This window comes from Gorilla gorilla, chromosome 15, assembly GCF_029281585.2.
Source record: "Gorilla gorilla gorilla isolate KB3781 chromosome 15, NHGRI_mGorGor1-v2.1_pri, whole genome shotgun sequence".
Taxonomy (NCBI): Eukaryota; Metazoa; Chordata; class Mammalia; order Primates; family Hominidae; genus Gorilla; species Gorilla gorilla.
The window spans coordinates 70,632,794-70,921,151 of NC_073239.2; the positions used below are offsets into that span (position 1 = coordinate 70,632,794).

At 39.2% G+C, this 288,358-nt stretch overlaps 2 protein-coding genes and 1 long non-coding RNA gene across 10 annotated transcripts; 1 reads left to right on the forward strand and 2 right to left on the reverse strand.

The window, feature by feature from the left end:
• Nucleotides 1-13,265: 13,265 nt before the first annotated feature.
• Nucleotides 13,266-159,261, reverse strand: LOC129526640 (uncharacterized). 3 transcript variants are annotated; one of them, XR_008671346.2, is made up of 7 exons: nucleotides 159,130-159,261; nucleotides 158,250-158,405; nucleotides 108,250-108,323; nucleotides 101,791-101,933; nucleotides 77,319-77,481; nucleotides 60,294-60,392; nucleotides 13,266-13,677 (listed from the first exon to the last, which is right to left on the reverse strand). It is a non-coding gene; the product is annotated as an uncharacterized lncRNA (long non-coding RNA). The 3 variants fall into 3 exon arrangements; XR_008671347.2 differs by lacking the exon at nucleotides 13,266-13,677 and adding an exon at nucleotides 17,350-17,683 and having other exon boundaries at nucleotides 158,157-158,405; XR_008671348.2 differs by lacking the exons at nucleotides 13,266-13,677; nucleotides 108,250-108,323 and adding an exon at nucleotides 17,350-17,683 and having other exon boundaries at nucleotides 158,157-158,405.
• Nucleotides 159,262-256,019: 96,758 nt separating this feature from the next.
• Nucleotides 256,020-263,211, reverse strand: BMP4 (bone morphogenetic protein 4). Of its 6 annotated transcripts, none has more exons than XM_004055189.5 (4): nucleotides 262,836-263,211; nucleotides 259,564-259,688; nucleotides 258,137-258,513; nucleotides 256,020-257,172 (listed from the first exon to the last, which is right to left on the reverse strand). In XM_004055189.5, exons 3-4 carry the CDS (start codon nucleotides 258,504-258,506, stop codon nucleotides 256,316-256,318), a joined length of 1,227 nt encoding a protein of 408 aa, XP_004055237.1. In that variant the 5' UTR covers nucleotides 258,507-258,513; nucleotides 259,564-259,688; nucleotides 262,836-263,211; the 3' UTR covers nucleotides 256,020-256,315. The 6 variants fall into 6 exon arrangements, with proteins under 6 accessions (XP_004055237.1, XP_004055236.1, XP_030857866.1 ...); XM_004055188.4 differs by having other exon boundaries at nucleotides 263,045-263,177; XM_031002006.3 differs by having other exon boundaries at nucleotides 258,137-258,460; nucleotides 263,045-263,121.
• Nucleotides 261,856-268,652, forward strand: LOC134757124 (uncharacterized). Its single transcript, XM_063697848.1, has 2 exons — nucleotides 261,856-262,614; nucleotides 268,158-268,652. The coding sequence occupies exons 1-2, from the start codon at nucleotides 262,188-262,190 to the stop codon at nucleotides 268,178-268,180; spliced, it is 450 nt and encodes a 149-aa protein (XP_063553918.1). The 5' UTR covers nucleotides 261,856-262,187; the 3' UTR covers nucleotides 268,181-268,652.
• The last annotated feature ends 19,706 nt before the right edge of the window (nucleotides 268,653-288,358 follow it).

The following is a 288,358-nucleotide window of genomic DNA, read 5'->3' on the forward strand; positions in this document are numbered from 1 at the left end:
ATCAGAACTGGTTGAAATCTATTGAATCTGACAAAAGCTTCAGATTCAACGCCTAAAAAAATGCTTACTTGTACACCTACTTCTAATATTTACATGCATTTCTGAAAGTTTCATGGACAATTTGAAGCTCTTCAAGAGAATTCTGAACAAATTTAGCCAAAGAGAAAAAAATTTATATACTTCTGTACATAAAAATGAAAACCTCTGTATGTCAAAAAGTACGTGAACCAAATTGGACAGAAATGAGAAACCTGGAAAAAAATATTTGAATGCTATGTGTCAAACACAGATATATTGTCTACACATGTGAAAAGCTCTTATAAATCAATCAGGGAAAGATGAATACTCCAAATGAAAAACTAAAGAAATGAAAAGACAATTCACAAATGCCAATAGACATAGAAAATATGTATGTTTTATCAACGTCAAAAAAAGCTCTGGAAGCCTGGAATCTCATAGGAAGATGGGTTCTTTTGTTTTCTTGAATCACGCTGACGGGCTAAGAAAAGAAGACTTGTAGTATAAAAGGAGTAAAAATCTACAGAGATAAGTGACTTTTTTTTTTTCGGGTTCCTGTTAAGTTTTTTATTTACCTTGGCCCCATGTTTTGTTTCATTTCTTGAAACACGGATATTTAGTTGTTTCAGCATCATTAATTGAAAATACCACACTTTCTTCATTAAATTATCTTTGAATCCTTGTCAAAATTTAGTGGTATGACTCTATCTACACATTCTATTCTCTTCCACTGACCTCTGTGTATGTCCATTTGCCAATACCATACTTTTATGATTAATGCAACTTTTAGTAATCCTTGAAAATAGAGAGTGTAAGTCCTTCAACATTGTTCTCCCTTTCAAAATTATTTTGAGTATTCTAGATCCTTGGATTTTTCATATAATTTTTAGCTTCAGCTTGTCAATTTCAAGAAAATAATCCTACTGAGACTTTGATTGGGATTGTTTTCAATTCATAGAGCAGTATGGGAAGAAGAATTAATGTCTTCACAATATTGAGCCTTCTAGCTCATCAGCACAGTATATCTCTTGTTTAGGTCTTTTAAAAATTTCTTTCTCAGTGTTTTGTAATTTTCAGCATACAGATTGTAAATATGTTTTGTTAGATTTATACCTATGTATTTCAAGGTTTTGGTACTGTTTTAAACTGTCCTGCTCTTAAAATATTGATGTGTAACATTAATTTAAATGGAGAAAATACAGCCTTTTCAACAAACGGTACTATAACGTTTGGATCTCCATGAACAAAAAAAATAATGCCCCTCCACCCATACCTTTCAACGTATATAACAATAATCTTTAAATGGATCATAGACCCAATATAAAACCAAAATCTTTCAAACTTCCATAAGAAAACATTGGAGAAAAGTTTTGTGCCCTTGGATTATGCAAAGATTTCTTGTAGATGAAAACATGATCATTAAATGAAAAAGTAATTAATAAACTGGACTTTAGCAAAATTATACACTTCAGCTCTTTGAAAGACACTCTTAAGAGAGTAAAAAGAGAAGCCATAAAAATAATAGAAGATATTCTAAAAACACATATCTGTTAAAGTACTTGTATCCAGTATATATAAGTAACTCCTAAAACTCAAGAATCCAAACAATCCAATGAAAAAAAAAATGGGCAAAAGGTTTGAACTGATAAATCACCAAAAATATATGTTGATAAACAAGAACATGAATAGATGATCAACATGATTAGTCATTAGTGAAATGAAAATTAAAATCACATGATATTATATTTACATCCTCATCAAAATGGCTAAAATAAAAATCTCTGAGAATACTGACATTTAATTTGGCTGTGGAGCAACTGCCATTCTCTTGTACATTGCTGGTGAGAATGCAAAGTGTAGCTACTTTGCAAAACAATTTGACAGTTTATTTTAAAATTAAACCTATATTTACAATAAAATTCAGTAATTCCATTTGTATTTACCCTAGTGAAATAAAAAGCTATATTCACACAAAAAATCTGTACACAAATGTCTACAGCAACTTTATTCTAAATCACCCCAAGGTGCAAACAACACAAACATCCTTCATCTGAGTAATGGATAAACATACTGCAGTGCACCTGTGCAATGGAAGACCATTCAGCAAAAAAACCAGATGAAGTAATGACACGTGCAACAACACAGATGAATCTCGAATGCATTATGGAAATGAATGAGGCCAGGCTCAAAGGCTACACACTCTATAATCCCATTTATATGGCATTCTGGAATAAGCTAAGCTACAAGATCAGAAAACAGACCAGTAGCTGGTAAGGTCTGGAGCAGGATGTGTAGTTGACTAACCAGCGTATGAGGGAATTTAGGGGATGAATTTTTATTGCGGTGGTGGTAATGGTTACACAACCATATGAACTGTACACTAGTGTACATTAGAAAGGGTGAATTTTACTGTATGTAAATTATATCTAATTTTGAAAGTATTAGAGAAATCTCTCCAACCAGTTCAGAACCTTACATTTGATCCTTTGCTGATTCTAATTCTGTACATTGGAAACCAGCAAGTCAGTTGTAAACTGCTAAACCGGGGGGATTTTTGTGGGAAAGAGAAGACGAAGTCCTCTCTGTACTAACCATATGGAATAATGTGTTTATTATTAAAAATCAAACAAGCAAACAAAGAATCTACAACCCTATAGCATATTTAAATCTCCCATGCTGCGTGTCTATCATTCTGACTTTATTTCGTTTTCTTCATAGTGGGGTGTTGGTTCTTCAAAAAGTAAATCCAGCTATACTCCTCCCTTAGAATGAACAATTTCAAACTATTTTAACCTTCTCATTAAGGCTATTTTTACAGTGGAGAATTGCTACATTAAAGGCTATATAAAATGTATGATGTCAATGAGTTATATTAACCCTCTGTGAAATGTGCTGCAACAAATTTCATTTTACAGAATTCTGGCCTCTTGAGATTTAAATCCAGCCCAAATGGAATTTTTTAATTTAAATCAGGGAACTCTTTTCAACTGAGACTTTCCATAGTTAGCTTATGGCACAGTTTATCGTATAGTTTATTAACCACGGAAACAATAAAGTAAAACAGAAGTACTAACAGACTCTTGTCTAGTGTTGACATCTGTAGATCCTTTGTGCAGGAGAAAAGATGCTGAAGATATCGCTTTACTTTTCACACAGCTGGTGTGGGGATGGGAATTTAACAAGTAGTGAGGGCTGAGAACTCGCCAGCACTACCCAAGTCAACTCAATGCCTGAAAGTGTTGTGGAGTAACTCTCACCTCTCCTCGCTGAATCCTGGGAAATCCTAAAACCCAAGTGTTCTGTCACTCTGCCTTTCCATTACCCTTAGATAAAGTTCAGAATCTTTTCATGATTTCTAAGGGTTAAGTTATGCTACTGCCCTCTCACACTCCAGTCACCTGGGCTTATTTTTCCAATCCTCCAAGCTCAACACCACCACTTCCTGGCCTGCATATACAGACAGTAAACCATCCTTGTAAACTGGCATTACTGATACATAAAATTGCAAATAATGTATTGCCTCAGATCTAAGTCACATTTTAAAAATGAGTGCATGACATCATATGTATGAGGGTGTCTCTAAATCACCCAGTGGCAGCTCAGGAATATTGGAACTGTGACTGTGGCTTCCTCTCCATATGCAGAATGCTGTGCCTCTTGGGGCAGCTGGTACTCTAAGGTAAACACTGAGGAGGGGGCTTTGGCACACAGCTGGTGAGCTCTGACTTTTTGAGAGCTTTAGTAATGGTTTTGCCCTGAGCAATTTTCCATGGGATTAGTGGGGTTTGGAACCAGTTGATGTTTTCTGAGGACACACTGGAGTAAAAACACACAAAAATATAATTCTTGGAGATAGATTCATTGAGAGCTTGGCATTTGCCCCATAAGAACTAGAAAGTATATTTGAAATCTGAGACTATATTGTGCTAATAGAGGCATATTGAACACATTTGTGTATTTCTTTAAAAGGAGCATAATGGCACTGTTTATTATTCTTTGTCTGAATCACATTTTAAGGTGACTTTTCATTTGCTCTCTATTTTTCTTTATTTGAGTCGGTAATTGGACACAGCAATTCTTTTGTAGCTAAGGCTTCCTCTATCAATAGGCAACTGTGTCTGAATGTCATTTACTTTCAAACCAAAAAAAGGCATCAAGCACTTTGTCTAGCAATGAGAGCAAATTTGGTTAAAAAGTTGGCAATCGTTCCTACCACTAAACACATTCTCTGTATGAATTACAGGGGAGAGAGCCAGAAAATAGCAGAGAGAGCATATAGTTCAGGAGGAGGAGATCTTTTTGAGCTGAGACCACAGTAGTCATTGAGTGTCCTGTTATATCTTGATGGACTGAGTATTTTAAAATGTAAAAGCCTCCATAGGTCACCTAATTCATTAGCTGGATCCTAAAAATTTTTAGGAAGGAAAAGTACCATTGAAAGAGAAACTATGACTTAATAAAGCTTTCATAGCCTTTAAAATGTCTCTATTCTGTATGGATATTCTATATCTGAGCTGTGGTATATGATCAAATAAATAAAAAGGGATGTTTAAAATGGTACTACTTCCTTGGCGTGTTCATCAGTTTGGCCTATCAGACTAGGGAAGAGATCAGAAATTGATCAAATGGCCATATTATTCTATCACTTTCATTACACAAGGGTAGATGCATTTTATTATCAATGGCCAAAGCAGGATATTTGCATGCATTACGATTAATGATTACTCTGCATTGGCCACAGATTGATAAATATGTCAAATACAAAGTGAATTTTTCCCAAAATTACCACTCAGGAAAAAGGGAATTGTATTACATTCAAATCACTTCAAAACTTGTGCAGTGATGACATTATTTTGAACAACAAATTGTTTAGCTACTCAGGAGGCTGAGGCAGGAGAATTGCTTGAACCTGGGAGGTGGAGGTTGCAGTAAGCCGGATTGTGCCATTGCACTTCAGCCTGGGCAACAGAGCAAACTCTGACTCAAAAAAAAAAAAAAAAAAAAAAGAGAAAGAAACATTAACTTAAAATGATCTCAGTGAAGTGTAGTATTGAGTGCATATGTAGGTTATCTGTTGGAATTCCCTGAAAGACAACACAAATTTAGCAAAAGATCACAGTGCTTATGGAAGCACATTTTAAAAAATTCATTGTTTAAAAAATGTAATAGAATCACATGGTACAACAGTCAAACTATTTTAAACAGTATACAGTAAAACAAAGAAAATCTCTCTCCCACTCTTGTCCTCCAAACATCCAGTTCCCTTCCCTGGAGACAACCGATGTGGCCATATACACAACATGGTAGAGATCTTAAAAAGCATACAGTGCATGGGTAGGTTGTATACACGGGATGAATGGAACCATCAAATGTCCTAATGTCCTGAAAATGAGTTGCTTGGGGCTTGGAACTGAATTTCTAGGATATCCTACAAAGATCCCAAAAGTGCAGTATCACACATATCAGTTGGAAGTGAGGAATGTGCCTGAAACAGCTGTGCTAGAAGATATGAACTCCTACTGCTTATAAATTGTGCATAGTGAAATTACTCATTCACTACTTTTTTGAGACGGAGTCTCACTCTGTCGCCCAGACTGGAGAACAGTGGTGTGATCTTGGCTCGTTGCAAATTCTGCCTCTCATGTTCAAACAATTCTCCTGCCTTAGCCTCCTGAGTAGCTGGGATTACAGGTGCACGCCACCACACCTGGCTAATTTTTGTATTTTTAGTAGAGACAGGGTTTCACCGTGTTGGTCAGGCTGGTCTCGAACTCCTGATCTCGTGATCTGCCTGCCTTGGCCTCCAAAAGTGCTGAGATTACAGGAGTGAGCCACCACGCCCGGCCTCATTCACTTCTTAACTAAATACATTGAAAAACTACTATATGTCAGGAATTCCAATAAGTATCAGAAATAAAATTGTAAACAAAAAGGACACATGTCCTCACCTCATGAAGCTTACTTTTTAAAGGAGTTGTCTAAAATAAATTAGAAATTTAAAAGATTGAAGGAAAAGCTCTGAAAATGGGCAAAAATATTAAAAATCTATATAAAGAACTATCTAAACAAACCCTTGGTGCAACAACATTGCCATTATTTAAAACATTAATAATTATTATTTCTTTAAGTTGTCATTTTGATTAAAGTACTGGGCCATCTAGCATAGTTTTCACCAAGCTGCTATTTTGGCCCAATCATTTAGAGCTATTCAAATACAAGGCATTATTACAAATAACTTTAGTTTATATTCTTTTTCTCCTCTGTATAGCTTCTTATACATTTTCAGCCTTCATGATATTGTGTTAAATTTAGGCTAATCTGCTTCTCTTTCCCTATATGATGGGGCAATGTTTTGTCATCTTAGTATTTCCAGCTTTTATCATATCAACGTACTTGTCACATAACACTTAATAACCACTGGCTGAAAGAGTGAATAAGTGGATAATAATACTAAAAATTGCAATCTGTGTTTTGTGATCTCACCTATTCACAAAGGATGCCTTTTTGCTATTCAGTCAAGTTGCTTCTGGCCTCATTCTCCTTGGAATAGGTGATGTAAATGGAATGCCTTTATTTCTCACAACTAATGAGCCATCCAGTCTCTGTTCATTGCTATGACTTTTTAAGTATACATTTGCAGGGGATTCAATAACCATTTGGAAATGTAATTATCATGTTTTCCAGCTACACAAATACATAAGGGATAGATTTATTTATGTGCTTAGGTATATAATACGTGTCCTGTTATTTTTCTTTTTTTCACCTACAATTTTCCCTTTTTTGGCAAACATTTCTGGGGCAAAGAAGGTTAGATTCTATTTTCAGTCACTGTCCATCAAAGGGAACCTGGAGCAAATGTGCATATACCCCAAGAGCACCTTTCTCGCAGGCCCTGGGTAATGACTCACTATTGTTTACAAGAGGATTTTCCCTCATGTGAAGCAGGTGTTGAAACATTTGGACAGCTCTCTAAAAATCTTAGTGAAATGCAGTGAGTGTGAATCAGCAGTCTGCATGTTTTTTGAAAGTGCTTTTGGTCCTCTAAGCCATCTTCAACTTGCAGAGTAACCTTTTCTTCATGGTTCCATTGACCTATTGTCCCCTCCTGACTTGTCACCTTCACTCAAACCTCATATGCTACACCCAACCAATGATCCTCACCTCGGTTCACCAGCATCTCTCCTTTTTAGTATTCATCCAGCTCCCCATACTTCCCAACAAATTCCACCATTGAGTGAAAGTGAAGTGGCCATTTCTCTTAGTCACTGTGTAGTCTGAGCATGCTGCCCTGGGGTGTTTTCTGTATATGGTGCCATTTCTTAGTGAATCACAGGAGTAGGCAGGTGGGGAGCAAGTAGGTCCTCAAGAAAATGCAGGTTTGTTATAGCTAGATACCTCTTGGCCAACTCCAGCCTAAATCACTGAAGTATCGTATACATCTATTCTCAACTACTAATAAAGACATACCCAAGACTGAGTAATTTATAAAGAAAAATAGGTGTAAGGGACTCACAGTTTCACATGGCTGGGGAAGCCTCACAATCATGGCAGAAGGGGAATCAAACGTGTCCTTCTTCACATGGTGGCAGGCAAGGGGGGAAAAGCCCTTTATAAAACCATCAGATCTCAGGAGAACTCACTCACTATCATGAGAACAGCAGCATGGGGGTAAACAACCCCAAGATTCAGTTACCTCCCACCGGGTCCCTCCTATGACACGTGGGGATTATGGGAACTACAATTCAAGATGAGATTTAGGTGAGGACACAGCCAAATCGTATTGAGTAAGTAATGACCGGACTTTTAAAAAAGAACAAAATACTAGTATTGTTTCACAGTGTTTCCTGGAAGGACAATGTATTCTCCGCTTCTCTCCTTGATTGTCTTACTCTTTTTATAAGTTTATATAATACCACTGAAGCTCATCATCAAAATTTGCTTTGATGGTTAGAATATGATGTTAAATAAGAAAACAGGGGAAATATACCAAATCATTCTACTTCAGAAGGTCACCCCAAATCTCTAAATCCTTGTCTGTGTATTCTGGCAAGTCCTCCAAAAGCAGTAGAAAAATCAGTAACTGGTGGCCCAAGAAGAGATATACTTGCAACAATTAAAAAATCTGAAAATATCAATCATTGATGAGGATATGAAGCAACTAGAATTCTCATTCTTTGCTTGTAGGTGTATCAGTGGGTGCCGTCACTTTGAAACATAGTTTGGTGTTGTCTAATAGAGTTGAATGTAACATACATTCTCTGTGACTCAGCAATCTCACATTCAGGTATATCCTCCAGAGCCATGTAAGCACATTTGTGCCAAGGTTTCCAGACAAGAGTCTTCATAGCACCAATTCTTAGTAGTACCCCCAAACTAGAAATAACCCAAATATCCAATACTAATGGAATAGATAATTAGGATAGATCATTTATTTTGGTATATGAACACAATGGAAATGAATGCACTGCATCTACCTGCAACAAAATGAAAGCATTTAAGAACATAATGTTGAGTGAAAAGACCCAGAAACATAAAGAGACTTAGTGTGCTACCATTTCTGTAAACTTTAATTCATCCAAAACTCAGCAGTATTGTTTAGGGAGGCATATGTGAATGGTCAAGTTTACAAAAATTAGCATTTGGGAGGAAATATTTTGGGAGAATTTGGAAGGAAATACCCTCACAGAAGATAAGGTAGTGGTTACTTAACAAAAGAGAGTTATGATAAGGGAGGGTTTCAAGGGGAGTTTCCAGGGTGCTGAACTGATAATGTCCTATTTCATGATCAGATACTAGAAACACAGGCTTTATCTTTATATTTGTTAAACTTGTATATTACTTTACATTATTCTCAGCGTTCTATTTTCAACTTAAAAATTAAAAAGAAATGTGGAAGCCAATGCTGGTTTAAGCAGGGCGAGGTGGTGGACTGTGAAGAATGGATTGAAGCATAATTCACTCCCCTGGGGAGTACTCCCTTTGGCTGTTTCAACGGATGAATCTCAGCTAATGAATCCCCAGAAATGCCTTGACTAAAAAAAGCTTCCATGTGTTTCAAAATATATCAACCCTAACATCTACTAAGTTTGGGGGTAATATGGTTTGGCTGTGCCCCCTTCCAAATCTCATCTCAAGTTGTAATACACATTGTAATCTCTACGTGTTGAGGGAGGAACCTGGTGGGAGGTGAATGGATCACGGGACAATTTCCCTCATGCTGTTCTTGTGATAGTGAGTGAATTCTCACGAGATCTGGTTGTTTGATAAGTGTTTGGGGCTTCCCCTTTCTCTCTCTCTCTCTCTCTCCTGCCATCATGTAACATGTGCCTGGCTTCTCTTTCACCTTCCGCCATGATTGTACGTTTACTGAGGCCCCTCCAGACACGCAGACCTGTGAGCTGTTAGTCAATTAAACCTCTTTTGTTTGTAAATTACCCTGTCTCAGGTAGTATCTTTATCGTACTGTGAGAACGAACTAATACAAGGGGGTAACAGTCAAATTCATGTGTTTTCCAGATTGCTTACTATCATCATCTCCCACCAGAAAAGATATTCTGGTTGACAACAGTAATAACAGATCAGGAGTGAACCTGACTGCCATAAAACACCTCTGGGCTATCTCTTCCCTGTGGCAAAAAATTATGGGGACTTAGTAGGGAAATATCAGTAAAAAATATCTACTTGTTAATCCTTGATCTTAAGTCATTGCTTGTATTTTTGAGTAAATTGCTATGCATGTTTGTATGGATAAGTGTAGATATTTCTATTTTGTATTTTTCAACTCCTGTATTTGGGGACATGCATGAAATTTCTTGTTGCATTCCTTAGCAGAGTATATAGCTAGGTATATTTTTAAAGTCTTCATCTAAGTCAATCTTTACTCCCAGATAACACATTTGCTCAGAGAATATGCAAGAAAACTTTAAGTAGGAGGTATCTAGTGGTTGTTGGCCATAGCTGATTTGACTGCTCTGCCTGTGGTTTTGCAGAAAGCTTTCATGTATTCAGCATACAAATTGTGTGATGAGCTCAAGTAGGCAAAAGTGGCCAGGGTCAAATAACTGAATCTGTTTACTTTGTGTGAGTACTGGTGACCATTTATAAATTTAATTAATAATTTGATGTCTAATTTTATAGTTTGTTAATAAGAAGAACACATGTACACACTTATACTCACCACTGATGAACAATTTAGGGAAAGGTCTCCTTTTCTTCCCTGTGGGAAATATGTAAAACTAATATATGGCTCCTAATTTTGGGGAAAAAAAAAGTGATTTCCAAGAAGATACCCAAGATACCATTCTTGCCCTTGTTTTGCTGACAGAATGATCCGGAATTCTCACACAGTTAAAGAACTGGTCCACAGTCAACCTGTCGTTCCAGCACATGCCCCAGGTCTCTGTCTCCAAGGATTTCTTCATGCTTTTGCTTCCATCTTAATTCTTTCTCACCCTTCCCTGGCAAGTTCAAATTCTACTAATCCTTCAATGTCCTTCAATGCTTAGGTCAAATGTGTTTGAATTCATGAAGACATGTCTCTTCCTACTAGTTGGAAATACATGTATTTTCTTTTTCATTTCTATAGCACTTTGGCTAACTCTCATATAATCACTTTCACATTTTATCTGCCCTATTAGATTGCATCATTGAAGGCAATGACTATGCCTTTTTCTTTCTTGATCTTCAAAGCACCTTACACATAGTAAATGCTGAAGAATGTTTGTTGAGTGAATGATTAAGCCAAAGATGTATCTGAAATGAGTAGGAGTATGTACCCTATGAAGATGAAATCATGACCCCTCATAGAGCTAAATCCACAATCATGAAACTGAACTATGGTTCTGGAGCCAATGTGACCTGTGGACACTATTGTTGAGTTCATCCTTGTGAACTGTAAAATCTGCATTTGTCCCTGTTTCCTGGCACACAGCTCCTAAAATCCTTGGAATCTCTAAGGTGATGAGTGTTTTTTGTATACTAATGAGATGACTTGTGGCTTGGACCCCCTAGGTAGCTTCAGGATGAGGGCTGGTCACTGGAAAGACTAAGGCATTATTAGAGGGTTGGGACTTTCAGCTCCACTCTCCAAGGGGTTGAAGGTCGAATTGACACCAATGACCAATGATATAATCAAGCATAGCTAAGTAATGAGACCTTCATAAAAACCCAAAAGAACAGGATTCAGTTGAGCTTCCAGAGAGATGAACATGTCGAGGCTCCTGGAGAGGGCATGGAAGTTCCTTGCCTCTTCTCCCATACCTCACACTGAGCACCTCTTTCATCTGGCTGTTCGTTTATATCCTTTGTAATATTCTCTCTAATGAATGGGTTAATATTGGCAAAGTGTTCTCCTGAGTTCTGTGAGACTCTAGCAAATTAATTGAACCCAAGAAGGGGGTCTGTGGAACCTGACTTATAGCTGGTTGGTCAGAAGTACAGGTGGAAACCTGTGCCTGCAAGTGGGACCTGAAGTAGGAGGCAGTCACAGGGGACTAAGCCCTTAACCCGTGGGATCAGCTGCTATCTCCAGGTAAATAGTGCCAGAGTTGAATTGAATTAGAGGACACTTAGCTGATGTCTGCTGGAGGGTCTGCCACAGAATTGGTTGTTGGTGAGAAGAAATCCTTACTCATTTTGATGACAAGAAGTGATCTATATTGAGATATAGAGTAGGAAAAACACTGGTTCTTTCTTTGTCACAGTTGATGTCAGAAGTGTGATGAGTATGACTGTGTAAGACAAAAGGAAAAACCACTTTTGGGTTTTTCTTATTTCTTACAATCATTTTCACATGATCATTCTTTTGTTGACAAGGTTCAGCCACATTTAGTAGATTCCCTTGTTTCTGTCCTGCCTTCATTGGGCTTTCTCTATTTCTCTAGTTAATTGAGTTCTTCTCACTTATGACTTTGCTTCACATGTGGTTTCGGTTTGTCACAGCCCTGCGAGCCTTGACTCTGTCTCATGACATCTTCCCTTGAACTTTCTCTTCCAATGGGTAAACACATTTTGTATTTCTTGTTTCTTAATTCAAATTTAATTGACAGGGAGAATTTGGTTAAAATAGCTCTATTGGAACTAAGCCATGAAAAATAGGTAACAGGTGTGTTTGTAAGTTTGTCACCCTGGGACATCTCCTCCCTCAGAATCTCATCAACAGGGTCAGGAGCTGTGGGAGGTGTTGGTGGTGTGAGCAAGCTATACGTAGTAATCATCTCTAGCCCAGTCCTCAAATATATACATCCAGTCCAGACTCATTTCTGCGCTTGAGTTCTGACTTCCTATGGCCCATTGGACCTTTACTCCTGTGTTGTAGAGCTGTCTCAGTAGCAGTATGTCTAAGACTGACTTCATTATGGTTACCACTCACAAAATGGACTCTACTTTTTTATTCTCTATTTTGGCACCAGAACCTAGTCTTTATGACAAGCTTTCCTCCTTTTTCAGACACCATTACTTTTTTTTTTTTTTTTTTGAGACGGAGTCTCGCTCTGTCACCCAGGCTGGAGTGCTGTGGTGCGATCTCGACTCACTGCAAGCTCCGCCTCCCGGGTTCAAGCTATTCCCCTGCCTCAGCCTCCCGAGTAGCTGGGACTACAGGCGCCCGCCACCACGCCTGGCTAATTTTTTGTATTTTTAGTAGAGACGGGGTTTCACTGTGTTAGCCAGGAATGTCTCCATCTCCTGACCTCGTGATCCGTCTGCCTCGGCCTCCCAAAGTGCTGGGATTACAAGAGTGAGCCACTGTGAGCGGCCATACTTTTTTTTTTTTAAATACTTTTAAGTTCTGGGATACATGTGCAGAATGTGGAGGTTTGTTACATAGGTATACACGTGCCATGGTGGTTTGCTGCACCCATCAACCTGTAACATACATTAGGACACCATTACTTTTTAAGGGAAATGTCCTTGTTGGTGTTCATAATGTTCCAGCACAAACAGTGAGTAATTGTTATTAGATGTTTTAAAGTGAGAAAATCAATATAGCCAATAAAATAAATTAAGGAGTATTTCAACAACCACATGTTTTTGACTAAATAAAAATACAAATTCTGTAGTTCACATACCTTAAAGTGGAAAACTATTTCAAAACAATCTTGAAATAAATTCTATTCAAGGGACTGGGGTTTGTTTTTTGTTGTTGTTCAGTTTGACAATAGCATGTCGGCACATTAACTCTCTTGAAAATTTAATTTAAATGAAGCACAATGGTAATGAAAAGGATTGATACTCTAAACCCCTCAAAATTTTTGTATAAAATCATAGCTGTGAAAACCATTTATTTTGAGAATGGGTTGACACTTCCAGGAGTTTTCCAGCTAAACTCAGCATTGACAATTTTCGAGTTACCACATATGAGCAAGAACTGTAAGCAAATTGTTAACACTTAATTTTTTAAAACAACCAGTCTGCAACTGAGTATAAAGAATGTGTCCATGTCCCTCTAAGACATGCAAATTTCTTATTTTTATCAAGTACATTCTGGAATGAATGTGTACCTTGAATTGTGCCCAATACATTCAATAGCAAAAATCCAGCATGTTTATCCAAGGTCAAAATCTGCTTTCAGCTCCAGAACAGCATCAGAGTTAACCTTTTTCATCACTATTTTTTGAAGCTTTTGAGAGCAATTGTGGGTTACATGGGATTTCAGGAAAGCTGAAAGTGTAAGAGATTTATTTAGGCATTAATCCTTCTCAAGCTAGGTCATATAAAATCACAATCTAAAAATGTTGAACTATTATAATAGAAATCAAACTATCACGAAAACTGAGATTGATTTTGAATTTAGACAAAACGATAGCATCATTCAGAACAAGTACTCAAAAGAAGAGCTACGCTGAGGCTAAGCATCAAATCTTGGGTATGTTTATTATTGAATGAAAGTGATATCATTTTGAAGGTGGTTAGATTCTCCACTGGCAGCAGTTCAAATCGGTATATTCAAGTCAGAGGTGCACAAGAAAAACACCATTGTTTCTCAAAAGTGTAGTCCATCACCTGAAGAAAATATCAGACAAGAGTGCTGGACCAAAATTAATTAATTAATTAATTTAAATGACCACTCAAATTCTCCACTAGGAATTTACACTTTAATCTTCCCAGAATTGTCTTATGCATGTAAAACAAACATGAGGTTAGGTACTAGGTTAGGTGAACCTTGGCACAGGTCTGTTGAGCTTTCCTGATTATTATAGCTCAGGAATGTCAGGGGCAGGCAGATAAGCAAATATTAAAGCTACAAAATTTATAAGATGATGGAAATTGCAAAACTCAAGATTTGGAGAGACAATTTCCTTTTAATGAAAATTGTAAAACTCCAATAATTGGAGAGACAATTTCCTTTTAAAGACATTTGCTTTGATAGGTATAAATAACACTTGTCATTACATGTGATACCTGCATGCCACTGCCACATGTTCCCTAGAAAACACTGATGATCAATTTCTAACCAAAGCATGAAGGAGAACAGTGTTATTTTGGGAAGATGGTTTCATAGATCTGGTTTTGAACCAGTATTCTGAGTGTCCCAAATCTCCTCCAAGAGACACATTAGACAGAAGATAATTTCATCAGTTTCTCACAAAACCACCTCCATTAGAGTGTATGGACACTTGGATATGTGTCTTTATTAAAGGTTACTGGAAGAAACAATGTTAGGGGCTCCAAGATATTCCAAAATTTTGCCCAAAATACATGTGAAGCTGTGTGATCTAGAGTTTAAGTAGTGGTTCTCAAAATGTGATCTGGGTTCCTGAGACTTTTTGAGGGGTAAACCATGTCAAAACTATTTTCATAGGAACACTGAGATGTTATTTGCATTGCACTCTCATTCTCTCGTGAGTGCAGGGCAGAATTTTTCAAAGAATACATGGCATGGTATGTCATCACTTTGACAGCAGTGGAATAAAGCTTTGATATTCTTGTGTTTTCCAGGATTTTCTAAAGTAGTGGGTTCAAGGTGTATGTGCATTTTCAAATATTAACTATTTTTTCTCAGTATTTCTTCTATGCTGTTATGATACTTCTTTGGCTATGATCTCTGTATCCTCATTATGATCCAAAATAACAAAATAAATTGTTATTTTGAAATCCTGAAGTTTTCTTTGTATGCAGAAACACATCAAGAATAAACTTTGTTGTCGTAGATGGTAATAGTACTTTTGAGTTGTTTTTGTAACATTTTCTAAATTTAAAAATCTTATATAAAACTGATATTTTAGAATTTTATAAGATCTTATTTTAAACTGAATGAATGACATACTATAAGTAAATCTATATTTAGTGGTAGATGAGTGAGTTAAACTAAAAGACTCACTTTCTCAACCCATGGTTATACCACCTGTGTCTCAACATGTTGAAAAAGATGAAACTGTCATATCCTAGGGTTCTCTTGACTCATGGAAGGAAGGAATAGACACCAAGAAAACCAGTAAAACTGTAAATAAGAAATAAAATATGATAAGCTGTCTTTCCTGTCTTTATAGATGCTAATAATTTACTTCAGACCACTGCAAGTATAAAAAGAAAAAAAAGAATTTACTTGTTTTTGTGTGTTTTGTGCAACAGAACCTTTCAGAATAGTATTATGGTGCCAATTAAGTTACAGCATCATTTTGAATTAAATAAGAAGGAGGGGGAGGGGGAATTGGAATTTTTTTTTTCTTTTTTTTTTTTTGACAGAGTCTGGCTCTGTCTACCAGGCTGGAGTGCAGTGGCGCGATCTTGACTCACTGCAACCTCCACCTCCTGGGTTCAAGCGATTCTCCTGCCTCAGCCTCCTGAGTAGCTGGGATTACAGGCATGTGCCACCATGCCCAGCTAATTTTTGTATTTTTGGTAGAGACGGGGTTTCACCGTGTCAGCCAGGATGGTCTCAATCTCCTGAAATAGTGATCCGCCCACTCGGCTTCCCAAAGTGCTGGGATTACAGGCACGAGCCACCACGCCCGTCCAGGAATTAGATATTTTAAAAATAGACAACATAACCTCTTTAGAGACCAAAAGAAGTTATAACTTTTCAAACTAGAAGTGAAAAAGCCACTGAGGTATTTAAAGGCTAAGTTACATGTTGCATTGACTGAAGGAACACACATGGTAGCTGAGACACCAATAAAGCTTTGCATTGTTTACCTTGCTGAGTGCCTGCTGCATGAAAAGTTAGTAAAAGGAATCTCTTCAGTGACATTTTTCGGGAATACAGAAACACGTGCCATTACAGTTTTAGTTGTAAACATGAAGAATATGTTAATATATCATCTGCAGCATCAGGAAGATTAGCTAATGAATGCTAGGTCTAATACCTAGGTGAGGAGATGATCTGCGCTATGAACCACCGTGGCACATGTTTACCTACATAACAAACCGGCACATCCTGCATATGTACCGCTGAACTTAAAAGCAAAGTTGGGGAAAAATATATTATCTACAGAATTGTATTTTGTCTTATAGATGAGTCAATCTACTGACAGTATTAAACTTGCGTTTTGCTTGTATTTGACCAGGGTGAACATCAACTCATTGTTGAAGATTTTCTTTTATATGAATTGGTGGCAACAAACACAAGTGGTTCTGAAATTTTCAAATTGTTGAATAATTCTTTTGAATCTCATGGTTTATCCTGAAACAACCTAAGAATGTCCTGTAACATTAGCATTAATTACTTTTCATTATTAGTGAAATTATCAGTTGTATTCATCCAGACCTTGAGTCCACATCTTCTTACTTATCTAGGATATTCTCGTGCTGGCTCTTCCATCTGCTGCTTCTCAGAAACTCTATCCCTGACAAGCTCTTGATCTGTTTACTCACTTCGTCTCCCTGATTGGTAAGTTTCTTACTTTTAAAATACACGAGCTAACTTCTGTCTCACAGAATTATGGTGGGGATAAAAGAAGACAAACGTGACTTTTTTGTAAGTCAAAAGGCAATCTAAAAGTATTATTATAACATATTCTTTTAAAATCTGAACTAATCTTAGGGTCCCATCAGGCAGTAGAATTGAACCCTTGAAGTCCTTTATCCTTCCATCTAACTGGATTTACATAGTTTCATACTTAAAGATTCTGATCATAGTCAGAAATTAGATAGTAATTCCATGCGTTCTATACTCTGCCTTCTATAAATAAATTGTTTACAAGATGGCTCAAGAACATATTTGCTATGCCTCTGGCCTGCCAATATCCTTCATCTCTACTTTATTCTAACTCTGTAACAGTTTTGAAGTGAAAAAGATAATCAATACTATCTATCTGCTTGGGGAGTTTTAGTGTATTAATACTTTCCCAATAATGTAATTTATGTGGCTTTTCCTTTTTATTCAAATCCAAATTAAAACTCAGCAGAAAGATTTTATTACCAAAACTCTTGATTTTTATGCAAGCTATACCTTATTTCTATGCGCCTTGCCTACAAATACATTCATCCTTTTGGAAGTAACCCCTTGGTTATCTGAATTGTGTATACTATACTTCTTGACTCATGCTTTCCCAAGGATTCCACCACACATTAACTCTTTCTCCTGTTACTCTTCTGATGACCCTTTGTTTTTTTTTTTTGTTTTTTTGTTGTTGTTTTTTTGCAGACTCTTCTTTGCTCTTTGTCCAATGTATTGTCAATGTCAGCAGACCTTGCAAAGTGCCTGTGAAGTAGTCATCATCTCCATCTTCAAGAATAAACAGAAGTTTGTTCCTTTTAATCAATAGGCACATGCTAAATGCTGAAGACATGATGATAAACAACAAACATGATCTCTGCTCTCTGATAGAACTTAGAATTTCTGGTGAGATATGAACCTTAATCAATAATCACCAAAAAAGCCAGAATATAACTGCACACAGAAATAAATGCAGTGAAGGCAACATGCGTCGTTCAATAAGAATATATCAGCCAGGAGCCTGACCTAGATTTGGGGACGAGGAACAAGGAGTGGGGAAAGATTATGCTGAGGACACTGACATTTGAAAAAAGAGTGAAGGCCGGGCACAGTGGCTTACGCCTGTAATCCCAGCACTTTGGGAGGCCGAGGCAGGCAGATCGCAAGGTAAGGAGACCATCCTGGGCAACATGATGAAACCTCGTCTCCTACTAAAATACAAAAAATTAGCTGGGCATGGTGGCACATGCCTGTAGTCCCAGCTACTAGGGAGACTGAGGCAGGGGAATCGCTTGAACCCAGGAGGCAGAGGTGGCAGTGAGCCGAGATCATGCCACTGCACTCCAGCCTGGTGACTGGTGACAGAGCCACAGTCCATCTCAAAAAAAAAAAAAAAAAAAAAAAAAAGCCAGCGTGGTGGCTCATACCTGTAATCCCAGCACTTTGGGAGGCCAAGGCGGGTGGATCACCTGAGGTCGGGAGTTCGAGACCAGCCTGACCAACATGGAGAAACCCTGTCTCTACTAAAAATACAAAATTAGCCAGGCGTGGTGGCACATGCCTGCAATCCCAGCTACTCAGGAGGCTGAGGCAGGAGAATCGCTTCAACCTGGGAGACGGAGGTTGCAGTGAGCCGAGATTGAGCCATTGTACTCCAGCCTAGGCAAGAAGAGCAAAACTCTGTCTCAAAAAAAAAAAAAGGGAAACGAAAAAAGAGTGAAACGTACCCTCATAGGTGATATGAGGCATTCAAGGAGAGCCGCAGGTGGAGGGACAAGCACATGTAAAGGATACTGTGACTAGAGGTAAAAGACTAAGGACAGGAGTGGTATAAGTTGAGGCTGCAGATAAAGGCAGAGGCTGTGCTGTGCAAGACTTCACAGGGCTGCCAAGGCTTGAAGTCTATTCTAAGCACAACAGGAAACCATGAAAGGGTTTCTTGCTGAGTCTTCAGGTTGACGGGAGCCATGCTGTATGGATTAACATGGTAAGATTCATTTTGAAATGCATACTTGCAGTTATTTTAGTGCGTGAGCTTTCTCCTGGGTTCATCTGATATCTGACTCTAGATATAGATTTGATGACAGTGAAAGTAGAAGTGGGCCATGAGGGAAATTGGCCTGCCTCCCTTTGCAAACAGCTACCCTAGGAGAGTTTGTTATAGACTTTTAAGCAAATCGGCCTCATCAGACATAATATTTGGAGCTAGTGCTGCCCTAAGAGAGCGTCAGTGGGTTTTAAGTATTTGGGGATTTGAGGATTCAGTAAACCATTTAAATCTTCCCAAACATCCCAATTTCAATTCTCAGGGTCTGTTTCCCAATCAATGCCATGATTTTCTCTGGTTGTGAATTCATAAATTTATATAAATTCTTTAAATTCTGTCTGCAGTACAATTCATCGATCAATATGATCAAATGTTGTTTGGTTTATGGCCAGAACAGCCGTGTGGATACAAGAGAAAATGTATTATCTTGCGAAAGTATAAAATGCTCCTGACTTTTTGACAGATTTTACCCGAAGATTTAAAATCTTGAGCTCATCATTGCTTTATTGTAAGCCCTCTGACATGATTAGAAGCAGCCAGTCCACCCCAAAGCCCTTGTGTTCCTCAATATCTTCAGAATTGTTGTCAGAAGGCACTCACTTTGTTCAGACTTTGCACTTCTTTCCATGCAGCTGCAGCTGAAATTTAAAGGCCACTTCGCCCCTGCTTGCCATGGACTATCAGCGTCCCATCCTGTCATGTGAACCAGGTCCTCACTTCCTTAAAACTCAACTACAAATTGGATTATGTTAAAATTAAGAAACCCTATTCATCAAAAAAAAAAAAAACAAAAACAAAAACAAAAAGCAAAAACACCACTAGGAGAGTGTAAAGGAAATCCTCAGAGTGAAAGAAGATATTTACACCAAATAGAACCAACAAAGAGTTTGTGTCTTACTAGTCAGTAAGAAAAAGACCGATAACCAGGGTGTGAAATGATCAAGAAACTGGGTCACTTCAGAAAAGAGAATTTACAAATATCAGACCATTGTATGCAAAGATGCTCTACCTCATTAGACATCAGAGAAATGCAAATTGAAACTATGATGAGCTGTCACTACATACCCATCAGAATGACTAAAATTTTGAAAGAAAGACACAAGCTCAAAAGACTGTGGCTTGGTAGGAGTCAGCAAGAATATAGCATAACTAGGATTTTCATACACTGATGGTAAAAGTGTAACTTGGTATGATCACCTCAGAAAACTCTGGTATTGGCTGGGTGCAGTGGCTCACACCTGTAATCCTAGCACCTTGGGAGGCCAAGGTGGGCGGATCACGAGGTCAGGAGATCGAGACCATCCTGGCTAACACGGCGAAACCTTGTCTCTACTAAAAATACAAAAAATTAGCCGGGCATGGTGGTGGGCGCCTGTAGTCCCAGTCACTTGGGAGGCTGAGGCAGGAGAATGGCATGAACCCGGGAGGTGGAGCTTGCAGTGAGCCAAGATCTCACCACCGCACTCCAGCCTGGGAGACAGCGAGACTCCATCTCAACAACAACAACAACAACGACAACAACAACATCTCTGGTATTATCTCCTAATGCTGAATATAAACATATTCTATGCCCTAGAAATTTCACTTCTACATATACATATATCCAGAAGAAATAAATACAAATATGCACCAAAAGGCATCTACAAAAAAGTACATTTCAGCATTATTCATAATAGTCAAGCAGTAAAAACAGCCTAAATGTCCATCGATGGTATAATAACTAGGAAAATACTGTGATGTGGTCACACAAAGGACTACTATACAGCAATGAAAATTAATATGGCCGTATACAATGTTGGTCAACATGATATTGAGAAACAGAAGCTAATCACAACAGAGTATACATAATGCATGAGTTCCTTTACATAAAGTTTAAAAGGCAAACCTATCTTTGGTATTAGAAGTCAGGAGAGTACCTCTTGGGAAGAAACAGACAACCTAGAGATAAGTGCTTCTGGGTACTGGTAATGTTCTATTCCGTGACCTGGGTGATGGTTACTTGGGAATCTGGGGACTCCTAAATTTATTTGTTTATTTATTTATTTTACTTTTTAACTGGCTCAGGTAACCAATCCTAGATTCTCATTTCCTTGAGAATCTGTTGCTTGCAGTTACTTCCCCTAACAGTTACCAATTCGATGTAAACAGAATTTACCCTGGCTAATTGAAGCATCAAGAGATTTGTAGAAAACACTGGGCAACTCATAGAAACTCCAGGAGGGCTGGAGAACCAAGCTAGGATGTTACACAGACGGGAACAATGCAACTGGGACTGCCTCTGCTGTCTGTGGTTTGCCACAGTTTCCTGTGAAGACTCCAGGTGCTTCTGCCAACAAGCCTGCCTGGCATTCAAACTCCTGGTCGTGGACTCCTGCCTCATAGTGCTCACTTCTGCCTCCAACTCTTGCGTTAGTTTTGATGGATGAAATCTAGGTTATATGTCTGCTTCCCATTTGAAAGGGAACCTGGAAAATACAGGAGCTCTACCTTGAGCATGAATAACTCACAATGTGAGAAATAGCAAACCAGTAAGATGTTGCTCAAAAGTTTCTAGGCACTAAAAAAACATATTCCTGCTACAATTGTACCAGTAATTTTTTTCCCAGACTTTCTAGAAACTGATAAGTCTGGTGCTACTAAACATTTATAAAATGTAGTTGATATAGTTTAGATATTTGTTCCTGCCCAGATCTTATGCTGAAATGTAATCCCCAATGTTGAAGGTGGGATCTGGTAGGAGGTGTTTGGATCATGGGTGTGGATCCCTCATGAATGGTTTTGGCTATCCTCTTGGTGATGAGTGAGCTTTCACTGAGTTCACACAAAATCTGGTCATTTACAAGTGTTTGGCAACTCCCCTCCCACTCTCTCTCACTCTCATTCACTCCTGCTTTTGCCATGTGACATGCCTGCTCCCCCGTCACCTTCCGCCGTGATTGTAAGCTTCCTGAGGCTTCTCGAGAAGCAGAGCTGGTGCCAGCACCAAGCTTCCTGTACAGCCTGCAGAGCCATGAGCCAATTAAACCTTTTCTTTAGAAATTACTCAGTTAACAGCTTACTATAGTAGTCAAGGAAAAAAACATAAATTCTTTTTATAAAGCCTATATAATTTTAAAATCAACACCTGGTCTACTTCCCCCACAAAAATCTCATTAATATCAAAGCAAAAATCCTGAACAAAATACTACCAAGTGAAATTTAGTGATGCATTTTAAATATAATTATACCATGAGTAAGCAAGTATATTCCAAGAATGGAAGAAAAGTTTAATAATGGAATATCTTTCAATATAATTCACCATATTAATTAGTTAAAAGAGAAAGATGATGTAATTTCTCAATAAAAGCCTACTACATGGCATTTAATGAAATTTAATTCTCACTCCTGAATTAAAAAAAAACTGGAAGAAACATTTCATATAATAGATATTTGTGGGGTTCAGGATGCAGCTTTCTTTCTCCTTTCTTTTGTCAGTAGCAATCCAAATTTCCTTGAATCGTACCTATCCTCTTTCAGGCCACACACTTTGGTTAGGGCTGATACACTCAGTCCCACATGTAGGTGAGTAAGCCAAAAGCATAATGATATTTCCAACTTCTGACTACATGAGCTAATTCAGGCCCAGGATGATGTTCCAACTCTTCAGGGTATAGGATCTTTGGTTTTCCACAGGACTTGGACCTAGGAGGCTGTAGGCTGAGCAATATAGTTAGCCATGTTGCTCTTGCCTCAAACCTAAACTAGAACCATTAGAATGTAATTCTTATGAAGCCAGGTACTTTAGTTGTCTTGTTGGCAACCATATTTCTACACTAAAAGAGTAGTTCCTGGCACATAATAGGTACCTGATAAATATTTTCTGAATGAATGAATGATTGAAGCCACAATTGAGGTACCTTAAGCTAAATTATGAAAAACATCTGGATCTCATTGTCACTTGAGACCCTAAATCAAACTGCACCAATCTTATGATTTTTCAGTTACAGGAGGCACATCCTATTTTTGCTCAGATCAATTTGGATGAGAGTTTTGGATATTTGCACCCAAAAAGGCCCTAACTGAAACATTGTCTTAACATGATGTTTTAAAGCATATGAAGTCTATTCTCCTTAATTTATTGAATACATTCAATGTAGTCCCAAACAAAATTCAAGCAGGTTTTAATTGGTTCAAGACTCAACAAAATGCCACTAAAATTTATTTGAAATTATAAATATGTGATTAATTTATTTTTATTTCCATAGGTTTTTTGGGGAACAAGTGGTATTTGGTTACATGAGTAAGTTCTTTAGTGGTGATTTTTGAGATTTTGGTGCACACATCAAGCGAGCAGCATACACTGAACCCAATTTGTAGTCTTTTGTCCCCCCAACCCTTTCCCCTGAATCTCCGAAGTTCATTGTATCATTCTTATGCTTTTGCATCCTCATAGCTTAGCTCTCACTTATGATTGAGAACACACGATGTTTGGTTTTCCATTCCTGAGTTACTTCACTTAGAATAATATTCTCCAGTTCCATCAAGGTTGCTGCAAATGCCATTAATTCATTCCTTTTCATGGCTGAGTAGTATTCCATCGTATATACATAATACCACAGTTTCTTTATCTACTCATTGATTGATGGGCATTTGGGCTGGTTCCATATTTTTATAATGTGAATTATGCTGCTATTAACATGCATATATAAGTATCTTTTTCATATAATGACTTCTTTTCCTCTGGGTAGATACCCAGTAGTGGGATTGCTGGATCAAATGGTAGTTCTACATTTAGTTCTATAAGGAATCTCTACACTGTTTTCCATAGTGGTTATACTAGTTTACTTTCCCACCAGCAGTGTAGAAGTGTTCCCTTTTCACCGCATCCACACCAACATCTAATATTTTTAGATTTTTTTATTATGGCCATTCTTGTAGGAGTAAGGTGGCATTGCATTGTGGTTTTGATTTGCATTTCCCTGATCATTAGTGATGTTGAGCATGTTTTTCATATGTTTGTTGGCCATTTGTATATCTTCTTTTGGGAATTGTCTATTAATGTCCTTAGCTCACTTTTTGATAAAATTATTTGTTTTATCAAATTTTTTTTGAGTTCCTTGTAGACTGTAGATATTAGTCATTTGTCAGATGTATAATTGTGTAAGAATAGTCAGGATCTTCCTGAAGAAAAAAAAAGACTGCAGGAAGAATCTTATCTTTAGCTCCATCATATATAAAACATAATAAAAAGTGAAAGTAGCTAAAATATTATATTATTGACACCAGTTAGACAGATTGTCTGATAGAGTCCCAAAATAGACCCGACTATACCAATGAAAAGAAGAAGAGAATGGAGATACTGCTATATTTGTAATTTCTTTATACTTTGCTGAGTGCTGACTGACTCGTTACCATGAAGGTGGGAGCCATGGTTACATCTCTCTTCACTGTATACCCAGAAACCAACACAGTCCTTGGCAGGTAGGAAGATGTAAACATTTGTTGTCTGATTGAACAAATGTTAGGGAGTAGTTCATGTATTGCTTGAAGGCCACCCAGCTTAACAGTAAACAGTGGTTGGTGATTCAAACAATAGTTTCTTAGGAGAAATACATATCATTTATTAAATCATAGAAAGTCCCATTCAAATCATGATAGAAAAAATTGATTATTCAATAAGCATACTATTTTGAAATATTAAAGGTAGATTTACACTCTACTTCTCATGCTTAAATAAACTAATATTGTTTTATAATAGCAAAAACACTGGGAAGAACTTAATCTCTATCAACATGGCACTAATTAAGTTCTTAAAACATACTTAGGGAGATGTCCAAGACAAATTAATATACGTAAAAGCTAATAGCAGAATACTAAATATAGTATTCTTTCTTTAGTATAAAATCAATCTATCTTATATATAGTAATATGCGAGCAAAAAAACTTCAAAAATGATATGCAATGCACAGCATGATCTAAAACTAGGTGAAGTCAACATGTGGTTGAGGAGATCTTATTTGAAATTTTAAATTTTTTCCCACTAAGCATTATAGCACTTTAATGTTTGAAATAAAGAATACAGTTGGAAAAAAAAATAAAAGGAAATGTTTAGGACCTAGCTGTTAGATAGCAATTGAATTCAAGCCAAGTGTACAGATAGGAGTGTCTGAAATGGCTTTCCCTCTTACGATGATGATATATTTGGAAAGGTCTGGTGGGGTGTTTCTAAGGAAACTTAGCAGTGAAGTCCAAAACCATCATCTCCATCAAAAAAAGGGAGTAGGTCTCTGCGTTATGGGAAGATAAAAAGGGGAAGTGAATTGAATATTACATTAATAACAAAAGTAAACATCTTTGTTTAAAACAACAACAGTCCTGCAGCTATTGAATCTCAGCAGACAGAACCAGACAAGAACAGGACTAACTGCTCAGATAAGACCCTGCCAAGAGTGAAAGTATCAGCAAAAGGAAATGTATGCTAGTCTAAAACTCAATTAATTTCATCAAGGGTATCACTGAAAACAAATTATCATGTCCGATAACACAAAACCCTCACAAGCCAAAGGACACAGATAACACTCAAGTTCAAAGGCTTATAGTTTACTTTGTTTTTAGTAAGCTACATTTTCTCTAAACATAACAGGAATAATTAAAGGATGTTTCCTGTGCTGTTTCTGATATTAATTAAAGCTGTCCAGTGGTACCGATATGAGAACAATAGTGATAGAGCCAGCCAGTTTCATGTGAACTGCTTGTTGCAAATCAACTGAGGAATTTGCTTTTTGGTATTAGCTCAATCTCACTTGTTCATGTTTGGAGTTACAGCAATGCAAAGTGCGTCCTTTTTCTTGACTATTGCCTTTCTATCTTCTTGTAGTGAGATTAGGAAATGAGCCAAGTGAAAGCTTGGTATCTGCACAAGCACAGATGGACGTTGCTCTGTAGGTGGTTGAACTCTTTCCACAGTAGCCATTGGCTGGTGCACATCTGATTACCATTGTTTGGTCGCTCAAATGGGATTGTTTTTGCTTTTGCTTTTTGATTTGTTAAAGAAAAATACAGAGTTGAGGAAACAGCTCAGGAATGAAGGCTGTGGCTCTGTGTTCTCACTCCCAAATATGACTCACATCTCTAATGAGGCTTGGGGCCAGTCACTTAACTCCTATGGCTCAATGTCTTTCTCTATAAAAAAAGAAATGGTAGCACCAAATGATCTGCAGTGGTGTTTTTGAAATTATCTAATGAGTGTGAAGGAATCTGAGAAAAAAATAAGGCAAAAGGAAAGATATATATCTTTATCTATAAAAGGGAAATAAAGATTGCTACATGATAAATTGTTGTCAAGGAAGAAAAACATCTCTAAGGGAGAGCTTTAAAAATAGAACAAATTTTTATTTCTCTGGGGTGGTCCTAAAGGATCTGAAGACACATATTGGAACTAGATAATCTTACCAGGTCTCTTTCAGTCCTATGACTTCATAATGCCAAATCCTGAAAGATTGTCTGTGTTATATCTACGAAAATAGACATCATTCTAGTCATTAAAGAACAAAAATGTGCCACAGTTCTTGTGTGTTTTACAAATTGAGCAAAACTGCTGAACTATGAAAAAAGTTTTAAATCTCAACTCCTATAGCTCTTACAAACCTCAGGGAAAGTTCTAAAATCTTAACTTATAAAAATGAATTTTAGCAAAGAAAATGGATTACCATATTTCAATTAAAATTCTAAAGGACCCCAAAGGCCTTGAGAAGAAAAGATACAAAAACTGCCTTCAAAAACTGAAAGCAGTAACAACAACAAAAAAAGCCAATAAAAAAATCCCACAATAAAATAATTTAATGAACATATGGATTTTTGCAACTGTTGAAGTTTGCTGCCAATTTTGTAGTTAATATTTCTGAAAGTCAGAATATGCTGATCACTACGTGTTTATAAAAACATTCTCAATAGTAAAGACAAAAGATTGCACTTTGGCACATTTACTGAGCACGTGGGCAATTATATCAGACTCTTACTTCACTCAAAAAGGAGAGTCAAGTAAAGGAGGAAGCCTCTCTTGTAGTTTTATGTGATCTGTTTCAATACCTTAGGACTCTTGACGTAAGGGCTTTCTGTATGAACAGCTCACCAACATAGAAACAAATGACAATAGTCCTTTAAGTATTTAGTAATTGTAAAAATATTTGGGAAGATAAAAACGTGGGATTTTTTTGTGATATTTTCCAATGACAGCTGGAAATATGATTTTTCTTTACTTCAGGAAACTAAAACCTCTGGGATTTTTCAAATGTTTATTTTGGACAAAGACTATGAAAACATTCAGTATTTACCCTAGTGCCATTTGAAGCTCGTGTTTTGGGTCTGAGACGTCGTTTGGGCCTGAGATGTGCTCAGATTTTCATTTCAGTTGATGTAGCTTTGACTTGGAGCAAAACGTTACCTGTCATAGACTCGCACTGTGGAGAAAAGCTCAAGGCATGAATTAATATCTTTAAAAATGTGCTCTTTCAAGCTCATGATCCTTTGGGGAGATCTGAAAGTCAAGAATTTAAGACTTTTCCTAAATAAAGGGGTTCTGGTACATCTGGAAGATGCATTTTTTTTCTCTCTCTCTTCTTTAAGAGAGAAACTGGGAGTGGGTGTAGTGGCTCACGCCTGTAATCCCAGCAATTCAGGAGGCCAAGGTGGGTGGATCGCTTGAGCCCACGAGTTCAAGACCAGCCTGGACAACATGGCAAGACCCTGTCTCTACAAAACATACAAAAAATTAGCCAGGTGTGGTGGCACATGCCTGCGGTCCCAGCTACTCAGGAGGCTGAGGTGGGAGGATAGATTGAGCCCAGGAGGTTGAGGCTGCAGTGAACGTGATTGAACCACTGTACTCTGGCCTGGGTGACAAGAGTGAGACCCTGTCTCAAAAAAAAAAAAAAATTTAATTTAATTTAAAAATGGAGAGAGATAGGGAGAGAGAGAGAGAGACACTGAATGTGAAGGGGATACCAGGAGAGCTCTTCGGTTTCCATTCTCTATCTTCTCTAACCAGGATGAATATTAGGAGACATGCAGCCTCTAATGATTATATAGAGTAAGATGGCGTTGATATAATAGATCTTCCTTCAGCTCTGCTCTCAAGAGCTACACCTATTCCTTTTTTTTCCTGGGGTGAGAGTGAGTGCTTTTCTTCACTCACTTTATGGCAAGTCTTGCAGAAGTAGCTCCTGTCTCCGGTTCCCCTACTTCACTCCCATGTTTCTTCACCTGGTTAAAGTTATGGGTGCACAACCATTTCTGCGTTTTAAACCAACTTCCCACTCTCGATGCAGGTAATAATAAAGTGGGTTTGGGAAAGGCCAAGATTTAGGCACGAAAGCCAGCTAATGTGGACAAAGCAGAGTGAGGAGAGGGAAATATCTGTGGGGGAGGGAGCATTTCCTGAGCCTGAGGAGTGAGAACTTTCTACAAGAGGGTCTGGCCTGGTCTGTGTCTGCCCAGAAATCTTCTAATGGAGCTCAGAAAAAGGCTGCTTTGCTCTGTGACAAGCAGAGTGTGCCCATTGTGGTTCTCTTTGCAGGAGACCTGGCCCAGCAGGCTGTCTGGCATAGCATGAGTTTCCCCGTCTCTACAGTGTATAGGCAGCAGCCAGATACCTACCAGCTCAGATGTGGGAGAGATGGGCATTGTAGCTCTTCACTGTCATTTTAACCTAAGTCTTAATCTCCTCCTGAAATGATAAAGTAGCTGCAAACAACATCAAAACCTGGTAATATTAACATGATTTTTAGCCAAGGAGCCATGTCTTCAAAAGAAAATGTGTGTGGAAACTCAATAAACAAAACAGCTAAAAGTCAAGCTGTTCTAGGTTTGTGGTGGGATGGGGACCTGAGACCCCACTCAATTGCATCCCCTGCTGCCCTCCCTAAGAACCTGTCCTCAGAGAATCCTATGAAAATTATTGCTATAACCAAACACCTCTGCTTTTGAGTCCACACACACCTAGCATATCACATACTCACAGATAGATGCTTTTTCCCCATTGCGAGAAATGCAATGCCAGATTTCAATGTTCCTGTGACCTGCACAGAAAACAGTCCAGGGATTGTGCCCACTTTCTCACAAATTCTTGCTAAGTGCTTAGTATGTGCCAGGCACTGTTGTAGTTGCAGGGCTACAGTGATACGTCAGTAGCCATGATCCCTGTCCATATGGAAATGTACTGCACCGTGAAGCTTTAGTGAAATGATAAAGTAGCTGCAAAACACATCAGCATCCCCATTCCTGTTCTCCTTCTTCTTTGGCCTTTGTCTCCTCTATGCCATTCCTTTCCAACTTTCCAACCTCTAGGTCATTATGGTATCATTGGTTTCACTTGACCATTTGAATTCTCCAGGTAAATTCTTGAACAATAAAGCTCACATTGGAGGGGGAGATTAAACATGTCTCAAGTCATCTGAAAAATCCTGGAAGTTTTAGTCCACTACAGTGGTGTGACATGGTTCACAAAAAGCTCTAGGCTGCATGAACAGGAGCATCATTCCTGATCCAGTGAACTTCTAGTCTTGCTGTCTTCTCTCTTTTCAGATCACATCCAGGGGCCAAAACCAGTTCTGTGAGCCACTGGATGAAGACATTGACCAACTAGAAAGCATCTACAGAGGTCAAGTAGGACCATAGGAGATCCAGATTCCATTTAAACAAGAATGCCTTAAAGAAGTGGTAATATTTAGCCTGAGTGAGAGAAAATGCTCTTACTCTGTGTGTGATCAGAAGAGGAGAAAGGAGGACAAAGTTACATCAATATGATCAGCAACCATTTGATAGAGCTACTGTGCTCGAGAGGGGACAGTTTGATTTATACGTTTGACAAGGTGGAGCCAGGATCCATGAGTGAACATTAAAGGAAAGAATATTTGAGCTCAATATTTGGGCTCAATATTTTGGGCTCAATAATTTGGGTTCAATAAGGAGGGCTTTCCCAATAATTACAACGTTCCAAACTTGAAATGGGGTGTCTCAAAAAGGAGTGAGTGCCGTTACTGAAAACATTTAGGTTAGGGCTAAATAGCCATCAATTAGGGTGATATAATGAGATTCCTGTGACTGTTCCAACAAGCATCTGGTGTGCACCAGTCATGTAGATTCTAAGAGACACTGAGAGCAAAGAGAAACACTTCCTCCCTCAAAGAGCTCAGGGTTTCAAGAGACTGACATGTAAACAAACTGATAATAATGGCAATTTGGCATAACATATGCAATTTGGAGTAACGTGTGCAAAGGAACATGGGCCAAATTTTAACTAGTAGAGAGAGAAAAGCTGATGCTCTGCTAGGGGTAGGAGGAGGCTGAGAATGGAACTAGAGAGGATTTTAGGGAGAAGGTAATGTTGAGCAGATTTGAAGGATATGTAGGAGTTTTTTGTGGACACTATTGTTCAATTAATGCTGGTCAATAAGGAGAACACTCAGGATAAGTGGGGCAGGGGTTGGGGGTTGCAAAAGACATGGAGGTAGAAACAGCATGGCTTATCAGGGACCCAACTGGTTTGAAAGATCTTCAGCATAAGGTGGTGGGAAAGGGAAGAGAGGGGAAGTGGCAGGAGATCAAGAAGATGGGAGGCCAAGAAAGAGAATGCCTTTGATCTTGAACAGAAGGGCTTCTCTCATGGAGATGAGAGGAAATGCATAGCAATGTGGAGAGAGTAAGGGCTGGTCAGTAAGATTAATATGGCTGGTGACAACATATTTCTCAGTGAATAACTGATCAACATAAGACGAATGAAGTTGTGTAGGGGTCTCGTGGAGACTGTCCTAAAGACTTAGCATAATTGTGGGCAATGTGAAGGAAAGGCAAAATAATTGATAGATAGCATCAAGTACCGAAAGGGAGAATATTAAAATTTGTAGCGTCAGTCCACACAGGCCTCTGATTTTCTTTAAGAGCACTCAGATGTGTAGGGGGTCAGAGGAGATGGGCTCTAAGGTCTTTTCTAAGTTCAAGATTCCCAAACTCCATGCCTTGCCATTATTCCCTCTTGGGCATGTGGGATATTTTGTAATGGCTTTTAAAAAATATATACCATATAATTGCCAAGGAAAATTGTCTAATTAAATGATTTTTAGTATATTCACAGAATTGTGTTAATATCATCCTAATCAATTTTGGAAAATTACTCCCTAAAAAAATCCCGTACAGGCATACCTCATTTTATTGTGCTTCGCTTTACCGTGTTTCACAGATACTGCGTTTTTTTCCAGATTGAAGTTTTGTGGCAACCCTGTGTTGAGCAAGTCTATGGTGCCATTTTGCTAATAGTATGTGCTCACCTCGTGTCTCTCTCACGTTTTGGTAATTCTTGCAATATTTCTAACATTTTCATTATTGTTATGCTATGGTGTTGTGATCAGTGATCTTTGATATTGTTATTGTGATTGTTTTGGGACACCACGAACTGTGCCCATATAAGATGGAAAACTTAATTGATAAATGTCTGCGTTCTGATTCTTTCATCAGCTGGCTCTTCCCCCGTCTGTCTCTCCCTCTTCTTGGGCCTCCTATTCTTTGAGACACAACAATATCGCAATTACACCAATTTAAAAACTCTACAAAGGCCTTTATGTGTTCAAGCAAAAGGAAGAGTCATAAGTCTGACATTTGAAATCAAAAGCTAGAAATGATTAAGCTTAGTGAGGAAGGCATGTATAATGCTGAAAGCTGAGATAGCCAAAAGCTAGAACTCTTGAGCCAAACAGTTAGCCAAGTTATGAATGCAAAGGAAAAATTCTTGAAGGAAATTAAAGGTGCTATTCTAGTGAACACATGAGCAATAAGAAAGTCAAACAGCATTATTGCTGAAATACAGTTTGAGTAGTCTGGATAACAGATCAAACCAACCCCAACATTCCCTTAAGCCAAAGCTTAATTGAGAGCAAGGCCATAACTCTTAAATTCCCTGAAGGCTGAGAGAGGTGAGGAAGCTACAGAAGAATAGCTGGAAGCTAGCAGAGGTTGGTTCACAAAGTTTAAGAAGCCATCTCCATAACATAAAAGTGCAAGGTGAAGCAGCAAGTGCTGAGGTAGAAGCTGTAGCAAATTATCCAGAAGATCAAGTTAAGATCATTGATGAAGGTGGCTACACTAAACGACATATTTTCAATGTAGATAAAACAGCCTGCTTTGGAGAAAGATGACATCTAAGACTTTTCTAATTAGAGAGGTCAGTGTTTGCCTTCAAAGCTTCAAAAGAACTGGCTAACTCTCTTGTTAGAGGCTAATGCAGTGGGTGACTTTAAGTTGAAACTAATGCTCATTTACCATTCTGAAAATCTTGGGGCCCTTGAGAATTATGCTAACTATTCTACCTGTACTGTATAAATGGAACAGCAAAGCCTGGATGACAGCACATCTGTTTACAGCATGATTTACTGGATATTTTAAGCCCACTCTTGAGACCTACTGCTCAGAAAAAAAAAATCCTTTTAAAATATTACCACTCATTGACAGTGTACCTGATCATCCAAGAGCTCTGATGGAGATGTACAAAAATATTAATGTTGTTTTCATGCCTGCTAACCCAACACCCATTCTGCAGTTCATAAATCAAGGGGTAATTTTGACTTTCAAGTCTTATTATTAAGGAATACATTTTGTAAGGCTATAGCTTCCATAGATAACAATTCCTCTGACGGATCTGTGCAAAGTCAATTGAAAACCATCTGGAAAGAATTCTCATTCCGGATGCTGTTGAGAACATTTGTGATTCATAGGAGGAGGTCAAAATATCAACATCAACAGGAGTTTGGAACAAGTTGATTCCAACCCTCATGGAGACTTTGAGGGGCTTCAAGACTTCAGTGGAAGAAGTAACTGTAGATGTGGGAATAACAAGTCGACTAGAATGAGAAGTGGAGCCTGGAGGTGGGACTGAATTGCTGCAATCTCATGATAAAACTTTAATGGATGAAGAGTTGCTTCTTATAGATGAGCAAAGAAAGTAGTTTCTTGAGATGGAATCAACTCCTAGTGGAGATGCTGTGAACATTGTTGAAATGACAACAAAGGATTTAGAACATTACATCAACTTAGTTGATAAAGCAGCAGCAGGGTTTGAGAGAATTGACTTTAATTTTGGAAAAAGTTCTAGTGTGGGTAAAATGCTTTCAAACTGCATTGCATGCTATAGAGGGATCTTTTGTGAAAGGAAGAATCAATTGACACAGCAAACTTCACTGTTTTCTTATTTTAAGAAGTTACCACAGCCACCCCAACCTTCAGCAGCCACCACACTGATCAGTCAGCAGCCATAAACATCAAGGCAAGACCCTCCACCAGCAAAAAGATTATCAGTCACTGAAGGCTCAAAAATGGTTAGAATTTTTAGCAATAAAGCATATTTTAATTAAGGTATGTACATTGCTTTTTTAGACATATTACATTTAATATATTATTCTACAGTATAAACGTAACTTTTTTTTCTTTTTGGGATGGAGGCTCGCCCTGTCACCCAGGCTGGAGTGCAGTGGCGTGATCTCGGCTCACTGCAACCTCCACCTACTGGGTTGAAGTGATTCTCCTGTCTCAGCCTCCAGAGTAGCTGGGATTACAGGCACCCGCCACCACTCCTGGCTAATTTTTTGTATTTTGTAGTAGAGATGGGGTTTCACCATGTTGGCCAGGCTGGTCAACTCCTGACCTCAGGTGATCCACACAGCTCAGTCTCCCAGAGTGCTGGGATTACAGGCGTGAGCCACCGCACCCGGCCTAAACATAACTTTTTTATGCACGGGGAATCAAAAAACTTGTGAGACTTGCTTTATTGTGCTGTTTGCTTTATTGCTGTGGTCTGGAACCAAACCCACAACGTCTTCAAAGTATGCTTGTATCTATTAGCAGTCACTCCCCATTTCCTCTCCACCTTACCCCAGCCCCTGGCTGCCACTGATCTATTTCCTGTACCTATAGATATGCCTATTCTGGATGTTTTATGTAAATGGAATCATACCGTATGGCCTTTTGTGACTGGCTTCTTTCACTTAATATTTTCAAAGTTCATCTATTTGACAGCACAAATAACTACTCCATTCCTTTTATTGCTGAATAATATTCCATTATATGTATATATACCACATCTTCTTTATGCACTCATCAGTCAATGGGCATTTGGGCTGTTTCCACTTTTTGGCTGTTATGAACAATGCTGTTTTGAACACTCATGTACAAGTTTTTGTATTGACACCTGCTTTCATTTCTTTTGGCAAACTGAATATTTTTTATCCCTACTGCCTGAGATATCATATTATAAGCTCACTGTTTTCAGAAGTGCCACAACATTTCTAAGTGATACTGTGGAATTTTCATCTCACCAACTCCCAAAAAGTACAAAATAACAGCACCCTTTAAGGCCTATCTATGAAACTTTATTTTATTCCTGAGGGCGGCCTGCTTGATGGTTCTAGGGCTCAAGGCATGTCTAAAGAGGCACTGTATGCTGCTTCCTCACAAATCATACACACACACACACACACACACACACTCATTTACAGTGTTTGTAAACAGATTACGTGTATTATGATAGATGTTATTGTTTTTTCATTTGATTGAGGGAAAATTTGTCCTCTAGTTGTGGGATCATAGCCATTTCATCATCTCGAAATGATTCTCCTCTCCTGCCTGTTCTGCCTTAAAAGGACACTTACAATTTAGGTCGGAGTTCTAGTGGGACAGCAGATACCTTTTTCACAGTGGAAAGAGACATCTGGTCAAATCACCCTGGGAAACTTTTTTTTTCTTTTTTGAGACAATGTCACTCTGCACCCAGGCTGGAGTGCAGTGCTGCTATCTCAGCTCACTGCAACCTCCACCTCCCAGGTTCAAGTGATTCTTGTGCCTCAGCATCCTGAGTAGCTGGGATTACAAACGTGCACCACTATGTCCAGGTATTTTTTTTGTATTTTCAGTAGAGACGAGGTTTCACCATGTTGGCAAGACTGGTCTCAAACTCCTGGCCTCAGGTGATCTGCCAGCCTTGGCCTCCCAAAGTGCTGCGATTACAGGCATGAGCCTACCCCTGGTAACTTAATATAGGGGGGGGAGTTTGGTTAACTGTTTACTTGCATAAGTCCCTACTTAGCAATCCTGAACTGAGAAAAGAAAAAACAAGGCCCATTGGGTGATCCAAACCTTTACAAATTAACACAGCACTGAACAAAGGAGATTTGTTAATAGGAAACTGGTTCAAAAAGCATTACTACTAGAGCTTGCATGCGATGACTGAGTTCCGTAGGCCTCCATCTCTGGGAGAGGCATCTCCCAAGGCCACTCATAATGTCACTAGGGAAGGGAAAAAATAAAACCAAACAAAACCTCTCTCTGTCCTTGGGCCTTCAAGATCTCCGGCAGTGATCCCTGTAATGAACCCTCCTTCTCTGAGATCCCTTCTGCTTGGGGTTGCTCTTTCGGCTCTTTTCTCAAGAGCTACTTCTGGTGCCTTCTCCTAGCCAAGCGTTTTTCTTACTTTCCCTGCAACTCTTGCAGTTGGGGTCTGTGTTTTCCCTTAACTTCACCTCCATTTCCATGTTTCTCTAAAAATCTACAGAGACCCACCAGGCGCGGTGGCTCATGGCTGTAATCCCAGCACTTTGGGAGGCCGAGGCGGGCGGATCACTTGAGGTCGGGAGTTCGAGACCAGCCTGACCAACATGGAGAAACCCCGTCTCTATGAAAAATACAACATTAGCCGGGCATGGTGGCACATGCCTGTAATCCCAGCTACTCGGGAGGCTGAGTCAGGACAATCACTTGAACCTGGGAGGCGGAGGTTGTGGTGAGCTGAGATCGCGCCATTGCACTCCAGACTGGGCAACAAGAGTGAAACTCTGTCTCAAAAATAAATAAATAAAATCTACAGAGATCTGGGGAAATAGGAAGAAGGTAGAATTAAGATGGAGACTAATTCAGAGCATGGTGGAAGGGTTTTCTCCAGCTCCTTTGCTATTTTCTGTCCCCCACCCCGTCCTCCTTCCACACTCCTCCATCCTCCCAGGTCGTTCCTTCCTCACTGCATCTCCTACCTGCCCAGGACTTTGCTTTTCTGTCTCTTCTGTGAAGCAGATGTGGGGACATATACCCTGCTTCCATCAGAGGGAGGTGCTCATTCAACCAGTATTGATTTATAATCTGTTTAGAAATCAGTATTTTATAGGAAACTCTCGTGCTGTCACCATGAGATTTCCTTTCAAGTTACAGGAAAACTCAAGCTGACATCGTCCATCTTAATAGCTGTTTCAACTCACCAGCAGATATGGGCATTTTACCAGCCTTGCTTAAAGTAGACCGGCAAAAAGACAAAATGTAACTGGGTCAGAATAAAACTGGAAAGGAAGGTGATACTAATAATTAGAAAAAAATAATTCAAAAGTTTCAGAAATTGTTATCTGCATATGGCCAAACCTGAGTCTTGCAGCAAGTTCCTAAGGGCTCTAGTAATAGATGTTTTTAGTAGAAAATAATGCTATCAGGAAATGTAGTAACTATTTTTAAATGTTGATTAAGGACCCCTAATAGGAAGGAATAGGAAGCACAGAACACTACTCCCACTGTAACAGCTAAAAGAGATGGATAATTTGGAAAATATATATATACATATATAAACAGATATAAATATATAATTAATTTAATTTCTATTTTAAAACATATGTATACTTTAAAATATTTAACAGTATACTACTTATGCTAATATATTATAAAAATTATAAATACATTTATATACATATAAGCTGACCCTTATAATTCTCAGATTCCTTATTTGAGAATTCTACTCACTAAAATTTATTAATAATGCCAAAACCAAAGTTCCCAGGCTTTTGAAGTGTTTTGGGATATGTGGATGCATAGAGGGCAAAAAATTTGAGTCACCCAACATGAATGTTCCCAGCTGAGGTCAAACAAGGCAATGTCTGCTTTCTTGTTTCAGTTGTCATGATGTGAACACTATGTATATGTATAACACTACTAAATAGACTGTCCTTTTCACTACTGAGTGCCAAGTTTTTTATATTTTTGTGCTTTTTGTTGCTGATTTTGCTATTTAAAATGGTCCTAGTGTTCCTAAGAGCAAGAAGGCTGTCATGTGCCTTACAGAGAAAATAGATGTTTTAGAGCTTTGTTCAGGTGTGAGTTATAATGCTGTTGGCCATGAGTTCAATGTTAATGAATCAATAATGTAAGTTAAATAACCTAATCTTGTATTTTCCCTAAGGATGACAATTTAGTACACATTAATTTCGGGTTCATGGTGACTTTATGGAACCAAATAATAAATTCTATAAATTCTTATAGAATCAAATAATGAGACTCAACTCTGTATATAATTTTTGCATATACATATATCATTTTCATATATTTATATAATTTTTATTTCTTATTATATATACATAATTTTAACATATATATGTATGTTTGATTGTTTTACTATATTCTACATGTCTCTTAGCCTCTTTTCCATTATTTTGTATTCTTTTTCTCTCTGACTTTCAGTCAAATGTTTTCTTATTGGCCCTCTTGCTGTGTCTTGACAGCTCATCCACTAAGATTTGGATATATATATATGTAATCTGAATTTCAGAAGGAAAGGAGAAAGAGAACAGGACAGGTGCATTATTTGAAGAGATAATGACCAACAATCAACCTATAGCTTCAGAAAGCTCAGAGAACCCCAAATAGGTAAATAAAAAAATTAAAAAAAAATCACACTAGACACATGATAGTCGAACTGTTGAGAACAAAAGATATAGAGAAAATCTTAAGGACAGGCACATCTGTAATCCCAGCACTTTGGGAGGCCAAGGCAGGTGGATCACCTGAGATCAGGAGTTCGAGACCAGCCTGGCCAACCAACATGGTGAAACTGCATCTTTACTAAAAATACAAAAATTAGCCAGGCATGGTGTTGCATGCCTGTAATCTCAGCTACTCGGGAGGCTGAGGCAGGAGAACTGCTTGAACCCGGGAGTTGGAGGTGTCAGTGAGCTAGGATTCTGCCACCGTACACCAGCCTTGGGCGACAGAGCAAGACTCCGTCTCAAAAAAAAAAAATCTTAAAAGCAGCTGGAGGAAGGAGACACATTACCTTCAGAGGGACAACAATAAGAATTAAAAATGACTTCTCAACAAAAACTAGAGATGCAGAGAACAATGAAATGACATATTTAAAGAGCTAAGGGGAAAAAGCTTCCAACTTACAGTTCAATATCCAGAGAAAATATCTTTCAAAAATGAAGGCAAATTAAAAACAAAAGCTGGAATTCATTCCCAACAGATCTGCATTACAATAAATAAAGCTCTTCAGCTTGAAGGATAAATGGATAAATCAGGCTATCACTTGAGACTTGTTACCTTCACTGTATTTAGATTTAAATATACATAATACATAAGTTGACCTCCAAAATTAAAAAATTCCCAGCCTCTCTTCCCATTGCAAGATCTCAAAACATCCACTATGTTGCTTATTTCTTCACATGACTGGGAAAGCAAGTTTCTTCAATAAAGGCCTTTAATAGGAAATCTGAAATCAATTAAATAATAAGCAAGGAATATGATGTCAAATATATGAAATGACCTATGATTTCACTGATTTCCTGACTTTTACCCTTCCTTTGCTCAGAATCCTGAAATTTATTCATTTTTTATTATTTTCCAAAAAGTTACTGTTCTTTCTGCCTTCTGATATAATCTCTGACAAAGTATCTGCTTTTTGGGTCCTTCATTTTCTATACCATTATCTCCAATGAATTATAAAATGTGTTGGATTGGCCAGGTGCAGTGGCTCACACCTGTAATCCCAGCACTTTGTGAGGCTGAGGTGGGCGGATCACCTGAGGTCAGGAGTTCGAGACCAGCCTGGCCAACATGGTGAAACCCAATCTCTACTAAAAATACAAAAATTAGTTGGGCATGGTGGCGGACACCTGTAATCCCAGCTACTCAGGAGGCTGAGGCAGGAGAATCACTTGAACCTGGGAGGCAGATGTTGCAGTGAGCCGAGATCATGCCACTGCACTCCAGCCTGGGCAACAGAGTGAGACTCTGTCTCAAAAAAAAAAAAAAAAAAAGTGTTGGATTTTGTGTGATCCTATACAATGAACTTGTAAATTATATCCTATTTGGATTGTTTCTTCTTTGTTTCATGTCTTCCTTCTCAAGTTTCTTGTGGGCACAAATTAATAAAGATATTTTTTAAATATAGGACTTTCCTTCTTCTTAGATATATATTTATCTGAGACATTTTTTGGATTTCCTTAAATTTCTGTGGTGGGTCTGCCTGGCCAGTCTGATGTACTGCCACTAAAGCTATCGAGCATACATCCAGCTAAGACCTTGAATAAAGGTTTATAATTTCTTGTTCTTCTACACTATGGCTGTATTAAAATTCTCTTCCCATTTATCATTACTTCACATAGACACTTTACAAAATAAACCTTTTTTAGCCCCTGGTTCATTGTAAAAGTTTTTTATTTTATTTTTTACACTTGGTGTCTCAATCTGTCACCCAGGCTGGAGTACAGTGGTGTGATTATAGCTCACTGAAGTCTTAACATCCCAGGCTGAAGCAGTCCTCCTGTCTCAGGCTCCTGAGTAGCTGAAACCACAGACATGTGCCACCACATCCAGCTAATTTTTAAATTTTGTGTAGAGACGGGGTCGTGCCATGTTGCCTGGATTGGTCTTGAACTCCTGGGCTCACACAATCCTTCCTCCTCCCAATCCCAAAGTCCTAGGATTACAGGCATGAGCCACCGCGCCCAGCTAAAACTTTAGATGTATATTATTCTGGACTCACTTATTCTCTTAATAATTACAAAAATATTTCTAAAGATAGCATTTTCTTTTAGTCAAGTCTCCAAAAATCGTGCAAGTTTTAAATCTCTGCACAAGATTGTGCACTTTATGGACCCAGGTATGGAAGTACAAAGAGAGGATCATGAAAAAGTAAAGTATTAGAAATTTATAGATACCTTCTGGGTTATAAGGCATTGGTATCCTAGACTTTCACAGGCCTTGAAGTTAGCAGTTTAGTTCAAGTTTACCTAAATCTCCAAGGAGCATTGGGCTTCAGGTGACATCTTAGCAATAGATGCAAACCTAATTAGCAACATGCAGTAAATTAGTAATTAACAAATACATACTAATAACGTATAGTCCAAAATTAGCCAGGCGTGGTGGCGCATGCCTGTAATCTCAGCTACTTGGGAGGCTAAGGCAGAGAATCACTTGAACCTGGGAGGCAGAGGTTGCAGTAAGCCGAGATCACGCCATTGCACTCCAGCCTGGGTGACAAAAACAAAACTGTCTCAAAAAAAAAAAAAAGTATAGTCAATTAGTAATTAGTAAATACTTATTAGTGATGTGTAGGAAATTCACAATTAGTACTAAATACTTTTTAGTGAAATGTGATCAGTGCGGCTCATGGAAGGCTGCTGGGGGCTTGTCTCTCTGCCCTTTCGCCAGGATTCCTGAGAGTATCAGGAAACGGGGCAAGTATTCTTTCCATAAAGTTGTATTAAAAGTTTAATTAACCTAAAGTGCTACATTAAAAGAACTTTTCTTTATCCTAACATTTAAATATGATCAAATTCAATGTGTTGAGGGGAAAAGTGTTAGTTTAAGTCAGCAAAAATATCTATCTATTGTTGGAACTTCAGTTACATTTCAACTCTTCCTCAGTTTAACCATCATCTTTCCACCAGTTCTGGTCCCGCCTTTGGTGGCTGAGGCTACCACCTTTTCAAGTCCTCACCTTGGGAAGCTAGAAGATCAAGAAGCAGTTACTCTCCCAGGCTAGTGTCCCCGGCCTAGCACAGTCATATTGCCAAGGGGAAGGAATTCACTGTCTACCAGATAAACAATCTCATTTCCCTTTCAATCACTGTTGGTTTTCCTTTGTTGGTAGAGTCACTTCCCATATCCACAGTGTCTCTTGAGAGAATCTCAGTCCTCCAAGCGCTACTGATTCTACATTACTTCTCTGCACTATTCCCTTGCTAGTAAAAGACGCATTTCTCAAAGGAAGAGCTGAATCTAAATGAAACAAAGTATCCATTTTTTTAAAAAAAGGAAACAAAGATTTTTACTGTGTTTTTTTGTTTTTTGTTTTTTTGTTTTTTTGTTTTTTTTGAGACGGAGTCTCACTCTGTTGCCCAGGCTGGAGTGCAGTGACCGATCTCGGCTCACTGCAACCTCCGCCTCCCAGGTTCAAGCAATTGTCCTGCCTCAGCCTCCTGAGTAGCTGGGATTACAGGCACATGCCACCATGCCCGGCTAATTTTTGTATTTTTAGTAGAGACGGGGTTTCACCATGTTGGTCAGGCTGGTCTCGGACTCCTGATCTCATGATCCGCCTGCCTCAGCATCCCAAAATGCTGGGATTACAGGTGTGAGCCACTGTGCCCGGCTTGTGTTGTTTTTCTTAGAGTAGCTTCCCTAACATAAGGAACAGAGTATCCCGGTACAAACAAATATAAAACAAATAAATATGCTCACTTGTGTGGAATCAACAGGGTCACTTAAAGTGGACAGGTATCTTTGTACAGTAAGGATTCAATAAATTCTATTGATTGAATGATAACAAACACTGTTTATAAAAGCAGAAGGGTATCCTTCTTTTCTTCAGTAGCTCATGAAAGTCCCTGTCTTCAGGTATGTCATCGTGCTCTGAGATTCTCAGTTACAAAATTAGTGTGCAAGAAGCAATATATTCTTAATTTCAGCCTACTCAATATAATCTATTAACTAAAATGTCAAGGCTTTGATTACACCATAACTAGTACTCATAATTTGACCTTGAATACTACAAGATCTGGAAATATCTTCTGAATCATCAAAGACTGACTTGATTCAATATGTTCTTTCTACTGAGGATATTTGTGATATTAAAAAACTTTGAAATTGGTAACCTAGGGGAGCTTCTTGAGGGAAGGGCCAAAATATTGTTTGTTATAGTCTCATTAGCTATTTATGCAATGCCTAAGGAAGTAAGAGCTCAATATTTGTTGAACTCAAAACATGGAAGGTAGAAATTGGTAAGGTGTGTAGCATGTATAGTAATTAAATCTGCTAACTAAAGACTTCATTAATAAGAACATCACATTGCTAATCCACAATAGGAAATAGAAGCATCACTAAAGGTTAGGAACCTTAATTTTACTGTTTATATAGAAGAATTTTGTTGTGAAATGGAATTTCTCTAGTTATGCTGCCTAGAGGTAACCTTATTATATTTTTTTCTGAATGAACTTTGACTTTTAAAGGTAAATAAAAGTGCAAGAGATGGGTTTCCCAAACACACAGACATTCCTCGAGTTTGGCAATGTTATACTTTAGCAAAATCAGCACTTTAAAAATTGTATGTTGACTCCATAACTGATTTTTACACACCAGATTTAGACTTTAGAGCACTGCTAATGCTAACATTTCAACCCATCATTTTATAGCTACCTGCCAGGCAACAGTTTAATTTGGTATCATCACTTTATTTGTCCCCACAGTAGCTTATGTGACTAAAAATACATATTTTGCTGATGATGTGACCTTATATAGAGAAAATTCTAACGACGCCACCAAAATGCTGTTAGCACTAATAAACAAATTGAGCAAAGTTACAGGATACAGAATTAACACACAGAAATCAGGAGCATTTCTATACACTGACAACTATCTGAAAAAAAAATGTTTTAATCCTATTTACAAAAGCTACAAAAAATGCTTAAGAATAAATTTAACCAAGGAGGTGAAAAATCTATACATTGAAAACTACAAAACATTGATGAAAGAAATTGAAGAAGACATAAATAATGGGAATAAATGGAAAGATAGTCTATGAATTAAAAAGATTAATATTCTTAAAATGTCCATGCTATTCAAAGCCATCTACAGACTCAATTCAATCCCTACCAAAATTTCAATGACATTATTCACAGAAATAAAAAAATCTTAATATTCATAGGGAACCACAAAACACCCCGAATAGCCAAAGCAATCTTGAGCAAAAAGAACAAAGCCAGAGGCATCACACTGACTTCTCAAACTATACTATAAACCTAATGTAATCAAACCTATATGGTACTGGCATAAAAACAGACACATAGACCAATAGAATACAATAGAGAGCCCAGAAATAAATCAACTTATTTATGATCAACTGAGTTTTGACAGAGATGCCAAGAACACACAATGGGGAAAGGGCAATCTCTTCAACAAATGGTGTTAGGAAAATTGGATATGCACATGCAGAAGAATGAAACTGGACTCTTATTTCACCCTATATACAAAACCCAACTCAAAATGGATTAATGACCTAAACTTAAAAGGATATGACTGCTAGAAGGAAACATAGGAGAAAGGTCTACAACATTGGCCTGGGCAATTATTTTTTTAAATATGACCTCAAAAGCGCAGGCAGTAAAACTAAATATAGACAAATGGGATTATATATCAAATGAAAACCTGCTCAGCAAAGGAAGCAATCAACAGAGTGAAGAGATAACTTACAGAAAAGGAGAAAATATTTGCAAACCATACATCTGATAAGGGGTTAAAAGCCAAAATATACAAGGAAGTCAAACAATCGCAAAAACAAAAACAAACAAACAAACAAAAAAACCAAGTAACCCAGTTTTTAAAGATGGGCAAAGGATCTGAGTAGATATTTCTCAAAAGAAGACATACAAATAGCCACTAGGTATAAGAAAAAATGCTAATCACTAATCACCAAGGAAATGCAAATTAAAACCACAATGAGATGTCATCCCACACCATTTAGAATGGATATTATCAAAAAGATGAAAGTTAAAAAGTGTTGGTGAGGATGTAGAGAAAAGAAAACCCTTGTACACTGTTGGTGGGAAAGTAAATTAGTACAGACATTATAGAAAATAGTATGGAAGTTCATCAAAAAGTTAAAAATAGAATACCCATTTGTGGATTGATCCAGCAATCTCACAAATTGATATATTTCCAAAGGAAATGAAATCAGTATATCAAAGAGATATCTGCATTCCCTATGGTTATTGCAGCACTATTCACAATAGCCAAGATATGGAATCAACCTAAGTGCCTGTCAGTGGATGAATGTATAAAGAAAATGTGGTATATATGCACAATGGAATATTAGTCAGCCTCAAAAAAAGAAGGGTATCTCATTATTTGTGACAATTAGAATGAGCCTGAAAGGCATTATGTCAAGTGAAATAAGCCAGGCACCGAAAGGCAAGTCCTGCATTTATATGTCAAATCTGAAAAAGTGAAACTCAAAGAAGCAGAGTTAGAATGGTGGTTACCAGGGACTGGTGAGGAGAGGGCAGGGGTGTTGGTGGGATGTTGGTGAAAGAATAGAAAATTTCAGCCAAAGAGGAGAAATAAGTTCAGGAGATCTCTTATACAGCATGAGGACCATAATTAATAACAATGTATTGTATACTTGAAAATTGCTGAGAGAATAGATTTTAAGTATTCTCAGCCTCCAAAATGATAAGTATGTGAGGTAATGCATATGTTAATTAGCTTTCTTTAGCCACTTCACAATGTGTACATATTTCAAAACAAGATGTTGTACACTATAACATGTAAAATTTTGTCAGTTTAAAAATAAATACATTTTAAACAAATAAAAATATATTTTATAATGTTTTCTTTATAATTTTATTAAAATATTGCTACTGGTAAAAGGAAACATAATTCTGATAAACTTCATAAAATTGAAACAGAAAAAATAATTATTAGTTAATCAAACCAGAAAACATTAATCCCTGCTATGGTTTGGATATGGTTTGTTTGTCCTCACCAAAACTCATGTTGGAATTTGATCTCTGATGGGAAGGAGTTGGGAGATCTGGACCTAGTGGGACGTGTTTGGGTCATGCAAGCAGGATTCCTAATGGATGGCTTACTTCTGTTCTCACAGTAGAGTGAGTTTTTGCTCCTGAGCAAATGGATTATCTCTCACAGGAATGGATTAGTTCCCAAGAGACTGGGTTGTTATAAAGCCAGGCTACCCCTCAGATTTTCCTATTTTTGCAGGCATTTATTTCCCCTTTGACCTTCTTCACCATGTTATGATGCAGTACAAAAGCCATCACCAGAAGCCAGGACTGTGATTTTGAATTTCTTAGCTTGCAGAACTGTGAAGCAAACAAACCTCTTTTCTTTTATCCATTCTCAGGTATTGTGTTATAGCAACAAAAAACAGACTAAGACAAGCTCCAATTAGAAATTTATTTAGCTTAAGTTGATGAAAGATCAGAGGTATGAAATATTACAGATACATAGCCAAAGATTAGCTCTAATTGGTCAGGTATAATTGTGAGCTTGTAATATTTTATAAATTCCTTCTTATTGCATATAAGTCTATGTCACCTTTCAGGAACATATTTTGTAAAGCAGGATTGGACTGCCTAGAATTGACCAAGGAGATCACAGTTGTAATAGCAAGAAAGAAGATTAGAAGATTTTGGCTATTTTTCCACTTTTCTGTAAACTTATTATTTTAAACTATTAATATATTCCATTTGGAATACACATACAATTTCTTTGTTACATTCAAGTGGAAACAAAGTGGGGTTTCTTAAGTCTCAATGAGATTATGATGATTTTTGAAATGGGAAATCGGTAGTCCTCCAAGCCTCAGCCGCTGAAGATCAGCCTTGCCAAAGCTCATGGCTAAGTGAAGACAATTTAAGAGAAGAGAATGTAGTGAAGTGACATACGTTGAAAAGAAATCACCGGCCTTCACACCTAATGCATTCCTTTACTTCTTAATGTCAAAGCAGGCATGGTTTTTCACCAACCCTACATTTGTACCAGATCTTTGAGAATCTGTCCCAGTGACATAGAATTAAGCCAGGCACATTTCACATGCAATTGGCTGGCTGTCAGCCTGTGCTCCCCGCAAACCCTGACAGATTGCTGATTCCTGTGCTGCCCAGGAACGCTCAACCCAGGCTTTCTTTGTCTCTCTGAAACATCTGCTTAGAAAAGAGAAAGGCGTTTTCCCCCAAACTGATGTTTTGTTTTCTCATTTTCTCTTTTGGGTCCAAGTCTTTCATATTTGCTCATCTAAACTTATTCTGACACACTTTGTGTGAATTTTTGTTTTGAACTACACACATAAAATTCAAGCTAGTGTTCTTGGGAAAATTATCAAATAACTGCTTTTGCTGATTTTTTTAATTGAATTAGGACATATATTACAACATCTGTTTTGTAATTACTATAATAAATAATGTTTCACTTCTCAAGACTGAGTTACAGAAATAATTGGTTTTAACATGAGCCCATTTATTTAATATGGTCTATAAAATGTTCAAAAAATTCCAAATAATATGACTGCCTAACAAAAGAACCAATCTGCTAATTGGATGAGGACTCAAGAGCTCTGTCTGAGGACTCTACAGAAACCCATTTACAAATACTGGAGGAAGGTCTCAGCTGTCTAGTCCTGATGTTTGTTTATCCATCCAGCATAGCTTAAGGTGAAAGTCTTTTATTTGTTTTTATGGTTATAAACGGTCCCACCCTTCTGGACATTTACATTGAATCAGTCAGCCAGCCAGCCAGTTGTGCGAAAAAAGTCTGGGAGTAATTAAAATGAGAGTTATAAATTTTATTTTATTTTTTGCCATTGTACCATTTCTCTGTCAGAGTCTTACACAGCCAAAATATCCAAGACAAGACTAATAATCTGAGAATGGTGAGAATATACTAGCAAATAAAGAACATATTAATAATTAAGTCTAGCTATGAAAGCCGTATGAATCAGGTGTTCCTCCCTACCCCCCACCTGCTGTGTTTACCATAAGGACGTAAACAAGTCCATGCAGAGCTGGCCACTCTTGGGGGCAGGACCAGCAAGGCCTGAATTGTTTGAGGAGCCCTGGAGGCTCTTGGGAAAGAATTTATTGTAAGGGAAAGAAGGGTCAAGTGCACAAGTTTGTTGTATTAGCAATGTTTCAGCAGTCAGAGGAGATGGGGATGAAAACAGTGTAGCATTTGCCATTCCAATTTGTTCTCCACTGTCCTCTCTCAGAACTGGCAGTTAGGCGACTTCCAACAAAGGCAGAAGCAAGCCTCTATGACATCTTAAGAAATGAGAGACTCTTACCTGGCACACAGCTGGCTTTAAAGCTTCAGCAGAAATAGCAGCAAAGACATCATGGCCCCAGTACCCCAAAGCCTCAGGAGCCCCTTTGAGTGGAAGAAGGAGATGGAGACTTCTTATGAGGCACTAGGAGAGTAGCATAGCACCTCCATATGGCCTCACCACTGCTGTTGTGGCAGACTAATTTACCGAAGTATTAATTTCTCTTTTATGTTGGAAAGGGATGAAGGGATGGTTGTAGTTCTGAGCATATTAGGAGTTTGAGCCCCACTAAGTCCACATAAGAAGGCTGAACCTAGAACTCAGGGCTCCAAGACTTGCCTGGTGCCCCCGAGGGGCCATCCTGTTTTAAGGAACGTAGGTTTGCACAAGCAGCATGCCCAAAGGCCCTTCCCAAATATTTAAGACCACACAAGACTCAAGACTTCCACAGGACTCTTGGGGTCCTCACCAATGACAGATTGCTTAACCCAGTCTGACAAGACAGGAGCTATAAACACAAATTTGATTTTGAAAAAAAATTTAATGTAACATTTCTCATGTTAGAGTATTATGGTAAGATCATATTCATGTCTATCGGGGGATTTAAAAAAAAAACAAACAAACAGAAATTCTGGGCAGGAATGGTGGCTCATGACTGTAATCCCAACACTTTGAGAGGCTGAGGTGGGAGGATCCCTTGAACCTAGGAGTTCGAGATTGCAGTGAGCTATGATGCCACTGTACTCCAGCCTGGGTGACCGAGTGAGACAGATGAAAGAAAGAGAGAAAGAGAGACAGAGAGAGAGAGAGAGGAGAAAGGGAGGAAGGAAGGAAGGAAGAGAGGGAGGGAGGGAGGGAGAGAGGGAATTCTGTCTATGACTGCTAAGGACCTTGTTTTTGTTCCAGGCTAAAGCAAAAGGAGGTACAAAACCAAATGCTAAGAAGCTGCTGCATTTACTGAAATAACCGTCTTCAGCTAATGTGAAGCACCTACAACTTATAGAGTAAGTGGTAGAAAAACGTGTGTTGCAAGGAAAAGAAAAAAATATATGGCATTACTCTGGCCCCGATACAGACACCCATTTTTAAATAAAAATCTCTTATTTATCTGGTAAACTGTTGATGAAATGGCAACACGAATCATAGACCTCGATTTTCTATCTCATCCACTGAGGATGTGTACTCTTTTGTTTTATTCATGCAGACAATCTGCCAGTCATCATTCACATTGCATCTGCTCTATAATATCCAATATGCATTAAAAGGCATCCTGCACAGTGAAGCCTTGAACAAAATGGTGTTACTATAACCACTATCTGGTCTGATATGAAGAGAGTGATTATTTACTAATGCCCTACCAGTCTAGAAATGCCTGGATCTGGCATGGCGGGGGAGGAATCAGTGTAATATTTTATACAGATCACACTTAGTTACCGTGAGCATGAAAACGTTTCAGTCAACAGTCTTGAAGGCCAAGACCAGCATAGTAGTGGCATAATCCATTGAGCACAAAAGGAACATATAAGAATTTATATTTGTCCTTTGTATCTTATAATCATCAATCACTTTATATGAATAGACACTGGTGCCTACATACTCTATATGTTAGACGATCATATGCCATAAATGGAACATGGGGTAGCAATTTCAAAACTCAGAAAGGCTACAGGCATAACTCTTATTTGTGACTTTGTCTTTGGTATATGAAGACATATCACTGTGCCCAGTTAGCTGAATGCGTAGATTATATTGTGTATTTCACAAAATGAACAAGAGAATTAAAAATATTCTTGAAATGAAATCTCAAATTGAAGTAGTCTTGATGATACAAACATGTACAAACAATTGGAGAACAGAAGAACTGATGCTTTCCCATTCTTCAGTTATGAGATGGAAACAAGGAAATTTTTAAAAAATTTTCTAGAAGTTGTGTAGAATTATTAAGGACAGTACGTATTGGAAATTGCAAATTCATAGGCCCTCAAGACTGTTGACCAAAACATTGTAATGCTCATTTTAATTAGCTCATTTTAATGCTAAGTGTGATCTGTATAAAATATTACACCGATTCCTTCTTCCTCACACCAGATCCTTACATCTTTCTGGGGACAGACATTTCTAGACCGGCTTAGCACTAGTGAAGTTAAAGTTGAACTCTGTGCTAAGAATATAAAATTACACAGTCTATTAGCTAATAAATATAATGTTTGGATGCATCACCACCAGCAAGTCATTTTAAAACTGAAAAAAAAATTAGAATACTGTTAATAACCTAACTTTTAGTGAAGGAAAATATCTTTGTGCTATTAATTTTAGAAAATTATGTAAAAATGTGGGCTACTTCACCTTTATCTTACTTTTTCACAGTTCCATTTTTGTGTCTGTTGTATCATGTACATGTGAGGGCGTGTGCAAAAATGTTTTACTGAGATAGGTAGATCAGTGAAGTTCAGAGACCACTAGTGTAATTCCAGATCAGGAATGTATGCAAAAATATTTCACAGAGGGCTCTATAATCATCCCCTGCAACACTATTAAACCCTTTTACCAAAACTAGGCCTCAAATATTTGATTAAAGAAAGTGTTCTGAGACTAAGAATAACATTTTACAACCATCATTTTAGGCAGGCTTATACCTTCATTTTAAATTATCACCTTTTGGTCCAAATGCATTTAATTGTTCGTTGAGGAAGGAGAAGGAGCAAGAGATAAAGGCTACTGTATCTTGATCTATCAGATTTAAAAAAATTTTTTGAACCACTCTCATATGCTAGGTCTGGATTGTCAATTATTGCTTCAGTGCTCTTTAGAGTAATAAAATATAAGCTTCCCAGAGGTGTCACTGTTCTTGTCTTTGCTGCACCCAATCTTTTCAGTACCACAAGGTAGAAGATGTCTCACAAGGATCAAACTAATAAAGTGTAAGAGGTGATTAAGAGAATACAATTTCATAAATATCTATAGGGCAAAGGGACCATGAGCCATAGGCTTTTTGAGCATATAATATGACTTTGTATCCTTCATGAGACTCTCTAAGTGCTTTATTTATTAGTCAGTATTATTATCCTTAGGTGACAGATGGAGACATTCACACCTAGAAGGATGTAATACATCCTCAAAGTCATACATTGCGTTGAGGGCGGAGCAGCAAGTGAAGGAGTTAGCAGACATCCTATAAAGCTATATTTATACCAGGTGTGCTTTGAGAAGAACTGGGCAAAGCTTGTGAATAAAAACAAGCTATTACAATCAGCCGCACTACCTATTTCTCTCTTTCCAAACAAAGCCCTGAGAGATGAGAGAGAAAAGAAAGGCAAAGCAATGTTTACAATATGCGTGGGAAAAAAATGATATTTGACATTTGGTTTTAAAAACATTTTTTAGGTTATGTGAATAATTCCATGAACCAAAGTAGAAATTATGTAGTTTAACATCAGTTTACCCCACCCCCATTTCAATCTTACACAACCCCGCTGCCTCCACCAGACCTACCAGGTTTAGCACCAGTGCTTTGTGTATATCCGTAGTTCACTTTCTCTTTATAGTGCCTGGCATATCATAGTCACTCAAAGAACTGTTGAATGAATAAATGTAGATAGATATTAATAATATCTCCATCTTAGTGACACCAGCTCAGAACAATCAGCTTGGACAGTCATGCCATTCATTCATAGCAGAGCTGGGATTTTTAACTCTTTCTCCACCCTCTTGCTTTGCCTACCACTAAGAAGCTTATCAAGGAATCTCAACCCATGCAGTACTCTTTTAGAAGAGATCTAGAAAATAGAATGTTCTCTATTTTGTACATTTCCAGCAATGTTCAAGTATCTCATGATTTTTCTGCTATTCCATTTAACTCCACCTTAAATCCTACAGCTCATAAAACATGGCTTATGTCACTAGTTTAGCAATAAAACACCTTTACTATGACATCCCTAGTGCTATTATTTTATTTTACATATTTTGTAACCTCAACTCAAGTTTACATTCTTTGAAGGCAGAAGCCCTGTGTTACTTACATTTTTTAAATTACCTTCAGCACCTTGTGCTGTGTTGTTGACATAGTGGTAGATACTTAGCATTTGTAGTAAACTGATCATAATCAAAGAACAACATTACTCCTGTTATTCTGTGATTGGACATCAAGAGAAAGCTTCCTTAACCTTCACACCCAGCATCTTATCACTATAAAGACCACTGAAACAACAGTTGATGGTCCAGACCCAGCCATGAGATTGGTACACATTTTTTTTAATCTGATGTATCAAAATACCATAACCTCTATCCCTTGCTCCTTCTTCTTCTTCAATAAGCAATTACACACATTTTAGGGAAAAGAAGATAATTCAAAAATTCAATACTTTTTGGTCCAGCTAACAGTGAGAAATGTTAAGGCCTTAGGGCCACGTTATACTGAATGGATTTTTTTTAAAGCTCACATACCTTTTTATTTTTATATATAACCAAAGATAATGCATGTGACTGTTTTCCATATCTGTGGTATGATTGGCAGTTTCCACTCTCCTCAAAGTGAAAGGAAAACACTGGTTATACCAAGGGTAGGTCATATAGCCAATGGGTTCCAATGGCCTAAGTACAAAATATAATGTACAAAAGTGTCCAGTGACTGCACTAATCTAATGAGGCTGGTGTGCCATGTTTGTCAAGTGTGGAGCTCTCTTGCACAGGTACTGACAGCTGGTAATGAGATACAGAAACTTTTTCCACATCAGTAGCCCAATTCCTCCTGGCTTGGAGCCGTCCCAAGATCTGTGCCCTCTGCTACCGTGTTTATGACACACAGCACAGCATGGGCTGCTGAACGTGCCCATTTTTCAGTTCAAGGGGTGCTCAACCATTTCTTCCACATCTTTACTCATGAGAAGTGATTTTCCAAATTCTTGGATCCTGGAAATGACCCAAACATAGCTCACTAAACTAATTTCTCTCAGAGTTTTTAAACGCATGTGCATTTGAGCATAAACACTAACCATATGTTTCTGATTCATTTACACTGAACTCATCAAAGGACTGTGTTGTAAGAGTTGTTTGATGTCCAAGAATACTCGAGGGGTTTTTTTAAGATGGAATTTTATACTTTCTTTCACCATTTTCCTTAGGAAGCCGAATGTTGTTGAGAGTAAACAAACATGGACCCCCAAGGATCTGGGGTTTATTCTTATATTCAAAATTCAGAAGGAGGTAGCTTGGCAGGAAAGGCATCCCTGGCCTCTGGTGTAACCTGGTACTATTCCCCAAAGGGTAGGAAGTGCTTAGGGTGAATAGGGATACTCCTTTCAGGAGACCTTCTTTTACTTGGAGACTTATTCATTGGATCCCAAAAGGCCATTACAAAACCTAAAACAAATACAACTCTTGGAAGCTAGCTGGGGTCTCTTGCTTCCCAGTTTGAGGAGAAGGCTTTAAAATGTTTCTACTGCAATTGTTCTTCATTATTGGAAGAGAACCAGAGAAGGCTTTTTAGGAAACCCAGTATTTATTCACCTGAAAGCATCCGTGTCCTACATTTATATGCTAAAGAGACAAGACAAGCATCTGTGGCTACAGCTGAGAACTAATTAAGGTTGCTTTTTAACAAACATTATGTGGTTCATTCCATTCTTCCTTGATTAAGAACAAAAGAGAAGGAGAGTCATTTATTGTCATGAGTCACTTGAGGTACAATGGAAGGAATTCCAAAACGCTGCTGAGACAAAACAAAACTGACATTATGAAAGCCATGTCTAAACACTAATTTAAACTGTCAACTCACTACCAAGGAAGACTCTTGACAGACAGAGAATTAAAGCTTTAAAGACCTCATAAATCACTGAGGAGATTAGCACCAGCGTGAATGAGTTAAAATACACTTCTGCCTTCAGAGCGTTACAGGGGTTCAAAGCAGTCCTCTAGGATTTGATGGGAAAATTAGTTGTAATAACTAGGAAGAGAAAAATTCCCAAATATAGCTTCTTGGGGATTTCACAGTGCAGGCTTCACCCACCACAGTTATTTCAGGTACCTGACTTAGTGAAATATAATATAGATGCTTTTGGGATCCAACATATAGCACAATAAAAATGACTTTTGAGAAATGTTGGAATCCAAAAACATTATTTACAAATACCAAACATTTTTCAAACCCCAAACCACTAAAAATAACTGAAATTTAACCTAAATGTATGACTCAGCAGTGGATTTAACACCATTTTGTCCTTGTTTCCCATTTATGCCTCTCTCCAAAAATCCTGTGGCATATATATGATTTTGGGGCAAGATTCATCATTTCTCCCACTGGATGGAGTTTCCAAGCTCTGTCGCCAGCACCAAGAAGTCTTCAGAGCAAACTTTGTTGGCATTTCCATCAATTTTAATATTTAAATATTACCCTCTTTAGGGTCTCTGAGTTAAAAAGAACCACTTACTCCAGTGAGAGAATCCTCAATCTTACCTAGTGCTGAAAAGAAAAGGCACAAGGAGATTCTGCTCCTAAGTGGTCTGCACCCAGAGAGGCTGAGACAGATGCCTCTGAGAGAGAGACCATTAACAGCTGGACAACCCTTTAGAAAATGAAGGAGCCAAAAATGTAACTCTACAGAGTTAAATCATACTCTGGTAACTCTTCCCCCCACTCCCGAGGTCTGACTAATCATTTCTTTACAGGTTCTTTCCCGAAGACCCCACAAAATAAATTTTTTCCCCCTAAGTCCTTGGTGCACTCTAGATGATCTCTTTGACTTGGATCTTATCACATCTGTGCCTGTCCAGAAATGATTTTCTGAAGCATATGTTCATGTGGTCTCTTCCTTCCCCAAATTGGAAAGTTTTGCATGAAGTAATTTTATTCCATTCTTTGATTTTTTTTTCCTTTTGGCTTAAGTCAAAGTGATACAGAAATCCACATGGAGAAGAGTGGAATATAATTGCTACAGCCTTCAGACTGAATCCTCTCTTTGCCAGGATGCGGCGGCTGTGTCCTCTTTTCCTATCCGGCTCTTCGCTTCTCTCCCTATGCTCCCTCTATTAGTGACAGTTGTCAGAAACAGTCAGAAATAAGTGTAAGTGGCTAAGAGAGAGCACCAAGAGAACATTTAAGGAAGTATCTTGAGGTGAACCAGTTGATTCAACCATATATATCCAGCTGTGGGACACTCAGTCCCAAGTTCCAAGACATAAAACTTAGACCCATCTTGGACACAGGTCTCAGGACTCCTTTAAGGATGTGAATTGCTCCAGAAGCTTTTTGTCCAGGGTCATATCTCTGTCAGTCTTCTGCCCAGTGGGAATCTTAGTTTAACATTTTAGTGGTGCTACAGAGGTTGAGTTACAGTCATGTGACTCTAAATTCAGTTCTGTAATGCCAAAACTATCGCACTTTATTCTTTTTTGGAAGAGAGGCAGGAAGTGTGCAATGTAATCGTGATCCCTCCTCGGGCTCCCCTTCCATGATCCCAAATAGAACTCAGGCTGGAAACTGCAAAAGTGGTCTCAAGAAAACTGTTGTAAAGGGCATCCTGGTTCTTTGAATGTAAACTTGATCACATGCCCATAAATTTCTACAGAGTCCCAGATTCATCCCCAAGCTACTCTGGTGGATTATAAGATGAAAAGAGAGACACTCAGCTCCATCCCTCACCAGGAAGAAGACTACCACTCTTTCTCATGCCTTCTGAACCTACTCTGATCAGCAAGAGGTGATTGCCCCAAAACTCCCACATGAGAATCATGAGAGGGGCCTTGTCTGAAAAGTGGAAGAAAAACTCAATAGTGAACTTTACCTGAGCATGGTACCGTCAAAAAGGAAACCAAATTATTAAGCTCTGCCTCTGGATACTGTACCATTGTCTGCTTTTCATTGACCACTGGCTCTTGAGACTGAAGCTGCATGAAAACTCCACTAGTCCAATTCAAATGACTTGTCATTATTTCCAGGTTCTTAATTCATCATAAACCCATAGATCTTTTCAAGCTCTTATGGTTCCTTTTAAACTTTAGTTTATAGAAGAGTATACCAGGTATTAGGCAGAAACTCTGGCATCAGAAAAGGGCTGGCTTGCCAGCACTTGAAGTGCAGATGAGTGATTTGATTTGGTTACACTATTTAAAGTTGTGAGTGCAGGGAACACCTTGCATAGCCAGAAACCATGTTTTCTGTTTATAGGTCAAATGACTAGCCTTGTAGAGAATCATAAAGATCATATTTGGATTTGGCCATCTCTTGCTAACATTCCTCTTGTGTTTGTAAACACTGCTGACTTTGACCCCAATCTCTCACAAATCCATGACTGACACCAAACAGCCACAGAGGAGCTGCAGAACATAACGTGATTCTGTAATGCAAAACAGGATGACTTGCTAAGTGTGCAGATCTGGAGAGAATTCCTGACATAATCCTTCTTATGTCTTTCATGATAATTATTTCCATCTTCAGAATACATGCAAGCAGTGGTCCCTTGGACATTGTTTCTAGAGGCTGGACTGAAATTCCTTCTGCTGGGCTAACTGTATGTGATAAGGCACTGGGGCCATGAGTATGCCAGCAGAATGCACTAGGACCTGCAAAGGTGAGAATGAGCTAAGAAAACCTAGTGACTAGCTGTGGAGATGCTGCAGCAGAAGGAAATGTATAAAATAGCAACTACTCTTCCAAATACTGGAAATCAGCTCTAGTCATAGCTTACTCATCCACGTACACATTTAAAACACTGATTGAGAGCCTACTATGTGCCATAAGCATTTACAAGGGACTATGATTTGAAATGCATTAGTAATCTCACATTTTTAATAGTCATGCTAAAACAAATTCAGCTCACCTCTCAGAGCATAGACATAGAGTCTTCATAGTGGACTGGGAGTGTTTATTTAAAACATAGTTACTATTTTTAAACAGGTAAAAACATAGAACATTGGGAAAGGCTGAAAATGGGAGGGGCCTAACCCAATTAGTAAACAAAGGAAAAAGAGTTGAATCCTGGTTCCTACCTAATCAGCACTTCGTAGAAATGCACTCTAGAACCAGCTCTCCCTAATTTCAGTTGTCAGGGCAGCCTTCACATAACGCTTCTTCCTAGGGAGTCAGCTCTGTAAAGCAGATGTGTAAAGATCCTTGTTTCTTTTAATTAAAAACCCCAGCCTACTGAAGTTTTGGGGAAACCAAGAAAGTGGGCATAAGGCTAAGGTCCTAAGTTATATTCCTTGCTTTCCATATCTAATGGACTTCCAGGAGAACGTCACCATGGTCATTTATACAGTCCTGCAGAATACCATGAGAAAGCAAAAGAGCATGATCGGATCCGGGGCAAGGATGGAATCACGGACACATTTTACTCATATCATTGTCACCATTTGTACTTCAGAGATGAGAATTTCATATCTCAAAGACCTTATAATCAGTCCAATAAATAACTATTTCTTGAGTTTGTTGCTGAGTCATATAATATAATCCAAAACAATAGACAGGAGTAAAAAGTGGAGGCTTGAACCCAGGGAAGAATAAAATAATAGCATGACAATAAACACCCATATCTGTAGAACACTACTGTGTGCCATTTTTTAAAAATTAAACATCATTTCATTTTTTTCTTACAACAATCCTGTGAGCTAGACATTATTAATCCTTCTGGCATCTAGGACAAAGGAGTGATGGAGAACAAGATTTGCCTAAAATTCCACTGATCCCACACTTCTAAGACCGGTAGTCCTTCCCTCACAAGGCACTGTTGAAGTTGTGTTTGGAGACTTTGCACAGTAAAATACATATACAGTTCAGGGAAATATGCAATGTGGAAATGATATTTTTACCTTTGCATAGCCATAATAGTACCAAATCCTCATTTATACAGGGATCTTATAACATGCAATGCAACATCTGAAAACTAATATTTTGCCACTTCCCTGTGAGATATTTTCTCAATGAGGGAATTTTGGATACATAAATCTTTTTTTTTTTTTTTTTTTTTTTTTTTTTTTTTTTTGACGGAATCTTGCTCTGTCATCAGGCTGGAGTGCAGTGGTGCAATCTCAGCTCACTGCAACCTTCACCTCCCGGGTTCAAACAACTCCCCTGCCTCAGCCTCTCGAGTAGCTGGGACTACAGGCACATGCCACCACGCCCAGCTAATTTTTTGTATTTTAGTAGAGATGGGGTTTCACTATGTTGGCCAGGATGGTCTCAATCTCCTGACCTCATGATCTGCCTGCCTCGGCCTCCCAATTTGCTGGGATTACAAGGTGTGAGCCACCGCACCTGGCCAATACATAAATTTTAATAACTGTGTAGTCTGTACCAGATACAGAGAAAAACTTACTCTCCAACAGTCCAGGAAAACTAATCTAATCCAAGACTTAAGACTACAGCTGCTTTGCTCAAATTTCTTATCTTTATCTTTTCTTCGCTCTCAGGTAATGTTAAATATGACCTTAGAAACTCCATACACTTTCTTTTTACATGGCAACTACTCTGCCCCATATGCTAGAAAGAACAAAATTGATGTTGCTGTTATCTTTGCATGGAAATGCAATTCTAAGTCCTTCACAATATGGAATGCACTGAACAATGGATTATCAGGCTTTGCAGATGATATTTTACCAGTCCTTCAATGGTAATTTACTAAGCCCACTTCACATAGAGAGAAAACAAAGGTCCACCCAGAAATAGTTTAAGGTGAGAAATTTGTGGTAGAAGTGTTGGTCGAAAAAAATCTTTCAGGTAATATTTTATTACCAACATATCTTTATATCTTTTCAGAAAGCCAGATCTAGATAACATACAGTACAGCTAAAAAATCCAGATACTACATATTATCTAGCTAAAAAGAAAGACATACAACTGAGAGAGACAAGGTAATTTGATTTTTTAATTTTTAATTAAAGGACATCCTAAAATTAAATGTGATAATTTTTTAAAAAAGAAAAAGCTAAGCATGAGCTGAACCTGAAATAAGAAAGCTCTTTAGATGAGAAGCTTCTTCAGAGCTCTTATGAACAGTATGTTTCAAGTCTGCTAAAAAGAATAATTAAAATTCAGGCTGGGTGCAGTGGCTCACGGCTGTAAGCCTAGCACTTTGGGAGGCCAAGGTGGGCAGATCACCTGAGGTCAGGAGTTTGAAACCAGCCTGGCCAATATGGCGAAATCCCGTCTCTACTAAAAATACAAAAGAATTTAGCTGGACGTGGTGGGGGGCGCCTGTAATCCCAGCTATTCGGGAGGCTGAGGCAGGAGAATTGCATGAACCCTGGAGGCAGAGGTTGCAGTGAGCCAAGATCGTGCCACTGCACTCCAGCCTGGGTGACAGAGCAAGGCTCTGTCTCAAAAAAAAAAAAAAAAGAATAATTAAAATTCAGTTCAAGTTAACAAATTCATAGTAAGCATGGACCATTACGCAGGAATCATGCTAGGTACTAAGTAAGTGGTTAAAAGGATACCAAGAAATTTAAGAGTTATGAATTGCCATTGAGGAATTTATAATCACTAAGAAAAGTGATTATCTTCTTTTTGCTATTTTCCTCCTTTCTAGTAAAGAAATATAATAACACAAAACTAGACCAATTTTGGTTAGCTTATCTAGCACAGAATGGAGGTGTAACTTAATCATTTAAGTCTGAAAAAATGGTATGCTGAACTAGGAATCTTAGATTTTTCTATAGGTTCTTGGTTAAAATATATATATAATGTATGTGTGTATATATACTTTATACATATGTGTGTATATATATATTTTATACATATGTGTATATATATAATGTGTGTGTATATATATTTTATACATATATGTGTATATGTATACATATATCATATATTTTTTACCTAGATATACACACACATATATATATATTAGAAAGGTCAAGGCTTATAGTTAACTAGGATAAGTCTTTTAAAATTCTACTTCCCACTTTCCATTTTAAGTTTATGAAAATAATATATGCCACATCTTTCCTCACCTAAGGAAATAGCTAAATATTTAAACTTTCTTTTGAGGCAGAAAACTTAGAAATCTAATGTACTTTAATTATCATCACATAGTAATTGTACAGTTAAAAATAGAAGGAAAGGAAGGGAGAGCTTGGTATTCAACAAATTACTATAATGCTAAGGGTTAATACATTGCTGGGTTAATACATTGCTAAGTTAATATATTGCTAAGTCATTCATTAATGACTGAATGGCTCCTCTCGGCTCACAATTCAGCAATTCACAATTGATTTCTATTTTTATAAAATTATGTCATCATAAATATTCTATTTAGATTTAGAGTTTGTCTTAAAACACTTTGAACTTCACTCCAGTTAACGAAGGGAAAAATATACAAAGAAAGCCAATTGTTTAATATACTTCTTGAGATAAAATATGAAATTAAAATTTGAATACAGTCCAACTATTACAGCAATATTGGATCAGAAGCTAAACTTTAATGACAACCGAGATGAAGAAGGTAGGTTCAAAATGTTTGTTCTAAGAAAACATACCCACTTACAGAATTAGACACCATTCCAGGAAAACTTAGCATGGGGCAGGAAGTACTGGGGAGGGGTGGGTAGTACAAATTAGAAGCTATGAGGAATACCAAAGAGTTAAGAGACAAGATTTTTCCTTTTGGAGTTTACTACCCTTTTAAGAACAAAAGAAACATGTGAAGTGACCAAAGAACATCTTCACAGAGTAGAAGTGAGATGGGAGGGAGGACAAAATTCAGGGAGAGGCAATCAGTGACACCTGTCTTCACTGTCTTTCAATAATGTCAATAAATCTCAAATACTGGGGATGAGTGGTAAAAGATTCTTGGGAGATTAAGAAGAATAGAGTTAAAAATCTACATGCAGATATGAATTTTCCTTCCGTAACCCTGGAATAGATTATCATAATGGTAATTTTTCAATACATGGTTATCTGTTAGTACCACTATTATTATTTTTATAAAAATTATAATCAGATTGTATATTAATGATAAAGAGTAACTTCACACAGCCTTACTAATCTTCCCTAATTTGAAGGGGTCATCGCTTAAATAATGGTAGGTCATAGGTAGGGTGACCACATGATCTGGTTGACTAAGACAGTCTTAGTTTGCACCAATTGTCAATAATTGAGCACTCTTCTGTTCTCATAATTATCCTGATTTGGATGATGAGTACTATGGTGATCTAGTCATAGGACATATTAAGAAATTTCTAACTGGAATCTCCTTTATCCCCACCAATTAGTAGCCTTTCAAAAGCAGCACAGTGGGCAAGGACAGGAGTGGACTTACCAGAACACAGACTTAGAGGCAATGTTTCCTCCAGGGCTCAACTTCTTCCTGATGCTAGAAGCATTGGTATCCAGCAGGTAAACACATCTCCACCTGCAACTGAAGTGGAGGACAGGTAAATGTAGATGTCAAGAGTTGGCCCCACCATAGAAGGTGTCACCAAAGATGGAGAAGGAAGCACAGATCCTGGTCAATCCATGATTCTTTCACTTCCTTAAAGGTGCTGAATCACTGAACTGATGACATAAACTTAAATCAATCAGAACCTCACCTTAAGAGATGAGAGAAGAATTCAAACACAACCCAGAAAACGGCAAGGGAATCCAAGGAAACCTCACTAATACTCTTTTGGGGGCAAATCCAAACTTCAGATAGCTTCTTATCCTAGAATTATTAACCTTAAAATAATAACAATAATATAAAATAGGACATGGTAGAGAGCTATGTTTTAGAAATAATTAATTATAAGTAACTCAGGTCAAGTTTAAATAACCTCTGCTTAATATACTCAAGGAAATTCAGGAATACAAGAAATCTGTGAAACAAGAGATAAGGTGAGAAGACAACCAACTGAAATGAAAATGAAGGGGGCTAAGAGGCACAAAAATGTTTCTAAAGCTACAGAAAAATAGAACACTTTGAATAAACATAAGTAAATTTAGTATTAGTTTTGAAATTAACATATAAATAGTAAAAATTAGAATTAACCTAGTAAAAGCAAAATCAATGATATAGAAGGCAGAACTAAGAAGCATTCTGTTAATGGTAAAAAAGGCAAGGAAATTAAATCAACAAGAGTGAAGATTACAGACGAGAAAATTGACAAAGGAAAACTAATCAGTACATATAAAGACAAATGGAACAGATTGAACAAAGATAAAAAAGAAGAAAATTTTCTTAATATGAGAAAGCTATCATTATATAGATTAAAATACCCTACCATTAATCAGATAAATTTAATAAAAAGAAAATAAACCTAGACTTTAATGAAAATTAAGTTTTAAGTAAAAATAATCCTAAAATCATTAAGACAAAAGATTTACCTATTAGACATTTTTCTAAACTAAATGCTGGAATATCATGAAGTGGCAACAATTTTATAAAAGGGTCTTACCCACAATTTTACATTAAGCAGCACAAAGAGATTCTCAGATATATACAAATTTACAATTATAATGATTAACCTATTTTTCTTCAAAGTTATACCCTCAAAATGAAATAAAATAAAAGATCAGAAAATATAGAAATAGTGATAGCAAATGACATGTGGTAACTGGAAGACATTTACACATAAAACTAATTTAAGGGGTGGAATAATTTAAGACAGCGAATAGAAGCCTACACTGTCTGTAACGCCCACAGGAACACCAAATTTTAACAACTATCTGTGCACAGAAAAGCCCCATCACAAGAACCAAAAATCAAGTGAGCAATCACAGTACCTAGTTTTAACTTCATATCATTGAAAGAGGCATTGAGGAAGGTCAGAGACACAGTCGTGAATCACCAAAGCCACTCTTACCCTATACTCTGGCAGCAGCTGTGCAGCACAGACAGTCTGTGCACTTGACGGACGGATGGTGCAGTGACTGGGGAACATTACATTGAACTCAGTGCTGACCTGATGTAGCAAAGAGTAAAGATGTGCTGGGCTTAGCCAGTGCCTGTGCAAGAAGGGAGCATTTGGACAAGAGCTAGCTAGAGGGGAATTGCCCATTTCAGCAATCACAACTCGAGTTTCTTAGCAAGCCTTGCCACCGCAGGCCAAAATGCCCTGGGGTCCTAGGTAAACTTGAAAGACAATCTAGGACACAAGGACTACAATTCCTAGGCAACTCTCTAGTGCTGGGCCGGGCTCAGAGCCAGAAGACTAGGGTGGCATGTGACCTAGGGAGACACCAGCCAGGGCAGCTAAAGGAATGCTTGTGCCATCCATCCCCCAAACCCAGGCAGTGTGGCTCACAGCCACAACATTGTCTCTTTTCTTCTATTTAAGGGATGAAGGCAAAGAGTAAAGAAAATTTTGACTTGCATTTTGGATTCTAGCTCAGCTGCAATATGATAGGGCACCAGGCAGAGTCATGAGGCCCCCATTTCAAGCCCTAGCTCTCAAAAGACATTTCTAGACCGAAGAGAACTTGCTGCCTTGAAGGTAGGACCCAGTCCTGGCAACATTCATCACTGGTTGACTAAACAGCTCTTGGGTCATAAATAACCAGCAGTGATAGCCAGGTAGCATATCATGGGCCTTGGGGTCTGAGACATGCTAACTACAGAAGTGACCCAGCACATTCCCACTTGTGGTGGCTGCAGAGACTCCTTCAGTTTGGGAAAAGCAGAGGAAAAAGTAAAGGGGACTTTGTCTTGCACCTTAGGTGCCAGCTTGGCTCCAGTCAGGTAGAGCAACAAGCAGGACTTTGGAATCCCCAAGTCTAGGCTTAGGCTCTTGGACAGCATTTCTGGGCCTTCCCTGGGCTACCGGGGAGTCCAGTTCCCTGAAGGGTGAATCCCAGGCCTGACAATGTTCACCACAAGCTGACTGAAGAGCTCTTGGATTTTAAGTGAACATTGGTGGTGGCCTGGAAGAACCACCCTGCCGCAAGGGGCCCATGCTGGTGGTGCCCACTGGGAGAGGCTCCTCTGCCTGCAGAAAGAGAAAGGAAGAGTGGGGAGGACTTTATATTGTGGTTTGAGTGCTACTGTAACCATAGTATGATAGACTATAGGGCAAATTTCTAATGTTTTTGACTCTAATTCCTGGCTCCCAGACAACATCTCTGAGCCCACCCAATGTCTGGGGAACTTGCTGCCCTGAAAGGAAGAACATAAACCTGGCTGGCTTCACCACCTGCTGATTATAGAGACTTAGGGTCTTGAGTGCACATAATGGGTAGACACGTAGTGATTACAGTGTGCCTTGGACAAGACCTAGTGCTGCGCTGGCTTCAGGTCTGACCCAGCACAGCCCCAGTGGTGATCGCCATAGGGATGTTTGCACCATCACACACCCAGTTCCAGATGGCTCAGCACAGAGAAAGAGACTGCATTTGCTTGAGAGAAAGTAAGGGAAAAGAACAATAGTCTCTGCCTGGTAATCCAGAGAATTCTTCCAGGTCTTATCCAAGACCACCAAGGCAGTACCTCTTTGAGTCTACAAAAACTCACAGCTATATTGGCTTGGGTCCCAAGTCTCTGTGAATATCTGAAAAGCCTTCTGAAGAAGGATGGGCACAAACAAGCCCAGAATGTAAAAACTACAATAAAGATCTAACTCTTCAATGCCCAGACACCAACAAATATCTACAAGCATCAAGATCATCTAGGAAAACGTGACCTCACCAAACAAACTAAATAAGGCACTAGGGACCAATGCTGGAGAAAGAAAGACATGTGACTTTTCAGTCAGGGAATTAAAAATACCTGTGTTGGGCAAACTCAAAGAAATTCCAGATGACACAGAGAAGGAATTCAGAATTCTCTGAGATAAATTTAACCAAAAGATTAAAATAATTTAAAAGAATCAAGCACACATGCTAGAGTCAAAAATGCAATTGATGTACTGAAGAATGCTTCAGAGACACTTACTAGCAGAATTGATCAAACAGAAGAAAGAATTAGTGAGCTTGAAGGCAGGTTATTCAAACTCTCTGGCGGAAAATACCCAGTCAGAAGATATAAAAAGAAAAAGAATAAAAAACAAAAAACATGCCCACAGGACCTAGAAAATAGCCTCAAAAGGGCAAATCTAAGAGTTATTGACCTTAAAGAGGAGATAGAGAAAAAGATAGGGGTAGAAAGTTTATTCAAAGGTATAATATCAGAGAACTTTCCAAACTTAAAGACACTGACATTCAAGTACAAGAAGGTTATAGAACACCAAGCAGATTTAACCTAAAGAAGACTACCTCAAGGTATCTAATAAATCAAACTCCCTGATATGGTTTGGCTGTGTCCCCACCCAAATCTCATCTTGAATTATAGCTCCCATTATCCCCACATGTCATGGGAGGGACATGGTAGGAGGTAATTGAATCATGGGGTTGGGTTTTCCTGTGCTGTTCTCGTGATAGTAAACAAGTCTCATGAGATCTGATGGTTTCATAAATGGCAATTCTCCTTCACATGCTGTCTTGTCTGCTGCCATGTATGATATGCCTTTGCTCCTCCTTTGTCTTCTGCCATGATTGTGAGACCTCCCTAGCTATATGGAATTAAACCTCTTTCCTTTATAAATTACCCATTCTCAGGTATATCTTTATTAGCAGCATGAGAATGAATAATACAATAAATTGGTACTGGGTAGTGGGGCACTGCTATAAAGATACCCCAAAATGTGGAAGCAACTTTGGAACTGGGTAACAGGGAGAGTTTGGAAAAGTTTGGAGGGCTCAGAAGAAGATAGGAAAATGTGGGAAACCTTGGAACTTCCTAGAGAATAGCTTTGACCAAAATGCTGATAGTGATATGGATAATAAGGTCCAGGCTGAGGTGGTCTTAGATAGAGATGAGGAACTTTCTGGGAGCTGGAGCAAAGGTCACTCTTGCTATGCAAAGAGACTGGTGGCATTTTGCCCCTGCCCTAGAAATCTGTGGAACTTTGAACTTGATTTAGGGTATGATTAGGGTATCTGGGGAAGAAACTTCTAAGCAGCAAAGCATTCAAGAGGAAGGAGAGCATTAAAGTTTGGAAAATTTGCAGCCTGACAATGTGATAGAAAAGAAAAACCCATTTTCTGGGGAGAAATTCAAGTCAGCTGCAGAAATTTGCATAAGTAACAAGGAGCCAAATGCTAATCACCCAGACAATGGGGAAAATATCTCCAGGGCATGTCAGAGGCCTTCACAGCAGCCCCTCCCATCACAGGCCTGGAGGCCTAGGAGGAAAACATGTTTTTGTGGACCAGACCCAGGGCACCTCTGCTCTATGCAGACAGAGAGTAGAATGTTGGTTACCAGAGGCTGGGAAGGGCAATGGGAGCTGTCGGGGAGGTAGGGATGGTTAATGGGTACAGAAAAATAGTTTGAAAGATACCTAGTATTTCATAGCACAATAGGGTGACTATAGTCAAAATAATTTAATTGTACATTTTTAAAATAACTAAAAGAGTATGATTGGATTGTTTGTAACACAAAGAATAAATGCCTGAGGGGTTGGATACCCTAAGTGCCCTGAAGTAATTATTATGCATTGCATGCCTGTATCAAAATACCTCATATATCACATAAATATATACATCCACTATATACCCACAAAGGTTAAAGATAAAAACATTGTCAAGCCAAAATATTAAACAATAGATATCATACTAAAAGCAATATTTTAGTAATAATTAACATAATCTAATTGTTTCTATTATAAATTCAATAAAAATTGGATGGGAAATTCAATGAGAAAGAGGAGGTTTAAAGCAAATGAAGGTAGATGCTTTGCATATTATAAATATAAAAAATCATGTGTGTTGTTTGATTATCTGTTGTTAAATTCTAGATAAATTGAATTAGGACATAAAACTTTAAATAAAAAATAAATGAAGTTAGCATGACAAAGTATTGATTAACAAAGGAACAATCAAGAGGACAGTAAAGGAAATATGAAATAAGGTAACAGAAGTGAGAACAAATACAGTTCTGATAATAATGCTTAACTACAATTTAAAGAAAAACAGCACCCAGAATGAGTCAAAAATAAATATACATATCAGTTGGATAAATGTTTAAAGTAACTGAATGGAGATACACACAACCACTGCAAACTAAAATATAAAATATCTCAATATATTTACATCAGATGAAATAAAATTCAAGTCAAAACATTTTTAAATGTAAACTACTGAGAACAGAGATACAACATATCAGAATTTCTGGGACACAGCTAAGACAGTGTTTAGAAGGGAAATTTATAGCACTAAATGCTTACATTAAAAGGTTAAAAAGACCTCAAAGTAATAACCTAACATCACAACTGGAATAACCAGAGAAACAAGAGCAAACTAACCCCAAAGCAAGCAGAAGACAAGAAATAACCAAAATCAGAGCTGAACTGAAGGAAATTTAAAGGCAAAAAAACATACAAAAGATCAGTGAATATAGTAGTTGGTTCTTTGAAAACATTAATAAAAGAGACCACTAGCTAGTCTAATAAAGCAGAAGAGAAGATCTAAATAAACACAGTCAGAAATGACAAAGGCAACATTACCACCGACCCCCACAGAAATACAAAAGCCCCTCAGAAACTACTACAAACACCTCTATGCACACAAACTAGAAAATGTGGAAGAAATGAATAAATTTCCAGACACATGCAATCTCCCAAGACTGAACCAGAAAGAAATTGAATCCCTAAACAGACTAATAATGAGTTCTGAAATTGAATAAGTAAGCATGGTGGTTCACACCTGTAATCCCAATACTTTGGAAGGCAGAGGTGGGTGGATCACCTGAGGTCAGGAGTTTGAGACCAACCTGGCCAACATGGTGAAACCCTGTCTCTACTAAAAATACAAAAATTAGCTGGGCGTGGTCGTGGGTGCCTGTAATCCCAGCTACTCAGGAGGCTGAGGCAGGAGAATCGCTTGAACCCAGGAGGTGTAGGTTGCAGTGAGCTGAGGTTGAGCCATTGCACTCCAGCATGGGTGACAAGAGTGAAACTCAGTCTCAAAAAAAAAAGAAAAAGAAAAAGAAAAAAGGAAGCCTACTGTATTAGTCTGTTTTTACACTGCTAGAAAGAATACCTGAGACTGGGTAGTTTATAAACAAAAGAGGTTTAATTGACTCACAGTTCTTCATGGCTGGGGAGGCCTCAAGAAACTTACAATCATGGTGGAAGACAAAGAGGAGGCTGGGAACTTCTCACAAGGTGGCAGGAGAGAGGCGACAGCAGGGGAAACTACCACTTATAAAACCATTAATTCTGTAAGAACTCACTATCACAAGAACAGCATGGGGGAAACCACCCCCATGATCCAATCACCTCCCACTAGGTCCCTCCCTTGACTCATGGGGATTACAATTCAAGATGAGATTTGGGTGGGGACACAAAGCCAAACCATATTACCTGCCAATCAAAAAAAGCTCAGGACCAGACAGATTTATAGCCAAATTCTACCAGATGTATAAAGAAGAGCTGGTACCTTTCTTACTGAAAGTATTCCCGAAAATTGTGGAAGAGGGACTCCTCCCCAACTCATTCTATGAGGCCAGCATCATCCTGGTACTAAAACCTGGCAGAGACACACACACAAAAAGGAAAACTTCAAGCTACTGGTATAAAAACAGATGCAAAGGCCAATGGAACAGAATAGAGAGCCAAGAAATAATGCTACGCACCTAAAACCATCTGATCTTTGACAAGGCCAGCAAACACAAGCAATGGGGAAAGGACTCCTTATTTAATAAATGGTGCTGGAATAACTGGCTAGTCATTTGCAGAAGATCAAAACTGGACCTCTTCCTTACACCATATCCAAAAATCAACTCAAGATGACTTAAAGAGTTAACTGTAAAACCTAAAGTTCTGACAACCCTGGAAGGCAACCTAGGCAGTACCATTCTGGACATATGACCTGACAAAGAATTCATGATGAAGACATCAAATGGAATTGCAACAAAACCAAAAATTGACAAATGGGATCTAATTAAACTTAAGAGCTTCTGCATGGCCAAAGAAACTATCAAAATAGGAAATAAACTACCTGCAGGATGCGAGAAAATATTTGCAAACTATGCAGTGACAAAGGTCTAATATCCAGCATCTATATGAAACTTAAACAAATTAAGAAGCAAAAAACAAACAACTCTATTCAACCCCCTTAGAAAGTGGGCAATGGGCATGAACAGATACTTCTCAAAAGGAGACATATATACAGGTAACAAGCCTATGAAAAAATGCTCAACATCACTAATCAAGAGAAATGCAAATCAAAACCACAATGAGATACCATTTCACACCAGTCAGAATGGCTATTATTAAAAAGTTAAAAACTAACTGATTCTGGGGGGGTTGTGAGAAAAGGGAACTCATATATACTGCTGAAGGGAGTGTCAATTAGTTCATCCATTGTGAAAAGCAGTGTGGTGATTCCTCAAAAAGCTAAAAACAGAACTACCATTTGACCCAGCAATCCCATTACTGAGTATACACCCAAAGGAATATAAATATTTCTACCATAAAGCCACATGCACATGAATGTTCATTGCAGCACTATTCACAATAACAAAGACATGGATTCATCCTAAATGCCCATCAGTGGTAGACTGGCTAAAGAAAATGTGGTGCATATACACCATGGAATACTATGCAGCCACAGAAAAGAATGACATCATACCCTTAGCAGCAACATGGTGGAGCTGGAGGCCATAATCCTAAGCAAACTAAGACAGGAACAGAAGTCCAAATACCACGTGTTCTCACTTATAAATAGGAGCTAAACAATGAGAACACGTGGACACTAAGAGGTGAACAATCAACACTGGGGCCTACTTGAGGGTGAAGGGTGGGAGAAGGGAGAGGATCAAAAAATACCTATTGGGTACTACACTTATTACCTGGGTGACGAAATAATATGTGTATCAAACCCCTGTGACATGCAGTTTACCTATATAACAAACTCTGTACATGTACTCCTGAACCTAAAATAACATTTAAAATAAAAAAGAATTTAAATTTGATCATTCTGTACTAATAAAAAGCACATTTCTCCATGGGAATATGTTATCTACATTAATGTGATAAGTAATTCATAAGGAAAACAATGTCAGGACTAACGGAAACACATTAATAATTAATAGTTGGCAGTTGCTGCTTGATAGATCAAATAGGCAAAAATAAGAATATAAACAGTTTCAATTATGTAATTTAAAATGTTTGTAATAAATATTTACCAAGCTCATTACTCTCATGGTAGAAAATACACTTCCTTTTCAACTATCTAGATAGCTTTTCCTCAAAAATTAATTTCACAGCATGTGAAAAAGAAAAACTTATTCCCTAAAGGCATAAATTATGTACTATGTCTTATAATCACAGTGAAATAGAATAAGCAATTGCTAACAATGCATAAACAAACAAACATGTCAAACACCTTTCTTTGTAATCTAAAATTCTTCACCAGGACAAACTATAAATCACAAATGAGGAAAAAATACAGATATTTTGATACACAGGAACACAAGGATGATCAGTTAGAGTTACATGAGGAATTCTCCAGCAAACTCGGAGTTAACAATAAGGAAGAAGACAGCTCAAAATCACAGACTAATGAAAAGAAACCAGAGTGGCTGTTGGACAACAGGCCTTGAAAGCAATCACCCTCAATTAGAACAGTTGGCTCCAAAAAAACAGGAAATTATAAGCCCCAAATATCTTGATTCAGCCTTATTTAAAATTACCAGTGAAATTATGCATCACAAGGCAAAATGGTATTTAAACTAGAACCATAAAGATGAAAAATATTATTGACACAAACTTTTGTTTTAAAGGTGAAGGAGGTTGAAAAATTTACTTACAGGAATAAAAAGCCTTAGCCAAGAGGGCAAAGTTTCTGTATCATTTATATTTATATTTTATCTTGCCATCAAGAGATTTCGTTTTTATCCAGTCTGTTTACCAAGAGAAAAAAAGTGTTTCCAGTGATTTTCAAATAATCATCTCCCATGGATTGTAACCTGTGACCTTAGGACTGTGTATGTGTGTTATTGGAAACTGCACTTGTTGGAATGTTTTGTCCTTAAAACATGAATTGGCTCACCAACCTTGTGATAATTAATCCATCAACTATGTCCTCATGGATCTTATTAAAACTAATCTAACTAGTATAGAAACCATAGATTCTCCCGCAAATTAGAAAGTATATTTTTAGATTTTCTTATAAGACATTTTGCAAATAAAATAGATTTTATAACTCATTCATTTTTAAAATGCAAAGCAAAATATCTCATAGCTCCAAAAAATTATTGTCAAGAAGAAAGAAAGTGAATTCCAAGCAAAAAACAGAATAACTAAGACTCTGGATAATATTAGTGCATAGTGAAGAAAGCATATGTTTCTTCTGAAAGAAAGAAAAAAGAATAGCAAGTAGAAATTAAAGGAAAAATACAACTGTATAAGAAAGTCAGGTCTAATTATGAAGTAAACTAAGATGTGAATTAATTGTGAACATTCAATGGAATGCAAGAAAAGACATGGCTATTTGTTATTTGATGAAATGGACACAACTTTGGACTGATAGAGAAGGAAATGAAGTACCAGCATACTACTGGGCTCCATGAAGAACAATACTTATGTGGTTATAATACTGTATGTAAGCAACATAAATCTTAAGTTCAAATTATAGAATACATCTATAAGGAAATCACTCAGAAATTAAATGTAGTTACATAGCAAATTTTGACAACGTGAAATTAAAGATACAAGAGAGTATGGAAAGTGAAAAAAAAGTGTAGGGGCTATTTGCCCACACTAAAGCAGCCAAGAATTATAAGTTTAAGTATAATGCTTAAAGGTATAATGCAAACCAATGGAATGAGAAAAATAACTTCTAAAATTGGGATAAAGCCTTCATTCCAATATTTGGTTCCTCTGGCATAATAACCAATGATAATCTTCTAGGGATAAAATCTACAGTAATCAAGACATTGTGATATTAGCATAAGGTTAAACATATATGTAATGAAACAGGAGAGAGCCCAAATATACAGATGCTCCTGTATAAATTTAACTGTTTTTCAACAAAGGTTCCAGGCCATTCAATGGGCAAATGATAGTCTTTTCATAAATCATGCTAAAATAATTGGACAACTACATATAAAAACAACGTAGGCCCTTATCATTGTACACAAGAATTAACTTTAAGTGGCTCATAAACCTGAAGATAAGAGCTAAAACTGTACAACTTCTATAAGAAAACAGAAGAAAATCTTTTTGATCTTGGGTCAGAAAAAAGATTTCTTTGACACAACACAAGAAAAGCACAATCTGTAAAAGAAAAAATTGATAAATAATCTGCATCAAAATTAAGAACGTCTGTTCTTTGAAAGACAATGTTAAGAATATGAAAATAGAAACTATAAGAAACTATATTCGTAAATTGTCTGCTGGTAGCAAACTCATACCTAGCATATACAAATAACTCCTATGATTCAATAATAAGACGCAACCTAATAAAATTACACCAAACATTTAAATAGACACTTCATCAAAGAGGATATATGCACAGCACATAGACACATGAAAAGGTGTTTGCCATCATTTGTCATAAAAGAAATACAAATTAAAGCCATTGGATACTCCAACACACACTAGAATGTATAAGATTTAAGAGTCTGCTATACCAAGTGTTAGCAAAGATGTGGACTAACTGAAGCTCTTGTACATTTGTTGTGGGAGTATCAAATAGTATAGATGCTTACCGAAAACTTCTGGTAGTTTCTTTAAAACTTCACTTACCATATGACCCAGAAATCCAACACCTAAGTATTTACTCAAAAGAATTTAAAATATATGTCCACAAAAGATTTATACAAGAATGTTTATAGCAGGTTTATTCATAATAGTCAAAAACCAGAAACAATGCAGATGCCCATCAGCTGATGAATGGATAAACAAATTGTGGTATATCCATGCAACAGAATACTACCAGCAATAAAAATAAGTGAACTACTGATACACACAACAGAGCAACAGATGATTCTTAAAGTCATACAGAGCTAAAGAAACCAGACACAAAAAACTACATATTGTGTAATTCGTTTTATAGGAAATATTAGAATATTAAAAAACAAAAGTAACAAAAAGTATAAAGGTGGGTGTCAGGGATGGGGTGGAGGAGGGGATCAATTGCAAAGGGGCACAAAGAAATTTTCCTGAGGTGATGGAAATGTTCTATATTCTGATTGCACCAGCAGTTGTAGGACCATAGACATTCAACAAAACTAATCAAACTGTACACTAAATTGGTTAATTTTATCATATGTAAATTATACCCCAACAAAGTTGATTCTAAAAAAAATGGAAGTGAATGCAGAAGCAGGCCTTATGGGTAGTAGATCATTGTTTCTTATCATTTGTATGTCTATATTTTTATTTCCATGGGCATGCATGACATCGGCTTAAAAAAAATTAGGCCAGGTGTGGGGGCCCATGCCTGTAATCCTAGCACTTTGGGAGGCCAAGGCAGGCAGATTGCTTGAGTCTAGGAGTTCAAGACCAGCTTGGGAAACATAGCAAAACCTTGCCTCTACAAAAAATATGAAAAATTACCTGGGCATGGTGGCACACACTTGTGGTCCCAGCTACTCTGGAAGCTGAGGTGGAAGGATCACCTGAGCCCAGGAGGTCAAGGCTGCAGTGAGTTGTGGATGCTGCCACTGCACTCCAGCCTGGGCAACAGAGTCAGACTCTGTCACAAAGAAAAAAAATTAAAAGAAAGGGGAAAAAATTGAACTTTAACCAGAATAACTTGGACCTTAATATGGTCAACACAATTTGTGTTTTATTTCAGTAAGAAAATAAAATATTCCCCCCAAAACACCCCATAATGTAAAAGTCTCATTCACAAGGGCAAAAACAACCCATATGAAAAAATCTTCCCGAGCGCCATGAAGAAAACTGGACTAATGTAAAGATACAGTTACAAGACAATCACAAGTTGCTTTTTAAAAAACTGTACAATATAGTCCTAATGTTCGTCTGGAAAAATGAATATGCATAAATAGTCAAGAAATGCCTGGATAAATGATTTCTGTCTCACAGAACAAGGATGTTATGTTTTTTAAAAATTATTCTACTGTCTGTGATTTAATATCACGCCCTTATTTGGTGGATTTATATGTGTTTATAGCAATCCTCAGCTAAGTGATCTTGGTTTACAATGGTTCTTAGGGAGGAATACTGACTTTATACTGGGCAGGATTCTTCCAAATTCATTCTCTCATTACAACATGAGATTTGGATAAACTGCATTTACTTAATGGGCTCAAATTTTAAATATTTAGTTTGTGAACTAGATGACTGTGGAAGGTCAACTTATATATTCTGGAAGATAGAGAAGGCCTTGTTTGAACAAACCTAGAATGTGCAAATTTGTTTGTCAATATAGCCAAAATCTCCTTCAAATAATGGGAGTTTAAGAGTTTATGAATCAATCTGAACAGCTTGCTGATGATCATTTAATAGACCGTGTGGGAAATTGAGTTTACTTCAAATTTATGAACTGATGGAGCTATTCCCTATAATGATTAACAATGAGTCATAGAAGAAACCAAGGGTCATTCTCAGGCACATGCGCCTAATGTCAGGTGTGGAGAGAGTGAGAACAGTTGTAGAAGAGGGAAAGGCCTCATGACATCTGTTAGCTAATTTTCATTTTTAAAGTGAAGACACAGACTGGAAAAATTTTAAGGTGAACTTAGTACCTAAAACATCTCCAAAATGGGTGCTTTGTGAAAAGCCTGGGTCACAGTCCCCAAAAGATTATTATTAATGTAAGAAAGCAATAACTCAGAGGAAGCTGTAATAATATCACAATATGTTTACTTAATTTGGGGGCTCAGAATATAAGTGCGGGGAACATAGGGTGGTTGAACACATTTCTCTGATAATTAATGTTTTTACCTGAAAAACACATCATACACACATTCCAAGGCCCAGATGTGAAACACTTAGATAGGTACTATATAAAAGTAACTGAAGCAAATATAATAGCAGATGCTTAAACAGAAAGAAGACATAGAACTGATCTTCCAAAAGTGACTTTTGGAACACAGTCAACATTAAGCATGTTCAAAAGGAATAATTAATGAAATGAATGTTATTTACTTAGAGTTTGTTCAATAAATATTTGTCCCAAAAATGTTGACTGAGCATCTGTTATATGCAGGGACTGCAGTAAATACCTTAAAAACACAACCTCATTCCAACCACAAGAATCCAATCAGAGAGGTAAGTAGTATTATTTTCCATATTTTATACAAAAAGAAACCAAACATAACAACAAGTGTAACAATCCATCCAAGTTCACACCACCAATTAGCAGTGGAGTTGGAATTCAAACCCAGGTATTCTGGTACAAAGAATACAAGCATTGACTGCTAAGCTGAAAAATATTATTAGGTCAAATCCAACCTATTCTATGAATAATTGTTTTAAAATCTGAACAAATATAGCATAAAAATGTAAGGTTTTCAAATTTTGTTTTTTGAACAAAAAATAAATTTTTGTTAAACATTTCTAATAATAAACCTTTTGGGTTAATGTCTCATGTAGAATAACCAGAAAATGACCCAAAGCTCCTTCTGCTCCTTTTTACAAAGAAATGTTATTTAAGAAATATCAATCAGCCCATAATTATTAAGTTATCATTTCTGCACTTTGGTACCACAGTTCATCCCTAAATTAGACACTGCAAAGAACATATATACACTAAGAGGAATTTATAATCTAAAATAAGAGGAAACAAATATACAGTCATGCATCACTTAACTGGGACACATTCTAAGAAATGAGTTGTTAGGGGATTTCATCATTGTGTAAACATCAGAGTGTACTTACACAAATTTAGTGTTGCCTATTACACACCTAGGCCATACGGTATAGCCTATTGCTCCTAGATACAAACATGTATAGCATGTTATTGTACTGAATACTGTAGCAATTGTAACACAATGGTATTTATGTATCTAAACACATCTAAACATAGAAAAGGTACAGTAGAAATACAATATGAAAGACAAAAAAATGGCAGTCTACATAAGGCACTTACCAGGAATGGAGCTTGCAGAACTGGAAGTTGCAGTCATTTAGTGAGTGAGTGGTGAGTGAATGCTAAGGCCTAGGACATTATTGTATATTGCTGTAGACTTTATAAACACTGTACACTTAGACTACACTAAATTTATAAAAAAGTTTTATTTATTCAATAATAATTAACCTTCCTTAATATAACTCTTTTACTTTATAAACTTTCTAATTTTTGTAAACTTTTTGACCCTTTTGTAATAACACATGGCTTAAAACACAAACACATTATACAGCTGTCCAAAATGTTTTATTTGTTTATAATATTATTCTATAAGCTGTATTCTATTTTTAGTTTTTTTTGTTTTACATTTGAAACCTTTTGTTAAAAATCAAGATACAAACACACACATTAGCCTAGGCCTACACAGGGTCAGGATCATCAATATCACTGTCTTCCACTTCCACATCTTGTCCCACTGGAAGGCCTTCAAGGGCAATAGCACACATGGAGCTGTCATCTCCTGTGATAATAACGCCTTCTGGAATTCCTCCTGAAGGACCTGCCTGAGGCTGTTTTACAGTTAACTTTCTTTTTATAAGTAGAAGGAGTGCATTCTAAAATAATGATAAAAGATATGGCAGAGTAAATACATAAGCCAGTATCATAGTCATTTATTATCATTATCAAGTATTGTGTACTATGCGTAACTGTATGTGTGACACTTTTATACAACTGGAGGCACAGGTTTGTTGACACTAGCATCACCACAAACACATAGGTAATGCATTAGACTACCATGTGAGGACAACTACAATGTCACTAGGCAACAGGTATTTTTCAGCTCCATTATAATCATATGGGATCACCATCATACCATGTGGTTCATTGTTGACTGAAACGTTGTTATGTAGCACATGACTGTACATGAAATGATTAGAAATGACACTGGAAATAATTGTCTAAATGGTCTGCCTAAACAGCTGGCGAATACAACTGGATACAAACAGCACCTTGTATAGAACAGTGATTCTCAAAGTGTGGTCCAAGGAAGCCTGGGAATCCCCAAAACTCTTTCAGGAGGTCCTCAGGATCAAAGTCATTTTCTTAAAGTTTAATTCTCATTCCGTTATGAGCATAGAGAGGTATTTTCCACTGCTGTGTGGTTGGAATGTGAACTCCTAATTTTCCCAATCCCCACCAAGTGGTAAATCTTAGGGTAAAACCACAGTACTGGTTGGGCTCTCAAAGTTCATTAAAATGGTCTCTGCACAGCTGTGCACACACTTCAAAATCTGTGATAGCAAATGCTCTTATCTTCTCTAGTGGTTCTCCAATTTGAATGTGCTGGAGAGGTTGTCAAAACATATTGCTGAGCCCCATTCCCAGATATCCTGATTCAGTATGTCTATGGTGAGTGCTGAGAATCACTGTTCTCAGCTGTAGGCCAACCAGACTCTCACCCCTGTCCATCTGGAGGGGCCTCAGATGGTAAAACAGAGTGTGTGACCTATTCTAACCTATTCAACTTCTCATGGTTTGTCCTGAGACATTGTTCTTTCAAAGCTCTCTGCCTGGATACAACTGCTCTCACGTAAGTAGTCATGGAAAAGCTTTTGAAACATTTGGCTTTAAAGTTCTTTCTAGAAGTTCACACATTGGAAACATTAGTTGAAGTTGGACAGTTTAGTCTTGAAATGATTCATCGGAACTGTAAAGTTATGCAGGTGAAGCCCTTGGAGCATAGGCAAATATCTGGGAGACACCCTCAATCCTGTTTCAGTCTGTAAAAGAGGTAAGTGTTTCAACAAAAATATGATCTGTAGTTGCTAAGGATATGCTTTCTGCAATACTCTAAAGCATGTGCTGCACCCATCGAAATTCTATGAGGCAGAGAAGTCTTTGAGGTCCTGTTGTCCTAACAGAACACTTGCCAGTATCCTGACAGAATTAGGAAGTCACTTTGAGCTGCCCTCCAGACAGGAGCGCACACAAAGGAAGGCTTCATCTGAAATCCTAAGCAAAGAAAAGTGAAGTGAGGAAAGTGGAACATTAAATTTCAGAACTGGCAAGTAGCAACAGTTTGCAACCTTCAAGATATTTAACTAAGAGTTGAAATTTCACAAAAGTATGGTTTTGACAACTAAATGCCCCCCAAGGGTGAAGATTGTTCCTGGAAAAAAAATCTAAAATGCAGTTATTTAACCCAGGTTATTGGCCACTAAAATCACATACGCCAAAATTCGGGAGAGAAAAAATAGTCTGAAGAAAAGAGAGAAAGAAGAGAACTTACCTTGGTAGAAGGAACGCCCTCATTCTTTAAATGGACTGTAGTCATAGAGCCATTTTTCTTGGGTCTCTCCTTAGTGATGTGTCTTGACTTGTGTCTCTTCTTAGCATTTCCATTGAGAGATCTTCCTTCTCTAACTCCTTTAGCTTTCTATAAAGCTTTTAGCCTTCAAGCAATGACATTTTGCTTTCAATTTTTTATATTTATCTTTTCTTAGATCTGAAAATCTCAGTTGTTTCTAAACCAAGAACTTTGCAAGGATTCCAAAGCCACTCAGGGCTTGTTCATTAAATTCACCCAAGCTTGTTCACCAGGAGACCATAAGGTGCCTGTGAGGTAAAACATAATCTATGAGATGTTTTGGGAGGAAAGGATGATGCAACTGATGTGGATTTTGCCCCAGAAGGGTCTTATAAGTGGTTTGGTTGAAGAAATAAGTTACCTATGTGTATGATGATGAAATACAAGTGATTCTTGCTGCAAGAGAGGTAAACATAGGTGCAATGAGAGTTGAGGGATGGGAGTGGAGGTCACCAAAGACTTTGAGAAAGAGGGTACATCTAAACTGAGCTTTGGAGAATAGTGAAGTGCAGAGATAATGGTGGTAGGGGATGCAGTGAGGGGTGGTCCTGCATAGCTGAAATTTCAGTTTTGCCAGATTTGTCTGTGACAGTGTGCATGTGCAATGCAAATACAGCCAATGCCCCCAGAGTCTCCCTGTGAGTCAGATCATCTTATTTATATAGCAGTCCCCAAAAATATTCTTTTAAAATTTCAGTAACTTTGTCTGGAAGTATCTGGGAAGGTTTTTTCTCTCTTTACTGGATATTCAATTTCCTACTGTGAAATCCAATGCACCAGAAGTCAATCCATGTTTTTGCCTTGTTTGGAATAAATTATTGAAAAGATCCATGCTGAGATTTATATTACTTGTATACAAACATTGCATTTGAGATGGGAAAGCCTACTACAAATCTGGCTGGATCTATACTCTTTTCGGAGAATAACGGAGAAATCATCCCAATGTAAATGTAATATCTTCAGGTCTGCCTCAGCTATGCATTTACAGTTGAATGGTTTGAAATTCTCTATCATAGAGGAAAAACACTTGAATGAAAAAGAAGAGAGGAACAGATTTTTTAAAAAGGGAGGAAAAATACAACAAGATCAAGAAGAAATTTGGAAATGAGGTAAGCATAAAAGGAGTCAGGGAGAGATGGAGAAGGGGAGATAGGGTTGGATGACAAGAAACCGTTTTAAAACAACACAAACCCTCTGCCTGCCCCTATAGTGGAAAGTGCCATGGACTCTTCTAGGTTTCTCCCCATGGGTACACCCATTATCAGGACTCCAAATAATCTGTCTGGCCCAGCCTTTGGCATTCCTGTCCTGTGGGATAGAGGGAAGACAGACACAAAATGCATGGGCTGGAGGAGGCGATGCATGCCAGAGGCGCCTGCGAGGATTGGGGGAAACAGACCACTCTGGTCCAAGGAGCCAGACACCTGTGTAAACTGCAGGAAGCTGAAAGGAGCCCAGCTGAGCTGATGGAGACACCACATGCAGGCGGTTTTCAGAGTCAAAGTCACACAGAGACAAAGGCGCATGCACACACACACACACACACACTCACTCAGGGAAATAAGTAAAGGCAGGCTGACCCAGAAAGGGGCAGAGAAACATTGAGGGGAAAAAGAAACATTCAGATGGGGAAAATGTATCCCCCAAAAAAGTATCTCAAGGGACATGACTATTTCTAAATGCCCTTGTTTCGCATTTTCATATAGATGTACTTGCTATGTCAAAAAAGTCTAAGTGACACCTTTCAGTAGGTTAACAGCACCCAGTTAATTAAACTTACTAATTTGTCAAATGTCTGGACAGATGAGAGGTTACATAAGCAACATCTATGAGTGTTTTATAATATACCTATGGACAGGCCCTGCCCGTGGCCTACTGAATCAGAATTTCAGAGCATAAGGGCTAAATCACAGGTAATATTGACACCCACTCCCTCTTAAGGGCTACTGAGAGATTGGGAGTGGATTGCATTTCGTTTAAAGAAACACACAGCCTGTCTCTGGGAGATGAAACTGTTAACCTGCTTTGTGTTTTAATCCATTTATGCTGGAGGTTGGAAATCTTTTGTGTGAAAAATCAGACCTTGGCGATGACCCTGAGCCGTAGGAGATACATAACTCCCACAAGCTTAGTGTTCCAAAAATGGAACACTAGGCATAAATGGGCTAAAAGGAACACTTAAAATGCACACACAAACATACAGAGGGGAAAAAGATAATAAAAGGATCTCGAAATTTGAATTCTTAGAAAAAGAATATACAATATCAACAAGTTAACTCCAAGGACTTTCACAAATGCCCTAATTTAATATCATTAAAGTGTAGTAATTCTCATCTCAGAATATTTATTCTCATATTTTGGGTTACCCTGAGCATATTACAAGAAAGTGCTTTCCAAAGTGTGATTTGTGGTGTACTAATACCCTAGAAGCTCTTTGGGGGAAAAAGTTAAAGGAAATGGAGAACTCTACGTATTTTTTCCCAGCATCCCCACACATATACCAATTACCACAATCCAATCTGTATTAGCAGCTAAGACATTTTTTAAAACTTATTTAACTTTATTTTAAAAAGTATTTTCCAAACTTATGTGTCCATAGAATCAGTTTTCAATATAATGCCTATGAGTATCATGAGAAACTAGTGTTACAAGGAATTCACTTTTTTAAAAGCACTAGATTCTTGTATCAAAACAGGTAACTGGTCACCAACCAAAGCTTCCTTATTTTTTAAAGAGACAAAGCCAATGATTTATAAAATTATCATTAGAGAGTATAGCAAACACATAAGCCTATGTTAAAAGCAAATGTGCTATTAGATTGGTACAAAATTGATGGTAAGAACGACAACTACTTTTGCACCAACCCCAGCATTCAGTATTTTCCATATGCTAAGTTCCTGGCCCACCTTAGGTGAAGATCAAACTAAATTATTTTCTAGTACATTAAAAAAAACAAAAACAAAAAAACAAAGCAAAACAAAAATGCTCCCTGAGGAATCTGAGCTAAACACAGCTCATGGGCATATAAGACCAGAAGATACTTCCGACTGATGTCCAGAGGTAAATTTTAAGCTAAGGACTGACTATAGTGAAAGCCACTAGTAGGAAAGTTAACTCGGATGAGCCTCTTCTCGGATGGTCAAGGATGCCCTGCTGCCTGTGCAGGTGTTGTCCAGGGAGGAATCTGGCCCTGGGCCCTTCACATCACAGCCTGTCCTGATCCCTTCCATAGAGCCAGCACACAGGAGGATGACTGGAGATAAGTCACGTTAGCTATTGGTGAAAACACTGAGTTGATTCGTAACTGCATAATTCACCAGCTCATACACATCGGTGACATAAGCAATGCTAGCTTGATAGAAAGGCCTTCAGAGAGTCTCTGAATGTGGGGTAAATCTGGTTTCAGCAAGGAACTCAGGATGTTAGACGGAAGTCTCATGAGGGGAATTGGGAAGATGGAAAGTTAACAAGAAAGGTCAGAATATACAAGCTTTTATTTCTAGATCTAATGAGCCTAAGTGGTGGTGGGGGTGGGGAACTCTATAAGTCATTTCTGAGTGGCGTACATAAATGGTACTGTAAAATGAGCAAATAAAATAATTTTTAATTGGGCTTTTCATTATAGCGGGCAGCTTTTCCACACGGTTTTGGAGCCAGTGGTTGCTAGGAAATATGACAGAATGAGGAAGTGAACTGTAAGTGATATTTGGGGTGTGTGCAAGATAGGGAGGGGTGGGCAAGATGATCTCATGTAACTAAATGTAACTAAATACATTTCTTGTCCATGGTTGATTTGGCACCATTTTAAATCTTTATTTTGAAATTTCCAAAGCACATCTCTCTAACTTGGTTTTAGAATATGAAACCTAATATGCATTCTTTTAAAACTCAGTGTCCACACCGTGGATGGTGGTGATGAGGGAGAACAATTCAGCAAGAAAATAATAAAAATTTCCATTGGGTGGTTTATCCGGTCAAGGTTCTGTTCACTAAGTCTCAGTTTTCCTAATAGAAACAGGTGTGGTTTTATTCTGAAATAAAAATATCGAATAATCTTCTAAGAGCGACAAAGCTACGTACTGTGGCTTGGTAATTCTTACTGCCCGCATTCTTTCCCAAAACCTCTCCTCTGTTCCACTCCTGAATATTTCAGCAGAGCACTAAGCCCACAGCTGGGGGAATCAGAGCATAACAGCTGACTCCTCTGGGTGCTAAGAAAAATAACAACCACCGCCACCACCACCACCATCTCAGGAATGGAAATGTGATGCTGGTTTTCGAGGCATTCTCTGTGTGAAATATGCCACAGACACTGACCTACATGTAGTTCTCCCACATGGTCTCATGAGCTGTCAGAAGCGTTCTTGCTAAGGAGAGGGATAAAGTTTGTATTTCTTTTGAATTCATTGCGTTACCCAAACTTACATTTGAGAAGAGTGAAACTGTAAAGAAGTATATATATTGATTTGTATAATATTTGTTTGGGAAATATTATTAACTATACTAGGAAAATCACAAAGAAGTATGTATAAGATCTGATTTTGTTAAGAGTATCCTTTTCTCCATGAAAAATATATTATATGTAATAAGCCACTAAAATGACAGCCACTATGCATCAGTTTTTATTGAGGTATCAATAGGACAGATTCAGAGTGAATGTAAGAGAGGCCTCCATAATTTCTGACTTTAGAAATGAAATGGTCAAATATTAGCTTCATAATTCTAAGTCACTAGCCAAAGGGCCCCTTACTCACATCTAAAATATAAAGGGGTCAGATAGTGAAGAGAGTTTTCAAGTAGATAATTCTTTCTATGGTTGTTGCTGAGCTTCAAGTGTCCCTTACCCAAAAGGAGGGGAGTTAGGATATGCTACCTCCTTCACCTCCATCCATGTGAGGATTGACTTCCATGAGATCACTTAGAGAGATGTAAATATATTCCTTATTTTGGGGGGAGCACAGAATAACTAACATGCCCTGAGAATGTTAAGATGCCCTGATGCATTGGGATGGAAATAGCTGCATTAGAGTTAGTCTGTACTCCCAGAATTTGTTGGGGAAAAGCGTGGACCAGAGGTGGACCACATCTGGGAGCAAGCCAGGAAAGGGTTGTCTAGGGTCCTGTAAAATAAAAGCTGCTGAGCAACCTTGTCCAACCCATGGGCCACATGTGGCCCAGAAAGGCTTTGAATGAGGCCCAGCACAAATTCGTAAACTTCCTTAAAGCATTATGAGATATTTTTGCAAATTTTTTAGCTCATCAGCTATCATTAGTGTAGTGTATTTTACGTGTGGTCCAAGACAATTCTTCTTCCATGTGCCCCAGGGAAGCCAAAAGATTGGACACCCCTATTCTAGAGGTACAGAGGGACTGAGCACCAAGAAGCTGAAGGTAGACATTGGATTTCTAGAAGTGGTATAAGCAAACCTCCCCAATAGAACTACATACAGTCCTCAATGATGGAAATCTCCAAATGACTGCAAAAGGGGGGAAGAAGGAGTCAGCCTTAACTAACATGACACACTAGAACATTTTCAAAATTGAAAATGGGTGCTATAATAATTATTGTGGGATGGTAAATATAAAAAAGCACTGCCCCCATGCAAACTGGAAAGAATCGTCATCCTAATTTTAACTATCTGCTGCTTAGACAGCCTCATGCCAAATGACAACACAATCTTGCTATTTAAGATTTTGCCCTTTCCCCCTTGACTAGATTAGGTAGGGATGAGGACTGTTATGAGAAAAAAATAAACTGCAAGTGAAAAATAGGACTGCAACCCTTATTCCCAAGAGTTATTCAATTTTCTGTTATTTAGTTTTAAAACTTAAGGGGATTTTTAATTTAATGTTTTGTTATTAATTTCTAATTGTACTGTAGTATATTTAGAGAATGTGGTCTGCATGATGTGGATTAATTGAGGCTTTTTGGTGGTTTAGTACAAAGTATACTTTTGTAAATGCTGCATGTATGCTTGAAAACAAGTAGTAGTCTCTATTTGCTGGAGTTGAATTCCACATGCATCCAGTAGCTTACATTTACCCATTGTATTCTGGGGGGTCTTAAAAATTTCTGTTTGTTTTTCATATGCTTTAATTTATTATTTCCTGAGCGGTATGTATTAAGACCAGCTAAAATTTCTGATTGATTTCACTCTGTAGTTCTGTCAATTGTTGCTTATATATTTTAAGACTACATTGTTAGGAGCATGTACATTAATGGTAGATATGTCATAAAGAACGTCTTAAAAGTAGCCAGGGAAAAGCAGAGTTTCTTCAAAGAAATAGTCAATAGACTGAGAGCTGACAATAATGGAAGCCGCAAAAGTAGAATATATTTAAAGTACTGAAAAAATAACTTAACATAGAATTTTATATGCAGTGAAATTATGTTTCAAGATGAGGATAAAAGAATTTTTAGACAATAAAATTAAGAGAACTTTGTTACCAACATCCCTGAACTAGAGGAAATTCTAAAGATATATCCCCAGCAGAATGAGAATACTCCTAGATGGAAGGCCTTAGATGTAAGAAGGAATAAATAGCAGAGTACTAAAAACGTGTCAATTGAAACAAACATTGAGACGATAAAGAATAATAATAATATCATGTAGGGTTATAAAGAAGATAGCATTAAAATATATTAATTCAATAGCACTTATGTTGGGAGAGCCTTCATCAGAGAAAAAGTATTACAAGATTCTTGTATTATTAAGAAGGATAATAAATATATTAACAAAATTGTATTTATAAGTTAAAAATAAAAGTTAAAAACTTCAGGGTAACTCATAAAGGAATTAAAATATAACGTTTCCAAATTCATAACAAAAAAGATATTCAATCGCCCCAAAAGCAAATGAGGCGAGAAAGAAATTAGAAGAGGAGGGGAAAATAGAGAGCAAAAAATGAGAAGCCAGAAGTTAAAGAGACATCAGAATTTAGGAAGGAGGAAGTAATCTGAGAGGTAACAAAACTCAATGAAGTTGAAAAAAAACAGCAAAAATCAATGAATCAAAGAAGTGGTTCGTTTAAAAGGTAATAAAAGTCCCACCAGTAAGACTGACAAAGAAGAAAGAGAAGACACATATTGCAAATGTCAGAAGTAAAACAATGGTTATCACTTTAGACCCAAATTAGACAACTTAGAAGAAATAGACTAATTCCTAGACAAGTATGAAACATCACAATTTGCCAAGAGGAAATAGATAATTTTAATAGACCAATAGCTATTAAGAAAATTGAATTCATAATTTTAAAACTCCCAGAAATCTCTAAGTCCAGATGACTTCCATGGATAATTCTACCAAAAGTTTAAATGAAAATTAACACTAATTCTACACAATCTCTTCCAGAAAACAGAGGAGGCTGACTCTTCTGAACTCCTTCAGTGATCCGTGCATTACCTTGATATCAAAACCAAAGATGCTACACACACACATACACACACACACACACACACACACACGTGATCTACAGGTAAACATCCCTCATGAATATGGATGCCAAAATTCTTAATAAAGTATTAGCAAATAGAACTGAGAAATATATGAAAATAATTATATATGACCAGTGGGGTTTATCCAGAAATGTAAGCTGCTTCACTACTTGAAAATTAATCAATGTAATCTACTATATTAATTGGCTAAAGAAGAAAAATCATTTGATAATATCAATCTACACACAAAAAAATTTTAGCAAAATCTAACACCCACTCATGATTTTAAACATTTCAGAAAAATAGCAATAGAGAGAGATTCCTCAACTTGATAAGGAGCACCTACAAAAAAGCCTACAGCCTATGTTGTACTTACTGGTGCAAGACTGAATGCTTTCTCCTCGAGATTGAGAACAAAAGAAGGATCCTCTCTCATCATTTTTATTCAGCACAGCGATGAAAGTTCTATCCAGTGCAGTCAGGCAACAAAAGGAAATAAAAGGTACACGGAAATCAAAGGAAGAAATAAGAGTGTCTCTACTTAAAGAAGACATGATTGTCTACATAGAAAATTGAAAGGAATCTTTAAAAAATATATATTCCTGGGAGTAATAACTGAGTTCAGTAAGGATGCAAGATATAAAATAAATAAACAAAAATTGGTTGTGTTTCTGTATATTAGCAATAAACACATAGCTAATAAAATTAAAAATATAATACCATTTACAGTAACTCAAAATAAAGAGACCCTTAGGAGTAAATCTGACAAAACAGGTTTTGAACTTACATGTGGAAAACTGTAAAATGTTGATGGAAGAAATAAAAAGACCAACATAATTGAAGAAATAGTCCATGTTCATGAATTGGAAAACTCAGTACAGTAAAGATATCAATTCTCCCCAAATTCAAATATGGATTAAACATAATTTCTATGAAAATTTCAGCAAAAAAGTGTAGGTATAAACAGGACTATTATAAAAATTTATATTAAAAGGCAAAGAAACCAAACAACTAAAACAATTTTGAAAAAGGAGAATAAAGCGGGAAGAATCACTACCTTATTTCAAGACTTATATAGCTACAGTAATCTTACATAGCTGTAGTAGTCAACACTGTGGTATTGGAAGAGAGACAGACATGTAGGTCAATGGAATAAAATAACCCAGAAAGAGACTTATAAAGTATGGCCAACTGATTTTTGATGAAATTGCAAAAGCAATTCACTGGATAATCTTTTCAACAAACGGTGCTGGAGCAGTTGGATATCCATAGGCAAAAATAAATAAATAAAGATTAACCTAAATCTCATCTATTACTTGGAAATTATTAATAACTTGAAATGGATCATAAATTAAATATAAAACATTTTTAAATAAAACTTTTCAAAGATAATATAGGAGAAAATCTTCTGGACCTAGGGCTTGATGAAGAGTTCTTAGACATAACACCAAAAGCGTGATCCATTAAAGAAAAAATTGGTAAACTGGACTTCATCAGAATTAAAATATTTTGGTAAGACTCTGTTAAGAGGAAGGAAGACAAGCTATGGACTGGGAGAAAATATTAGTAAACAACCTATCTGACAAAAGACTAGAATCTAAAGTATATAAAGAACTCCCCAATTCAATATAAAACATCCAATTAGAAAATGGACATAAGACATAAAAAGTCATTTAACTAAAGAGTATAGATGAATGACAAATGCACACATGAAAAGATGTTCATCACTGTTCATGGAAGTGCAAATTAAGACCACAATGGGATAGCCCTATTCGTCTCTTAGAACAGCTAAAATAAAAAATAATGCCAATTCTAAATGCTGATGGGTATGCAGAGAAAATGGATCCCTCATACATTTTTGGTGGAAAATAGTTTGAAAGTTTCTTTTTAAAATAAATATATAGTTATCATACAGCCCAGAAATTGTACTCCTGGGCATTTACTTAGAAAAATAAAAGCTTATATCTGCACAAAAATCTATATATGACTGGTAATAGCATATTTATTTGTAATAGTAAAAATTTTCCTCAATAGGTGAATGGTTAAACAAACTGCAGTATATTCACACCACAGAACACTACTCAGAATGAAAAGGAACAGACTATTGATGCATGCAATGACTTAGCTAGATCTTGAGGTTGTGCTGAGTAAAATAAGCCCTCAACAGGTTACATACAGTATTATTGCATTTACATAACACTCTCAAAATGACAGAATTTTAGTGATGGAAAAAAGTTATTGATGGCCAGGGCTAGGGATGGTAGAGGAAAGAAAGAAAAGTGAGTGTGATGAGAATTTTGTCATGGTGGAATAGTTCCGTATCTTAATTGTGGTGCTTACACAAATCTATACATGTAACAAAATATCATGGAACAACACATAAACTATCAATACTAAATGGTTTTGATATTGTACTATATGTTCGATGAGACCATTGGCAGAAACTGGCTGATGAGTACTTGGGACTTCTCTGTACTCTCTTTGCAATTTCTTGTGACTCTATAATTATTTCAAAATAAAAATGTTCCAAAATTCATGAGGATGATAAACTCCAAAGTACAACATTGATCTCAGATCTAATGAACAGTATAGAAAAGATGAAGAAAAGAAGACAGTGTTAGTCAAAAATGTTAACCAAATCATGCGTTTTTCCTCTGGTCAAACTTAAAAAAAAGAGAATGCTTTAAGAACATAATTCGTTTTTTTTTTTTAACTTCATGGGTGCTGCATTTTAAAGTAAAAGTACTTTTAGTTAAATATTAACCAATTTTAACAGTTGAAAGTAACTGAATATGGAGATTTGCCCAACTTATGTATTCTAAGAAACAAAGTTATTTCTAGAAAACAAGTTATTGGGGGAAAAGTTTTTTCTGTATTGTATTTCTTTTGTGCACAAAAAGGTTAGTAATATTATTGAACATGACACTTCTGTATATTTTCGTACATCAGCTTTAGGACGTGCAGACAGAACCAGAGATCTTTTTTAAGTTTGACAGACCCAGGGACTGATGACAAATTCATCTCTGCTTCTGCTTTATTTGACTGCCAAGAGATTTCTGGGTGTCACACAGCTAACTTAGTGAATCTGATTGAAGAAATATTTATAGAATGAAACAATCAGTCGAGAAAAGGATCATGTAATTATCACTGACAATGAAACAAACATGGTGAAAGCCATGAGTGATTTATGAAGGAATCCCAAGTGTATGATGTTGTGTTCTCACCCTTTATTTGTGTCCTCAAAAAAGTAATTATAGTACAGTATAATGTAACAGAATTACAGGTGGTCAGCAGAAGGAGAATGGGCAGATTTGATCGATTCTCTTCAGCCAAAGACTAACTCTGTGATATCAAGAGAGTTTAAAACTGTCTTGCCATTATTTTCACAAGCTATTCAAGCAAAATGAAATAGCAGCCAATACTTAGTTTTAAAAGCCCCTTGAGCAAAAGAAAGCCTTAATCATTTACTTTGCAGATAACCATGACTTTTAACTGATGTTTGCGTGTGGAGATTTTTGTTTGCTGCAACCTGCTGAAGGAGGAAGCAAATTTAAACTCCTTGAGGCAGCAATTATTTCTTACAGTACATTCCCATAATTTTATTACAGGGAAGATGGTGGAATAAGCATGCATGAGATGTAAATGGAAACTCAGCTGTTATTTCATCACCTCGAAAGCCATTCACTGTCGCCCACTGCCATCTCTAGACTCATGGCTTAAATACAAGTTTCTGAAGTGATTTTTGTGAAACAGCAATAGCATGCTGTTTCGTTTTCTATTGCTGCATAACAAACCATCCCAAAATTTAGCAATGTAAAACAATCAGTATATGATGCTGATAGATGCTGTCAGTCAGAAATTTGGGCAGGGCCCAGAAGTAATGGTTTGTCTATGCTCTACAAAGCCTGGGGACAGAGCTGGAAAGGCTCAAAGAATGAGGGTAACAACAGCTTGGGGCTGGAATCACTTTGAGGCGTCTTCATTCACATGTCTGGCAGCTAATGCCTGCTGTCATATGGTATCTCACCAGGGCTGCTAGCTATAAAAGTAGACACAGTCTGTCTGCGGGGTTTTCTCCCTGTGGGCTGGTTTGTGCATCGTCACAGCGTGGTAGCTAGATTCCAAGCACATGAGTTCTGAAAGAACAAGATGACAGTATTTAACATTTGGAATTTATACAGCTTCACTTCCACCATATTTTATTGGTCGGAGGAGTCAAAAAACCCCACCCAGTTCCAAATTCCAAGGAGACAAATTATAGGTTTTACTCCTTGATGGAAGAAGAGCAAGCTTCAAGAAAAAATGTATGGCATAAAAAATATTATTCTAGTGTATTAGCTTGTTCTCACATTGCTATAAAGTACTCAAGACTAGGTAATTTATAAAGAAAAAAGAAGTTTTAATTGATTCACAGTTCCAGAGGCTGTACAGGAACATGGCTGGGGAGGCCTCAGGAAAGTTACAATCATGGTGGAAGTCAAAGAGGAAGGAATCATGTCTCACATGGCCAGAGAAGGAGGAAGAGAGCAAAGGCGGAGGTACTACACACTTTTAAACAACCAGATCTCATGAGAAGTCACTCACTGTAAGGAGAAGAGCAAGGGGGAAATTCACCCCCTTGATCCAATCACCTCCCTCCGTGCCCCTTCTCTGACACTGGGGATTACAATTCTACATGAGATTTGGGCAGGAACATAAATCCAACACATATTATGTGGCTATCTTTAGAAAATGCACTCTGCCACACATGTTAAAATAATAAAAACAAAGAAAACAAGTGACAACGATAATTTCAGTTCTGCTTCTGAAAATATTTGGTATATTTTTTGAGAAGTATACAAAACTTCATATTATAGGGTTGTTGCAATGAAATTACATCATCATTGACCAGTTTCATGAGGGGGATTATAAAAATAAGTACAAGTAAAATTAAATAGAAATATAGAATTTAAATTATAATTCAAGGCATCCATAGAAGAGGTTATAGACATAATTATCTTAAAGTTGAAAGGGACTCTTAACCTTAAAAATTCCATCATTTCATTTCATAGAATTCCTTTAACAATCTCCAATGACAAAAAATTTACTACCTCCTAGAACAGTCCATCCCATCAAGAGCAATACTGGGTAGCTGTCACATGCTAGTGTAGGGGTAATAATAAGAGGCTTGTAGAAAAGATATAATGTAGATTTATCTTTCAGAATGAATAGAATTTAGATAATTGAAAAGGAGAGAAAGATCATTAGCAGGGGAATTCTAAAGTGGACGTACAAATTTAAGAAGTAAAAGAGCTATTTGGGCACAAGGAGAAGTTAATTGTTTAATTGTAATAGAAACATTTTGAGAAAAATCTGGAAGATAAGGCAACAAGTTGAGATCTAACTGGGGAAGACTTAATGCACTTTGTATTCTGTCCGATAAATAAGTTTCTGTAGTTTTTGAGCATCAGAGTAATAAAATTAAGATAATTTTAGGAAGACTAATCTGAGAGGAGGGATTAAAGTGAAACGAAGTGGAGGCAGGAAGACCTCCTATGTTTATCCAGGTATGCAGTGTAAAAAACCACACAGAGCCAGACATGACACTGATACAGCAAGTCACCATTTTCTACATTTTATCCTACTGCAGACTGCATGCAAATTTATAATCTCCCAGCCACCCTCTTCTTTCAAGCATATTACTGTTCTTAGATATTAAAACTCAGCAGCAAAGTGTTGGTAAAGTTTGGCCTGAACACAATATTTTAACTTAGGAAGTACTGTGACATCCTTTCAAATCAAATTTCCTCTTGGTCTTGAGTCAAGAAATATGGAAATTAACCCAGAAATTCCACTTCTAGGTATATATGCCAGGGAAACACTCACATATGAACACAAGATGTGGATAAGAATGTTGGCGTGGCTGGGCGCTGTGGCTTACGCCTGTAATCCCAGCACTTTGGGAGGCTGAGGCAGGTGGATCACCTGAGGTTGGGAGTTCAAGACCAGCCTGACCAACATAGAGAAATCCCCGTCTCTACTAAAAATACAAAATTAGCCGAGCGTGGTGGCACATGCCTGTAATCCCAGCTACTTGGGAAGCTGAGTAAGAGAATTGCTTGAGCCAGGAGGTAGAGGTTGCAGTGAGCTGAGATCACACCATTGCACTCCAGCCTGAGCAACATGAGCAAAACTCTGTCTCAAAAAAAAAAAAAAAAAAAAGAGAATGCTTGTGACGGCCAGGTGTAGTGGCTCACACCTGTAATCCCAGCACTTTGGGAGGCCAAGGCAGGTGGATCACCTGACGTCAAGAGTTCTCCTGGTCAACATGGTGAAACTCCGTCTCTACTAAAAATACAAAAAAAATTAGCTGGGTGTGGTGGTGTGGGCCTGTAGTCCCAGCTACTTGGAGAGGCTGAGGCAGGAGAATCTCTTGAACCCAGGAGGCAGAGGTTGCAGTTAGCTAAGATTGCACCACTGCACTCCAGCCTGGGCTACAGAGGGACACTCTATCTCAAGAAAAGAAAAAAGAATGTTTGTGGCAACAACTTTGTAATTTTGAAAAAGTGGAAACAGCATAAATGCCCATCAACAGGAGAATGGATAAACTGTGGTATATGTATACAATTGAATACTATACAGTTATAGAAGGAACAAACAGGATCTACATAATTCAACATAGGTAAACCTCATAAACAAAAGATTGATTAAAAATTATATTGCAAGTGGACAAAGCAGTATGATAATATTTGTAGCAAATTTTCAAACATACAATGAAATACTATATAGCACTTAAGGATGAATATATGTACTAAAAATATAAAGAAATGCACAGGAACACCAAATACCAAATGTATGACAGAGATTACTCAGGAAGCAAGGATAGACATGTGCAAGTAATGACTGTGACTGGGGAAAGAAACACAGAGGAATTCAACTGTACTGTGATCCTACTTTATTTCTGAAACTGAGCATTAAATATATTGTTTTGTTTTAGAATTCTTTATACATTTTATAAGTCTGAAATATTGCATGTGGATTTTTTTAAAGAGATGTGTAAATTACACCCTGCCGATTTCCCAAACCATATTCAAGCAGGGCAACTCTTCATCCCTTTGCAAGCCATATGGCAAAACTGGAGGGATTACAAAATCTCTGCAGAGATGGAGCTTGCAATGGCTCCATGGTGATAATGTCATTTAGAACCAAAGGTCTGGAGCTGAGGAATCAATCAGGATGAGGGCAGGCAAAAAAGAACAGGACATTTTTCCCACCCTTGGCAATATGAACTGAGGCCAAATAGGGGAGCAGTAGTGTTGTTGCTCCACCAAACAACTATGACTGTCCTCAGCTGTCCAATGAACAGCAGGCTTGTCCTGTCTCATTTGCAGCATGTCTTGGGTGCTCAAATACAGACTGGGAGGACTGAGTTTAGTTCTTGGTATTTAAGAGGACTCCTAAAAGTAATAATAGACAAAGACTTTCATCCTCACTCCCACCAACTCCTCCCAATCAGAATTAAAAAAAAAAACAACACAGATCTGACTCCCTGCTTAAACCCCCTTTTATATTCCCATTAGTTTACAATCGAGGCCAAATTCCATAGACTAACATTCATGCTATACAAGGAGGCCCTACTACTATGACCTTTACTACTTCTCCCTTCCCACACCCCAGACACACTAGACTATTGACAATGCCATGCACCATTTGAAATCAGGAATCGTAAGTCTTCTGGCTTCTTTTTCCAGATTGCTTTAGCCATTCTGCATTTCCGTATGAATTTTAGAATCAGCTTGTTAATAGGCAAACAAGGTGGTGATATTTTGATAGAAATTACATGTGCTCTGTAGGTCAACTTGGAGAGTATTGACATCTTAAAAATATTGTCTTCCAATCCACTAACATGGGATGTCTCCATTTATTTAGCTCTTCTTTTATTTTTTTCAATGATATTTTATTGTTTTCTGTGTATCAGTTGAGGTTCTTTTGTTAAACATATTTACTTAATATTTTATTTTTGACACTACTGTAAATGAAATATTTATTAATTTTATTATATTATTTCTAGTGTGTAGAAATACAACTGATTGTGTATATTAATCTTGTATCCTAAAATCTTGCTGAATTAATTAATTCTATTATTTGTGTGTGTGTGTGCATGTTCCTTAGGATTTTTTACATACAAGATTATGTCATCTGCCAATAGTTTTACTTCTTTCCAGTCTAGATGCCAATTATTTCTAATGATATTTAAATAATAAAAAATAATATTTATATGTACTCATAATAGTGACCAATTCTTATGCTCTTCCATAGTTTTGTAGATCCATATTTTGATCCATCATTTCCTTCTGCCTGAAGGACTTCCTTTAACATTTTTTTTTGTAGTGCAGGTCTTGCTGATGATCAATTCCTTCAGTTTTTGTACATCTTAGTCTATTTAGTCTATTTCACCTTCATTTTTGAAATATCTTTTCACTCGCTATAGAATTCTAGGTTAATAGCTTTCTTCTTTCAGTATCATAAAGACATTGCTCAATTACTTCTTGATTGCATTGTTTCCAAAGGAAATCTGCTGTCATCCTTATCTATGTTTCTCTGTATGTAAGGTGTTTTTTCCCCTTCTGGCTATGTTTAACATTTTCTTGTTATCACTAGTATTGAGCAATTAATTTATAATATGCCTTGATAAAGTTTTCTTTATGTTGTTGTGTTTGGGATTGTTTGAGCTCCTTAGATCGGAGGGGTTTTAGTGTTTTAGTTTTCATCAAATTTGGGAAAGTTTTGGTCATTTTTTCTTCAAATGTTTTTAGTCTACTTTTCTTAAAATAAGGTACAGTTATTTGATCTGAATCACCTAACAGACAGAAGATTGGCAAAAGACTCTACTTATCTAGAACCTACTCCAGATGCTACACCTAAATGAGCCATGTGATTGTGTAAGTCATATAACTTCTTTAAAACTTCAGGGGTTTTTTCACTTCTAAAATGATGTGTCTAGCTAACATTAATGAGCCTTACACCTCTTACATTAAAACCACCATGGGTTATGTTGTGAAACTCCTGAAACAGCAACATAGCAGTGGGGATAGGAATAAAGTCACTTTTTTGAAAAAGTGATGAAAGTTTGGAATAATCCCTGTGCAGAAAGGGAGAGTGAGCTGATCAGGGATATGTAAAAGATACACTTGAGTTGCTTAGGAACCAGCTGAGAATAAGATTCATGGGTATCCACTTTATGAAGATGTAGCTTTTCTCCAATTGCTCTCAGAAAATACTTAACTTATATGTTATGTCTACTATGTTCCAGTGGCTGGAGAGCCAATATTAGTTGAGGGAATGAACAAATGAAGAAAAGATCATCAGATGAGAGTGAAGGCTTGTACTAATTACCTCTAAAGTTTCTTTCAACCACAGAGTCTGCATTCTTGTGGAGCAAAAGAATGGATGTGCAAGGGTTATGAGAACAGAGAATAACGAGAAATTGATTTTACATCAGAAGAATCAAGGCAGCTTGATGAAGACAGGAGCTGAGGCTTGATGTGTGCATGCCATTTGATGGATTAGTCTTACTGTGTATATCACAATCAACAATCAAAAAATAATCCCAGAAGCTTGGTACTCAACTCCAGAAATCTGAACACTTATGTGAAGGTATTATCTTTACTGTAGGTTTTCTTAAATTGCTGGAGCTGAAGGTTTCACATAATTCTTCAAGCATAACTTTCTGGAACTCCTGTTTAGACACATAAATTTCTCTTCTAAATCTTCCATTCACAGTAACTACAAAAAAAAACTCTCCATCTTGCCTCAGTACACTCCTCTCTACATGCCATCATTCTCTAGCCCTGCCTTCTCACACAGTTCCAGACAGAAATGGCTAGCACAGCTTCCACTCCCACCCTCCAGATGAGCAGACCCTGCCTGGTCCTCCCTTTCCCCATGCAAGGGAATTGCACAGAGCTCTCTAGGAAGTGTGAGTCATTTCTCACTCTGATCATTTTTCTCTGAAATATTCTTGTGAATAATTCTGCTGAAAAAAACTCCTCTCCTTTGCAATGTAGTAAAAATACTTGAAGGGTCAAATAAATGCAGTAGCTTAAAAATTAAGTTAAATATATAGATTGTTAAAAGTATACCTAATCAGCCAGGTGTGGTGGCTCATGCCTATAATCCCAGCACTTTGGGAGGCCAAGGTGGGCAGATCATGAGGTCAGGAGTTTGAGAGCAGCCTGGCCAACATAGTGAAACCCCCATCTCTACTAAAAATACAAAAAATCAGCTGGGCCTGGTGGTGAGCACCTGTAATCCCAGCTAATTGGGAGGCTGAGGCAGGAGAATCGCTTGCACCTGTGAGGCAGAGGCAGGAGAATTGCTTGAACCTGTGAGGCAGACGTTTCAGTGAGCTGAGATCATGCCATTGCACTCCAGCCCGGGCGACAGTGCAAGACTGTCTCAAAAAAAAAAAAAAAAAAAAAAAAGAAGTATACATAATCTATTGATGATTTGATAAAGGGGATGGGTTGGATAGAGACTACTGTAATTTTCCCCCTTGCCACTGGCTATGAGTCCTGTTTTCACTAAATTAGGTCAGCAGATAGATTGCCTACTATTCTAAATATGATGTCTGTGTTTTATACCACATCATCATAGACATTAAGTATCACCCTTTTTCTTTCTCCTTAAACATTTGTGTGTATAGCAGACTTCTCTGAACATTTGAAAATTAAGAAAGGAGATACATCACAGATAATTTAACATTTAATATGCAGCTTCAGTGTTCTTAAAAGTCCCTTGGCTATTTCTAACAACTCAACACAGATCTCTTTAGAAGGCAGGAGGAGTACCCCAAAGTGAAAAGAGATTGGAAGAGGAAAGATTTTAAAGAGTCATGGATATATAGTCATTAGACTGGAAAACCCTAATGGCTATGAGTCTTTTAAGAAAGAAGCAAGATGCAAGAAAACAAGAAGCAAGATGAAAATTGACCTTACACTGAAGATCTTCAACCAAATTAACTGCTTGTCCTTTTTTATCTTATAACATTCAAAATGTTCAGAGAAAAATATAATGGGGACTTGCGGATATTTCTTTCAACTATAATGTGATATTGTGAAATAGACGTTTGGTCTTTGACCCCATTTCCTTCTATATGACTCCTAAATTTCTTAGAATCTCCAAAGTGATGTCTGTTTGCTTGCTAACAATTGACTGATGGGTGGCAACCCCTAGGTAGCTTCAAGATTGTAACTCCTAGGGCTGGTCACCACAAATACCAAGGCAGGATTCAAAGGTTGGGACTTTCAGCCCCACCCTTCCCAACATCCAAGCAGCAGAGAGGGGCTGAAGGTTAAGTTGATCACCAATGTCTAATGATTTAATCAATCATGCCGACATAATGAAGCTTCCATAAAAACCTAAAATGACTGGTTCAAGAAGCTTCCAGATAGCCAAACACATGGAGGTTCCTGGAGGGTGGCATGCCCAGGGAAGGCTGGGAAGCTCCATTCTTCTTCCCCCCCATACCTTGCACTATAGATCTCTTCATCTGTATTCTTTGTGGTATCCTTTATAATAAACCAGTAAATCTAAGTAAGTTTGCCTGGGTTCTGTGAGCAGCTTTAGTAAATTAATCAAACCCAGAGCAGGGGCCATAGGAGCCGCAGCTTGGAGCTGGTCAGTTAGAAGTTCCAGAGTTCTAGACTTGGGACTGGTGACTCAGGAGGCAGTCTTGGAGACTGAGTCCTCAACCTGTGGTATCTGACACCATCTCTAGGTAGACAGTGTTGGAACTGAATTACAGGACACCCCCCTGGTGACTGCTGCAGAACTGATTGTTTGCTTGATGTGTGGGAATAACACCCCACACACATTTGGTCATGAAAGTGTTCTGTGATGACTGGAGTTGTGTTGAGGGAGAGAAGAGGAAAAAGCACTCTGAGTGAGTGTGATTCTCCACTCACAATTTCGTATGTCTAAATCCATTGTTTTCAGTAGAATTTCAGTGTGAAATTTGTCATCAGCTTTCACACTGCTTTAGGAAACATAATGCAAAAGCAGAGAAATAGAAAGTACCTCAAAAATGTGCACTAAATTTCAAAGGCACTTAGATTTTAATACATATCTGTCTAGTTTTTACTAGAAGAGATATATCAGTCTAGTTTTCACTAGTTTTATTTTCCTTCCAATCTCTCTGAATAAGTATTTCCACATACATAGACTTATATCTGATATTGCTATGTTGTATTATAAGTGTATAGATCAATTGCTATTTCAAATAATCCTCATAAGACCCATGGAGCTAAAGAAGAAAGGAGAGTGGTGGTTCCTATTTTACGATTAGGGAAACTAAAGCAGAGAGGGGTTAAATGCCTTCCTTACCACAAGGTCACAGAGAGAATGTGTGCCATGGTGGGAGAAGGAAGGGGCCGTTCCTTCATCGCATACTGTTTTATATGTTAACCATCATGCGCATACTAAGTCAATGGATGCTGGCACTTTACATAAATATATGATGATGCAGTGCTATATGCAATAAAATCTGAGGCAAGAAATGTGGAAGCAATTCAAGAAAACAGATCTCACATTTTTGCCTTTGTCAGAGTCAGAATCTGACATGCTCTGATTAAAATTCAACATCTGCAGGCATTTAAAATTAAAATATACAGGTATTCATGTTTTCCTCCTTCCACAATGTTTTATTGCTGCTTTTTTCATCTTTAATATTAAAAACATTACATTATTTTATTTCATATGTCAAATTCCTTGTCTCTGTATATTACATGTTGCCCTTTTACCCCTGAGCTCTGGTTCAAATCCAGCTCTTAGCTGAGGAAATAAAAAACATCTGAAAATATTTAGTAGACTCATCTCAAGGACTAATGGACTACAGTTTACATTAACTTGACAAACACAACAAACAAACAGATTTTCCACAAATTAAAAATGTTTACATGAAAACATTCAGGAACGAAGAGTATGTAAGGACCTCTCAGACAGACCTGAGGCTGTGCTTTTATTTCACAGAGAATTTGCAATAAAATTGAGAAAATCTGGGCTGCACCTGTCCCACCCAAAGCAGGTGAAAAGTGAGGGACCTGGATTGTAGAAATCCTCCTCTGCCATTTTGTGGTGTGGAAGACTGAAGTTTGGAAGGGCTCAGGGGATGGGAAGATAAGAGAAAGCAGCCGTAAAATAAATCGTCAGCTGTATCACATTACTTTTTTGTTCATGCGAAAATTATTTATTGAGGCATGCACTGCATTAAAACACTTTGCCAGGTACTATTTCATTGGCGCCTTCCAGTAAGTCAGAAAAGTAAAAGTAAACCTGGTTTGAAGACAAATCAAAGAAAAAGCCTGTTCAATGCTCTTGAACTTTTGTAAACATGTTCATATCCATCCATGATTTAAAAACAAGGAGACAATAGGCCATTTAATGTTAAATCTGCCACCTTCCCCAGGAGTTGGTGATCAAGTGCCTTCAATGGCAAGGGGATGAATGAGTAGGCAGTGATGAGTTGTGGAAGACCGAAGAGGATATGCCCAGTATAAAGGCATTTTGATTTTTAAAAGTTGTAAATGCTGTGTAATTCAAAGAAAGTATATGTGCAGGTCACCAGTGTGGAATCCCTGCCCTACAGCTGCTCTCAAAGTCCATTTGACCCCAACATCACCCTTTCAAAGGGTCCAGTCTCTGTCTCTTCCCCTACCCCGTCTCCTCCCTCTCCTGTAGCCTCTTCTTCAGGAAGCATCTGGTCTAAACAATTGCAACTACAAATAAAAGAGGTGACCCAAATCTCAAGTAGAAATGCAGGGGACACCAAAGTCCCTTGGGGAATCTTAAAATGCATATTCCCAGGCCTCACTCCCAGAGATTCTAATACTGAATATTTAGCACAGGGCCTGAGAATATGCATTTTAAAGGCTTGTTTGATGATGCTGATGCAGGTAGCTCAAGGACCACACTCTGGGGGAAACTTTATGCTGTGCTGTGGAACTGACTATCTGTTCTCAATAGATGTATCAAGGTGATGTGGAGAGACCAACACAGTGCAAACACTCGTCCCCCATCATTGCTGCCTTTCCTCTGCCTTTAGGGCCTGCAATCTAACAAGGTTTCATCAAGGACTAGAATTCTTATTGACAGAGGATCTGGTATGGCTGGAGAGAAAACAGCATTTCAGGTGAGGCAGAGCAGTAACAAATGGTAACAAGCTACATTCCAGCTTAAGTTTCTCTGAGCTGACAACTCACACCCTCCCTCAAATCCACTCTTACCAGCACATTCTAGAGTTAAATGACTCCACTGGCAGAAAGTCCTGCCTCCCAGCTCACCTGCATAGTGCATACTTGAAATTTGGAGCCATTTTTTGTTGTTTTTAATTCTGCACTCAACAGCAACAGGAACATCAAACACCATCCTCAGATAGTTGAGAACCATTTATGCAGTGTTAAGTAACACACTCAGAAAGGCCATGGTAAGGGAAATGCTAAGTTCAAGTATGCTCTGAATCAAGATTTTGCATGAATTCTTCCATGGTTTGAATTCCTATTTATAATAACAGTTTGGAAGGTCTTCCATAGGTCCTTTCAGCTTTCAGTAGTACAACTTGGAAATAGTTTATTCTCTCATAACTCATATGGGAAGTGTCTGCCAAGCCTCAAACAGTCTTTTTTTTCCCCGACAAATACTTCAAGACAGGGCTGCACTCAAGCATTCAAATTTGGTAGCATTAACTCTAGTAACATAACTCTGACATTCCACTTAAGGAAGGGGAGAAAAATCATAAAACCCTTCTGCTTCACTTAATTTAATGTTTGACAAGTCCCTTAAAGAATAACTGGGATATTCTCACCAAATGCTTTAAGTCCTGTTTTTACCACATCTGTCCCTGGAGTTTGTTCATGGACATCTTATGATATAATAAATCCTTCTTTCCTGACACCCAGCCCCCAAACAAGGAATGTGTTAGACAGACGGTATTAATCACTGGGTGGCAATCTGATTTCGAGGCAGATATCATGTGACAGGAGAATGGCATGGTTCATTTTGCATTGTCTTCACCATAAGATGCCTTTTAGTCAAAGCTGGTCAGGTGAGAACAAATATTTTTCTCTATTTAAGAATTTAATGGTATCAGCCCAAATTCAGTTCATGAACTCAACTTAGTCACATGTGATTGTGGCTAGACATCAAATCCAGCAACAGAGGCTGGATTTCTGTAGTGGAGAATAAAATGGGGATAATTGTGGTGTTTTTTTCCCTGTGGTCTTCTATGCATCCTGGTAGGCATTCCAAAATCGGAAAATTGGTATTTTTCTGATGTTGGACATTGCTATTTGAGTCAGTCACATTATGCAGATGCATTTCAGACTTTCTGTAGAGAGTTTTGTTGTTAGAAAAACTACCCTACTAAGTAGGGTCAAAGGCACTTTCTCTTGCAGAGTAGTTTTCAAGGAGAAGATAAAAGCAATTTTTATTGGTAAAAGCTAACTCACATTTAGTTAACCAACAAGCCAACCGGAAATCATTTATTGAGCCTCTATTATTGCTATTATACTGTAACTCTATATTTATAACAGTATAACAATACAATAGGACCAATCCTTACTTTCCAGAACTACAAAATCTGGGTAAAACAGACAAGACTTACTTAGGGTGAGGGAACAATGATAACTCCCATATTCAGCCCTGTGTATGCTTGGTCCATGATAGATATTTAATCATTTCTTATATATACAATAATTGACTGCTAAACTTTAAGGTACAAATAATAAATTCTGGTCATCAGACAAGAGATAGTGTGAGGTTTTCTCAAGCTTCTTTGACCATGGAACCCAGCTTTCAGGAAGCTCTTCAGGTAATCATGTTCCATAGAACTTGCTTTGGGAACTTTGGCTCAAATGCACATGGGAGAGGTGGAATTCCTACTATATGAATTCCAGGAAGAGGAGCAAAGAATTAAATGGATGGAAATGAGGGGAGAATCGAGGCAGAGAGAATAACAAAAACATAAGGTGAGGACAAAATTAACCTGAAGCATGGGGAGGTAAAAAATTTTTACCTTTTATAATTGAAATCATTAGAGAATTAAGTGGCTTTTACAATATTCTATATTTCTAAACAGCATCTGTTTTAGCTGAAATAGTGAAAGCCTGAGGGAGGCAAACTTGTGACAGTACAATAAACAATTGGTTTTGTATTCTTATGGAAAACTAGCAATCAGTGAAACCATGTTTAGGGTGCAGAGCACAGACCACCATGCCCAATAGTCTCATAGTTCTCTATGGAAGCTTCTGTAGAAAACAGGGATAGGGGATGGGTGGGGGGACCTGAGGAGGAACATGGGGAAGAAGGGGAAAGTCTTATTTTTTGTACTTTTTTCTAAAGTAGGAGATGCCAATACGACATTTGTGACTCTAGATGTTTTTGTTTCTTCACTGATTTTTCTATATTTTATAATGGCCTTCTAAGGGCATTATCATTTCTTACCATCTCTTTTACTTTCTTTCTTTTTTTTTTTTCCTGGCTGTTTCTTCTTCCAAATGAATCTTCAGGAAAATTCAGGTTTGCTACAGGATTTAGACAACTTTTCCTGTTCTGTCTTGAATGTGCAATTAATCAGTTGTGTGTTGAGCGAATCTCCTAAATTTCTTTATTGCAGCTTCCTCTTTTGCAATAAAGGAGGTGAACTGGAAGATGGTCTCTAAAATCTTATCCTCCCTACTAAAAGAGCTATTTTTGATATTGAGACAAGCCCTGTCAAACAAAGAAAATCCACACTCCACCTAAGCCCTGTCCCAGTGATTACCGCCACCTGGGGGCAGCCCTTTTGCTGTGTTTACGGCCTTTCCACAAAGTTCCATCACTACACTCAATCAGCCTATATTCTTCTGGTGTTTCTGCAGGTCTGTCTTTTCTACTACAATGTGAAGTGCTTGATTCAGGGGCCATATGTTCTTCATATTTTCTTACCTAGTCTTACTCCAGGAGGCAACACTCCAATGCAATATGGCCTAGTGGTTAAGAACCTGGTGATTTCAGTCTTGGCTCAGCCACTTACATGTTGTATGGCCTTTGGAAAATTGCTTATGCTCCCTTTGCCTCTGTTTCTTCACCTGTAAAGGGAGGATAAAAATAATAGCTTTTACTTTGTGATCCCATTTAACAAACACGGAGCACAAGGCACAGTGATTAAAAAAAAATAGCTTATTTTCAGTAACCAACACATACCAAATGACAAAATCTTTGAATAAAGGAATAAGTCTACCAAAAAGAAGTATGGGAATGGATTGATGGATTGGTTTTATATTTATAAAACCAATGTTATTATATATATTTACACACATACACATATATATGTTTTCCCTGCAAATTTTATATATAATATGTTAATATGTGTATATATGATTTGTATATATCAATATATTTGTATGTCTATTGTTTATATATTAATATATGTGTGTGTATATATAAATATATATAATTCATAGGCAAAACAAAGTTGAATAAGACACAAAGTTCATGCCACTATGAAAATTACAGTCTAGAAGGGAAATTAAGACACACACACGAATAAATAAAATGCTAGATAAAATCAGTACTCCATAAGAAAAAGCAAAGTGTAGCAATAGTTCAGAGGAGAGGAGAAGATAAATGATTTCTAACAGAAGGATCAGTAAAGGCTCTGTGGCTGAGCTGATATATCTTTCAACATAATAGAACTGTGTTTACACAGCATCTGTTTCATCAACTCCCTTAGAATTCTCCCTCATGATTAAAAAAATATCCTCCTTTACAATACATAGAAATGGAGACTTAGAGGGTTAAATTTGTTACTTGTTTAGGGCTAATAACTTAAATTCCAATATGTTTTGAACAACAAGGACAGGGGATGGGTATTCCCAAAGGGTGGTTTACTATTTTGTGCAACCAGAAAATTTTTGCTGCCAAGCACCAAAGGCATATTCATGAGCGTAACACCAGGAGAGCAGCCAAGGCCCCACTTGAGCTGCTTTTATTGTTTGTCTAAAGTGGATGTTTATCCAAGCAAACTGCATTGTGTTCCAAAAGGAGATTCATCATACTTGTCTTTGTGGTTACAGAGCAGGAATCAAACTGATGGGGTGATGGGTGCCTGGGCCAAAAGCAGAGATGCTCCAGATCAGAGACCCCTCCCTTTGCCTGGTCCTTTTCAAGAACAAGAAAATCTTTGGAATGAAAATGCAGTGACTGACCTTAAAGGAACCCATCCCCAGGGTTTGACTTTCAGGGAGTTTTGGACACTTGGGAAACCCAGCTCAGCCACTGGGAGCTTTCATGCAGACCACATAGAGTGCAGAACCAGTTTACATTTGTCTAACATGTAAAGTCTTCTCAAATTCTCCAGAATTAAATCACATTTGGGAAGTTTGGTTGATTCTGGAGTACACAGCCCAGATTTCCAAACCCAGCACATACATGCAAATGGAAACATGGCCAAAGCATTCCTAACTGCATCAAGGTTATTGTTAAGTAGTTTCTGAAAGTTAAATCCATACATTTCTCAAATTTGAGCCAAAATACATTCCTGTCCTTAAAAGTTCATGAGGTTATTTGAGGTGTGACTTTTCAACTAGCCATATATTTGAAATTATGATCTTGCCTTTCAGTGCCTCAAATAACACAGTAGGTTGGTTTCAAATGACCAAATCTGAGTCAAGTGCAGATTTTTTTTTTCTTACAGTATTTTATTATGCTGCCCAGGCTGGACTCAACCTCCCAGGTTCAAGATATCCTCTTGCCTCAGGCTTCAGAGTATCTGGGTCTACAGGCATGCATCACTATGCCCAGCTTAAAGTGCAAAGTTTTAAGACATTAGCCTAGTGCCAGCCCCTAAGAATATATCCAGGGTCTTCAGTGTGAATGAGCACCCTTCTTTCCTCACTGGGCCCTCATGCTATCTCACCCCAAGTTCCCTCAGGGAAATTAATTTCAAGTACCATCTCCCCAAGCTGCCCCTACAACCATTTTGACAGATGACTGTCCCATCCCTTTCCTCTTCTTCCCTGCAGTTCTGGAAAAGGATGATGTCTTTATCTCCAGAAATATTGACCTCTTTAAGTACCTGAATTGAGAATGTCTTTCCTTCTCCCTAAAGGGAGATTTGCCATAGTCCTATATTCTCTCCCTGGCAGCAACTTTTCCAGTTCTTTCTCCTTGTACCTAGAGCATATACTCATGTCTGTCTATTTTTTAAGCAGTTATAACTTTGTTATAATCCTCATTTTCATGATCTATCATTTATTGATAATATGTGCTAAGCTCTTTATGTACTATTTTACTTAATTGTCACCATGATACTATGTTAAATATTACTGTCTTTGCAGACTAACCTTCAAAGCTCACCTCCTCGGATGAGTAGTCAAATTCTACTGTCTGGTTACTTTGTGCATTCCTCTTTGTTTACTATGATCTGTTTCTGTTCTGTTCCTATCATTCTTCTAAAACCATTCCCACAAACGCCTTCAGATAAAGTTGATACATACACACAAACACACACTGTTTTATCCCTGAAGATCCTGGGAGTATTTTGCATTCCAATAACCTGTTTCTCCTTGATTGCTGCCTCGGAAATCCTGCAAGCCAAAGCCCTTCCTCCTGTACTGACTCTCTTAGGTTGTTTAGTTGCTCTAAGCATTTAGTTATCATCGAAGATGTTTGAACTGACACTCAGGCCTAAAGCACTATCTCAAGCTTCTCTCCAATTTGCTAAGACACTATTTTCCAACGTTCAGACACAAATATCTTTAATATTTCTATATTGATATCCATTTAGGAAAACATGTAAACTATCTATTGAATTCAAGTTTCCATTGCTGCTTAGGAAATATTTAGGATTTTTAAAAAGTGAGCTAATAAAAATTAAGTAAACAAGAGCAAAGATAGTATGCAGACATGGAGCAAAAATTGTAAGGGTGATATTCAAATTATAAAAACTGTTATACCGTCTTGTTCTATTGTCAAGAAGGAAGTGGCCTCCCAAATTCCTAATTATATTTCCCTTTCTCTCAGTCTTTAAATCTTTCTATTTTACCTATTGCATTCAACCTATTATATTCTCTAACTTCTCAGTATTCCAAACTTGCAACCTTGAAATTCCTCTATTTTCTTCATTTTCTATATGCAGTCTGTCTCCAAGTTTTGCCAAACATTCTGTAATCATATTTTTCTATATGTCTCTCAATTTGTAAACCCATGGGCAATATTCCAGTAAAAAAAAAAAAAAAAAAAAAGGATAGTAGAACAACTTTCTAACTTATCTTCCAGTAAAAGTTCTTCAAGAGCCATCTTAAACTACATGCCCAGTAAAAGACTCAGCAAAAATTTGTAGCCACATAGCCACTATTGCTCCATCCTCCATTTTCTTTGCCATGGAAGCTGGGAGAATGCCATTTACAGAAACGCTTGATAGCGAGGGAGAGACATTTACAGGGGTAGGCTGTCTCAAACTTCCAGTAGTCATATCAGGACAAGTCACACTGCCTTTCTTTCCCAAATGCTTGCCTTCAGCTTGTTGCCTACTCCTGCCCCATCATCACGCCTGTATCCATAATAACTTCCTTGAGTGGCCTTTCACAGCCAGCTCCTCCTCCACTATCCACTATGGTGTTTAGCCTTCTACTTCCCCTTGTCAGTTCTGCCACACCCAACCCTCTACTAACCTGTGTAATCACAACCTGTGGAGCTCCCAAGTTACTGGGTTCCACTCTTCTAAAGTTGTTCCCTCTGTCTCACACTGATTTCTCAAGCTGACATTATTTCTTTTACAGTTCTCAGATGAGGCTGCTGCTACCTGAGTCTCCTCCAATGCTCTCCACCTCCTTGTCTAGAGCTTCAAACCATAATTTGTTTCCCTAACCACTCAGCAAACTCTCCTACTGAAGTCTACCATATTCTGTTATACCATCCTCTTTACTAATTTCAGATTTCTACTATTCTCCTCACATGCTTTCATGCTCCTAAGAGGTTCCAGCACCTGTTGGAATGTTTTTCTTCACGTTATACAAGGCCACGGGCCTTGTTAACTTTAATATCCAGCACCATGTACTTTTCTCACCCTTCTTAATTTCATCTCTCTATCACTTGACATAGCTGACTCTAATCCAGTCCTTGAATCCAAGTCCTCCTTTGCTTTTGTGATACTCATCATTCCTATCCTTCCTTTTTCATGCTGACCACTTCTTTTTGCTCTCCTTTTCTAGTTCTTTCTGCTCTGTTCCCTAAATTCATGTGTACTCCAGGATTCTGTCTTCGTTTCCTTTTTTTTTTGTCTTTACAATTTAGAAATAACTATTCTAATAAATCTAACCATTAATTCTACACTAACTCTGTAGTTCTGACACTTTGTCAAGACTTGGTGGCCAGTTCCACCTACATGTGTTTTTGGCATCTCAATATGTCATCAATTCCTCTTATTTCTGTTACTGGCAAAAACATTTTTCCAGTCATCCAAGTTAAAAACCTGACAATCATTACCGCATGCCCCTTTTCAATCCCGGGCCAAATCTATCCGTGCCTGCTAATTTTTTGTTCCTGTTTTACCTTTTCAACTGGTCTCATTCTTTTTATTTGTGTCCTTAAAATGTGAATACCAAGTAACTGGCAAGATGGCCAAATAGGAACAGCTCCAGTCTGCAGCTCCCAGTGAGATCAGCGCAGAAGGCAGGTGATTTCTGCATTTCCAACTGAGGTACGCAGTTCAGCTCATTGGGACTGGTTAGACAGTGGGCACAGCCCACAGAAGGTGAACTGAAGCAGGGTGGGGCATCACCTCACCTGAGGAAGTATAAGAGGTCAGGGAACTCCCTCCCTTAGCCAAGGAAGCCGTGAGGGACTGTACCATGAGGAACGGTGCACTCTGGCTCAGATACTACACTTTTCCCACAGTCTTTGCAGTCCGTGAACCAGGAGATTCCCTCAGGTGCCTACGCCACCAGGGCCCTGGGTTTCAATCACAAAACTGGGCGGCCATTTGGGCAGACATTGGGGTAGCTACAGGAGTTATTTTTTTGTTTCATATTCCAGTGGCACCTGGAATGCCAGCAAGACAGAACCATTCACTCCCCTGGAAAGGGGACTGAAGTCAAGGAGCCAAGTGGTCTAGCTCAGCAAATCCCACTCCCATGGAGCCCAGCAAGCTAAGATTTACTGGCTTGAAATTCTTGCTGCCAGCATAGCAGTCTGAAGTCAACCTGGGATGCTTGAGCTTGGTGCGGGGAGGGGTATCCGCCATTACTGAGGCTTGAGTAGGCAGTTTTCCCCTCACAGTGTAAACAAAGCCACAGGGATGTTTCAACTGGGCAGAGCCCACCGCAGCTTGGCAAAGCTGCTGTAGCCAGACTGCCTCTCTAGATATCTCTTCTCTGGGCAGGGCATCTCTGAAAGAAAGGCAGAAGCCCCACTCAGGGGCTTATAAATAAAACTCCCATCTCCCTGGGACAGAGCACCTGGGGGAAGAGGTGGCTGTGGGTGCAGCTTCAGCAGACTTAAACATTCCCACCTGCTCTGCTAAGGGACAGACTGCCTCCTCAAGTGGGTCCCTGACCCTTGTGCCTCCTTACTGGGAGACATCTCCCAGCAGAGGTCTATAGACACCTCATAAGGCAGACCTCTGGCTGGCATCTGGTGGGTGCCCCTCTGAGACGAAGCTTCCAGAGACAGGAACAGACAGCAATCTTTCCTGTTCTGCAGCCTCCGCTGGTAATACCCAGGCAAATGGGGTCTTGAGTGGACCTCCAGGAAACTCCAACAGACCTGCAGCAGAAGGGCCTGACTGTTAGAAGGAAAACTAACAAACAGATAGGAAAAGCATAGACATCAACAAAAAGGACAGCCACACAAAAACCCCATCCAAAGGTCACTAACATCAAAGACCAAAGGTAGATAAATCCAAAAAGATGAGGAAAAACCCATGCACAAAGTCTGAAAATTCCAAAAACCAGAATGCCTCTTCTCCTCCAAAGGATCACAACTCCTTGACAGCAAGGGAACGAAACTGGACAGAGAATGAATTTGACAAGTTGACAGAAGTAGGCTTCAGAAGGTGGGTAATAAATTCCTCTGAGCTAAAGGAGCATGTTCTAACCCAATGCAAGGAAGCTAAGAACCTTGAAAAAAAGTTAGAGAAATTGCTAACTAGAATAACCAGTGTAGAGAAGGATGTAAGTGACCTGACGGAGTTCAAAAACACAGCACAAGAACTTTATGAAGCATACACAAGTATCAATAGCTGAATCTATCAAGCAGAAGAAAGGATATCAGAGATTGAAGATCAACTTAACGAAATAAAGAATGAAGACAAGATTAGAGAAAAAAGAATGAGAAGGAATGAACAAAACCTCCAAGAAATATGTGACCATGTGAAAAAATAAAACCTACATTTGATTGGTGTACCTGAAAGTGATGGGGAGAATGGAACCAAGCTGGAAAACACTCTTCAGGATATTATCCAGGAGAACTTCCCCAACCTGGAAAGACAGGCCAACATTCAAATTCAGGAAATACAGAGAACACCACAAAGATACTCCTTGAGAAGAGCAACCCCAAGACACATAATCATCAGATTCACCAAGGCTGAAATGAAGGAAAAAATGTTAAGGGCAGCCAGAGAGAAAGATTGGGCTACCCACAAAGGGAAGCCTATCAGACTAACAGCGGATCTCTCTGCAGGAACCCTACAAGCCAGAAGAGAGTGGGGGCCTATAGTCAACATTTTAAGGAAAAGAATTTTCAACCTAGAATTTCATATCCAGCCAAACTAAGCTTCATAAGTGAAGGAGAAATAAAATCCTTTACAGACAAGCAAATGCTGAGAGATTTCATCACCACCAGACCTGCCTTACAAGAGCTCCTGAAGGAAGCACTAAATATGGAAAGGAAAAAACAGTACCAGCCACTGCAAAAACATACCAAACTGTAAAGACCATCAACACTATGAAGAAACTGCAACAACTAATGGGCAAAATAACCAGCTAGCATCATAATGACAGGATCAAATTCACACATAACAATATAAACCTTAAATGTAAACAGGCTAAATGCCCCAATTAAAAGACACAGGACTGGCAAATTGGATAAAAGATCAAGCCCCAATGGTATGCTGTATTCAGGAGACCCATCTCACGTGCAAAGACACACATAGGCTCTAAATAAAGGGAAGGAGGAATATTTACCAAGCAAATGAAAAGCAAAAAAAAAAAAAAAGGAGGGTTTGCAATCCTAGTCTCTGATAAAACAGACTTTAAACCAACAAATCAAAAAAGACAAAGAAGGGCATTACATAATGATAAAAGGATCAATGCAACAAGAAGAGCTAACTATCCTAAATATATATGCACCCAATACAAGAGCACCCAGATTCATAAAGCAAGTTCTTAGAGACCTACAAAGAGACTTAAACTCCCACACAATAATAGTGGGAGACTTTAACACCCCACTGTCAATATTAGACAGATCAACGAGACAGAAAACTAACAAGTATACCCAGTACATGAACTCGGCTCTGGACCGAGCGGATCTAATAGGCATCTACAGAACTCTCCACCCCAAATCAGCAGAATATACGTTCTTCTCAGCACCACATCACACTTATTCTAAAATTGACCACATAATTGAAAGTAATAAAACACTCCTCATCACAAGCAAAAGAATGGAAATAATAACAAACAGTCTCTCAGAACACAGTGCAATCAAATTAGAACTCAGGATTAAGAAACTCACTCAAAACCACACAACTACATGGAAACTGAACAACCTGCTCCTGAATGACTACTGGGTAAATAACGAAATGAAGGCAGAAGTAAATAAGTTATTTGAAACCAATGAGAACAAAGACACAACATACTAAAATCTCTGGGATACAGCTAAAGTAGTGGTTAGAGGAAAATTTATAGCACTAAACACCCACAAGGGAAAGGGGGAAAGATCTAAAATCACCACCCTAACATCACAATTAAAAGAACTAGAGGAGCAAGAGCAAACAAATTCAAAAGCTAGGAGAAGACAAGAAATAACCAAGATCAGAGCAGAACTGAAGAAGATAGGGATATGAAAAACTCTTCAAAAAATTAGTGAATACAGGAGCTGGTTTTTTGAAAATATTAACTAAATAGATAGACCACTAGCCAGTCTAATAAAGAAGAAAAGAGAGAAGAATCAAATAGACACAATAAAAAATGATAAAGGGAATGTCACCGCTGATCCCACAGAAATACAAACTACCATCAGAGAATACTATAAACACCTCTATGCAAATAAACTAGAAAATCTAGAAGAAATGGATAAATTCCTGGACACATACACCCTCCCAAGACTAAACCAGGGAGAAGTCGAATCCCTCAATAGAGCAATAACAAGTTTTGAAATTGAGGCAGTAATTAATAGCCTACCAACCAAGAATAGCCTAGGACCAGACAGACTCACAGCCAAATTCTACCAGAGGTAAAAAGAGGAGCTGGTACCATTTCTTCTGAAACTATTCCAAAGATTAGAAAAAGAGGTACTCCTCCCTAATTCATTTTATGAGGCCAACATCATCCTGATACCAAAACCTGGCAGAGACACAACAAAACAAGAAAATTTCAGGCCAATATCCCTGATGAATATCAATGCGAAAACCCTCAATAAAATACTGGCAAACTGAATCCAGCAGCACATTAAAAAGCTTATCCACCATGATCAAGTTGGCTTCATCCCTGGGATGCAAGGCTGGTTTAACATATGCAAATCAATAAACGTAATCCATCACATAAACAGAACCAATGACAAAAACCAGATGATTGTCTAAATAGATGCAGAAAAGGCCTTTGATAAAATTCAACACCTCTTCATGCTAAAAACTCTCAATAAACTAGGTATCAATGGAACGTATCTCAAAATAGTAAGAGCTATTTATAACAAACCCACAGCCAATATCGTACTGAATAGGCAAAAGCTGGAGGCATTCCCTTTGAAAACCAGCACAAGACAAGGATGCCCTCTCTCACCACTCCTATTCAACATAGTATTGGATATTCTGACCAGGGCAATCGGGCAAGAGAAATAAAATGTATTCAAATAGGAAGAGAGGAAGTCAAATTGTCCCTGTTTATAGATGACATGATTGTATATTTAGGAAACCCCATTGTCTCAGCCCAAAATATCCTTAAGCTGATAAGCAACTTCAGCAAAGTCTCAGGATACAAAATCAATGTGCGAAAATCACAAGCATTCCTACACAGCAATAATAGACAAACAGAGAGCCACATCATGAGTGAATTCCCATTGATAATTGCTACAAAAAGAATAAAATAACTAGGAATACAACTTATAAGGGATGTGAAGGACCTCTTCAAGGAGAACTACAAACCACTGCTCAAGGAAATAAGAGAGGACACAAACAAACGGAAAAACATTCCATGCTCATGGATAGGAAGAATCAATATCGTGAAAATGGCCATACTGCCCAAAGTAATTTATAGATACAATGCTATCCCCATCAAGCTACCATTGACTTTCTTCACAGAATTAGAAAAAAACACTTTAAATTTCATATGGAACCAAAAAAGAGCTCGTATAGCCAAGACAATCCTAAGCAAAAATAACAAAGCTGGAGGCATCATGCTACCTGACTTCAAACTATGCTACAAGTCTACAGTAACCAAAAGAGCATGGTACTGGCACCAAAACAGAGATACAGACCAATGGAACAGAACACAGGCCTCAGAAGTAATGCCACACATCTACAACCATCTGATCTTTGACAAACCTGACAAAAACAAGCAATGGGGAAAGGCTTTCCTATTTAATAAATGGTGTTAGGAAAACTGGCTAGCCATATACCGAAAACTGAAACTGGAACCCTTCCTTACACTTTATACAAAAATTAACTCAAGATGGATTTAAAGACTTAAATGTAAGACCTAAAACATAAAAACCCTAGAAGAAAACCTAGGAAATACCACTCAGGACATACTCATGGGCAAAGATTTCATGACAAACACCAAAAGCAATGGCAACAAAAGCCAAAATTGACAATTGGGGTCCAATTAAACTAAAGAGCTTCTGCACAGCAAAAGAAACTATCATCAGAGTGAATGGGCAACCTATGGAATGGGAGAACATTTTTGCAATCTATCCATCTGACAAAGGGCTAGTATCTAGAATCTACAAGGAACTTAAACAAATTCACAAGAAAAAAATCCAAGCCCATCAAAAAGTGGGCCAAGGATATGAACAGACACTTCTCAAAATAAAACATTTATGTGGCCAACAAACATATGAAAAAAGCTCATCATCACTGGTCATTAGAGAAATGCAAATCAAAACCACAATGAGATTACCATCGCATGCCAGTTAGAATGGTGATCGTTAAAAAGTCAGGAAACAACAGATACTGGAGAGAATGTGGAGAAACAGGAACGCTTTTACACTGTTGGTGGGAGTGTCAATTAGTTCAACCATGTGGAAGACAGTGTGGTGATTCCTCAAGGATCTAGAACCAGAAATACCATTTGACTCAGCAATCCCATGACTGGGTGTATACCCAAAGGATTATAACTCATTCTACTATGAAGACACATGCACACATATGTTTATTGCAGCACTATTCACAATAGCAAAGACTCGGAGCCAACCCAAATGCCCATCAATGATAGACTGGATAAAGAAAATGCGGCACATATACACCATGGAATATGATGCAGACATAAAAAAGGATGAGTTCGTGTCCTTTGCAGGGACATGGATGAAGCTGGAAATCATCATTCTCAGCAAACTGGCACAGGAACAGAAAACCAAACACCACATGTTCTCACTCATAAGTGGGAGTTGAACAATGAGAACACATGGACACAGGGAGGGGAACATCACACACCAGGGCCTGTCAGGGGGTGGGGGGCTAGGGGAGGGATAGCGTTAGGATAAACACCTAATGTAGATGATGGATTGATGAGTACAGCAAACCACCATGGCACATGTATACCTATGTAACAAACCTGCAGGTTCTGCACATGTATCCCAGAAGTTAAGGTATAATTTTAAAAAATGTAAAATGAATAAAATGTGAATACCATTATTATCATTTTAGAAGTAAAGGCTTGGAGGGTAAGTAACTTTACCAGCATTAGAAATCTGGTACGTGATAAGGGCAGGATTAAAATCCAGGCCAGTTTTAGGCCAGAACCTGATCGTTTCCTCTCATCAAAGGGCTTCTTTGAAAATAGCAACATTGTTACATAAAATAAGAATAATATCAAAATATGTACAATTTGAAATAAATATTTCCACTTTTATAATTCTGTCCTTTTTTAATAAAAGATCATATTAATTAATTGAGTCCTTATTTCCAAATGTCAACTCTTATAAACATATGTAAATTACAAAAGCAACTTAGGGTGAGGTTGAAGACAATCAACTTTAGAATGAAGCTTGCCATGGGTTCTACTCCCAATTCCACACCCTAATGGTGTAACCTTTGGTGTAACCTTTGGCAAGTTGCCCAATCTCTCTGTTCCTTGCTTTATCTGTGATAGCAGGGCTCACCTTCTGCAGTAATTGTGAGGCATCCATGAAATCTAATGTGGGCAAAGCACTTGACATATACTACATGCTCAAAAGAGGTGATGTGAACCAAAGCATATGTTTAGCCAGCTTTGAGTGTGTAGGAGAGGAAGATGTATTGCATCCTCTGGACGTTCATAGGTGGGAAGTACCTATGGACAAGGACGGGCCCTGGATGACACACAGATATGGATATTCCAAATGTAGGATACAGGAAGGTACCTAAACTTGTTGATCAGCAATACCAATATTCGACTCCAATATATGATATATAGGTCTATTTACTCATAGTATAGAGCCAGGCATACAAATAAGATATACTCAATTATTAAATCTAAGTGCCTTCTGACTAATAAAATGATTAAATGCCAATATCTGACTACATTCTATGACTTGAGCATCTAATCTCCAAAGTAGTTACAAATAATTAGATCTAATTCAAATTCACCTAGTCATACGAGTATGTGAGAAGTATAATCTAATTTCACGGCATAAGTGCTATCCTCTCCTCCAAGCCAAACCTTAGTCTGAATCCTTGATGCCCTATTTCATCACTTCCATCCAAATTGGATGGCTGTTCACTACTCTCCAATGGCCTTCGGGTCTTCCCCAGCACTCACCTTCTATCAACATCATCTTCCCTCACCGTAGCTGTCCATCTTACTTATCCTTATAAACACAGATCTTTTTATTTCCCACCCAATAATTTTTCTCATTTTCCTTTCCATTAGGTTTAAATGCCTAAAAACTACCAACTCCTATCCATCAGCTCCTTTTTTACCTTTCTCTACAGCCCCTCCTTTGTTTTAACCAACCTCTTCATTAGTCCTTTTGTACTTTTCCTTAACTGTTTATAAATAATAACTCCTACGTGACCTACTCCACAACAAATCACCCGATCTGACTTCTCTCCATCGAAGACCTAAAAATTCCTCTTCTCCTACAAAGTCCTTCAGGGTTAAACCAAAAAAAAAAAAAAGATAATACTTTTTCTTTAACCCAATAACTTACTCATATATTCATCCACCTGAAATTAAAAACAGTTCACTCAGCAAGTTATCTAAATATTAATTTTTTAAAATTACTAGACTTTCCACTTTACTGTCAAGTCTATTAATCCCTGCTATTTTTTTCTTCTTGTTTTACCCTTTCAATGGGTCTCTTTCTTTTCATTCATGTCATTCATTCATGTCATACCATTGCTTACTTGTTGTACTCTACATCTGTCCTGTTATAAAATTATTTGGGGTGACTATAAGCTATCTTAGGCAGTGAGCATCTAAAGTATTGTCCCTTAACTAGTACCTCCTAACTCTAAGAGGCATGAAATCATCTTCAGAGAGAAATATTCACTTCTGCCAACTTCTGAGTAGGAACTTGATGGAGTGTAGACATGGCAGGAAAAAGAGATGTCACAAAGTAAAATCATATCTAAATACACTGTATATGCCTAAACATTAGGCAAAGCTTCCTCAAAACATTACCTCTTAAAACACAGTCACTTCATATTTGAGCCTTTGCCAAATATCTCATAGCATGTGGATGCCATTTAAAGGACTTTTTATAAACAACAAATGCCATTGGATGGAGATTCATTAAGCAAAACAGATATCAATTCTAGGTTTGGAAGCTTGTGGAAGTATTATAATGTGAGCAGATTTTCAAAAGGAAAAAAGTTACTATAGGCTGAGTTATTAATCCTAGGTCTTTGACAATTCTATACGTTAGATATCATGTTAATGAGACTTTCAGGATTCACTCAAGTAGTTATATTAAAGGGATCACAGGGTGATTTTATTTTTTAAGAAAAAATATAATTTTAATACTATACACATGGGTCGACATGGCTGGGATAAATTTCCAGAAACAGTATTGCACATTCAGATTCAAAAAATGAAATAAAAGTAAAGGCAACAGTCTTTAGAAAACTATATTAAGCAATTCAAAAAATAGCTCTCAGAATGACAAAGGCTCTGATGCTCCTTGCCTGTCTCCACGATGCACGTGAAGAGTTCAAATAAAAATGATCTTGTCAAATGTGAACTCAAAAAATTGGTTCTAAAATATTATATCATTATATAGAAGATGTGATTTTAATCATGTGAGATTAAATTAATGCACTAAATATCATAAGTAAATATTTAACTGAACAATATCCATTACTCTTACCATATTAAGCTAGCCAAAAGGCTTCTTTGGGGATTATATCATGAGAAAAATGGTGTCTCACCATATATTGAGGTTGGCCTTACTTTCGGGCACCCATGGGGAGCATGATTACACATTATGTGGGCGGGGGTGGAAGGTTTGGAATGGACAGACAGCTGGATGAGGGGCTGGCTCAGGAAAAAAGAATGGTGACATATTTTCTTATTTTTTCACAGCAAGGTCACAAGTGTGTCCTGTACTAAGAAATATTGGGACACTCTGGTCTGGAGGACAAGAACTAATTCACTTGAGCTCATTTTGTTCCATTCTCAGAACGGCTAGTGCTCATGGAATATTATTCATTGATGGTTAGGATGTGACATGAGACTGTCGACTGCAGTATCTTTCTAATTTGTTACATAACAAAAGAATGGAATCTGAAAAACACAAAAAGTGGAGAAATGTTCAGCATACTAAAATCATATGTGATACATATTTAACCCTCTTTACAAGTTTCTCTAGCTAGTTCTTTAAACCCACTGTTGGGCTTTTTCCCAGATAAAAGGCCTCCTTTTGTTGAACAATTTCAATGTATAGTCACATTTTGAATTGTTGCCAGGTAAAATTCTTGCATTAGGCTCCATGGCTGTCTGTTCCACCAAGACAAATAAGAACTGACCCAACCCCTCATTTGAGTACATTGTTCACGGTGCTGAGCAGTGATTTTCCATATCTGACTGTCTTTGTGTTCACCCCAGGAGGAAGGGTGAGCCTGGTTTATTGAGTTCTCATTTCTCACAAAGCAGCAACATCTGGAGGGCTGAGCAGTTTGTTGGCAGGTCCAGCCTGAAGGAATTGGGCCATGGTTCCGATTGGCGCTTATCAGTAGGTGTCACTAAAGACAGCTTCAGAGACAGAAAAATAAATAGGCCAATTAAGCAATGCCAAGAACAAACCATTTTATAGTCATCTCTGCTCTTTTTATTGTTATTCCAACTGCAGAAGCTTCAAGATTCTAATTATTCCCTGGCTTTTTCCCCGCCACTGCAAATGAACATTTTTCCATTTTCCAAGTACCTCCCTTTAGATTTTAAAGAGTGAGACATTTAATTAATATACTTATTTTGTGGTGCCTGATGTAGTGAGTTAGCAAAATGAAAACAGATGAAGAAGATTAATTCTAACACTTTATTGCAATGAAGCTCCAGCCACTGCTCATCTGCAAACTGGCTGATTCATGCCTCACCAGCTCCTTTCTCTCTGCAATATGAGACACTCAGCATATTAGGGAGCATGAGTGCATCTCACCCAGCCATGCTTTTGTGTCCCCAGAGGATGCAAGCACAGAAACTTGGTGTGAGACCACATATTTCTGAGAAGCTTGGAGGGGGATCTTCCAGGCTGCTTCCAGGAGAGGGGCCAGACTTGTCCACAGTGGTCATTCACGGTCAATGAAGCTCATTGGCTTTATTTTTGGTGACTAAGGTTTTTCTACCTGCAAAGACAGAAACTCAGTGGGGAACTCTAAATTTGATCTCCAAATCCAAGCGACACCACAAAACTAAGCATAGCTAAATGAGAAAAACAAGTTGGGAAACATTCAAATAGATGGACTTAATTGGTAAAATAAGCTGTGGACAATACATGGGCATGGGTCCCAGTGCCAGCACATTTGTAGCACATGGCAGATGCCCCAGACAATGTTGATGAAATGAATGAGGGATCTGCCAACTTAGAATATCAATAAACTGTTCTGTAAGGATCATAGATAGCTATGTGATAGAGGCTGTATATATGATCCTTATAGAAGAGTTTATTGATATTCTAAGTTGAACAGTATGTGTGCTGTAGAACACTGTGTGAGCTAAATTTGCATGCATTTTGATGGGTGCTTTTGTTCTTTCTAATTTTAAGAATATCCCCACTTCATCTGGTGGGTAGATTCTTGGGTTTAAAGACCAAATCAAATATTTTTAATTCCAAATTACTTACAATTACAAATGTAAAGGTAAATGACAACTAATAATAATAGCAGCTGTCATTTATTGAGTACTTTCTTTGTGCCACACTAAGTTCTGTATATTATTTCACGTAATTTCACAGCTCTAAGAGATGTGATTATTATCCCCATTCTACGTATGAGAAAACTGAGACCTAGCCCTGTTAAGTTATTTGTTCAAGAGGATACAGCTAGAAAATTGTAGAGCCAGGTTTAAGACAAGTCTGTCTGACTCCAAACCTGTTCCCTTAACTGAGTACTTTACAACCTTCTCTTCTAACATGGAATTATTAGTAGTGAATAGCGGGTATATTTGGAGGAGGGAAAAATGGAGAGCGATAGTGAATGAGTGAGGTTTAAGTCTATACTGTGGGATTTATTACTGGGATGTTGGTGTTTAATACATGCTGGGCACAAGAAGGCATTTCTTGTTGCCACGCCTGAGAGTTGTTTATATTCACAGCACTGTTATCTAGCCCCCAGACTTAACAATGAATGGCTAGTGGCCCATATTTTTACCATGAACATTCTTCCCTTTGCATCTTTCTGCAATTTTAGACTCCCAAGTCCAAGCTACAAGATGTCATTTTCCTCTGTTGAATATAGTTACCAAATTATACAGGCCATAAATCTATATTTTTTTGTTCTCCAAAAAAAAAAATGGTTTTGTGAATTGAAAACTACATACCAGAACGCAGAACCCAGTGGCCCCAGGATAGTCCCACATCCACAGTCCCTCTACACAGAACCCACAGAGAATTCTGCAATAAAAATGTTAAAAGCCAATCTTGCACTCCTATTTTAGGTTGAAAATTTCCAAATCTAAAGGAGCACATATGCAGCTAAAAAATAACAAAAGTATTTCTCACACATTTTCATCGATTTCATTATTTGCTGACTACCAGAATACTTAGTTTTTAAAGGATTTTTTCAGAAATATTATATCCTCTAGCAAGGCATAACATGTCCACCATCAACTTACTCCACCATGCTTCAAAGAATATTGCTTGTCTATTATCACAGATAAGGAAGATCCTTATGGAATTTTATTTGTAACAGGATTATGTTCAGAAAACTAGGTTTGCAGGTTAATTCTTCACACCTTTAAGGGTCATCCTGATGTCAAGTAGGGGGTGAGTATTTAGTGGGTGATTATCATCCTTTTGTGAAGGTTCATAATATGTTTTATCCAGATGAATCAAAATATAGGGAAGGATTCAGTAAGGGTATACCTTGTCAGTCATAACAAAAGAATTCAGAACAAGCTTTGCTAGAAGTTCTGATCCTCGAAGACTGATTTATAAAACCCAGATCTGCAGACATTGAAGTGTCCTATTCATAATCCTTGCCTTCAAGATCAGCACACAATTACAATAAAAGCAAGATGAGTGTTACAAAAGATTCGTCTTCGAAGGAATGAAAAAGATCTCCACTAGAGGCATCAGGAAAGGCTTTTTCTACAGAGGTTGCCTTTGAAATCATCCTTGAAAGATATGGAGAATTCATTGTTGAAAAGTAAATAAAATGGAACAGCCTTAAGGAGGGGTCAAGCAAAAACTGCAGAACATATTGGGAGATGCATATAACTTAGTAAGAATGGGGTTGCAGATTGGGCTCAAAATGATGTTGGCTAGTGAGCCTTGAAGGCGGACTGAGAATTCTGCACATAGATCATTAGGCAGAGGGGAGCTACTGAAGTTTGTAAGATGAAAGTGCAGTCAGATCAATCCCAAGCTTCTGGATAAATCTGACAGCAATGTCTTACATGAGAGGCAAAGATGGCAGAAAGGAGTGAAGGCTGTGGATCTGTTAGGTTGCTATTGCAGCAATATAGATATTAGGGCCTGGAAAACGATACATTTTAGTAAACCTTGGAAGAAGGAAACACAGAGGTAGAATCTATGTGAAGACTCCCCAACTAATTGCTTGGGGCAGGGATGGTACTGCTTAAGGAAAATAAGGGAGGGAACAAAGGTTTTGAATTGGTGATAGAAAAGACGGTGGCTCTGTTATTAGAAATGAGAAAGTCAGGAGGAGAGCAAGATTTTCCATGGGTAGAAGTCACAGAGTTTAACTTGGATCATAGGTGGTTCAATTGCCATTAGTACATGCAAAGGCATTTTGAATGGGTCTAGAATTTGACCCTGGGGTTATAAACCTGGAATCTCCTACCTCAGCAGTAGCAATAGAAGCCATGGAAGCTAGTCAATCTTCAGGAAATAGTCGATGCAGAAGTTGATCTTGTATGGGCAGGGAGGCAAAATACCAGAAGATTGTGACAGTAAACAGAAACAAAACAAAACAAAACAGTACAGTAACAGAAACCTGGATTCAAATCCAGACCCTGTCTCTTAGGAGCCATGTGGACTTCAAGAGTCTTTTTTGAGAATTAAATAAGATGTATATGTAAAGCAACCGTAAAAGTTTTAAAAATCCAATTAAAAACTGAGTGAAAGACAGTTGATCCGAGAGAATGTACAGATGGCAAATAAACACATGAAAAGATATTCAAGTTCTTTAGCCATTAGGGAAGTATAAATTCAAACCACAATGAGCTATCGCTATGCACCTATCAGAATGGCTAAAACAAGAAATAGCGACGACATCATAAAAGCAGGCAAACTACATCACTTCTATGTTATTACTGGCAGGAATGGACAATGGTACAGCCACCCTGGAACACTGTTTGTCAGTTTCTTTAAAAAATACATGCAACTACCATATAACCTTGCAATTGTACTCCTGGGCATTTACCCCCCAGAAATAAACACTTATGTTCACAAATATTCATAGCAGCTTTATTCATAATAGCCCAAAACTGGAAACAGCCCAGATGCACTTTAACAGGTAAATGGTAAGACAAACCATGGTACATCCATACCGTGAAATATTACTCAGCAATGTAAAGGAACAAACTACTAATACATGAAACAATTTGAATGAGTACTCAGAGAATTATGTTGAGTGAACAAAGTCAATCTCAACAAGTTACATACTGTATGATTCCATTTATATAACATGCATGAAATGACAAAATTATAGAAATCAATTAGTGATTGACAGTGATTTCCAGTGGTTAAGAAGAGAGTTGGAATGGGAAGGTTGTGGTTGTAGCTACATAAAAGAGCAAAATAAGAGATGGCTGCAGTGATGGAAATCTTCTGTATTTTGCCTGCATTAATGTCACAATCCTGGTTGTGACATTGTATGATAGTTTTGCAAGATATGTCCATTGGAGAAACAGTGAAGTGTACATGAGATCTCCCTGTCTTACAACTGAATGTAAATCGATAATTATTTCAAAATAAAACATTTAATTACAAAAAACTTAATTCAGTTATCCTCCCATATTTAGATGAGATTCTGTGGAGAATCACTATATGTTAAATGCTCTTTGAAAGAGGGGAACGAAGCAGGAAAGAAGGAGGAGAGAAAAGAAGAGAGGGAGGGAAAAAGGGATGGTTGGGAGGGATAGGAAAAATGGAAGAGAAAAAAATAGAAATGGATGTTGCAAAAAATTACCAGACCATTCTTCAAAAAATCTGGGGGAAATGGAGGCAGGAAGAATAGCTAGGAGCTTCCAATAGGGTTCTAGGAGGTGAAATATGATATATTTGATAATGGAGAAGAAACTGAACCCCTACCAACAAAGAGCATAAACCTACTGAATGTGAACTCAAGAATTCCTCTTGGCACAAAGTCCCTGGAGTGTCCAAGAAAAATTGATGGCCCATGGGGTATAATTTTGCAAATTTAAAAGTTAAAATGAAATCTCCCTATCTGTTCCAGCACATGTGTGTCCTTGCAACATGATATTTATGATGTGAATTGGGCTGATTAAATCCATTTTAGGGTTCAGGGATTTGCACAACCTAAATATCCTGGTTCTCAGGGAATGAAGAGCTTCATATTTCCTTTGCATATTTACTCTTAATGACATCAGTAGGAAGCTGTTAGTGATAAGGAGAACTTGGCTTGGGAGACTGGGGGGTGGGAAATTTAGCTACGCACAGTCGAATGTCAACCTGAATACAGGACTCCTCAGCCATGATTTCATGAAACCTCTTTTATGAGCCCCCACCTGGGACTTTCATACACAGATGGTATATATGAGAAAGCCTGACATGAGAGGTTTCTCAGAGTTAGTAAACACAGAAGTGATGGATGCTAGAGATAGAGTAAACCTCATCATGGAATCTGGAGGAAGGCAACATTCCTGCTGGAGACTAAAAAGGAAATGGCAAATTAACCAGTGAATTAGACTCAATGCTGAAACCAAAGATCATTACACACGCCAAGCCCAAACTCATAACCAAAACTTACAAAGTAAAACACAATAGGAAAAATTATTATCCTCCTGCAAAGTCAGCTCTGGTAGACCTTATACAACTTAGTAACCCCCTGAAATAAACAGATCTTGTTTTAAAAGGAGCCAAAGAAAGGTCCAGGCAATATATTATCTTCACTCTGGGCAACTCCTATTGGACAGGATTTTGCATACTGTACAGACCTAGCAAATCTTTGGGTGAGGAATCTCCCATGAAGCTGGAATTGTCAGACTGCTTGTTTCTCTTTATTAATATCAGACCGGAATTACAGTAACAGGCCAAATAATGATGTAAAACCCAAAAGGAAGAATGCTGCTAATTGCCAGATTTGTTATGGAATTATCACATTTCTGTTTCAGTGCTAACTTTTGGGAGATACATTGAATGAAAGCTCGAAAGAAACCATAGATCAACGTCAGTCATTAATATTGAGGTGGAAAAAATTCAGAAGGCAAGCCTGTAAGCTTGGGCATTTGATACGTCAACATAGACACCTTTGTGGAGAACAATCAATAGAAACATATTTGCTGCTGAGCACAGTAATGCACAAAATTTCTGCATATAAACTTGAAAGTATAATGGATGTATAGATGGCAAAAATCTGGTTCTTCTCTAAAGAATTACGCAAGTCTTTTATTAAGATTCATTTCTGTCTTGACCTCCAACCTGTCACTGCTTCCTTTCTGCCTTTCATGTTTTCTCACCTTGATGCAAGTCAAAATACTGTCTTGCTATATTGCTGACATTTTATTTTAGGTAACTCTATAGTTTAACTTTGCTCACCACCACTCTTAACATATGGAAACAATTAATTCATTTTCTTTGCCATCATTAGGATTGCAAACCTAGGATATTCTACATGTAACCTCATCACAGATTTCCCTTAACTAATTACATAATATCTAACCCATTTTCTTAAAAGTAAAACTTGCTAGTTAAGGAATAAAGAAACAGCATTGCTTATAATAAACTGCATGTTACAGTGTAATTTAAACTGTACTGTTATGTATGGTGAAGGGCTGAAAGTTTAGAGTTCCTCCTCTTGGTAAAGGTTTTTTTTTTTTTTAAGGGTTGCTTAAATAAGCAGTACAGAAACCAGATGTCATTTGGTAAGAGTATCTGAATGACCAAAAATTTGCTGTCTGGGTATTTTTTCCTTTATAAAAACAAGAAAAATTCTTTGGATTTATATCATATTTAGCAGCTGTGAAACAGTGCAAACATCTGTTTGTACCTATGGGGAGCTGACCCGCGGGGCCCTCATCTCTTAATCACCAAGCATCAAGCCAGTCTCACATGCACAGTTTATTGTTTTCTTTGCCGTTGCCTCCCACACTTCAAAGTTTTCATACACTCATGTTCTATTGGCAGAATGGAGGAACTAACCCATTCATTATAAGACCAGATGATTAGAATTTTTTGACGCGTGATCACAGCATTCTCTCCACCAAGCCTATGTCCAGAAACACATTCTTATTTGCCTCTAAATTCATTTTGGAGTGTCTACACTTACTCCAAATAATGCAAGATTTATGAGCCTCAAGCAAGCTTGTAGTAGCACATACACTAGACTGCACAAGACTTACAGTCACCATTTGGGGCCACAACCTTTAAAAGGCCATCTCAAAATAATTTGTCCCTTTTTAAGTATGAGTACAGACATTATACTACGTCTTATTTTGGAGTTTTTCTTTTAGGATTTTGCTACAGTTTTTTTTTTTTTTTAAGAGCAACAACAACAACAACAACAAAGCCTTTGCCGCACTTGTACATCCAGGGAATATCAGTTTCTAAAGGCCAACATTTTCACTGCACTTTATAAATAGGAAAAGTATGCTGGATTGGAATTGAAGTTTGCCAGGTCAAATCAGCTGTTTTATTTATACATTCATATTAAAAAAAAGTCTGCCAAATAAAGCATTCCTATTGCAAAAAAGGTAAGAATCAGCTTCAGTTTCCTATATTTATAAAAACTAGTTAAAACAAGGTCTTATTACAATTACTTCCATTACAAAAAATTATATGTTCTATATATCAATTTTATTTATGAAAATGATCCAATCGTTAAAATTCTGTATTAATAGGGGAATAATGTTATCTGTAACAATTGACTTTTGATCAATGAATGCCTTCAGTCGCCCCTATTTCTATAACAGACATTCTCTACACTACGTGCTATTTGCATTGCACTGTGGAAACAAAGAGGAGGTCATATTATAGCTGTACTCTCACCATATAGAAACTACATTTTGTTGGTTTCTCTGTTTTACGCATTCTGACCACCTCCATAGAATGGAGTGAGAGGGGAATGTACCCAACAAATTAAAGCCATAGGAATAGCTAGGAACTTGAAGCAAGATGCTAAGGTAAAAACCACATGCACAACACCTCCTTTATTATCCTGCTGAGTTCAAAGCACTTCTGTAACTTGATAAGACACTAAAGAAAAACTAGACCTTTATAGTAGAATGATTTATAATCCTTTGGGTATATACCCAGTCATGGGATTGCTGGGTCAAATGGTATTTCTGGTTCTAGATCCTTGAGGAATCGCCACACTGTCTTACACAATGGTTGAACTAATTTACACTCACACCAACAGTATGAGACCGTTCCTATTTCCCCACATCCTCTCCAGCATCTGTTGTTTCCTGACTTTTTAATGATTGCCATTCTAACTGGCATGAGATGGTATCTCACTGTGGTTTTGATTTGCATTTCTCTAATGACCAGTGATGATGAACTATTTTTCGTGTTTATTGGCCACATAAATGTCTGCTTTTGAGAAGTGTCTGTTCATATACCTGGCCCACTTTTTGAAGGGCTTGTTTGTTTGTTTTTTTGTAAGTTTGTTTGAGTTCCTTGTAGATTCTGGATATTAGCTCTTTGTCAGATGGATAGATTGCAAAAATGTTCTCCCATTCTGTAGGTTGCCTGGTCGCTCTGATGACAGTTTATTTTGCTGTGCAGAAGCTCTTTAGTTTAATTAGATCCCAATTGTCAATTTTGGCTTTTGTTGCCATTGCTTTTGGTGTTTTAGTCATGAAGTCTTTGCCCATGCCTATGTCTTGAATGGTGTTGCCTAGGTTTTCTTTTAGGGTTTTTATGGTTTTAGGTCTTACATTTAAGTCTTTAATGCATCTTGAGTTAATTTTTGTATAAGGTGTAAGGAAGGGGTCCAGTTTCAGTTTTCCGCATATGGCTAGCCAGTTTTCCCAACACCATTTATTAAATAGGTAATCCTTTGCCCATTGCTTGTGTTTGTCAGGTTTGTCAAAGATCAGATTATTGTAGATGTGTGGCATTATTTCTGAGGCCACTGTTCTGTTCCATTGGTCTATGTATCTGTTTTGGTGCCAGTACCATGCTCTTTTGGTTACTGTAGCCTTGTAGTATAGTTTGAAGTCAGGTAGCGTGATGCCTCCAGCTTTGTTCTTTTTGCTTAGGATTATCTTGGCTGTATGGGCTCTTTTTTGGTTCCATATGAAATTTAAAGCAGTTTTTTTCTAATTCTGTGAAGAAAGTCACTGGTTGCTTGATGGGGATAGCATTGAATCTATGTATGTTTACTGTAGCACTGTTCACAATAGCAAAGACTTGGAACCAACCCAAATGTCCATCAATGATAGAATGGATTAAGAAAATGTGGCACATATACACCATGGAATACTATGCAACCATAAAAAAGGATGAGTTTATGTCCTTTGCAGGGACATGGATGAAGCTGGAAACCATCATTCTCAGCAAACTAACATAGGAACAGAAAAGCAAACACCAAATGTTCTGACTCATAATTGGGAGTTGAACAATGAGAACACATGAACACAGGGAGGGGAACATCACACACTGGGACTTGTCAGTGGTTGGGAGTGCTAGGGGAGGGATAGCATTAGGAGAAATAGCTAATGTAGATGATGCGTTGATGAGTGCAGTGAACCACCATAGCACGTATATACCTATGTAACAAACCTGCACGTTCTGCACATGTATCCCAGAACTTAAAGTATAATTAAAAAGAAAAAAAAGAGTTCTTAAATAAAGACTAGACCTTGGATTTGTCTCATCTTTATAAGCAGTGTGGTCTAATGTACATTTTCTGAATCTGGGAATTATGAAACAAGACTAACACCCAAGATACCGATAATTGTTCCTGGGTGGGGGAAAAAAAGGCTTCATGGTCAATTAAACTTGGGCAACACTCATAGAATGCCCCCTTTTTTGGATAAACACAAAGCCTATTAGCAAATTAAAGTCCCTGAGAACTATTGCAGTAAAGGCATCTTACATAATTATTTGTAAAACAATAGGAAAACTTTTAAGACATAAGAAGATGTAAAGAACGATAAAATAAGCCCACCTAGCAACTTACAAAAGAAATATTACAAATACAGTTGGCACCCTGTGTACCCCTCTCTCATCATACCTGTTCCCTCTCTCTGAGGTAACAAAATTCTGAATGTTGTATAGATTGTTCATGCAGTTACTAATATCTTTATTACCTTTCCATATATACCTAAACAAAAGGTATACTTTGTTTGTTTGTTTGTTTTTTGAGACGGAGTCTCGCACTGTCGCCCAGGCTGGAATGCAATGGCATGATCTTGGCTCACTGCAAGCTCTGCCTCCCAGGTTCAAGCGATTCTCCTCCCTCAGCTTCCCAAGTAGCTGGGACTACAGGCACCAGCCACCATGCTCGGCTAATTTTTTGTATTTTTAGTAGAGACAGGGTTTCACCATGTTGGCCAGGCTGGTCTCGAACTCCTGACCTCAAATGGTCCACCAGCTTGGCCTCCCAAAGTGCTGGGATTAAGGTATACTGTTTTTTACGGTTTAATTTTACAAAAATGGTCTCATGCTCTAGGTATTATTTTGATAATTCTTTTGAGGAGAGGAGCTCAACATTATATTTATGAGATTTTAATGTATGTAGCTCGAGTTTATTTTTACTGTTGTGTAGTACTTAGTTGTACATATATACCACAATTTATTTATCTAGTCTCCTCTTGAGTATTTAGATTTTTTTTTTCAATTACAAATAGTACTGGTATTGGCATATGTGCAGACAGAATAACCGAATGTCACAGTACAGAGAGGCCAGAACAGATCACTAATGTGTAGAAATTCCACAGATGATGGAGGAGACTCCTGAAAGTCTGTGATCAAATGTTGCAGGGGCAATTATTTATCCATATGGGAAAAAAATTAAATTAGATCTTTACCTCACACTATAGCTCCAAATCAGTTCCAGGTATATTATCATCAGTTCTAGGTATATTGTATATTGACTAAATGTAAAAAGCAAAACAGGCCGGGTGTGGTGGCTCATGCCTGTAATCCCAGCACTTTGGGAGTCCGAGGCCGGTGAATCACTTGAGGTCAGGAGTTCGAGACCAGCCTGCCCAACATGGTGAAACCCCGTCTCTACTAAAAATACAAAAAATAAGCTGACCTGGTGGCTGGCGACTGTTATCCCAGCTACTCAGGAGGTTGAGGCAGGAGAATAGCTTGAACCCCAGAGGCGGAAGTTGCAGTGAGCTGAGATCTCGGCACTGCACTCAAGCCTGGGCAACAAGAGCGAAACTCCATCTCAAAAAACACACAAAAAAAGCAAAACATTGAATTTCTAGTAGAAAATATATGACACTATATGACGGTATGGAGGAATTCCTAAAACAAAACACTAAAAGCGTATACTATGAAAACAGCATTAATAAATTAATCAACCGCTCAATTCATAACTTCTATTCATCAAAAGACACTGTATAAAAGTAAAAAGACAAGGCTCAGAATGAGGAAAGATATTTACAAAACACGTAACTAATAACGAGTTAAATCAAGAATGTTTTTAAAAAATACTTTAAATTTTAAACCAGGATTGTCTAAATTACTTGACCCTTCCTCAGAAGAATACTTGTTGACATCTCATTTAAAAAAAAAGATTACGTGAGGCACAATTTAGGAAAAATTTATATTATGGCAAAAGCAACAAACTTGGAAAAGACCTTGGTTTAGGTCTCCACTCAGCTCTTTATTCTTCAGCAATGTGACACTAGACAAACAATTTGCTAATCTGAGCCTTGATGTTTCATTTATGATATGGAAATTAGCTCTATCCTGGGTATACAAAACTAAATATCATGGAAATATGGAAACTCAGCTAACAGTCACAAAGCCACATTAAAATGACCTACAACTCCTTGCAGTGACCTCTTAGAAATCCTTTAACTTTACAAACAGTAGCAAGAGATACCTTAGGGGTTAGGTAGAAAAAGAATCAATTCTGGGCAAATTTTGTCTGAAAGATTTTCTATTCTTAGGAAAATTTCTTCTCATGGTTCTTATTCAAATTCTCACTACCAAATACTACCATTGTAGATAGCAAAATAAAAAGAACAAAACACCCCTGAGGTTGGAACTTTGCTAAACTTTCAAACAAAGTATTGCTGTTTAACTATTTCCTGACGTCTACATTTAGGCCACATAGATATGGCCACAATGCTCATGAGAAATAAGTTGAGAGTATGAAACATAAGTAAAGGAAGCAAAAATAAATTTATTGCGATTTTCAACGTCAAAGTACTCCCAATCAACTGTGCAAAAGCCATTTCAAATGAAAGACCAATACATTTTTATTCTTGACGATTAACCCCATTATCCATGGAGATGCCATTCTTAACGAGGGTCTACACAGACTTTCTCTTCTGTCTTGTTGTGAAAAGAGAGATCATCAATACTTATGAGAAAAGCTATTTTGTATGCAAAACAAGGGCAAAATCTTCATTTGCATAAGGAGTTAGTTCTTTTTAAAAAATGTAAAGTCTATATTTTACAATATTAAAGCAAAATAGAGAGTATAAAGGAATCACCTGTAGTTCAGATATTGGGGACCAATTAAAGAATTACAGAAAGAAACAAGTTTAGGATAAGTATTATAGTTGGCTTATTTCAATTCCACTAAAATTAACTTTGCAACTTCAGTTTCCAGCAATATCACAAACTAGAAATCTAGAAATGTTTTTTGTTTTTAAAAGTGGTGAATAAAATATACCAAACATTTTAGTAGCAAGAAAGTAAGGAAGCTGCAAAGGTTAAAATGAAGTAAGAATCCTCTAAAGTTATCTACTATTTGTCTAGCTTCTAGAAATATAATAGGAAGAAACAACTTTCAAAGAGATAACAGCGGAGACTTTCCCAGAATTGTTGAAAGATATCAATTATCAGATTCAGAGATCCCAACAAATCACAAGAAAAAGAGAATTATACTCCTATACATAATGATAGTGATACTTAAAAATACAAATGACAAAAAGTTTTCTTCAAACAAGCCAGGGAGAAGACATATTGTATTAGAAGAAATAACAATTAAACTGACAGCTCTTACTTTCAACAACCACAATGTCACCCAACAATAGAATGATTCCTCCAATGAGCTTAAAGAAAATGTAATTGGACCTCTGTATCTGCAGCTTCCGCATTGGCGGATTCAACCAACCCTGGATGGAAAATGTAGTTAAGCCTACAATGATTGTAACTGTACTGAACATGTATAGACTTCTCTTTCTTGTAATTATTTCCTAAACAACGCAGTATAACAACCACATAGCATTTACATTATATCAGCTATTATAAGTAATTCTAGAGATGGTCTAAAGTGTATGGAAGGTTGTGTGTAGGTTATGTGCAAATACTACACCTTTTATATGAGGACTCAACCATCTTCAGATTTGAATATTGGCAGGGAATCATGGAATGAATGCCCTGTGAATATTGAGGGACAACTGGAACTCTCAATCCAGAATTCTAAACCCAATAAATTATCACTTTAAAACACAGGAAAAAACAGGGACTTTCCTCAGATTTACCAAAAACCAAACCAAACAAAAACAGACTTGTTAACTTTTGCCCTGTAGACCTCACTAAAGAAAATTCTAAATTATTTATTTTAGGAAGAAGAAAAATGATGGAAGGTGTGAAATATGACAGAATGGTAAAAATATATACTTCTAAATAAGTGGGTAGATCTAAATCTGTGATTCTGAACCAAGAGCAATTTTGCCCCTTGGAACATCTGACAATATCGGGAGACATTTCTCCTTGTGGCAACTGGGTGAAGGGTGTGCTGCTGGCATCCGGTGTGGCAGCCAGGCCTACTGCTGAACATTCACGGCATATCAGACAGCTCCACACAACAAACAATTATTGCTCAAAATGTCAGTAGTGCTGATGCTGAGAAATGCTGATCTAAATTAATACTGTGTACACCAATAACAATAATTTGTCTTGTACAGTTAGAACTAAAATACCATCCACTAAAACATAAAGTATAAGCAGAAAGGATGGTGATTAAAGTGTTCTAAGGTGTTTGTCTAATTTGGGAGGAGGGAAAAGGTACTGATTAACTATAGGCTTTGATAAGTTAAGTGATCATATTAAAATATTCAAGACAACTACCAAAGAAATACACCTTAGAAATTATGTTCTCTATCCAAGTATAGGGTAATATGGAATGAGAACAGATAGAAAAACAATAAAGAAGAAGCAAGAATGGAGAAAGAAAACTAAAAAGGTGGAAAAAATGTAAAGAATATGGCAGAAATAAATACAAATATCAGTAATCAAAATAACTATAGATATACTAAAACTCTCCAGTTCAAAGAAAAATCTTCTCAGTCTAGAGTGAGGGCAGTGCCATACACTTCTAAACAACCAGCTCTCACGAGCAGTCATTCACTATCACAAGAACAGCACCAAGGGGATGGTGCTAAACCATTCGTGAGAAACCATCCCTATGATCCAATCACCTCCCACCAGTCCCCACCCTCCATCATTGGGGATAACAATTTGGATGCGGACACACATCCAACCATATCATTCCCCAACTCATTGAATAAGGCAAATACACCTGTAACATCAAAGTAGATAAGAATAGTACACCAAAGGAATATCACAAGATAACAGTCATAGATAAAAAAATAAAAATTCTAAGCAAAACAGTAGGACCCAAATCATTAGTATCCAAATCTGTCAATGTATAAAAAAAATTTCATGAATAAGTAGAGTTTATCCTAGATAGGCAAAGTTGGTTGAATATTAGAAAATCTGATATAATTTACCACATTAATAATTTAAAAGTGGAAAAAACCATGACCAACTCAATAGATACAGAAAAATTATTTAATAAAATTTAACATACTTTTTTATTTTTGTGATTCAAGAAAACAAGAATAGAATAAGATGCTACTAAATGATAAAGGACTTTTGAAAAAAGTAGGTACACAAAATTACGTACTTAATGGTAAAATATTAAGAGCTTCAAAACCAATACAAATATATCCATTCTCACCCCATCAATTCAAAGATGCACTGAAAAACCCAGACAAGAAAAAATAAAGAATAAAAAAGTAAAGATCAGAAAGAAAAAATTCTGGTATTATTGGTAAATGATGTGATTGTCTAATTGAAAAATTCAAAAGAATTTCCATATAAATTATGAGAATTAATAAGAAAGTTTATTAGTTTAGTGAGTTTTCTGGATATAAAGTCAAAGTCAATTGCATTTCTATACACCAGCAACAAACTATACAAAATATATATGTATATTTGTATATGTATATATGTGTATATGTATGCATATGTATAGATATAATTTGTAAATATAAAATGTATATATAATTTTCTAAAGTGTTGTTCACTGCAGCAACAAAAAATAACATACCTAGGAATACATCTTCAAAATGTATATGACTTTTATGAAGTAAATTATAAAATGTTACTGAAATACATTAAATGAGATCTTTATAAAAGAGATATCACATTTACAGATAGAAAGACTTAGTAATGAAAAACATGTCAATTTCCCCAGTTGACCTAGAGATTTTGTATAATTTCAATCGAAATCCTATAGAACTTTTTTATTGAGTAAATCAAGACAATTTTAAAGTAGAGAAACATGAAGAACCAAGAATTGCCAAAACACTCCCGAAGAAACACAAGCTGAAGAGACTGCATCTACCAGAGAGAAAGACTTTTTATATGGCTATAATAAAAATAATATAATGTTAGTTAAAAGAGAGACAAAAGACCAATGGAACAGATTAGAGAATCCAGAAATAGAACCATAATAATATAGAGAAATCTTCTTTATGAAAGAGCAGGCAGGGCAAATCAGTGAGGATGAACTCTTTAAGATACGACACTGGGACAATTACAGCTCTATATGGAAAAAGATTAGTGAAATTGTATCTTCATCTCACACTATTTACAAAAGTTCATTGAAAGTATTATACAAGGAAAATTATAAAACTTTAAGAAGACATCGTAGAAGAATAAATGTATGCCTTTGGTTAAGGAAGGATTTCTTAAACAGTATACAAAATGTGCAAGCCATAAGAAAAAAAGATTAAGTGAAATTATATGAAAAGAAAGACCTTTGTTCTTTAAAGGATGCTATGATGAAAGTGAAATTACCAGCTACAAATTGGGATAACTTATTTGCCACACATATAATGGACTAAGAATGGTAATCAAAATATTGTAAAAACTCCTAAAAATCTATTTTAAAAAATCAAACAATCCAGTAGAAAAATGAGCAAAGAACTTAGACACTTGGAGGAAGAAAAAACAATGATGACCACTGAATATATAGAAGTATGCCCAACCTCATTTATCACTAACTAGATGTGTTAGATTACATTGTATCAACTTAGTTAAGCTGGGAGCTCTTTTTCCCAGAGTCCCTGTCCTTATATCATATTTGGTTAGAGTTGATAAAACATAGTAATTTGGAAGGTGGATGTGAAACCTCTGAAGGTCTTAGTGACGAAGAAATGCAAAAGTACCCCACAGGTTATAGTTTAACCAAGAGCTGTGACCAACTCTTCTTCACTACTGGCCCAGTAGTCAATGGCCCAGGCCCCTCAACCAAATGTTTGGCTGTGGAGCCACCAGACAGTTTCTGCACAGAAGCAAGAGCTTCCGCTGCACCTCTTCACAAACTTCCTCTTTATGGTCCTACTTTCTCAGCAGGATGTGCTTTATTTATCAATCGCCCTGCAAGCTTTGACTTGCCCCCCATGCCAGTGCTGCAGGAAGCTGCTTAGGGACTAGCCATCTCTGACCCCTCAACCCCTTGTAGTCTTTCATCTCCCTGGTTCCTCCCACATTCATGTGAGCTCTAATTGCAATGATAAATTCTTTATCTTGTAATAGTTATCACGACTGTGCTTCCCCGACTGGACTCTGATTGATACATCAAACAAAACACAACAGTGCTATTGGTATGACTTCCTTCACCTCCTTCTGGTCTTTGTTCAAATGCCCACCTGACCACTCTATTGAAGTTCAGTCCCACCCCAGCACCAGCACTACCTAGTCCCGCTCTGTTTTAATTTTCTCTTTAGTACTTACCAGATACTAAAATACTAAATAACTTTCATATATATTTTATTTGCTGTGTGTATTCTCCACTAGAATGTAAGTTCTATGAGGGCAAGGGCTTTAGATTTTGTTTTGTTTTTGTTTATTTTGCCTGTTTTATTCACTGATATGTCTCTATCAGGCACTTAATGAGTGTTTGTTAGGTAAAAAAATGGGATTTAATTTTGCATACGTTAGATTGGCAAAATAACTAAAAAGTCAAAACATGCCAAAAATCCGCAAGGATGTAAAGCGAAGGGCATTTTTATACATTTATACTACAATCACTCTGAGAAAAACTTGGCATTACCTAGAAATTTAAATATGTATATATCCTACAACAGAGGGGTCCTCAACCCCCAGGGGCCACAGACTGGTACGAGTCTGTGGCCTGTTAGGAACTGGGCCGCAGAGCAAGATGTGAGTGGCAAGCAAGCGAGCAAAGCTTCGTCTGTATTTAGCCGCTCCCCATGGCTTGCATTACTGTGTGAGCTGTACCTCCTGTCAGATTAGTGGTTCTATTAGATCCTCATAGAAGCGTGAACACTATGGTGAACTGCACATGTGAGGGATCTTGGTTGTGCTCTCCTTATGAGAATCTAATGCCTAATGATCTGTCACTATTTCCCATCGCTCCTAGATGGGACAATCTAGTTGCAGCAAAACAAGCTCAGGGCTCCCACTGATTCTACATTATGGAGAGTTGTATAATTACTTCATTACCCATTACAATGTAATAATAATAGAAATAAAGTGCACAATAAGTGTAATGTGCTTGAATCATCCCAAAACCATCCCCCCGACAACCCCTGGTCTATGGAAAAATTGTCTTCCATGAAACCAGTCCCTGGGGCCAAAAAGGTTGGGGACCACTGCTACAACACAGAAGTTCCACTTCTAACTCCTCACTGAAGGGAGAAAGGATAATCTGTGCCATAGCTGTAAAACAGGAATCTATACAGCAGTGAAAATGAATGAATTAGATTTGTACACAAAAATGTAATTAATCTCTTAAGTATAAAGTTGAGCAAAGAGGGATTCATAGCATACAGCATTATTCCATTAACATACAGTTCAAAAGTATGGAAAACTAAACATTGTATTTCTAGAGATACATACAGATGTGGTAAAACTATTTAAAGAAAGGAAACAAATAATAGATACAAAATTCAGTCCAGTGGCTGTCTCTGGGGCAGGGAGAGGGATGAAATTGAGGAGGAGCACCTGGAATTTTTCAGGAGATTATTAATGCTCTATTTATTAAGCAGGATGGCATTTTAATGAGTTTTATTTTTGATATATTTAATATTTTACCTAAATTTTTATTTTTTATTTTGATTTTTAAATTTCTATATATTCATAGTGTGCAAGTGCAATTTTGCTACATCGATGTATCACATTGCAGTGAAGGCAGGACCTTCGGTGCATCTATCACTAGAGCGACGCACATTGTACCCACCAAGTGACCACCCGTCATTCGCCCCCTTAAAATTTTATTTTAAAACTTTTGCCAAAGAGATGATACACTGTCCAGAAATAGGAAAACTTTGTCATGAATTAGTATAATAAAATTGAATCCTAGTTTTTATGCCTTTTATTCATCCTTAAGATAGTACTTGAACTGACAAATAATTCTTAAATTCTTCCAAAATTGTATATTTGAAGTTTTGGCCTAGGCTCTTGGATTACAAGAAACAGAGGTCCTCTCAAGCCAGCTTAAACAAAAGTAGAAATGAATTTTAAGGAATATACTCTACGTCTCACAGACCCCAAGGATAAGAATGTAGCCAAGCCTGGAATTGGGAATGGAAAGAGGTCATGACAGTTTCTCTGTTTCTGCTTCTTTCCTCAATTGGTCTCATTCCTTCCTCTTTTCACAGTGGCTTTCCTGCTATTCCATCCACACTGTAAAACCATACTCCCTGGCAGCTGTGGTTTATTTGTTAGAGTTCCAACATGAGACAGTGATTAATTAGTTTCAAACCTCAAATTAAAAATTTCAGAAGAGAATCTGATCACCCCAGCTTGAGTTGGGTGTTATATCGGGCCAATTGGCTATAACAACAGGGTCTGGTTCACACAGCACAAACATGGCTTCCACAAGCACTGCAGTTTTAGTGAAAGTTCAAGGTAAAGGGAGTTATAGTGAGCTGCAAAGGCTGCTACTACAACTGGACAAAATGTAAGGCATAAATGGGGGGATCATCAATGTACACATTTAATCTTCTAAGTATTGCTGCCTTATTTATCAAGCAATCTTACTGGCATTTATAAAATCTATTCCAAAACAGTCTTCCATGTCTTGAGTAGTCATCACAGACTTTGAAAAATCTCTTTGGGTAAGCACAGTGGCTCATGCCTGTAATCCCAGTGTTTTGGAAGGCTGAGGTGGGAGGACTATTTGAAGCCAGGAGTTCGAGACCAGCCTGGGTAGTATAGCAAGACCCTGTTTCTATGAAAAAATTAAAAATTAGCCTGGGTGTCATGGCATGAGTCTATTAGAGTCCAGGAGCTTGAGGTTAAAGTGAGCTATGTTCATACCATTGCACTCTGGGCTGGGAAAAAGAGCAAGAAATGGTCTCTAAAACAAAAGAAAAAGAAAAATCACTTTAATAAAGATGCAGGATTTCATTACAGGTATTTTGAAAATTTACTTCTGATAAAAACGTAAACCTATAAGTTCAATAATACTACGGAAATCTCCTTTCTTCACCCTCAATCCATATTTTGAATGAAAACTACCATCCTCCTACAAGAATTTACATCCTTGGCCATAGTGTTTGGTCCACAGATAGTCATATGACCCAAGCCAGGCTATTAAGAGCCTTTTCATGAGATTTTTTTCAAATCAGAGCTGGGAATAAAGAGTTCTTTCCTTTCTAGTCACAGAGCTGTTAGTGAGTGAATCCGAGCTGTGCCATAGGTGATGTGATATAATATTTGAAGTTTGACTATGATATGTTAAAAATACACATTATAATGATTAGAGTGATCACTAAAATGACAAAAAAAAGAGGTATGGCTAATAATCTTTTAGTGGACTAATAAGCAAATAGTGAACATAAAAATGGAACATTAGCAAATACTCACTTAATCCAAAAGCAGGGAGAAAAGAGAAAGAGGGAACAAAACCCACAAGACTAAAATAAGACAAATAGCTGGATGACAGATTTGAATCCAATCATATTAATATTTATATTAAATGTAGATGGTCCCTCCAGAATGAAACTATGATGATGGTTGAACAATCCTGTGAATATACTAGAACACATTACGTTGTACACTTTAAATGGGTTAACTATATTGTATGCCAACCATATCTAAATAAAGCTGTTTTTAAAATGTAAATGGTCTAAACAAACACCCTCATACAAAAGGCAGCAATAAAGGAGCAATGGCCAACCTAATTTTTAAAAGCATGTACAATATCCTGTCTATAAGAAATCTACTCTAAAAATAAAGGTACAGGTAGGACAGTTTATAAAGGTAGGACAGTATATAAAGAGTAATAGGTTTTAAAAAGGTATACCAGAAGAACACTACAGCAGCTTTATTAACATCACATAAAATATTACTCAGAACAAGTAATTTTACCAGGAATAAAGGGCATTCAATTATAATGAAAGAATCAATTCATTAAGATGACCTAACAATTCTAAATGTGTATCCAAAATACATTAAGCAAAAACTGACAGAACTGCAAAAAGAAATAGAAAAATTCATAATTATACTTGAAAATTGTAATACCCTTCTCTTAATAATTGATAGAACAAGAAGACATAAAGTCTGTAATAAATGTAGAAAACTTGAGCAGGAAAGGGGAGGAGGAAGATGGCAGATAGGAGGCAGGGCTAACTTGCAGCTCTTGCTTGGACAGACAGAACAGCGTATGGAGACTCACAGGTGAATGTTTTCTCCAAGAACCAGTGTGGAAACATACCAGGACAGCCAAAAGAATTCACACATCCTTTGAAAGAAGCAGCATGCCACTGCAAATTCTGCAAGATGTGAAAAACTGTGAGTTCCCAAAGTGTGAGGGGAAAAATCTGCCTCTGAACACACATCCCCACTGGGGAGTCTGAAAAGCCAGGTCACAGAAGAAGGATTTAACCTTACCTAGAGGTGAAACAGTTTTAGGGAGCCAACAAAATATAAAAGTAGAAGCACCGGTGGGAGGAGCCTTATAGGCACTCCCAGTCCCCAGCTCAAGCCCAGGGAAGCCATCCCTGACTATATCTAACAGGGGCCCTCAGGGAAGGCAGCAAGTGGAATTAGGGAGGGGTCATGGGGTGAAAGAAGCTTCCAACTGAATTTTGTAATAATTTCAACTGGGAACAAATTTTCTTGAGCAGAATCCAGGGAGCGAACAGGAACTGCTGCAGATACAAGCACAGTAGCTGCCACCAACATTGGGCAGACAGGGAGGGGCAAGGCCTGAAAACAGTGCTTGCTTTCTTGGTGGGGAAGCTTTAGGCCTGGGGCAAGGTCTGAGTTCCATGTGCAGACTGACTGGATCTAAACTTGGTGCTATTAGTAGGTCACTGTGGGAATGAGACTGGCCTTGCCAACTGCGTGGGAACTGGGTGAGGCCTTTCACTACCAGCTATCCCCCTCTTCCCTGGCAAACTATATGGCACAGCAGAGGCAGCCATAATCCTTTCTGGAACATAACCCTATTGGCCTGAGAACCAACCTCCCATCTCTCACAGTGACTGTGGCAAATCCTGCCCAAGGAGGGTCTGAGCTCAGGCCCGTCTAAACCTTCCCCTACCTGGTGGCATTTCTCTACCTGCCCTGGTAGCTGAACACAAAAGACATAAGCTCTTTGGAGCATTATGGTCCTGTTCATCACCAGAGAAACCAGAATACCTACTTGGCCAACTTAGGGCAAACTTATATCCCCCTTCAACTACTGCAGCTGGTGTTCTCTTGAAAGCATCACCTCTTGGCAGGAGGCCAACCAATTGAGGCCATTACAGCAATGCATGACAGAATAACCCTGCTCCCAGAAGGGAGAAAACAACAGCTAATACCACTGCCTGGCATATCTTGGCTACCCAGAGGTCCTTAGTCTGCCCACATGACAACTTCACTGCTAGTATAACCAGCATTCGAGAAAGCCAGAACACTGAACAAAACCACAATGAGGAACTCTCAGAGAGTCTACTTCATTCCCCTACCAACTCCACCAAACCAAGTGCTGGTATCCACAGGTGGGAAACCTGAAGACAAATCATATCACAGGACTCTTTTCAGACATTCCCCAGCACCAGTCCAGAGCCTGGGAGCCCCGCTGGATGGCTAGACCCAGAAGAGCAATAACAATCACTGCAGTCTGGCTCTCAGGGAGCCCCATCCCTAGGGGAAAGGGGAGGGAACCCCATCAAGGGATCACGTCATGGGACAAAAGAATCTGAACAGCAGCTGTTGAGTTCCAGATCTTTCCACTGAAATAGTCTACCCAAATGAGAAGGAACCAGAAAAGCAATTCTGGTAACAGGGTTCTATAACATCCCCAAAAGATCACACTAGCTCCCCAGCAATGGATCCAAATGAAGAAGAAAGCTCTGAATTGCCAGATAAAGAATTTAGAAGGTTGATTATTAAGCTACTCAAGGAGATACCAGAGAAAGGTGAAACATAACTTAAAAAAAATTTAAAAAAACAGGATATGGATGAAAAATTCTCCAGAGAAATAGATACAATAAAGAAAAAATAATCATGACTTTGGGAAATCAAAGACACACTTAGAGAAATACAAAATGCTCTGGAAAGTTTTAACAATAGACTAGAATAAGTAGAAGAAAGAACTTCAGAGCTTGAAGACCTGGCTTTCAAATTAACCCAATCAGGCAAAGACACACACAAAAAAATCTAAAAAAATGAACAAAGCCTCCAAGAAATTTAGGATTCTATTAAATGGCCAAACCTAAGAATAACTGGTGTTCCTGAGGAAGAAGGGAAATCTAAAAGTTTGAAAAACTTATTTGAAGGAATAATTGAGGAAATTTTCCTTGGCCTGGCTAGAGATTTGGACATCCAAATACAAGAAGCTCAAATACCACCTGGGAAATTCACAAAAAGATCATCACCTAGGCACTTAGTCACCAGGTTATCTAAAGTCAAGCTGAAGGAAAGAATCTTAAGAGCTGTGAGACAAAAGCAAGTGGTAACCTATAAAGGAAAACTTACCAGATTAACAACAGATTTCTCAGCAGAAACCTTACAAAACAGAAAGGATTTGGGTCCTATCTTTAGCCTCCTTAAACAAAATGATAGTGGGCCAAGAATTTTGCATCCAGGAAAACTAAGATTCATAAATGAAGGAGATAAAGTCTTTTTCAGACAAGCAAATGCTGAGAGAATTCATCGCCACCAAGCCAGCACTACAAGAAATGCTAAAAGGAGTTCTAAATCTTGAAACAAAACCTTGAAATACACCAAAATAGAACCTCCTTAACGCATAAACCTCACAGGGCCTATAAAACAATAACACAATGAAAAAAAAAAGAACAAGGTATTTAGGCAACAACTAGTATGATGAATAGAACTGTACCCCACATCTCAATACCCACTTTGAATGTAAATGGCCTAAATGCTCCACTTAAAAGGTACAGAATGGCAGAATGGATAAAAATCCACCAACCAAGCATCTGCTGGATTCAAGAGACTCTCCTACCACATAAAGACTCACATAAACTCAAGGTAAAGAGGTGGAAAAAGATATTCTACATAAATGGAAACCAAAAGCAAGCAGGAGTAGCTATTCTTATATCAGACAAAACAGACTTTAAAGCAACAGCAGTTAAAAAAGACAAAGACGGGCATTATGTAATGATAAAAGGATCAGTCCAAGAGGAATATCACAATCCTAAATATAAATGCACCTAACACTGGAGCTCCCAGATTTATAAAACAATTATTACTAGATCTAAGAAATGAGATAGATGGCAACACAATAATAGTGGGGAACTTCAATACTCCAGTGACAGCACTAGAGAGGTCATCAAAACAGAAAGTCAACAAAGAAACAATGGACTTAAACTGTACCCTAGAACAAATGGGGCCTTAACAGATATTTACAGAACATTCTACCCAACAAATGCAGAATATATATTCTAATCATCAGTTCATGGAACATTCTCCAAGATAGACCATATGATAGGCCATAAAACAAGTCTCAATAAATTTAAGAAAATCAAAATTATATCAAGTATCCTCTCAGACCACAGTGGAATAAAACTGGAAATTAACTCCAAAAGAAACTCTCAAAACTATACAAATACATGGAAATTAAATAACCTGCTCTTGAATGATCTTTGGGTCAACAATGAAATCAAGATGGAAATTTAAAAATTCTTTGAACTGACCAATAATAGTGACACAACTTATCAAAACCTCTGGGATACAGCAAAAGTAGTGCTAAGAGGAAAGTTCATAGCATTACATGCCTATATCAAAAAGTCTGAAAGAGCACAAATAAACAATCTAAGGTCACACCTCAAGGAGCTAGAGAAACAAGAACAATCCAAACCCAAACTCAACATATACACTATGGAATACTACTCAGCCATAAAAGGAATGAAATAATGGCATTCACAGCAACCTGGATGGAATTGGAGACCATTATTCTAAGTGAAGTAACTCAGGAATGAAAAACCAAATATCATATGTTCTCACTTATAAGTGGGAGTTAAGCTATAAGGGTGCAAAGGCATAAGAATGATACAATAAACTTTGGAGACTTGAGGGGAAGGGTGGGAGGGGGTTGTGGGATAAAAGACTACACATTGGGTACAGTGTACTCTGCTTGGGTGACGGGTGTACCAAATTCTCAGAAATCGCTACTAAATAGTTTATCCACCTGTTCCCCAAAAAGTATTGAATTTTTTTTTTTAAATTGAAAGACATCACTAAGCAATTAGACTTAGTTGACATTTTTAGAACACTTCACCTAAATATAACAAAATACACATTCTTTTCAACTGCACGTGGGACATTTACCAAGATAAATCATAAGCTGTGCCATAAAACAAATCTTGATAAATTTACAAGAAATGAAATTATACAATATGTTCTCTGATTATCATAAAGTAATTATATTAGAAATCAATAATAAAAATCTAGAAAATTCCCCCAAATATTTAGATATTAAACAACACATTTCTAAATAACTCATGGAGCAAAGAAAAATTACAAGAGAATTTGGGAAATATTTTGAACTGAATAGAAAGGAAAACATGATATCTCAAAATTTATGGGATGAACCTAAAGTATGCTTAGAGGGAAATTTATAACTTTAAATGCTTATGTTAGAAAAGAAAAAAAATCTATAATTAATCATCTAAAGTTTCATTTTGAAAAGATGGAAAATGAAAAGCAAATTAAATAGTAAATATAATAAATAATATAATAAAGATAAATGTGGATATCAATGTAATAGAAAACCAAAAATTAGGAAAATCAGCAAAGTCAAATTGTTCTCTGACAAAAATTAATGAAATTGATAAAATGCTGAGAAGACTGATTAAGACAAAAAAGAGATAAAACAAAATTACCAATAGCTGAAAGGTAAATGGAGATATCATTGGAGATTCTACAGATAGTAAGAGAATAAAAAGAGTATATTATAATCAACTTCATGCAAATAAGTTCTAAATTTCTTAGAGAACAAGGAACTTACCCAAATTATTAAATAAAAATAGACTTATTCCTCAAAAGATAAACAAAAAGAAATAGAGTATTTAAGTAGTCCTATATGTGTTACAAAAATTGAGTTTGTAAATACAAATCTTCCCACAGAGAAAACACTGGGCCCAGATAGCTTCACTGATGAATTCTACCAAATATTTAAGGAAGAAATAATATCAATTCTACACACTTTCAAAATATGGAGGACAAATATATGAGGTCCCATGACCCTGATACTAAAACCTCACAAGGATATAGCACAAAAAAGGAAATAAAATTTATTGACCAATATCCAATATTTTTATGAATATAGATACAAAATATTAGTAAGGTGGTGAAAATGTTGAGTAACTGAAACTCTATTACCTTGCTAGTGACAGTATAAAGTGATATAACTACTTTGGAGAACGCTTTGACAGTTTCTTTTAAAGTTAAGCATAGGTTTAACCTATGATACAGTAATTACATTCCTAGTTATATACTGTAGATAAATGAAACTACATGCCCACAAAAATATTTGTGCAAAAATCCTTATAGCACTCATATTTATAATAGCCCCAAAGTAGAAACAGCCCAAATGTTCACGAATAGGATAATGGATGAGCAAATTGTATACTTATATTATAAACTGTAGATGTTAATTTAAAAAACACTACTCATACACATGAAAGCATGGATGGATCCCAGAATCATTATGCTGAACGAAAGAACCCAGACACAAAAGAGAATATACTTCAGGATTTCATTTAAATTAAATTCAAGAACATTATCTATGATAATGGAAGTCAGAACAGTGGTTATATCTGGGGTGGAGGGAGCTGGAGACATGAGGAAACCTGAGCTGTCAGAAATGCTTTATATCTTGATTAAGATATTTATTGCATGGATGTAAATATGTCTCAAAACTCTCACAGAACTATACACTTAAAATCTGTGCATTGATTGTATATAAATTATACTTCATTGAAACATGACATTAAGAAAAGAGCAAAAAACACAAGGGACTTCCACTAATTAACAGTTCCTTCATTCTCCTCTCTTGACACAGTTTTCATTAGAGAGCAAATCTATTCACAGCCTCTACTGCCACATCTATTCCCAAACGGACTTCCCTGAACATCATTCTTTATCTGCCAAGTACGCCAACATTTTCCCTTTCTCTCAGGCTTGAAACATTATACTCAAACATCTGCAGACATAGAGATTGAGTGAAAAAAGACAGTCACAACTCTTTCAAATCCTCCCTTTTCCAATGTTCTTAGCATTTAACTTCTTTCCTTTCTCCTGTCATCTTTCTTACTCAAGTCTACTCGCCTCAAACTTGGTTCATTATAAGAATTCCCTGACTCAATCTCTTTCATTCTAACCTGTCTCACAAATCCACTGCTATCAGATTAATTTTCCTGGTATAATTTTTTAACTGTGTTATCTGCCTACTCAAAATCTTCAGTAGGTGCCCATTCCTTAGAATGGAACTGAAGACTTTCATAATTTGGCCAACTCAGCTCTATCCACTGATGTGCTGATCGATGCTAAACAACTGGGAAAGGGGCCTATTTCTCTGGTGTGCATGCACCCACCATTACTAATTTTGAGCTACCAACAGCTTAACAACTGACTCACAAAACTCTTAGAAATTTAACAATCGGCTCTCCCATGAGCCAGTATGACTTGACTCCAGCATTCCATTGTCTCTACCTGTTGGAATCGCAATAATATCTTCTTTTCTAGCTAAGCTGTTCTGCTGATTACCCTGACAAGTTCACAAATATTGCATAAAACATACTCACACTAAAACAAAATTTATTGTTTATCTAAAGTTAAATTTAATAAAGTGTCCTATATTTTATCTGGCAATTCTAACCTGAATTGTCTTTTCCCCTCCCATAGTTTAAATATTTTCCCACTTGTCCCTAGAGTCACTCACACCCTTTATAGCATTCCTTAGCACATTAAAAAATACCACTATTAAACTATCCAAGCTATATAATAACCACAATGTATAAACACCCCTAAGAAAATGGAAATAATGGTCTTTTTGGAGTTATGTTATAAAGTGAAATGATGATGGATTCCTACAAAGTTATAAAAAATCAAATTAAAGAAAGAGACTTAGGACTATGCATTAACAAACAGACATCAACTCTTTTTATGGTCTATAAAGATATCTATGTCAATAATCCATAATTTCAGTGCAACTCAATAAAATTCCCTTAAAGATTTTCATAAAACTTAACACATTTATTCTAAAATTTACACAAAAGAATCAAATTGCAGAAATTAATCAATTTAATACCATTAACATGAAAAACAATATGGGTTGGGGGGCAGATAATACAAGGAAGAAAAGAGTATTTTTTCCTTCACCTTCCTTAGGCTTATGGCTGAGGCTCCTATAACAAAGGATAAATTAACAAGAAAAACATACAAATTTATTTAATAAGTTTTATGTGACATAAAAGCCTTCACAAGAAAATGAACACCTGAAGAAATGGATAAATCTGCATATCTTTAAGCTAGGTTTGATGAAGAGCGGAAAAAATGTGGAGAAAAATGGTAGGGCAAAAAGGGTATGAGCTAATGGTAATGAACTGGGGGAAAGTTTGCAAGGCGTATTTCTTCAGATTCTTGTCTGTGAACCCTAAACAACCAAATCTCATGTGAACACAGAACAAGAACTCACTCATTATCTTGAATACAGCACCAAGTCACTCAGGAGGGATCTTTAGAGATAAGGATACTTTTTTCCTCCAAGTCTGAAGAGGGTGCCTCTCAATGAGGGTCTTAGGACCTGCTGCAGGGGAAGGTCAGATGATCCTTCCCAGATTTTATGACCTGCTTTGGGGAAGAAGGGCTGGGAAAGGTGAGCATGACCTTCCTGTTTCAGTCATTTTCTCAAGTTATTTCAGCTTAAAATATTCTAGGGTATTGTTTTCCTGAATCCCATCAGAAGATTTTCTTTATAAAATATCAAGATTTATTATAAACTTCTTGGAACTAAAAAAAAGTGTTATGTATTTATTAAAATAGTTATAGACAAATAGGCCAATGGGACAAGATGCATAGCCCAGACAGAGACCCACATTTACATAGAACCTTAATACCCACAGGTCTTACCTAGAGATCTGATTAAAATGCAGACTCTGATTCATTAGGTCTGGGATAAGTCTAGGATTCTGCATTTCTAACAAGCCTTCAGGTGATGCTGATGCCCTGGTCGGTCACCCACACTTAGAGAGCTAGGTTAATCTGGGATATTAACCATGGTGAGGAGACATAAATAAATAAGGAAGTTCTAAGTAGGCCAATGAGAATTTTATCAGCAAAGGGAAATGTTTCTCCTCACTGAGTTTCTTGGCTCATGAAACAGGAACTTCTACCAGTCATTCTACCCTCTCAAAGAAATAAAGGGTGATTCTTCCATGCTCTACACCCCTTATGCAACTCTTTCCATAGGACACAAAAGTGATTTCCATACATCCTCTGAAAGCTAGGCAGAGGCTCCCAAACCTCAACTCTTACCCTCTGTGTACCTGCAGCCCCAACACCATGTGGGGCTTCCACCCTGTGAAGCAACAGACCAAGCTGTACCTTGGCCACTTTTAGCCACAGCTGGAGCTGGAGTGGCTAGGATGCAGAGTGCCATGTCCTGAGGCTGCAAAGATCAGCGGGGGCCCTGCACCTGGTGCACAAAACCATGTTTCCCTCTTAGGCCTCCAGGGCTGTGATGGAAGGGGCTGCTGTGAAGGCCTCTGAAATGCCTTGCAGGCATTTCCCCATTGTCTTGGTTATTAACATTTGGCTCCTCTGTACTTATGCAAATTTCCGCAGCCTTGAATTCCTCTTAAGAAAATGTGTTTTTCGGTAGGCCGGGCACGGTGGCTCATGCCTGTAATAATCCCAGCACTTAGGGAGGCTGAGACGGCCAATCACGAGGTCAGGAGATTGAGACCATCCTGGCTAACACGGTGAAACCCCGTCTCTACTAAAAATACAAAAATTTAGTTGGGCGTGGTGGCGGGCGCCTGTAGTCCAGCTACTCGGGAGGCTGAGGCAGGAGAATGGCATGAACCTGGGAGGCGGAGCTTGCAGCCTGGGTGATAGAGAGAGACTCTGTCTCAAAAAAAGAAAATGTGTTTTTCTTTTCTACCACGTGGTCAGGCTGAAAATTTTGCAAGCTTTTATGCTCTGCTTCCCTTTTAAATATAAGTTCCAGTTTCAGATCCTCTCTTTGTGCATATATATGAGCATATGCTGTTAGAAGCAGCCAGGCCACATCTTGAATGCTTTGCTGCTTAGAAATGTCTTCCACCAGAAAGACAGTGTGGCGATTCCTCAAGGATCTAGAACTACAAATACCATTTGACCCAGCCGTCCCATTTCTGGGTATATACCCAAAGGATTATAAATCATGCTACTATAGACACATGCACATGTATGTTTATTGCAGCACTACTCATAATAGCAAAGACTTGGATCCAACCCAAATGTCCATCAATGATAGACTGAAAATGTGGCACATATACACCATGGAATACTACGCAGCCATAAAAAAGGATGAGTTCATGTCCTTTGCAGGGACATGGATGAAACTGGAAACCATCATTCTCAGCAAACTATCACAAGGACAGAAAACCAAACATCATGTGTTCTCATTCATAGGTGGGAATTGAACAATGAGAACACCTGGACACAGGGCGGGGAACATCACACACTGGGGCCTGTCAGGGGGTGGGAGGCTGGGGGAGGGATAGCATTGGGAGAAATACCTAATGTAAATGACAAGTTGTTTTGGGGGACACCAACATGGCACATGTATACCTATGTATCAAACCTGCACGTTGTGCACATATACCCTAGAACTTAAAGTATACTTTAAAAAAAGAAAAGAAATGTCTTCCACTGGATACCCTAAATCATCTCACTCAAGTTCAAAGTTCCACAGATCCCTAGAGCAGGGGCACAATGCTGCCAGTCTGTTTGCTAAAGCACAGTAAGTGTGACCTTTGCTCCAGTTCCTAATAAGTTCCTCGTCTCCATCTGATACTTCCTCAGCCTGGACTTCACTGTTCATATCACTAACAGCGTTTTGGTCACAACCATTCAACAAGTCTCTAGGAAGTTCCAAACTTTCCTTCATCTTTCTGTCGTCTTCTGAGACCTCCAAACTGTTCCAAATCTGCCTGTTAACCAGTTTTAAAGCTGCTTCCACATTTTCAGGTGTCTTTATAGTCATGCCCCACTTCTCTAGTACCAATTTTCTGTATTAGTCCATTCTCACACTGCTATAAAGATGCACCTGAGACTGGGTCATTTATAAAGAAAGAGGTTTAGTTGGCTCACGGTTCCACAGGCTGTATAGGAAGCATGGCTGGGGAGGTCTCAGGAAACTTACAATCATGGCAAAAGTCAAAGGTGAAGCCAGCACATCTTACATGGTTGGAGCAGGAGGAAAAGAGACAGAGTGAGGGGAGAAATGCTATGCACTTTTAAACAACCAGATCTGTGAGAACTCACTCACTGTCATGAGAACAGCAAGGGGGAAATCTACCCCCATGATTCAATTACCTCCCACCAGGTCTCTTCCCAAATATTGGGAATTACTACTTGACATGAGATTTGGGTAAGGATGCACAGCCAAAATTGATCACCTATAGATATAAATGAGAATAAAATAGGGAAAGAAAGATACAGGTGTCTGAAAGGAATGACTTAGGCAATGACTGAGATGCACTTCCCATGGGAGAAGGGAGCAGAAAGAGGATGCTCAAGTGTGAGGACAGGTGTCGCTGAGCAGGTGAAAGCAGTGGGACCTCAGTCCACTCATGGACAGAGAACATTGCCCAATCTCTCCACTCAGATATGTCACTGCTGTGTCTTATAGAATGGGTATAGTAAAGGGGGTAGAGTGTGGAAGAAGCACCCTTTACTTCTTTGAGAGGGCAGAAGAATTGACAGACGTTCCTATTTCATGGACCAGGGAACTCACTGGGGAGAAACATTTCCCTCTACTGATAAAATTCTGATTGGACTACTTAGAACTTCCTTATTTGTTTATGTCTCCCCACCATGACTGATCTCCTGGATTAACCTGCCTACTCAAAGTACGGGTGGCAGACCAGGGCATCAGCATCACTTGAAGCTTGTTAAAAATGCAGAATCCTAGATCTACCTCAGACTTAGTGTTTTAGTTTGTTTTGTGCTGTTATAATGGAATACCTGAGACTGGGTAATTGTTAAAGAACTAAGATTTATTTCTTACAAGTCTGGAGGCTGAGAAGACCAAGATTGAGGAGACAACATCTCACAAGGGCCTTTATGCTGCAGCATTCCATGACAGAAGGCAGAAGGGCAACAGAGGGTGAGAGAGAAAGCAAGAGATCATACTTGCAGCCTCAAGCCCTTTTATAACCAGCATTAGTCAATCCATGAAGGTAGACTCTTCATGACCTAAGCACCTCCCATTAGTCCTGTCCTCCCAACACTGTTGAGTTGGGGAATAAGTTTCCAACACAGGCTTTTTGGGGGACACATTCAAGCCATAACACCTAGTAAATCAGAATCTGAATTTTAGTCAGATCCCCAGGTAAGTTCTATGCATATTATAGTTTGAGCAGTGTTCTCTAGGATATTCTCAGACCAAGTCAATTTTCTTGGCATATACTGCTTAATTTGTTCCATCAGTGAGATTCCTCTAGACTGCTACTGTCCAAAAGGGAAGCCAGGAGCTACTTATTGCTATTAAACATTTGAGATGTCCCGTCAGTGTAAAACATATACTGAATTTCAAAGACTTAATAAACAAAAGCAAATGTAAAATATATTTTTATATTAATTACATTTTGAAATAATACTTTAGAGATATTGGGTTAAATAAAATATATTATTAAAATTAATGTCATCTATTTGTTTTTACTTTTTTATCATGGCTTCTAGAAATTTAAAAATTATATATGTGTCCTCCATTTGTGGCTCAAATTATATTTTTACTGGCCAGCACTGCTCTAGATCCCGGACTCTGCCTCCTCCTCTGAAATTGTATGACTCATACACCTGTCTCCATAGTAATTAACTTCCTGGCTGGAATCCCATGATATTCATCCCCTTGATATGACTAATAATCCCTTGGTCTGACAAGCCTTCTAGTCCTGGTCATCCCCATCAGGTTGTTAGTGCTCTGGCAAAATACAAATTTTTTTCTTAGTTTAGGTTTTGCTGTGGTCTGAAAAGGCCCTATAAATAAAAGAACAGAGACCACGGGTCTAGTTCAGACTAAGCCTTTAACCTTTTACATTCTCTGTGACCTTGGCCACGGTATTTTACCTCTCAGTATCTCTTCCTCCAACCTAACCCTGTTATCTGAAAAGTGAGAGGTTTGAACTAGATAATCTTTATGATTCTAGAAATTCCTAACACAAACAATCGTTTATTCTCAATTATTATTTATGCTCATTTACTATCACTCCAGTTAGACTGTAAACTTCTTGAAGGCAGGCATTTTATCTTATAATTCTACCTCTAACTACTTATGCTATGATTGACCTTCAGGGTTCTCAACAATTGTCTTTGATGATGACTTTTGTGCTGAAAAACAAAGCACTTATTCAGCTAATCTAAGCTTTAGAAAAAACTTGAGGTCCTATAAAGAAACAGAAGTACAGACATAATCCACAAGCAGTTGCATTTTGAGGTAAATCATGCCTGCCTCCTTGTGTGTGCACATTTGTTTTTGAAAATTTGACCATCTGACTGTAACCTGAGGAATCTTGGTTAAACATTTCTTTATGCAAAACAAAGAATGTTGAGTAGTTAAATATTTTACCTCTGAGGCTAAAATTGGGTTAGTTTTTGTTTCCTCCCCTCTGAATATTTAAGGTGGAAAACCAAGTGTTAATGTTCAAATGATTTCCAGAGACAAAAATCCCATCATCTATGAAAGTATAGTAGTTACCTTTGGATGGTTAATTAATTCAACAAACATGGATTACACACCTTCTATTGTAACTGAATGAGTCAGCAATCTTTGCTGAGAATCTTCTAAATACAGAGAGCCCTTAGGTAATACAGAGGAAATTGAAGACCAGTCCTTCTTCTCAAGCATCTTACAACCTCGTTGAGGAAAACCGAGCACATAAATTGAAGAGAACTAAATGGATATTTGCACAATACAATAGTAAAGAATGAATATTTGTTGAGCTCCTGCTATATGCAAAGTGCACAGCAGATACTAATAGGAACAAGGCTAACATATGCACTCTCAACCTAAGTTCGGGTGCTAAAGATTCAAAGGGAAATCAGATTAGCTGGATACTGAAAGGGTTAAGGAATTGTTTGAAAAAGTAGGAAGCCAGGAGAAGGCAACCGTGCTGCTGGCAGCAGGGCAGATCTAAGGACCTTCAGGTAGCAGTGCAGTTCCATCCTTTGCCCAGAGAAACTGGAAAAGATAGGAAACCCCAGAAAGGGAGTTCAATCATCTGAAGTCCACTTGTGGCCCTGTGGTTTGAGGACCACCTGTGGAGAATCACTTGGTAATCTTGTTGTAAATGCAGACTTCTCTAGCCTACTCCAGGGCCATCACATCAGAACCTTTGAGGGTGAGCTCCAAAAATCTGCACTTTGAATACACTGCAGGTGATTCTTATGCACACAGAAGTTCCCAAACCACACATTTAATGAGAACAAGGGTATCAGATTGATTCTGACCCAAGCTCGAGGCCTGTCTTTTTTCCTTCTTCTTTTTTTCTTTTGAGACAGGGTCTTACTCTATCACTCAGGCTAGAGTGCAGCAGTGCCATCAGCTCACTGCAGTGTCAACCTCCTGGGCTCAAGTGATCATCCTGCCTCAGCCTCCCAAAATGCTGGGATTACAGGCATGCACCACCATGCCTGGCCAAAACCAGGCCTGTCTTCACAAACTTAATGATCAATTGTCCCCCTCCTTCTGTACAACCTCTCTAAGCTTCAGTGTCCCTATCCACCAAATGGAAAAAATAAATACTACTTACCTATAGTCTCGTTGTGAGGATCAAATGATGAACAATCTAAGATGCTTAGATGTAGTGTGCACTCAATAAGTGCAATAAAAACTATAATAAGCTCAAAAAGAATTCACTAAACAGGTGAACAGGTAAAGGAGATGTGATGACAAAATGAGACAGAAGAAAATTCTGAAAGGGCAGAGTTAGAAGTCCAAGCAGGAGGCTGGTGCTCTCAGATTGTGTTTCCAATGATAACCTCCAGTTACCGACACAGTGTCTATATGCCAGGTTACATTCACATTGACTCAAATGACCCTTAAAGCCACCCTGTGAAGTAGGAATTTAATAGGATGTTAGCTAAAGATTGGCAAGGTTAAGCCTCTTGAGCAAGGCAACCCAGCTAGTAAGACATACAACACACATTAGGGAGTAATTTGTGTTACCATCAAATGGCAAGAATCCAACTGTGAAGCACCCAGCATGCCTTTCTCTGGACAGAGATGAGCCAGGCCAACACCAAGCAAGCTCTGCAATAGAGCCGCACTCTGAGACTAAAGAGTACACAAAGGTATCAGGGCTCAGGAATGTGGGGTCAACAGTAGAGCCGTATTACACAGTCTGCCAAGAACTTTCCTTATCGCCCAAACTATTGTTAGTGCCCATAGAGATGGGGAAATAGCAGACATTTATTTCCTGCCACATTTCTAAAAGTGATGAAATTTAAACCACTGTCCTGTTACTCTTCAGTCATGATTTGCTATTAGTATTAAGTGAAAATGCCATATTTCACCGTATTTTTGATACAGGTGGGTAGGGTTCAAAATCCAAATACAGAAACAAGAGCTCTGAAAGGATCACAGTCTGCCTAGGAAGGAGATTATAATGGACACTTGTGTTGCCTAGCCAGCATCCATTCCCCCATCTTCTGTACTAACACCCTTCTTTCCATTTGGGTACCACTTCCCTCACCTAAGTTCTCCTGGTTTTGGTTCGAACTGGTTCAATCAAGAGCTGATCTGAAAGGTTGCATTGCAATATCAGGAAAGAAAAGGTTTTCTTCTGCTGGGATTGGATTTGTCAGGGAATAGCCAGTTTGGCCAGGCCCACCTCATGGAGGAAGTTGGAAGTTTGCACCGCTGGATCCACACATGCCAAAAGTTCCACCCCTAGACATTTCAGGTCTGTGGGCCAGTGATTTCTTTTCTCTAAGTCTGATTAAATAAGAAGTTTTATAATTTGGGAAAAATAATCCTGACATTGAGAGCTACATGTAACTCAAAGGCTATCAATTTTGTCACCAATTTACACTTAAAGTGAACTGATTGTGTGAATATAGTGCACGGGTAGGAAGAGAATGGTGTGAAAAAAGGAAGATTGGTCCTTAGTCCATGTTCTAGGATAATGATATTGAGGAGAGAAAGAACTCAAGTAAACGAACAAACAAAACAAAATGAAGCTACAAGCAACATGGGTGAGAGGCATCAAAAGAAAGGGAGTGGGGAACATGCAACACCACTCTCTGAAAAATAGAAAAAAAATGAAATATGAAAACAGAAGCTTTGCAAATACATGTGTCCCTGCTCTAAGGTAGCGGGGAGAGAGTGTTAGAAGGGGCCAAATTTGTTTTAAAAGGCAAGGAGACTAGAATGGAATAAGACAAGGACAAAGCATTTCTATGTGGGGCATATTCGGGACAACATTCAGCAGGAGGAGGCATTGAAGTCTAGGATCTTCCCTTAAAATTTAAATTAAGCAGTTAATTTAGTCTGTTGCTTAGTGGACACACTTAGAAAAATCTGTCTGAATTTATCATCAGCAAATATCCTATTTTCACATATAGTAGAGGGGAATTGGGAAAATCACCTGCACAAAATTCATAATGCTAGAATGCATTCATAACCAAGACACCATGCTGACAGACAAAAGCAAAAACAATTTCAGCATATAATTTCATTTAAATACAAAAAAAACTCCCTAAATAATCTCAGGCAAATAAATAAATTCTGTCCTCATAGATGGATTTAATTCCATGTGACTCAGTAGTATTTGCTTTTAACTTTTTTCATGAGCAGCAATTAATAGGATATATAATTCCATGTATCTCTTCAGGTGCCACACAATCAAATAAACATAGATTAAATGGAGGGAAAGCAAGAACCGAAAGCCACTTATGTGGTAATTTGGGGCTGGGCGTGGTGGCTCATGCCTGTAATCTCCGCACTTTGGGAGGCCACGAGGGGAGGATCTCTTGAGTCCAGGAGTTCAAGACTAGCCTGGGCAACATAGTGAGACCCCGACTCTACAAAAAACAAAATTAAAAATTGAAAAAAACAATTTAAAACAGTAATTCGTTCCAACCAGAAATCTGATTCAAGGCCTAACTATAGCTGGATGGCATGAAATGCCTCATTTTGATCTCAAGGACAAGGACTTAATTACAATAGAAAATACAAATGAAAAGATGTTAAAATTTAAGAGACTATATAAACTTAAAGGTCAGATAACTAGGATGAAAATGGAAAAACACATTAATACTGTGGTGAAATTGTATTCTATCCCTTTCAAATACTTCAACTCCAGATACATTTGCTGTTTAAACTTAGGAGTGACTCCAAGATGCAGCAGAAGTTAATGTACCGTAATTCTAAGTAATTGTATTAATTACAACCACATGAAAATTAATAATTGGGCTTCAATATGGAGGCGTCTGATGGCTAAAGTTGGGATAGACTACAAATATTTTCTTCTCTGGTGATTTCTTCTGCTCACTGATTCCTTGCATTTTATTTGCGCAGCTTAGATCCCTGTACACATTGTATTACGGTTGACTGTTTACATTGCCAGATGTGTCCCCAGACTGTCAACTTTTTCAGAGCAAGAACCACTTCTTGCTGATTATCCTACATCTAAGTTTTTTCCACAGGGACTTCCATCTTAGTAGAGTTAAGGGGAGAGACAGGGGCTATCAAAAAGGTTAGTACTGTTCTTCAATAGCAATAATATAAATGCCTTAAAAACTCAGGGGTCATAAAAGTCATATAGTGTTGGGTCCAACTTCTGGCTTCTCCACTCGTTGGCTAAGGTATCTTGGATCAGTCACTTAATTCCTCACACTGTATCGTTCTCTCTGAAATTGGGATAAAGGTGATACCTACACTTAAAAGTTGTTAAAGAGACTTCGCGAGATGAATTTGGAAGCACCCTATATATCACAAAGGGTTTACAATTTAGCATTATGATAATTTACTATTATTCTATCCATAGGATAATGACTAGAGTTTAAGTATATCACTCTTCAGTCTTCCTCTCGGTAAATGCATTTCACTCTAGTACTCTAGTTTATTGTTATTTGGCTTAGTTGCAGTCCTGTGTGAACCAACGAAAAACTACTCCAGGTGTGAAGACGGCTCCTAGGTACTGTATTGCACAGCCCATAACCTGGACACTGATGTTCTAGACAGCTTAATAAAGACAGTCATTTGGTAATACAATTGGAATGTGTTAGTATGATTTTGCTTTGTAAAGTTTCCTCATACTTGACAGAAAAAAAAAAAAAAAAACTGCCCCAAGAAAAAAAGTAAAGGGAGGAGGGAAGCAAAAACCTAATATTTGAGACCCTACTGTGTGCCAGGCCCCCAAGAAAAGAAACAGAATCTAGACCAGCACAACTTTCTCAGCCCAAGGTTTCTCAGCCCAAGGGTCAGTGCCAGAGGCATGGCAGAACCTTCCCAAGGTCAAGGCCAGGTTACAGAAACTGGCCTCTTTTTAATGTTTACATTTAACAAAGCAATGCCTTTAACAAGAAAAAAAATCCAATGCACTATAATGTACTAGCCATAAGATAATTATTTTTAATATCAACTCAAGGGCATCCTGGGCATGTCGTGTGATAATAGGACACACACAGAAAGGTGCGTGATGAATCACTTCTACTTTCCTGGTAACTGTAGTTACAAGCTCACTTGGAGATAAAGTCAAAGGCTTACTTTGTGAGCGTGAGGTTTGATCCTGCAATGCCCAAGCCTCACCCCTGGGATGGGTCTGGTTCAAAGCAGCGCGTTTTGATCTAACACTTTAATGCAGCCATTTGATGTTAAACCACCTTGTAAACATGTAAAATCTCCATGTTTTCAAAAACATGAAAATGATATCCCTTACTAGTGTTGGATTCAGGTCTTGTAGGACCTAAGTTTTATATTTGATTTTTTTAAAAAAAAGGATAAATTTGGTATGAAAGCAAGTATTTATTTAAAATGAGAAAAAAACAACAAATAATTTTTTTAAAGTTGCAAAAGCACAAACATCAACAAAAGAACAGTTTTTTAATGAACTGCCTAGCATACCTCGGAAGAATTTTTTCTACATTTCTTGACTATATTTCTTGATTATCTTCCCTGATAATCCCTTCATATGCCATTGTTTTTGTAAGATCAATCCTTAAAAGAGAAACAAAATTCTCTTTCTTCTAGGATCATTGATCAAAATCTATTTTTGATTACTAATAGTTTAGAAAAGTTGCTCTTAGCATTATAATTTTTATGGGCAATGCATATATTAATAAATTCTTAGGATGTTGTCAAATTTGAGGAAACTTCTATCAGGTTTTTCATATATGAACTGTAAGATTTCAGCACATCTCAAGTTTTCTTTATGCAGGGAAAACCCTTAAATACTCTTTGAATGAACAAAACTGAGTAACTAGTCAATGTACTTCTTTTAAGTTTTATGTTATTGTTGCTGTCAGCATTTTAAGTCAGACATGTAAATATTTTTCTAATACATTCATGTAATTGACATGTTGGGATGAATAAAATATGTAACTTCACAAAGATTGTTTGTAGTACTGCTACATATGTGTGTCCTATAAACATAATAATTCTGATAAATTTCCTCTTGAGAGATTTCCAAAATATCTCTAAATATATTGAATACTTTTTTTTTCTTTGAGATGGATTCTCACTTTGTTGCCCAGGCTGGAGTGCAGTGGCACAATCTTGGCTCACTGCAACCTCTGCCTCCCAGGTTCAAGTGATTCTCCGGCCTCAGCCTCCCTAGTAGGTGGGATTACAGGCATGCACCACCACACCTGGCTAATTTTTTGTATTTTTAGTAGAGACAGGGTTTCATCGTGTTGGCCAGACTGGTCTCAAACTCCTGACCTAAGGCAGTCCACCTGCCTCGGCCTCCCAAAGTGCTGGGATTACAGGTATGAGCCACCGTGACCGGCCTATCAAATACATTTTTAAGTATCTTCCTGGAAGCAGAGAACTTGTTTTGATGAGCACTGAATGATTCTGTTAAAATTGTACATGCCTGATGATTGGAAAAATCTTACACACACTAGCTTCTGGCTTTGTATATTTCAAACCGTATTTCTCCTCCATCACCCACAGACTTCCAGTGCTTGGAGCCATTGCTCGAGCACGGCCCACATGCAAGCTCCGGCTCCACACCTTTGTTTCATAATGTTGGCAAGTCGGAGCAACGGATGGTAGGAGTGGACCTGGGAGTAATTTCTACACCGAAACAGGTGGCTAAATAGCTCTACCTGGATCTGACTGCAAACAGTAGATGCTCTGACCTGAACCTAAATGGATCCTCAACTGAGCTGTCCTGTACCCCACTCTCCAAAACGCCTGTGGCAACCCAGCGCCGCTCCAGAGCAGGTGAGAGTGGAAAGAACAGCCTTCATTAGCTGAAGTTAAAATATTTTATTTTTACACATTTTACAGAAGTAAGGGACTATATGGACATATGACTGGAGCCCTCCTAGGGCTCCTAAAAGGGCCTATGCAAGTGAGAGGCCCTGAAGCTTCTGCGTCAGCAATTCACAATCAATTTGCTTTGGTTCCTGACTTTTATTCCATCCCTAACCACACACTTGATCATGGAGAATGTTCCTGTTTTAAAATCTCACTTCTGGATTATTTGAATATAGAAAGTATGTTATTCTGTATGAATATATTCTAATTTTAAAATCAGAAAAACAGCACAAGCTTTTAAAGTATATTAGAGTTGATTGGGTTAGACTGTAAGGCTGATCACCTGTTTCCCCAAAAACTCCATTTTGAAGGAGTTTAACAATAAATTAGATGCTTAAATATAAAGGGCTACTGAGGAAACTGTTAGAAATTGAACTGTTTTCTGTGAAATCTGGAGAATATGAGATCCTGTTGTGCTGCAAATAGCCTCCTCCTACTACCACCTCCACCTTGCCCAGTGGATAACCTGTAACCACTCAAAGAGGCTCATAGAATCAAGCAGTCAACTTAAAACAGGGGTGTTCATCCTACAGATTTTTCAAATGAAAAAAACAGAATGGGTATCTCCATTAAATGAACACATCTATGTATTAACTAAAAGAAAATGACAGTAACAATGATCATTTCAGACAGAAATCTGAGACACTGAGGTACATGTGATACAAGTGAATTCGCTGAAAACAAGCAGCCTCCTGACTTAGAATGATGGGTGGCTCCGTCTGAGATGTGCAAGTGTGGTAAAAATGTGATTCCTCTTTCCACGTAGTTTGCCAGCCTTTTGAGCCCTCATTTCCATACCCTCCCTCCCCGCACCTTGTCATTGGCCCATCCCTTATTTCATCTCAGCCCTAATCCCTACCCTGGGGAGCATAGTTGGAGATGGGGTGAAGTTCAAAGATGGGATAAATCTGAGTCACAATGTATTCATAATTAAAATAGATACATTTTTAGAGTTTGCTTTTTAGACTATGTCAAACTATTTTCCACCAAAACCAAATGGCCACATCCAAACATCAAAAGCCCTAGTGAATTAACTACATTATGAAGCAAAAATCATAGAAGATTACATAAATATTTTTTAAATTCTTAAGGAATAAATTTATCCCTGTATTGCATAATATTTTCTGGGTGGAACACAATAACACATTTCTATAACTCCATCATGTCTCTTATTGTTCCTTAGCAGCTTATTTTATTTGTCTCAACAGCTATTTTCAATAGAACTGCATTTTAAGGAACTTAAAAAGCATACTCTCTCCTTCCATTCTGATGTCAGATTGTACAATAAAGCAGCCCACTGTGACTATCGGGACGTAAATTTTACCTTTTAGGGAAGAGGAGTATTGAAAAATGCCAGGGGAGCATCTCCTGGTGGGAGAAAGCTAAAGAAATCCCTGTTTGTTCCAAGACAGGTGGCTAGGCATTCATATATCATACATACTTTCTTCGGGGACCCTTTTGCTGAGTCAGCAGAGTGAAATCTGGTGAAATAGATCCACAAATCTCCCACTGGCATCCATTTCCTTCATCTAACCTTTATTGCAAGTAGATGTCTCCAAGACTAGGCATTCATCCATTCTTTCATCCGTCAAAAAATGATGACTTTCTATGTGTTAGGAAACGAAGATATTTCAGTGAACGAAGCAGGCATGGCTGTTGCCTTCATGGAACTAACAGTTGAGCAGGAAAGCTGGAAAATAAACAAAATATTCCTCAAATAACTAATTCATCATAGAAGATTTCCCCCAGTTGTCAGGAGTGCTGAGTTTGACCTTGTGAGGTTGGGGGAGAAAGATGGTTGCCAAGCGCTTCAAATTCGTACCCTTTCACTATGAAACCAGAGGCAAAGCTGTTTCTACTCTAGTCCCCAAAATTGTAAGGCAGGAGGGCCCTTGATAACCCGGAAGGCTTGGATCACCATCCGCACCCCTAAGAGACCTGATCATATGCCCACCCGGTAGGTTGGGGGTCAGGAAAATATGTTCCAGAGGAGTAGAGATGAGGAAATTTGCTGATCAGACCAAAACAAACAAACAAAAACTCTACCCCTATATTCACATATGTATAGGCCATAAGTATCTGTGGCTTATTTTAAAATCAAGCAGAAAGCCAGTGCAATGTTTAAGCAAGGAAGTGATTGATCAGATTTATTTAAATCGCCCTGGCTGCATTGGGGACAATGGCATGGATATAAACTAAGAATAGAGGCAATGAGAACAGTTAGAAGATTATTTCAGACCAGCGAAGATGGTACCTTGGTGATGGCTTTGATGATAAAAACAGAGTCAAGAGCTATTTAGTAGATGAAATATCAACAGGTGGTTGACTATGAAAGGCTAATGAAAAGGGAGAGATCAAGACAGACGGATTTCCAAGTTGAGCGACACATTCAGCAATTCTTAACCTAGCTGTACCTTAAACTCACGTGGAGATCTTCACAACAGAAATTCTGATTTAATTGGTTCAGCAGGTGGTCCAGGAGCAGGTATGTTTCAAAGCCCTCAGATGTTTCAAATGCGTACTCAGGTTAGAGAGTGCCTCTAAATGAGGCAATCGTTCCAAGGTAGATAACACTGGACAGGGAGGAAGTTTCAGAGAAAATGCCATGCATTCCATCCTGTATGGATTTTTTTCAGAGAGGCTTGTAACTCTTCCAAGTGAGATATCAAGTTAAGAGTTGAATTACATATCCGGGTGTTAGAGGAAAGATCTAAATTGAAGACAGGTGAAAGTGATTGACATTCCTATTGTAATAGAAGTCATGGTAGAAGAGGCAATGGCCAAGGAAAAGAGTGTAGTGAGAAAATAAAAGGGCCCTGAAAAACCTCTTATTAAAGATAGAGGATAATGAGTCAGCAAAAGAGACTGTGAAGGAATGTTGGTAAGTTAGAAGGAAACCAGGAAAACAGGCGTTGCCAAAGTCAGTGCAAGAGAATGTTTCACGAAGAGAGTGCATAAGTGGGCTGAAAGCTGTGTTTAATTTTGACAAGTCCTGGAACTCCATCCTTCTCCCAACCGTCTAACCTCTGGGTTGATTTTAGGCTCTCCCCATGATAAGGCTGTACTTTGCCAAAATAACCATTAGCAGAGAATTATGATTTAAAAGTCAAATTGTAGGAAACTCCAAAGCCCATTTTTTGAAGATTTGGAAAATAATTACAACCTCATTTCAGATACTAGACACAAAAGATAGCATTCTATGTTCACATGCACTCACGATTTCTAGCACTTTCTTATATTATGTTCACCTGTTTGTGGGCTTGCAATTGGCAAGGATTGCAACTCTTTCAGTGTTTGCTAGCATTCTCTCTGTTGCCAAGCAGACACAGGGCAGAACGAACACAGAGTGATCTTTCAGGACTTGTCTTCTCTTCGGGCTCTTACTGTAACATATACAGATTTTTGTTACTGTCACAGTATCCGTGTCATTTTATTTCTTTCATGTGTGTCTTCTTATGCTTTCCATGAGAGCAGGTAATATTGTTAGATGAGCTTTTATCTCTGGGGCCTGTCACAGTGCCTAGCACTGTGAACTGAATACGTGTTTGCTGAATGAATGGAAAGTTGCATAATTTTTCTGTGAACTCATGAACAGCCAATCTGCAAATTCCATCTCTAAGTACTCTTTCATCGTAGACTGTAAAATATTGTTTAAATAAAGGGTGTGGTTTATCCATGTTTAAATTTTAGGTCCATTTTCTATGGAGTTAGTAAAATCTCATTCCAATACAAATTGTTTAATCCCTTGGTGCCGAGGTTTTCTGCCTGTAAAATAAGAATGGCAATGCTGATTTCCCTTGGCACTGCAGTGAAGACTGTAGAACTCAGAATTCTACTTGTCTATAAGAGGTACTCGGGTTTGACAACCAGTTGATAACATTTTTTCTTATTCTCTCTATCTGAGTATATGTTGGTTCAGGCACTGTGAGGGGCAACAGATAAGTTCTCTGGATCTGTTTACAGCTGCTCCTGGAGCAGCTAAAGGCTGGGTCATGTTGATTGTGTTTGTTTTTGTTTTTGTTGTTTGTTTGTTTGCTACGGGAGTGATTTTTCTAGAGTTCTCCAGCCCCTTTTGGGCTGGACAATAGGAAGTAGGGCAGACCTAGGCCAGCTACAGCAAATGTAGTCAATACTGGTTTTAAGGTCCATCAGACTTGGATAAGTTGTTCAGAGCTAATCTCCCCTCTAGTTCAATTCTGCTATCCAGTTGATGTAAGGGTCTCTTGGTAGAAAACATGTAAAAGAAGTGAGAGGTTACCTTATCCAAGGGCAATCTTTCTGACTACAATTTAAATAATAAAATGTATCAACTCACTAGATGCATTGATTGATTGCCAGGCTCCTGAAGTGCCTCACCACATTGTCTCATTTTATATTCATGCAGGTATTGTAGCTATCCCCATTTTACACATGCAGAGCGTGAGGCTCAGAGATGTTAAACAATCTGCCTAGCATCACACAGCTAGCAATAGGCAGAGACCAGACAGAAACTCAAATCTCCCTGACTCCCAGCTCAGCCTGTTTACTACTATTCAATATTGCCCAGTAGGTGCTGATTTTCTCTGTGTAGGCTTCTAATGTGCTTTTAGCGTAAAGCTAATTTTCATTAATAGGCTGAATATATGCAATCTGACCTCAAAGGACATACATAGGGGTTTTCTTCTCATTTAAGATTAGTTTGAGGCAAAAACAAAACATGAAATAAGATCAAGTACAGTTGACCTTTGAACAGCACGGGTTTGAACTGTATGGGTCCACTTATACACTTATTTTCTTCTGCCTCTGCCACCCCTGAGATACCAAGACCAAACCCCTCCTCTTTCTCCTTCTCCTTAGCCTACTCAACAAGAAGACTACAAGCATAGAGACCTTTATGATGATTCACTTCCACTTAATAAATAGGAAATATATTTTCTTTTCCTTTTGATTTTCTTAGTAACATTTTCTTTTCTCTAACTTACCTTATTGTAAGAATACAGGATATAATACACATAAGACAAAAATATGTGTTAATTGACTGTTTATGTTATTGGTAAGGCTTCCAGTCAACAGTAGGCTATTCATAGTTAAGTTTTGGAGGAGTCAAAAGTCAGACATGGATTTTCCAGTGCAGAGGGGTTGGTGCATTTAACTCCTGTGTTGTTCAAGAGACAACTGTATAATATTTATTCTGATGAATAATCTTGTTAGATTTTAACTGGAATCTAGCTTTTCATTTCTTTCAGCAATTTTTATCATCTACTTTTAAAAGAAAGCCAATTATCTTCTATAGCTTTTCAAATTCCTTTTCCTAATTCTTATACCATTTGTGTGTCTTATTAGATTTATCAGTAGTTTAAGGCAAATAGATGGTGCGTTGAATATTTTAGTAGGTACTCTACTCATGTATAGATGATAGTGGCCCCTGCTCTTGAAACCTACAAGTAAGTCTGGATTTGGGTGCTTTTAACATTATACCTAGGAGGATCACTGCAGATTCTTAAATTTTCATCTACAAGAAACTAACAGCTTCATGGGAGTGAGATGAAAATAAATAAAGGTCATGTTGTGGTCCCTGGGGAAAGACAGTTCCATTTTGTTCAAGAAGTACTAGGTAGACTACAGGGTCAATGTAAGAATGCAGGTCAAATTAATCCTGGGAATTGAAGATAGTAAGTAATTTTCTTCTTAGAGATCAACTCCAAATGTTTGGTACCAGCTCCCTGAAATTCTGAAATGAGTAACATTCTGAGGCTGTGTCTGGCTTAGTGACAAAGAATGCTATGATCAGTTTGTGATGTCTTCCATTGGTGATAAGGAGTTGTGGCAAGACTGCATACATGCTAGAATTTGCCATCATAAGAGAGAGCAATGGCTCAAAAAAGACTAAGCCCCAAATGAGGAGGTACATCACTTTTACAGTGGCAAGAGCCCCATTCCACAAGTTACCCAGAAGAAAACCTATGACTGAGACACTTTCAGGTTTTGTTTTTTTTTTTTTTAACTGAAGTATAAAGAAATGTAGGGACAGGCATATCCTTCAGGGAGGGAATAAACCGATCATGTTCCTGTAATGTCTCTTCATGTGCAAGGACAAAGGAACTATGCCCAGTGAGTAGGGAGGGACACCAGATCTGGCAAAACTTTCCCTGCTGCAAACTTAGAGAACAGCCTAGTTGATGAGGTGAGTGGGAAGCCTAGATTAATACATTCCAGCAGAGAAAGAGAGGGGCTGTGCCAGCAGGGCAAACATTTGGCACATGAGCTGAGCAAAATAGTTGTCCAAGTCTTCACAGATCCCTATATGGAAAGCTTCTCTTCTGAGGACCCTGAGCATGACTCCTCATGGGAATCAGGGAACTACTAGGTGCTTTTTACTGTTGCTTCTTTTTTCTTTTTTTTTTTTAATGGACTGTTCTTTCTAAATATGCTGTGTCTGTCTGATTTGTTTCCCTGCCTTGAAACATCCACAGTGTGGTAGAAACAGGCAGGTACAAAGCAGTGACTCTTATCCCAGAGTCACCAATGAGGGGCAATTGGAGATAGAAGGCCCTGTCTCTGTCTGGAAGGGGCAGGGACAGCTTCTTAGAGAAGAAGATATTAGAGCCAGTTTACTGGGTGGAAAATTATAAGAAGGTCTTTCTGGTCCTAGAGAAAAGGATGGGCAGAGACATAGAAGCAACAGCACCATCAACCAATTGCAAATAGTTCAAGGCTCTTGGAGAACAGAGTGAGATAAAGGAGTGGGTGGAGGGTCCAGATTATATGGGGTCTGAAAGTCACTGAAGGCTTTTAAGCAGAGAAGTGGCATGAATATCTTTGTTGTTAGAACCATCACCCTGGCAGCACTGTAAAGATTCCATTGGAAGAGAGATAGAGACACCATTAGGAAATGATTGCAGTTGTCCAGATAAAAAATGATGACTACAGGCAGATTCAAGAAATACTAGGAATTAAAATCAAGACTTAAAGACTGATGAATGAGGGGAAGTGGGCAGAGAGAAATAAAAGAGGTTAAAGTGACTCCCAGGTTTCTGGCTTAGGAAGACAATAGGGTCATTAACGAACTAGAGAATATTGGAGGAGCTGTGGACTTTGGCTTTCTAGCATGCTTAGTCCAACAACAGGAGCTATAACAATAGTGACTCATCAAAAGCATGTGGAGTCAGAGATTAGGATTCAAATTAGTAGCTCATCATAATCCCAAAGACACAATCCCAAATCTTGAAATCCCAAAAAATCAAGTTATCAAAAATTTGATTCTGGAAAAAATCACTTTAAAATTATTTAAAATTATTTATTTACATTTTTTAAAGGGATTTATTTGGAAAACATATAAAAACATGACAGAATACTTTGTAGGCTACTTTACACAATAAAATAAGCAATAATGACACACATATTTTTGCAGGCATGAACATTCAGGTATACCAACAACAGTTGCATGAGTACAACAGTTATGAGCTGGCAAACTGTATTTACAAAGCAATAGGGCCAGGTGCAGTGACTCATGCCTGTAATCCCAGCACTTTGGGAGGCCAAGGCAGGTGGATCACTTGAGTCCAGGAGTTCGAGACCAGCCTGGGCAACACAGTGAGACCTTGTCTCTACCAAAAATACAAAAATTAGCCAGGCATGGTTGTGTGTGCCTGTAGTCTCAGTTACTCCAGGGGCTGAGGTGGGAGGATCGCCACTTGAATATCAGGAGTTCAAGGCTGCAATGTGCTGTAATCACACCACTGTGCTCCAGCCTAGGGGACAGAGTGGGACCATGTCGAAAGGAAGAAAAGGAAAGAAAGAAGAAGGAAGGAAGGAAGCAAGGAAGGGAGGAAGGAGGGAAGGAAGGGGAAGGGAAGGGAAGGAGAGAGGTCAAAAAGGGAAATGTATAAATGCATATCAATATGTTTGGAACTGTGTGTACCCAGCTTTATAACTGTGGTCATCTAAAATACCAGGGTAACAATCTAAGTCTTTTGATGAGATCAATCAAAAACCACGATGGGTCACCACAACATATGCACTTGCCCAAAGAGTTGAGATCTCAAGAAATTTTATCTTTCACAAGTGTAGATGTACAAAAAGGACCTCTCTTCATTTATTAGGGAAGTTTCAACACTTTTACATACGTACACTATGCTTACACATGAAGTCAACTTTGTAATAATGCACTTCTGAGGAGTCAAATTTACCAAAAAAAATGCGTAAAATGAATTAGAAGTCTCTAAAAGTCTCTACACAATTTATACCTTCAGTATTGGAAATTATGTGAAGATGAAATACATAGCAACTTATAAAAATAATGCTGAAAATTTTAAATAGTGAAGAAAAACTAAAAGAAAAGAAAAAACTAAAAAGAAAATTCAGCCTATGAAAAAATAGATGACGGGTAAATTATGGGCAATTACACAGAGATAGTCCATAAAATCTGGTCAACTTTCATAATTGTTAACTCTGTTTTAAAGTCTTGTATCCCAATGAATAGCTCCATATTTTCTTTTCCGATGCGGCTCTCCTCAGGCAATACATTCACATTCATTTTCTACATGGCATTGTTCTTTTTGAAGTTCTTCTATTATTTGATAGACACACCCAAAATAATGCTTTGCCAGGTTTCTAGGTATCCCTTAATCCAGTCAAGCTGACACCTAAAATTAAATCCACAAGTCCAGCCCTTGTCAACTTGGCATCCATATGTGTCTCCTTAAACCATACTTAATAAAGACAATATAAAGACAATAACAGGGTAATAGGTCTCCCTAACATGATGCAACTATCCTATGATTATGATTTTCTGGATTTTAGATATTAAGGAGTTGAAGGATTTAGACTTTAAGGATTTTGATCTTTCAGGATTTCAACATTTGAGATTATGGTGTTCAAGATTATGATCCAAACCAATTCAAAGCTACCTTCTCCCCACCCATTCAAAAGCTACATGATGTTGAATAAGGTAGTTAGCCTCTCTGTGCCTTAATTTCCTAACGGCAAAACTGAGATAATAATAGTATGCAGCTTATAGGGCTGATTTTGGAGATTAAATGAGAATGTGTATATAAGACGCTTAGTACAGCTCTTAGTACATTGTAAGCTCTCAATAATGCCAGCTACTTTTGAATCAATGAATACATTCTTTTTCTCTTTCTACAAAGTAAGTAACGGGATAAAAATGTTTTTTATTCTCCTAGTCACATAAAACTCACTATTTTTATTTCACTAGTTTAACTGAATTTCTGCTAAGGCATTTATGATACAGCACATAAAAACTGCTCTTGAATTATCCTCCAATCTGAGGATTTACCATTGGCTTCATGACCAAATGGTCTGTAGAGCCTTCTGGGAACCTGACTCCTGGAAGCCCACACATAATGGAAGATTAGACCATACTCCTTGGCTTGTGCCAGGATCCATCTCAATCTAACCAGTAGTAAGATTTGACTTCATATTTCCTTTCACATAGCTCTTGTGAGCTATCCCTAACGATTGCTAGCAATGTACAAATTGTAAAGTCCATGGGGCAGATGACAGTGCTGTCTGTAGTATTCAACACAGAGCTTGGTACATAGCAGTTACTCAGTAAATTTTGGTAGAATAAATGCATGCACTTCCTGCACCTCCACTCCAATGCCTACCCCTAGGAAGCATCATCTGCACCATGCTGATCCCTATACACTTCAACCTTCTACCTGACCCACGTGCCCTAAGCAGGAATATTTTAGCATGAATAATTCTTTCTAGAGCTTTCAAGGCATGTAACTGAAGTGTTTAATCTGCCAATCATAAAATGAAGACTATAAAATAAATATGCATTAAGAGACCAGTGTTCATATGGATACATTTCCTCAAGTAGACACTAATAAAAAAAATGTTTTTGTCACGTAGAGATTCAGCACACTGACCAAGTTTCTCCGTTTGAATGTGAATGTATCCATCCAGACAGCTCAACACAGTATGAATTAGCAGAACTTACGGATGTTTGTGTGTTTTTCAAACCCTGCTTTAAGGATCTGTGATTTAATGTGCCTTTCAAAGCTGAAAATATATCCTACTGAGGTATAAAACAGAAAATAGATTTAAAATATAACAAAATAAAACAAAGCTAGTTTTGTTTCAGGGACACAGAAAGGTGCTAGAATTATTTACTGCTTTCTGGACTTTGCATTATGACCAAATTGATATTTTCCAGGTTTTTCATTAACTTAAAATGTTCTGAGGTAAACACATCATTTTCCATGATTAAATCCAAGCTGTTTCTGTAGCTTCCTTCTGAGCAGTTAAATATTAGACTGAGAGGTAAGCATTCTAATTGACTTCTTTGTTGAGGTAGCACGACAGAAAATGCATAGATTTCACCCAGCAACTGGACTGAGATTCTAACAGATACAGCAAGCAGAAGTTATAAAGTAGAATCACATGGTAAAATTTCCTAATCTAGAACTCTCACCTCCAGAACCAGAATTCATTGCACCGTATCTTAGAAATTCACACAGAGTCACCAAATTATAAAAAACTTGGAGTTGGCATACCTCACCCTCATACCTGTAACATCATCCCTCCATAGAAGGGCTCTTCAAGAATAAAGCTTCTACCACCTCTTCTGGAATGGTTCTAGCTAGGTCCAAGTTACTGAAAATATAGCTCTCAGAATCCACGAGTATTTCAAATGTCTTTCTCTCTCTGAACTAGAAGTATTAAATTAGCTTCTGTTAATAGCCAGTCCTTTAAAAGAGATGCAAGATCATAAGGATGAATAGAAAAGCCAATTCAGTACAGCCCTTTTTTCCTCTTCCTCTACATTCAACAACTTAGTCTTGGAGACAGGGACATCTCTAGGATGAGACTCCACTGGATTTTGTAAAGTCCATCTCGTGGACAAACACGGGATGCTATAAAACTAGCCCTCACTTGCCATCAATTTTAGATGCCCAGCTGGTCACCCAGCATGGCCTCGAGTAAATTATCTGGAGGAGATGGTGAAGAACACTCAACACTGGAGTGCCCAGAACACTTTTCAAAAAAACCCTTTCCCTGATCCTGGCTACCTGATTTGGTATGCAGCCAAATTTTAAATGCTCATTTCTTGGCCCTTAAATAGAATTTGAATCACAAGCACAATCCCTATTCATTTATCTTATAATTGCATCCCCCATACCTTACATTCACCCAAGACAAGGCAGACCTTTTTTTACAATGCTTGTCCAGAATGGATCCTTACTCTGACATTCTAAGACATTAGTATATACTGACTAATTAGAGTTCACAAACATTACTCGGTTCACACATATAGACAAAAACTTCTTAAGATTTCTGTGAATTTTTAAAAAATAACATTAATACAGGACAAAATATAAGTGGGAGACATTTTAAGGGAAGGGGGTGCATTTAAGATTATTTCATCTTATATAATATACCTCACAAGAATGCCCACTGCACAAATGGGCAAATTTAATTGTTAAACAGTTCTTTGTTTTTGAGACAGAGTCTCTCTCTGTGGCCCAGGCTGGAGTGCAGTGGCACAACCTCCGCTCACTGCAACCTCCGAATCCCAAGTTCAAGTGATTCTCATGCCTCAGCCTCCTAAGTAGCTGGGATTACATTAAACAACTCTTAAAACTGAGATAAAATTACCTTTCCTAGGATGTTCAGCTTCTGCTCCTAATTCTGTTCTTTGAAATAAATCATGGTACCCTTTCTTATATGTAGACATTTTTCTAAGAAAAGTTTAATTCCTTGCTTGGCAACAGAGACTGCTCCTTTCAAAGTAAATCTGGAAATTTTAAATTAAGGCATTTGATGAACAACCAACCAATCAATCAAAAACACTGAGTACCTATTAAATGCCAGGCACTGCATTCAACACTAAGGATAATCAGCAGTAATTAATCAATCTATTCCTGAGGGATTGTTTTCCATTGGTTTTGTTGTTCCTATTTTGTAATGCCTGCTATGAAAAGAAAATGAATTAAGAAATAAATTAATTTGGGGGTAAAAAGAAAAAGTCACCAAAATAATGTAGTACGTGCTGGTTGCAAATGTAACCTGTAGGAAAAGTGGGCACAGGGAAAGGCTGCAAGGCATATTCATTTGGCTCCTAGTAATTCCAGGTGTGTTATATTCATTATTTTACTTAACTCTTATCACAACTCTGTGTGATGAGTTTTACTCCCAGTTTACCAAAAAGGAAACTGAAGTTTTAAGAGGTTATTTGAATTGCCCACAATGATACACACCTGATCGAATTCCAAAGGCATTATAAAGCTAATTCCTTCAGCTTTATAATACTCATCACTTACAAAGAAATCAATACCAGAGCATTACCACTTATCACAGGATTAAATATTGTATATGAATGGCTAATACTGTGCCGCTCTCTGTGAGTTGTTTTATACACAGACCAACCAAAAAACATAATTATTTCTTTTTTAGCTTTAAAACATTCTTAAGCCATTGACTTGCAATATAATAATTGTGTATAATTTGCAATGCCATAAATATTATTTGATGTTTCCAAGTTGGCACGTCAGTAAACGCTTATAGAATGGTAATTCATAGTCAAAAATTTCAAAGAGAACATGCTGTGGCAGAGAACCTCTGGGAGAGAAAGATTATATGGCCATGTATTTTTCAGGAAATCTTAAGCCTATTAAAATCTATGAGTGTGGGGGAGGGTGAAAGTAAATTTGGGGGAAAGCGAGTTGCCTCACTGCACCCCTTCAGAGATGCGGGGGCTCTCTTACAGTAGAATTGTAGCTAAGGGAGTCCTGGTTGGTCTCATTTGGGTGGTTCCATTTAACTCTGACCAGGATTTTGTCTAACTTTCCTGTTTCTTTGCTGACTGGCTGCCTCTTACAGGAGATGGCTTAGGTCAGGCCACTCCCCGGCCCCATTTTCCCATGGTATTTATTTCTGCCACATTCTAAAAACAACCACCTGACCAGTGTGTTCAGGACCCTCCTCGCATTTTCCAGTGATGGGAGACAGATCCAGCTCTGCTCAGAGTCCAGGCACTTATGTTGCAATGTAAAAGAAGGGATGACAGAGAAATGTGGTTTTGCTCAATGTGCCACGCCGTCTGTGACATTTGCCATGCAGACCTACACATTCCTCTTGGAGGGCAAGGTTGCTCACCATTTTTCTGACTCCAAAATTATTTCCGATATGGGTGCCTGCAATTAACCTCATGTCTTGACATTGCACATGGGAAGTGTGCAGAAAGGCCCAGTGGTGTTCTTAACTGGATCTTCTATCACAAACCAACAGCCAAGATGCGTGCAGATGCATGTTTTCAACTTCCCTCCACAGTAGAACACTTGAATGGGTCCTTTGTGTTAAAATCTCTTTTAAAGGCTTTAAAAGTGCAATATGAAATTAAAGGAAAGGAGTTCAACTTACAGATCTTTGCATTCAGCCCTGCAGAACATCTGCCTCATTTTTATCTTAGAGGTCTTAGAGCTCTTAGAGGTCACATGATGAGGTAGCACAAGCAAGACCAAAATGGACCACGTAAGAATGCCAAATATAAGGCACAGCCCTGCATCCCCGGGAGCTCTGGTCAAGAGTGGTTCTGAATGCTGAATGATGAAATAGTATCATCCAGCTCCACTCGTCTCTAGCCCACCAGCACCAGCTCCTTCCCTCGATAATCGTTGCTCTAGGAGGCTTTTTTTGGTCAAAACAGTAATTCTCACAGTCTGTGCATTCTTACTTACCTGACTCAGTCTCAGCTTGCAACCACAAAAGGCCCAATTGCTTTCTTGCCAGCAGAACAGCTATATCAGGTTGATGGAGTAAAATGGAAATGATATTTGTTGGCTATTGGTAACAAAATGTTCCTTGGTAGGTCCTGGGGATAGGTGTAGAGGGTAAGGTGTTCATTCACTTCAAAACCTTGGCACATTTCTACTATCATCCAGGGTTTGAGCACAGAAAAGAAAGTGGAACACAGTAAGAATGTATGCAGTAAAAGCTACATCTGATTCACAAATCACTTCCGCAGAAAATGTATTTATTGGGGTGCTTTTGGCTGTAACAGAACCTGTTTAAGCTAACTAAAGCTAATAATAATAATAGATTATGTGGACAGCGAGTATCTCACTGAGCTTAGAGCTGGGATGCGGCTGGGCCTTAAAAATAAGGAATTGCCATGTTCAGTCTAGGGAACCCTCAACATCCTCTCTTTCTTTTGTCTTTTATTCTCTCTCACTGCAAAGCTGCATTCTCTCTGATTTAACTGCAAGGTAAAAAAAGCGTCACCAACCAACACCTTCTGAATTTACCCCTTCTTTGTTTAAAAGAACAGCCAGGTGAACCTGAAATTTCTTGGTCCTAATTCCAAGTGTGTTTAAGGGGCCTCCTTGGTCAGTTTCCCAGCCCCGGTTCAATTACTTGGGGCAGGGAGGTCAGGTCACATTGCTTAAATATGGCTTGCAGGAGCCCAGCAATTGTAACCATGCAGACGGGAGTGGGCTAGGCAGTGGAGAGGGGACAGTTACCACAAAAGTGAGGGTGCAGGAGAGACAACCCAAAGGATACTAATACATATATTCTTGACTTGAATGTCTATCCCACCCACTAACTTTTTTTTCAGTAGTAGGGTTCTCATTTGCAGATGAAGAAACTGAATTTCAGAGGGATTCACACAGGTAGTAAAGGTAAAACCAAAAGTAGAATCAAGTTCTTCTCAGTTTCTTCATCAGCCCTTATGAGTCTTACTTTAAACACAAAGGAGAAAAACAGAAGACAAAGTTTAAAAAAAAAAAGTAACAGCAACAACAATAAAAAAACAAAAAACACAGCACCTACCCCATCTTAAGAACATTTTAAATTTAATTGTAGACACAAGACAGATGCTCAAGAAAATAGTTTAATAACATTTTGGAAGTAATGCATAAATGCTACAAACTATTTAAAGAGGAAGATAGAGTCAAAAGCAACTAAAGTCAATCAGAAAGAACAACTTTGGATTCTTGTTTAGAAGGAACTTCGGAGAGAGTTTGGAAGAACATTTCAGATATAAGAAATGAGTGAAGTTACAGGTTACCAGCAGCAATTTATGTATCAATACTGCAGATGTGATTTACTCATCCCTCTAGTATTTGCAAGAAGGCAAGGTTCATATTTTCAAAGCAATAAAAAAGGATAAAAGTAAAACAAGAATAAACCTAGAATTCTAGATTTCCAGATTTCCAAGCAAGTCCAGAGCACTGCCTCCAGCCTACCAGTCTCCTCCTCAAAGATAGCCAGTTTCCTAGAATTACTGGGTTTTCTGAGGCAGCTCACCACGAAAGTGCTATTTTAATCTCAAGCTCAATAGGATTAAAGCAGAAATCCTTCTCAGATCATCCTCTGAATAGGATTCCTTTTGTTTTCACATCACTGCTCTCAAAACTAATTACTTCTACCAAAAATTAATTCTACATGAATATTTGTGACCCATTTCCAATGCCATTTTCAGGACTCAGATTTGAATAAGGTAAAGTGCCCAATTATAGTGGAACTCACCCAAACAGTCAGTAATTTGGTCTGTTATCTCATCACACATTGTGGTCACATAGACCCAACCAAAACCCCAAGATGGAAAATCAGGGATTCTGGCTCCAGATTCAGGCTTTCAAGTCACCAAGTGACTTGAGGGAAGCTCTTTAACCTTCCAAGCCTTCAAGGCTTCTCCACTCAGTTATCATCAAATATCTTTTGAGTTACCACTGCGTGCCAGGTTCTGTTCTGGGCTCAGGAAGTACACTAGAAGCCAAGCAAAAAAAAGTTCCCTGCCCATGTGGAATTTACATTCTATTGGCAAAAGACAGAAAATAAATATAAGTAAGTAAATTATATAAAATATTAGAGGACAGCAAGTACTATGAAAAAAATTAAAACAAAGAAAGAGAAATATGGAGAGGAAAGGGATTATTATAATTTAACATAACATGACAAGGCTAGGCCTCAATGACTAAGTGCCAATTGAAGGATATAGGCGAATTGAAGGATGCAGCCATGCAGACATCTAGGGGAAGGACATTTCAGACAGAGAGACAGCCAGTGCAAAGGTCCTGAGGTGGAAGCATGCTTGGCATGATTGAAGAACAGCGAAAACACTGCTGGAGAAACAGTCAGAATAGGCAAGTAATATTATAGAAAATATGGTTGCTGGGCAATGAAAGAGCAGACAGCACAGAACCTTGTGAGGATTTTGGCTTTTACTTTGGGTGAAACAAAGGGCCATTGAAGAGATTACAACCGTGTGATATGATCTAAAGCTAGATTTGAACAGAGGCACTCTGGCTAATATATTAGGATTCAACTTCAAGGGGACAGGAAGATGAGTTAAGAGTGACCATACCTCCTGTTTGCCCAGAATAATTTTGGGCAATGTGTTTCAATGCAATTGCTAATGCCCTTCTCCCTTTGAGTCTTCAAAATTATCATCTTGATTAAGAGGACACACTATTGGAATAATTCAGATGAGAAATGATGATGGTATGAGACAGGTTAATAATGATGAAAGAGAAGTGGTTTGATTCAAAATATATTTGGATGGGAGAACCTACAGGATTTCTTGGTGGATCTGATGCATGCCATAAGAAAAAAAAAAGAATAGTCAAGGATGACTAAGATATTTGGGTCCTAGCAACTGGAAGGACAGAGTTGCCATTAAATACAATAGAATAGACTTTGCAGAAGTCCCAGAGTCTCATTTGAGGCGTGCAAACTCTGAGCAATCTCTTAGATTTCCCAGAAAGGTGTCAATTAGGCAGTTGGAAATATGACTGGAGTTCCAAAGGGAGATCTGGCCTGGAGGTATAAGTTTGTGAATCAAGAGCGCACAGATGGAATTAAAAGCTATAAGATTAGAAAGAATCATCAAATAATATGAGTGTGGAAAGAGGAGAGGTCCAAGGACAGAGTCCTAAAGAGCCTAGGTGGTAGAAAAAGAGTAGAATCCAGCAAAGGAGATTGAGAAGAGCAGCCAGAGAGGTAGGAGGACAACCAGGCATTTCTTCATCTTTACAATAAATGGGTTGCACTACACCATCAGTGATTTTCTCTTTTATTTTTTTGTAACTACAGTCCAATAAGTACATTAGGAACAGCCATATAAAAAGGTGGACTGCAAGAAGCAGACAGACAAGGTGAATTCCAGTCTCCACCTCAGTTCAGCCAGAGCCGATCTGTGTTTTCTTGCTCCAAATAATGGACTTACTCCAAATAATGGACTTACTGCATAAGACTTCATTTATGGGAAAAGTGTTAGAGAATGAGAGGAGGTAGATTCCTGCTGCCTAAAACATGAAACCCATTGCCCTGGATAATCTTTAAAGCCTACGGTTCTTTCCAGCTCTAAAATGTGTTTGATTCTACCCGATTCTAACAAAGAAAGAATTTTTTAATATCTAAAGCTACTTACTACAGTCACCTGGGAGACTTAAGGAAGAGATGGGGCAATTGTATTTTTTCTCTTGCCTGAGATTACCTGTTTGTTTTAGAAATTAAGTCATATGAAAATAGGAAGAAAAAAATAACAATTGACCTTGAGGAATGGGAAGTCAGTTATGTTTTAAATACGAATCCAGGAAATGTTTTATTAAACAGCTAAGGCATTTACCGGCTTAGACTAGAGAATAATCCTACTCTAAATCCCACTAGCCTCATGAGTATTTCATTTATCTAAGAAAGCCACAGAAGCACATTCCAAGAAAGTTTCTTGCTGTATTACACTGACAGTGTAAAAGTAATACATGCTTTACCCACAATTGTTAATAATAATAATAAATAGTTACTGTTTGCCATGCATTAAATGTGCACCAGGAATGGTGCCAAACTCTTTTTCACTCAACTTTCACAATCCCAAGGTAGTTGTTGTTAGGCACTCAATGAATATTTGTCAAAAGAATATCATGACTGAGTCTAAGAACAGTTAACTTGCCCAGAGTTACCTAGCTGGATAAGGATTAAATCCCAGGGCTCTCTTAGCTCCAATGCGTGTTCTTAATCACAGTACTTTGATTAATTCATCAGATTTTAATATTCAATGTGATGGATGCTGGGGTATGCTCCATGTAGCTCCTCTGAATTCCCCTAGCTGGCGGAAGCATAGGCTACTGATGGCTCATAGCTGAGTCTCTCTTTGGATGGTCCTTTCTGACAAAAGGATCTGCCCCATCAGAAGTTGCTTCCCCTCCTCAGAGAGACCTATAATCCATAATTGATAGATGCATGGCCCAGTCACTTGCTTCAATTCTAGGCCCTTCTGAAGGGCCATGCCAGCTCCAAAACTCCCAGATCAATTCTCACCCTGCCAATCCTGCTTTTTTCATTCTCCACAAAACCACTCCTCAGTAAACCTCTCACACACAAATCTCTGTCTCAGGGTCTGTGTCCTGGGGCACCCAACAATGACACTGACATCTGAGATCTGCTTCACCTATCCTTTCTATTCATTTAATAATCAGAAAATGTTTACTGAGCCCCAAGTATATGTTTGGTTTCTTCTTTTGAGTACTGCCTTTCATAACATTTGTGTATTTTCTATCAGTCTTGTTTTAAAATTTACAATTCTTCGATGAAAACACATGGACACATGGCAGGGGGTACCAAACACACACTGGGGCCTATTGGGGCGGCAGGGGAGAGAGAGCATCAGGAAGAACAGCTAATGGATGCTGGGCTTAATTCCGAGGTGATGGGTTGATCTGTGCAGCAAACCACCATGGCACGTGTTTACCTATGCAACAAACCTGCACATCCTGCATATATACCCTGGAACTTAAAATAAAAGTTGATTTTTAAAACATGTATAGTTCTTTTACACATTCTGAATACTATCTTTGTATTATTTGCATTGTGTATCTATCTCTCTGTTTCTTTTAACATTACTGCATCTTTTGTTATATAAAAGTCTTTATTTTGGGATTGCCGAATGTATGGATCTTTTGTGGCTCTTTCATGCTTGTACTTCATGCATCTTCCCTATGGAAAATCAGAGAAATGCAAATTAAAGCGACAGTGAGATTCCATTTCACACTGATCATACTGGCAAAATGTTTAAAATCTGGTGATCACAAATGCAAGGAGAAATAGGAACCCTCCTCCCATCCTACCAATAGGAATGTAAATGGGTACAGTTTGCAAAGAATTTTAGCAGAATCTAAGAAACTGAAGATGGTCACAACCATAACCCTGGGATTTCACTTTTAGGTATGAATCCTATAGGAGCTCTCAGGTTTAGGTGCAAGGAGGTGAGTACAACAATGTTCATAGCAACTCTGTAACAGCAAAGAATTGAAAGCAACACAAATGTCTGTCAAAAGGAAATGAATAAATAAATTGTGGAATATTCATGTAGTGAAATATCTTAAAGTTGCTAAGTGAAATAAACATGGATAAAGCTGCAAAAATGTAGAGCAAACCAATTGCTAACTTATGACTTTTTCTTTTTCTTTTTTTTTTTTTGAGACGGAGTTTTGCTCTGTCACCCAGACTGGAGTGCAGTGGCACAATCTCGGCTCACTGCAACCTCTGCCTCCTGGGTTCAAGCCATTCTCCTGCCTCAGCTTCCCAAGTAGCTGGGATTACAGGCATGCGCTACCAAACCTGGCTAATTTTTGTATTTTTAGTAGAGACGGGGTTTCACCATGTTGACCAAGCTGGTCTTGAACTCCTGACCTCAAGTTATCCACCCACCTCGGCCTCCCAAAGTGCTGGGATTACAGGAGTGAGCCACCATGCCCAGCCACTTATGACTTTTATATTAAGTTTATAAACCTGAAAAGCAATGAAATATAGTTTTGGATACACAAGTATGCAGCATAAACTTACTTATGTTAGGAATAAATACTGAATTCAAGATATTAATTGTCTCTGGGAGAGGAAAGGGGAGTGAGGAAAGTGGAACTGAGGTACCCAGCAGCTTCTACTCAGTGAAGTTTTATTTCTTGGATTTTAAAAAAGAAAGGTATGATTCTTCCAGAACTAGAAAAAATTATTTTAATATTTATATGGAACCAAAAAAGAGCCCGAATAGTCAAGGCAGTCCTAAGCAAAATGAACAAAGCTGGAGGAATCACGTTACCTGACTTCAAACTATATTACAAGGCTACAGCGACCAAAACTATACTAAAAGGCTACAGTAACCAAAACCATACTGGTACAAAAACAGACACATAGACCAATGGAACAGAATAAAGAGCCCAGAAATAAGGTTGCAGATCTATGACCATCTAATCTTTGACAAAGCTGACAAAAACAAGCAATGAGGAAAAGACACAATTCAATAAATGGTGCTGGGATAACTGGCTAGCCATATGCAGAAGAGTGAAGCTTGGACCCCTTCCTTTCATCATATACAAAAAATCAACTCAAGATGGATTAAAGAGTTAAATATAAAACCCAAAACTATAAAAATCCTAGAAGGCAACCTAGGCAATACCATCCTGAACCTAGGAGTACGCAAAGATTTCATGACAAAGATACCAAAAGCAATCGCAACAAAAGTTTAAAAAATGACAAATGGAATGTTATTCAACTTTAGAGCTCTGTACAGTAAAAGAAACTATCAACAGAGTAAACAGACAAGCTACAGAATGGGAGAAACTATGCGTTTAACAAGGGTCTAATATCCAGCATCTACAAGGAACTTAAACAAATTTACTAGAGAAAAACAACCCCATTAAAAAGTGGGCAAAGAACATGAACAGACACTTCTCAAAAGAAAACATACATGCAGCCAACAAGCACATGAGAAAAAGCTCAGTATCACTGATCATTAGAGAAATGCAAATCAAAACCACAATGAGATACCATCTCACACCAATCAGAATGGCTATTACTAAAAAGACAAAAATAACAGATGCTGGTAAGGCTGAAGAGAAAAGGGAACCCATATACACTGTTGGTGGGAGTATAAATTAGTTCAACCATTGTGGAAAGCAGTATGGTGATCCCTCAAGGAGCTGAAAGCAGAACCATCATTCAACCCATCCAACCCATTACTGCTTATATACCCAGAATAATATAAAGCATTCTACCATGAAGACACATACACGCAAATGATCACTGCAACACTGTTCACAATAGCAAAGACACAGAATCAACCTAAATGCCTGTCAATAACAGACTGGATAAAGACAATGTGCTACATATACACCATAAAATATTATGCAGCCACAAAAAAAGAATGAGATTATGTCTTTTGCAGGAACATGGATGGAGCTAGAGGCTATTACCCTTAGCAAATTAATGCAGAAAAAGAAAACCACATACTAAATGTTCTCACTTATAAGTGGGAATTAAATGATAAGAACTTATAAACACAAAGAAGAAAACAGCAGACAGTGGGGTCTACTTGAGGGGGGAAGGTGAGAGGAGGGAGAGAAGCAGAAAAGGTAACTATTGGGTAATGAGCTTAATACCTGGGCGATGTAGCAATAAACTCTCGTGATATGTGTTTATCTATGTAACAAACCTCCACATGTACCCCCAAACCTAAAATAAAAATTAAAAGAAAAGAAAGATCTGAAAAAAATACAACATAATGTTGGGGTTTGGAAAAGCTGAATGGTGCATACACACTGCTCATCATGTTATTCCCAATCCTTCTCTATCTGAAATATTACACAATTTAAAAGCGTTAAAAGAATAGAAAGAAAAAATATTCACTAAAGTTGAGAGGTTTCTCGGTATTATTTTAAATAAATCTTGCTGGATCACAATGGTTTCATGGGAGATACAGAATATCTGTGTCATAAAGTCACATGGAAACATGAAAAATTACATAACTGGCTAAGGAGTTTTTACTTAATCAGATCAGCTAATGAGGCTGCTTTTGGGGTCTTGAGCAGGGGGTGATATGAGTGCTTCTACGCTGTAAGAAGATGAGTCTAGCTGGGTTGTGTGGGGAGGTACAGAGGAAGCAGGAGGAAGTGGGGAGTTGGAAAGTCTTCCTAGTGAGCAGCCAAGAAACCTCCAAGAGGCAGCAGCCATGAGAAGGAAAGTAAACAAGAGATTTGCACAATCACATCCTATTTCACATTTAGACATCATTAATTAATTTGGAATCAATTCAATGAGGGCAATGGATAAGAGAGAGGAGTCAAAACTGGTTTCTGAATACAGCTGCCTAGATAATTATGGAAGCTGTTGTGATTAACCAAAGCAAAGACCTCAAAAATAGGAGGTGGCTGTGGGAGATTTTGATTTTGATTCTAGTGTTAACCATATTGCATTTGATGCACTAGTGGGACCTCCATGAAGAGAAAACAAGCAGGCAGTTGCACAGAGAAATCTGGAGTTTGATGAGGAGAGGTTAGGAGGATGTCTTGGGAAGTCAGCTGCAGAGAGGTGGTAGGTGAAAACATGAGAATGCTAAGTTAGGAGCTTCAGACATGGTGGAAGACATGGAGCAGGAGCAGAGGAGAAAAACGTGGGAGAATCATTAGGTTTTAAGCTCCATCCCCTCTTAGTGCACAGCAGGTTGGCCCCTGGCATCTCTTAGCCAGGACAGACAATGAATGAAGGCATCAAGCATTGGTCTACTCCCTGTGTTCCCACTGCTGGCTCCATCTTGTATGGTAAGAACCTGAGGTGCATATGTGTGGACACCCCACCCCTCATGTCCAAGCTCCATCCTTCCAACACACACACACACACACACACACACACACACACACACACACACACACACACACACACACACACCAGTCACCCCAGGCCACCTCTAAACCACCCCTCAGGAGGATGGATGAGGAAAGAGGCCTTCACAAGCCCTGGAAGAAGTACTATGGTCTTTTGGACAGGAATTCTGTAGTCCTAGGACTCACATTACGGGGGGATTGGGCATGAGCTCTGGGTGGACACTTATTGCCACAAGCACCTTTTGCCCCATGGGTTAGAGTCTGTGATGGTTAACATTATGTGTTATCTTGAGTGGCCACAGAGTGCCCAGATTAAACAGTCTTTCTGGGTGTGTCTGGGAGGGAGTTTCTGGATGAGGTCAGCATTTGAATGGGTGGAGTCAGTAGCTTCCCCTCCCCGGTGTGGGTAGGAATCATCCAAACCATAAGGGCCTGAAGAGGACAAAAGGCAGAGGAGGAGGAATTTGCCCTTTTTTCCTGTCTGCTTACCTGGGACATCTCATCTTATCTTCTCTGCTCCTCAGACTGGGATTTACACCATCAGCTCTCCCGGATCTCAGGCCTTCAGACTTGGACTGAATTATACATCAGCTTTCCTAGGTTTCCAACTTGCAGATGGAAGATCGTGGGACTTTTCAGTCTCCACAATGGCTAACAAAGTGTGTGTGTGTGTGTGCGTGCATGTGTGTGCACGTGCATGTGTACACACACATATACGTTATATATGTGTGTCACATATATATCACTGCGTGTATGTATACATATGTGTGTGTAGACACACAGGTTTCATATATATACTATATATAATAACATATAAAATATATTTTTATGTATAATATATTTTATATAATACATTTTATATTTATATATTGCATATAAAATATATTTATGTGTATAAAATATACATGTATACACACAGATTATATATATATGATATATGTATGTATTATATATATAATCTGATTCTGTGTCTCTAGGGAGCCCTGACTTAATACAGGGGTCCAAGCAGACGAGGGTCCAAGCAGCATCCTCTAAAGCAGGCATCTGGAACAGACACCTATTTGCCCAGGTCTAAGGCTAGTACTCCTCCACAGCCAATGCAGTGCTACCTTCATAGACTGTGTCTATGCTGCATCTTATATCACTTTCAACCCTTCCGTTCCTGCTTGGGTCTGCAGGAACATAAGCTGGAGCTCTGGTGGGACAGTAGGAAAAGAATAGAGATTCCAGGGCACCAGTAACTCATTAACCCTCTATACTTCTCTATAAGTGAAGGAGAATGAATATTTGTTGATCATTCACTCAATAGCACTCTGGGCTTGGAAGGCAAAGGATAGTTCCCTCCTCTCAGGGCTAGTGCAAGACCTACAACTAGTTTTCTCCAGGGGCCTCTTCCTCCATGGGAATCCCTGAGCTATTCTAAGCTAGCATCTTCCCAGTCTTAGACATGAGCTTGCAGCCTACACAACAGAAGCTGGAGGTCTCAGTTCCAGACAGCCTAAAGTAAGCAGTAAAAACAACCAGAGTGTTTTTCAAATTAAAAATTTTTGATGAGTAACCAATACTTATTACTGGTTTAATACACCGTTTAGACTTAAGCAAGAAAATTTACACCAAAAGGAAAACAGAAACATCTTTTCTATTCCATCACATGTCTTCGTAAAAGAATAAAATTAATGATCTTAGAAACATATGTAAAAAAATAAAAATACACTAAACTTCTTTCCAAGAGTTATTTGTGGCTCAAGATACTAAAATTCTAATTTTTCTGTGCTGATGAAATGGAATATTTTCTCTATCATTATTCAAGTTTATGCTGCCATAGTAAGATACAGTATCTTACATTTTGAAGCTATGAGAAATTTTTTGGCAAAGACTCTTTGATGCAGATTATCCCACAACATAAATCAGAGCTGGTTAAACACACAAGAAACAGAGATGGCAATACAAGTAATTTTACAATTTGCTACACACAGTAGTAAGAAAAACAGGAAGTAGGTGTTTATTAGCAGTTCCAAATATACCAGCCAAAATACAACTCCCCATGGAGTCTGAGTTATTCAAAATATAGCAAAGAACAGAATTCCTACGATTATAAAAGGGTAATTAATCACAAGCAGTGTTCACAGACCAGTGACTTGGAAACTACCTTCTTATTGAAGATCTGGATCAAGAACAAACTTCAAAGCAAAATTAATTGATCTCAGATTCACTGCATCTGGCCAATAAACCCTCCCACGAAATGTCACTTTAAGCCCACTTGACAGTCTATCTTTATTACATAACATTTCTATATAGGGTGCATTAAATAGTCATTTTTCACCTACTTGGCTAGTATATCATTGCCTTCCCATATAAGCTGTTTGTGTTAAGAACAGCACCTCGCACTGATACTCTGTTAACTGCATTCATAGGTCAGGCATATTGTTTAGGCTTGTTTCATAGGAACACACACTCCCCACGAAGCAGATTCACAAACTGGGAGGTCCCACTTCCTTGAACATCTAACATAACCTAGTAACTTCCAAACCTTGTCTTGGATAGAGTAATCTCTTTAAATATATGTTCCAATCGTTTCTGAATTAGGACAAAGGACCTTTAATATTAGTGGTAGTGACTCAAAAATGCATATTTTAAAATACATGAAACATAAATATACTTTAATTTTTTCAGAAGTAATGTAAGAGGGTTAAATGCAAATTCTGATTTGGTCTCATCAACTGTTAGCTTATAGCTGATAAGATTGTGAAATTATGATTAAAAGTCCTAGGAACTTCTGGCAATAATAATTATTTGTGACAGTGAATGTGAACAAATTTCTTAACTCTTCTGTGATTCAGTGTCTCCCCTATAAGCTAAAGAAATTTGATGTTTGGCTCAGCTACTTCAAAAACTCATTAGAATGACTGTAATGACTTAACTATTTGTAAACTACCATTAGGTCCTCTGATTGAAGCTACTTTGAAAATGCAAAGAATTAGCAAACTAAATTATTTGTTTCAGTCATGGAAATGGAAGAAATCAAGTAAGGGAACCTATGTGGATATTTAATTGGACTGGTTTGCAGGCATCTTATATCAGCCTATGTGCTCTTAGGAGTTTAGACTTACTAAGGAGAAGGATGGGAGTTCTTTGATAACAGCTCCATCACTAGAAGTGACAAATTAGCAATAGGCTAATTAGATACAAATTTGCTCTTGTGCTCCAAGATGCATGAGACCTTCATGCTTCTTCCCTGATATGTGAAGACCAACCTCAGGAAAAGCCAGGCGACCAGCTTATTATCAGTTGGGCTCACTGTTTTTGTGGTTGGCCAGTCGTAATCAGCATGACAGAAAAAAAAATTAAGGGAGAAGAAAGTAATTAAAATTAAATTTGAAATTAAAAATTAAGGGACAGAGAGGGAGAAAGGGAGGGAGGGGGAGAGGAACATGTTGACATAATTCTCCCTTCTCTGCTCAGACAGTCAATAGGTGGTGTATCGGGATGGCTGTATGTTCACACAGATTGTTTCCTTCTCCAGGGTAAACAGCTTCCCATGTGACCAAGTTCTGGACAACAAAATGTGGCCGAAGCAAAGATTGCCACTCCTAGGCCTGGCTCCAAAACATGCCAATTAATCCTCCCTCTTTGTTTATCCCACCAGAGGGACCGCAGAGAAAGCCCAGGGAAGAGCCAAGGCCCTTGAGAGAAGGAGCTGGATCCCAGAATCTATGGAATTGAAGGAGAGTCCCACAGAAGTTACCTTTTGAGCACGCAATGGACTTTGTGTAAGCAGAAGAATAAACTTTTACCATGGTAAGCCACTGAGATTTGGGGGTTTGTTTGTTATAGCATCATGTAGCCTACCGTATCTAATATAGACCAGTAAAGATAGACTCACTCAAATCAGTTCTCTTCAGCCAATCAACTCTAGGCTCCGAGGCATCTGGATAAGTTGGAAAAATGCCTTTCTTGTTCCCTCCCTTGTTTTTCTGGCACGTCAAACTTCCTGCTGACCAGCTCAACCGGTGGTGGCAGCCAGAGCCATAGCCTCCTCCTGGAACTTCTGAAATAAAGAAGGTCACAGATGTTCTCTGCAGGTCACACCCTGAAAATTTGCTCTATACTGGCTGGGATGCAAGGCCCATTTTTTTCTTATTTCCCAGAATGATATCAGGCCTCTGTTCTTCACCCCTCCATGAGTTATAGTTAAACCTATTTATGCCCAATGTGGGCAAGCCAAATCCAGAAGTCAGGGACTGCTGCCTGTTAGGATAATTCTCAGAGCATGGCCCAGTTGGTCCCCATGTTGATCACTGGACAGAAAGACCCACATAAAAGTATTTTACACTTGCTTCATTCATTCAGATAAATTAAACACAAACAGTCACCCCAAGGAGATTTCTAGCATGCTGCAGCTAACGAAAGGACTCATGTACCTGCTCAGACAAGGCTACAGAAGGCCAAGCGAGACCCTCTGTACAGAGAACCTCATGACTTTGCCTTGCATCTCTCAACATCTAGCCTAGTCACAAAGTGATATAAACCAAAAGAATTCATGAATATTCATGAATATGAACTGAAAATAACTTTCCCACAATCATTTTTTTTGTCGAGGTGTTTCCCCCAATACAGCCTCTGTTGTTTTCAGCTATGCTAGAGCTGTAAACTAGCAGATTGGGGCCACATCTGGACCACAGATATGTTTGTCTGGTCCTCACAGTGTTTTAAAAATAGCAATAGCAACATAAAATTTTTAAATGACAGTTTTTGGTAATGAGATTTCACACAAAAGTCTAGATTTCTGGCTCCTCTTACAAAATAGGAAGATTGAGCAATACTGGACCAATGTTCTCCTCCTGGTGATACTCCCTTGGAACTAAGTTGCTGCTGCCCCTTGAAAGGGGGCCCACACTGCTCCTTAGCCCCCAACTTGTACACCACTCACCACACTGGCCACTCTACTTGCCTGTATTTTCTGCCTGACCTGGAAGGCGTTTGACTTACTACTTGGACAATACTTTTATTCATTTATGCTGCATACTTTTTCTCATTGCTAGCTATGGCCCAAGTACTGCACTAGATATGAGTGGTCCTTTCTCAAAGGGACAAGCATTTAGAAGAACAAGGCATGAGCAGGAAAGGACGTTCTTTCATCATGAGTGGCCTCTGCCCTCTCTTCTGCTGGGCATGGAGTGGAAAAGCCTGGAAAGCAGGAAGTCTTCCACTGGCCCTGGTTACTATGTAGGTAGGCTCAGTAGCCTTGCTCTCACCAGGGTAGCAATCTCATCAAGGGAAGGGGTACTGAGCACGTAGTCTCACCCTCCCCTTGCAAAACATGGAGGAGTTCCTTTCTGGGCTTCGTCTGTGGCTACTGCAATTCTCAGTCACCTTGGCTGGTGTCTGTGTTGGAAGGAAACTCCCTGAAGAATAGCAAACATCTTCAGTCTGACTCAAGCTTTGGCTCTCCTGATCTTCCCCCTGTACACTGTCCATTAAAGAAAACCTATGTGATAGGGTGTCTGAAGATGGCACTTTGAATTTGAGGACCTGGACTGACCTTCTGTTGCTGAGGGTCACAGTCCCTGGGTTTCTTTTTGGTTTGTTCTTGGTTTATAATTTATGTTTTATTTTCTTGAAACCTTTTGTCTTTCTCCTTTTGTTTTCTTTTTCCTCCTCCTCCTTGTTATTATTGTTAAGTGGTTTTTAGCTTCTGAAGATAGAATTTCAATTGTTCTTATTTGCTAATTGATAACTGTTTCAATGCTTACATAGGAACTCCAGGAAGGTACGAATCATGTCTGTCTGGCCACTGCCTGACCCATAATCGATGGGTCCTGTCCTACGTATGAGTGAAAAACATGAAGACCTAGTGGCATATTACAGTGAGAAATAAACTTCTCGTCAATATGTGGGGACATATAAGAGCACTTCCTTTTCTCCCTGTAAAGTCTGAAATACAAGCACATAGAGGTTTCATCGATGCTAGTCTACTTTTATGAGGCTCGAAATTTATGGTCTCTCACTTGCCCCAAGATTACCAAAATTCAGTATAAACTCACCTAGAAGCTGGTGCTGTGTCTGGGTTTCAGCATTTCCGATGAGACAGATAGGAGAGCTACAAACCACCACTCAAGGAAATAAGAGAGGACACAAACAAATGGAAAAATATTCCATGCTCATGGATAGGAAGAATCAATATCATGAAAATGGCCATACTGCCCGAAGTAATTTATAGGTACAATGCTATCCCCATCAAGCTACCATTGACTTTCTTCACAGAATTAGAAAAAAAACTGCTTTAAATTTCATATGGAACCAAAAAAGAGCACATATAGCCAAGACAATCCTAAGCAAAAAGAACAAAAAGAACAAAGCTGGAGGCATCACACTACCTGACTTCAAACTATACTACAAGGCTACAGTAACCAAAAGAGCATGGTACTGGCACCAAAACAGATCTACAGACCAATGGAACAGAACAGAAGCCTCAGAAATAACACCACACATCTACAACCATCTGATCTTTGACAAACCTGACAAAAACAAGCAATGGGGAAAAGATTCCCTATTTAATAAATGGTGCTGGGAAAACTGGCTAGCCATATGCGGAAAACTGAAACTGGACCCCTTCCTTACACCTTATACAAAAATTAACTCAAGATGGATTAAAGACTTAAACGTAAGACCTAAAACCATAAAAACCCTAGAAGAAAACCTAGGCAATACCATTCAGGACATAGGCATGAGTAAAGACTTCATGACTACAAAACTAAAAGCAATGGCAACAAAAGCCAAAATTGACAATTGGGATCTAATTAAACTAAAGATCTTCTGCACAGCAAAAGAAACTATCATCAGAGTGAACAGGCAACCTACAGAATGGGAGAAAAATTTTGCAATCTATCTATCTGACAAAGAGCTAATACCCAGAATCTACAAAGAATTTAAATAAATTTACAAGGAAGAAACCAAACAACCCCATAAAAAAGTGGAAGAAGGATATGAACAGATGCTTCTCAAAAGAAGACCTTAATGAAGGCAACAAACATATGAAAAAAAGCTCGTCATCACTGGTCATTACAGAAATGCAAATCAAAACCACAATGAGTTACCATCTCACGCCAGTTAGAATGGTGATCATTAAAAAGTCAGGAAACAACAGATGCTGGAGAGGATGTGGAGAAATAGGAATGCTTTTACACTGTTGGTGGGAGTGTAAATTAGTTCCACCGTTGTGGAAGACAGTGTGGCGATTCCTCAAGGATCTAGAACTAGAAATACCATTTGACCGAGCCGTCCCATTTCTGGGTATATACCCAAAGGATTATAAATCATTCTGCTATAAAGACACATGCACACGTATGTTTATTGCGGCACTGTTCACAATAGCAAAGACTTGGAACCAACCCAAATGCCCATCAATGATAGACTGGATAAAGAAAATGTGGCACATATACACCATGGAATACTATGCAGCCATAAAAAAGGATGAGTTCATGTCCTTTGCAGGGACATGGATGAAGCTGGAAACCATCATTCTCAGCAAATTAGCACAGGAACAGAAAACCAAACACCACATGTTCTCACTCATAAGTGGGAGTTGAACAATGAGAACACATGGACACAGGGTGGGGAACATCACACACTGGGGCCTGTTGTGGGGTGGGGGGCTAGGGGAGGGATAGCATTAGGATAAATACCTAATGTAGATGACGGGTTGATGGGTGCAGCAAACCACCATGGCACGTGTGTACCTATGTAACAAACCTGCCCATTCTGCCCATGTATCCCAGAGCTTAAAGTATAATTAAAAATAAATAAATAAATGAAAATTTTTATTTTTAAAACACTATTCTGAATGCTGTGGAGAATATATGGAGTTGGGTGTAAATGGAAGGCATGAGAAAGGATGTGGAAATGCTGGTTAGAAGGCTGTAATGGCAGTCCAGATGCTACTAACCCTGGTGTGGTTAAGAGTTAGCAAGAATTTTAAGTTTCCAAATCTACCCTTATCTTCTATTAAATGTATTTCCATTAAATGTGCTTACTTTGTTAAAGAAAGAAAAAAGAAGAAGAAGAAAGAAAGAAAGAAAGAAAAAGAAAAGAAATCATCTTGTGCACGTGAGGCCAGACTCTCGCTCTCCACAGCAAACTGCAAGCCCAAAATCCTTTTTCTCTTAACTTCATTCAAAAAAATAAAAAAGAAATTTGGAGGAGACTGGGTCTGTGTCTGAGTGTAACTTACTCCTATTTAGGAAATTGAGCAATGTTCTCTCTGAGCCTCCTCACCTCAGTTGTGTTTTTATTAAGTGTGTGCCTCCAGAGAAATACTAGATGTCTTTGCCTTTATTTTAGTGGTTTACATGATGCTGGGCTACAGGCAGGGAGGTGAACTCACTTGACCTCAGGCATCATGTGACTGATATTGCTTTGGTTCAATTGTTGTCTGGGAGGGATTAGGGATTGGGTGTGACATAACAATATTAATGAAAACAATGGCCATTTAGTTTATATAGAGTCTTTCTTCCTGTGATTTCAAAGCAAATTTCAGGCTTAATACAAATGACACTGGAAAGGAACAAGTTGAAGACTTGGCAACGGTATCTTGCAAGAGAATTCATTCAGTAAGCACGCCCAAGCACCCACCACCCTCGGGATGTTGTGGTGCACGGAACAGTCACAGACCTGCCTTCTCAGGGCTCACCATTCTGTGTTCTTTCTGGTGACACTCACTTTTCCTACATTGGTTTTTTTTTTTTCCCCAGTCAGGTATTATGAGTTTCGTACAACATCAGACTCAGCGATCTATATTCTTTAGTAGATCATTTCCAGTTTCCTCAACAGAGTTTGTCAGAGAAGCCTGGGTCTCAGCTTAGTGAAGGCATGCTCTTGGAAAAAAAAAAAAAAAAAATCAAATTAGTTCCAAAAAAAAAAAAAAAAGTATTTCGGGACCAGAGTCAGTCAATAATACTTAGTGGGGATGAGAGGGGCACATAGGGAAAGGGGTTACATATTTACAAAGCCCTTTCTCTTATCAGGCACTCAGTTAAGGACTGGGAGAGTCAGTCTGTGTAACACTGAAGCCCACTCCGAGTGGGACCTTCCGGAACCACCCTCTGCCTAGTGCGATTACCTCACTTCCCTAGGATGTCTGCTCATTTGCTGTTCCCAGCATCATTTCTATATGAGCACCTTCCAGCCAAGTCAATTAAAAAAAAAAACAAAAAAACTCATTTCCCATCTTTGAATGAATCCTGAGAACCATCAAATGCTAATGTTAAACACAGTGGAGCTGCAAATGTTTTAAGGGGGCAGATTGGGAAGTGAGGAAGTAAGGGTTAGCCATTAAGAGTAGACTCAGAAGTTGGGGGGTCATGACAACTTTGAGATGTGGCTCATTTACACAAACCAAAACACGAATCTGCTAAACACATCTGGGAGGAAAATAAGACGTGAAAGGCAGAGGAGGGCACAGAGAACAATAAAGGAGGTCTCTGTGGGTATTTTGCCCTTTCTGTTAGTTGAAAAGGGCACAAGTATGTAAAAATATATAACTCAAAGACCCCAAGAATTTGTTACCTTTAAGTTCAAGTGACCCTTCAACAGATTTTGCTGAGATTCTCTAAGGATTTATGCCTGTGCTCCACGAGGAACAAAAATGTTAATCCTGCTATATGAACCAGCGAAATATTTGTTCGGCATTTTCCTCCATAACTGACTTGTAGACACCCCACCTCCCCATCCCAAGCCCCATTGTTTTTGCTTCTTTAGGCTTCTGCAGCCAAATATCTAGAGTCCCATCTCAAAACTCAGAGAGGAGTCCCCTCTCTGGTCTATATGTGGTCAGATCAACTATTTGGGAAAAAGTAATCACTTTTCAGAAATTCTCCACGTTTTAACCTATTATATTTAGAAAAGAGGCAATAAGAAAATTTCCAACAGCTCATGAGATCCAAACATTTTTCTTTCTTCACTGTTAAAGATTTATTTCAACCTGTTTTACGCAAAGCTGAGTATTAAGAATCACAAAAACCCATCACTTCCTTAAATACCAAAAATTCTTTTTCAATCCCCAACCTCCAGTATGACATAATCTATATAAAAGGAAGGCAAGCCAAAGACATTCCAGAGGAAAAGTTAGCTCTGCACTTTTAATTATCTTCTGGTATTTCCTTTTTTTTTTCCCCTTAAAAGGCTTAAATAAACTCACCAGTGTTTAATTTTTCTAGTGTTTCTCAAAATTATTGCTACAGCTTATTAAAATTGGGTAACATAATTTCTGTTCCCAGTTCTTCTCTGTGTCATCCAAATCCAACAAGGAATAAATAGTGTTGCTCTGAACAGAATTTTTTACAATGGATTGAATTTCATCTAAAAGCATGTAATTCTGCATAGCCAGAAGCAGTTTCTAATCTTTATATATAGGAACTTACAAGGGAAAGAATTCAAAGCCATGGGATTAAGTGAAAAATGTGAATGAAGAACCACAAGCCCCTGCTCAGCTGACACCAGAAAAGCTCTGTAATGTTTTCTAAGTTAATCATTGCTGCGGGTGGGAAAAATTGTGGAATATGCCTAATAGGTCTTGTAGGTCATTATTTACTGAAATGCTACACTGAGTGGTTATTTCTTTTTAAATACTAATAACCTAGAAAGCCTGGCCTCATTCAGCAAGAGGGTCAGCACAGAGGCATCTGATTAGTGTCAAAAATGACTGCCTCTCTTTAGTAAAGGAATTTCCTAAAGGAAACATAATTCACAATGACAAATGTTGGCATTTTTAGAATTACAAACATTACCTACAACTTGAATTCAGGTTATGAACCCACTGGATAAAGTTCAGTGATTGTTTAGTAGCTAGCAGATGAGTTCCAGTTTAAAAAAAATGAGCACGTACGTAAAACTATAAATAAAGATAACAAAAGTCTCTAATACTCAAAATGAAAAGCAGTTTTGAGTTGTTTCCCAGTGTATATCTGAACTGACTCTTTCAGCTGTACTTTCTCAAACTTAATGAAAACTGGTAGTAGAAGGAGGGAAATGTCTGACACTGGCGAATAAAATTTTCCCATTCTAATTACTCATTTATTAAGCATATGAATTCAATTTCTTAGCTGCTTTTAGTTTGAGGGACATAAAAGTGTTGGTGTCCGTTTCAAGATGATAAACTCGCGACTAATATGGTCACATGGCTGGGACCAGCTTGCTGCTCAACATTTTCTTCTTAAACAAAGACATACACAATAAGAAAATTACTTTAAAAACCATTACTTATATGTTTATAATTAACTTATTAGTAGACCTTCCTGAAGAAAGAAACCCTTTGAAGTTCTCCTCAAGCATCTTTAGAGTCATCTGAGTGTCAACACACTCCATTTATGACACTCGCAATTTTAGAGGTACATTGTACACATCTAACATGTACAGGGTGTCTGCTGGCTTAAATACGTTCCTCTGGTAGATGATTATTTTACACATTGTCTGATACTGCAGATACAATGAACTATGTGGTTCAGAAAATTGTATGCATCTTTTTTTAATGTAAGAAAAATTTAAAATAGAACATACGAAATATTAATTGCAAACAACACTTATAACTCCTATTTTATTATATATTGTGCATTTCTAATTGATATTTCAGCTAAAAAGCACCTTTGTGTGATATACTTTGTGCTCAGTATATTAATCAATTTTTATGTACTGTACAACTTCAAAACTATCTTAATACAATTTTTTTTAACCAGAAAGGAATTTGAAATCTGAAAGATGGTTCTAAATATTTTATGTCTGCAACAATACAAAAGGGGAAGTTTTAATTCTTAAAACTCAAGAAACTATTGTAACTGAAATGAGAAACAGATAGATACTGTACGTCAAACTTGTTCTCACAGGTGTGCTTTCTTAATGTTAAAATACCCGTGTGAATTTTTAGTTTCCCATAATGTAATGGGAGACAATAAATTCTGAAGTTACCCCATTTGCCTTTAGCCCTAACCACAGAAGAAGTAACCTCTTGTCTATTTAGAGTTTCTGAGTATACCCATGTCCTTCTGTGTGTCATAGCAAAGCAAAGGTTTGTGTTGCGAGCCAGAGCTTATTGCAAGATCAAAGCTCTGGGCCACTCACAATAAAATAAGAGGGTAAAGCCCAAAGAATCAAAGAAACAAAGGAAACGTTTAGGAGATAAGGATCAGTCTCAGATATGACATTTCATCCAGATCAGATCCTGTGCAGAAGTTCAATTCAAAGTTCATAAGACAAAAATACAAAGCAATAAGTTTGAAGACTTGGTTGATTCCCTTTATCTGCATGTCACTGATTCTGATTTTATTTCCATTTTTTAGAATCAGAGAATGCCATTTGCTGAATAATGGAACTCATCTCATGTTTTAAAATCCTATGTGCATACAAGGTTGTGTGCGGATACAAGGTTATTTTTTTCATTGAGGTACCTCCAACCTAAAGCTCATAAACAGGTGTGATATAGCACTCCTATAAAAGGTAAAAAAAAAAAAGACTTTAATTAAAATTCCATTCTCTGATTATTTTGCTCTATTGGGTTAATACTAATGGAAGTCTTTACAAAATGTTAAATACAATTTTTTAAGATAAATACAAAAATGACATATGCTTATGTCAAAATGACAAGTACTTAAATTTCAAATTTTCACAGGAAATAAAATATAGATAAATATGCTTTGGGGAGGTATTTCAAATACTGTATTATGTCAACTGATTTAATGGCTTACTGAATGAGTCACTCAAACACAGTTCTAAAGCATGTTAATTCTGTTCTAGAAGTTCAAAATATGTTTTTAGAATGTATAATTTTGATTATTTTACTGTATACCCAAATATTAAAATATTCTGAGCTGCATGTGAACAATAAAAAGTCATTTCACAAAATTTGGAAAAATCTTTCTAAGTCATTGTTTTTCAAGATTCAATATAGCTTTATGAAACAGAGTACTTCAATTATTTTTCATCTTACACAATTAAATCAACTTGAGGCCAGGTGTAGTGGCTCACATCTGTAATCCCAGCACTTTGGGCAATGTAGGAGGATCATTTGAAACTAGGAGTTGGAGAACAGCCTGGGCAACATAGCAAGACCCCATCTCTACAAATTTTTTTTTCATTAGTCAGGCGTGGCAGCACATGCCTGTAGTCCTAGCTACTCCAGAGGCTGAGGAAGGAGTATTGTTTAAACCGAGGAGTTCAAGACTGCAATGAGCTATGATTGTAGCATTGTACTCTAGCATGAGCAACAGAATGAGACCCAGTCACTAAAATATTAATAATAATAATAAATACATAAATTTGAAAAGCTTAAAAGGTACATTTTATATTATTTTAAATGTATTTAAATAGCGTTAAATTTCATAGTTAAGTTTATGATTTAACAATCTTAGGTCGATCATAGAATAACATTTATAGTCATTCAAATACAATTTTCTAATGGAATTTACATTGTCTCACAATTACAATTACAGCTGTGTAAATTGTTTTAATGTCTGGTATTAGTACAGGATTTCCATACCCAACAATGCAAAAAAAAAATCAAAGAATTCTCGTCTAAAATCAGTGCATACTGGACCCAAACCATAAGCATAAAATTATTGTCCAGCTTAGAATATTTTGATCTGGGGCCTTAGATATTCCGATTAAGTATTTTACAAATATCTCTTTGGTAACTCTGATATTTTATTAGTTTCAAAGAGGAAACTTTTACATAAAAAGCTAGTGTTGTCTGAATTGCCTATACAATCAAGGTATTGATCACAGCTATTGTTTATTGAATCACCGATTGTTTACAACCTGGCATGTACTGTGGTGAGGCTTTTGCATTGGTAAGCTCTAGTTGTAGGACAAACCTGAAGAGTGATCATGTTGCACTTAGTCTATAGATGAGATAAACTAAGTCCCAGAGAGATTTGATGATTCCTGGAATTACATGCTGGGCTTTGGCAGAGCTCCAGTTTTTTTCTATTCAAAAGTAGGGTTTCCTTCTCCATAATGTCACTACTCATGAAGAGTCTAAGAGTTTATGTCACTCTATGAACATAAACAATATAGGAGTTTCTGCTTTAGATATTCTGTTTCTTCTTAGATTAATGGTATTTTTTTTTTTCAAAAAAAAGAGTTATAGTAGAGACTAGCAGTAAAGATACAGACTCATGTCAAATTTATGTCTAAAACATTTATTGTAACTATTTGGAAGGCTATTTTATATGTAATTAGAAGGTTAACCAAACTCTCAGGAAGTCCATTACTGTATTAAGATAACCCCTTACAAACTCTCACCAAGTAAAACATGCACATACAGAAAGTTGCCAAAAAAAAAAAAAAAAAAAAAACACACACAAAAACCAAGTAGAGCTCAAACACTTCATTTGATTAAAAGTTTTCTTAACTAACTGGAATGTTTCCTTAGATTTTCTCTTTGGAGTCTAAAGCTATATTATGAAATTGCTTTTCAATTCCCCATACGGTGATTATTTAATCATGCCTTTACCAGCTGTGAACATAGCTTCTCTCTGATAACAGTTTATTTTTAAAGGAAATTGTCTTTGAAGAAAATATTTTGATACTATGCAGCAAAATAAGAGTTCATTGGAAGAAAAAAAAACAAAGATCACAAAAAGAATGACTTCTAGTTGGTCTGTGGGGGAAAAGGAGGAATAGCGGCTACATAAAGATAAAACAAAACCAGCCACTCACATGGGAGGAAACAATTGGCTTGTTCCACATAAACAAAACTGACCGGCAGCTCCTTTTTGCCATGTTCCACTGGGTGCCTTGATGTCTTTTAAACACAGTCAAATATCCAGACTCTGTGTCCTCTTTTCCTTTCACGACTCTCTCTCGGACCTCAATCCTGTCTTAAGTATGCCATATTGTGCCAGTGAACCTCAGATCTTACATGTTTGAAAAGCTTCACTTTTAGGGATATAAATAGAGAAACCTCAACTTTGTCAGGAAACTGGCAGAAATCAGGTATAGGGGGACTCCCCAAGGCAGCAAAGGAACGGAAGAGTGGAAAGACAAAAATAAAGGAATTACTCTTCTTCCGTTCCCGTGTGCACACTCACTAGAACCATGGAATGGGGAAAAGTGGAAAGAAAAAGGCATTGACCAAGAAGAGGATGGGACCCCCATGTCGGGGAGTACAGAGGAAAGGAGACTTCTGCCAAGGTTGTAAGGCATTTTGGACTAGATCATTCTCTGCTGTAGGGGCTGTCCTATGCATTGTAACGTGTTTAGCAGCATTGCTGTCCCCTACCCCTCAGGTGTCATTATCATCTCGATCCTCAACCCTCATCCCACTCCACCCCCTCATTGTGACAAACAAAATTGTCTCTAGACATTGCCAAATGTGCCCTGGTGGGACCAAATCACCCCATTGAGAACCACTGCTACCAGTATGGAGAGGTGCAGAGCCAATCAGAAGTCAGTATTATCTCTTCAGCATCATTTGTTTGGTGTCCTGTCCCCAGCCCAAGAGACTATCTCATTCTCATTCAACATTTATTAAGCATCTACTTTATTTCGGTTTCTGGGCTGGGTGCTGGGAATTCTGAGTTGATAAAGAAAGACCGTATCTTTGCCTTCAGAGAAGCTACAATTTAGGAGAGACAGAAGAGTGAGAAATGCAACAGATAATCTTACAAAGAGTGGGAACATAATGTAAACAAGGGGAAAACTGAAAATATTAACCATTGAACCTAAATGGACAGTGGCCAAAGTGCTCAAAAAGGGTTTAGGAAGCCTCCTGCTATTGCAGGTGATAACCGTTTAATTGCTGAATCATTGGGAGGTTCTGGCGGGAAGTCCCTGAGGCTGGCACTCCAGGGCCTGTGAAAATATTATACTATTTCACAACCTTTCTGGTTGTACTAGAAAATAGTCTGTAGATCCCACCCAAGCTAACACAGAAGCAAAAACAAGATGAAAGTGGAAATAATGGCTTAGCGATAGAGATAATGCTTGGGCTGGGTCTCAAAGGGTAAGAGTTTATCTGGTGTACAAAAAGATGAAGGGGAGAGGAAACAGTATGCAGAGAAACATGGAGGTGATAATCACAAGAGAATGAAGAGACATTCTAAGAGAGCTGGTGTGCCCAGAGCTTAGACTACAGGGCATAGGGAGGGAAAAGATGGGTCTAGGGAGGCAGACTAAGCATGGAAAGTCTTGAATGGACTTTATCCTCTAGGTGATGAAAACTGCTGGACAATTTTAAACAAAAGAGGAACAAGATTATTATGGCAGGAGTTTGGCAAATAGACTTAAAAAGTAAGGAGGGATTGGATAAGTACAGAGAAGAGGGATCTATTAGAAGCTAGGGACTAAGCACAGAAAAGACATTAGAAGGTAAAATCAGCCGGCCTCCATGAGTCATGCCTGTAATCGCAGCACTTTGGGAGGCCACAGGTCACCTGAGGTCAGGAGCTCGAGACCAGCCTGACCAACATAGAGAAACCCCTTCTCTACTAAAAACACAAAATTAGCTGGGCGTGGTGGTGAATGCCTGTAATCCCAGCTACTCGGGAGGCTGAGGCAGGAGAATCGCTTGAACCCAGGAGGCGGAGGTTGCTGTGAGCCGAGATTGTGCCATTGCACTCCAGCCTGGGCAAAAAGAGCAAAACTCTGTCTCAAAAAAACAGAAAAAAAAAAAGAAGGTAAAATCAACAGGAACGGGTGTTCAGTTCAATGTAGGAGGCATTACAGAAAGAAGAGAACAAACCTTAACAAAGGATTCCTTACACTGTCCTCATTGTGCTACTTCAGACAGTGATGAATTTATAACTGCCAAATTGTGACACACACAACACCACCATATCTACATCAAATGTACTATGATTACACTTGGAGGTTTGAGCTTAATAAGAAAATACTGGCTGTCCATCCCATTACTGGGCGTATACCCAAAGGACTATAAATCATGCTGCTATAAAGACACATGCACATGTATGTTTATTGTGGCACTATTCACAATAGCAAAGACTTGGAACCAACCCAAATGTCCATCAATGATAGACTGGATTAAGAAAATGTGGCACATATACACCATGGAATACTATGCAGCCATAAAAAAGGATGAGTTCATGTCCTTTGTAGGGACATGGATGAAGCTAGAAACCATCATTCTGAGCAAACTGTCACAAGGACAGAAAACCAAACACCGCATGTTCTCACTCATAGGTGGGAATTGAACAGTGAGAACACATGGACACAGGGTGGGGAACATCACACACCGGGGCCTGTCGTGGGGTGGGGGGAGGGGGGAGGGACAGCATTAGGAGATATACGTAATGTAAATGATGAGTTAACGGGTGCAGCACACCAACACGGCACATGTATATATACGTAACAAACCTGCACATTGTGCACATGTACCCTAGAACTTAAAGTATAATAATAATTTTAAAAAAAGAAAAGAAAGTATTGGCTGTCATTAAAAAAAATATTTTTTTTTTTGAAAACAAAAACCTTTGCGAACACATTCTAATTTATACCAAGGAACTAAAGTGCCAGGAAGACATAGGGACAATTCAAATTTGAGTTTGTGATGAGTGGCTATGACCAAATTTTGCGTTATTCCTTAGATTTAAATTATCATCTCTGTAAGCAACAATCTTCAGGGCAAGGGAGAGCTTTTAGAGCCTTTGTTACAGTCAAATTTATCTAAAAGACAGAACTTTTCATCAAGGGAATTAAAGACAGCACGGCTTCTTCCATACGCTTGGGTTAAGTTGGTTTTTTTTTTCTTTTCTTTCAAATATCAATAGCTTAAGACAGAAACAGCATATGGGAAACCCAGAAAACCATTTACACTCAGCAGATATGTCCAGCTGGACTTCACCCCAGCAGAGGTTAAACATTAACAGGTGCAAGGAGAGACTTTTGTTAAAATACTGTTTCATATGACTTCATCTCATAAACAGTTAATGTTCATGGATATTTTATACCCCCTTATGCAACAATTTCTTTTTCCTCCCCTATTCATTTCAGCAGTCCTGTTTTCTCCACCCTGGCTTCCCTATTTCATCCCCCATCACATCCCAAGAAATGAATTCTCCTATCTTCCTCCTCTTTTGGCATGCCACATTAAACTTGGAGCAGTCTTAGGTGATTTTGCTTCCTGCTTGAGAAAGGGATGTCATCATGGTGTATCTGAATCTGGAACTGGCAAATACATGCTCCATATAGACCCATCACTCCTTGTCGATGACATTGATAAGAAATTGTAGCACTTTTCTCCCCTGATTCTAGGTGTGCCTCCAAATTTTTCTCAATTCAGTATCCTAAGCAATCACTACCATTTGGTAGGAGCAGGTGCTTAGGGTGCAGGCTAATTGCCATCCCTATCTGAGATCCTGGTCATGTGCTTCCCTCTTCTGTAAGTGGAGTTCTACTTTTACAGCTCTTAGCATCAGTGTTTCAGGATATAATAGGTGGTGTGTGTGTGTGTGTGTGTGTGTGTGTGTGTTTAAAAAAAAAAAGTAACCCCCTTTTCTAAAACTCAACTACAACCTTCTTAACAAACCAGCTCAAAATGCCAACCACCTACTTATACTAACTTTTTTTTCCTTCCTCTCCCCTTTTTGTCTCCAATTTCCTCCTCCCCACCACCCCATCCTTCCCTCAGTAATGGCGGTAGTCATAGCTCCAAAAGGGAGACCATTCTAAGAACCTAATGAATCCGAGAATGTGAAGGTTTATAGGAACTTCCTAAATTAAAATGTGGGCATTGCTTCACCCCAGAATGTCCTTGTATCCTTTCTGAAAGAGAGTGCAAGCAGAATGCATCTCACCTGTTCCATGCAGCTCCATTCATTTGGGGTCCTCTTCTGCTACCTGGGGGACCTGGCAAAGTGTACTGATATTGTGTACATGGAGCCTCTGGGCTTGTCTCACAGGCCATGGTGGGAGGTAGAGGAAGTGGAAGGGAAAATATTCCTACCCAAGATCTGGCTACTGACCTCTTCTAGAGTCTGTTGTACCCAAGCTGTACAGCAGAGTATGAGAGAAAGAGAGAGAAGTGAGGAAAGTGGTGGGAAAGGGAGGTGGTGGGCAGAGTAGAGAGGAGGCAAGGAAGGTTGGGGAGGAAGGAGAAGAGAAAAAGAGGAGGAGGGAAGGGGAAGAAGAAAAGGAAAGAACACAAGGTGTTGTATATGGATTTTCTCCTGTAATTTTCACAGCAAGCCTGGGAAATATACATAACCATTATTGCTGTCCCTTTTCTCTTCAGATGAGGAAACTGAAGCTTAGAAAGTTTAAGAAACTGGCTTAAGATCTCATAGGTAGTAATTTGTGATGCAAGAATTTCATCCCATGTAGTCTGAATCCAGAGCCTGCTATTCCTGCAAAGAGTAAAAGAAGAACATACAAACTAAAGATGGTAAAATGGGCTTTCTAAAGAAGTTTGAGCATCTTTGGAAATAGGGAAACAGAATTAATGCTGTTTTTTAAAAAAAGTAGACCAAAGCTACAGGGACTTTGGAGATCCTCTAGTCTAACTGGATTATTTTCAGAAGATGAAACTGAGGCTAACAGAAGCTAGGGAGGACCCTCTCTCCTCCCAACTCCAAGTCCTGGCTTCATAAACAGGCCTTTAAAAAGCGAAGTTATTGCTGTCAAGAACTGCTTAGATTTAGTTGGGAGAGGAGAGCAGGAAGGGAGAAGGGTTGGAATTGGCTAATTGTCAGTTGTTACCCACACTGGGTTAATTTCAAGTCTAATGGTACCTGAAGTCAGTTCCTCCTCTCCCTCCTGGGTGGGGGTCAGACAGAGACTCACTTAGTGAATGCCTGGGGGTCCATTCAGTGATGGTGGTTGAGACAATGCTGGCTGGTGCAGATTGCTTGTTTTGGAACCAGCATTCCAGGGCAGGCATTCCACACAAGTGGCCACAGCATTCTGCATTCTTGGAAGGGACCACTACATCCCAGGAATGGATGGCTTTGTTATGTCTTATCTCCTAATCTGCAGTTGGAGATTTTCCTTCCTTTTGCAGGTGCTCTCATTTCCTTCATTATTTGTTTATTAGAAAATCTTGTGGCCTTCCAAAGTCATTCTTATGCTAAGGAAGGTCGAATGTGATAACATATTTGTGTTGGCCAAGAGTGAGGACATAGCAAACACTGAGAGTCACATAATCATGAGTATAACTGAAAGTGGTGCTTCACTATAAACAAAAGTTCCCTGCCCCCAACAGTGGGGGTCATTAAAGTTTCAAAAGTAGAGAGAGAAGGCAAGAGGTTGCTCCTTCGTCTGCTGGTGCTACAAATCTAGTTGCTTGAGCTCTGTGGAAGTTGTGGCTGGAACTATTTTTAAGATTTAATTCAGGGGCTATAGAGTTCAGAGAGCATTGCCAAAAGAATGCCTGAGAAGGCCTAAACTGGACCAAGGGTTCTGCGTGGGAAATAAGTTTTCCACACTTTTACATCCCGAAACCTAGGGAAAAACAAAGCAACACTGAGTGTGTGGGGCCAGAGATGAACCTCACCTTATCTTTGCTTCCAAAAAATAAAAGGGTGACAAAACAGACCAAGAGAAAAGCCAAAAAATCTTTTTAGCAAAGCATTATTCAGCTGACGTTCTCATTTCTCATACACCCTCTAAACATTAAGTAGACATCAGAAGTCCACATTTCAATGAAATTATGGGGTCTTATTTTGCTAGAAACCAAGAATCTCAGTATGAACATCAATTCTTATCATTCCTTCACTGTGAAAAAAAAACACAAATTTAAAAGAAATTATTATCATATGAAAATGTCACATTCCTGAAATTCTAATCCTTTATCTACTACCCCCAGTATATTAAGGGCAGTTAATATGAGTACTACTTTTTAATAACCTACCTTGCTGCCAAATGGACTTACGATAGTAGCAAAGGTCACATAAAATATGCAATATAATAAACAAAAGGATGGTAAAGGAAAATAAGGAAAGGGGTATAAGTTGTAAATGGGAAGTGGCCAGTTCACAAAATATATACCATGAAGTCCTACACATCTGCTAAATGTCGACCAAACTTTGTTTTAAAGCTTTATAGCAGCCAACAAGGACAGGAAAATATAATCAGGTACACAGCTCACAGTGTCCACTGGGTGAGAGCAAACCAAATGCTCAGGAGAGACATGGTTGTTTGCAATGCTAAGACCACAAAAAACATCTCCCAGGAGACCTGAAAAAGCTAAACCCAAGGCTGGGTGCAGTGGCTCACACCAGTAATCCCAGCACTTTGGGAGGCCAAGGCAGGTGGATCACTTGAGGCCAGAAGTTAGAGACCAGCCTGGCCAATGTGGTGAAACCCCATCTCTACTAGAAATACAAAAAAAAACTTAGCCAGGCATGGTGGTGCATGTCGGTAATCCCAGCTACTCGGGAGGCTAAGACAGAATCATTTGAACCCGGGAGGTGGAGGTTTCAGTGAGCCGAGATTGTGCCACTGCACTCCAGCCTGGCGACAGAGCAAGACTCTGTCCCACCCCACCTCCACCCCCCAACCCCTGCCAAAAAAAAGGTAAAACCTGTGTAGTGTATCAAGCAATGTCCAGGTCTCATTCATTCATTTGACAATTCCTCACTGAGCTCCTATTAAGTGCCAGGCACTATGTAAAGAGTGGAGATACAACAAGATACAAGAGCCGGAGATACAAAGGTGTCCAAACACCTAAGAAAGGTGGTCCAAACACAGACTGGTCCCTGCCTTCATGGAGCTTAACATTTAGTGAAAGGGAAAGACATTAGTCAAGTGATCACAGAAGTAAATGTACAATACAACTGTGGCAAGAGCATCAAGGAAAGGGAGGCAGTGCTATGAGAACATCTAATAAGGAGGATCTGACTTAACATCCTTACAGTAAACTTAGCGCTTGGTTTCAGAGGACTGTTACAGTCACCAGTGTCTCACCTCCCTTATTACTTTGAGAGGAAACACACAGAAATTTTATATCATGCAAGCATCAAATTAAGTAATGTCTGTGAAAGGCTTTGAAAATTATAAAGCATGATGTAACTATAAAGTACGTGAACCAAGAAAAGAAGTCTCAAATATCATGAGTTAGAAAAAAAAATTCCTATACCAAATGAAGAAAGAATCTGAATAAGTAAAATAAGTTGCATAATTCTGATTAAGTAAAATTAACTATAGTAATTGAATTATTATACATTGGTAATTCTGTGTAAATAGAATAATTGTATAAATGTTACCTAAGCAGTGTAAAGCAACCATAATTCAGCTTTTCAATCACCTTAAACACCCATTTAAAAAGTATTCCAGGAGGGTCTCTTGAGCCCAAGAGTTCAAGGCTGCAGTCAGCTATGAGCTATGATCATGCCACCGCACTCCACCCTAGGCAACACAGCAAGACCCTGTCTCTACAACAAAAGAAAAAGTATACCAATAATACTTGCTACAAAAATGTGGTTACAAAATAGGCTTCTAATTTGTTTAATTGTAAACTGTTGCATCAACCTCATATGATATGTCTCTTTTGTCTACTAATGAATCCTAGGTAATCAAAAATGGTTCATACAAAAAGAACTCCAGTTTATATGGTTTGATCAGAAACATTATTGGAACAAAATAATGACTTTTTCTTCCATACTATCTTTCACTTACCAGCAATAACCTGCTGTTTCTAAAATTAAAAAGAAAATTAAAGTGTGAAAGGTGCCTTCAATTTGCATAGCGCTTTCTCAGTTTCTAGATCTGTTCACAAAGACTACTTAGTTTATGTCCACAACCAGTCTATGAAATAGGCAAAGTGGAAAACAGGAGTTCAGGAAGGTTAAATGGCGAGGTCAAATAGCTGGAAAGTAGCAAAGCCAAGAAGAATATGGCCACCAGGTCTTTCAGATAAGGTCTTTCCACTGTACCACTCTGTAAGTTACCCACAAAACTCCCCAGAAAGGATATTATACATCGGAAAGGGGGCTCACCAATAACAGGAGTGAAAGGCAGGGGCTAAGACGGTCCCTCCTAAGTACACACTTCACCAAGGACTTAAGTACTTGGGTAAGAGTCCTTTCACTGAGAAGTGATTGGTGAGTTTAGTTTTTCCAGGTCATGTGTTTTCTGGAATGCATTATGCACCATCTTTTTAGCCCTGGGAGCTTCACCAACACCCCAACCCAGTTTTTCTCACACACCAGTGGGCAAGCACCAGTCAAACAATTCTAGGCACATCTTCCTGAAGATAGTGCATGCCTTCACTTGCGCGCTAGATAAAACAGCCCCTCACCTCCTGGCATCATTCTGTCTTTTCCTTTTCAATAAAACTCCTGGGGGATTCCTTCACAATGATCCAAATGTATGTGGAGTAGATAGCAATTGTTGGTTACAAAAGGCCACATTTAGGGTATTTCCACTTGTATGTGCAAGGGGGAAAAAATCAAAGAATGAAAACAAATGAAAAGAGAGAGTCTTAAGCACAATAAAACTGTCTGACAAGCATAAATAAACATCACTCAGATAAGCATTCTCTACCAGTTTTAGGGCTTTAGTGTATGTTCATTTTACTTGTAAGCAAAACTAAGAGAAGAACAAGTAAAAATTACAGAGAACCAAAAGTCTTGCGTTAAAAGCTAAATAGCCCCAGCCCCTTCCAGTTGCATCTTCTCCTTCCTCTAGATATGCAGTGAATTCAATAGACATTTCAAGTCAGAAGGTAGATGAGAGTGAAACTTCCAAACTAACAAAGCTGAGGGGCAGGTGATGCTTCACCTGCCCAGCACAACCAATGCAGGATGTTGCTTTCAGAGCACAACTCTGTGAATAGAAATTCTCGGAGCCATAAAATCAGAGCTAGTTTTTTTTAGAAGTGGTGAGAGGACAGGATGTAGAGGAAGGAGTTTTGGTCACGGTTTTAGTTCCATTGATATTACTCATCACCAAATATTTTTTGACAATGTGCAAGGCACTGAGCTAGATGCTGAAGAGAATCCTTAGAAATAAAAAAACATAGCATCTGCCCTTGCAGATGAAAGAAGTCCTGCCCTTGAACATTTGTCCTGAAATCTCAGAAGGAAAGTCCAGAGATTCTCCTGAGGACTGACTGTTCTAAGACATGTACCTGCTGATCACAGATATCAATAATCACAGCCACATGGCACAATTCTCTCCTCCTTTTTTATTTTCCCTTTTCCTTCCTTCCTTCCTTCTTTCTTTCTTTCTTCTTTCTTTCCTTTCTTTCTTTTTCTTTCTTTCTTTCTTTTCTTTCTTTCTTTCTTCCTTCCCTCCCTCCCTCCTTTATTCTTTCTTTCTTTCTTTCTTCCTTTCTTCCTTCCTTCCCTCCCTCCCTCCCTCCCTCCTTTCTTTCTCTCTCTCTCTTTCTTTCTTTCTTTCTTTATCTCTCTCTTTCTTTTATTTCTCTCTCTCTCTTTCTTTCTTTCTTTCTTTCTTTCTTTCTTTCTTTCTTTCTTTCTTTCTTTCTTTCTTTCTTTCTTTCTTTCTTTCTTTCTTCTTTCCAGGTCTCACTCTGTTGCCCAGGCTGGAGTACAGTAGAATGATCATAGCCCCCTGCAGCCTCCAGCCCCTGGACTCAAGTAATTCTTCTGCCTCAGCCTCCTGAGTAGCTAGGACTGCAGGCATGCACTTCCACAACCAGCTAATTTTTTAAAATTTTTTTGTAGAGATAGGTTTTGCCATGTTGCCCAGGCTGGTATCAAACTCCTATCCTCAAGCGATCCTCCTGCCTTGGCCTCCCAATGTGCTGGGATTACAGGTGTGAGCCACCACACCTGGCCTCAATTTTTATTGTTCCAGGTGACCCTAAGGAATTCTGGGATTATTCTTGATTGAGTTTGTAGAGGAGAAAATGTCCTCCCACTGGGACCTCTGGTAGGGCAAAATATCCTTGCTCTATTTGTCTTCCTTTAACAGAGGTTAAGGTGTGGGTTTTAAGTAAGTCAGACCTGAATCTCGGAGTTTGAATCCCTGTTCTGCTACATTCTCACTGCAAATTTGGACAGGTTTCTTAACCCTTCCAGGAATTATCATCTGTAAGATGCAGACATTAATTGGAGTGTAGTTGATAGTTGTGGAGAAGCAATGAGATAATGCAAGCAATCCCCTAGTACAGAATCCGGACGGCGTCGGTGCTGGGAAGATGTCAGGTCATCAGCACTGCCATCCTCATCTACCCAGTGCATATCACCAAAGATGAGATGACTCTCTCATCTTCTGCCTCTAAGACACACTGCGGTTGGTTCCACTGTGGTACAAACAGCCTACAGCTCCTGCTAACTTGCTACACAGTAAGGTGATCTCCTCTAAGGTACCTCCTATACGGTGATCTCTTCACAAGCACCAGTCAGACCATTTTAGAACAGGTCTGGGATGTTGATATTTTCCTTCCAAAGAACCCTGATACTCTACATATCCTCTCCCTTCTCTGCTACCATGTTCTGGCTGAAAACATGCTTTCATACTGCCAGTGTTAAGAATAATTCTTTAGAATGCATTGTTATATTGTCTTGCAGATTATAAAGCACTTTCACATCTGCTATTTCATGTGATTCTTGCAACAATTCTCTGAAGTAGGGAATTCTCCTTAGGATGTGCACAGAGTGATTTCATGACTTGCCCAGTGTCACACTGCTGGCAAACAGCAGAGCAGGAATTGAACCCACATGACCCCAAACAGCACTTTTCCATCACGGCCCGAGGGGTCAGAAATAGACTTTTAGGTTCTTCATCTGCAAGATGCTCAAGTAAACCCTTGGGTCCCCAGTAAACCAGTTAGAATCCAGGTGTTGCCGGTCCTGCTTATAAAACAGACCTGTTTCTCTCCAGGAAGGCATCTCAGCAGAAATATATTTCACTGTCCCCTCCAACCCAGGCCCCATCCACATGGAATGCCTGGAAGAGCCAAATAAACAGATTTAACTGACTTAACATGTTTTCCTTGCCAAACATTATAAAATGAAGTAATGGGTAACCTGCATTAATTCTGTTGGATTCTCAGACTTTCCTTTCTCCCCCTGAGGAATGGAAAATGATTTGAATGAGATGGGAAACCAGCTTTTCCTCTCTCTCCTTCAAAACTTCTCAAAACACATTACTATGCTACTGGAAGCCATTCAATTTAACTAAGTCATTAAGTTAAATCATCTGCACACATTTTCTCAGTAAGATGAGTCTGCATGGTGGACTGATTTCATAGAACAGTTGCATGTAAACATCTCCAGGGAAAACCAGATGGCAATGATACATCAGTACCTAGTTAGTCCTACAAAGAGCAGGGCTCTGGTTCTGGACATGATCTTTCCAGGAATCCTGTAACCTAGGGTGGAACTTCACTATGGAGCCCAGCTGGTGGGTTGTGGCGGGGGGGGCGGGGGGACAGTTTTTTCCCCTCCTCCAGAGATGTTTTTGTTCATGGCTCTATAGCACTTACAGCAAAGAAGGCAGGCCAGGCCACCCAGTGTTCCCCGGCTAAGATTTCTGGAAGTACAAGGCCTGAAATTCAACAGAGACCACAAGGCCCTAAGGGGATGGGAGAATAAAACCCCTGGACCCCACTGGGTGTTCCAGTACATCACTCAGGAAGGTGGGCCAGGAGAACAGAGGGCCCACTGGGAACAAAGGTCCATTAATTACCAATCTCAAGGCACAGGGAGCCTTCAGAATAAAATGAGGAAGAGAAGGGAGGACCATGTGGCTGAACTGACCTGGCCAAGAAGAACTCCATAACGCACTTGCTTAATTAGTCATTACATTTTTTACCATAGTAAAGATATTATATATTTTTGTGTGTTGTATAGATCACAATAAACATAAAACACAAAGGAGAGGCAAACTGTGAGGGATTAGTCTAATTAGTGAAAAAAACATTAAACAGCTGACCCTGTGTATCTTCACTTTAAAGCCTAAAACTTAAACAACATGTTACAAATGTCTTCCAGGATCTGCCAGGGTAGAACAATAGGCCACCAATATAGCGTTCTTGTACCACTGTTTGCAATTGTGTAGAGTAGTACAGCATTTTCAATAAAGACAGGATGGCCTCGGTATCTGGAAACAATAACCAATGTCTTAAGGTTTAAAGGTACGTTAAGAACTCAACGCCCTTGGAACCAAAACAGAGTCCCAGAAAATGTGAGTGATTAGCAAGACCTTTTCAGTGGTGGCAATTTTAACAACGGTAACACTATCTTGAAAGGTTGAATCTCCATTATTAAGCCTAAGAAAGAAACCAATAAAGTTAACAAATCTATAGGACTAGTGTTGTGGGTAAAAGAGAAGTAGAAACCATTAGCCCTGGCCTGAGGAAGCTTCCAATAGAACCAAAGCAAACTTCAGGAAATCGTGTATCACTCCCCAAACCTGACCAGTTCTGTTATTCATGGGCAGGTGAAAACTATGAAAAGCAATATGGAAATCAGTGCTGTTTCTGTCTTCCTATCTATATTTATAAATAATAATAATAACAACAGGCCAGGCACATTGGCTCATACCTGTAATCCCGGCACTTTGTGAAGCCAAGGCAGGTGGATCACCTGAGGTCAGGAGTTTGAGACCAGCCTGGCCAACATGATGAAACCCCATCTCTACTAAAAATACAAAAATTAGCTGGGGGTGGTGGCACATGGCTGCAGTCCCAGCTACTTGGGAGGCTGAGGCAGGAGAATCACTTGAACCTGGGAGGTGGAGGTTGCAGTGAGCTGAGATTATGCCACTGCACTTTAGTCTGGGTGACAAAGTGAGACTCTGTCCCCCTCCACACACACACACACACACACGCACACACAAAGCAACTTTAACTTGGTGAAGCACCATGCTTTTTCTCTCTCTTCTTTTCACCTCTGGTAGAGATTCCAGTAAGTGCAGGAAGATCTGCATAGGCTAAAATAAGTTGTAACGCAGGTAAATGAGATGTCTATGAAACAAAACAAAAAGAACCTGACTGAGCAAAGAAGCAAAGAGGATTCAGAGCAGCCAGAGACACTCCCTCTTCAGAATCCTGAGTGTATAGATATCTTTAAACGGAAGACTATGCAGTCTGGCAACTTTATTTGGCTGCGCATAGCATATCTTCGGATGCTTCTGACTGGCCTAGATGCTGACATCAAAATTAATTAGGCGATACAGAAATAGAAGGCATTCATATCTGGAAATTTTAGGGAGAAAGTCTGGGCCCAGGGAAAGTTGTAATTTTCACTCGAGGTCAATGACTCTGACAATTAAAATAATAATGATAATATAAATTGCTTACATTTGTGTGCAAAGTCGAGCGTGTGTGGCAAGATTTAAAAGTAAGAGAAAAATAAGAGGAAGAAGATGTGTTTTTTGAGTTTTTACTGTATGCCAAGCCCTGTTTTAATACCTTTAGCTACTATGGAGGCTGAGAGCTAAACTTCACAACTATCATTATCTTCATTTTACAGGTGAGGAAAATGAGACAGAAAACTGAGGTAGCATGGCTAGACTGGGAAGCAGTTTCCTTTCCGATTCAATGGAGCTTTCTCTCCCTTTCCTTTGCCCCTGCCACCTAGCTGCTTCTACCACCACTCACCGGTGCTGCAGGAAATCGTCCCTCCTCCTCCTCGCATGGTACACGTTCTCTTTGACTTATCTGCAGACACGGGCCTTGATGCTCATCTCCCTCTGTGAACTGCTCTCTTCTCTTCTGTCTTGCTCCAGTGGTTCCTCTGGCCACTCTTCCTTGGTGTGCCACACATCATGATCCCAATCTAGACTTTCTCCTAAGTGCAATCTTCAGCCCTCCTCTCTCTATATTTTGGTACTGCTGCAAGGCCTTCGCTGAGACAGAAATAACAAAGGCGAAGACCAAGGGTAAGGTAGTTGCTCAGAATACTTGGACAAGTGATCAAAGCCTGGTCCATGAGCCCAAAGAGAAGTCAGGAGCATGGCCAGAGGAACACAGTAGAAAACCCACAGACAGTGTTCACAAACAGCACTTCTCCCCAACTCTTCCTACGTGGTCTGCAAAAACCACCTGAAGGAGCTTTTTTGTTTTGTTTTGTTTTGTTTTGTTTTTTTTGAGACAGAGTCTCGCTCTTTTGCCCAGGCTGGAGTGCTGTGACATGATCTCGGCTCACTGCAACCTCCACCTCCTGGGTTCAAGCAATTCTCCTGCCTCAGCCTCCCAAGTGGCTGGGATTACAGGCGCCCGCCACCACACCTGGCTAATTTTGTATTTTTAGTAGAGATGGGGTTTCACCATGTTAGTCAGGCTGGTCTTGAACTCCTGACCACCCACCTTGGCCTCCCAAAGTGCTGGGATTACAGGCGTGAGCCACCGAGCCTGGCCAAAGAAGTTTATTTTTAAAAGCAAGGAAGAAGAGAGAAAGAGAGAGAAAAAGAAGAAGGAATGAAGGAAAGAAGGGAGGGAGGGAAGGAGGAAGGAAGGAAGGAAGGAAGGAAGGAAAGAAAAAAAAAAGAACAAGGAAAGAAAAAGGCAAGAAAGAAAGTTTTCCAGGTTCCACCTCTGGATGCTAATCACCAGGTTTGAAACAAGACCTGGGAATCTGCACTGTTACCGGCTAAGTTTGAGACTCCATGCAAGTTGGAACATGGAGTTCCAGAGCCTTCAGACAAATCTGAGATCAAAGCTGGAAGAAACTAACAAGACAAAGTATTAGAACCATCATGTGGCTGTGTTCTTCAGAGCACTGATTCCTTAGTCCACTTATTTTGAAGGCCCAGGGCCCCAAGTCAGGGTATCACTTGATTCATGATCCCACTTGCTTCCACAGTTGTCAGCCTGGGGGGTGCAGGAGTTCCCAGAGGAAGCCATGGTAACAGGCTGCCTCTCGTGAGGACAAGGGTGTCACAACACTTTTCCAAGCTTCAGGCCAACACCCCTCCCAAGCCACCAGATGTTGCAACTGGACTCATGCCTGCGAGAGTCCAGCATGGCTTAAACTGGGTTCTCAGGCTCCCCATTCATCTTGTCAGGGTAGAGGAGGCTAGAACATGGGATCCTGTTGGGGGTAGGGTGGGAGGGAAAGCAAGCTGATGAATGCTAACCTTGGCATGTGGGTTTCAAGTGGTTCATAGTGAAAAAACAACAGGGCAAACAACAGCACTCTGTATTTTCCCTTCGGCATGATTGCTTTAAGGCAAATCTGCTGCTGCATCTTCTCCCAGTTCTTTGTTTCTCTTGAATAGGGTGTATCTGAACCCCATCACTGAGGGTGACCTAAGGGTCTTTGTGACCCAGGAAGAACTTAGAGTTCTGCAGAATATTTCTTCATACTCTCCAAAGCTTAGGTTTATAATCAAATAAACCCAATTCATTAGATCAGCCAGGTGCGAGACACCTGGGAAGTTGCTACTAGGTACATGCAACAACTGTCTGGCCTTTTCCATGACTCTTCTGTTTACTTCATCCCTCTGTTTGCCTCTCCACTTCAGGTGGAGCCTAATATCAGACATCTGGAGCAAGTTTAAAATGTACTGACGCAACTCAGATATACAAAATCACTATACTTTATTTCTTGCTAACTTAGATAGCACACAACTTAGATCGCAAGCCAAACTTCTGGAACTCTTAATCTTGTGAATTCAACTTGTCCAAAGGGGTCCAGGACTCTGCAAGGCTGTCCTCACATTTACTGATCCATTACACAGGCATTGCTCTGTGGGTCTTCCACGCTCCTACTAAACCCTGGGAATTAGGGCAATTATCGTTTCTGCCCTGGGATTCCCTCTGGGATTCAACCCCTGGAACACACAGTTTGCTGGCACCCCTTCTGAGGCACCCACTACGTCCTCACCTCTCATTGTGTCTCCTCCGATCCTTTCTTCCTTGATGTTAGTTGAATTCATATTTCCTTTCAAGCTGGAAACCAGCTGTCATTCCCAACCCCCCTGCACATGATAAAAGCTCTGTGCTCTCAGTCTACCAGGCTTTTGGCTTTCGATATTAAAAGTGAAGAGTTTGGAATTCAAAGTCCTTCTCTCCACTAAGGGCCTGTTTCTGCCCTGAAAGCTGTACTATTTGGGTATGAAATACTGAACTGGTTGATTTTTTTTTTCAGCAGACAGTTATTGAGGGCCTGCTTTATTCCATTCACAAGATCAGACATGCAGAAATGAATTTAACAGGTCCTTGCCTCTTCACTCAATGTATAGCCCATTGATCAGCAGACTGGCATCATCTGGGAACTCACTAGAGAGAGAGCATCTCAGACCCCACCCAAGACCTGCAGAATCAGAATCTGCATTTTAACAAGAAGCCCAGCAAATTCAAGTGCATATTAACATTTGAGGAACACAGGTCTCGCGTTATTCACTAGCCCACAATATATACCCATATTTGACAGATATGGAAATGAGGCCCAAAACCAGATGAGAACTCCACCTGGAAGCATCAGGTTATAATTGGAAATCCAAGTCTCTTCCACCAAATGCCCTTCCCCTACCCCCATCTTTTGGTCCAGAGGGCCCATGCATTTCAGTCTCAGGCCTTAAGCAAAGCCAGGATCATCATTCTTATTCCATCCCTCTTCAGTTCTGTGCACAGCAGGGAGCTCTGGAAGGCCTTGCTGGAGCCATCTGAGACCTGACACAGCATCTGTAAAGGAAGTGCTCTCCAAATCCTGTTTGAAATGTGTTTATTTATTTCTAATCCATAAACATTTTGGAGTGCTCACCACATGCAAAGTCTTGGGCTGTATGAATCAGAGAAAACAAAGTGGAATATAACAACCTCAGGACACACCCCAGGGTCACAGTCTGGTTGGGGAAACAGACACTATCAATATACAATTTGCGGTGGCTTTAGTGGAGATTACATGGGGTTTTATTTACTTTACTATGGAGTAGACACTTAAAACATTTATCCCTAAAGGTAACTATTAGATTAGTCAATCACACCAGACTTTTAATACAAACATTGAGAATCAATTTTGAGGTTAAAGCAGGTAGAACCTGAATCTGTGGTGAGAGGAGTACAACTTTTAGAAAAGAAAATTATTCAACTACATAATCAGACGTTAATGGAGAAAGCATATTACTAAACCTGGTGGGGGCGGCAGTGGTTTGTTGTTGTTTCTGTTGTTCTTTGGGCTTGAAATAGGATATTCTGGCTATCTAGTGTTCTGGCAAACTAAGAGTTACTGTATAGGAAGTGTGAAAACAAAGTCAGTAAGATTGATTCCAAAAAAGACATTATGAAATCCATGTTCAGAACATTTCATTTATAGTGAATATACCATATTAGAAAACAATCATTCTTGGCCAAGTGTGGTGGCTCATGTCTGTGATCCCAACACTTTGGGAGGCTGAGGCGAGAGGATCACTTGAGCCCAGGAATTTGAGACCAGCCTGGGCAACATGGCAAGACCCTGTCTCTACAAAAAATAATTTGAAAAATTAGCCAGATGGGGTAGTGCATCCCTGTGGTACTACCTACTCAGGAGGCTGATGTGGAAGGATCACTTGAGCCCAGGAGTTCAAGATTGCCGGGAGCCATGATAGTACCACTGCACTCCAGCCTGGGTGACAAAGCAAAACCCTGCCTCAAAAAAAGAAAACAATCATTCTTAATCCTGAAGCTAACCTGAGTATAATTCTCTTGTAATGCATTTCTCAAAGCATTTTGAAACATTACAAAATGTTAGGATCATTTTGTAAATATTAAATATAACTAAAGGAATTCTATATTTAAAATATGATTTATCTTTCTAGTGACTTGGAGTCCAGAAACTGATAGCTTACTATATCTAAATGCAACTTCACAATGAGAAGCTAATGTATTTGTTGACCAAAAAGTGTACAAAATCCATAAAACAGACTATATTCCAATTGGCAAATAATTCATTGATAACCTTTTTTTTTTTGAGACAGGGTCTTACTCTGTTGCCAGGCTGGAGTGTAGTGGCACAGTCACGGCTCACTGCAGCCTCAACCCCCATGGAGACAAGCGATCCTCTCACCTCTCAGTCTCCTGAGTAGCTGGGACTACAGGCATGCACCACCACCCCCAGCAAATTTTTGTATTTTTTGTAGAGACTGAGTTTCATCATGATGCTTAAGCTGGTCTTAAATTCCTGGACTGAAGCAATCTACCCACCTTGGCCTCTGAGAGTACTGGGATTATAGGCATGAGCCACCATGCCTTCATTGATCGTCTTTAATAAACTGTGTGAGCCATCACTTGGTCCCTTTCCAGGTCTTTGGAAGAGGATCATGCAGATGAGGGGTCCTAACACATCAGCTTCATTAGCTTCAAAATGTCTATGCTTCTCTGCCCAGAAGGGATGCTTTATTTGTCTAATCTGCACACACTCCACATAGGCTAACAGTGATCCTAGCTAATCTAAAAACATATGAAATTTACTTCTTATATGAGTATTTAAAAGTTGGAGTTTATTATCCTTGCAATTCAATAATGTTAAATCTTGGTGTTTCTTCTGTTAAAAAAATTTAAGCAAAAACCATATAAACCATCAGTTTTTTAGCACCCTCTAAAACCAACTCAATTTTAGAATCACTTTAAAAGGCAAAGCTCATATAGTAGGTAAGAACTTGGTATAGACATCTAGACATGGTCAAATCTGATTTTTAATCAAAAAGAGTATTCATGGGTAAATGGGCAAGATGTATGGACTTTTAAAAAAACATTTTAGCAAAAAAAAATGGGAATGATAGAAATAATGTTGGCAAAAGGTTGATAATTGTTGAAGCTGGGAATGGATACATAAAGATGCATTACATTTTTGTCTTTTTTGCTTATACCTAACAAAGTTGCTTTAAAAAAATCCCAGTTCTTTTTTAAAAATACTTTTTTGAAAGATGTATATCAAACTACGCATTGTAATAAGCTCAAAAAAGCAGATTTAGGGTTCAGAGGATGAAAATAATCTTGGTTCTCCACTTTACAATTTGAGGAAAGAATAAATCATTAATGATTTGATCTGTGCATTGCCCTTATTCACAATGTATATATTATCTAGCAGTAATATCCAATATTATTATTATGAATGTTGTGCTATTTTGTTATTCTTATGTCCGCCAAGTTATATTAACTCACAATGTGCTTAATAGCAAATATCTGATGAAGAATATATTTAAAGTTTAGATTTTTAGTAAGTGTGAAATGAACTAGGAAAAAATATAGAGATACCTGGACATCTATAGTGAAGTCTGAAGAAAATAAAACAGTGAGAGAAGTAGCCCTCTTCAAGATCTTCTTCTCCATCCTAAAACACCACTCTGCATTATTTATTCACTCAACAAATATTTATTGAATGAGTTCTACATGGTGGCTTTAGCACAAAGGTGGACAAGACTAAAAAAGAACCTATTGTCTTAAGAGTCAAATCCTAGAAGAGGATTTTTTCTTCCAATGAAGATGAAATAAACAGGGGCCAACTTTGCACTCCCATCTTAAACAACTAGAGAACTGACAAAATACAGGAAACAATGGTTTTAGATACCGGACAACAAGAAGTGTAAGACTGTGATCCCTGAGAATGGGGAAATAAACAAGGTGAGCCTTGCAATAAAGCAGCTTACTGCCTAAAGAGGGTTTCCATGTTGCAGGGCAGGATGGGGAAACAAACACAACCTAATGGTCTCACTGAGGTGGCGAGACAGAGACAGGAGTTATCAGGAGGCCAAGACAGTTAAGGCAGAATGCCAGACAGAGAGCTCTGAAGAATGGAAGAGGGGTACTGTAAAGTTTTCATTTACTACTGCCCTCCTTATGCCTGAAAGAAAACTACTTGAAAGCAGAGAAAAGGAAAGGAAGAAGCAAATTTCTAGCATTTACACAGGGATGAGAATAGTTCAGGTTGTCCCCATTCAGGTTAGCAAAAAACTTCATAATACACAGGATATTGGGAACAATCCTCAGAGGATATTGCCTTAGTAGTGTGGTTAAATTAGCCCTAGACTAAATATTGCTCTAGACTTACACTGATAAGGTTTAAAAGCAAGCTCAAAAGTATCCAAGTGATTCTGAGTGACTTCACTATGCACTAGAACAAATCACATTATTCAAAGGAATGTAACAAAATCCAGCAACAAACAATGAAAAATTTCAGTACTGAAGAATTCAGTTTGCATCATTCACTAAGAATACGTTACCCCCAAAGAATTTGTCACTCAATTTTCTCATTGTATTTAATGAGGTGGTAAGAATTGTAAAATGTATCAACAAAAGTGGTCTGAAGACTTGTGAACCAATCTTTGATGAAAATGAAACCATTTATGACTGACTTACACAGAAAAGAAATTTATTGGGAAGATTTCAAGGAATCAACAGAAAGTATGAAGAATCAGATTCAGAAAACAAGCAGGAAACAAAGAGATCTGGGCAATTAATCCCCAGGAACACCCTGCAAGAACAGTTTCGCCATCATCATGGACATTACACACAACTCCTGATCCAGCCACCATTAGACACAGGGTGCTGTTAATGCCATTTAAATTAATTCTAAACTGTCACCTACCTCTTTGTGTAACTCCTTAGGTTCAAACCCCTGGTTGGAAGACCCTGTTGTTCAAGCTTAGATTACGTGTCCATGCCTTAGCTGGCTAACTTCCATTTCCATTATAGGAGCAGGGAGCTAAAAGCTCACACAGTAGCAAACTACACAAATGCACAAAGTAGGTTCAGATGATGAGAAATCAAAAGCAAATAACAATCCCTACTGCTTCACTCCCATTACACAAATGTATAAAAATATTTAATGTAATTCTGAAAGCATATTGGACTATACACAAGATGTTTAAATCAGAAGAAGCTCATCAGAAACTACAACCCAGATGCTCATCAGAAACTGAAGACATTTTAACAAAGAGTAAAAATCTAAACTAGATAAATTAATTTCTTGTTTGTCTTAATGCCTGGGTGCTTACAAAGTTGACTTATTTAGCAGACATTTTCCAGTGTTGGGTGCTTTCAAACACTACAAAGCACAGCTGAGTGTTTTACTTCATCTGCACCTGACTGATGTGCTGAAAGTAAGTTTCAGAGCTGTTTGAAGAAAGTTGTTTAGGAGGAGTATCATCACGTATGTGTGATTAAAAGTCAATGTTACTGGTAAGATAAATAAATAAATCTTTCTTCATAAAAAGCAACACTTTGAGAATTATTTTCCTGAAACCATAAATGAGAAAGACCAGTGATTCAAGAAGCTTGCAATTTATCAGATCACACAGGAAACAGCCCACAGCATTAAAATACATTCAGCAAAATTCCATACAAAAGTAGCAAAATAATATTCTGTGATGTTAACACTTTGGCAGCATTCTGTGCACCTCTCATACTTCATAAAGAAGTGAAAACATTTGAAGTTTGTACCTACTCATTCAGGTAAGTGTGAGTTCTTGATATATTGTGATACCAAGAAAAAGAAGGAAAACTGTGTATATTGAATCTGATAATCAGTGTTTAGTTCCTTTTTGCAGCCCAAACTTCAAAATCATATTTCAGAACAAAGCGATCTTATCCATTAACTAAAAAATAGAAAAGGCTTTCCCAAAGATATTTAAGACATCATTTGATATTATAGCATATACACATGTACTATGGAGAAAAATGCAAATAATTTTCTACTTGTGATGAGCCCCAGAGGTTCACTTCTACTGCGGTTAGGAATACAATAGTGAAGAATGCACTTAGAAGCATTACTCGATGTAACCATGAGAGAATCTGATCAGTTGGAAAGTATAGCTGCCATGTAACTAAAAGTGCTAGACTAGCGGGAGATCAAGAGTCAGGTTGAACAGAGTTAGCCACATGTGAAGAATGAAGTGAACTTTCAGGCAGAGTTTAGAAGGAAAGACTTTTTCTACATCTTAGTTGACATTTTGACTAAAATGGACCTGCCTCAATGCCCACCTCACTTTGGAGGTAGGATAACAGGGGTATCCTGAGTTGGAAATTGTTGTCCTCATTCTGTGTGGTCTTGGGTAAGTCACTTACTCTTCCCAGATACCGAGGTGTCAGTCCCCTTTGCTTTGTAAAATCTGGGCTTTAGAATGTATATCACCAAGATTCCTCCTTGCTCCAAATGCTATGGCCCCATGGTGTGTCTCTTTTCGTAACTTTTCCCTTGCTCATCTGATGTGTGGTGGATGATCGTTAACACTGTAGCTATAAATCTGACCCTTCATTTCCAGTCTGAGATTAAAAAACGAGACACGGATACATCTCATTCGCATGTCTTCCTACCCACTGAGATTGTAAGCTCCTCCACAGTGAGCATTGTGTTGGTCACCCAGTTTTGAATAAATATTAAATTGTTTAAATGAGAGAAATATCTTGAATCAGTGAGTACTTTTAAACAAGCCTTGCCTCTTGATTAGCCATCTTTTTACATATTTCTAATGTTAAAAATCTACAACCGTGCTGTGCATAAAAATATGTGAGCCACATATGTCATTTTAAAATTTTAGTAGGCACACCTTAAAGAGTAAAGTGGTCGAATTAATTTCAGTGTATTTTGTTTAACCCAATGTATCTAAAATACTATCATTTCAACATGGAATCAATATAAAATTATTAATGAGATATTTTACATTTTTTACACTACATCTTTGGACTTGAGTGTGCATTTTATAATTACAGCACATTTAGGTTTGGGTTAGCCATAGCTCAAGTATTCAATGACCACAAGTAGCTAGTGGCTACTGGACTGGACTGTGCACATCTAGAGAGCATAAGAGGGGGTAAGTAAAATGCATGATGAAAGATGCATGTTATCTCCTATATTTCACAATTTTAAAAAATTGGGTTTAAAGCCAAGTTTAAAGTGAAAGATCAAATGTTCAAGGCCATGTGTTAATAGCTATGACCTAAATAAACAACTGCAGAGGTCAGAAGTGCTGCCTGATGTTGTATACTGATTATGTGCAAAGTGTCTCAGTACCCGTGGTGTGGTAGGAGCTCTGCAACATTAAGGCTGTGCCCCAGTTTGGATAGATAGCTTCTCAGGCAGTGCCACATCATAAGCCTAACCACCACTATAAGCCATATTTCTAAAGTACCTACAGAGCCACATGTTATACTAGTGATGGCATTTTCAGGGACCTGCCGATTATCTGAAAGGCAATTAAGACATCAGGTAGCTGGCTGGGCGCCATGGCTCACGCCTGTAATCCCAGCACTTTGAGGGGCCGAGGCAGGTGGATCACTGAGATCATGAGTTCCAGACAAGCCTGACCAACATGGTAGAACATAGAGCCTAGACAACATGGAGAAACCCCATCTCTATTAAAAATACAAAAATTAGCTGAACATGGTTCGCACAAGCATGCACCTGTAATCCCAGTTACTCAGGAAGCTGAGGCAGGAGAATCGCTTGAACCCAGGAGGCAGAGGTTGCAGTGAGCCAAAATAGTGCCACTGCACTCCAGCCTGGGTGGCAGAGTGAGACTCCATCTCAAAAAAAAAAAAAAAAAAAAAAGACAACAAGTAGCTGAAAAGTTTCGAGGCTCAGAATACACAATTAGTTTTTAAATCTCCCCAGCTGTCACCAAATACCATCTCCATATATATCAAGTGTAGGTTGTGTCTTGCTCTCATGACCCTCTTTCTCTTCAAACTTGCCTTCAATGATCATTTTAACTTTACTTTATCTATATAAATATTTGCACTGGAGAGGCAGGCAGGGTCTTCTCAGAACTATATACCTCCCAAGTGCAGGTTCTTTATTTTTTGCCCAAGTAGACTACGGACTAGTAGCTTCATGTGACCTTTACAACAAGTCTGTGCTCCCTTCTCTAGGCCTGTTTCTTTCCCATCATTCTTTCTGGAATTCAATCTCTGAAGGACTGTTGGTAAAATATGGAGGTAGTTCTGGAAATTGACAACACTGGGAGTGGGGGACTGTGATGGAAACAATCTGAAAGAGAGGGGCAAAGTGGGAACAACTCACAGCACTTTGCTACTATAGAGAGGTCAAAATGTGGGCTACAAATCAAATTTGTCCTTGGCTGGATCCACAATTATAAGATACCTGAGCCCAAGGGCTTTAGAGCATCTGTCTGCCATTTGAGCCCAGAACAAGCTGCCTGGATATGGAGACTGGTCCTCCAATTAGCTACAATTGAGCTCGGGATGAGAGCTGTGCTATCCTTTTTCCTCTCCTCAATTTTGTTATTCTAGCAGCTGTCATCACCATTCACTTCCACTCACAGACTGTACATAGTAAAGGAGCTCCATTCAAGTTTTGTATCCAAATTAACTTTGCAGCCCAGCTAATGTGAATTTATGGGAACCAATGGTAAATATAAATGCTAGCTGCACTCCCACTCAACATGGGCTGTTAGTAGATATTTACATTTAGAAGTTTAACACATCCTGGCTTTAATCCAATATTCTCTAACATTCTCTAAACAGTCCCAGTTTTCTAAACCCTATGGTTAGCATGTATAAAGAGAGGACCAAAGGGGGGAAACATTAGGAAGCAGCTATAAATATAAACCACCTTTTAAGATTTACACAGAGATTTTGTTAGTAAATTTAGAGAGCTGTGTACACTAGAGCTAAATTTTTACCCATACACTTAGAAACTAACAGAAGCATGCAGGGAAATCATCTGTTGTGTTAACTCCCTCCCACCCCCACCCTTTCTGACTTTTGAATTAGGAAGAAAAGGAAGCCAATCTAGAATCAAATGCAGTTACAACTGCATTCGTTTTTGGAATTAACCACTAGTGAAACACACATAGAAAGTAAGAACAAAAAATAAGCCTCCCTGGCCATATCAGTATTCTAGCTTTTTCCCCAAATGAGCTTAAATCATTAAATAACAGCAGTTTAGTTGTCAATATTTACATTATGCAAAATACTTCCTCTTCAAGATTGTTTTGGCTATTCAAGGGCCTGTGCTTTTCTGTATATATTTTATTATCAATGTATCAATTTTTATAAAAAAAAATTCTCTTGGAACTTTGGGCTTACATTGACTCTGCACGTCAATTTGGGGAGCACCTATATGTAAGCACCATCAGACTCATGACCCATGAACATGTATGTCTCTCCATTTATTTAGATCTTCCTTAATTTCTTTCAGCCATGGTTTGTAGTTTTCTCAGCAGAGTACCTGCATGCTTTTTGTTAAATATATTCCTAAGTATTTTGTGATTTTTGAGTTGCGGTAACTGGAATTTTTTGAAGTTTCACTATCTAAATGTTTGCCTGAGAAAAAGAAATCAATACCCTGAACCCTTTTACAACCCTTTCTTTGGGCACCCTTTCTGCCATGACCTTCTTGCCCTCCTAATTAGCATGAGGGCCAATTTCTGCCTATCCCTTTGGCCCTATTTCTCTACTTCATCTGTAGCTAAATCCCTCCTAGGCCCAAACTTTTGCTGATCCAATCTCCTCCTCTCAGTCCGCTGCTGGCATCTTGGGTTTTTGTTGTGTTTTGTTTTTGTTTGGTGGGAGAGCATGCACAAGCATCCTCAGGTCAGATGAGAAAGACTCAAAAAGCACTGCTCTAAGGAAACAGGGTATTCATGTAAACATATTCCACTGCCTTTAATGGATGCATGCTAGAAGTATCTGATCAAATTAGAAATGCCCTCATTAGTGGTGCATTTTGTGGAAAGAGCTCATTTCCCATCACATGTGTGCCCTTAAATATCCCTTTGTTGCCTCTATTCTCTTTGGAAATGAGATGAGATCATGCATTTGGGTAGAAGCCACTCACCAGGTAGAATACAGCAAAATATGAAAGATAAAATAGGATTCTCAGGGTCTTGAGTTTACATTTCTACAGCTAAAGTAAGGTTTGTTCATTTTCTTCCTGGCCAATAATTTTTCTCCCAGGTCCAAATAAGAGCCAACTGAGAAGCAAGGCCAAAGCTCCTAGTTAATAGTATTGTCATTTTACATGCACTTGTTCATAGACCTCCTAGCTCACTGAGCATTGGTAAAGGAAGAACCCACCTTCCTGCTCCCCACTCTGATTACATACACTCTCACACATGCTCACACATTCTCACAGTGGAACACTCACACATACACACTTCCACACTCACGCATTTCACACACTGACACTCATATACTCTCACACACTTGCACATGTTCACACTCACACTCATGTATTTCACATTCCCACACTCACATATATTCACACTCACACACTGTTGCACACACACTCACATACTGACACATATACTCACACTTATGCATATGCACATACATAATACACTCTCACACTCACACATACACATACACTCACATACTTTCACACACTCTTACACTCATGCTCACACACCGACACACGCACGCATATACTCTCCCACTCTCTAACAGCCCATGGTGAGTGGGAATGCAGCTAGCATTTATATTTACCATTGGTTCCCATAAGTTCACATTAGAGAAGGAGGCAGAAAGAGGCAGAGATACAAACTATCTCACACTCACATATTGACTGGCACACTCTCACACTGACACACTCACTGTAATGTCTATACACACTCACAGACTCACACATGAAACAGGACAGAAACAAGCAGCCTTCTGGACTCCTGATACTCCCAGTTGTCACCAAGGCCAAAGCTGTCCAAGAAACTACTCTGGTTGGGGCAGCTGCTTCAAGTTTTGAACCCTTTGGGAACATCCCCTCTGCTATCTCAGTACTCGAGGCCCTCTGCCTTGACAGCTAGTTTTCATTCACTATCACAGAGAATCCTCTTTTGGGAACCGGTTCAATTCCCAACTTTTGTTTGACATTTGTAGCTAATGCTTACTTCTACCATCATCTTTGTGGCCTAGAGAGGTGAAATTATCCCATAATGAGGACAGCTAGCATTTACGTAGCACTCCCAAAGTGCACTCCCCTAAATCCTTTTATAACACCTATTTAATCCTCACAGCAACACCATGAAGTAGCACCATTAAAACCCTTATTTTGCCAGGTGCTGTGGCTCATACCTGTAATTCCAACACTTTGGGAGGCTGAGGCAGGCAGATCATATGAGGCCAGGAGTTCAAGACCAGACTGGCCAACATGGAGAAACCCTGTCTCTACTAAAAATACAAAAATTAACCAGGCGTGGTGGCACCTGCCTGTAGCCCCAGCTACTTGGGAGGCTGAGGTATGAGAACCACTTGAATCCAGGAAGCGGAGGTTGCAGTGAGCTGAGATCATGCCACTGCACTCCAACTGGGAGACAGAGTGAAAAACTGTCTCAAAAAAAAATTATTACTTTATACACACGAAAATTGAGGCACAGAGAAATTAAGTAACTTACCCAACGTTCCACAGCTGAAACATGGTACAACAGGGATTCAAATCCAAGTTATCTGGCTCTAGAGTGTTCATTCCTAAATGCCATTATGACACTGCCTCTCTCTGCAAATAAAAAAGATACTGCAAAGTTAATCTAAATAACTTTCTCTCTTACAATCATCACACTTGACAATTTATATTCATAAGCAATATTATCACAGATATTTGGCACCAGATGTAGAACCACTAGAAATATTTTGACCACGAGGAGTTTGAGTGAGGAATGCCTTCAGACCTCTCTGTGCATGCCCAGAGTCTAAATAGAAAGAGAAACTGGGTAGTGAGAAGAAGGGAGAAAGACAGAGGCAGAGACATAGAGTAATGGCCTAGAGACACAGTGAGAGAAATGGGAGAAGCGGACCAGTCAGAGGCCAGAGAGGACAGCAGCTAGAACTATCAAGGAGATGCCCAAAGGGAATTTGATACAAACATGAAAGAAAAAAAAAAAAGCCTGGCACACACACAAGCACATCTACTAGGGAGAGTGTATTAGTCCATTATCATGCTGCTATGAAGAAATACCCAAGACTGTGTAATTCATAAAGGAAAGAGGTTTAATTGACTCACAGTTCCACAAGGCTGGGGAGGCCTTGGGAAACTTACAATCATGGCAAAAGGGGAAGCAAACACGTCCTTCTTCACATGGTGGCAGGAGAGAGAAGTGCAGCACAAAGAGGGGAAAACCCCTTATAAAACCATCAGATCTCATGAGAACTCACTCACTATCACAAGAACAGCATGAGGGAACCGCCCCCATAATCTAGTCACCTCCCACGAGGTCCCTCCCACAACATGTGGAGATTATGGGAGCTTCAAGAGGAGATTTGGGTGTGGGCACAGCCAAACCATATCAGAGAGCTTCCAGAATGTGAGACTGGACCAGGGGCAGTGGCTCACACTTCTGATTCCAGTGCACTTTGGGAGGCTGAGGCAAGAGGATGGCTTGAGCCCAGGAGTTCAAGATCAGACTGGGAAACATAGGGAGACCCCATCTTCACAAAAAAAAAAAAAAAATTAATCAGGCATGGTGAGCACCACTGTGGTCCCTGCTACTCAGAAGGCTGAAGTGGAAGGATTGTTTGAGCCCAGGAGGTCAAGGCTACAGTGAGCCAAAATTGCACCACTGCCCTCTAGCCTGGATAACAAAGCAAGACGGTGTTTCAAAACAAAATTAAAAATTAAAAAAAAAGAATGCTCTATTTGAACCTGAGGTCAAAAGAAGAACAATGAAGGAACTGTACATGAAAGGGAACCAAAAATGATAATAGATTTGGGAATGAATATAGACATACTAATTATTAGAAGACTATCTAAGTAAGGGACGGGTACCTCCTATGTTGAAAATAAACCTCTTAGAAATATGTGACCTGCCTACCTGCATTCAGTTCTTACCTGGAAAATGCCCACTCACATAGTAGCCAGCTCTGGACTGAAGCCATCAATCGAATGGCATCATATATGCATCCTCAAGGGAAAAATGCTGCCTTTGCAGGCCCTGGCCCCAGGAGCACACTCTTGAGTCCTCAGGTGTAGCGCAGCAAACAACAGAAATCTATTTCTTGGGGTAAGTTTGTAGGCTTTTGATCATTAAGATAATACCTACAGGTTTAAAGAATGACAAAAATAATTTTAGGTCATTTGGGAAAATGTGTAGACATATTATATAGAAAGCAAAGTCTGGCATGAAACGGGCAACAATGTTGTTGCCAAAACTGGATCAGGCTACCATAATATTTTTCTTACATTCCACTTTTCTATCTTTTCCAAATATTCCACAGTGAGCATGTATTAATTTTTCTCTTATTTTGATGTTGCAAATATTTATTTTATTATGGAAAACAGCAAGCGACATATGGGGAAAAAGAAAAATTGAAATTATGCAATGGCCTACCACTCAAGAGATAATTATTAAGATTGTGGTGTACTTTTTTCTATATACTTTTTTTTTAAAGGAAAGGATCTTGCTCTGTCGACCAGCCCTTCACCTCCTTTGACTAGCTGGGATGACAGGCACATGCCACCACGTCCAAGTAATTTTTGTATTTTTTGTAGAGAAGGGGTTTCATTATGTTCAAACTCCTCAGCTGGCCTGCTTGATCCGATGCTTGTTAGCCTTGACATTTACAATGAACACAAGTGTGTTGCCATCTTCTGTCTTCTTCACAGACAACTTAGTAGTCAGGGGAACTTGATGATGGCCAAGTGGTCAAGCTCCTCAGGGCTGTCTTCCGTGGATACTTGGGCTGCCCTAGGAGCCACAGCGTCTCAGGCAGCTGAAAAGTGAGTGACATGTAGGGGTGTGTGTGTGTGTGTGTGTGTGTGTGTGTGTGTGTGTGTGTAGCTGTAGACACCTCAACCTTGCCTCCTTGGCCTTCACAGCCCTTGCTTTAGCTTTGGCTTTGAGAGAGGCAGAGGCTCCCTCTTTTGCCCTCACTGTTATGTTGGTGAAAAGCCAGTTTGGCAGTTTCTTTTTTTAAAAAAATGCAATTATCATAACTCAGCAATCACATTTGGGGGCAATTTATCCCAGAGAAAGGGAAATTTATGTTCACATAAAAACCTGAATTACTTCAAGGAATGTTATTTAACAAACGGGTTTTGCTCACTTAACTGATTATATTCTTGATGGATACACAAATTAAATCTTAGTACAGTATCTCCAGTGGATCCTCCAAAGTTGTATCTGTTTTCGTGGGCCAGAATGAGGGAAAGTCATTCTGGCCATTCTCTTTTGCAGAGAAGGTCATTCTCTTTTCTATATGAGGAGCATCTCTCAACTGCAAGGTGCAGCTCAAATATCTGTCTATGTATAGATACGACTTTCAAAATCTAGATAGGAATGGCTTGAACATACCATCCACATTTTGTGGAAAATCCCTTGTTTCTCTTTTCCCCTGTCTTAATCTGTTTGTGCTGTAAACAAAACAAAATACCAGAGACTGGATAATTTATAAACAGCAGGAGTTTATTTCTCACAGTTTCAGAGGCTGGGAAGTCCAAGATCAAGGTGCCGGCAGGCTTGGTGTCTAGGGAAGGATCATTCCTTATAGATGGTACCATCTAGGTGTCTTCACATGGTAAAAGGGAAGGAAGGGCAAACAGGGACCTAGTTGGTCCCCGCCAGACCTTTTATAAGGTCACTAGTCCCACTCATGGAGGCTCTACCCCCATGACTTAATTTTTTCCTAAAGGCCCCACCTCTTGACACTGTTGCAATGAAGATTAAATTTCAACATGAATTTTGGAGGGAACACAAACATTCAAACAACAGCACTCCCTCATTTATAGATTTCTACAACTTTCAGATTATTGCAGCAAGTGGTTCCATCTGTAAATCACTTGGCTAGTTTATGTGTGTTGTCTCTCTTCCATAACACATCAACCCAAGATTTCCAACAAAAGAATAATAACTTAAAACAACAACAAAAAAACTCACTCACACAAAGTATGTGTATAAGCAGGTTGTACTCGAGTTTTGGTGGAATAAAGATGTTTTCATTTGCAGATTTGCAAACAGTATGAGATTAAAAGTTAGCCACCCCTGCCCCTAAAAGTCTTCTTGTCCACCACCATTTTTCATGGCCAGACTATCCCACACAGCACACCAGAGAAATAAGCACGAAGATCAGAAATTTTGAATAAAGTCCACATTATCAAATTTTTTCTCCTATGGATTTTGATGTCATATCTAAGAACTATTTACCTAACCCAATATCACAAAAACCTTTCCTTCACCTGCCTCATCCTTTTCCATTGTTCTACATCTGTCCTCCACCATTGTCCCCCTCCCCACCAAATTACTCTAACTAAAATGACCTAAGTGATAGGATAGAACTAGCTTCATTGTCTTATTTTTATGTACCAAATCTTCTTGTTCTAATTGTGAACCCTCCTTCAGGACAGGATTTGAGATGCCAATTAGAGTACCTCAATCCCTTAGTTAAAAGGGAGACACTACCTGTGATTCCTTGCAACAATGTTTTGGTCCTATCAAGTGACATACATTTTATCTTTATTTATATTTCTGTTTAATCCCACTGTCACAGTTTTCCAAATAGTGATACATGATTGAGAAAGTACACTAAGGTGCTAACAGCAAAAAGAAACCTGAGGTTTTTTTTTAAATTGCAATCAATTTTTGTATCTTTGTAAGTTAAAAAGAGGTTGCTCTTATGTTCTGGTCTTTTTTCACTCTCTCCTGTCTTTTTTGATTAATATAAGGTAAGGTTTGAAAAAAGCTTCTTACAGTGCTAAGGAAGAAGTCGAATTTGACCGATGGAAAGAGGAAAGAAGGGGTGTGGGGAAGGAGAGAGAGAGAGAGAGAGAGAGAATGAATTACAGTGAAAGCCCATAAGACAGGCTTATTATCAGACTTAATATTTGCACAGAGGTTATTCTTTTTTTCAACAGTAACACATTTAAAGGGTCATTTTCTTCAAAAGGCTACAGGCCAAATTTCTGTGGGCTGTTCAAACCAAGAATTAGAGTGATTAAACTCATAACTACTACCACCTATAATAATCAAAATGTCATGGCAACTAATGATTCTCCAGCTGAAAGTCAGAGCTCAGGGGTAAAAAATTATTTTCCATCAAATAATAATCATTCTCCTAAAATCTTAGTCTCGCATTCCTTGAAATTAAATTTTTTCCTAAGTTTTGTTTAAAAGCTTTCCCATCGATTCCAGTTCCCAGAACAAAAAACAAAAACAAAAACAAAAACAAGAAAAAACGCGTGGTCTAATAATCAGAAGTCTTAATGAAGTTGAAGACAATATAGAAATTTCTTGCACTTGCTTTTTTTTTTTCCCAAAATGTTGGGATTAAATAGGTCTAGCTACCCTCCTGCAAGTTTCTATACCCATTATAACAAACAAACAGAAATATTAAGGAAGTTCTTAGCCCCAGAGTTGGATTAAGTTGCATGCCTGATTTTTATTTCTCTCTAATCAGCCAAAAACTAAATTATTTGATCTAACACTCTCGTAAAATCTGTTTACTAAGCTCATCCACAATTAAATAAATACAAATAAAAACAACAGAGAGATACTTTTGCCATCCAACAGATTAGATAAATAAGAAGGTTTGGCAATACTCAGCAATGGTGTCAGGATGTGAGCACTCTATTAAACTGTTCATGGGAATACAAAGTAGTACAGCCAATTGAGAGTATAATTTCAGGATCTATGAAATTAAAAGAACACGTACCTAGCAATGTCACTTTTAGAAATCTGACCTACACATATAATAGGAATACATAAACATGTATTATAAAAATATTCTTTGCAGAACTTTTTTATTTATTTTAATAGAATATTAGAAAAAAAAGCAATGTATCCATTAACAGAAAAATAAATAAATAAGCTATGGTAAATCTATGCCATGAAATACCATGCAAATATTAGAAGACAGAGAAAAATCTATATTAACTGTCTCAGAATTGCCTTGAGTCTGTTTATGACTCGGTCAAATTAAAATTCTCAGTATAAAGGTATTGCAATGTTTTGTACAACTAACCAGAGAAACCTCACTCATGGTCACAGAGTATTAATTCACAGAATTTATATTGCAACCCAGAGATAACTGTCTCTAAGATCATTTGCTTCCCAGGCCCTGCTACCTTCTACTGTGTATCACTAGCATTGCTGCATTTTGTGACAAGTTCACAGAAAGGCTCTGTTTTTAAAAATTCACTATTTGAAAAGCTAAATCTGCACAATAGATTAATTGAGAAGTAACTGTCTATATCACAATAGTTTAGTTCACTTTCAAATAGATTCAAACGAGGATCTTTTAAAAGGCAAAATTTCCTGGTGCTTTAAAAATATGACTGCATTTACATAAACTTTAGAGGAATATATCTGTTATGTAAATCGAGGAATGCAAGCAATCTAAGACCTCTGACATTCCCTTTTCAAAGAGCATTGTGAACAACCTGTCTAACCTGTCATTCTCAATTTGCAGGTACAAAGGAATTACACCATCATCTCTGCTCCCTAGAAGCTTACAATTCATCCTGGTGTACTAGGTAGGGCAAGCGCACTCTCAACATTTAGCATTAAATGCTTAAATCTCATACTGGGAGCCACACAGGCCATCAGTTATCACTCACTCAAACATAGAAGCAAAAGAATTTCTGATATGTCATGTTTTTACATTTTCCCCTATCCCCTTTTGTTCTCCCTAAAACTTGTCCCTAAAAAATAAGCTTCCGTAAACTGAGCTTTTTGAAGGGGACCCGTGAAGTCCACATGAATCACAAAACACATTAGCTTCAACTTTCTAGGTGTTAAAGATCAAATGACAAAAATCCATTCAATCGACCATCAAGGTTACTGCTGAGGGGAGCAGAGATATTAAATACTATTCAAAGAGAGTGTGATGCGGCTGAATTAGACATCAGAAATGCCTAGGTTCCAGGCCAGGCATAAAACATCCCCCTCCTCTATGGCCCTGGGCAAGGCATTTAACAACTAACTTCAGTTTCTTCCCACCTATAAAACAGATAATCATCACCTTCTTCTGAGATGTGTATAAATTAATTATTTGAGGTTTGGAAAGAGTTGTGAAGGCAAAATGATATTCATAAATACTAAATATTAGCTGATTTTCTTTTCAATTTCATGCCTTTATTTTGGCATTTTATATTGAATTACATAAACTGAGAAGCAGGAAATATGACCACCATGTATCTGATTATTCTTTCTTAAATTACATAAGGGCTAACCTCAGGGATTAAAAACAGTTCTGAAGGACTCATAAGTCATCATACATTATTAACAGGAAATATTATTTGCAAGGCATCTTAATATCCTATAACATAGCCTAATATTTTTATTAGCTATGTTTCACAAACATTCTCGGGGGTGGTATCATAGATCTGTCACCATCTTACCACTTAGGAAACAGGCGAAGATTGAACACATGCCTTGCACAGGAAACTTCCCATAATTAGAAGTCATGGTTTCTAAATTACCGATCTCTCCTATGAATCACATCTTCCATACAAAAGAAATTGTCCAAACGTGCATCCATAGGCATCTATGCCTATGGTGCATGGTTTTAGAGATTCTGTAAATGTTAGAAACAGTTTTAGCCTATAAAGTGCCATAAGCTCCAAAGTTCTCTCCTGATGCTTTGAAGTTAGGCTGTGCATATGCTAGAAATTGTCTTTTGAAAAAATACTTTTTATCAGAAGAGACTTTATTAATCCGTATCACTATTTAAATTGCTAAGAGGTGATTTGTTACCTCTGTCCAGAGCTAAGCAAAGGCCAGATGATGAAGAGCCCTGAATGCCGTGCTGGGGAGTCTGGACCTTATTCGAACAACTAAGGAGGGCCCGGGATGGGAGGGAAAGAAATGCTCAGATTTACATTTGGGAAAACTCATTCTAACGTCATGAGGAAAGATGGTCTGGAAAAAGGTAATACCATGTGCAGGAAGATAAACTAGGGGAGCAGAGCGATTGTGAAGGGTTATGTTGGCTTGAAGTAAGAAGGAGGCAGTGAAGGTGGAGCCGGAAAAAAGAATCTAAGAGGTGTTGAGTAGAAAAAATCAGTGGGCTAAAAGGAAGCCAGAGGGGATAGGATCCAGAGCCCAGGAGTAGGGATTGACCTTATGTACAAGGAGGAATATCTTTACTTTTTGTTTTTTTGAGACAGGGTCTCACTCTGTTGCCCAGGTTTGAGTGCAGTGGCACAATCTCGGCTCCCTGCAACCCCTGCCTCCCTGGTTTCAGTGATTCTTGTACTTCAGCCTCCCGAGTAGCTGGGGTTACAGGCGTGAGCCACCACGCCCAGCCCATCTTTTTAATCATGATAGGGAAAAAGGAGAAGAACAAATATTTGTTGAAGAATGAAAAAGGAGCATGCCAAAGCCATCAGTGGTCAGTAGAAAGTGAGAGAAGAGTGATCAGAAGACGGAGGTCAGTAGAAAACAGCGATGGATAGAGATGACCTCAGAGGAACGGGGCTTTTCACGAGTGTGTAAGGACAAGTGGGAAGTGAACAGAAACCTGGGCAAGCAGCCTGCATTGGGGAGGCCCCCAGCAGAAGGAAGCCTGGGGAGCAGCCAGGTTTGAGTTAAAGCAGGAAACAGAGGGAATGCTCTGACAACCTGGGGATGCATTTGCCACAGAACAAAGTTTTGCTCTGCTAATTCTGCAGCTCCTATCAAAATGACTCTGAAGTCTAATTCTGATCTCACATGTTCACTTGTAGCTTTCCTTTCCAAGAAAGTGTCAGCTATAAATTAAATAGGCAATGTTTTCTAGTTGTACTCACCATAAAACATATTAAAATACTTGGCCATGGGGAATGGAACACCAGGCTACTCTTAACCCAAAGGTGGCAACCTCAATTCCAAGACCTGTGTACTCTGGGATATGCAGTCCCCATGCATTGATCACTAGGCATGACGAGTGGTCTCAAAAGTCTTCTAAAGTCACCCAAAATACAACAAATTTCAGACGTAAGGGTGTGCACAAGCACACACACATGCACACACAAGGAATCGTGTTATTCAGGCCAGAAATAAAACAAGAACATGTTTTTAAAGACTATGAAAATACTAACTACATACCCCTGTGACACTATTAAATGCTTTGTATTTGAAGTATAAATATAGACCAATAATATATTATCTTCTTAGGAAAATTTTATAATGTAGCATACATAAAGGGAACATTAAAAGTTCTAAATTTGTTTCAAATATCATGTATGTCCAACAATCTCCCCAGGTTAACTTATAATGACCATGAGACAATAGGATGCCAAGGACTCTGTAGAGAAACCTATGGCACTCCACTCAGAAAAACATAAATTATGTGTTTTTTCCATACCACAAAAGCCACAAAAGGTCATCAATCCAACCAAAGTATTCAAATAAAGGTTCTGCCAGGCCACTGAGTCCATTATGGCAAACTGGGCAGGTGGCTTCAGCAGAAACCCTTCCATCTGAAAACTTTCCCTTAATATTTATCTCCTTTCACTTAATCTCACCAACTCCAATTTCTCTGAGCCAAAACCTACATAGCCAGGAGATGCTATTTGTAGAAATTTTTTCAAACCTTAATCTCTATCCAAGATGAAATTGTAATAGTATAAATGTTCTTTCACCATTATATATATATACACACACACACATATATATAGATATGTATCTAGATACATACATACATACATATCTATCTATATATCTTCCCTAACTCTTCTGTCCATATTTTTGTGCTCTGGAAGGCTTCCTATCTCAGGACACATAGCTTACATACCTAGGGCCAGATACAGAAGCTCAGCCATTGTGCAGGAGAAACTGTGTAAGGCCATGTCGTCTTATTTGTTTTCCCTGGCTAGCTTCCCCAGAGTACGTATCTAGAGGGAAAATGCATACATCTTATATACAAAATGCAATAACAACCCCTAGAATTTTACTTTATTTTTCAATTATTTTCTAATCTTGAAGAGCAAATTCAAGATAAATATGACAATGGTGTCCCTTCTCAAAATCAGTTCACAAGCACAAATAAGCTTTTTTCTGAGGTCTTAGAGAAAACTCCAGTGCTTCTCCATAAAGAAAAGGAAACAAATTCCATGCAGCCATGTGATTATAAAAGGAAGTTTTACTCATGTCCTTCTCTATGTAGATTTACGAGGGTTTCTGCTGACATGAAGTATGTTCTTTACTGAATTCCTCAAGTGAAGCAAAACCACACGTATCTGGTTCTAAAGCAACATATTGAGTCACTAGTTTACAAAGCAAATGTGAAATAGTCATTTGGAAGCCTGAGGCATACCTGTGAAGTGGATTGAACCATAAGAACTGCCTGGGAAAAGAAAAGAATAAAAAAAATGCAAAAAAAAACAAAAAAAACTACATTTAAAAAATCACCAGTCTAAAATTCAGCTTAGCTTACAAATCACCTCAACTACTTACTCATAGGTAGGTGCCAGCAGAATGGACACTGGACAGAAAGCAGGGAATCTAGGTGAATGTATTTGCCTAATGAATGAACTCTTGCAGCTTTTGCGGAACGGACACTTGATGCAATCGTTAATTCTCCATTAGATTCTAATGGTGGCTATTCTGACATTGCTTGCCAAGGCGTTGTGTTTCTTTTAGTGTTTGGACCTAATAGTCATCTTGGTCTGGTCTCTTTCTGTTGCTGTCCTGGAATCAGTCATCAAACTTTCAGCAGTGCTACTTCTGTAATCTTACCCTCAAGTCCATTTTTTCTTGCATTCCCATTGCAACAACCCAAGTTCTGGCTCTCATTATCATTCCCAAAGTTTACTGCAATCTTCCTAGCTAGTTTTTTGGTGCCAAAGCTTTCATTGCACACCAAGGCCAGATCAGTTTTCTCAGAACACTGCTTGGATCATGGCTGGAAATTTCAAGTTTAAACTCCATAGGTTCTCCCTGCTCTGCTCTTCCTTCCTCTATTTCTCAGCAACATATATGACCTCCCCAGTAAATGCCTTACCCTCAAGCCAATTGGATCATTGGTTATTCCTCAAGCTTACTCTATTTATTCTACCTTTATGCCTTTGCTCCTGTTTTTCCCACTGCCTAGAATGCCACTTCCCATCCATGGAAAACTGCACCATCTGTGAACTGCCAACACAAATATCACTTTCTGTGTAAAATTGTCAATTAAAAAACCAGGGCCCAGCTCAGTGGCTCATGCCTGTAACTCCAGCACTTTGGGAGGCCAAGGCAGCAGGACTGCTTGAGGCCAAAAGTTTGAGACCAGCCTAGAGACCCTGACACCACACACACACACACACACAAATTAGGCAGCACAGCAACTCATAACTGTAATCTCATCATTTTGGGAGACTGAGGTGGGAGGATGACTTGAGCCCAGGAGTTCAAGACCAGCCTGGGCAACAGGGCAAAACCTTGTCTCTACAAAAATATAAAAATTAGCCAGGCATGGTGGTATGCACCTATAGTTCCAGCTACTAGGGACGCTGAGATAGGAGGATCACCTGAGTCCGGGAGGTCAAAGCTGCAGTGAGCCATGATAGTGTCACTGCTCTCCAGCTTGAGTGAAAGAGTGAGACTCTGTCTCAAAAATTATTATTAAATTAAATTAAATTAATAAATTAGCCTGGCATGGTGGCACACACGTGTAGTCCTAGCCACTTGGGAAGTGGAGGTGGAAGAATCGCTTGAGTCCAAGAGTTTGAGGCTGTAGTGAACTATGATCATGCCATTGCATTCCAGCCTGGGTGACAGAGGAGCTGTCTGTAAAAACAAAAAAAACAGGATAATTTCTCTCTCTCTCTTTCTTTCAATATCCACTGTGCTTTGTTCAAGCTTCCACTTGTGATGTTTCAAAATACTTTCTGATATTTGTTTTTTAACTCCCATCTTATTTATGCATTCAATACATGTACATTGAAAGCTTACCAAATTTAAGGCACCGTGCTAAAAGTTGGAAGCACAGGGGAAAATAAGCAGGAATATAGTCCCTGCTTTCATGGAGGTGTAGTCTCACAGAGAAACAGTTATTGCATAAACAATTGCAGAATAATAATGAATTATTTACATAATGAATAACAAGAGAAATTAGGACTACAGTTTCAGGCTACATAATAGGGGCCCTCAACCACAATAGGGGAGCATCAGGCAAAGTGTCCCAGAAAAAGTGATGCTTAGGCTGAGATAAAAGGGATTTGCAAGAAGTATCCCCAAAAAAAATTTGATCAAGGGTGTACCAGGCCAAGGAAATTGCATGTACAAAGTCTCTGAAACCAGAAGGACCCTAAAGAAGCCCAGTGAGATTTGGCCATAGAAGAAAGTGGAAGAAAAAAATACTGCTTAGAATAAAGCAGCAGAAGGAAAAAGGGACCAGACGATACAGGGGCTTCCAAGCCATTTAAGAATTTTAGACTATGCCAAGTGCATTGAGAGCCCACTGAATGGTTATAAATGAAAGTATGATGTAATTAGGGCCGCATGTTTTAAGAAATCATGCTGAAGACAGTGTAAATAGTGGAAGAAGGGGGCCAACGGCAGATGCAGAGGGCCCAGTACAAAAGGCATTTCAGCCATCCCAAGAATGAGTGTTTGGACCAACATGTCATCATTGGAATAGGGAAAAGTAAACAGAGTTCATAAGTATTAGGTTGAATCATCCGAAATTGCTTTTTTTGTTGTTGTTGTTGTAAAAATGTGGTTCCTAATCAGCAATTGCATATAGAATGCAGGTTTGGCAAGACCTGGTGCTTCGTTGGGTACGGGAGATGAAGGAGAAGGAACTAAGGAGAATGCCTTATTTTTCTGGATGTACAAATGACAATGTCATTTACTGGAATGGAAAAGACAGGAGGAAGAGCAGATTTGGTGAAATAAGTCATGATTTTCATTTAGGATACGTTGAATTTTATGAGAAGCCTCTGAGCTACCCAAAAATGCAATTGTATATAGTGATCTGTATTAAAGGCAAGCTCCGGGATGGAAATTTTGATTTGGAAGTCATCACTCTATGGACACCTTAGGAGAGGATAAGATCACCTAGAGAGAGGGAGGAAAAGAGAGAGAGAAAGCGTGCATGTGCCATAGTTCTTAACAAGGGATGTGCTAAGAAATACTCGTGAAATTTTGTCTCAAAATACAAACACCAAAGGCCCAATAAATCAGAATTTCTGTGGTCTGGATGTGTGTAGCTTTAAAAAAAAAAAAATATATATATATATAACTTTCCAGGTGTTTCTGATGTACATCCCATGATTAACATTACCAGAAAAGCAACATGAGGAAAGGGAGCCCAAGATAGAGCCCAAATAAAAGCCAACACTTAGATTTGGGAAGGGAAGGGAATGTTGGCAAAAAAAAACAAAAGACCAAGAAGGTGCAGCCAGGAAGTAGAAAGGAGCAGAGTGGAAAATGAGGACATGGCTCCATGTGTCAAACACTCTCAGAGACAAAATGAAGGTTCAGAGGACTAAACATGACTGCTGAATTCACAATGTGGTCATCTCACCAAGGGCAGATTGCATGAAGTCCAGGGTACAGAATGCAGAGAGAAGAGAAATAAAGGGTGAGTCCAACGTGGGGGAACCAGACTAGGAGTGAAGAATTAGGGTAGGAGTTATAGGGGGCATGGGATCAAGGCGGGCATGTGGTTTCCATGGGATTATTGTTCCTTCCTTGGCAACAGGAATTAATTCTCTCTAGGACTTCTCTGCATCACCCATAATGCTCAGCATGCTGCCTTATACCTAGCTCACACACATGAAAAAAAGAATTAATTAAAAAGCTGGGTGGCCAAGCGCAGTGGCTCATACTTGTAATCCCAGCACTTTGGGAGGCCAAGGTGGGTGGATCACTTGAGGCCAGGAGTTTGAGACCAGCCCGACCAACATAGCAAAACCCTGTCTCTACTAAAAATACAAAGATTAGCTGGGCATGGTGGCACATGTCTGTAATCCCAGCTACCTGGGGGTGCTGAGGCATGAGAATCACTTGAACCTGGGAGGCAGAGGTTGCAGTGAGCCTAGATCATGCCACTGTACTCCAGCCTGGACAACAGAGTGAGACTCTGTCTTAAAATAAAAAAATAAAAATAAAAATAAAACTTGGTAAAGTGCATCTTTTACAATTTAGAGGATCTCTTCAAAAACACAGACTTCAAATCCAATGGATTCCATTACCTTTAATTATTCCAAGACTAAGTATGCCCCTAGTATATACCAGACACCCTGCTCATCACTGAGGATACAGACAACACATTGTCCCTGGTCATAGGTTTATAAATGGGGGCTATATAGGCTTAGAGGAATGGGTTCTTGGGGGAGAGAGGTGATTCCTCAAGGGTATACACTGTAGAGCCTAAGTTGAGGGGTCATTTAATTTTATAGCAAGCCACCAAGTCATGTAAGTGTACAGACTCTCTCTATATATATCTGTATCTATATATCTATATCTATATCTCTCTATATATCTATATCTATATATATATCTATACCTATATCTCTCTATATATCTATATCTATATATCTATCTATACCTGTATCTATATATACATGTATACATAGTGTATATATAGATATATACATGTATATATAGATATAAATATAGATATACTTGTATATATAGATAGAGACATAGATATATAGATATAGATATAGACATATAGATATAGAGAGAGGTATCATGGCTCACTGCAGCCTCAAATTCCCAGGCTTAGGTGATCCTCCCACCTCAGCCTCCTGAGTAGCTGGGACTACAGGTGTGCACCATCACGCCTGGCTAATTTCTTGGATTTTTGGTAAAGACAGGGTTTCACCATGTTGCCCAGGTTGGTCTTGAACTCCTGAGCTCAACCGATCCTCCTGCCTCATCCTCCCAAAGTGCTGGAATTAAAGGCATGAGCCACTGCTCCCAGCCCCAGACTATATTTTTATGCTTCCTAAACTTTTCCATGAGGAGGTCTAGAGGAAATTTGGACTCTTTTCATTCCCTCCTTCTGACGTTGTGCAGGCAGAATAAGACACCTAAAGCCAGGAAGCTACTTTGGGGAGCCGCAGCTCACAGCTTTCAGCACATTAATGAGTTCTCCATTCCTCACGAACGGTGGAAATATCCCCTACTACTTAGTTAAAGGCTTCAGTGATCTCCCTTCTTCTCAGCTGGAGAAACTGCTGGACTCTCTCTTCCTTTGGGAGCTTGCAGAGATAAAGGCCAGGACTCTCTGAGAAGTTTTTAAACCAGGGAATCAGGCTATACTGGGGACAAATAGTCCTTTACCATAGTTCAGAGAGCTCTGGAGATAGGAAGATCCTTAGGATCCTCTCCCCAAGAGGGGGCACTCAGCACCTGATTGGGGTCACCTGGCCACTAGGGGGCTTTAGCAACACACTGGAAGACAAAAGGATTGAGATCAAAAGCACTTCGTTTTCTTGAGAACACTGTAGCCCTCTCATTTGATAACACATTCTTATTTCTCCACCTAATCAAATCCTCCCAATACTTAGAGGTGTCAAAATGCTCATTAAAAATATAATGACAGTCAAAACCCAGTGTCAGAATAAGCACAGAGCTTTAAACCAGTACTGTACTAAATCGTTTAGGATTAGCACTTCTCCAAGGAACGATGAAAGTAAAGTCATAGACTGTCCATGAATAAAACTGAAGAAGGTGGAGGACAGCCAGGAGCTGCATCCATTCACTGCTTTTCAAGAGAGGAAACAGAAGAGTACAAGAGACTTAGGAAGCTTGAATGACAGTAAAGAGAAACTGAGTGGAAGATGCTTTGGTCATCCCTGGGGAATTCACCACTCCAGGGCATAGTTTGATTTCAGAGGCATTTGGAGTTTAAGACCCTTGCTTTATAAATGAGATCCAGGCAAATCTAAGTGCTGACTTTAAAAACATCCTTTCCTAGCTGTTCAAAAGAGAACAAACTTAGGGCCTGTCATAAAATGTGCCTGGAAACTATTAATGTATCAGTGGTCTTAAATGAAAACATTTCCTGTAAATACACAAGATCCAACACATGTTAACTAAAAGTAACTTTTTCTTCCAGAGGATTTCATACTTCATAACTATCAAGTAGCTACCATACCTTTGGTAAAATTAAACCTTCATTTACAAACATGCCTTTACATTCCAAAAGGTTTAAAGCTTTACCTAAAACCTTGAGATATTGTTAAATAAAAATCACTACATGAACAGCATTCGAACTATAAATTTTAAAAGGCCCACCAATTAAAGAGTAGTTTACTTTCTCATTTTTTAAATTCTCCAGAGTGTGAGTTTTTCCTTCCCCTATAAAAAGTCGTATATTACATTAAAACAATACATGAAACAAAACAGTAGGCTGCTCAATTTTTCAAGAAACAGCCCTGATTAAAATCATATTTCTCTTCAATACTTTCATCTAATGAAAATTGCAGAATTCCACATGTATGTATATAAATTTCAAAATTTCATATATACATAGAGGTGGAATTTTTATATATAATATGTAGATTATAAATTATAAAAATGTATATAAATGTAATATATTATATATGTTATATAATATATAAATTATATAATTTTATATATAAATTTCAAAATTTATATACATAGGTGTGGAGTTCTGCAATTCAGAATTGCTAAACCCAGCCCAATCTAGGGCTGAAATAATTTCAATTCTTTTGTGTTATTTTTAGACTTTAACCTTTGATGATTTGTTTTTAGGTGTAATATGGTGAATTTGGTACATACTGGGCACATTTTTCTTTTACTAACTTGGGCAACTTAATAAAATTCGTTCAAGACCATTCATGTAAAATATATTTAAATAACTTTGAAATGTTATTGAACAAGAACAACACTCCCAATAGAAAGTACAGATGAGGGAGGTTCACTTGTACTCGTTAGCTAGGGCTTCCATAACAAAGCCCCACAGATGGGGTGGCTTAAACAACAGAAATGTATTTATTCTTCATAATTCTGGAGGCCAGAAGTCTGAGATCAAGCTAACAGCAAGGTTGATTTCTTCTGAAGCGTCTCTCCTTGCCTTGGGATGGCTTTCTTCTCCCTGAGCTCTCACATGGACTTCCTTCTACACGTGTCTGTGTCTGTATTTCCTATTCTTATAAGGACGCCAGTCAGCTTAGATTGCCCCACCCTAATGACCTCATTATAATTCCCTCTTAAAAGACCCTATCTTTAAACACAGTCCCATTGTGAGGCACTGGAGGTTAATGACTTCAACATATGAATTTGGGGGGGCAAAATTGAGCCCATGACACTTGTCTTCAATGAGTATGTGTCATATTCCTAATTTAATTGGCCACTATTGGAATACTTCATGTTTATTAAAAGGGAAGTTCACAATACACTACAAATCCTTTAATAATATTCTGAATATAAGAGTTATGCTTATAAATAAAACCAACATATCTGAGCAAGCCAGAAGTTTACGGAACTCTTTGGGTAAATGTCTTGGCCCTAGGAAGCATATTTTTATCCAAAAATATTTTAACATACTTTTTTCTAATTATAAAGATAATACGAAGAAAACGTTTAGTCTTTACAAAAGACTAAAGAAAGTAAAAATGCTCAAAATCAGTAGAAATTACCCAAATCCCATCCTCCAGAAGTTATCATTGTAACTATGGTGGTAAACATTCTGAACATCTGTGTACATACAAAGACATACACACACAAACACACACAACTTAATATTGATGGAATTGTCCTACAGAGTTGCTTCCTATTGCATTTTTTTAATTTAAAAATATGCTATTGAAATATCTTTCCATGCCAGTGACTACAGTTATGACTGATTCTTTTTAATGGCAACATACAGTTTCATTGTATGAATGCATAATAACGATTTTGATCCATCCTTTATTGATAGATGCTTAAGTCTCTAGTTATTTTATTCCAACTATTTCTAATGCTGTGATGATTTGTATATATATTTTGGTGTATTTGAGATAAATTACCTGAAGTGGAGTTTTAAATTTTGAAATCCAGTATCAGGCTGCCTTCCAGAAAGTTGTACTAATTTTTATTAATAATGCCTAATTATTAATATGCAGTTTAATAACACAGTGAGAAGTCAGTCACCTGCCCATCTTCACACATTCTTGCAAATATATGATATCACCAATCTTTAAATCTTTGCCAAATAGTTAAGTTCAAATGTGATAACTCAATTTTGCTTTATTTGCATTTCTTGAGTTACTTCTGAGTGTTCTTTTATTTTTGTATCTTACATAAAACATTTATTCTCATTGCATTTATTTGAACAAAATGTCATTTCTAAGCTATCACAGAAAAATAGGCAATAACAAGATTATGAAGTATTTCAGGCATCTAAATATATCCTGTCAGATTACCCTTTCCCATCCATACCTTCAATGGTGATAACCTATGACCTGGTAGGAAATGAATCAACCAATCAAATTCTGTCTCCCTGCTGTGTTCACCAGGATATCCTAAGAAAGGTTGCCAGTTGGCACTGGAGCTGAATGTTAAAGGCTTCCATGGGATAGGTCTTGGTTATCACCAGTCACAATCATGTGTAATTTAAAATCAGAAGAAAAGAGAGAAGATACAGATACAGTTTTTTGGTAGCAGGGGAATGTCTTGTTTAAAAAATTACAGGACCTAAAGTAGGAGTTTCAAAACTTTGGCTAAATCTTCAGGTAGCTAAAGAGCAGCTGAAAAGAAGTGTGTGGGCCTAGCTCAGTGGCTCACCCGTAATCCCAGCACTTTGGGAGGCCAAAGCAGGCAGATTGAGCCCAGGAATTTGAGACCAGCCTGGGCAACATGACGAAACCCATCTCTAAAACAAATACAAAAATTAGCCAGGCATGGTGGTGCATGCCTGTAGTCCCAGCTACTCAGGAGGCTGAGGTGGAAGAATCACCTGAGCCCAGGAGGTCAAGGTTGCAGTGAGCCGTGATCATACCACTGCACTCCAGCCTGGGCGTGGGAGTGAGACCCTGTCTCAAAAAATAATAAAATAAAATAATGAAAGAAAGAGAGAGAGAGAGAATATGTGGCTAAATTTTGAGTCTATTTCTTAATCTTGGTTGGCTGGGGAGGAACTAAATGAAAATTAGTGGAGAGAGAGGAGTAGACAAAGTAATAATAATTAGGTGCATAATGATATAATTGATTGACTCCATGTGGGCTGGAGGGTCTAGCAAGTATGAGATGGTTAGGAAAACGCTCCTCTTCCTTATGAATTTACTCAGGGATTGCAAACTTGAATATGTCTAAAGGCCAAACAGGAACTGCAAATGTGAAGAAGAAGCAAGTATCTGTTCCATCTAAAAGGCATTCAGATTTAGTTTTTTAAATATGATGCTGGCTGAAAAGAGCATGTCTATAGGCCTAATTCCATCTATGATTTGCCATAGTGACACCTGCTTTAGACTCTAATAATATTGAGAATTGATGTGTGTCCTGGTCCCAAGACAGTTTGAGCTCACACGAAACTTTGTTAATCCTTGCCTTACCCTCATGCCATTGTTATAGACTAAGTTGTCCCCACTTCCCCCAAATTTGTACGTTGAAGACTTATCCCCCTCAGAATGTGACTGTATTTGAAGATAGACCCTTTAAAGAGCTGATTAAGTTAAAATGAGGCCTGTCGGGTGGTCAGTTTGACTGGTGTTATTATAAAAAGAAATTTGGTTGGTTTTTGTGTGCATGTGTGTGTGTGTATGTGTGTGTATGTGTGTGTGTTCTGAGACAGGGTCTCACCCTGTTGCCCAGGCTGAAATACAATGACAAGATCATAGCTCACTGCAGCCTCAACCTCCTGGGCTCAAGCAATCCTCCTACCTCAGCCTCCTGAGTAGCTGGAACTAAAGGTACACACCACCATGCCCGGCTGTATTTTTTATTTTGTGTAGACATGGTGTCTTGCTATATTGCTCAGGCTGGAAATGTGGACACCCAGAGATGCCAGGGATTCTCACACACAGAGGAAAGACCACAAAAGGACACAGTGGGAAGGCAGTCACCTCCAAGCCAAAGAGAGAAGCCTCAAGAGACACTAAACCTGGTGACACCTTGATTTTGGACTTCTAGCTTCCAGAAGTGGTGAAACAATAAATTTCTGTCGTTTAAACCACCCAGTCTGTGGTATTTTGTTATGGAAGTCCTAGGCAAGTAATACAGTCATTTTGTATATACATGTCAGTATCTTCAAATAGACTGTATGTTCCTCTAGAGCAAAGGCTGAATTTTACTCAGTATGCCTTCTGCCCAGGAGAGTGCCAGCACATGGGAGTATTTACTCAACAACTGTTTACTGAGTGACTGAGTGAAGAATTTTCCAATTAAATAGTTGAACAGAGACAAAATGAATGATACCAAAGAGAAAATGTGGTTCTTTTTTCTGTTCAGAGAGACCAGCTGTTAGGAGATGTGCTTCAATGAACTTCAGACCTCCTCATGTCAGCCCTGACCCTGACACACTTGAGCAGTGCTTCCTCCGTGGTAGGGTAGGAGGCCATCTGCCCCCTCCCACCACAGTAGGCAGCAAACAATCAGCATCCTCTCTGGGCTGATGGGAGGGAGTGGCCTGGAGTTTAAACACCCCACCAGTCCCTACAGATGATGAAACTGTTCAAGTACACCAAAGCAGAAAACTGATGCTGCGCGCCCCAGCCACTGATCTGCAGTCGCACAATTACCTGACTCTAGGCCATATTTTCCCAATTTGTTGAGAACTATATCATGTGGGAAGGAATTAAAAGGTTTACTAAGGTCAATACAAACATAATTTATTGCTTCCCCTCAGTCAACCAAGCTCATCTACTTAGGTCTGTGACTAGTTAGCTAAGTTGGTTATAGCACTGTCCGCTCAGGGGCAAGGTCAAGGTATCAATTTACAAAACTGGTTACTTTCCCTCTGTGGCACAGTTACAGACTACTGTCCTATTAATTCAGCATTATTTTGGTCCCAGGAGGAACCTGTAGAAAAAAAATCTGTATAGAAAAGCAACACAAGTCAAGGACACTGGTGGAAAATGGCCTCAGCGTCCAGGCTGAGTGCAGCAGGTCAGGAACTTCTGAAGGGATCTGTCTTAATCGGTTTGGGCTGCTGTAACAGAATACCATGGCCTGGGTGGCTTAAATAACAGCCATTTATTTCTCACAGTTCAGGAGGCTGGCAAGTCCAAGACCAAGGCACTTGGCAGATCCAGTATCTGGAATGGGCACTCTTCCTGGTTGGCTGATGACCATCTTCTCATTGTATCCACACATGGCCAATAGCAAAGAGAGAAAGGAAGCTCTAGTCTCTGCCTTTCCTTATAAGGACACTAATCCCATCATGGGAGCTGTCATGACCTCATCTAAACCAAATTATCTCCCAAAGGCCCTACCTCCTCATACCACCCCATTGGAGAGTGGGGCTCCAACATATGAATTTGTAGGGAGTAGGGAGGGATAAACATGCAGTTCATAATAGGACCCAATTCACAGTCTTTAAGGACTAATTCAAATTTTGCTTGCCCTAGCAAAGCTTAAATTTAAGACAATTTCTGATAAACCTGAAAATTCCCATATATTAAAGTTAAATTGGCAGGCAGATTAATTCACTTTTTAAAAAATTCACTTATTTTACTTAGGCATCTCATCAGTCCACCCTAAATTCTTCAAAATGTTTGTTTCACACTTTCTGGTGACTTCACCTAATTCTTCTTTGACCCTAGGGTGTTAATCATCAGAATGCATAGACTTGAATATTGCCAGATCAATGATCTAATCCTACACAAGTTCCTCTCTGTGCAGGTTCAGTTTTCTGTCCTCCTATCGTATTTATTATCTATTCTGGTTTCCATTTCACATTGACCAAATGTAAAAATCTAAGATTGAAAACAAATAGCCTGTTATCTACTACAAACTAGCTCTTCTCATCAAATTGAAGGTTTCAGTTTCTCTTCTTGGTTTGATCATTTTTTTCCTTGGGCTCTTCTAATTTTATACCTAACACAACCACAGTCTTCATAGGCGTCTTTGGTTACCTGGCCTAATTCCCCACTTTGCAGCATTCCAGTGACAGTAGTCAAAAACATTCTTTAATTTTATAAATTGTAAATACTAGAACGTGCCATTCAATATGAAATAATTCAATAAAATGAGTTTTCCAGTATTCTTTGACTCTGTCCAGATCAGTCATTTTGTAAACGGATGATACAAGATTCTCTGTAATGTCTTCTTACTTCCATAGTTTAACAAATAAGCTAGAGTTTTATAATGAAAATACAATATAAAGAACAGAATAATTTGCACACCCGAAAAAAGAAGTGTAAAGAGCTGTCAAGTAATGTAAATCAAATGTAAGCAGAATTGAAAATCGGCACTAAAATGCTTAATGTCTGTGGTGTCCGGTACCAGAATGTTTCTTTTTTTTTTTTTTTGAGACGGAGTGTCGCTCTGTCACCCAGGCTGGAGTGCAGTGGCGCAATCTCGAGTCACTGCAAGCTCCGCCTCCCGGGTTCACGCCATTCTCCTGCCTCAGCCTCCTGAGTAGCTGGGACTACAGGCGCCCGCCACAACGCCCGGCTAATTTTTTTGTGTGTTTTTAGTAGAGATGGGGTTTCACCATGCTAGCCAGGATGGTCTCGATCTCCTGACCTCGTGATCCACCCGCCTCGGCCTCCCAAAGTGCTGGGATTACAGGCGTGAGCCACCACGCCCGGCCCAGAATGTTTCTTTACGTTGTAGGTCTGCTGCTAGATGTGTTTAGCCTAACGAAAATGCTTACGAATGAACAAACCACTGAGTTAAGCCTCTGTTACAAGAAAATTAGTGTAATATTAAGTATATTCTAAACGACTCCTGAAATTACAAAGAAAGGGCCATTCTCAAATATTAAAAAAAATTATTCTAAATTAAATAGGATGATGCTACCTTGTTTGCCAAGTAATACTCATTAGAACACCGGAAACACTGCTCAACAGCTAAAAACTGTGTTAATCCTATGTCCTACACAACACCTAGAACACAAGTTGAGAAGCAAGAAAAGTATGTATCAGCTAAAAATTTATTCTCAAGCTACGTTACACTTAAAAGTACAAATAACCTACTAAATAAAAAATGTTTCTGTATCATATGTCATGTAGGTAAGCCACTGGTATTATGAATATTGTGTGCACTTTAACTTTGCAGCTCTAATCATATTTCATTTCTGCCTTCAGTGTTCAAACAATCTTTTTTTAAGATAGCACACAAAGTATTATCTAGCTAGCTAGCTATTACATTAAAATTATAAACAAATTGCAATTGATAGCACTTAACATATTTTTATATTATAATTTAATTTTTAAGCCAAGAAGAAAAATAATATTTGAATAGTTCAAATATTCATTTCTAGCCATTATATTTCTTTATACTGGAGAATAAATTATTCCTGGACTGTAAGCTACTATATTTTACAGAGATTATATTTGCTTACTATGCATACTGTAAATAAGCTATAAGTGAACTGGACAATTAATTATATTTGTTCCTTGATGAGAATGATGATGATGATGTTTGACATACATTAAGCCAAGTCAAATCTCAATTCTTCAAGTTTATATGTTGGCAAAATACCTACCATACTTCAGATAGAGCTGACTCATAGGTAAGAAATCTAAGCAAAACTTTCAAAGGAATTAAAATCAGTGTTTACTTTACAATGATAATATTTCTGCCCAACCAGCTCTGATTTTTAGTTTAAGATAACATCATTTCCCGAACACTTTAACACATTACCTTCACACAGTGCTTTTCTCCCATGAATCTTGTTATTCATAAACATTAATTAATTCTCATTATCCTTATGACACCTACTTCCCAGTACAAACTTTTAGGCTAGGTTGCCTGGTGCGTCGGACGCTGTGGATGCTATAATTACATAACAGTTCTCCTTTGACCAGTGCTCATCCACAGACGTCACGTACACACCAATGGATCCTTGTACTGCAGATCAAACAGCTTCGTCTGCAAATACTAAGATGAGCACTTTGGCATTCATTCCTTACCAGAACAGGACCACAGTGTCTTCCCTAAATATGTGGCCAGTCTCTTGCCCCTTAGCTAATCCTAGAGTGGCCAGGTATGAGAAAGTTTTTGCTGTTGAAAGTTTTCAACAGCAGGTGTTTGTTAACCTTTGAAACCAACAGAACAAAGCTAATAAATTCAAGGTTGTAAGAACAAATGTCTTCCATGTAATTTATGCCAAAGCACCCTATTTAATGTAAATACTTCATAGTACATAGTAACCTTCTGCTTCTCATAGGACTTACAATAAAGTGAATTAGGTGAGAAATAAGAATGCCTTTGGAACAACAGGTCCAGACTCACATCGAAAGGCTGAATAGGACAAGCTTTGCCACCTTTATTTCAGGATATTTAAGTCTTTTCTCTGTTTCCTCAGACAAATTAAAACATGTACAGAACCAGTTTTCCCTCCACAGTGCAAGCAAGTTCCAATCTCTTTTCTTTTGTCAACTTTTTGACGTTACAGAGAAAATATTGCAACAAAAATGTGAAATGAAATGTAATTTGCTTTATTGCAAATTAAATTTGTCTAGCTATGATTAGTGGAAGTGTGCATGTTTTATGTTGGTGTCATTGAAGAGCATATATTTTGTGTTTTACTCTTTTCATTTAATATGGTATGATAAACACAAGTCCAGATATTGATGTAATTTACACTATTGTCATTTTTAATAGCCTAGAATGATTGTTTCCAATCTTTTGCTATTATAACCAATGTTTATATCAATCTATTTAAAAAAAACTACCATTTTCCTCTTCAGATTATTTCTTTGAGGTGTATTTTCCAAAATGTCAAAGAGCATAAGCAATTTTACAGCTCTTATTTCAGCTTACTTGTATTCTCCAAAAAAAATAAATAAATTGAATCATTTACAGAAACATCAGCAATTGATGGATGTAATTACATGAGCTGCTTAGAATAACCTTTGAGTTGCAATGTAAACTTTAAGTTGGATGAATTTGCATTGTAACTGCTAGTGACATTATGCATTTTTCAAGTAATAATTTAAAATTTGTGTTCTCTTTTGCATAACATAGTATTTCTCAAAACGTGATCTGTGTAATACTTTCTCTCCCTCCCCCTCTCCCTCACCCCTACTCCATCTCTATCCCTTTCTCTATCTCTTAAAATCTCTCTGAATAAAATTATACTGCATTCATTTTATGTGGCAAGCACTTCAGTTAGAGACAGGATGTTCTAATAAAGACAAGAGGGGCAAGGTCCCACCCCTCATGGAGCTTTCATTGCAGTGAGGAGATGCTACACATACACACACATACATGTACCCATACACAGAGAGAAAATTTCATAGAACATTCCATGAAGAAAACAGTACAGAGGCATGCGGGTGAGCATGCTGGATGGAGGAGTCATTTTAGAATAGCACATCAGAGAAGGCCTCACTGGGGAGGAGACATTTGAGCTGAAAACTGAATAACAAGAAGGCCAGCCTGTGAAGATCTTGCAGAAGAACCTTGCAGGCAGAGGGGACAGCAGACAGAAGAACATCCAGGGCAAGAATGAATGAATGTACATGGTGGTTAAAGAACAGAAAGAAGGCCGGTATGGCTGGAATGTAGTTAACAAGGAAAGAAGAAGCATCAAGTGCCATCGGAGAGAATAGGCCAGGGCCAACTGTGCATTGGCCTTGCACGGTTGGGAATGTGAGGGACAAAAAGGAGTACTGAGGTTAGGTAAGTTGAAGCATCACTGGGTTGGCGAAAGCTAGGCAGGTTTCTTACTATGGGATTTCTCGAAAACTCTAAAATATAATGCTCATTGTAAATTTTCAAGTCAGTAATACAGATCACAGCATTTTCCAAATACATTTCATCATGACATCCTTTTTTTCAGAAATGAGCTCTTGAGACTATTGTTTCAAGGAAAATGCGTTGGGTTACACAGGTCAAAAACAAAAACAAGCAAGGGCTGGTAACCTATAGCTTTCAGGCCAAATCCAGCCTACCACCTGTGTTTTACCATCTGTGAACTAAGAATAGTTTTACATTTTTAAACAGTCTTTAAAAATCAAAAGAATATTTCACAGCAAGCAAAAATTATATGAAGTTCAAGTTTCCGTGTCCATAAAGTTTTACTGGGACACAGCCACATGCATTTGTTTACTACTCTCTATGACCGGTTTTGTGCTAGGACTGGTAGAGTTGAGTAGTTGCCACAGAGGCCTATGATCCATAAGGCCTAAAATATGGACTATCTGGCCCCTTATGGAAAAAGTTTGCCAACATCTGGTCTAGAGCATCTGTTGTTACTTTAACTGTAAATCTTCATATGACCTGGGATTATAGCCATAATTTATATATTTTATAGTAAATATTTATCAAGTACTCATCATGTTTCATACTCTGGTTTTTGCTTTTTACATTTGTTTTTATTACATTTTGCTATAATTTTTTTTAAAATTCTACTTATCAAACCTAGTTTCTTTAAACTTCTGATAACGCTCCCAATTTCATAAGTAGTCTGAATGTGTGTGTTTATTTGATAGATTTGGATACTAGGCAATTCAATTTTCCCATACTTAAAAATAGAGCTTCCTATACTTAAAAATATGATTAGCTCTTTAATATGTTTAGACATTTCTGAAGTTTAGTGTAACATACACATCTATATTAAATCACTTTTGCATGCTATTTACCAAGTATCATTTCTTAGTAATTCTTATATGCCTGTCTTGCTCCTAGTGTGTCAGATGTTAAATTCTAATCGTATTTTAAATATATTTCTGAACTATCTGCTTATCCACTGATCTATTTTTTTAATGATAACCTAATAACAAAGACTTTTAAAAATTGTCATTTTGTATACATCTGCCAAGACAAGGAGACTATTGTTACCTTAAAATTTGGGGACATATTCTTCCCCATTTATTGGTCCATGTGACTATCTTTCAAGTTCCATTAAATATGTTTAAAGAAATTTTAGTTAGTGTTGCATTAAATTAACCTAGGAAGCATTTTCTTCTCATTATAATATAATTTTCCCACCAATGGCCAGATTTTTGTCTACGTACATATCCATATCTTTAAAACAAAACAAAACAAAACAAAAAACTTTCCCAGCATTATAACACAGAGATAGAATGAGTTCTTTTTTAAAAATTTTTGTGGGTACATAGTAGACATATATTTATGGGGTACATGAGATGTTTTGATACAGGCATGCAATGCATAATAATCATGTCACAGAAAATGAGGTATCCATCCCCCCAGGCACTTATCCCTTATGTTACAAAAATCCAATTACACCCTTTTAGTTATTTTTAAATGTACAATTATTATTGCCTATAGTCACCCCGTTGTGCTATCAAATACTAGGTCTTATTCATTCTTTCTAATTAATTTGTTTGTACTTATTAGCATCTCTCATTCTCCTCCGTGGAATGAATTCTTTATAAATGCATGTTTATGTTAGTAAAAACTTTGCTATTTAAAATTCTGTTAGGGGAGATAAATTCTGTCAAAATTCTATATTTAATTATAGATATACGACCTAAATACATTTTCACTGTAAACTATTCTAGGGAAAACAGAAGACCCCTCCTGATTCTCCCCTACCCCATCACATACCGAACACAGAGCCCTGCTTCTCCTAGAGAAGCCTAGAAACTTTGTCAATGGGCTGAATAACGCAGAATAGACCACAGACCATTTTGTTTTGCTTGCTGTTCCCATCCGCCAACATTTTCCTAAATTCACTTTTCTTCGGGTCACTATGACTTCTTATATAACATTAGTGATCTTAGGGAGATATAGCTAGAATTATATTCTCCCACAAATGCTCAAAATGTAAGGTTATCTTCCAGCAGCTAAACTTTTGTATTTTTACAATTGCCCCTTCTTATCAATAGGGCTTATTAAACGTCCAGTTTCTTCTCTCAGATCCCTGTGACTAATCTCCCAATTTGGAAAGAAAAGACACTTAAAAGTAACTACCAGTTGATTCCATGCTAATTAGGACCCCGGATTGTTCAATCTTCTAGAATGCTGAAAAGTCCCCTTTATTTACAGTGTTGGGTCTCTAAGGTGGAGCATATTTGGTTAAAATAAATTATGAGCTAGTTCTTGAGAATTGCTAAGTGACAAGCAAATAAACAATAACCTACACACAGTGTAGGCCCTCAGAGTCTGTGATTTAAGTGCATAGATGAGTTTGGGTGGAATAAGCGGGACAGCCAAGTGGGAAACATAATACCAAGGTAAATGTGTATAATTCCCATGCAAAGTGTCACGAATCTATTAAAAAGCACCTCCCTGATTTATTAAAAATAAAAAATGATGCCTGTGAAGGGGAAGAGGGATGTTGGTGAAGTCTGCTGTTTGTTTTTCTGGAGTCTTCACCTGCAAGTCTACACTAACTTGCCAAAACAAACAATGTTAGCAAAACTGTCCTCTCAGCAGCTATATACTAAATCCTACAACTCTTCTATCCGGAAAACCTGGTCAATTTCAAGATAGATAATGAGCAAAATAGTCTGACATTTTGGGGTTTAGGGGAGGGGAAAGGTTGATCAAACCCACTTACCACATTGCTGAGTTTTGAAAGACGTGGGAAAAGTGACTTTCCTTGTTAACAATCCCCCACCCCCTCCCTCAAGCTAAATGGAATGCTTTGCTATGCAAATAACAAGTCTGATCTCAGAGGAAGTAAAAGACTCAGGATAGTAAAAGGAACTCACCTTTTGGAGGTAAATTAACTCTTCTAAGGCACCATTGAACAAATTACTTCTCCATGCTCTAAAAATTCTCTTAGTGCCCTAAAACCTCAAAATCGCCTGAGATTAATTTGCTCCTTCGAGGGTCAGGCCTCATAAAGAGTGAGTCCCACTGGAAAAACATCTTTTGTCTGCCCTTGTTAAGGTACACAAAAGAAGCATGTGGAAATCACTCAGCAACTCGACATTTGTGGCTGACCCCAACCAACTGGAATCTGAAGGTTGAAAGTGTCAAGGTCAGTCTGAACCTAGTAACCTAGCTGTTTGAATAGGTTTCAATTTGGTAATTACTATATTTAGATAATTCTGCCTCCCTTTCCCACTACCCTTCATTACCAAGAAAACCAGTGCAAAAAATCAAAGCATGAAAATGAGAGACGCACATTGAGTCAAATAGGAAATTGCTCAACTCAGTGGCTTCTGAGTGCATGAGACAGAGACCTTTTAAGCATGTCCTTCCTTCCCCAGGTTGCAACTGACTTTCTCCAGGGAAGGAATATATTCCCAAGTTGATCAAATCGTGTGGATGCAAGTCTTCCAATGTGCTCAGTCAACAAAAATGTCTGAGCCTGGGATGTCAGGTAACCCACTTTTCAGAATACTTAAATCACACAAAGGAGCATTCTGTTTAGTACTGGGACCACAATGCTTAAGCTGAGCCTTAAGAAGTCAGTAAGAATCTTAATAAGATTTGGACATGATGCCCACAGCCCTGATACTATGTCCAGGCAGCTTAAAATTGCTTGAGGTTAAACATTTAAGTTTTATACCCAGCCAACTTTCTCACAAAGGAGTGGAGGTGATCCACACTGACATATGTATAAACCATACATTTAGGATTTAACACATGTTAAGGTTATAATATTAATCCGAAATTAAGAAAAACAGAACACAAACGCTATAGGAAAACATAAACATATGAACAAAGACTAGAAGAAAACAAAAACCTAAGTAGTTGTTTTAGGAGGATGGGATTGTAAGTAAACTCGCTTTCTCAAAAAGGAATCTGAATGTCATTTTACTACATTTTAGAAACAATAGAAGGAAAAAGTTGTGTATATCCAGCTGGAAGGAAACATTGCAATTGGACATTAAATGCTTGGGTCTGAGCTTTCTGGAGCTAAGTTAACACTTTGGGTTATGTAGCTTTTACTGACCAATCAAAGAAGGTGTATAAGTCAGTTCTCAAAAGATACACATTTTTCTACATTTGAATTATAAATGAATTCAGGGAACATTGGGTATAGCCTTAACCATACCACCCCTCATCTCTTTCTCTCTGATAAGGTCCATATCTTTGGCCTCTTTGCCTAGGTCCTACCTCAGAAACAAACTGCTTTGAAAACCAAATGACAAGGATTAAAAGATTAAATCAGCATGAAGCTTGAGTTGAACACAGCTGTACATTTTCTTAACCCAATCATGGACAACTATATGCAGGATGGAATCACTTGCTGGTACCTTAGGGAGAGAGAAATAATTACAGGACTAAACTATTGCTTTAGACTGTTTAGAGAATTATCTGCTGATGAGGGCTTCAGTTAATAAAACTGGAAAAAACATATTGCTAAAGTAACAGTAATGAAATTTTGCAAAACTAGAATCTACTTGCACCAGGCTACCGGGTTCCAGGATTTGGGGTAGGGAACTTTGTAGTCATTTAAAAATATTTTTGCTAGAAATCAAGCTATAAAAAGTTAAAAGAGATCAATGAGATCTTTTCTTTAGAAAATGTGGCAAAACTGACTGAAAGCTGGACTTCAGAAATTCTCATTAGTAACACAACGCAGCAAATTATTCTTCCATCTTGTTTTCTTTTCCTCAAATTTCACATTTTTGAGGTAAACATTTTGGAATCCCATAGTATTTTCTGAATTGTTTGTTCTGAACAGCATACTATAACTTTTATATTTTCACTTAGTTTATAAAGAATATTTTGAAGAGCGAGCGAAAGCAGAAACAACTGGAACTTGCTGCAGTTAATGCTTTAAATAAAGTGACTTACGAATGGTAATTTCAAATGGCTTCCAAGCTGAAAAAAAATTTTAGATTTTTTTTCTAGAATTGACTCAAAGTTGCACACCTTGAACTTTCGACTCCTTTTTCAAAATAATTTCTGTGTTTTGTTTTGTTTTTTTAACATTAGAGCAATTTGACATTTTTCCTAAAATCAGCCACTTTTCTCCACTGGTGAGCATTGCAGTTCTGTTTATTTATTCTGCCATTAGGTGTTAAATGCATAGGGAAATGAGATCCTTGCAATCCCACCCAGACCACATTTCTAACCACTCTGAATTTAATTTCCAGTTATAGTTTTCAGAATTGTGCTAGTTTGTATCACAAGGTAAGCCTGAATAACTTTGCATCAATTCTAATTTGGCAGTCCACCAGTTATCCTAAATTCCCCTAGGGAATACTAATAACCTTCTGATTCCCAGGTAATGTAAGGTCACCAACGTTGCATTTGCATTATTCTTTTCCTTTTCAAAAGAGAGTATGTGAATAGTTTGTAAAATTGGTTTTGTGTTGAAGCAAAAGTATCTTTGATGACAAATAGTTCGGAGACCTGGGCCTGGGATAAGCTTTATGCTCCTGGCTCACCTTTGGAGAGGGAGTGGGAGCGGGCACGGTGAGTCCCCGGGCCAGAGGGCCTGCGGAGGTCAGCTGAGGTGCTGTCATTACGTATCATGGGCTTGGCATCTCATTTCTGAAAGCAATCGTCCAGCTCCACTCTTGCACACCCGTGGCCTATCCCGTTCACCTCCGTCCCCCGACTGTTGGGGAGCGGGGCCCTGGCTGCAGTTCAGCTGGGACCCCGGGCTCTCCGTGTCCCCAAGGGGCAAGACAGCGGCTCAGCCTTCAGGGCCAGTCTGCAGGTCCGACCCTCACCCAGCGGGCCTGTTTCCCACTCGCCCACGTCCCCGCTCCCATTGAGTCACCCCCATATGCAGGCCCACTGTGAGCTCGGAGGCAGGAGAGCCTCGCTCTCTAATTCCCGCTCTCTGCCCCCTGCAGAAAACCCCTAAAGTTCTCGAGCCCTCTTAAGCCCCTCCACCCGGGGAGCCTTCCCCTGCAGACTCCACGCTTCTGCGCGGCCGTTTGACCCCATTTCGCATGAAATCTGCCGAGCGACCGCCCCAAGGACCAGCGAACGCTAATCAGATCCGTCTGTGTCTGCAGAGCTTCACCTGAGCCCTGGGTCCCCGAGGGCGGATGAGCGGGCCGGCTCTCGGGCCCGGGCTGGGGGACCCGCAGTCCGCGGTCCGCGGGGATGGGGAGGGGTGGCCGCCTGCCGCGCGGCTCCCGCGGGCCGTCGCCAGGTGCACGGTCCCCCTGGTCCTCCACAGGGAGGACGCCCCCTGGTGCCCCCGCCGCCGCCGGGCCCGGGAGCTCCAGAGCGGGCGGGAGGCGGGGTCGGCGGGGCTGGATCTTGACGCCAGTCCAAGGCCGGGTGACTACTGGGGTCTGCCAGCGCCGCGGACGCGCCGAGCCCTCTCAGTGTGGCGCTGCCCGGCGGCGAGGGGGTTGTGGAACGAAGCACGGTCAAGACAGAAAACAAAGTCAGCAGGTCACCTGGCAGGTTCTGGACGAATTATGCAACGAAAGCAGGGTAATGTTTGATGCGTCCCACTCCACACCCCCTACCCGTTTTTTTTTTTTTTTTTTAAGCTCCTAGGAAGCCGGTTCCAGTTTAAGGGTTGGGTAGGGATCGACCAAGCAGCTCCTCTGATGTGGTTACGACTTTGCCGAACTCCTCAAGGGCGAGCTTCCCTCCCCATCTTTCTTTAAGTAATGGGAACATTACTCTGGAGAAAAAAAACAAAACAAAACATGAATGGGGCGAAATGGTAGGCTTGATCCAAAAGCAACGCCGAGAATCACCCTACGACTTCCGTCAGGTACTGAACTGAATATTAGGCAAAAATAGTAAATGCCGAAACCTAAATCTCCACACACATCCAATTTTTTTTATTTTTTTTTTAATCTCCCCGGGCCTCAGGACTAAGCTTTCAAACAGAATTTAAAGAGTTAACGCTGGCCATAGCTCTTTGTTTTCCATGCTAACATTTGTGGCATTAGGACTATTTTGTTAACTAGGTATATGCAATTCACAGAATTTCACGGTAAATTCCCCAGACCAAATATTTGGCTGAACAAATAAACAACATTATCCATTGCTGAAAATAAGCCAGTAGGAGGGGGGAGGAGGAAGGGGTTGGTTGCTAGAACTGGACAGCCACAGGGCTCAGTACTGGCCCTAGGATAATTTGTTCAAGTACTGGAGATCTACTGGTTCCTTTTCAATGACATCGACGTTTCAGAAAGTTGCTAGAAATTGGGCAAAACAAAATGAGGCTGCCTGAGGGGAATCTATAAGGGGCTTCCCTAAATGATTTATTTGAGCTCCATACCATTAATCAAAGGGGCAGCGACCTGGGGGGTTGGAGGGGTGGGGGAAGGATCCCTTTTTGCGGGGAGTTTTGGAGGAACTGTGTAGTCTTGCTGCCTTTGCCTGGGGCTCTGATCTCTTCTCTCCACCTGCGCTCTCCGGGGAGCTGGGGTTTTGGCAACCACCCCGCTTCAATTTTTATTGGTTTCCACTAAGCTGCTCCTTTTGGAGGAGTGTAGGACTTCAGTAATTAAAAACAAAAATGAATCCTGCTTCACCCACTCCACTCCCAGGAGCATATGTAAGAAAGTGTGTACAAGAATGCAAGGGTGCACACCCCACCTAGAAAAATGCAAACGCCAGGAGTGTGCACCACACACATTCTTTGGGTGCACACTCCACCAGCAACAGCAATACTACCGCTCATATCTACACCTTCATGATGGAGAAATGCGCTATCAGCCTTCCCCACAGAGAACATACAAAGACACTAAATGTTTCTGCCCCAAAGGGATCCAAAGGGATCTTGGTCTGTGCTGGCTCACTTCATATGTGTGAATTTTCTCAGCACACATATGAAATGAGCCAGCACAGACCAAGATTCAAGGCTTAATTTAGTTGTTGGTGGCAAGTAAGAAAAAGCAAAGGCCTCTCCTCTGCTCCTCTTAATCCCTACACCCGTCATTCCAGAAAGGCATTTATCTGCCTGCTGGGAACCCTTAACTGAGGGTACATTAGCATCCTCCTTTTTTTAACTTTGTCCAAAAATTGAGCTTTTTCCTTTGAGAAACCCTAGCACAGAACATCAGATCTACCTCTTTCTGCCCAACTCCAGGGAAGAGGGTGTGAGGGAGGCAGTACAGAGCAAAAAGGAGAGTTGACATTTGACTCAAGAGATTTCTGTATAATAGTGGGACACCTTCACAGTGCCTGCTTAGAAATTCTGACCCTTTAGTATCTGACCCCAATGTCCACCCCCACCCAGCCCAATCTGTTGGGATCCTAAACTTGATGAAGGCCTTCACATTGGGAAAAGAGGACAAGGGAAAAAGTCAAGAAACAATGGGAAATTCTATCAAGTGGCATATTAAAACAGTAGTCATCAAACTTTTTGAAGGTAGGGTTCATTATTTGTTCCAAAAAAAAAAAAAAAGCCAAAATAGCAGTGCATGCCTGTAATCCCAAAGAGGCCAAAATGAGAAGACTGCTTGAGCCCAGGAGTTCAAGACCAGCCTGGGGCAACAAAGAGAGAACTTGTTTCAAAAAAAAGACAAAAGAAAAAACAAAAGAGTCCTACCTGGAGAAAAAAAAAAAAAAAGTTTAAAAACATGCCTTCGCACACACATTATGATGTTAGTGTACAAATTAGTTTTGATTTGGAAATATCACATTGGTACCTGTAATAACTGGAGATACCCTGAGGTATCATGAAAGCAGAGGTGGGTATCATTTTTCTAGAGTTGAGACCTCATCACACTCAGCTGTGATACACCTCAACAGGTGAGTGAAACAGAAGATGTACAAGGGGCCTGAAATGAAGTCTTTAATCTGACCTACACTCCTTTCATCCCAGTGTTTCTCCAAGGCATGTGTCATCCAGATGGGAGAGGATACTGCGTCCTTGTTAACATTAAATAGAAATAGAAAACAATTCATGCTGGCAATTACCATCTCTCTCTGCCAACAGTTTACTTCCTGTCCCTACAACTTAACCACCTCCAGGTACCACCTTTTGACTTCCATCCAGCCTCCAACTCACCTGAACAGAAAAAAGCCTCATTCAAAAGAGATGAGCCCGAAGGAAAAGAGAAAGGATTAAGGAGAAAAAAAAATCATGATTTACCTTTAAAATAATGACTCATTTTATTTTTTTCTTTTAATACGTAGTTATAAATATATTTTGTCAAAATATATGATCAATATGGTCAAAACATTTGCACGTAAAGTCATAAATAAGGTCAAGGTGAATGTTTAGGGATTTTTTCCTTTTTTTTTTTTTTTTAAATAAAAGTCCAGCTATAAGGAAGCAGTCTGTGTAGTGTGTGGGTGAGTGGATGGGAACGTGTGTGTGTGTGTGTGTGGTGTGTGTGGTGTGTGTGTGTGGTGTGTATATCTGTCTATCCTCAAGGACTGCCTGATCTCAGCGGCACCCACATCCCTCTACTACCATCTCCTGATAATTTTTCAGTACCACCTTATCATACTCATCCAGGTACAGCATGGAGATGGCACTCAGTTCAGTGGGCACACAACAGGCTTTGGGGATACTGGAATTGACAGAATTGACCAGGGTCTGCACAATGGCATGGTTGGTTGAGTTGAGGTGGTCAGCCAGTGGAAAGGGGCAGTCCCCATGGCAGTAGAAGGCCTGGTAGCCTGGTGGGGCCACAATCCAGTCATTCCAGCCCACATCGCTGAAGTCCACATAGAGCGAGTGGCGCCGGCAGTTCTTATTCTTCTTCCGGGCCCGCTGTGGGTGATGCTTAGGGCTACGCTTGGCCCTCCGGCGTCGGGTCAAGGCATGGCCCCGGCCATCATGGCCAAAGGTGACCAGGAGGGGCCGGAGCTGGGCCCAATTCCCACTCCCTTGAGGTAACGATCGGCTAATCCTGACATGCTGGCCCTGGTGGGTCCGAGTCTGATGGAGGTGAGTCACCTCAATGGCTAGCCCATAGTTTGGCTGCTTCTCCCGGGTCCAGCGAAGGACCGCAGGGCTCACATCAAAAGTTTCCCACCGTGTCACATTGTGGTGGACCAGTCTCGTGTCCAGTAGTCGTGTGATGAGGTGCCCAGGCACCACTTCTGCTGGGGGCTTCATAACCTCATAAATGTTTATACGGTGGAAGCCCCTTTCCCAATCAGGGCCCTGGTCCACCTGCTCCCGGAAGAGCCGAAGCTCTGCAGAGGAGATCACCTCGTTCTCAGGGATGCTGCTGAGGTTAAAGAGGAAACGAAAAGCAGAGTTTTCACTGGTCCCTGGGATGTTCTCCAGATGTTCTAGGCACAGTTAGGAAGGAAGGGGAAAAGAAAAAGCATATGAACTTTTTTCAAAGATGGAAGAGTCAAGAGATAGCTCAGGGTTGGGCGATGAATGGTGAATTCTGCTTATGCAGGGGAAACCTACTGGGGGAAAATAAGCATAGCCCTTAATTTGAAGGAGCAGATAAGTGGGGCAGCTAACAAACCAGCAAAATGTAGCTAGCATTTCTCAAGCACCAAAGACAGAAACTATCTCCAGCCTCCTTGATATGTCTAATAATTTCTATGTGTCAACTCCTCTATGGCACCACAATCAGACTCCTCTTTTAAACCTCCCACCTTGGCTTTGTGTCCACAGTTTTCTTTACAAGTGGTTGTAAAGACAAAGAGGGGCCAACAGAGCACAGGCAGGAGGAAACATGCACACAACCACCCTCTCCCTCTTCCACTATTGAGTATGTTACTAAACATTTCCCCAGCGATCGTGGAAACACAGAGCATGCCTTGTTGATCATGTTACAGAGGGGAAAATAAATTCCAACACAGTAATGATGCTGGTGGATTAATAACTCAGATTTACTTTGGAAAAGAAACATCCGCTAGGAAACATTCAGATCGGATTACAAGGCCCCTATTGAATAAACCCGACAAACACACAGCTGTAATATTAAATTCAGTAGGTGCTTTGAAAAAAACGGGCAGAAAACCTAGCAGAAAAGGCTTTGATATAGCAAAAACACACCGCTGGGGCTAGCCCACGTCTGAGTGCTGTCATTCCCCTTCCCCTGAACACCTCCCCCTCTGTCTCCAAAAAATAAGTTCGGCGGCAGCTCTGCAAATTCTTGGAGGTAAGCAGCTCTGTTCCTCAGCCTCCTGGACTGGGGCTTTGATGTAACCCGAACTCTTCTTCCCCAGGGCTTTCACTGCCCCTCTAGCCAGCCCCACCAGCCCTCCCCCACGCAGACTGGGGGAAGAGACTGACCTTCGTGGTGGAAGCTCCTCACGGTGTTGGCCCGGCTGGCCGGGCGCTCAGGATACTCAAGACCAGTGCTGTGGATCTGCTCTTCCTCCTCCTCCCCAGACTGAAGCCGGTAAAGATCCCGCATGTAGTCCGGAATGACGGCACTCTTGCTAGGCTGCGGGCGGCGGCGCAGCCCAAACATCTGCAGAAGTGTCGCCTCGAAGTCCCGCAGGAGCTCATGGCTCTGCCCTGAGCGGCGTCCTCCCGCGTGGCCCTGAATCTCGGCGACTTTTTTCTTCCCCGTCTCAGGTATCAAACTAGCATGGCTCGCGCCTCCTAGCAGGACTTGGCATAATAAAACGACCATCAGCATTCGGTTACCAGGAATCATGGTGTCTCTGGGGAGGGGGAGGGGAGTGGAAGGTTAGAGAATAAATAAACACCAATAAATAGGGAGAAATAGAGATGTGTCTGCATATGCATTTAGGGCTAGAAATGGAGGGGCAAGATGGAAAGCAGGTCAGAAAGATCAAGTTTGTGTCTTCTCCCTCACACCACCCCCCCCCCCACCCCCACCAGCTGCAGCCATGCACGGCCTGAAAGTAAGAATTGCCCTGTAATTACTTGGTCTAACTTGTTTACAGTCAAATAACCCCAAATCAGATAGCCTCCATCCTGTTAATCTTTTTTTGTCCTAACTGCTATCTGGGCCATGATCTCAGCGTGGCTTCTTGAAGGATAAACAGTTAACATTGAGGGGGTGAAAAGGGGTGGGGGAGGGAGAATTAAAATGGCATTGCTCTCCACTTTAGACCTTCAGCTTCTCTGCCTTTTCCTCCACCCTCAGAGCCCAACTTTCACAACTTCCAGTTGGTTCAGAGCCAGAGGGAGGGAAAGTGAGAGGCAGGGGCTGGGCGAAGACAGAGGGCGACAGGGTCCAGAAGCCGAGAAGGTGGTCTGGGAGCTAACCGGGTGGCTTGAGGGCTTATTTTATTGTGGCCGATGAGTTTGAAATATTCAGCCAAAAGTGCCTGATCGTGCCCGCTCACCCCCAGGGAAGGGGTGAGAGACAATTCCGGAGAGACCTCTGTGTTTTGACAAGAGAGTGGGAACGCGCCACGGAGACACTGGGGGCTCTCCCAGACAAGTTGGGTAGGGGAAGGGAGTGGTTAGCCCTCAAGGTACAACCCCGGGCTTTCATCTCTTTAGCTCCCTCGCGCTCCCCTTTCTTGCAACGCTGAGAGGGCGAGTGCGCGCTAGCAGCACTTTAAAAGGAACCCGTACGCTTCGAGCGCCCCGGCTGCCGGGCCAAGAAGGGAGCGACAGTGCTGCCAGGGAGCAGAGTGTGGATATTGTAAAGGAGGTCCGACGGAAGGGACAGCCGGCGAGCAGGGGTGGTGAGGGCAGAGTGAATTCCGGGGAGGGGGAAGGAAGAGGTGTCTACTCACTGACAGAAAACAAGGCATATAATAACAGTCCATGATTCTTGACAGCCAATCTTGAACAAACTTGCTGGAAAGGCTCAGGGAAGCTGCAGCAGTGCGTTGCTCGGGATGGCACTACGGAATGGCTCCTAAAAGGAATATTTGAATATAATGAGACTCCAGCGCAGACAAGCTCTGTTTTTCTTCCAGCCCCTCGGAGTCACGTGAGCGCCGAGGCCCCTCCCGCGGCAGGCGGCGAAAGGGCCTGCGCGCCCTCCCCTCCTCCACAGCCCCCCGCCCCTCGCGGGCCCGCCCCTCCAGGCGAGGCCAACCTCCGCGCCCGCCGCCCGAGCCTCAGCGGTCCGGGAGGAGCTCCCGGCGGCGCTCGGCAGAGCCCTCGGCCGGTGCCCCGCGGCCGCCGCGCTCCCAGGGCTACTGGCGCAGCGCACGGAGAACCCGGTTCTCAGCGCGGTGCGTCGTGCTGGGCCCCCGCGCCAGGCCACCTGAAGCCAGAGGATTTGGGGCGCACTGAAGGGGCTGCGTCTCCCAGCTCGAACCCGGCTTAAGTGGGGCCGGGAGCGAGGTCGGGAAAGTCTGACCCGCCCAAAGCCCCACCACCGAGAGGCACTTAAAAAGGAAAGCGCAGAGGACCCTGCCCACGCGCGTGTACACACACACACACACACACACACACAAGCAAACACGAGCTCCCCGCCACTTCCTCCCCAGGGTCTCCTCAAGGCCAAATATTGCTCCCAATGACAGCCAGTCACCCCTTGGCGAACGCCTGCTAAGGCTCCGAAGAGCCGGGCCACCGATCTAGCTCCCGGCTGAAAGCAGCCGACCTTGTCACGCGCGGGGCCGGGAATGGGAGGGAGGGTGTTAGAGGGTGATCGCTGTGGGAAAGTGAGAGGGAGCGGCTGTTAGTCATTGCTCCGGGTCCATTACCGAGAATCCCCAAACCTAGTCCGCCGCTGCGTGGCCCCTCTCCCCATGCAAAGCAGACCCCCGAAGAAGCCACGCCAGGCTGAGGGACAGACGCCGGGGCTCGCAGCTCCGGGCAGATTCAGAAAGAGGCGTCGCTGCAGAAAGGACGCATCACAGTTTTCAGATCTTAATGTGGCCGAGGTTTTACAACTCCTGACCCGGCGCAGAAAGGAAATCCCACCATGTTCCCCGGAGTCGAGAAAACGGTGAACAGCTTTCGGCCTGCGCTCGACCTCTGCGTCTGCGTCTCTCTCGCCTCGGCTTCCCTTATTTTTTAAACCACCACCACACTCCTTCCCCCGCCACTTCCTTCCCCCACCCCCTTCCTCCGTTGCACCAGCAGCAGAGTCGCACGCAGCAAATACTCCTTCAAGAATTTTACCTACCTACAGCTCAAGCAGTTACTGGGATGTCCTGACTAATCGAAGATGCTGCCGCGCGCGTGGGTCGCTCAGCGCAAGGGCCTCTTCGAAAACCCGACTAGGCGCAACTCAGCGTTCAGCAGGGCCGGGCGCGCCAGGTCGTCCCCGGGGCCCGGGCCCCATGACTCCTGCCCCAAAGCCCACTCCACCCGACCTCCCTTTCCTGAGGCTGTTCCCAGTTGCTGCTTTGGGTCGCTCCGAAGCTCAAGAACTCGGGTTGCCTGCCGCCCCACTCTCCACGCACATACTTGGTTTTCTTCTTAGGGGCATTGGCAGGTAGGCTTTGAGGAAGAAAAGTAAAGGATCGAGCAGCTCAGCCCTCCCTCCCGACCGTGGATGCCCGGAGTCAACCAACACCTCAGGTCCGGGTGCGGAGGCCGCGGGCGCCCCTGCGCGACCGTCCGCACCCGGCAAGAGCCGCGCGGCTTTCGCCTTTGCTGGTCCCGCGCCACCGCTGGGGCGGGCTGCGAAAGGGTTGGGAAGAGCAAAGGGTTTTTTTGTTTTGTTTTGAGACGCAGAAGCCCTTTAAAAGCCCGGCGAGGAGAGGTCCAGAAGTAGAGAAAGCAGACGGAGGCAAGCTGTGCCCGCGGGGCAAAGGGACAGTAGAAGGGGCGGGCGCCCGGGTTCCCCGGAAAACCCTCGGCCCCAAGGAATCTCCTGGGGCGGGAGAGCGCGGTTCTAAAACCGAGAGGATAGGAAGGGGAAGGGGGAGTTGTGTTTCAATTTCGGATTCACCAGGATTCATCTCTAGTCACATTTTTCTTCTCAAATTTTTAAATCGAAAAGATAAAAGCCAAAAGAACTTTCATCCCCAGAGCTTTTTATTGGGGGAAAGGAATGTAACTCGGGGTGGTTGTCCTTCACTTCCCTACCCGAATCTTCTCCTAATGCCGAAATGTGTTTACAGGTAGCCTCAGTTTACCAAGTACGTATCTTTTGAGGGTTTAACCTCTCACAAAGCCTTCAACTCACAAACCGCGATCCTTGGAAACCATCCTCCAAAGCAGTGCTTAGGAGGCGTCTAAGGCCCCCGGACCAACTCCCGCTGGAAGAAGCCTGCAGGGACTCGGGAATCACGGGAACCTTTCCCGTCGGTTCCGGGCCTGGAGGGCCAGGAAGAGCCGCGCGTCCGCCTTTCTTCCCGCCAGGAACTCCTCATAGGACACGACACCGCAGGAACAAGCGTTCTGGGAGCCCCTGGGATCTTGGCTGTCGTCTCTAGGGACCCTACACCGTGAAATGATAGAGGCGAGGTTCCTTGGGTTCCGCAAGTCGACGAAAATAGCTCGTGGAGAAGGCGCGTCCTGCAACTGCAGTTCGCAAGCTCTCAGGGCGCCCCGCCAGCTGGGGGCCAGATTGGGTGACACTCCCCTCGACGCAGCCTCCAGAGCGGCGCGCACTCTCCAGAGGCCAGCAGGACTGCCCTCTCTACCGCAGAACCTGCTCCATTTAGGTGTTCTCTCCCCATCTCGCCGTCGCTCTGCCCCCTCACTCTCTCCGGACCTCAGAGCCGGTTCTCTCCTTCCTCCTCCCGCGCTTTCCGTCCGGGGATCGCAACCTCCAGCCCGTGGGCAACGCGTTCAGCCCAAGACCCCACAGTTTTTCCCAACGACCCCCTACCAAGGGCTTCTCTTGTTTCTGCTCTCCTACCCAGCACTTCCCAAAGGTGAGAATCTCCCAGGGACTGCTGGACAGAGAAGGCCTGGGCAGGGGCAGTAGCCGATATTTAAAGGTCTTTCAGCGCCAGCATCCCCACCTCCAGCACCACTATTGGAAAATAATTAGGCCACCTTTTGCCTCGGTCACAGCCTGTGACCAGCTTCTTCCCCCCAAGGAGGCTCCTAGACCCCCTCTGCCTGTCTCCCCTCACCAGGTAGCCTTGCTCACCATAGGTCCCTGCAGTAGCGGGCTCGCCAGCAGCAGCTCCTGGGGACCTCTGAACGGTTGCAGTGAACCTGGGCGAGGGCCGGGGACTGGGGCGCTGCAGGCTCGAGATAGCTTGGACGGGAATCCCATCGGGGAGACAGGCTAGATACTCAGCTGGAGCAGCAGCGGCGTCTCAGGCTCGCGTCCCTCAGCTCGGATGCCACACTCACCTAGCTTCCGGGCCGGGCTCCGCGCTCCTTCCCTCCCTCCCTCCTCCTCTGCCTTCTCGCATCTTCCTTCCTCCTCTTTCCCTCCCTCGCTTTCTTTCTTTCCTTCCTCCTCCTCTTCCCCGGCGGCCCCTCCCTTCTTCCCTCCTCCCTCGCTCGCCTCCCTTTCTGGGGATGGGAGCCCCGCCCACATCCTCCCCTCCAGCCGCCCGACCTCGCCTAGCAGGCCCGGGTCCCGGAAGCCCAGGCAGCGCCCGAGTCCGCAGCTGCCGTCGGAGCTGGGACGCCGCTGCCTCCAGCTCTGGGAAGCGGCTGGGGCTCACCTGGGGACCACGTGCGGAGGTACTAGAAAGCATGCACCGACTAGTCGCCGTACCTTCCAAAAATACCCATGGGAGTCTGGGCTTCCCTGAGTTTAGTGTAACTGCTGCCCAAACTGATGATTAAAACACTGAGTAATCACCATTTACCCTGAGTAATTAGAGATAATGAAACACCTCCAAAATCAGGTTATGGAGAAAGGAGCTGTTGGATCGGTTTAAAAGGTGGCCTTCCATAAACTGTTAAAAGATTTCCAAACGTTGAGAAACAGGCTGTGTGCAGAACTGTGTGCCAGAGAGAGATACCTCTTGGGCTGTTAAAAGGTGAATTTCCTTCCAAAACATTCTTAAAGTGCGTTTTGTGGAACACCTTGGTGATGACCCTGAGGTAGACCCCAGTAAACGAGCTCACTTCCCTCCTCCCCCCAAGGCCTAAAGACAGAGGTGGCCTGCAGACAGGCTGGGGCCACGTTTTTTACAGTTAGAAAAATCTGTTTCTAGCTCAGAAGCCGTCTTAAGAACCGACACAGCAGTTATTTTTGTTGGTGTTATGGTTGTTGTTGATTTTTTTGTTCATTTTTGGTGTACCTTAGAGTCCTGACACTCTGTCTTTCCAAGGAGATAACCACAGAAGCAGTAACCTTTTAGGCCACAGGGAGACAAGAAAAGATGCCCCTTGGTCTGTTTTTAAAGGAAGAGGGGAGATGAGGAATTGGCCCTTTCATATAAAAACATTTTAGTAATCATATTAGCAGGGAGGTGGAATGTGGTGGCTTTTAAATCTTCCCAAACAGGAACTAATTTCACACACTGCCTCTGATGGAGCTGTGAGGGAGCTATCAGCCTCATCTCTCTGTTTTACAAACAAGGAAAGGAAGGACTACCAGGTTAAAGGGACTTGCCCAGATCTCTGAAGTAAATCACAGCCTCTGCTCCAGAGCTAATGCTTCAGGGAGGGGTTGAGGCTCATAGCCTGAGCTCCAGGTAGCCAGAGGAGTGCTGGAAGACTGAGCATTTCCTGTCCTGGATTTCTTTCCCTGGGACAGACATGACACTTTACTGTCTCTGCAAAGCATTTAGGTCTTTACTTAAACAGATATTGGCCCTGGGTGGCGCATCTATAAAAACTTTACGTTTATACACCTTCGATATTTAAAAAACAAGAACTACTTCCTGTGTGGAACACAGATTACAAAGGGTGGGAAATATCTGAGATCAGAGAAGCAACTGTCAGAGCAAGGCCAAGACATCCTGCCATCTTTTCCATCTATTAGACCTAGGTCTTTTGGCCTAATAATGCACCCAACAACAGAAACAAGCTGTATGGCTTTGGGCAAGTCTTTTCATTCCTATGAGTCTCAGTTTTCTCATCTGCAGAATGAAAGGATTGGGCCAGATCATCTGCATGCTCCCTTTATATTTGAAAATGATTTGATTATTTAATTGTAATTTTAGCCAAAGTCCGTCTTCCTTCATTTTAAATCACTCCTGAGTTCACTTTCTCTAAGAACCACTGATTAAAACAGGGCAGGGCAATAACACCACCCCAAAAGGAGGACAAAATATACCTGTAGCTTCCAAATAGTCAAAATCACAATTAATTATTAAAAATAATAACAGAAAATTAAAACTCCATTAAATAGTTACCTAATGTTCCTCCTGCAGCATCAGGCATTGTGCTCCTTTAGCATGGTACCTGAAGTCAGGACAGATTAAATGCTCACTGAGCCCCTAAATCAATCACTGTTGTTTTAATCATTAACGAAATGTGGTTCTTAATATTTAAACTCAGAAACAACAGTGATATGCTGTACTTAAAGGCAGGACTTTATTTTATTTTAAAGCACCAATGTCATTTCGGGGTTTTTTTAATTCCGAAGGTTTTTGAATGACAACTATTGTCTCATTTTGCTGCAGCCCAGACACTAAAGTGGCCACTGATTGGCCCATCCATGAGTCTGTGACACTCACAGTCCAGGAGTTTCCAATTAAGCTACCCGACATACCATGTTTAGACCCCTGATATGAATCTTCAGATATATGATGAGAGAACTCAGCTTTAGTTCTCTTGGGACAGCTTTATTTCTCTCCCCACATTTTAGATGGGTGCAAGCCATCTGTTATCAACTGCTTTTACCCACTCCTCCTTTTTCCCCCGTTACTCATGCCAAAGAACAAATTACTTGTTGGTTAGAGAGCTAAATCAACCACAGCCTAGTGATCAGAGTTCGTGAGAAGAATCAGTTTAGTTATTTTCCGTATCTCAAACTTACCTGTGAATTTTCATGTTTTTATAGAACATGGTAGATAGACCAAATGAAACTGTACCCTTAAAGCACATTGATGGAGAGGAGAAACCCACCATAATTCAGGAGCAACTATTGTTCCTATGCTGCTACTACTCAGTGAAGGGCATTCCTTTGTTGGGCTTTTCCTGGAGAACATCAAGAAAGAGTAGCTGGTCAACACCCTGTCTGCGAACCCTTGGGACAGCCTTTTTCAAAGCATGTTCTTGGGACTATAAGCCTCAGAGTAGGGTGGGGGTGCAGATGAAATGCAGACTTCCTGGTCCTGCCCCAGATCTGGACCCAGAAATCTGTATATTTCACAAGGTTCTCTGGTCATTCTGAGCACACTAAAGCTTGAGAGCTACTGTTTTAAAAGTTATTTTGTTTCCATTTTCTATGCTGATAAGTACCATTAAAAGGCTGATACCAAGACATTATTAAACAGGCAAAGAATATGCTTGGCTTGAGCTTTATAAACTGTTAAATATGGCAATTATAGTATCACTATGCCCTGAACACACCAAATAGGTCTATGCAAGTGAAAAGATAATCCTATAGATACAGTAGCCCTTAATTCCCCATCCCCAATTAAGAACCACATCAGGTCTTCAAACCGTCTGCCAATTAGGTGTCTGGTGAAGCTACGGAAGGAATTCCCAGAATCACTGCTAAGTTTTGAGAAGCAGTAAGATAGATCAATTGGAATTGGAATTGGAATTGGAATTGGAATTGGAAGTGGTCTCTGAAATTGGCTACAAATTTAGTTTTCCTCTTATTAATATTTATCATATCTTATATATTTGCCCTATATATCTCTAGCCCTTACAACAACCCTTATAAAATCCCTGTCCTACAGATGAGAATCTGAAGTTTAGAGACGTTATGTAAGTTGCTCAAGGTCACAAAGCTAGAAAGTGGTGGACCCCAAGTCCAAACCATGTCAGTCTGTCTCCTCTCCCTGGGCAAGTGAGGGGTATTGTGGATGGATCCCCGAGGCTTATCCTGGAAGCTTTCCCCAGGCCAAGGCACCAGCTGCTGCTCCATCCTGGCAGCATGCTATTACCAGGAATTTCAGGATATCTTCCCAAGTTCTTAGATAACAAAACAAAATCAAGACCTAGAAGTTTGTTTCTTCCTGACGTTACTATATAAGCCCGCCTTAGGGCAAGACTTTTATGTGACCTTTCCTGAGAAAAAGCTTATGATCTTGAGAAAGGAGCTCATTATCTCTGCTGGGTCCAAGTTTCCTCACTGTAAAATGTGGAGCTTGAACAGGGTCCTCACAGGTCTTTTCAGGCTCTGGAATACAGAGACAATATATCCTGGTAGTTAAAATCACAGTCAAATTGCTTAATCTCCAATGTCCACTCATTATGCTTTGTCTATATAGATCTGACCCGTGAACATAGCTGTGCCAAGATAACTACTCACTGTCCAAATCATACCTGCTCTGAGCAATTAGTTTTTACTAATAGGCTGAGACTGAATGACATGTCCAAAAAGCATTTTCCGTCTGATTTTGCGGATTCCTAACACCTCTAACTTTTAAGAATTTTTTTTCCTGTCCCTCAAGCTAAAACATAAACTCATTTTCTTTTTTCTGGTCTAAAGATGAACTTTTAACCCAATTGCACAAGTTGTTCCTTCTCTAAACATTTAATATTGTTGCCAACCTTTGATATGCCTCATTCAAAGTAAATAATACTGGATGCTGATATTTTCTCATGACAAAAAGAAAATCCAATACTATTTCAGTTCCCTATGTTTTAAGTTGCTGCCTTGCTACTTTCTGGAATATGGTCCTTTCTATAAAAACCCTTCAATATTAACATCCAAGCCAGGCGCGGTGGCTCACACCTGTAATCCCAGCACTTTGGGAGGCCAAGGCAGGTGGATACCGAGGTCAGGAGATCGAGACCATCCTGGCTAACATGGTGAAAACCCATCTTTACTAAAAATATAAAAAATTAGCCGGGCGTGGTGGCAGGCGCCTGTAGTCCCAGCTACTCGGAAGGCTGAGGCAGGAGAATGGCGTTAACCCAGGAGGCGGAGCTTGCAGTGAGCTGAGATCACGCCACTGCACTCCAGCCTGGGCGACAGAGTGAGACTCTGTCTCAAAAACAACAAACAAACAAACAAACAAACAAACAAACAAACAAAAATCCAAAATGGACAGAGACTTCTAAATGAACCCCCAGTGATATCAGACAGATGAAAAGACTGTTTTTATGTCATAACATGTTTAACGTGGATGGCAGACAGGGCATGGATATGAAAAGTCTTTTCTAAGGAATGATCAGGATGGGATTGGCATGCAATGACAGATATCTGGGTTTTGACTATTCTCAGCTTCCTCTCCTAAAAAAATAGTCGACTGCACTCATTTAATTCTACAACAGGGATGCTCTTTGAAAATAAATTATTTTAGAGGATATAAAAAAGATTAAACCTTGAAATTTCTTTGTTTTGTGCTCATACATCCTTCTCCTTCTCTTTTTCTGACCCCAGTGTGTGGGAACAGTGTAACCTGAACAAGAACGTAGTGTCTATAGGATGAGTGACACTTGGAAGCAGAGGCAGAGTGCTACATGGACACCTGACTGTATCAAATGGTTATTGTGTTTTCTCAATCAGACGCCAATTGCGGAATACCAGCTGATATTCTACCCTCAATTCATGCTAAAAGCTTTCTAGTCTTTCTCAAGGAAACCTGTCCAAAGGGATATGTGATCCAAGGAATTATTATTGTATAAGTAAAACGTGGATGTTTTTACTAATAGTTCACATATTTCACAGCCCTTTGGTAGAGAGCCTTTTTCGTTAATGTTCTGTTCAAGAATAATTGCATAGTATTTATAATCCTCTCAGGGATTAAGTATAGATGTAATACACAACTCAAAGATGCTTGTTGATGTTCACTTTGTAAAAATTCATCAAGTTGTATACTTGATATTTGTGGACTTTCTGTGTTATATATTTTTGAATTAAATACTTATAGGAACTATGCTTTTGAAATGATTTTTTTTAAGTTATTTTCTTTGACCATTAGTTGAAGCCCACTAGCAACACACAATGTTTGGAGCCAAATGGTTAGGCAGGGCAAAACCAGGGGGAGCCTAATCTTTGGTCCTCTGGTGGCCACAGCACCTGAGAAACTGAACTGTGGCTTCAGGAAATCCACTCTGGGGCCACAGAAGAAAGAACAGTTGTACCAACCAAGGCCTGGCCTCTGGGGACCAGTACAGCCCATAGTAGAAGGCAAGATGTCTGACACAATCCTGGCACGTTCCTTAAACTCTTGGGAGGGCTGGTAACCACTGGACCAGAACAGAAGCTCCTGGAGGCATCTGAGACTTGTGCTCAGCTCTTTCCTTCCTTGGCTTCTCTTGCTAAGAAGCTCAGACTGGCACTGCAAACCATCAATCTCTGGGGCGAAATGGCAAGGTCATCAGATATGCATTTCTTAGGATAGAAATGCAGGAAGGTAAAACTTCATCCAAAACAGATAACAGTTTAAGAGAAAGATATGGGCTCCACCCCCAAATTCTGGGAGCCCTGGGCTTAGGAGATGGGCTGGGGAAAGGATTGTGATAGAGAAAATGGGACTCCCAAGTGACTGTCTTGGTCCCTCACCACAGCTGAATCCCAGCTTTGATGCAGAGAGATGGAGCTAAGTGCATGTGGCCGGACTTTGGCCCTTTTCAGAATCTTGCACCCACAGAGCCAGGCTCGGAGATTGTGCAAACTCAGTTTCAAGGAGTCAGAGAAATCAAGACAGGTGTTGAGAGCCTGGGCTGCAAGTAAAGTATGAGGTGAAGGGTTGAAGGAGGGAGTCCTGCTCTTGAGGAGCAGCCCAGATGGACACTCCGCTCACCTCCTCCAGGCAGAAGAACAAGGTGTGCACGCGGGGAAGTTCGGAGTCCCGCCTTGTCTTTCTAGACTGCAGCTGCGCCAACATGCTGGGGACACGAGGCTCACCAGCCCCAGTACCTCCCCACCCCTCCCCGAGCCAGCTAAGCAGGACAACTTTCCAGCTCCTTATCCGCATTCCCTCCCTGATCAGGGGCAGACTGTACTTCCCCGATGTCCGATGTCCGCTAACGTAAAGAAACGTCCGCGTGCTCCGCTGATACCCCAGGGCCACCGGAGGAGAGCAGTGGGGTGTGAGAACTAGGCTGTGTCCAGTGGCTGGTGGTGGGGGGAGCGGCTACTGCGCCTTCCCCTTGGGCACTCCTCTCGGGTCCCTGAGGCGACGCCCTAGTAAGCCTCCACGCACGTCAGCGAAGGGTGGGTGGAGGGTCACCCTGACCGCGCCCCACAGCTGGGTCCCGCGCTCTGCCCACCGCCACACCACCTTCACCGCGCGATCTCGGCACTCCCGCCTTTCTCTTGCCCTCGTTATTTTTAGTTCGGCTGCTGCACCTCCCTGCCTGCAACAGCTCGCCCCACTCTCAGACTCGTTTTGCAGGATTTGTGCCCCTGGTGGCTAACCTGATCCACACTTGAATAAACAGCGAGCGCCCGGGCAACCTGGGCGAGCCACGCGCGCGGAATTTGCATCCATCCGCACGATAGGTTCCTGAGACGCTAAGCGTTCTCGCCTACCAGAACTTGGAAACAATGGACCATCCCCGGAATGAATGAATGAAATTTTTAAAACGAAAGGGACAGGAGGTCTTAACGCCCTGGCAGCGGCAGAGCGGCTCCTGGGACAATTTTGTCCCTGCTCCCTGACGTTCTCTCCGTGAAGCCTAAGGGGACGCCGGGGCAACAGGGTACAGAAGCCCCGATGATAGTGGCAGAAAATTAAATTTGGATAGTATTTGTTAAGCTTGCTTTCCTAGCTAGCTGCCCCCTCCACTACCATTTCCATCTTAAGACAGGCTTTCCAGGTGGCAGAGGATGGCTTTTCTGATCAGTTAGGAAAAAGAGCGTGTTCCCCCAATGTCTGAGTCTGTGTGATGGGCTGTTTCCACTTGCCAAGCCCAGCGGTGGTACCTGCAAGCTTATGCGATAGTAGCAAAGTGAGATTTATAAGGCCTGGAGGAGGTGTGAGTTTGCCAGAGGCCGCTTCAGATAGTCAGTGCCTGGTGGGTTAGTGAATCATTGCAGAACAACCTCAAGGGCTCCAGCCTTCCTGCAAGCCTGTCAAACAAAAAGACAACATAACAGAGTTTCCTTTATTCAGCATAAAGGGATGGCTGGCTAGCTGTTGAAGCTTTTCCCTCAGAATTCTGATTTTTATTCTGAAAATCTGAGTTTTGTTTCTTGTTCACCTCCAACAAGTTAGGATGTCAACTACAGATGACAGGTAAACATGCCTCCAAATGTGCTGTGGCACTCTGTCACATGACTAGTTCTACAGCTAAAACCCAAGGAGTTTGGATGATCCAGTTTATTTCCCCAGTTTTAGACGAAATTCAGATAGAAAAAATGGGGACAAAACCCAGGTGATTAAGGGACTAAGATTCTCAAGGGGTAAACAAAAGTGATTGTTGGCTTTGTTTGTTGTATTTAAGTTAAATGTTAATCTTTTTATGTTAGAGATTCTTAGGCCTGCCGCTTGGCTTCATTAAGAATCCCTGGATGGATTTTAGGGGATCTGTGAAAATCCCGACATTTATGCAGATAATTTTTGATGTAAATGTGAAAGTGCTTGGGGGATGCATAACTTCATCTAGGTTTCCATGTGCTAAATCTTTTCTATTAGGATATGTCTCCAAGTTGCACTCATAAAAAACTTTGATCCAGTGGTACATAGCTTTCACACTCAACAGCAAAATGTCCTTAACTTACCACTGAGACAACAGAAACTCCACTCTGTTAAGAGCCAACAGTCACAGGGGAAAGGACCCTGGCACAATTGTGACCTGGAGCCTAAGTCCCTGCTCTGCCCCATGTTAACTGTACCCACCAGTTACCCACTGAAGACTCTTGTGACTTAACGTGAGGATCAAACACTGGAGTGTACGTGAAACCAATTTACAGATCACAAAATACATGGCTAGTGGCATTTATGAAAATAAATGCTGATGGGTTTCCACATGCTAGTGATAATTAAATGAACAATTATGTGAATAATTGTAATTACATGAATATTTGCATATTTTCTTCAACCATATACTTATAAGGAAAATCAACATACTTCGGATTCCTGACCATTGTTAGTCATATTCATGTTTCATTATCTCATTTAATTCCCCAGAAAAACTCCTTACGGTTTATATACTACAGTTATCAACACACATCACCCCATCCCCATCACCGCCACCACCAACTTTCTTTTAGCATTTGAGGAAAGAAGTGTAGAGAGGTTAAGTAATTTGCCTAAGGCCACCCAGCTAACAAACACCAGGTTTCGACTTCAGATAAAGTTCCCATTTACAAGAGGGGAATACTAGAAAAAGGGCATATTTTGTACAGATTTAGGTAAATTTAATTCCTTGTGCATTTTGTGCAAAAGTACAGGAGTTTTAAATAGAGCAGCCACACTTGAGATGGTCAGTCTTCTCATATAGTCTTTGCTGGAAAACTGTCCTTAACCCATTTATTTCCCCCCTTTGATTTCCTCCACAGTTCAGATTCACTAGCGTCTTAATAAAAATGTGTACACATTGTTCCTTATTAGTGGCATCTAGCTTCTTTAACTAATTAGGCAGCCTTAGAAGGGAAAGAGCATCTCTGTCCCCCACTTCTACAACTTTTTCCAGTAACCCTTTGAACTAAGAAGCATCATCTATGGCAGCCAATAGATGCCAAACTGAAACCACCAAATGGCTGAATATCTCAAAGTTAACTCAAAGTTAATTAGCAAGGACATATCTCTTTTGTCTATAGCACCCAGTCATGAAGCTAATGAAGACAAAACAGACACATTTCGTGGCTTCCTGAATTATAGGGAAATTAGGAAAACTACCATGAACTCTGATCTACTTTCTTTTAAATTATTTCTTATGCTTTCAGCACTGGCATGTGGGTTTGTTCAACAGACAGTCCTCCTATTTTGTTTCTCTTTAGCATAAAATCCTTAATAGCAAACTGTACGCTATGTAGTTTGTGGATGTCCCAGAGAACAGAAAGACATCTATTCTTGATCTTTAATTATGTTTTAATTATATCTTGAGAACCAGTATCACAAAAAATGAGTTGCTGGAGGTCAAGACCCAAAAGCAAAAGCAAAACAAACAAACAAACAAACAAACAAACAAACAAAACATTATGGATTATAGTAGGTGCATTGCTAAAAAAAAAAAAATTATGAATGATGGTGTGATGGTGTGCTCCTGTACAGCACTCAGATTGCTGGAATAACAGACAAAAGCATCTTCTTAGTAACATTTTGATACTTAAACAAGGAGGAATTGATGAAATGATTTGTTAAAGTGCTTTAGCCACTGCGGTGTGGTTTTGTAAAATATAAACTTGAAGTCAGGTAGCTGGGAAATTTTGCAAAAACAAAACAACCCATATTTTGAGGCTTGTCTTCTTGGGAATTCATCAGCTTTCTTTGTTGAGCTTTTCTGGTTCAGGCATCCCATATCCATCCCATTCAGAGCAGTATATAAATGACAGTGAGTATCAAGGAATAGAAAATCAGCCATGATTTATTAGGAATTCTCATGGCATTACTACATCTCCCTTTCACTCATAGGACCAGGAACTTTGGTGTCCAGAATATTAGTGATCCTTATACTCAATCCTCTCATTTGACAGATGAGACTGAGACCCACAAATATCAAGCTATAATTTCCCACCTATTACTGGTAGAGTGTGGCAGACTGTATTTTTCAAAGCTGGCTGCAACAGTATCTTCCATTCCACATGCTCTTGAATGTGACTTCTGACACTCTTCCCACTGAGACATAGGGGTCTATCTTTTCTCTCTCCTTTTTTTTTCTTTTTGTTGTTGTTGTTGTTGAGACAGAGTCTTGCTCTGTCGCCCAGGCTGGAGTGCAGTGGCACAATCTTGGCTCACTGCAACCTCCACCTCCCAGGTTCAAGCGATTCTCCTGCCTCAGCCTCCCAAGCAGCTGGGATTACAGGCACCTGCCACCACGCCTGGCTAATTTTTGTATTTTTAGTAGAGATGGGGTTTCACCATGTTGGCCAGGCTGGTCTGGAACTCCTGACCTCAAGTGATCCACCTGCCTTGGTCTCCCAAAATGCTGGGATTACAGGCGTGAGCCACTGCGCCTGGCCTTGTTTTCTCCTTTTGAATCTGTGTTTCTGTAGCCTAGATGCTGTAACAAATTCCAAGTCTTAGTGGCTTAAAATATCATAAATCTGTTACAATTCTGGAGGTCAGAATTCTAAAATAGGTCTTACTTGGATAAAATCAAGATGTGAGCAGGGCTGCATCTTTTCTGGAGGCTCTAGGGTGCATCTGTTTTCTTGCCTTTTCCACTTTCTAGAGGCTGCCTGCATTCCTTGGCTCATGGCCAGCATCACTCTGCCCTCTGCTTCTGCATCACATCTCCTTCTCTGACTCTGACCCTCCGGGCTCCCGATTGTAAGGATCCTTGTGATTACATTGTGGCCACCTGGATAATCCAGGATAATCTCCCTGTCTCAAGGTCTTTAACTCAGTCAGGTCTGAAAAGTCCAGGTAAGGTAACATATTCACAGGTTTGGAGATTAGGATGTGGACATTTTAGAGGGCTAGTATTATGCCTAACACACTGGGTAAGCTTATGGCTACAGAAGAACCCATGCTATATAACATCCAAGACTACGTCATGAAAGTGACGGTGCTTCCAATTGGTTGCCTTAAATCACTCACTTTTAGAACCCAGGTGCTCTGCCATACAGGGAATGAAACAAAGGCATTGCCATCTTTGAATTTACATGCAAAAAGGGGAGACAAGTGGCAATCAAATAGAGAAACATGTAATATAACATTAGGTGGTGTTGGGCCGGGCGCGGTGGCTCACGTCTATAATCCCAGCACTTTGGGAGGCCAAGGCGGGTGGATCACGAGGTCAGAAGATAGAGACCATCCTGGCTAACACGGTGAAACCCCGTCTCTACTAAAAATACAAAAAATTAGCCGGGCGTGGCGGCAGGCGCCTGCAGTCCCAGCAACTCGGGAGGCTGAGGCAGGAGAATGGCGTGAACCCGGGAGGCGGAGCTTGCAGTGAGCGGAGATAACGCCACTGCACTCCAGCCTGGGCGACAGAGCGACTCCGTCTCAGAAAAAAAAAAAAATTAGGTGGTGTTGGACCAATATTTCTCCTTTTATCATTTAAGAAAAGTGGAAAGAATTACAAAAGAATTACAAAAATTGCATACAGACTTCCATGGGGCCTGATTTGTATATTTACCACAAAATCTAATTTAATCAAAAGAAACAGCTTACAATCCTCATCTACAGATTGGATTTGAGTGTACTGTAACTGCACCAATAGCTTTGGGAAATCTGAGTGTTTCAGTTGTTTGGTGCTTCATAATAAACAATCCCAAAACAGAGTAGCTTAAAAATCACAATTTATTATCACCTCTCATGTTTCTCTAGATTGACTGGGCTCAGCTGGGCACTTCCTGCTTGGGTGGGGTTTCTTTCGGTTGCAGTCAGATGGTGGCTGTAGCAAAAGACATCTGAAGGCTCAACTGGGCCAGATGTTCAAGATGGCTTCTTCTCTCATGTGTTTGGCCCCTCATCTGGATGACTGAAATTGCTGGGGAGAGGCCAGGTGTCTCTTCTTCTCCATGTGGCCTCTCAATTTGGCTAGTGTGGGTTTTATCATGTCTTGGTGGTCTAATGGTAGTTGGACTTTTCATACAGTAGCTGGCATCCCCTAGAGAGAGCTTTCCAAGAACACAGGCTACTAGACTCATTATGACCTAGCCTCAGAAGCCACACAATGTTACTTCTACCACATCCTATTGTTATACAAAAACCTGCCTGGATTCAACGTAGCAGGGGTCTATGCAAAGACGTGAATATCAAGAGCCACGGTTCACTGGGGGACCATTGTTGAAGACTAGCTATCATGATGAGAGGTGTGGCTTAGGCAAAATGAAATTGCATTCTACTATGGAAATATCTAAAGTCACCCCACAGAACTCAGCCCAAACCAGTAAAAGTCCTTCCCCAAAACAATTCCAAAGCCACAACCCTGCTAATTCTCTAGGTCACTTAATGCAGGCAGAGGTGAGAAATGCTGACAGAGCCATTCTATCCATAAGGTATGACTCTCTGATGGTGGGGGCTAGCAAACCTAGGGGTCCCTTTTGTTACAGCGTGAGGACTTCCACCACTGGGAGTCAGAAAGTATTTGTTTCTTTTCTCCAAAAGCACCAAAACACATTTGAATGCCCAACTCCTTCAGCACACCAGGAATGTTCCCATGTAATATAGACTAGTGGCAGCACTGGCTAAAAGCTACTAAGTGCTTGTTTGGGATGAGGTGCTAGGCCAGTCTCTACAAGTGCATGTAACTTATTTTGTTTTTGTAAGAATCCTATGAAGCAACTGTTATCTCTGTATCACATATGAGAAAACTGAGGCACAGAAACTAAACAATTTCCACTGGCACATATATAAGTGGTAGCCCTGGGATTCAAACCAAGACAGTCCAATGCCAGGGCCCATCCTCTTTTTTTTTTTTTTTTTTTGACATGGAGTCTCGCTCTGTTGCCCAGGCTGGAGTGCAGTGGCGCGATCTCGGCTCACTGCAAGCTCCACCTCCTGGGTTCACGCCATTCTCCTGCCTCAGCCTCCCGAGTAGCTGGGACTACAGGTGCCTGCCACCACACCTGGCGAATTTTTTTTGTATTTTTAGTAGAGACGGGGTTTCACCGTGTTAGCCAGGATGGTCTTGATCTCCTGACCTCATGATCTGCCCGCCTCGGGCCCCCAAAGTGCTGGGATTACAGGTGTGAGCCACCGCACCCGGCCAGCCCATCCTCTTAATCACTGCGCTGCCCAGCCTTGAGCAAGTCACAGGACTTCTCTGGGTTGCAGTTTCCTCATCTGTAAAAGAAAGCTAATACTCCTTCCTTCAAAGGCTTGTGCTTGAGTGTCTTAGGCTGGACACGGTGGCTCACGCCTATAGTCCCAGCACTTTGGGAAACCAAGGTGGGCGAATCACTTGAGGTCACGAGTTTGAGACCAGCCTGGCCATCATGGTGAAACCCCGTCTCTACTAAAAATACAAAAATATTAGCCAGGCGTGGTGGTAGGCACCTGTAATCCCAGCTACTCGGGAGGCTGAGGTACGAGAATCGCTTGAACCTGGGAAGCAGAGGTTGCAGTGAGCCAAGACCACGCCACTGCACTCCAGACTGGGTAATAGAGCAAGACTCTGTCTTAAAAAAAAAAAAAAAAAAGTGAGTATCTGCCCAGTGCTGCCACTTAAAAGCTATGTAATCTTGCACAAATTTCTTAACCTTTCTGAGTCTTGGTTTCCTCATTTAATAAATGAGTATGTTCTTATGAGGAGTCCATGGCATAATGCATATAAAGTGCAGTGTCTGGCATAAGGAGCTTATTAATTGGTATAATATTATTAGCCCTTATGTTGTAACATAATTTTGAGGTTGTTAACTTAAGCCTAATATTCTCACAAATCTCCTGCTGAAATTGCTGTTATTTTGTCTGATTTTCACTGTTTCTTTACTTTCCCACCCAGGAAACAGCTGCACATTTGGGCAGAGAAACATAAAAAGTATTGGTAGATAATCAGGTTGGCACCACAGATGTCCCTGCCTCAACTGAGGACAGAAGACAGCAGCCAATATTCACAGAGGACTGCAGATGTTCTTCTTTAACTTGGATCAGAGGAGCCATTATAGATACAGGGTGGGTATTGCAGACTTTTCTGTTCAGAATAGAATATTGCAGAATACGCATGCATCCATTCAATACTTATTGAATACTACTCTGTGCTGAGCTGCCTTGGAAATACAAAGATGAATTGGACATAATCCCTGTCCTCTTGGACCTCAAAATGCAGACAAGGAGACAAAACAAACATTAGCCATAGTACAGTGTAAGGAGTTCTATATACAGCAAAATACAAACAGTGGTTGATCTCAGAAGGAAAATTTTTGTAAGAGTGGTTTAGAAGGAGTCAAGGAAGGCTTCCTGGAGAAAGCGGTATTTTATCAGGATTTTTTAAAAATGAAAGAACTTCAATAAGCAGAGATAGAGTAGGGCAAAGATCATCCAAGGTGGAGTAAATCATGGGGAGGCAGGTGCGGATAAAGTGAGTGAGCCGCCTGATTAACGTGGGAGGGGTGACAGGGGCTGCCAATTGGCCAGCCCACCTCTATCCACAACTTCACCTCCCCCAGGCACCTTCCACCCTATGACACCCTTCTGGGCACTGAGTCATAAGCAGAAGATTGCTGGGTTAGGATTGTGGGAGAGTATTTACTTTATCCTTAAAAATAGGACAGGCACAATTAGCATGAACTTTCCTTAAACTTTTGCCCTTTGCTCTCTCTCCTTTCTTCTGCTTGAAATGTGGATGAGATCCCTGGAGGTGCCTCTTGAGGTCCAGAGGTGATAAGCAGAGGAATAAAAGCTATATGATGGGATGGTGAATAGAGAGATAGAAGGAGCATTTGACCATCATTGGGTACTTGCACCAGCCCTGCAGCAGACCTCTTAATTTCTTATTATGTGAGAAAAAAGGGTTCACTGTTTAAGCCAGCATACATTAGATGTTCTGTTACCTGCAGCCAATGGCGTTCCTGATTGATACACGGAACAATAGTGACCCATGGGATATAAAGTCAAAAAAATGAGTGGGATCTATATTATGAAGGGCACTAAAGTTCATGTACAGAATGATTGTTCCTTATTTAGTAGGCAATAGGGAGACAGTGAAGGTTTGTGAGTATTAATAATATTAAAGCTGTTCTTTAGGAAGATTTATCCAGCAACAAAAGGGAAAGTGCTTGGAGTCAAAGAAATCATGTAAGAAACAATTCTTGCAGTTGCTGTATAAAGTAGGGCCTCCCCTGGCATAACCTCTATCACAAATATATATATTATACATATAGATATATGTATAATTTGATATATACAATGGACACTTTCTCAATTTATGTAAGGTATACTTATATAGAACTTTGCTATATTATTAATTTGTAACATGCACTCTAAATACAATAGCATTTTGTCCTGTGATGGCAGCTTCAAAGCCAGTCTGTTAAACTCCTTTTGCAACTGGACTGTGATTCCTTCTCTCAGTTCTTTCCTATTTAAAAATTGAAGAGCCACCACCTATAATAGGAGAGAAGCAATAGACAATAAAGAGAGGGAGGAAGGGAAGGAGGTGAGAAACATTTCACAGGAAGAATTGACAGGCCTTGGCAACTGTTTCAATATGGCAAGACCAGGGAGCAGAACAAATGAGGAATGACTCCAAAATAAAGCCTATGTTGCTGGAAGTTTCACGAGAGAATGAGGAGCGTGCAGGAGTGGGCTTGGACACAGAGTGGTGGGAGAAAGTGAGTTCCTCAGGCCATTGACTATCAGGAATGAACACTTGAAGAATTGTCCACATCACGTGGATCCCTTCCAGGGTGACCTCCTGGTGTGGTAGCTTTGTTTGGGGATACAAATATCAGTAAGATACCTTTGAGGATCTCACAGTTCATCCATTTTACAAACACTATTAAGTATCTACTACTAACCAGGCTTTGTGTAAATGAATACTAATGCAATATGGTTAAGTCTCAGCCTGCGTGGCATTTGATAAAAGGGAAAGACAGATAAACTAACTATGGCAAAGCAACACATGACATAGGTGTGCTAGAGAAATACTGGGAATTTAAATATAGAGTTGGACAGCTGTCTGGGAAGGCTTCACAGTGGAGAAGACCCCTCTGAGTGTTAAACAGACAAAAACATTCCAGACAGGAGAGACAGCATATGACAAAAGTGTCATCACACTTACAGCATTCTGCCATCATGCAGCTGTGGTGAGGGGGAGGGGTGTATGTAATTAAGTGGGTGAATAAAGCTCAAAATGTAAGCTGCAATTTACTTGCACAATTTACTTAACCTCTCTGAGCCTCCCTTTGCTTCTCTGTAAAATGGGAATTATCTCATGGGATTGTTATTAGGATTAAATGAGATAATGACTGCTTTACACAACGCCAAGCACAATAAGTGTTAGCTCTTGTTATCCAGTAGGTCTCAAGCCAGGATTAGATTGGCATTTCAGAAAGACTGCAGTCCTGTGCATGAGTAGATTGCATGAGACTGGAAGCCCAACTGGAAGCAAAGTGCAATAGTCCAGGCCAGAGACAATGGAGCTCAGAGCAGACACCAGTGGTGGGCAGCCCTGGAGGAAGATTGGAGCATGGATCTTCAGTCAGTCTTAATAGTGTTTCTCAAAAAAAGAAGAAAAACTCTTAAATTAAGCTAGCATACATAGTAAATTGTAAATTCAAATGTTGCAAAACCATAACAATGACAAACTATTAGTACACTAAAATTTTAATTTTAATATTTAACTAAAACTTGTTAAAGAATTTACAAAATTAACCCTGAAGATGCTGACATTTCCCTTTATTCTGGAGGGTAAGGTAGCTTCACTCAATGCAATATGTCTTCTACTATTTCATCAGATTCTGTTATGCCATGGCCATTTTTCAGGAAGGCTGGGCATTTAATCACATATAACAAGTGTTTATTGAGCATTTGCTGTGTGCAAAGCGCTAGTAAAGGTGTCATAATCTTAGGAACAAGATCCAAGTTTATTCTAAAGGGTTATTCTTGTGCTTCTTTTCGGGAAAAAAAACACAAAATGATGTATATTCTTTTTTTAAAAAATTGAAAGATGCAAAAGCAACTGAATTTATAAACGACTCCAAAAATTCAAACACTGATTATTTTTTAAATACCCCAAACAAAACCAACCAAAACTCAAACTTCTCTCACAGAATTTATACAGGTCTCAAACAATCCCACATGGTTGTGTGGTGCTCTGCTGTGGTGGCCAACAGGAGAAACAAAGACAAACTCAGCTGTGTGTCTACCTCAGGTTGGTTCGTTCTCATGAACACGTGTGGATTTGAATGTTCACTAGGGTTCCCCACAGCTCACTTAATCTGATGGTGGGTGGTGTACATGAGGTAAAGTCACCATATAAGCCATGACTACCTTTTATTCACAATCCACCATGTGTCCCAAAACTTATCATTAAGCTTTACAATACCCTGATATATAGGAATTATACTATACTCATTTAACAGAGATGACGGATGAGTAGCAAAACTGGGATTTAACGGGTTTGGTGACTCCGTAACTGAAGTTCTTTCCATTTTGCCAGTGGCTTCTTAAACTACCTGATGACTGATCTGACTCTTCAAATAAACATATCGTTCGATTTGCCTTCTGAATTTTTTTATTAACTTTTCCCTTCTGACTTATTAAAAAAATACTCTTTGGAGAAAATAGAACCATATAAAGAAGCATTATACCTTTAATTTTGATAATCATTTCTAGGTCAGGTTGCCAAGCTGAAACTTCATTGTCCTCGTTTAAAAAGCAATGTCTTAAGAGCTGAATTTAAAAGAACGCAATGGTGCAGTCTGTTTCATCAATGTTTAGGTATACAGAAGGAATAAATAAGCTCTGTGGGGAGCAGAGGGTTGCCTTTTTTTCTAAGTGGAGGTGAGAAGTAGGGGGACATATACCCAGCCTCTCGTACATGGCAAGAGGTATGTCCTTCAATAGTCATCAGAGTACAGGTTCATACGTCTCAAGGACTGGTGTGTTACATGCAAGTTTCAACAAGCAGATCACAATCTACTGCCACAGCTTTCCTAAACTGGGGGATTTTACACAATAACCTTAATTTCTCACTTCTCTTTAAAATCGGACAACCTGGTAATATTCGGGTTGAATTCTTAGGTGGCCATAACCAGCCGGAGTGGCCCCCTTGAGACCTGGTGGCCATGCTCCTGTGTTCCGTCTTGTCCTGGGATGCTGAGGCCTCAGGTCAGTCACTGTTTTCCATTCCTTTGGCACTGTTCTATTTCTTGCCAAAACATTTCTCTGTGCTCATATCTCTATCTAAGGTGGGGGTACATTTGTAGAGCAGTACATTTCTAGAAAAATCCTCCTACTTCACACATTAGACGTCTGCATGTTCTTAGTACAAATCTGTGTTTGCTGCTTTCCATGGTCTTCACCCCAGGATTTTTGCTCTTTCAAAAGTTCAAGCTGCAAGGACTAATGCCATGTTCTCATTTCCACTCTGTCACAAGCTGGGGGCATGACCTTGAGCAAGTCACTCCACGCTTTGACCTTCATTTCCTCATCTGTAAAATGAGGCAGTTGGTCTCATCTCGTCAGCTCAGATGTTCTGTGACCTCGTCTCTAAGGAGCTTCCTTGGCTCAGGCAATGCCAGTCTCCCTCCTCTGGCCTCTTTTTCATAAAAGCTTCCCAGAGCTCAGTAGACAATTCAGTTCCAAGGCAAGTGATGCTGACTGAAGAAGGAGAAAGAGCAGGTAGGATAGAAGTGAGAAGAGAAAAAAACGACCCAAGGAGAAATGCAGCCCAGACATAAGCAGAGGGGTACAGAAGGGAAACAGGGTCACAAAGTTTATATTTAAAACACCTAAGAGCTGGGTGCGGTAACTCATGCCTTTAATCCCAGCACTTTGGGAGGCTGAGGCGGGTGGATCACCTGAGGTCAGGAGTTTGAGACCAGCCTGACCAACATGGAGAAACCCTGTCTCTACTAAAAATACAAAAATTAGCCAGGTGTGGTGGCGGGCACCTGTAATCCCAGCTACTCAGGAGGCTGAGGCAGGAGAATTACTTGAACCCGGGAGGCAGAGGTTGCAGTGAGCCGAGATCGCACCACTGCACTCCAGCCTGGGAGACAGAGCGAGACTCTGTCTCAAAAAAAAATAAAAATAAAAATAAACAAACAAAAAAAAACCCACCTAAGAATGAAACAGACATGATCAGAATCTTTTTATACTTTAAACAAAATGATATTAAAATGTTAAAATGGCTGGGTGCAGTGGCCCATGCCTGTTGTCCCAGATACTCCGGAGGTTGAGGCAGGAAGATCACTCGAGCCCAGGAGGAGTTCAAGGCTGCAGTGAGCTATGATTGCACCCTGCACTCCAGCCTGGGAAACAGAGCAAAACCCTGTCTCAAATAAATAACTTAATTAAATAAAATTTAAAAGCAATAAGTACTTATTATAGAAAATTGAAAAACTGAAAATTTAAAAAGTAAAGAAAAAAATTAACTATGATCATACCACTTAAGGTCAAGGACCACTTAACTCTAGGTATATTGGCCTTCCTAACCTTTCTTTTTATTTTTTACATTCTTTTCATAGTTAATATTACATACAAACCTCATTTGATTTGAAAACAAAAAAATATCATGAAGTAAAATATTCAGAACTGGCTGGGCGCGGTGGCTCACGCTTGTAATCCCAGCACTTTGGGAGGCCAAGGCGGGCGGATCACGAGGTCAGGAGATCAAGACTACGGTGAAACCCTGTCTCTACTAAAAATACAAAAAATTAGCCGCGCGTGTAGTCCCAGCTACTCAGAGAGGCTGAGGCAGAAGAACGGCGTGAACCCGGGAGGCGGAGCTTGCAGTGAGCCAAGATCGCGCCTAGACTTCGTCTCAAAAAAAAAAAAAAAAAAAAAAAAATTCAGAACTGTCTCACTAAAATTTAAACAGCATATACTGGTACACTTTTGCTTTTTAACTTGATAGATTTTTTTTTTTAATTTTTATCTAGGCAGCACTTCCAGCAATTTGTGAAAAAAGAAAAAACAGTTGAACAAAATCTTTTATTTTCCATTATCTTTTCAATTTACCAATTTAGCTTAGGGTTTTTTTTCCTATCATATTATAAATATAAAATATTGGCCTTAAATAAAAGGGTTTAAAATAAGACCAATTTGCAAAATTTTAATAAAGGAACAGCTGCATTCTGACTTTCAAGTCTTATGAGTATTTTTCTACAATCTTTTTTCCTTTTCTTTTTTAAGAGAAGGCTTTCCTTTGGAAGGGGCTCGGATGTCATTTCAGAGGCCAAGCATTCCTTATTTCTATTATTTCATTTCAATCAAGGACTACAAGTTGTAGGCCAAAAAAATTCTCTTTAAAACTGATGATTCTACCAGCTTTTTTTGACATAGCCTAGAGACACTTACAATGCAGTTTTAGATAACCTCTTCTGGACGCACAAGGGAAAGGTAAGAAGATGTGATTTTAAAATGTTTGTAAAAGTGAAAGAATAACCCCATTGCTCGCAGCAGTGGGGAAAGAGCGTATCTGTAGCTTTTCTTGCCATTAAGTATATCCAGAGAATGAATGCACCAGGTACAAGGCCCAGGAAAGAGGAGAGCTGCCTCTGCAGAAGCAAGGGCACTTGTTTGCAGTTCAGCTTACCTGATTTGCAGATTGCCAATTTATCAGAATTGAACCAACCGGCTTCTTCTTCTTCTGCTTTGTTGATACCCAAGCTGGCCCTAATTTTTTTTTTTTAGCTGAGAATGTCTAAAGCCTGAGGTATGCTTCTGGGTGTTCTTAAGACTTGAATGCCATTGCTTAAAGAGTTAAAGATCCCTGAGGCTACAGTAAAAGGATGATAAGGTAAATCACTCACCCACTGGAGATGCTCCCCTTGTCCTTTACCAAAACAAGGTTTGAGGAAGATGGAAGGCATTCAACAGTTTAGAGAAACTCTACTGTGCAAAGCCAAACATCAGTATTAGGTTTTTAAGGTTAAAGAAAGTTCTCATTGTAATAATTTATCTTTGAGAACAAGAAGTTTATTTTTCATTTATCAAGAGCTTAACATTTCCCTCTTAGGAAAAATGCTTTGAGGGATACACTATACTCAGGAAAACACTCACCAACAACGTATTTTTGTTTATCAGTTTAAGCGGAAAAACTCCACTTAGAGATTAAAAAGAAAAAGAAAACAAACTCATTTCCAGTGTTAGGGGAATCCCATTGGAACTGGCTGTCCACAGAGGTGGAGAATTTGGCCTTGTTTATAGCTCTAGCAATTGCTTTAGTCCTCGGTTAGGGGAAAGTTGTCCCAGAGAGGTATTTTTAAATAAAGATAAAAAGACTCTCCACAATATTCATTCTGCTTCCAGAAGAAACTAAATTCTACCCTTCAGTGGAAGCCACTTCAAGTTTAGTATTTGGAAACTCAGAGTAGCAACACTAGAGATGAGGCAATTCAACTGAGTCCTACCAAGGACAAGTTTACAGTTTTGTATCTGTTATATTTATCAGAAAAAGAAAGAGTAGGAGGAAGAAGGAGAAGAAATAAAAGAAGGAATAGCCTTTTAGTAAATGTGGGCAAAAAGGAAGATACACTTAAAACATCTGTATCCTAATGAAGTAAAAATTTAGCTCTTCAAGTTCTAAATGCCACTTTCCTACCAAAGTCTCAAATTATAAGCAGACTGACTCAAGGTTAGGATGATGGCGTTTTGGTAGAACTTCATCTCTAAAAAAAGATGGTTACTTTACTTAGAATTCTCTCCTAGAATTAAGCATGCTGAATCCTTTTTGATTTTATGGTGCTTACTCTAATTTTAAATGAAAAACTTTTTTCTCGTGAAGCTTACTGTGTATGATTGAAATGTTGGTGGAAGGCAAAAGTCCTCTGCAAAAACATTTGAAAATGAAACACTCTCAGTGCATAATCCCTTGCTCTGCAGTGCAAGGTTTTCAAATAAGTGAAAAGAAGAAAAATGCACATGAGACTCTGCCTACCAGAAAAGGCTATGTGCATAGGAATCTCCTTGCTGCAAAGTGCTGACATTTGACACCACTTTGAACCCTGAATGCAGCTGGCTGTCGGACTCTGAATTGTCTCCCACCTTGTTCGTGGCCTCTGACTTATCCCTCTGGCCAAGTGCCCCATGCCTTACCAACCTCTCCCACTGCAGAGAAGGCAAGCAGGGCAGAGGCTAAGCTGGCATCCTCTTCAGGGTTCGATCAGTGTTCAGTAACAGCTATCAGAAGGCTGCTTACCAATGACTTCCAAAGAGGTCACTTGTGGAGTCAGTGGAGATTTTGAAATGTGTTGGTGTATAACCAGCTTCTCTGAGTTTGTAAACAACTGTAATTAATCAAATCCCAGCCACAGTGCTTTGGAAGCATTCCTTTCGTGAGGGAACAGCACTAAAGATGTTGTTGTGGCTTCTGTGGTGCGGTAGCTATGGAAGCATCAGGGTGTGGTGAGAGATTAGGCTGCTGCAGAGCCATTGTATGTTGCCAGATAGAATTATCCTTTGATGTACACTGGGGTCTAAATTGTTTTCTTTCCTTTGATACATTTAAAATTAAGATTCCGTGTTAATCCCTAATTAATTCCAAGATCAAGCTTCTATTTTCGCTATTTGAATGAGTGATGTTGGAATGTTTTTAGGGAAGTGAAGCCATAATAAAATATTTTCCAATTACATTAAATACCTTGTGGGCATGGTTATTAGACATTGCTGTATTCAGTGTGGCTTTTACATCAGAAGGGCATGATTTGAAATCAGAAATCAAAAAATTTTAAGTCAGAAATGGAGCACTTATGACAATAGTGCTTTACATTCAAATGGTTTATACAAAAAAAAAAAAAGGAAAAGAGGGAGGCTAGAAACTGCTATGATAAGATGAAAGTTCACCTTAATAAGAAAATACAGAATCAGGAATTGTGAAATTTAAAAGGATTAAATATTAAGTATGAAAATTCAGTAGAGAACAGGTAAGATATAACCACCAGCTGAAAAAGGTGAAGACAGGAAGATAAAAGGAGGAAGCCTGGAGTTGAGCAGAGCTTTTTCTAAACTGCAATCTTCAAAGAAAATCGACCTGCACTCCACATGGGGCTTCTTCCAGGCCCTGACAGAAGGTCAAGGACAGCTGACCTGGGCTGGAGCCAGGCAAAACTGTGAGGTTAGCTGGGATTTCATGAGTCACCCTTTTAGACCTCCCAGCAATCTCATGCCATGAATTTGCATCTGAGCCCCAGAAGGAAGGAAAATTCCTTCTAGTTAAGAAATTAAAAAGCACAGTAGTGACCACCAAACGATGCCTGAGATTTCGCAAGCATTTGTCACAGATTTGTAGAATAGTCATGATTTAAAATATTCAGGCCGGGCACAGTGGCTCACATGTGTGATCCCAGCACTTTGGGAGGCCAAGGTGGATCACTTGAGGCCAGGAATTCAAGGCTGCAGTGAGCCATGATCGTGCCGCTGCACCTCAGTTTAAGTGACAGAGCAAGACTCTGTTTCAAAAATAAAATAAAATTCTCAGACCATTTATCTTCATAAATACAGGAACACTTGCTAGTTCATGAAGTTTGCAGGGGGAGGGGATCAGGCTGAGGAGTTGTCACCATTCCTATGGGAACTAATCTTCTAATTCAGCCCCTTACCTTGTCTCAAGAAAAGAACGAACTTGCATGTTTTGGTCATTATTTTCTGATTACTATCATTTGTCCTGGAAGTTGGGTGGAAGCAGGTGATGTCCTGCTTCTCTCTCCCACCCCTAATTAGGGGCCTGAGTCCCATGTGATAACATCTTGAAGGGTGCTTTGCCATTATCAGTGGGTGGGTCACTGGAGTGGGGCAGGGGCACCTTCTTCTACACTCAGCCAACAACCCCCGGGCTCATACATCTGCATCAGTTCTGACTGGGCTTGTACCTGCTCTACTGGTTGCTAAATATTTTTAATATCACCTGGTACAAAGACTTCATTTTATGAAACTCCTGGTCACCTGCTGAAGACAGCTATGGTTCAGGGAAACACATGCTGGGTTTGGCATTATCAAGAGATTTGGGTTTGAGTGTCTTCTCTGCCAAGATCAAATGCAATACTATGTGTGAACACCTAGAACAAGGGAGTCAGCTGTTTGCTCATTTCAGGTACAATTATGTGGCTGACCCACCCTTAAATACAGCCCTTCTTAGGATGTAGACATGGGAAGCATGCTGGAGCCTCCCAGGGGAGGACGAACAGGCTGCAGCTAGACTTTTTTCTCTCTCTCTCTTTTTTTTTTTTTATTTGAGATAAGGTCTCACTCTGTTGCCCAGGCTGCAGTGAAGTGGTGCCATCTTAGCTCACTGCAGCTTCGCACCCCTGAACTCAAGCAATCATTCCACTTCAGCCTCCTGAGTAGCTGGGACTACAGGCACATGCCACCATGCCCAGATAATTTTTTAAATTTTTTAGTAGAGATGAGGTCTCACCATGTTACCCAGACTGGTCTTGAACTCCTGGGCTCAAGCAGTCCTCCCATCTCAGCCTCCCAAAATGCTGGCATGAGCGACCATGCCTGGCCTTTCAGCTAGACTTTTATGTTGGAGTTATCAAAGCCACTGAAATCTCACCAGTCTCATTGATTCGATATTGCTACAATGTAGGTAGTAGACCTATTAGGCCTCAAAAAGTACCCACAAGTCTTTCAATCTAAAGTGTTCTGGATTGTCTTTATCTGCCAAATGCAGATTCTCAGACTGTGCCCCACATCTGCTGGGTCAGAATCTCTAAAGGTGCGGGGCCAGGAATTTTCATTTTAAACACTTCACAGGAGATCTTCACAGACAATGAAAAGGTAAGAACCACAAGTTGAGGCACCAAACATGAAAACACTCTGTACTGGTAAGTGTTTTATGGAAGACAGAAGCCAATTTCTAGATACCAACACTGTGGTTACTGCTCAAAAGCTCTATCAATGAAGTTATTACATA

What these genes read in the sequence shown, in the direction of transcription:
- BMP4 (XM_031002006.3), bottom strand. Translation starts at nt 263,106, where the DNA reads ATGCGAGAAGGCAGAGGAGGAGGGAGGGAGGGAAGGAGCGCGGAGCCC. An exon ending in GAGCCCGGCCCGGAAGCTAG is followed by an intron (nt 259,689 to 263,044) that starts GTGAGTGTGGCA and finishes TATTCCTTTTAG; the next exon opens with GAGCCATTCCGTAGTGCCAT. An exon ending in ATATGCCTTGTTTTCTGTCA is followed by an intron (nt 258,461 to 259,563) that starts GTGAGTAGACAC and finishes TATTATGCCAAG; the next exon opens with TCCTGCTAGGAGGCGCGAGC.
- LOC134757124 (XM_063697848.1), top strand. Translation starts at nt 262,188, where the DNA reads ATGATAGAGGCGAGGTTCCTTGGGTTCCGCAAGTCGACGAAAATAGCT. An exon ending in CTACCCAGCACTTCCCAAAG is followed by an intron (nt 262,615 to 268,157) that starts GTGAGAATCTCC and finishes TTCTGACCCCAG; the next exon opens with TGTGTGGGAACAGTGTAACC.